The sequence below is a fragment of the Felis catus genome, chromosome A1, assembly GCF_018350175.1.
Source record: "Felis catus isolate Fca126 chromosome A1, F.catus_Fca126_mat1.0, whole genome shotgun sequence".
NCBI classification, from domain to species: domain Eukaryota; kingdom Metazoa; phylum Chordata; class Mammalia; order Carnivora; family Felidae; genus Felis; species Felis catus.
In genome coordinates, this window is record NC_058368.1 from 25,625,841 (window position 1) to 25,914,198 (window position 288,358).

Genomic DNA, 288,358 nt, shown 5'->3' on the forward strand with positions numbered 1-288,358 from the left:
GGGGAGACATATCTTGAATTGTTGGAAAAACATTTAATTTCTAATTCTTTTAAAAGCAAATAAAAGAAATAATACCCATTGGCCAGGTGTTTTTTTTTTTTTTTTTTTGCATTTTTTCATGTCACTAACACTAGGGTAAAATAAGCAAGCCAATGGTGAAAACTGCTATCTTAGGTACAAAATAAACGCTCTCTTTTTTTATTAATGGGTGTGAATATGAAACATGATCATCTGTAAAATAATAAAATAAAATAAAGACAGCTTTGGTTTTTGACAATTTCAGAAAAAGGAACTTTGGTTTTTTATTGCTTTGAAGACTTTCTGTAGTTGACTTTTTTCTTGCTTTGCCATTCACTTTGGATTTGCACTACCTCAGCTCCTCAGACATAAGACAAGGACAGAGAGTCCTTATTGAGAAATCATTTCCTAATTTTACATTTTAAAAGTCTATATTTAAAGAGAAAAACCTTATTAACCGCCCCAATCCCACACCCGCTCCTGAATAATCTAGTTTAATACAAGCCTATAAATAATTTCGTTCGTCAAAAAACACTTAAGTAACTTTACAAGAATTATTGTTTAAAAATTTTACATAGGGAAATTACAGTTCCAGTCATTTTACCCCTATAACAGATGGACCTCAAGTATTTGAGCATCAATGGTGTTTCCTTAGCACATCACCCTTTAGTTGTTCTGTTAGCATGCTGGTTGAAAGTCTTCTTAATCACTCTTTTCTTCTCCTTGATAATGTCTATACTCTGGCTTCAGCTCCCATGTGTTTTTGTGGGTTCCTTTTACGTTCTGCACACCAATTTCTTTTAAGATTTCCTTTAGGTAGCCCTAAAAACAAAAATCCCCAAGATGAGATTATGAAGGCAAGAAACAAAATTTAAAATACACATCAAACTACATTCACAACTAATAAAAATTACGATTTTGAAAGCACAACAAGATTTCTCTATAAAGAGGTTTAATAAACCGCCTTTTGGTTCTATTTATGCAATACACGATAACTGTGTTAAATGTAAGATCATTTGCATTAAGGGATTGGAAGTCCGGGATGCCAACAACCTGAGAGCTTAAAAAAAAAAAAAAAAAAAAAAAAAGAAAAGATGTCTGGATGAAGATACACTAGAATGTTACTAGTCTCGATGTTTACTAAGATGATGCAGTATACCAAATGTAATTTTCCCTCGAGTTCAGTGGCCTCACTCAGTTCACAGCTGGATAGGGTTATTCTTGGATTACAATCAGCATTTCAGAAGCAGCAGCATATATAAAAAAAAATAACAAATATTCAGGCATCCAGAATTCTCAGTTCTAAGTGACTCTTCATATGTGCTACAGGCCACTTATTTTTCCTCCTCTGTGATAAGGAAAGTTATTATTTGTGATTAGTATTGTTTGTATCTTGGCCAAGCTTGCCAAGGCAATGTAAGGCCTACGAAGCGATAATAAGACATGCTAAATGCCCGGGCCTGCAGCTCTCTTGTGCTTGGCTCCTCCAAAGGACAGAGGTAACAATGATGCAGGGCAGAACTCTGTCTTATGTTATTTTAGGTCCCTGAAAATTTAATACACGTTAACCAAATGATTACTATATTCAGGGAATTGGTGGCTGTGATAAATATAATACCAAACGCCACCTTTACGTGCCAATGCCCAAGGCCAAAAAACACTCCATTACAAAAGGACCAACCTAAGTTAGAGTACTTGTCTCTTGGAGTAAGAGAGGAAAGTTAATTATTAAAAAGTGTTTTTCTCGCCTGCAGAACCAATCCCATAATATTTTGTGTATATGCTTCAAAGAACCTGCTACAGTATTAGTAACTCACCCTGTGGATAGATGTAATTTTTTTAAAAGTGAAATGAGGCAATGATTTGAAAAATGGTTGAGAAGCTCCTACATAGATCATGTTTAAGGCCGTGCCTTTCCGGAGTATGGTCCTGGGCCACTTGCATCAGAACTTTATGGGAAACCTGTTAAAGAAGCCTCATCTTAGGCCTAGTGAATTGCAATCTTTGGGGCCAGGCCTGGGAATCTGCATTTTCACATGCCTCTAGGAGACTGGTTTAACTACACTAAAGCTCCACAATATCTGTGGGAAGGACTCTCCCAGCTCTAACACTTTAGGATCTTGAGTCCTCTAAGTGTTGCTTAGTTCTCTGAACCTCACAATTGCTGGAGATGTGTTAACCAACATAATCAAACACCACCTTACACTGACTGGTATAATGTTATACTGCTTATAAGATCCTTTCACTTAGGGGTAGCTCGTCCCCTAGAAACAGTGGCTGATTAGCACTGGAACACCATACGGCTCTTTATGTGGCCCTGGATGACGTAGCTCTACTACCAGTGTGGCCTTCCCATTCCAGCAGCCAGGCCCCAGCAGGTGGCAGCAATGAATCAAATGAGGCCTGGGTTTCCCCAGGAAGGAGCCTGCTTGCCTCCCACACTTTCTGCAGCTGCCTCCACTGAACGATCTGTGCGAATGAGTAAGCATAAAGGCTTGAGACATCCAGGTAACATGCACATCTGCTATCTGCTACTTCAAATTACATTTTTAAAAGGAGACACTGTTCATAAACTACTTTCTAATTAGACAGTATTCACAAAGGGAAACTGATGTGCTGGGCATAAATGATTTTCAGCTTAGATGCCAAGGACGACATCTTTGTAAAATTCCAAAGAATGATTTGTTGTGATACTGGCTACGAACCTGCACACAAACAATAAGACACGTGTGGACGCACTGCAATGGGTCCAAAATGAAGAGAGCAGTTGCTAGGAGCGCTACAGTTGTGAGACAGAAGCTTTCCTGATTTAGGATCACAATATCTAGCCCTGGTACAGAATTCTGTTTTGGTGCAAGGTGGGAAAGAGCCTATTTCTGGAGCTTCAGAATGTTCTAAACTACAACCTAAAGCTATTTTACTCTAACCAAATGAATTAACTTGGCCACAACCTATTAGTAAAGAAAGTAACAGTACTGTTAGGGGAACACAGTTCACAAGAGTCGCTGAAGGAAAGACACAGGTAGGGAACAGCGAGATCACGTCCTTCCTCTGCTGAAAAAGTTTCAGTGACTTCCCTTTTGGTCTACAGGTTAAATTCGAAACCCCTTCACAGGCATCCATTCAGGCCTGCCTTTTCCCTTTGGCCTCATCTTCTAAGAATTCCCTGAACACATACTTACCATTTGTGTGTCTACATGCTTCTAGTTTTCTCCATATGCTGCTTCCTTTCCCCGTCATACTTACCCCCTTCCCTCAAATCTGAACTCCTCAGCCTTGAAGACTTGGCACCTACCTCTTAGGTTTACATTTCACACTGTATGTACCTCAGTGATCGCCCTCATACCACGTTATAACCCTTTACTTCTAGGTCTCTCTCCCATCAAACCACTAGTGGTGCGAATGAATAGGCAGTGCTTAAGAGTAAACAAGGCAACTATTCGGGTGCTTGGTTAAGCGTCCTACTCTTGATTTGGGCTCGGGTCATGTTCTCATAGTTGGAGAGATCTAGGGATTCTCTCCTTCTCTCTCTGCCCCTCCCTCATGCCCCCTCTCTCTCTCAGGGAGAAAAAAAAAAGGAAATAAGGGAACAACGATTTGGGCAGGGGTGGGGTGTTTGAGGTGAGATCATTTAGAAGGTCCTATGGACTAAAACTATGCTAACTCTACTTCTTTTCATTTTTAGAACTCAGGCTCTAATTAACTTATAGGGTTATGACCACGTTTGAGAAATACAAGTTGACTGATTAAATTGTATTACCTGAATTTGAATTATATTTATTACTAACCTTTGTATTATAAGATGGGGACAAAGCCATCTGGGGGAAATTTTAAAAGTTCTAACAGGACTGAAGATCAATTGGCAATCTAACTCTCCTTTTATAAAAATTCATATATTTGCACAAATATTTATTTTAGACCTCCTATGTGACAGGACGAATGGCAACAGAGTCATTTTCATCCTCAAGAGTTCACAGTTTAAGATTAGGGTATGTGAATGGGGACACAAAGGCATAGAAGCAGACAATTGTAAGTTAAAGCATAGTAAGAAGGACATATATACAGGATATTATGGGAGCACTGAGAAGGGCACTCAGCCCAGCTTGAGTCATGATCTTAGGTTTTGAGGATGTGTATTTGATCCTTTGAATTAAACGGCAATTCTGGGCCCAGATCAAAAGATACTAATTCTTCTCCTCTTATACTAAACACTGACTTTCCAATTTAATCTTTTGCCTGATCCCCTTCATTTTAAACAAAGTATTCTAGAACTCAGTAGATCACCTTTATGTCACACAGGATTGGAGAGATTTCTCATTACTGCTATGTGCAGTGCTACAAAACAAGATTTGAAATAAACTGGCTCAGATCTAGAAACTTTTCATCAAAGGGACGTGTGGGAGACTATTTACAGGAAGTCTGAACTGCAGAGAAAAAAGGGATAGAACATTACAGCTTCCTTGGAAGGAAAAGGCAAAGCAAATACTGGACCAAAGAGGTTAGGTGATGGGGCACCTGGGTGGCTCAGTTGGTTAAGCATCGGACTTCAGCTCGGGTCATTATCTCAAGGCTCGTGAGTGCAAGCCCTGTCTGACTCTGTGCTGACAGCTTGGAGCCTTGAGCCTGCTATGGATTCTGTCTCCCTCTCTCTATGCCCTTCCCCCACTTGAGCTCTGTCTCTCAAAAATAAACACTTAAAAGTGTTTTTGTTTTTTTTTTAAAAAGGGGAGGGGGTCAAGTGATTAGGATGTGGTTTGCATATCTGTGGGTCAAGATAACACTGTGGTAGGCCAAAAGACAGAAATCCACAGACCAAATTCCTATTTTCCCCCAAATCAAGACAAACTGATGTGGAGTTGCAAGGCACAGGAGCCTACTATTGCAGTCTCTTCCTCCTTCTGTCCCTCTTCCCATCCCCCCCCCCACCTCCCCATTTCTCGTATCATCTTTTCCTCTACTGCTCTGTGAACCATTCCCAAACCAGGAATTTCAGTTAAACATTACATATATAATAATAAATTAACTATATCTAAATTTCTAGAAATTGGTCAAGAACATGTATCTTTAACAAAGAGCTGATCACCAAGAATTCATGCTTTAGGTAAGCAAATAATATGACCCTATTAGACTTTTGGTCACAAAATCTTCCCAGAAAGGTTGGAATGAATATCCAATATGCAGTCTATACCAAAGATGGTACTGGTTAATGCAGACAGCCACGGAAAATCATTATATGCTTTTTACAAAGTGATCCAAGGCAAGAGGGACATTATCAGTTCTATGATAATTTCAAAGTATCATTTCAAATGATTTGTGTGATAAATCAGAGGGCTTACTGATGAAGATGTTAGTGGCTCCAAGGCACAAAATTGTTTGATTAAAAAAACACACAACACATTAGGCATAAGCTGTGAATGAAGGCAACATATGTTTTCCCTCCTTTGCATAGAGAAAACTGTAAACAGGATTGGGAAGGTGATGCTGCAAATTCTCTGGGACATGGGCCATGTCAGTATTTTTATCCTCTTTTCCTTCTGGTTTCACCCCCACTTTCCTACTAGACACTCCCCTCCCTTGTCTTCCTCTCAGGTCACACAGGCTGCATTCCTCCCTTTGTAGATGATGCATAATAAAGTGGCCAAGGCACAAGCCCTATCCCACCTCAGCACTACCTTATGGATTAATCCAAATTCTGGAAAAGCAACTTTATTATCGCATGAATATCTGTGTGCTGGTGAACCAACTCACTTTTTTTCTTTCTTTAAATTTTATTTTTTAAAAAATTTACACCCAAATTAGTTAGCATATAGTGCAACAATGATTTCAAGAGTAGATTCCTTAGCCCCTTACCCATTTAGCCTGTCCCCCCTTCCCACAACCCCTCCAGTAACCCTCTGTTCTCCATATTTATGAATCTGTTACGTTTTGTCCCCCTCCCCTTATGTTCCTCTGTTTTGTCTCTTACAGTCCTCATATGAGTGAAGTCATACATTTGTCTTTCTCTGACTAATTTCACTTAGCATAATACCCTCCAGTTCCATCCACATAGTTGCAAATGGCAAGATTTCATTCTTTTGATTGCCGAGTAATACTCCAGTGTGTGTGTGTGTGTGTGTGTGTGTGTGTGTGTGTGTGTGTGTGTGTGTGTATATGGATAAAGAAGATGTGGTGTGTGTATACACACACACACACACACACACACACACACACACACACACACTACATCTTCTTTATCCATTCATCCATCGATGGACATTTAGGCTCTTTCATACTTGGGCTATTGTTGATAGTGCTGCTATAAACATTGGGGTGCCTGTGTCCCTTCGAAACAGCACACCTGTATCCCGTGGATAAATGCCTAGTAGTGCAATTGCTGGGTCATAGGGTAGTTCTATTTTTAGTTTTTTGAGAAACCTCCATACTGTTTTCCAGAGTGGCTGCACCAGCTTGCATTCCCATAAATCAACTTAGTAACACTTCATGTGCCAGGCACTAGCAAATGATTCACATGTTTGCATATTTCAAATAAACCAAGTTTACCTCCTTTGGGCCAAAACTTTTAAATTTAACTATGTGTTTCAAGATGTGATTTCTAAACTGTATTTGTTTATTTGTACGCTAAACATAACTTAACCTTGAATACTGACTGCAAGGTATTCCAAGGCTGAGAAATGATGGTTTCCAATTGGAAAAAAATGTATACTTATATAGTTAATGTTAGCTTATAGTTAATTAGGAAAATATAATCAGAAATATACAGATGCACTTGGCTGGCTCAGTCAGGGGTGAGTGCGACTCTAGATCTTAGGACTGTGAATCTGAGCCCCATGTTGGGTGTAGAGATTATGTAAATAAATAAAATGTGAAGAGAAGAGAAGAGAAGAGAAGAGAAGAGAAGAGAAGAGAAGAGAAGAGAAGAGAGAAAAAAATAAAAGAAAAAAATCCAAAACTTAACAAAGTAGCAAAAACTAAAATTCCTTTTGAAATTTAAATATGAATTCTTGCATTTTAGAACCTATCTATTAGTGCATTTAGTGTGAAGTGCAGTTTCAAATGTACAGAATATAAGAAGGTATCAATTGGCATAGTTATTTTTAGTCTATTTGAAAATACTGTTAGAAATTAAATGACAAGCAAAGAGACTATAGGTATATATTTTACCAATAGAGAATTTTTGGTACATTAGCTAGCACTTGCAACCATGAAGTATTATTCACCCTTAAGATACCTGGAATAGAGAGTAAAGTTGTACTTAAGGGCAATAGGAGATAGAAGTTTTTGCTGGCTACAGATTAAAAAAGGATTGATGAAAATTTGGCAGCTAGTTCCTCAGGTTATCAAAGCTATGAAGTGCCTCAACAATTCCACTCCCAAAAGAAATAAAATCATATGCTCATGCACAAACCTGTACATAAACGTTTACAGTAACTGTATTCATAATAGCCAAAAGCAGAAACAACAAAACGTTGTAGATCTACATAACGGTATACTAGTTGGCAATAAAAAGCAAGGAAATACTGATACAAGCCACAACATGGATGAAACCTGAAAATATTATGCCTAAATGAAAGAAGCCAGTGATAAGAGATCACATATTATATGATTCCAAGTGTATTAAATGTCCAGAGTAGGCAAATCTATACAGATAGATAGAAAATAGACCAGTGTTTGCCTGGGGGGTGCGGGGTGGGGGGTGAAGGTGGGGTAAAGGGGAGTGACTGCTAATAGGTATGGGATTTCCCTTTGGGATGAAGAAAATGTTCTAAAATTAATTGTAGTGATGGTCACACAAGTCTGTGAATACATTAAAATCCACTGAACTGTAATTGAAAAAAATACAAATATAATCTGTACTGAAAATAAAGGTTTTAAACTGGGGTGGGGGGCGAGTGACCTATCTAGCTCCTAACAACAAATTAAGAGAACACCATTTTTTATTACCAAATTATGATGAGTACAGTAACACTGCCAATCAACAGTAGCTAGCTCTGTGCATTAGTCTGTATGTACTGGAAAATATGATGGCATCAGAATACTGGTCTTGGGACACTGTAGAAGGAATGGCTCTACAAAGCTGCAATACAGAACTGACACTACAAGGTCTTCTGCCAACAGGCTTATCCTCTGGTATCTCAATTCTCCTGTCAGATAGAGAAACTGGGAGGCTGTGAACACTTATCTAAATCCACAGAGTCATGCTCTCTCTAATGCTAAGACCAATCTAAAGACCAGTGAAATTCCTTTCCTGAGACAATTTCCATAAGGACCATAAGCCTAAAAGCAAATCCTTCTAGCCTGTTCAGAGACTAAATAAAGAAATCAGTAGAAGGCAGTTAATAAGCTTAAAAACTTACTTTAACTTCCCTTCAAATCAAATGGTGCTGAAGGGTGGGGAAGGAGATTTTATAAGTAATGATAGTTTTCAGATTAAATATAAATTTTAAAGTCCATTGCTTAATTAAAAATTCTATGTAAATTTTGCATATAAAAAATGCCCAATTCTCTTTACTGGGTGCTTGTGTTAAATACTGCTTTTATCTACATAATATTTCACGTAAAATATGGACTCAATTGGTTATGTTAGTAAATTCACCCCGAATTTTACCTCATTCAGAAATATGGTAAAAAATGGGGGGGGGGGGGAGTGAAACAAAGCATATAAGTTAAAGGAGAAAATGCTATAGATTTAGATGCTATAGATTTAGAAAATGCTATAGATCTAGAAGTTATTAAAATCTTCTACAAATAAATATTAAAATTTCATAAATGTGTTTACATTTCATCCATTTATATTTAATACAATTCAAATAGTTGATTTATTTTAGTATGACATTTTATATTCTAAAGCTTAAAATATATTAGGTTCTACATCATTAATTAGCAAATAATTATTATTTTTGTATTTTTTAAACTTTTTTTTTCAACGTTTATTTATTTTTGGGACAGAGAGAGACAGAGCATGAATGGGGAGGGGCAGGGAGAGAGGGAGACACAGATTCGGAAACAGGCTCCAGGCTCTGAGCCATCTGCCCAGAGCCCGACGCGGGGCTCGAACTCACGGACCGCGAGATCGTGACCTGGCTGAAGTCGGACGCTTAACCGACTGCGCCACCCAGGCGCCCCAGCAAATAATTATTTTTTAAAACAGAAGTCTTGAGGGGGTGCTGTCAGCATAGAACCCAATGCGGGGCTCGAACTCACGAACCACGAGATCATGACCTGAGCCAAAGTCGGACACTTGACAGACTAGGTCACCCAGGTGCCCTAGTGGCCTTTTTTTAGTAGTATCATTCAAAAATAAACACTTCCATTTATAGGAAAAACGAACTAAAAGGGAACGTGTGAACAGAAAGGAAATGATAAAGATTTCAGAAAAAAAAAGTAAAAAAAAGGAAAGTATATTCAGAACAAAACACTGTAATAAAAACACCACTTATTAAGTAGTAAATTTGGGAATATGCTTCAGACATTAAAAATACCTATTTTTATTTTGGATTAGGAACGGAATGAGCTAAGATAAAGCTTAGATCCCATTCTCTATGTACCTGGCTTAGATCAATGATGATGATTCTTAGTAATACAGAAATGACAAAGCCTGAGAGAGACATTAGTGTTTTTCCCCCCATTAAAAAAGGGGGTTACTGTTGTGAGAAAAATATTTTCCTTGCTTATCTACATATACAAGCACATGTCTGAATACAGAAGAGGCAACATGGTAAGAGATATTCCTAGAGTGAAGTCAGGACAATTGGGTTCAAGCCAGTAGGGAACTCATTCTCTGGGTCTACAAGTAAGAGAGACTAGATAATCTCTAAGATCATTTTTACCTTTAAGATCCTGAGTCAGATACACACACACACACACACACACACACACACACACACACACACACCGACATCTGTATATGTATATATGTAGATAATTTATATGGTATATATGTATCATAATTTACAAGATTTATATGTCATGAAGAGGAGACATGAATACTGTCGTCTGGCTTGAACAATTTAGGAAATAGTGGTCCCTAAATGGGGACCTAAATGGGGAAGACAGAAGAGAAAATAAATCAAGAGCTCTGTTTTGAACATCCCAAATGTGAGATAATGAAATGATTAACATTGACTGGGTGCTAACTTCATACCAGGTGATGTGGGACAAAGGTGGGAAAGGTAGTGGGCTCTGGCTGGCAGAGTACTCATAACTCCATCCTCTTGGTTCAGGAATGGGCACACAACCCCCAAAAGATCAATTAACATCTTCCCTGGGGCTTTTATTAAAATAATTAGGGCAAATATTCCCTTTTTTCTTAGAGGCTGCTAGCTGTGAGGTGTTTGAGGAGGCCATTTTGGCTATCATATGGCAAGATCCCGCCTAAGAGTAAAGATAACACATAAGAAAGAATAATGAGGGCACAAATGTGGAAAGATGGGAAGGGACAGTTCTAAAGTTCTAACTAATATTAGTGGCTGTAGCCAGTAATGTCTAAAGCTAGATGCATTCCTGAACTTCCCAGCTACATGAGCCAATAAATTCTATTTTTGTTTAAGTTAGAGTTGAGTTTCTATTTTTTCTTTAAAGTCTATTTATTTTTGAGAGAGAGAGAGAGAGGGGGGGGGGGAGGGAGGGAGGGAGGGAGGAAGAGGAGAATCCCAAGCAGGCTCTGAGCTGTCAGCGCAGAGTCCAATGCAGGGCTTGAACTCACAAACCGTGAGATCATTACCTGAGACGAAGTCAGACCCTTAACCCACTGAGACACCCAGGCGCCCCTTGAGCTGAGTTTCTGTTCTCTGCAACTAGAAGAGTCTCAACTAATTCACGTATCTACAATAGCATATACAAACTCTTTATTTTAAGTAAGCTCTATACCCAACATGTGGCTTGAACTCAAGATCCCAAGATCAAGAGTCACATACTTCACCGAATGAGCCAGGTGGGTGCCCCTATAACAGCATATACTTATAAATAAAAAAATTTGGGGGTGCCTGGGTGGCTCAGTCGGTTAAGCGGCCGACTTCGGCTCAGGTCATGATCTCGCGGTCCATGAGTTCCAGCCCCGCGTCAGGCTCTGTGCCGACAGCTCAGAGCCTGGAGCCTGTTTCAGATTCTGTGTCTCCCTCTCTCTGACCCTCCCCCCTTCATGCTCTGTCTCTGTCTCAAAAATAAATGTTAAAAAAAAATAAAATAAAATAAAAAATAAAAAAATTTGTTTGACAGGAGAAATACTCAGGTCATACTTTCCAGACATTTTATCCTTAAAAACAAGCCTACCTTCTTGTATCCAAATTTTGCTTCAATTACTTCTGTTCACACTTTTACTTTAAGTCTGTCTAGAAACAAATTCTGAGGATTAGGTTAACATTGCCTTATTGCTGCAATGGCTTTGTTTATTGAAAGCCCACTTTGTGCAAATAAGCAACTGCCTGCTGAGCAATGTTTAGTGCTGGGACCTTGAAATATGGGCACCAAATTCCTTCAAAGCCAAAGCCACACAAATGTTTTCCTAGATTTTCCTGTGAATTTGAACTTACTTTAGTAAAAAGCATGCTAAATTGTATAATTAAACAATGGTCTGCTGGACTGACATGACTGGGGACTGCTGATTCAGAAGGAATCATCAATAATTAAAGATCAACTTCCCTAGATCATGCCTGGAAACTGGGTGGATACAGAACAAGAAAATTAAAGAGGTTTGGTTATAACCAGAGCTGATTTTCAAGGATACTTTTGGCAGAAAAGTATGATTCAAGGAACACTGGTAAATGGCTGCTATGCTAGAGAGAACACAGTGTCAAGGCTCAAAACGGTCTTGGCAGTTTGGTGTTTCAAAGGGAGCAATTAGGTACAGCTCTGAATGGTTTAAATTTTGAAGGAAATGCTGTGTATTTCTATTTTACAGATATAATAAGATATGAAGAAAGGCTAGACATAACAAATTCAAGGTGAAAGATCAAATACTGCATGGGAGAAATAATAGGCTTCCTCTGGTATTTCACATTAAAGCCCAAATTTAAATCATATAAAAACATCCCTTTAAATGGATATCATGTTTCTGACTTTACATCAATTACCAGAGCTTGGCCTTTTAAAATTGGCTTATTTACCCTTGATGAGTAACTTTAACTCCTTGATTGTTCATGCAAGTCGCATGCCAGCCAATGACAGAAAAGGTCTGGCCATGAGGACAGTTTCTCTGATCAATAATTTTGCTCATGGAAGTGAAAGTTTTTAGGAAGAAGAATACAGAGAGTAAGAACTGCAAAAACAACAACAGTATCTCGGGTCCACCCAATGTGTCAAAAATTACACTCTGAAGGTCAGAAAGCAGATGGGAACTTAAGAATATGGTAGCAGTGTTAATGAAATAGAGGATGTGTTAAAGTAATAGAGTTCATGGCTGGAAATCTGTTATCAAAGGGGGCACTGGGGGCCATCAGAAAATGAGAGAAAGTCATTAAATGCATATACTAAAGAGGTGATTAACACAAACAAGATCTCTTTTCTCCTCTTTTACACAGGGACTCAAAAATTGGTTTGTGTTAAACATCAAATGTATTTAAGTACCCTGTCCAGGCTAAATGGCAGAGCTGGGACTTGAACTGAGATGCCATTACTCCAAATCCACCACTATTTCCATCACACCAGGAAGCCCCTTTCCTGGATCACTAATCTTCATGCTATACTGGGTTCTTTCATTCTTCTGGAATTGCTCAGATTAAGATCAAATTAGTAAGGGTATACTGATGACCATGAGTACAGACTCACTTACGTCCGGTGAACCTGTTAAAGGGGATAGTTATCTATACAGAGGAAAGCTGAACTTGGGCCACTTCGCAGGTCAATGGGATTTGCTTATTCAATTCAAATACGAGAGGGAGGTGGAGAGGAGATAAAATAGGAGACAGAGAGAGAGAGAGTCACAGATATCGGGTTGGAAGGGAGCACAGTGACTATCCAGTGTTCCTCAATTTTAGGAAAGGAAGTAACTCCCCCAGATCCCAGTGGGTAGTAGGTAAATGGCAGAACCCAACCCAAGCTGACCCCTTCCTGCCCCCTCCTCTAGGCGGAGATAACTAAAACCCTGGCGTTCTACACTTAGTTGAGACTGGCTCTCTGTCTTCCTTCTCTTGCCAAAAATGACATGAGGCCTGTCGAATCCATCTGAATCCACCAATTCATCTAATATTTACTGGATTTCTACTATGTTTACATTGTAGAACATATGAATATTTAGGGATATGACTAATACACAACCCTCCTTTAAGAACCTTATGCTTGCTGAGGCAAATTGCCTCTAAACAAAAAGACAATTATAAAATAATTTAGTTTCTAGATCAGTGGTTCACAAGCTCTTTGAGGTTCCCAGACCTTCTATGAGAATCTGATATTAACTATGATCTGCTCCCCAGAAAAACCCACATATTTTTGCACATATTCAGAAGACTGCTGGATCTCCTAAAGCCCATCTACTGACCATGAGGTAAGCAGCTCATTCCTTCCTTCTCCTCTCCCTTCCCTTCCCTTTCTTTCTTCTTCTTTCTCTCTTTCTCTCACTTTCTTTTTATGTTTGTTTATTTTTGAGAGAGTGAGTGAGTGGAGGAGGGCGGAGAAAGACAGAGAATCCCAAGCAGGCTCTGCAGCTGTCAGCACAGAGCCCGACATGGGGCTGGAACTCACGAACCATGAGATCATGACCTGAGCCAAAACAAAGAGTCAGATGCTTAACCAACTGAGCCACCCAGGCACCCCTAAGTAGCTCTATTTTAAGAGATTCACTGAGCACCTCTACATAAAAATTATCTGAAACACCAAAACTGAGAGAAATACTAGTTATTCCTTTTCTCTGACACAAAATGAATTTTAAAAATAGTATATTGGGGCCCCTGGGTGGGTCAGCTGGTTAAGAGTTCCACTTTGGCTCAGATCATGCTCTCACAGTTCATGGGTTCGAGCCCTGTCGGGCTCTGTGCTGGCAGCTTGGAGCCTGGAGCCTGCTTCAGGTTCTGTGTCTCCCTCTCTCTCTCTTGCCCCTCCCCCACTCGTACCCTCTGTCTCTCTCAAAAATAAATACACGTTAAAAAAAAGTAAAAAAGATAAAAAAAAAACAGTATGTTGTTCCACGTTAAGAAATTGGGAAGCAAAGAAATTGTTTTCTCTAGTATCATCTAAATGTCCTTCTACATACAAATGCTTATTTTCCTGTATCTAATGTGTGTGTGTGTGTGTGTGTTATTCCATGAGAATATACTGTCTGCATTCAGCTTCTGGAATGGCCTTTTTGTGTGTGTATGTATGTATGTGTGTGTATATATATACACACATATATATATATACATATATATATATATATACGACATATATATATATATATATATATACGACACAAGGATAAACTTCATTAAATGTAGAAAAAACACAGCTTAGCTAATGAATTATTCTATTTCAATTTTTAAAAATCTAGTTTGAAATGCTGTGTCTAAGGCTTTGATGGTGAAGGGAGTGAAGTCGTTAAGAGGAGCTGATAATGGCAGCATGAGCACTTGCCTCCTATTAAAAAAAAAGTATTTAGATCTTTTGGAATTTAATTTCTTAATAAAAAAGTGAAAGATTGAAATGTAACAGTGAAATCTGCAGAAATGGGACAACTACCATCAATATTGATATTTCCTAAAGCTTTGAATAAGTCAGAGTGTAAAAGGACAGAAAATAAAAGAGATTCCATTTAATTTTTAAAACCCTATAAATAAATACTGTTACAATTCAATTCTCTGCTTTGCTAATGTTAGGTGTAAGAAAGTGAAACAGCAGGAAACGTGACTCAAAGACTGGAGAAAAGGGACTTGGATTCCTTATTTGTTACCAGTGTTTTAATGGATTAGAAATACAAATTGTTAGCAAACAGGCACAAAAGTCTGGAGCAGGGACGGAAAAATGATTATTTATAGTACAAACTTTCTAAAACATCAACTTAATAAATTTTTCCTTAAAAATGGAGAACGGACCAACCCAACCACAACCTCAACCAACACTGGGGTAGTACACAGCTCAAGTGTAAAAGGACCTAATGTTAGTGCTAGGTAAATTTTGATTAAAAAAAAAAAAAAAAAACCCGCAAGACAGAGATGAACACCCTCATCATGACAAATCAGTATGGCTCTTAAAGGAATGCAGTTCTTCTAGAAGGCACATTTTCAAATATATGAAAGAAGCTGAGCGCTTTTGGAGGGAGGTAGGGGAACAAATGAAAGACTAGGCTTGATGTCAAGGGCTCAGTCAAAAGAAGGGTATATCTACTTTATCTTCATATGGAACTATTAACATTAATGTATTTGAAATCTAAAATAATGAAGCTGATGTCACCAAAAAATAACCTGTATTAAGACATCTTTCCTGAGTGTTGAAATAAACCCCGACATTAGTATAGGTGCACGTGAACTTTTTCATATACGATACCCTTCTCTTCAGAAACGTCATCTAAATGAAGCAGGACATATTTAAAGGATCAATGTGAGCATATACATACCACAGGTTGTTTTGTGATGTCCACCAAGTCCTTAAGATTGTAATACTGATGTTTCTCAAATGCTGAAAATAGCATGTCTAAAACGTGTTGTTTATCAGCTCGAGCTCGTTTTCCATCTTCTTTCTTTTTCCTTTCATATTCAATCTAGGTGCAAAAAGCAAAAGTAATAAAGGCATCAATCCAACATTCTCACTCTGAAATATAAGCATTCTCTTTTTATCACCCAAAAATATGATTAATTTCAAGCTGTAAGGCTACAGTTTAAAGAGCAGTTCAGACTGCTCCTGGGGCTCCTCAGAACTTGAAGGCTCTAAGAGGTATCAACATGCTATCTGTAAACCACTTTCATTATTTCCAAAAGCTTTATATAATGCCTCCATTTGCCCCCAAATAGCCTTTCTGTGCCAAATTAGAAATCAGTGTGGCTACTGATTTGCTCATGGTGATCAGAAAGTCCAACTTGCAGTTCCTTTGTTTTTATTACCCAAAATACAGTAAAATAGTTTATCTAATAGAAACAGTTTGGTAGGTAACATCTTTCAAAATTGAGGTTTTTTGGGACAGACAGAAGATTAAAAAGCAGGCATATTATGAAGAGGTTCTCTAGGAAGTGAAAAGTTTGAAAAGCAGTGGTAAAGAGAAAAGAATGTAGGCAGACAGGAGGCCTTTTCTCTTCCCGACATTGCGTGACCTCCTTGAACACATAAAATGAAGTAAGCTTACTAACAGAAAATGGTAATAATACATACTCTGTAGTCAAAGCACAAGCAAACTATTTTCCCCAAATCCCCATTTTATCTTAATTCATGTGAACTCTAAATTCAGCTGTATAATACACCTTCATTTGTAACATAAAAATAAAATACCTCTCATTCAAATAAAAATGACACTCTAGGATCAAATGGTGTTGTTTGTCCTGTAGTTCTATGTACCTTTATTCATGCTAGATTGAAAGCAGTGGCACTAAGAGAAGGTACAAACTTTCTCCTCGTGTTATCCTCTAGAGATTTCATCAGTTGTAAAAAAAAAAAAAAAAAATTACTTAAAAATTTTTTTTAAATGTATTATTTATTTTTGAGAGAGTGCAAGTGGGGGAGGGGCAGAGAGAGAGAGGAAGACAGAGGATCCAAAGCAGGCTCTGTGCTGACAGCAGTGAGCCCGACGTGGGGCTGGAACTCACAAACCATGAGATCATGACCTGAGATGAAGTAGGAGGCTTAACTAACTGGGCCACCAAAATTACTTTTTATTAGGCAAACTACTGAATGGGAGAAGATACTTGAAACTGATATATTAGATAGGGAGTTAATATCCAAAACATATAATGAACTTTTAAAACACCAAAAAAAAAAAATTTAAATAATCCCCCAAACCCCCAATCTGATCAAAAAATGGGAAGCAGATCTGAACAGACATTTATTCCAAAGACATACACATGGCCAACAAATACATGAAAAGATGCTCAAACCACTAATCATTAGTGAAATACAAACTAAAACCACAATGAGATATCACCTTACACCTGTCAGAATGGCTAAAATCAGAAAGACAAGAAACAACAAGCGTTGGCAAGAATGCAGAGAAAAGGGAACTCTAATGCACTGCTGATGGGAATGTAAATTGGTACACCGTGAAAAACAGCATGGAGGTTCCTCAAAAAAATTAAAAATAGAAGTACTGCATGATCCAATAATTCCACTATTGTTTACCCAAAGAAAAAGAAAACACTAAATCAAAAAGATATATGCATCCCTATGTTTGCCGCAACATTATTTACAATTAGCCAAGATATGGAAGCAACCTAAGAGTCCATCAACAGACAAATGGTAAGAAGAAAAATATATACACAATGGAATATTATGCAGTCACCAAGTCACATCATTATGCATGATGAGATCGTGCCATTTGTGATAACATGGATGGATCTAGAGGGTATTATCCTAAGTGAAATAAGTCAGACTGAGAAAGACAAATACCATGTAATTTTGCTTATGTGGAATCTAAAAAAACAAATGAGTAAACAAAAAGAATCAGACCTAGAAATGCCAGAAGGAAGAGGGGAAGGAGATGTGCAAAATGAATGAAGGAGAGTGGGAGATAAGAGGCTTCCAGTTATGGAATGAGTAAGTCACGGGAATAAAAGGTATGACATGGGGGGCTGCCTGGGTGACTCAACAGGTTAAGGGTCCGACTCTTGGTTTCAGTTCAGGTCACTATCTCACAGTTTGTGGGTTTGAGCCCTGAGTTGGGCTCTGTGCTGATACTGAGGGGACTGCTTGAGATTCTGTCTCTCTCTCTGCCCCTTCCCCACCTGTTCTCTCAAAATGAGTAAGTGAACATTTATATATATATAAAAAGGTGGGACACAGGAAACACAGTCAGTGATACTGTAATAGTGCTGTATGGTGACATGGTAGCTATGCTTGTGGTGAGCACAGCACAATGTCCAGAGAAGTGGAATCACTATGAAACTATACACCTGAAACTAATCACATTGTGTGTCAGCTGTACTCAAAAGAATTTTTAAAAACGTATTCTTCATTGAAAACATGCAACTTATATTCACTCATTTCAGCTGGTTAAGCTTTTAATTTTTAATTATTTTTTATTTTTAAAATAAGCTTATTTATTTTGAGAGAGGGAGAGAGAGAGAATCTCAAGCATGCTCCATGCTGTCAGCACAGAGCCCGGCAGAGGGCTTGATCTCACAAATTGTGAGGTCAGACCTGAGCCAAAATCAAGAAAGAGTTGGACGCTTAACCCACTGAGCCACCCAGACGACCAAGCTTTTAATTTTTTAAAGAAACATTTCATTTTAATAAGGCATTGTGATAAAGCATAAAGCATATTAGAGGAAATATACATATATATATATATATATACATATATAGCAGCCCACCTAGTAAATAAAGGCAGGCTCGATGAAAGCTGGCAGAGAACATTCTCCTGTGCATCAACTGGAATTAATGTAGGAGAAAGGAAGAAAAGAAGGAAGGAAGGAAGGAAGGAAGGAAGGAAGGAAGGAAGGAAGGAAGGAAGGAAGGAAGGAAGGAAAAGAAAGAAAGAAAAGAAAGAAACGTATTTCAAAACCTACAGCTAAATTACTGCATAAATGCCACCCTCATATAGTTAGGCTTACTCTCTATATTTTACAATAGAGATTTGTTATAAGAGAGATAAAACTTAGTTTCTATTGATGTTAAATAGAGAAGAGCAGTGTGACTAGAAGAGTCAGAAGCAAGACTGGAGAAGATATAGACCAGAGCCACTAAGGAGAAGATCCAAGTCTTCCCAATATGGGGAAGATGTAAAAAACGGATGAAAACATGCATTTAAGGGCAAAGGCAGAAATACAGTGTCTGTCCCAATTCAGTGGGAGATGAACAGACAGCAAAGAAAGGGATGGACCTGAGGTCCATTTAAAAATTTTCTCTCTCTAGGATCAAAAGGAGGACAAAAGTGGGGTGCCTGGTTGGCTCAGTTGGTCGAACACGCAGCCTTTGAACTCGGGGTCATGAGTTCAAGTCCCACCTTGGGTGTAGAGCTTACTTAACAAAAGAAAAAGAAGGATAGAAGCAAGAGAATACGCACATCATGGAGAAAGTAAGCTTGACACACCAGGACAAAACACACAAATCCAAGCAGGAGTGTCTTTGGGTCAAATAGAGAAATATCATGGAATGCCTTAAGGGATTACTATTTTAAGTCCTGCTTTGTTGAGCAATGTCTAAAATATATTATGTTCCCTGTTTACAATTGTACTTAGTTTGCATCCTGAAACCCCCTTCCACTCTTGCACCTCATTTGAATGGTTTTATGTTTTGTATTAAGATGAACAATCCAGGGGCATCTGGGTGGCTCAGTCGGTTAAATGTCCGACTCTTGATTTCAGCTCAGGTCATGATCTCACAGTTTTGTGAGTTTGAGCCCCGGGTCCCGCTCTGCGTTGGCAGTGCGGAGCCTGCTTAGGATACTCTCTCTCTGTCCCTCCCCCACTTGTGCTGTCTCCGTCTCTCTCAAAATAAGCACTTAAAAAAAAAAAAGAAAGAAAAGTCTGGGCTAGGAGATGAAGTTGTTATAATCCTTTACTCTAGTCAAGCGTGGGATAAAAAAAACTTAACTTGGATCTAGAAAAATAAAGGGAGACATAATCAGATTAAGAAAGGGTGAGGAAAGCCTACTGCCTTCTCATAGGCTTGAGTGGGATGTGGGATTTCATTTAGCTGGAGGCCACAGGTCCTCAAGAAAAATACTACCAAGGAAGTGAGGACTGAGTGAAGGTCCAGTGTTGGCTTCGGTACTCTCTGCGTGCAGCCACAGTTGCATGATATTCTGTGTGCCCTCCTGTCCCAGCTTTAATTTATGCCGAGAAGGTGGAAGAGTTAAATTCAGGAGACAGTAAAAATAAGCGATGGTACATTCAGCTTCCACCCTTAGGAGACTCTTCCTTGTGTGAAATGCCTGGAGAAGCGAGGAAGATTAACAGGAAAAATGTTTTCAAATACAGACAATCCCCAACTTAACGATGGTTTGACTTATTTTTCAACTTAATGATGGTGTGAAAGCAATATGCATGCAGTAGACACTGTAAGTGGAGTTTTGAATTTGGATCCTTTCCCGGGCTAGCAACATGCTGTGCAATCCTCTCTCACGGTGCTGCGCGGCGGCAGCCAGCTGGAGCTCCAGGTCAGCCACGCCATCACCAGAGTGAAGAACCCCTACCCTCACAGCCACAGTACGGTACTCAATACATTACGCGAGATGGTCGACAGTTCATTATGATTTGGCGGTAGAGGATTCTGCCCAAATGCAGGGAGGCTAATGCGAGTGTTCTCACCACATTTAAGGTAGGCTAGCCTACACTATGGTGTTGGTAGGTTAGGCGTATTAAACGTATTTTCAGTTTGGACTGAAACCCCATCAAAAATTGAGGAAGAGCTATAAAAGAAACCTGCTGATAAAGCAAGATGGTCCACTTCAGAGAGGGCACATACTCTAATTGGTAGCAGAGAGAAAAACCTCGTACATGTTTGTCATCAAAGTTGTTCCAACCCCAGAGCCATATGACAGATCCAAGAGAGCCTGAATCAAAGGTAAGAATTTAGAGTAAGTTGGAAAAGAACTTTAAAATCAATACTAGAATCAGAGTAAGGGTCAAATTAAGTTGTGGTTCAATGTTAATGAGTAGTGAGAAAAGTACCAAATTCTACACAGATCGTTTTGAAAATCTTGATTTACATGCTTCAACCTCAAAATTACTGTATTCAGCGCTGGTGCTTTCCTACTTTAGATCGGGGGGAAAAGAGACTAGAAATGTGCTGTGTTAATGGTGTCTATTGATGGCTCAGTATCTATGGGCAGTGCAACCGAACTTTAGTGAAATAAAAACACTTAAAATTGCAATCTGAGAATCAGGCATATAAAATAATAACAGCAACAAATTGGCAATATTAATCCTTATCAGAGAAACTAAAATAATAGAAATTTAATTTATTTAAACACAAAAAGCAAAACAGAACATGCCTTTAATGTCCTCAGGGTCTGTACTGTGGGATAACTTCTAGAAAAAGACTGTTTTGAAACAAAATTTTTGTACTATAGCATTAGTTAAATCTCTGCTTGGTAATTTCCAAGACAGGCTTATAATCTAAATTTTACTCTGTGGTAGCATGTAGTTCCAGTGGATGTATGTAAAATTATAAAAAGGGACTGAAATGATTTCCATGGTCATTAAGTTATTAATGACTAACCTTATACCCAGGACAAAACTAAGGTCCTGAGGTAACTTTTCTTTTTAAAACTGAACAGCACAGAAATGGCAATCTTAATATTGTAGTACTCACAATGTTGTATGTTGTAAAGATACAATTAATTCTACAAATAAACGACAAATGATATGAACTAGTCTATTAAGGAGAAGACTATAATGTTAACATAATGTTATTTCTTCTCTTTTTAGCTCTTTTCTCTTTGGGCATTTTGTTTCATACTGGCACACCAGCACTGTAAGAAAATGGTGACACTCAAAACAGTCGCATATCTAACTTGTTAGCAGCCACCACAATATACTGGTGGGATAGTTACTGGACCAGAAATGGCTATTATGTGCATTTTAATTACCGATATTATATCTGCTCCAGTGGCCATAGATCAATGCACAACCAGCTGCATGGAAATAAATGTCAATTCATAAAGGACTTTAAACGTAGTCTCCAATTGAACATTTTATAATCCAAACAAATCTATTATACACAATTTTTCTTTCACAACAGAAAACAAATTATTCAAGACTAAAATGCAACCACGTGTAGAAAATCCATTGTGGTATGGTATAGAGATACTCAACCATCATTACTGAAACCTTAATCACTGACAACAATTATAAAAGCCACCCACTGCCAATTAAAATACTATAATACAGATGTCTGTAAATTTCTAGATTGTTGTTTGCAGAAATACTTTGATTGCTTTGTCAAGGCAGTCTTTGTGGAAGCTTTTAACTTTTGAAGTGAGCATGACAGCCTTGAATATCATGGTTTGCATTTAAATTCTTACAAAGATCCTCCTCACCCCTAATGCTTCTATTTTTGCAGAGTGTGTTTTTATCTCTTGGGAGGAAATTAATTCTTTAGAGTCCGTGAGTTCTTGGTATGCAAATTCAAATGGACAAAAGCATGTAGCATACTTATACTAATACTAGGCAAATACTGCTGATAAGCCTTTATGATACGGTCCTACAATTATCTATTATTCATTTAGCGAAATTCCAAATTTATACATAAAACTAAAAAACCAAAACCACTACAACAAAAACAAACCCAACAACCATAACATAGTTGCCACACTGAAGGAAACAGAATGTGCATAAAAATAAATTTTCTTCCTAGTTCCTGGGGATTGACCTCAAAATCTTATGTAATCATTCAACTCCCTCCAACAATGATTCTCTAGTTACGTTTTTCTAATTTTCTATCACTTTCTGACCAAGAGTTGTCGCTGAGAAAAAGAAGGGAAAGAAAAATATTTTTTGAAGCTGGGGGCCAGAGAGGATGATAAAGACAAGAAAATATTAATTCTTGGGGCGCCTGAAGTCGGTTAAGCGTCTGACTTCAGCCAGGTCAGGATCTCGCGGTCCGTGAGTTCGAGCCCCGTGTCAGGCTCTGGGCTGATGGCTCAGAGCCTGGAGCCTGTTTCTGATTCTGTGTCTCCCTCTCTCTGCCCCTCCCCCGCTCATGCTCTGTCTCTCTCTGTCCCAAAAATAAATAAACGTTGAAAAAAAATAAAAATAAAAAAATAAAAAAAAAAAAAAAGAAAATATTAATTCTTTTTAAAAACCTTAGGTTTGCTGGAAAGAGACTTCCTGGTCTCCTCTCAGGTATTATTTTTGGCCCTACCCCCAACAGGATAGATGGCAGACAAACTATGAAGTTCCTGTCTCTTTGAGTTGGTGGCTGCATGCTACAATTACCAAGGAAACCTGAAAAATTTTAAGATAGTTGGCCTCCACCACAGATCAATTAAAATCAATCTCTGGAGGTATTTTTCTTTTTAAAAACCTTCCCAGGGGATTCTAGTGTACAGCTAGCACTGAGAACTATTATCTAGACAACAGAAGACAGAATTCCTTATGAGAAAGGGCCGAAAAGTGTAGACTACATGTGAGAAGGCTGTGAAATTTACACATGCTAGATGATGTCCACAAAGCCAACGAAACCACATACAGAAGCATCCTTACTTGCAGAGATGGAGGGAGCTGGAAGGAATCTAACATATCAACTCATTCTATGTATGTCAATCTGTAAATTGTAAAATGTACTATTACATTAGTATGCATGGATATTTTAAAGCATACACAAATAAAAAAACTTAAGGACATGAAATAAAAACAAGCATTATTTTAAGAGTAAGCTTTAATTTGTCAAAATTGTAAAATACATTTTGGTTTTGTTCTGAAAATATACTATTCAGTCTTCACATTCTGGATGCTTGTTTTTAGGTGAATTCCAAATTATACTTGTTTTTTCTTTTAAATAGTAGCTTTGTACCAGCAATAGCTAATACAACTTAAGGTCCAATACACACGCAAAGGTAAGGATCACTATGTCAGCTATCTTCAACAAGCCTTGAGCCCCAGGCCTCAGGGGTGGTGGCAGCAGGGGACCTACAGGTTACACTTCCAAGAGTCCCCTGCCAGCTGGTTTCCAGCTGGGGCCCGGCCAATGAGAGAATGAAAGGAGGAGGAGGGGAGATTTTTGCTTTTTTGTGTGCGTTTTGTACACCTCCAGCAGCAGCAGCTTCCTCGTCTCTGGTAACCGACGCCCCTCCCCCTTTTCCAACTCCAGCCCTTCCACGTTGTCTTGGTAAACCATCTGTAACCAATTCCCCACGTTAAATCCCTTCCTGCTGGAATATCTGGAGTTGTTTTTGTTTCCGTGATAGACACTAACTGAATCATCACTGAAGACAGGGATGACAAGTCACATTTAAAATGATACTGCTAATTTCCTTTTTGGAATTCCAGGGCCAAGTTCTTGTCACGTCAGATTACATCATCATTGTTTCTACCTCACACAGTGACTGATAAAGAGGTCATTTTAGATAGAAGCATCAGTTTTTCCACTTTCTTGTTCGCATATATGTGCTTTATTAGTATATTATCTTTACAGGTAACTTTAAAAGCATTTGTTCATTTTTTAAGACTGAGTTTAACTAATAATAGGTACTATAATATAAACCTCTGAATTTAGCACCAACCCTAAAAGGCTGAAAGCAAATGAAAATGTGAGGTGCTTGGAAGTACCACTGTCAAACCATCAGTGTTATAAATTTTTTTTTTCAACGTTTATTTATTTTTGGGACAGAGAGAGACAGAGCATGAACGGGGGAGGGGCAGAGAGAGAGGGAGACACAGAATCGGAAACAGGCTCCAGGCTCCGAGCCATCAGCCCAGAGCCCGATGCGGGGCTCGAACTCACGGACTGCGAGATCGTGACCTGGCTGAAGTCGGACGCTTAACCGACTGCGCCACCCAGGCGCCCCAAACCATCAGTGTTATAAAATTCCTACTCTTATGCTAAAAAATGACTAGCACAGGGACTGTGTGAGGGTGCTAGGGTCAATCCACAGTATATCTTTTTTTTTTTTTTTTTTTTAAAGCATGACTCAAAGGGAAGTTTATGGCTTTTTTTTTTTTAATTTTTTTTTCAACGTTTTTATTTATTTTTGGGACAGAGAGAGACAGAGCATGAACGGGGGAGGGGCAGAGAGGGAGGGAGACACAGAATCGGAAACAGGCTCCAGGCTCCGAGCCATGAGCCCAGAGCCTGACGCGGGGCTCGAACTCACGGACCGCGAGATCGTGACGTGGCTGAAGTCGGACGCTTAACCGACTGCGCCACCCAGGCGCCCCCAATCCACAGTGTTTCTAAAGCTCAATTTCTTTCCTTTATTACATGAAAAACAAGATAAACACAAGCTCCAATATTTCTCCCCTCACTCAATGAGCCCTCCCGTAAATCCTACTTTGACAAGCCATTACTTCCCAAAGTTTGCTTTTACAAACACTTCAGAGGATGGGGGAAGATAAATTTAATGTTCAAATGCATACAAAATATAGACTTAAACCAATTCCAAGGTCCCTAATTTTAATATATTACAGTGTCCATTTTGAAGAGGATAACATAATCAGAATCTACAAGTTCTTTTAACACAGAATCATTTTACACAACTCTTTTTTTTCCCCCAGAAGACTCTCACAAAATTGGTGTTTCAAAACTTTGAAAAATGTTGACCCACATGAACTGGTTTCAAGTTTCAGAAATGTAATGAAGATGTAAGGTACAAGAAAACCACTTATAGTGAAACCTAACAAGTCATACCTTACAGGTAAGGCAAGAGTTCTCAGGGCCAAGTCTTTCAAGGAAGCAACATTCTAAATTATAATTCTAATCATATATTCTTTTTGGCTCAGTAAATGCTTCCTGAATGGCAAGTATGGTAGGTATTATATCCCAGATAGTTTGTGAACTAAAGAAATAAATTTGAATTTAATGCTTAGAATAGCCCCATGTACAAAGTGGGAGCTCAAATATTTGGAAATGATGGGAATCTACCCCCAAAACTGAGAGCACACTGTATAATACTGTATGTTAGCCAACTTGACAATAAATTATATTAAAAAAAAAATGATCACGTATGTGTTCTACATACAGTTGACCAGGTTTGGACTACATGGATGTTTTCAATAAATACAATACTATAAATGTATTTCTCTTCCTTATAAAAGAGAAACTATTTTCATAATAACATTTTCCTTTGTCTAGCTTACTTTATTGTAAGAATATAGTGTATAATACATATAACATTCAAAATATGTGTTAATTGTTTATATGATCAGGAAGGCTTCCAATAAACAGTAGGTTGAGTTTTTGGGGAGTCAAAAGTTATACATGGATTTGAGTGTGGAGAGTGAGGTGGGGGGAGAAGTCAGTGCCCCTAATCCCCACATTGTTCAAAAGTCAACTGTATTTGTAAATTTATCTATGTGCCATAGGTGGGTGGAAAAGGTTCCAGGGATAAATGCAAGGTGGGTTCTTTCTGATCAAATGCAGTAATATAGTTTTAAAAATATCTAGGTCATTTTCCAACCTCTTTTTCAGTTTTGTAGAAAATTTTTTCCTTACATTTATCTTTAAAATTTTATTCAAAGATCCTCAACTGTTACAATGAAATACCAGGCTTCATGTTTATGTAGTTCACTGTGCTTGAAATGTTTGAAAACATTTCAACATTATACTGAATTTAAAATTTTTATTGAATGTCTTGATTATATACCCTCTAAGTCATTCTTGTTGAATTATGTTAATGTTTCTCAATCTTCTAAAAAGTCAAAGTCTCCTTCTAATAAAAATAACAAAAGCTTTACACTCTTTCAAGTTTATTTATTTATTTTGAGAGACAGAGCACAAGTAGGGGAGAAGGGCAGCGAGAGAGGGACAGAGAATCCCAAGCAGCCTCTGAGCTGTTAGCACAGAGCCCCACTAGGGGCTCACTCTCACAAATGGTGAGATCATGACCTGAGCCAAAAAGCAAGAGTCAGACGCTTTACTGACTGAGCCACCCAGGTGCCCGACAAAAGCTTTATACTCCTATAGTTGATCTTATACTATAATACTGAGGATGTTTTTAAAATCTACATAGGTGCCTCCATTCAATCTGATATACTCCCATGGGGGAAAAGAATTACTAAATATTCAAATAATGCAATGTGATAGATTATAGTCAATCTTTATTTTTATATGAACAAAATCTTTCCAAAGATTACTATATGGCTCATTACTATAACTACATTAGTACAATGACTCACCAATGCTATGACAACCTTAATGAAGGTTGACACCATGAACTGCCACTTAATGTTAAAAAGTCTTAAGGTAGATGCTTTTTATCATTATGTCCCAATAAGAAGTTCAGAATACAATGTATTCATACTTGTACTAAAAAGAAAATAATATAAAAACATCCTAAAAACATGAAATTAGGAATATGTCTTCTATACCTACCAGGTGGATATAGTGCCAATGCTGCTAAGAATATGAACTTTGATACTAGCAAAGTGCCAGCTCTGATTGATTTTTCTTTTGGTAGGAGATCATCATGGCTAGGTACTAACACTCCTTCCTAGCTTTCTTACTTTCCTTTATTCCAATGAAAAGCTTTACTGCCCACTGTAACAATTCAATCAATTCACACTCATTATGATGATTCCAACAATTCAAAAAGACTTTATACAGAAGAAAATTAGAATAAAATCATTCTAGCTCCTACCGTCCAAAAATAACAACTGTTAAAGTATTTAATCTTAAGATTGGACACTGGTTTCCAACCTTTGCCTGTCTTAAACAATAGAGAGAAACACTACTGTATATCTAGCTTTGGGTTTCTATGATACATCCTTAGATACAAGACTGCTGGGTCAAAGGATATATCCTTTATACACAATATATCCTTTTACACAAATTATCAAACTTCTCTCCAGAAAGGTTAGATCTCCTTATAGCTTATGGAAAGTATGGTCTTTTGTTGTCCTTACTGTGATAAAGAAGAAGCCAGAAAAGTAGACTTTTATTTACGTGTCTCAATCAAGAGACAACATAAAATATCCCTCTTGGATTATCAGACACTGATTCAGCCTGTTCTCTTCTTTTAATTTACGTTTCCCCTAAAGCATAACCAGAGGCTGTGAAATGAAAGCCTGGCTGGATGCAAATGAACTTTGACTTGCTTTACTTAACCCACATAGTGTAGCAATTTTTAAAGTCTGAATGTCTTTAAGAAGAGGCATGTGCACTCCAGTTCATCACAGTCCCTACCATTTCACCTTCAATTTCAGCATTCTGCTCACTGAAGATGCCTAGTTGGCTCTGTAGGCATTTGCTACCTCTCATGTAAAATAACTCAAATATCATAAAGTAATGGTTTGACAGATACTGATCTGTGACACCTAAATCTGTATACTTAAGGCCAGTCTTAAAAAGGGATTCTTTCTTCCTAAATACTGTATATCTAGACAAATGTTAAGCAACAAAGTAGGACACAAGATATCAACTGTTAAGTATCACTGCCCTTAACTTAGGCTTCACTGTATTTTCAGAAAATCATTATATTTTCCCTTACATCTCCAGTATTTCAAGACCCAAAATCCTTAGCCCTTTTAGTATTGTTAATGACCTGCAACAACATTTAACAGCATGGCTCCCAAACCAGACTACCTGGGTGCAACACCTGAACTGGTTAATTAGTGACTTGTGTGACCTCAAGTAAGCTAACCTCTCAGCTTGTATTAGTTACTTCAACTAAAATGAGGACAATAGCAGTAATTACTTTCTAGGGCAGGTATGAAGACCGAATGCGTTATTACGAAGCACTCAGAACAGCGCCTGGTACACAATATGCATATTACATGTGCGTATATAGCATAGCACAGCATAGCATAGCATAACATAACATGATATATATAGTATACACAAGATACACTTCAATATAAATGGTTTAAAAACATATACAGGCAGTCCTCACTTTCCATGTAGTGTGAGACCATAAAAATGCCCATAAAAGTTGAAACTATGCAAAGCAATCTTTTTTTAAAAAAAATTTTTTAAGTTTATTTTTATTTGAGAGAGAGAGAGAGAAGAAGCAGGGGAGGGGCAGAGAGAGAGGGAGACAGAATCCCAAGCAGGCTCCGCACTGCCAGCACAGAGCCTGATGCGGGGCTTGAACCCACAAACCACAAGATTATGATCTGAGCTCAAGTTGAGAGTTGGACGCTTAACCAATTGAACCACCCAGGCTCCCAGAAACTATGCAAAGTAATCTTAATAATCATTGGGAGGAATTACCATTGTTGCAAACTTAAAATTTCTTCTCGATACATTAAAAAGTCCCATAAAGGTATAGAAAAGTGGGAAAAATCAAACTAATATTAAGTACACTGTAATTTAAAACATTGGAAACACTGAAAAATGAAGTGTTTTATTTCTTTGAAAAATTTATCAAGAGTATTTTGAACAGTGGTTGCCTTCTTCTCATTGTTTAACTTAGGATACACAGTGAACATCTTCTCCATGTTTGCCAAACTGTCATATTCTTTCCTCAGTCTAGATAACTCAAGCACCTAATAGCAGGTACATGACTGCTAATGTCCTTTTAAAACCTAAGAGTCTACAAAACTTAAGAACAAAGATATAACAGAATGAAGATAGACATGAAGACTTACATTGTATTGATGATTAGCAACAGGCTTATAATTAGTTGTCACCACTTTGTCCAGTTGCTGTGATAGCCTTACAGGTTTGGAAGATTCTTCTATTTGCAATCTGAAAAAAAGAAGGCATTGTCAACAAGCTTATTTATTAGAGGGAAACCTGAAGAGTTATTTCTACAATTCTTCTTACTCAAGAATACTTAATATATTAAAAAGTAACCTCAGAAGATGTACTAAGCCTTAATATAATACTTCAAAAACACACTGAATGTGTATGACAATAATGCAGAAACCTGAACATAGGCTAAACATATAAACCATCTCATAATCCTACAATTTGCTTCTAATTTTACACTGTATAGTCAAGTCTTAACTACTAAAACCAAAGAAACTAACCAGCTTTAAATTTCTGGGGAAAAAAATCTACCTGTAAAAACGAACTATCTTAATTATATGGCATTAAACTAATCAAGTGATTAATTCAAAATTCTATTCACTCGATAAAAGATAAAGATAAATAGAAAGATAATATGTTGACACTAAGGTCTAATGATTGCTTTATTGGACAGCAAGATATAGAACATTTCCGCCATCAAAGAAACTTCTCTTTGACAACACTGGTATAGAATGCAGACCTCCATCTAAATTAAAATATAACTCAAAATACCACTTTTGGGAAAAGCTATAAACATATGACTTTAAATACTCTTGTTTAATAGAGCAGGAACTAAAAATAATTTTCATTTAAAATATCTTTAAAAACAACTCACAGTATAAAAAGTACCTATTTTTATAAAATTCTTATTATTTTGTTTCTTGCAGTTATCTATTTGCTTCTGCCTGTTTTAGGTATGTAACACCTAATTACTCAGAGGAATTTAGATATATACCAGTTGCTTTTTTAAGTGGAAAAGTTATAAATATTACAGGTTTTGATTTTACCGTGATTCCTGAATTCAATATAGTAATTCCTGTGTTCAAACACACATATTTAAATTCTACCAGTTATTTATAAATCCCAGCATGGAGCATAGAGCCCAATGTGGAGCTTGAACTCATGACACTGGGATCAAGACCTGAGTTGAGGGGTACCTGGGTGGCTCAGTCAGTTGAGCATCTGACTCATGATTTTGGCTCAGGTCATGATTCCAGGGTCATGGGATCAAGCCCTGTGTCAGGCTCCGCACTGGGCACGGAATCTGCTTAAGATTCTTCTCCCTCTGCCCTTCTCCCCAACTTGCGTGCTCTAAAATAAAAAACAAAAAAAAACCTGAGCTGAGATCAAAAGTCAGATGCTTAACCCACTGAGCCACTCAAGCACCCCAAAATGATTATTTTATGAAGCGTAAGAAAAGTACTCTACAAATATCTTTAGAAACTTACTGTATATGTAACCATAAATCATACATACAATGTTACTTTGCTTTTCATGAGCCAAATATACTTTCTATGAACCAGGAAGAAAGTACTAGCTAGAAGTCTAGAAGGGGGGTGTCCACCCAAAGATGGACTTGGACTTCTATTCCTTCAGTAGCCTCTCAACTGCCCTTGGACAAAGCACCAGCTCCTTCATAGGAGTTCATGTCCCTCTGGGATCTAGTCCCTGCTTATCTCTCCAGCTTTATCCACATTCTCTCGCATCTGCATCCGACAGCATGCAGCTGTGCCATGACCAGATTTTAGTAGAAGCCTCTGGCTGGCAATCACTCAGCAAGTGTTTACTGGGTGCCTATCTCTGCCAGGCGCCGGGTTAGAGGTTGGGAATGCTGCAGTAAAGAACAGACTTACTACAGTGGAAGACCAGCATTAAACAAATGCTTACCTATAACTCATTAACTGCAGTACTAAAATGGAGCAGGGGACTGGTATTATGACAGCTGATTGCATGATGCTATGAAGTAAATATTAACCCCAGTGTGTACACTTGAGGGTAAACTAGAGCAGGACTGCTCATGCTTTTGAGAGGTGAGGCAAGGGGGACTTGAGTGGCTCAGTCGGTTGAGCATCCAACTTCAGCTCAGGTCATGATTTCATGGCTTTTGAGTTCAAGTCCCATGTCAGGCTCTGTGCTGACAGCTCAGAGCCTAGAGCCTGGAGCCTACTTTGGTTTCTGTGTCTTGCTCTCTCTCTCTGCCCTTCCCCTGTTCACACTCAGTCTCTCTCTCCTTCAAAAATAAACCTTAAAAAAAAAAAAAAAAAAAAAAAGAGGTGAGGCAAAAAGACTGGGTGGAAATGACTCCTCCAAGCAGAGAAGACGTCTCCAAGTGACTAAGAGAAAAAAATGATTGAAGACAGGTGTAGGGATGTTTACAAAGGGTTAGAACTAGGCATGTACTACCCCTTGCGGGGGTGGGGGGGGGGTGGGGGGAATCAAGTAGCAGCCTGTTTCTGAAAACCTTTGTGTTCTAATCCTAGCCCTATCCTTACCGGAATCAGTTCTCAGGGGTTTGGCCTCTGTTAAATGGTAATCTATCTGTTATGCTGCCACTAAATTGTCTTCCCTGTTTCAATCATTGCACTCCATAATTTGATCTTATGAGACATTCAAGGAGGGAGGCATGTACTAGCTCCTTCCTCCCACATTAAATGATTGTTCCCATTACTTCACAATTTGAAAATTCCTTGGGGTTTCAGTTTGTTTAGGTAAGTGTGTCTTTATAAGTGGTAACTTATTCCTGTCATACTCTTACACTTGAATTTATTTGCAGGCACTGCATTCTGATTCAGGTTCAGGTGGCATACTTTCCTTTCAATTCTAGTGCAACAGCTCTAAAAGCCAATGCTGTCATCCACAGAGGGTCATGCCGTTTTTATCCTCAAAGTATTTCATCTCTTAAATATAGAAAGGAAAACAGTGAATTAACTTTTTAAAAATAAAGAACTCATATAAAAACTTAACCTTCCTATTATGTATTTAAAATGTCAACTTCAAGGGTTTTAATTAAAAGGGGGTATCTTATGATTTAAGACTCAAAACGTTAATCTAGACACTGAAAATATAACATATTTTTAAAGAACTAAGTCTTAAAATACTTTAATAAACCCGAATAGTTTAAAATAGGTTGGCAGGTTCTTTACCTAACATAAATAAATTCATCTAATATTATCTCATGAAGTGTTGAAACAATTTGCAACTCCATTTCACCACTGAACAATGCACTTAATTAAACACCAGGGACCTCAACATGCCTTCAAAGTCTTGGTTTATCTGGGTTTGCACAAAACAACATAATTTGGAAATATTTGGTTTGCAAGGCTGAACAGCAAAGTACACACAGAGGTCGTGGGCTGGACTGAGAGCAAAGTAAGAGCTTCAATGTCCTAGAGACTTAAAAAAAATGGGTGTTAACTTTTTTCAGGAAAATTTTAAATATGGTGTTATTTTAAAGAAACTGTAACAGAAAAAGCATATCCTGTGATCATTTAGATGCAGGCAGGCTTGTTTTACTTTTGTTTTATAAACCATTAAAAAAATACTCATTAGTGCTAATTACTATCACCACTTCAGGACAATTTTGAATATAGTACTTCCATTCTTAGAAAGCTCAATTACTAGTCTTTCTGGAATTATTAGCTAAAGAGCCAGTTTTTTCTCTTACTTCTTCCCATCAAATTAAAAGGTCAAAGGCCACATGACCTAAGAGCTGAAATACTAACAAAACAGTAATAACTATAACAAGTAATAATAAACACCTAAAAGGCGCTTACTACGCACTGGAAACAGTGTTAAAAGCTTTATCTACATCACCTCCATCTCACTGTTTCTTCATAGAATGCAAAAATAGAACTGGAACTCAGATCCTTTTTTTTCTTTTACTCCAGGTTTCAAGCAGTTAATTTATAGTCCCTCACAGTATACAGTCCCTTCTATACAGTCTCCCAAAAGGCCAGATAGCAGAATAAAATCTCTAATTAAAATTTTGTTGAGTTTAGTTCAAAATAAGTAATTCTCCTTGATACTCATCAACCTGCCTGCAACAAGCCCAATCTCACACACACACACACACACACACACACACACACGAGCACATGCTCCTTTTCAACACTGAAAAAAAGACTCCTATTAAGTTAATGTCACAAGTCATTAGGCTACAATCATGGTCCATAATCAATCACCCTTATCAAAATCACTTAAAGATCTCCTTCATTATACTTTATATAGATTTATGTACTATGCTGGGGATCAATTTTCACATTATTTAGTGTATTTCTGAAATATAAAATCCATGTTAAAAAAATAAGAATAGTAGCATAAGCATCTCCAAAATAATTTAAAAGATGAACACTGGCAGATTGGGGAAGAGAAGTCTATAAATTTTAGTCAGCAGATCCTCTATTCACTCTCCTTGGGAAGTACAGTGCTTCCCTTATTAAAGTAACAATAAATATTTGTTAAGCAAATGAAGAAATGACACCATTATTGGACAGTTAGATCATGCAGGGCAAGAACCACATTAAGAAATCCCACATTAATGCTTGATTTGATACATGCAGACTATTTTCGTGACTAAGTGGAAAACCCTAAGTAACACCACCTTGGCTAATCTGGTTATCAACTGTAGAATTAAACAACTACAAAAAAAAAAAGGAAAAAAACCAAACACTGAACAACAAGTGTTTCCACCAGCAGCTGCCAATGTAGGAGTCATTTGTGTTACAGCTGTATTTGATTGCAACTTATGTTATTCTTAAAATGACAGGTTTCATAAAAGGAGGTGTATTTTCTAAGATTTTTATTTCATTTTTAAAAGGAGAAAGTAAGGGGTGCCGGGGTGGTTCAGTCGGTCGAGCATCCGACTTTGGCTCAGGTCATGATCTCGCAGTCTGTGAGTTCGAGCCCCACACTGGACTCTGCTGTTGGCTTAGAGCCTGGAGCCTGCTTTGGATTCTGTGTCTCCCTCTCTCTCTGTTCCTCCCTAGCTTACACTCTGTCTCTCTCTCTCAAAAATAAAGATTAAAATGTTTTTTTTTAATAAAATAAAATAAAAGGAGAAAGTAAGCAGTGAAAGAGGTAAACAGTGCCTCTAAGGGGGGAGAAGGAGGCTGACATTTGCAGGGTGAGAGAAAGAAAGATCTCAAGGCAAGGAGAAGCAGGAATAGCAGTGGAGCACCAGAAGCGTCTATGAGCGAGAGCACATACATTTGGCCCAAAGTCAGATAACCAAAGGGAAGTTTCAGAAGAAAGCCCAGCTTGGGAACAGGCAAACAGAAGGCTGGGAGAAAGGCCAGGTGAGGTAATAGCCAGGTGCACACTGAGCTGATTTACTAATATGAAAGGTTCTGGTGACATTTAACACAGTCCACTTATAGGAAGTTTTAAATATTCTGAGAATAGGAGAGGAGAGCTTCTTGGAGGACCAGAGTAATGGAGTTATATCGTTACCTGGCAGGGCTGTTCAAAGGATTAAAGAGAGTAAATATGAAATTAAATAATTTAAGTGTCCCTTACAAATATTTACTATTCGTAAGCTTTATGAAAACACAAACCTTCCTTGTGTTCCTAGGGCCTAGAATAGGCCTGCAGGATAATTGTGTTGAATAATAAGTGAGAAGATAAAAGATGAGAATAAAAGTTTTAGGCTGCATTCAATCAGGAATGGTAATCTGGTTGTCAAATCATGAGATTTGCAGGAATATATCTAACATTTAGATCTGACATTTAAGAGAATAGGCTTAATAGGTTTAATTTTCACTCTGTAGGAAACAGACACTCCATATCTACTTACACTGTCTAATATAGTAGCCACTAGCAAAATACAATTATTTAAATTAATTTAAATTAAAACTTAGCTCCCCAGGCACACCAACCACATTTTAAGCACTCAATAGGTGCATGTGGCTGTTGGCCTACATAGTGGACAACATAGAGACAGAACACTTCTATCACGGCAGAAAGTTCAACTGGAGAATCACAAAGTCAAATCTCTACAGGAGTTTGTCCAGTGGAGTAGGAAGCACCAGTGAGAGCTAGGGGCTGTGGTGAACTGGAAATAGAGCACATGCTCCATCCTCAGTGAGCAGTAAGTCCTTAGCACTTACTTGTTAGTCTGTAGGAATACAAGCAGAGTATTACCAGATCTTCCAATTACTCAAGAAAACGCAGTCAGATTTTTAAGTGAAAGCATTTATTAAACAGTGCCAACTAATTCAATTTTTATAAAGGGCAAACCCTTCCCCTCCCCAAACGAAAACAAAACTCTCAATACCAAAAAACACATATACTAGCTCTACCAGGCCACTAGTTAGCAGCCCTCAAACATCTATATCCCAGGGGTTTTGTCTGCTTTTTGGAAGCAAAGCAGCAGCAAAGAATTAAGAATTCTTTACTAGAAGCTGGAAAGTCATGACACAAGTAATAACCACTTGCATAAAGACACCAGTTTTGTTGAAGGACCAGCCATTCCCTCCACCTCCAATCCCACGCCCCTATCCTAAGGAGAATCCATGAGCTGGCTGAGATGCTCTCCTAGATTGTTGCTAAGGGAGTGCATTCCAGCCAGTAAGCAGACTAACAATTGAAAAATATCTCCTAAACAATACAGAAATTAGACAGTTTTCGGCTCTTTATAAAACTAGCAATTTCATATGATTCAACCTAACCGCTCCTGCTAAATGACAGGCTTAACACTGAGTTGAATTTTTACATGAGAAAAGAATTCAAATCGCTAATTAAGTCCCAGCATAATGGTGACTTACCCATGATCATACAGTTTGTCAGAAGCAGGGCGGGGGGTAGGGGGGAATGTATGATACCTTGTCCAGGGCTCTTCACCTGTATCACAATTACATCTTAAATATAATGAAACAACCCAGATGTCTTTTCGAGTTGATAAGCATATACTGCCCCAATTTAAAATGTTTATAGCTATTTGAGAAAATATCCTATGTCCCAAAATATGTCCATTACATTAGCTAGCAAGGTACTCAGAAGGGGCCTACACTCCTCAAGGAATGATGACTCACACTTGGACTTTGCTTTCTCCTAGATTCTGGTTAGAAACAACAGTCACTGACAAGCTTTTGGTATGTGTTGAGTAAGGTAAAATAAACGACTGTTAGTGTAATGAAGACATTTTGTAAGGGTCTTGTTCTTGTTTTCTAAATTACTGCCTAATTTCTATTTTTCACTGAAACACTCCAAGACTGTCAATCTATTATCAAATTTTCACTGCTCCAGGAAGAGTGTGTCACCAGCATTTCAGAGAGTATCTATCGCTGCTAAACAGTACAAAGTCTCCACTCGACAGTCCAAAATATAAATATCTTGCCTCCTGCCAAAACATTTCCACTATCTTACATAGTTTATCCTTCATATTCTTTCCTTATGTAATATATTTATTATCTTAAACTTGAAGGCAAGTTCATCCAGGGGATACCTTTAACTTAAGCAGTAGCATTACTTCTAAGTCACCAGAGCTCTGGTTGAATGCAAGTACAAAAGACACCCAAACTGTTGTAGGAAGGGGGCCAGGAAGACAGCGCACACAACAACAACAACAACAACAACAACAACAACAACAACTTCTTATGAGTCTAGAAAACAATAGGATGTCTAAGGTTTGCATTGCTTGAAGATTTTGTTCAAATAATTATAAATTATGGTCACTTGCAACTTATCCATTATAATTTTTTTTCCTTTAGTCTAAGTTAGGCATGCTTTTTTAATACCATCTCATGAAAGTAAATTTCTTTTCACCACGGAAAGTTTGGATTTCAATTTAAGCATGTGATGGGGAAGCAGGAAGCAGGCAGAAAGGAAAGAGGGGACAGAAGGGAGGATAGCTTTTATTGGGAGAAATCCTCTGCTACTTACACTTTTTTTTTTTTTTAATGATTATTTATTTTTGAGAGAAAGACACACACAGAGTGCGAGTGGGGGAGGGGCAGAGAGACGGAGACACAGAACCCAAAGCAGGCTCCAGGCTCCATGCTCTCAGCACAGAGCCCGATGCAGGGCCTGAACCCACGAGCCACAAGATCATGACCCGAGCCAAAGTCAGCGCTTAACTGACTGAGCCACCCAGGTGCCCCTGCTTATACTTTTCCTTTTAATCATATACTCTAGTCACTATTTTAGTACAGGCAAAAAGTAGAAATATATGAGGGGAAAAGAAAAGGTTACCTAAGCAGGGACCATTTATTACTTCTCAATACAAGATCAAAAACTAGCTACTCTTCCTATGGTAGAAGTGAAATTATCCTAAACTTCAATGGATGGTGAGTGACAAAAATAATTCTACTTTATTCTTTAAGAACTTTTCATTTTAGGGGCGCCTGGGTGGCTCAGTCGGTTGAGTGACCGACTTCAGCTCAGGTCATGATCTCACGGTTTGTGAGTTCGAGCCCCACGTTGGACTCTATGCTGCCTGCTCCGGATTCTGTGTCTCCCTCTCTCTCTGCCCCTCCCCTGCTCATGTTCTGTCTCTATCTCAGAAATAAATAAACATTAAAAAAACATTTTTTTTTTTAAAAAGAACTTTTCATTTTAGGGGCGTTTGGGTGGCTCAGTTGGTTAAGCATCCAACTCTTGATCTTGGCTCAGGTCGCATCTCATGGTTTGTGGGATGGAGCCCTACACTGGGCTCTGTGCTGATAGCACGCAGCCAGCTTGCAATTTTCTCTCTCCCCCTCTCTCTGCATCTCTCTCTTTCTCTCTCTCAAAATAAATAAACATTAAAAAAAACCCAAAACTTTTCATTGTATTTCCCTTCTTCCAACTCCAGTGAAAGTAAAAAGCCTAAATAATTTGGTACAGTTCCCAGGGGTGTGGTCAAAAGCTTATCAAAAGGTCCACTAATATTTATAACTCAATATTCAAAAGAGCAACAAAGAACTATCTTTTGTATTCAGATTCATACAAATATCCTGCATTAAAAAAAAATTTGAGAATAAAATCAAATCTTTGGCATTTGAAAGACCTTGAACAATGCTTAGCCTAAAAAGAATGTACCATACCATGCATGATATGGTAAGATCTGAAACCAGACTCCGATTTTAGGTTCTAGTCCTACCACCAGGTCTGACCTAGGACAAGTTAGTCAACCTCTTTGACACCTTTGTGACTTTGTGGGGAAAAACTGAGGATTATAACAAGAGAAATAAGGGAGATAATCTTTACAAAACACTCCGAATAGCCATTCCACAGTATACATTCAGTACATGGTAGCTATTATTGTAATTACTGTTATTACTCAAGTAACTACACTGAACAGAAATGTATGGGAGTTATTTGAAGACAACTTTTAATAATTATCTGATTTACCAATTTGAATTTAAAGCCAAGACTTAGGGAATCTGTGTTTATCCTTTATTTATTCTAATAGGAGACATTTGGCTACATCAGATTAAAAGCACTTTCTTTGATCTCCTCTGATGTTTTCAAGGATAAGAAAATTTCGGGGCGCCTGGGTGGCTCAGTCAGTTAAGCAGCCGACTTCGGCTCAGGTCATGATCTCATGGTCCGTGAGTTCGAGCCCTGCGTCGGGCTCTGTGCTGACAGCTCAGGGCCCGGAGCCTGTTTCAGATTCTGTCTCCCTCTCTCTGACCCTCCCCCGTTCATGCTCTGTCTCTCTCTGTCTCAAAAATAAATAAACGTTAAAAAAAATTAAAAAAAAAAAAAAAAAAGGATAAGAAAATTTCTTCCTAAATGCCATTCGGCTGCAGGTAACATATGTAATGCTCACAGAAGTGCTAATTAAAAAAACTAATTAGGAGTGCTTGGGTGGCTCTTGGCTTCAGCTCAGGTCATGATCTCATGCTTCCTGAGTTTGAGCCCTGCATCTGGCTCTGAGCTGATAGCACAGAGCCTGCTTGGGATTCTTTCTCTCTTTCTCTCTCTCTCAAAAGAAATAAACGTTTGAAAAATAAAAATAAAAAAATAATTATAACCTAACCACAGCATCAAAAGACATAAAAATATTGTAGCTTACAGTTTTGGGTAACTATGCATCTGTTTTTTAAAATTCACTGAATTAGGGGTGCCTGGGTGGTTCAGTTGGTTAAGTGTCCGACTTCAGCTCAGGTCATGATCTCACAGTCCGTGAGTTCAAGCCCTCAGTCGGGCTCTGTGCTGACAGCTCAGAGCCTGGAGCCTGCTTCAGATTCTGTGTCTCCCTCTCTCTCTCTGCCCCGCCCCTGCTCATGCTTTGTCTCTCTCTCAAAAATAAATAAAAACATTAAAAAAAAAAACTATTAAGATTCACTGAATTATTAGATGTAGTCAAATATTTTTGGATTTCATCTTTAGGGCACTCAAATCAATGTCTCATATATGACTTCCAACCAGTAGTGACTAGAACACGTATCTAAGTTGAACAAAAGTAGAAAACTACATTTGAGCAGAACATCGCTTTAAGTTATACAGAAAATTCATAACCATTCTTAAACTAAGTCTCAAAAATTATCTTTCCCTGTCTTCCTCATCATATTAAAATATGGTTCAAGGAGGTTTTATAATTTTCTTCCCAGAGGACAGGGCCACCTTTAGAAAAACTGCAAGGTGGGTACAAATGCATGGAGTAACTGTTTTATTCCTCACCTTCCCTTCATTGTGTCTATTTTACTTTGGCTAGTGTCCCTGTTTTTCCTCCTTGACCTTTTTAGTTGTTTTTCTATCTTCTATCTAGAGATTATTATTTCAAATACATTATTTTACCCCAATGACCAAATAGGCAAATGCTTCAGGAAATATTAAGCAATAACACTTAGGCCCCTTTCTACCCTGTAACCCCTAAGGATTCATTTAGATTTTCATATCTGAAAGAATGCTGTGCCCAACACTTACCTATAATGACCCTCATACACTTCTGTGCATGCAGTGGGTTAATTTAGCATTTAGCAATCTTCCTGACACCACCATTTTACTCATGCAACTCGGGTTTCACCATCTATTTCTTCTCCCAGATTACTTAGGAAAACAGAACATGAGTTTTGCCTAAGTACTAGTTCTAGAGAGTCCTGCTGCTTAAAGGCTCCCCCTACCAGCTAAGTAACGGACTTCAGCCTTCTGCTTCCCTGCAGATTCCCCACGTACAGAGTTGAATGACTCAGAGGAATGACTGGATGAGAGAGCTGTAGGCCAAGCAGTCACCATGGCAGTTCAGTGTGATATACTAGGGAACTGCCAAGCCCTTGAATACTCTCGAATCACATCATACACGTCTTTTTTTTTTTTTTTTAACATTTATTCATTTTTGAGAGACAGAGTCACAGCGTGAGCGGGGGAGAGGCAGAGGAAGAGAGGGAGACACAGAATCCAAGCAGGCTCCAGACTCTGAGCTGTCAGCAGAGAGCCTGATGCGGGGCTTGAACTCACAAACCGTGAGACCATGACCTGAGCTGAAGTCGGATGCTTAACTGACTGAGCCACCCAGGCGCTCCACATCACACACATCTTGATTGAAAATATTTAAAAAGAAAGTATTTAATAGGATGCAAAAGTTCTCTCTTTTCACTAAAGACTGAAATGTATTTATTAATTTAAGGCTACAGTGTGATTTTAAGAGCTTCAAGTCTCACATAGGTTTTACTTTTGTGGATAAAATTCTTTAAAAACTAAAAGAAAGGGGCACCTGGGTGGCTCAGATGGTTAAGCCTCCAACTCTTGATTTCAGCTCAGGTCATGATCTCATGGTTTAGGAGACTGAGCCCTGCGTTAGGTTCTGTGCAGACAGCATGAAGCCTGCTTCGGCTTCTCTCCCCGCCAACCTCTGCCCATACCCCCGCTCACGCACATGTGTGTGCTCTCTCTTTTAAAATGAATAAGCTTTAAAAAAAAAAAAAAGGCAGTAGTTACAGAGGGCTGTATATAAAAAAAAAAGAAGACAAAAAACTAAAAGAAAAATTGTTAGAAATTGCCATTAATATAATAAAAGCAACTCCATTTCATAACAGAAAAACTAATAACGCTTTTATGTTCACCATTTTGATAAAGTGCTGGGAATAATTATTACACTAAGATTTTCTCTTTTCACAACTTTATCTGTTCATGTTGCCAGTCCTCTCAAGTAGACATTCAACTCCATCTACTATTTTGAAAGCTCCCCAAACTGCTTATCCACTGACTGATAAATAGGATTCGGGTTTGGTATTATTTGGTGGGGAATTCTACAATAGACAGAAAGTTCCCTGTCCATAATGCAAATTTTCTTTTACATAAAACCGATGGACAGATTTACTAAGAACCAAGTCTATCATTTTATGAGTATAACACAAATTTTTTCTTGCTATTAATAGAGGGAGGAAAGCATTATAGAAATGTTTTAATCTGGTTTTTCTAAATACATAAAATACCACCCGGTTCAATTTATACCTAGGATTTTTATAACTGGTCTCAGTACAAAGACAACACACTTGCATACAGGAAAAGGGTTTCTAAACAACATGGGAGTGAAAACAGTCCTGATGCTTTATGGATTTAGACTCTGTGTGTTATTTTATTTGCACTGTTAGCTCTACTTGAAAGCAGCTTCATCTTATAGTCACCTATTTAATAGCCTATAATTCCCACGAAATATTAGGGATATCAGGATATTCTTCATGTAGCTCTGGTTAGTCACAGAACGACTGCTATTATGGGCCCAAAACAAATATATAAAAACGTTTTCTGCATCATCAACGTGCAGAGATGATACAAATTACTACACAGGCCATGATGCTTATTTGAGAGTGATGCACAAAATCCACTTCTTTTGATATGATAAGCTGGGCAATTTATTTTTGTAAATGTCACTTTGGTAGACCTCTTTGGTGAGGGGGAATATCAGTAAAAGGATGATGAGGATGAATACCAGTAAGAAATCATAAACTCCTATCTATATTATCTTTTCCTTTGTGGTAATGGTTCTATACAAGCTGTTTTCCCCAGTTCCCTCTAGTGTTGCTATCTGAAAGCCAGCTGTGTCCATGGAACAGTCCAAGGTAACACACTCAAATGGCAACCAATCCTATGACTTTGGTTTCCTAGCACTGTGTTAGGCAGGAACAAATGAAAAAATATGTAGGTATGTACATATATGTACATACATATTTGGATGAACACATTTTAAAACACACCCATGTTATATTCCTCCCAGCTCAATATTTAGAGCCAAGAAAGAAATTAATAGGATATGAGCTTGCTGTATTTTTATACAGATCAAAATGAGACTATAGATGACTAAAGGGAAGTGGGCGTCTGTGGGTTTAATTCATACACGAAGTAGGGGTTAAAGTATGGAGTATGTTTGATAAAAGCAATTTAGATGTGAAATGAACTTGGTAGTTTAAGTGAGCCTTTACATCTTTTATAACAGATGGTACAGCAACAATCTTTACATCATTTAAGATTAAATCAGATTCTTGAAACTATGAACTCTATCACCACGAACAAGCTACACTATTTTCTCCAAATAACGTATATTAGATAATGTGTATTTTCTGTAAGGTGCAAGTTAATACTACGTGATTTCTGAAGGAAACACTTTTTTTTTTAAACGTTTATTTATTTTTGTGACGGAGAGAGACAGAGCATGAATGGGGGGGGGGGGGGCAGAGAGAGAGGGAGACACAGAATCGGAAACAGGCTCCAGGCTCTGAGCCATCAGCCCAGAGCCTGACGCAGGGCTCGAACTCATGGACCGCGAGATTGTGACCTGGCTGAAGTCGGACACTTAACCGACTGAGCCACTCAGGCACCCCTGAAGGAAACACATTTTAAAAATGAAAATAAATTTATGTAACTGTTACTTTAAGTAGTGACTAAAGGAACTTAAAGTGGATGTTTAGAAGGGGAAATGAATGAAGTAATGTAGTTCAAAGAGGCTGACCTAACAAATCAGACAATAAAAGATGGGAAAAAATGACTGGGACAAGAAGTCCTTTCCAGTTTTCATATTTGTTATACTATAAATTTAAGGCTTATAACCAGAATTATTTAAAATAGTTTAAAGCTAAGCACCCAAGATTATCAAGCAGCCCCAACTGCTAACCTTCAGATCAATTCCTTTGACTCCTAAAAATATTTAGGTTAGGGATTAAATAAGCTGCTTATGGTGATAGAAGCAATGTTTCTCTAGCCAGTCACTGTGATATATACTGCAAGTATGAATCATTCTTCCAAATTAAAATTTCTATGATCCTATGACTACGTGATGAGTGCCAACAGAATACACCAGTGGGATCAAACAACTTCTATTCAGCAAATTTAAAAATTCCATTCTGCAAAATTTCAGTTGCCTCTAAGTAAAAATCAGCATTATTAGCTGCGTATCACGTCAAGCTGTAGGAAACTACCCAGGCATACACTAACCAAAACACTGTTGCTATGGTGACTAAGCAAATATAGCAAATGGCTACTTCATTAGCGACTCCATGAAACTATAAATGCTGGAATAATAGATGGGAAATGTCTGACTGTATGTGGCCACCAACGTGTGCTGAGACTCAGAATTTTTGAAAAGATAAAGTAAATTTCAATACGCTTTTCGCAACTTTCAAAAAATTAAGAAGAGAGATTCTGGTGCTAATTAAAACCAAATCAAGCTGGGGCGGGGGGGGGGGGGTGGTGCGGATTACAGAGGAGTGGTAAGGCTCAAGGGAGAGTGCTCCATTTAGGACCAGCTGCTGTGATGCGGATATTGATATTAGAGACTGCGAGTCATTTAGACTGTCCTTTAGGATAGCAAAGCGAGAAAGAAGGACTCCCTATTGATTCACTCTAGGAGACTTTCCACTGTGAATGGGGTTGCAGGCCATATGGTCTCACTTTCTCTCCATCAAGAGGATGAATAGAGGGGTTGAAAGAATTCTGCACATGCTTCAACTTGGAAGAATTCAAACTACTCTTACTCCAACCTCATGAAAACAAAGGCTATAAACTAAAAAAACCCCAAATGCTTTTTCCTCCCCTCATAAATTTACACCTCCACTAAGAACGTTTAGTTAACACTAACTATATACGGACTAACCAAATATATGCTTATATTTTAGTATCTACTGAATGTTATTAGTTATGTTGATATCATCTTGTTATAAAATGTCAGTTATGGTACATAATCACATTAGTTATATAAACGATGCTAGTTACACTGTGACCTTTTTTGAAAATTTGTATTTATTTATCTTGAGAGAGAGCATGTGTGCATGCTCCACATTATGATCTTCTGATGACACATTACCACAAAAATAAAGTCCTAGTTGGCTGAGTGTCTGACTCTTGATTTCGGCTCAGGTCATGATCTCATGAGATCAACCCTCGTGTCAGGCTCTGTGCTAATGGCACAGAGCCTGCCTGAGACTCTCTCCGTTTCTCTCTGCCCCACTCCTGTTCTCTCTCAAAACAAATAAACAAACATTAAAAAAAAAAGTCCTAGTTCAAAGTAAGGTATTACAATTGTAAGACATTTAGCTAATTATGTATAGCACATTGTTATGAACAATTATAGCAGCTTAAGACGGACAAGTACATTGGCAATACTGGCTCAAGTTAGTTTAGTTTTTTGCTTTTTTTTTTTTTTTTTTTTTAAGCAAAACTACCATTACGAGTAAAAAAGCAATATACAAAACTGTCTGACTTCTATTAAATATTAAATGCGATGCTTGTTTCTGTCTTGCTTTGATCAGTATAAACATCAGTGTGTAAAAGCCGTACTTACTAAGCACCTCAACTTGTCTTCCCAAATTTCTATTAGGATCTTCTAACCCTCGGGACTTGGGCACACTACACAGTAGACTCTTCTCTTCTATCTGAAAGGCTTTCTCATCAGCACTGCTTAAGACATACAAATGCATATTAGAATTACCTCTCCTACCATACTCAAGCACCCAACCACACACACATTGCCATTATTAAACTTTTACTACAATTTATTAATGTATCTATCTTACCTTCCTTGTCAAAATGTACAGTTCAAAACAGTACTTAATTACGTGTTCTATTCCTATTTTTTTTAAAATGTTTTCTCTATTTTTGAGAGAGTGAGTGAGCACAAGCGGGGAAAGGGCAGAGAGAGGGAGACAGAGGATCCGAAGCAGGCTCTGTGCTGACAGCAGAGAGTCTGATGTGGGGCTCAAAGTTGTGAACATGACCTGAGTCGAAGTCAAGAGCTAGATACTTAACTGACTGAGAGCTACCCAGATGCCCTGTTCTATTTCTAAAACAAAGAGATGACCAAAAAAAATTCCATACATCACTATGTTTGCTCTTCTGACCAGGTTCCTTTCTGCCAACAGCTCTCAAAACATCTCACCTTCAACATTTTGATGTTTACACATAAATCTCTTTCTCACCCCATCTTCATTCTTCCTCACACTGTATTATAAACAGTACCTCCAGCTTCTTCTAAATATGTATGTTTACACTTTCTCACCAGCCACCTTCCAACCCCAACAAAAGCCACTATTTCAAAGGGATATCACATCTCTACCATCTCTCAACAGACTGTCAGAGGCAAGTCACGCTGTATCCCACAAGTGCCTGTTCTTAATTAACAGAGAAAACAAACATACAAAGAGGTAAATAACAGTGTACAGGAAAAGCTGCAAAGGAGAGATGAGTAAAGTACATGGGGAAGATGGGGCAATTGCCTGGAGGGGTAGAGGAAGGCTTTTCTGGGGAGGTGAAGGCCTAGTTAGGAGTTTGTTGTACAAAGTGGGACAGAAAGAAGGTGGCAAATTCCAAGAATGGGGGGGGGGGGAGGGAGAAAGAGGAAATAATGGAGGGAGAAGAAGGAGGGAAGGCCCAAAGGGGAAAGAAGGGAGGGAGGGAGGGGAAAAGAGGTGAAAAATAAGTGTTTAAAGGTTGTTAGGTCAGGCTACAGAAGTTCTTCTAACCAAACTTAGCTGTTAGTCATTTGTTGAAACAGGGAACTACAGGAAAGGGCTCACTTTATTTATTTTTATTATTATTATTTTTTAACATTTACTTATTTTTGAGAGACAGAGACAAAGCATGAGCGGAGGAGGGGCAGAAAGAGAATCCAAAGGAGGTTCCAGGATCCAAGCTGTAAGCACAGAGCCTGACGTGGGGCTCGAACTTACAAACCGCGAGATCATGCCCTGAGCCGAAGTTGGACGCTTAACTGACTGAGTCACCCAGGCGCCCCAGGAAAGGGCTCACTTTAAAATGAAAATTAACTCGGGGCACCTGGGTGGCTGAGTCGGTTGAGCGTCTGACTTTAGCTCAGGTCACAATCTTGTGGTTCATGAGTTTGAGCCCCGCGTTGAGCTCTGTGCTGACAGTTCGGAGCCTGGAGCCTGGAGCCTGATTCAGATTCTGTGTCTCCCCCTCTCTTTCTGCCCCTCCCCTGCTTGTGCTCTGTGTCTCTCTGCCTCTCAAAAATAAACAAACAGTAAAAAAAAAAAAAAGAAAAGAAAGAAAAATAATTGCTTATAAAAATAAATAAACACATCTTCTTCATTAAAAAATAAAACAAAATAAAATGAAAATTAACTCTGACCACAATAAGGAGAATGAATCAGGATAAGGAGACAGAGATGTCGGGGAGAACAATAAACAAGGGATGAAGAGAAGCTACACATACGAGTGAGTGAACTGAGTGGACGGGCAGAATGGTATGTGAATTCAGTAGGTACACATTTGATGCTGAATTCCAGAGAGTTCTGGAGACCTAATACAAGCCAGGAGAAACCAACATGAAAAAGCTACAAGCTGCTGGAGTGGGCAAGACAAATACCCAAACAAAAGAGCTTCTTGAACTTCCAAGGATTCCTCACTATTCCTGGAGTTTATCACCTTCTTTTCAACCCTTCACTCCCAGTTTGCCTGGCAAACTCCTCCCTGGGCTATCCTCTCCCAAGCAGAGCAACCCCTTAGTACTGAAATGAGTGGTCGCTCCATTTCCCTCATCCTTTACTCCCCACTCTCTGGCAACTCTCACTAGGCTCCAGTACTCCCACAGCTAGCTAAAGCCAGTGCTGCAAGTGTCGTGGTGTTCAAGAAGGAAAACAACCCAATGGTACTCAATTACAGTCCATCTAATACATTCAGAGCGTCTATGTATGACCTGTCAGGGACTATGTTAACTAATGATCTAGACTACTAGCAGAAACTATTAAAGAAATCTTCAATGAAAGCAAACAAAGGCAAGACTATCACACAGGAAACCTAACTCAAGCAAAAGTTTTATGTATATGCAGAGAGAGTTTATTTTTTGAGAGAGCGAGAGAGAGCATGAGTGGGGGAAGGGCAGAGAGAGAGAGAGAAAGAGAGAGAGAGAGAGAGAGAGAGAAAGAGGGAGACAGGATCTGAAGCAGGTTCCATGTTAACCGCAGAGAGCCCAAGGTGGGGCTCGAATCCATGAACTGAGAGATCATGACCTGAGCTGAAGTCAGACACTTAAAAGACTGAGCCACTCAGGCTCCCTGATTATCTGTTTTTTAAAAACAGTTTTACCGGGGTATAACTGATATAAAAGAAGCTGATCTTTATCATGTACAGTTTGATCAGTTTTTTGTTTGTTTGAGAGAGAGAGAGAGAGAGAGAGCGAGCGAGCAGGGGGAAAGGGACAGATTGGGGGGGGGGGGGGGAAGAGAGAGAGAGAGAGAGAGAGAGAGAGAGAGAATGAATCCCAGCACAAAGCCCAACGTGGGGTTTGATCTCACAACTGTGAGATCATGTACTGAGCCGAAAAGAGTTGGTCACTTAAACAACTGAGCCCTCTAGCCACCCCTAGATGTTAAGTTTTCACAAATGCATATGCCTATGCAACTGTGTGATACTTGTTTTTAAAAACTGCTCAGCATGGTGTGCTTGAGTGGCTCAGTCGGTTAAATGTCTGATTTTGGCTCAGGTCATGATCTCATGGCTCATTGAGTTCAAGCCCTTGAGTGGGCTCTCTGCTGTCAGCACAGAGCCCATTTTGGCTCCTCTGTCACCCCCCCTTCCCCTGCCCCCTGCTTGTGCGCTCTCTTGCTCTCTCTCAAAAATAAACATTTAAAAAAGAAAGAAAGGAAAACTGCCCAACCTTACAACCTGGGTTCTTCAATGCTCAATTTTGTTTTTTCCATGAAAGAATCAACAAACTGAAACTGGATATATTTTTTTAAAAGTTATTGTCTGTCTCTGATCAATAATCTCAGGAACTTAAAGACACGTAAGTTTTATTTTACATTTTTAATAGAATAACAACTATGGATAAGTCCATTTATAGAATACACTTCTAAATTTCATATGCTAATTACTTTTTTAAATGTCAGTATACATTTGCAAACAATATAATTATACACTTTAAAAAAAAAGGAAAAACTCAACAATGACAGACTAGAAACAGTGCAAGCTACAAAAGTAGCTTTCCTATATTGTAGCTATATAACATTTTTTATAAGATTTCTATTTTAAGTAAGCCCTACTCCCAACGCAGGGCTCAAACTCACGACCCTGAGATCAAGAGTCTCATGCTCCACCAAATGAGCCAGCCAGGCGCCCCAGACACATAACATTTTTTAAAGAAGCAGCATTTACCATAGCAACAAAAATACAAATACACAGGGCAACCCTCACCAAAAATGTTCAAACTTCTATGAAGAAAACTAAAAATTATTACTGAAAGATATAAAAGAAGGTCTGAATGAATGGAGAAGATAACTGTGTTTCTGAACAGGAAGATTATGCTAAGAAGCTGATTCTTCCCAAATAATAGGTTTAAAATAAAAAACTCTTCACTGGAATTTTTTGAGCTTGGGAAAAAAGTTCTAAAATTAACAAGAAGGAACACATGAGTTAAGAATTCAGAAAAATTTCTTAAAGAACAACAATGCAGCTCGTGATATTCTAGGCATTAACTTATATTACTAAGCCACAATAATTAAAATGGCACCTTTCTGATATAAAACTAGAACAATGAAGTAGAAACAGACTCTGTGATGTGTAGAAATGAAGTTTATGATAAAGTGGTTTCACAAACTTCTGAAGAAGGGAAGAGTTACTCAAATGAAGCGCTTTAGCAGAGGAAAAGCTCCACCCTGTAGTATATAATAACCGGGAAAGCTGTCAAAAAGAGATTTCTGTAGTGAAATAGTAACCAAGAGTATACTTTTAGACCTAAGGTAACAGCATAACTTCTCAAATTTATTTTGGATTAGGTAATGCAGTCACATGGTATAAAAACTGTTAAGGTGCAAAAGCATACATGATTAAAAGTAAGTCTCCTCCAGACATCTAGATCTTTCTCTCTGGAGGCAACCTCTGACAATGATTTCGTGTGCATTCGATGACATTTCATTTTTAAAGAAGTTGTTGAGAGGAAATGTTTTGCTTTTGCTCTAGCTGTCAAATAACCGCCGTCTTAGAGACAGCTTGCCATAGGGCAATGTTATTCTTATGGAAAAGAGTAATTTGTTGGTGGGTTATTTAAGAGATAATAAATTACAATGCTTATTAATCACAGTTTCCAGTCCTTTCATCTCAACATAAAGGTAATAAGTAGAAACAGAATCCAATGATTTAAAAACTACTTTTGAGACAGTTTACAGATGAAATAGCAATCAGGTTAAATATAGCATTATACTGTTTTTATCCATGTTATTTGAAAAGGTTCTTATCTGCCAAACTAGAATTTCTCAGAATGTGTTCTGAGGACCATTACATCAGAATCATCAGGTTGCCTGTTAGTGCTTATTTCTAATCCTAACTCAAAACTTACGAAGTCAAAAACTCTGGGGCTAGGCCCAACATTTTTAATGAAGTTCTCAGGTGATCTACATACATGTTAAAATTTAAGAAAGACTAGGTACTGGGGTGCCTGGTGGCTCAGTAGGTTGAGTGAATAACTCTTGGTTTTGGCTCAGGTCATGATCCCAGGATCATGGGATCAAGCCCTGGCATCGGGCTCAGCACTGAGTGCAGAACCTGCTTGGGATTCTCTCTCTCTCCCTCTGCCCCTCTCCCCTACTCACCCTCTTGCTCGCTCTCTCTCTCTTTTAAAATAAAAATAGGGTGCCTGCATGGCTCAGTCAGTTAAGCGTCCAACTTCGGCTTGGGTCATGATCTTGTGGTTTGTGGGTTCAAGCCCTGTGTTGGGGTCTCTGCTGTTAGCACAGGGCCTGCTGTGGACCCTCTCTCCACCCCCCCACCCCTCCTTTGCTCGCATGTGCGCGTGCTCTCTCTCTCTCTCTCACAAAAATAATAAGTACACATTAAAAAATAAAATAATAACAATAATAAAAACACTGGGTACTATTTAAAGCCATAACCACAGAAACCCTGTCTTTCTTTTTTATTTTTTAATTTTTTTTTTAATCTTTATTTATTTTTGAGAGACAGAGTGTGAGCAGGGGAGAAGCAGAGAGAGAGGGAGACACAGAATGTGAAGCAGGCTCCAGGCTCCAAGCTGTCAACACAGAGCCAGACACGGGCTCGAACCCACGAACTGTGAGATCATGACCTGAGCCAAAGCTGGGACGCTCAACCGACAGAGCCACCCAGGCACCCCAAAACCCTGTCCTTCTTATTCATTGTAGGCACAGTGCCTAGCACAATGCCTGACAAAGAAAGTATCCCAGAATATATGGTGAAGATTTAATCAGTGTACGTTGGGACTGACTGCAGAATACCTCACTCTGTTATTAACACTCAACTGATTTTGAAACTGTATGCTTCACCGATGACAGAAATTTGAATAAAGAGCAGAGAAACAAGCTTTGGCAATCAACAGCTTAAATAGAGTTCATTTAGTTGCATGACTCAGTTTCATAGCAAAGCACTCGGAAAGATGTCAGGGAATTTAATTAGCAATACTTTATTATATATCTGAGTTTGAAATCGATGTTACAAGTGTATCATGTTAACAAGGACCGAGTGACCCAAAGGAAAGATTACAAAATGAGATATTCCACATATTTTCTAAGTAGTGACATCTGCCCTAAGCAGAACTAGGAAAGAAGCAAAAAAGAACATCTCAGCAACCAAAACAGATGTCACAAGGCCAAGCATGACAGCTTTGGGCACTTGACTCACAGGCAAGCCCATTAGACCTTCACTCAGAGTCTATTCAGTCTACTTTTGCACACATTATTCATTTTAATAGAATTTTAAAACCGGTTTCCTAGCTCACAGGAAATTAAAAACACTAAATCAGAATGAAGAGAGGGGCTGCAAGAGATAGTAACACCATCAACACGACAAAATGAAAGCTGTTAACAGGGGAGTGAAGAACTATATAAAATAACCAAAAGAACCCAAAAAGCCTAATACTCTGTGGCCCTCTTATGAAAGGGTAAATAACCCTACTCTCTTTCACGGGATCTGAAGGCATCTCCTATAGTATAACTCAAAAACATGTGTTCAAAAGAAAAATTAAGTTAGAGAGAAGGCTAAATTACGATCCCAATAAACTCTGTATATCAGGTATGGATGCAGGCATAATAGGTAACATTTGAGAAAGATTTTCATTCATTAAAGTTAATTAAAAATTGTTTAAAGCTACAAACTTTAAAAAAGAATTGAGTAACAGCTTTTTGGAAAACTGAACTATTAGAAAAAACTCATTCCTCTAGAGTTCCAGGAAGGAAAAAGACACTAATGTACCAAACCAATAAGAGGTAATTTTCAGAACAATATGTTCTTGAAAAAAGTAATTTCAGTTACCTTTGTTGATGTGGTTAGCAATATTCTTATTTTCTGTATTCTAATGGTGACTGAGTGACAGTGCATATATAGCACATACACTGCCACTCAGTCACCATTAGAATCCACCTGGGGATTATTTCTGGAAAAGTCATGGTGCTGTATTCTATAAATTATGTTCATTTTGAAAGATAATTTTTTATGATTTTAAAAAGGATATCTAGGGGTACCTGGGTGGCTCAGTCGGTTGAGTGACCGACTTCGGCTCAGGTCACGATCTCACGGTTTGTGAGTTCGAGCCCCGCGTTGAGCTCTGTGCTGACAGCTCAGAGCCTGGAGCCTGCTTCTGATTCTGTGTCTCCCTCTCTCTCTGCCCCTGCCCCATTCATGCTCTGTCTCTCTCTGTCTCAGAAATAAACATTAAAAAAAATAAATAAAAAGGATATCTACAGTATATATTAGAAAAAACAAAACTGAGGGCTGATGGGGGGTGGGAGGGAGGGGAGGGTGGGTGATGGGTATTGAAGAGGGCATGTTTTGGGATGAGCACTGGGTGTTGTATGGAAACCAATTTGACAATAAATTTCATATATTTAAAAATAAATAAATAAATCTGCAAAAAAAAAAAGAAAAAACAGCAGTACTGAAAGTCACTAAAGATAACGCAAATAGAAGTATAAACTCCTAGTAATTTAATGAGCTGCAATAAAACGCCATATGGCATTCAATGTAATTATATAATAAGCATTGCAAATTCTGTGAACAATAGCATTTGGCCATCACCACACCCACCCTCTCCAAAACTGGTGTGTGTACCAGACAGTACTGGTAAACAACAGATTTGTAAAGTAATTTTAAATATTTCACATTCATGTTAGCCTCATAAAGTGTATATGTGTGTGAGTGATACTCCCATAACAAGCGCATTATTTTGAGTTGTGCATTAAAGTTTTAAAAGCTAGCAGATCGCATATAGTTTATGAAGCCGACTTAGTATTTTTCAAAACTACACAGAATGCTGCATATCAAAGAACATATTATCTACAGTGAGCAACTAAAACTCAAGGGCAGGAAAAACGTCTTATTCATCCTTTGTTCCTGAGTGTGGGGTACATAACAGGTACTCCCAGTCTACTGAATGAATAGGTTTACATACATTCGTGAAGCTTGGGTTGTGAGCCTTTGGTATTATGGTGTAAAATACTGATGGGGGTGGGGGAACTCTGCTCACTCCATAGTATTAACTTCAGTTTCTTTATTTCCTTCTCTTTCTCTCTTTTTCCTTCTTTCCTTTTCTTTCTTTCTCCTTCCTTTCCTTTCTTTCTTTCTTTCTTTTTCTTTCTTTCTTTCTTTCTTTCTTTCTTTCTTTCTTTCTTTCTTTCTTTCTTTCCTATTTATTTATTTTACATCCAAGTTTGTTAGCATATAGTGCAATAATGATTTCTGGAATAGAATCCAGTGATTCATCCCCTACATATAACACCCAGTGCTCATCCCAACAAGTGTTCTCCTTAATGCTCCTTGCCCATTTAGCCATCCTCCCACCCACAACACCTCCAGCAACCCTCAGTTTGTTCTCAAAAAGAGGCTCTTATATTTTGTCCCCCTCCCTGTTTTTATATTATTTTTGCTTCCCTTCCTTATGTTCATCTGTTTTGTATCTTAAATTCCACATGAGTGGAGTCATATCATATTTGTCTCTAACTTTGCTTAGCATAATACACTCTAGATCTATCCACGTTGTTGGAAATGGCAAGATTTCATTCTTTTTGATTGTTGAGTAATACTCCACTGTGTGTGTGTGTATATACATATATATATATATATATATGTATGTATATATGTATGTATGTATATATGTATGTATGTATATACACACACACAACCCACATCTTTATCCATTCATCTGTCAACGGACATTTAGGCTCTTTCCATACTTGGGCTATTGCCAATAGTGCTGATATAAACAATGGGGTGCAAAACAGCACACCTGTAACCTTTGATTAAATACCTAGTAGTGCAATTGCTGGGTTGTAGGGTAGTTCTATTTTTATTTTTTGAGGACCCTCCATACTGTTTTCCAGAGTAGCTGCACCAATTTGCATTCCCACCAGCAATGCAAAAGGGTTCTTCTTTCTCTGCATCCTCGCCCACATCTGTTGTTGCCTGAGTTGTTAATGTTAGCCATTCTGACAGGTGTGAGGTGGTATCGCATTGTGGTTTTGATTTGTATCCCTGGTGAGGAGCGATGTTGAGCATCTTTTCATGTGTCTGTTAGCCATCTGGATGTCTTCTTTGGAAAAAAGTCTATTCGTGTCTTTTGCCCATTTCTTCACTGGATTGTTTGTTTTTTGGGTTGAGTTTGAAAGTTCCTTATAGATTTTGGATACTAACTCTTTATCTGATATATCACTTGCAAATATGTTCTCCCATTCTGTTGATTGCCTTTTAGTTTTGCTGATTGTTTCTTTCACCATGCAGAAGCTTTTTATCTTGATGAGGTCCCAAGAGTTCATTTTTGCTTTTGTTTCCCTTGCCTCTGGAGACATGTTGAATAAGAAGTTGCTGTGGCTGAGGTCAAAGAGGTTTTTGCCTGCTTTCTCCTCAAGGATTTTGATGGCTTCCTGTCTTACGTTTAGGTCTTTCATCCATTTTGAGTTTATTTTTGTATGGCATAAGAAAGTGGTCCAGGTTCAATCTTCTGTATGTCGCTCTCCAGTTTTCCCAACTGGAGAAAGTTGGGAGAAAGCTGAAGAGACTGTCCTTTATTCTCCACTAGATACTTTTCCTGCTTTGTCAAAAATTATCTGGTCATACGTTTGTGGGTCCATTTCTGGGTTCTCTATTCTGTTCCATTGATCTAAGTGTCTGTTTTTGTGCGAGTACCATATTGTCTTGCTGATTACAGCTTTGTAATACATCCTAAAAGTCTGGAATTGTGATGCCTCCAGCTTTGGCTTTCTTTTTCAGGATTGCTTTGGCTATTCAGGTCTCTTGCTGGTTCCATACAAATTTTAGGATTGTTTGTTCGAACTCTGTGAAGAATGCTGGTGTTATTTTGATAGGGATTGCACTGAATATGTAGACTGCTTGGGTAGTAACAACGTTTTAATATTTGTTCTTCCAATCCAGAAGCATGGAATATTTTTCCGTTTTTTTTGTGTCTTCTTCAATTTCTTGCATAAGCTTTCTATAGTTTTCAGTGTATAGATTTTTCACCTCTTTGGTTAGGTTTATTCCTAGGTATTTTTCTAATTTTTATTTTTTTACTGTTTATTTATTTTGAGACAGAGAGAGACAGAGTGTGAGCAGGGGAGGGGCAGAGAGAGAGAGAGATGGAGACACAGAATCCCAAGCAGGCTCCAGGCTCTGAGCTGTCAGCACAGAGCCTGACACAGGACCCGAACTCATGAACCATGAGGTCATGATCTGAGCTGAAGTCAGACGCCCAACTGACTGAGCCACCCAGGCGCCCCTATTCCCAGGTATTTTTTAACTTCAGTTTCAGTGAGCAATAGCATCTGTAAGTCTTTGTCCAAGTACAATACATGTAAGTATGTGTCACACCAAAAATGTGCCATTTTAAAGAGAAAATAACTTGATATTTTAAATTAACTTTGGAATGTTTGTAAATTAAACATAAGTAATTCAATTTTATGAGAATTCAACAAATAAAAGATTATTGAACTTTAACAAAGGAAAAATAAACCCGTTACTCTTCAGATAAATCTCCAAAATGTAAGAGGCTCACAGAATTATAAAAAAAATTAATTCATGAAACATTTATTGGATCATTATCAAATGACAGGCACCATGCTAGGTGATAAGTCAATACGAGAAAGATAGTGCCACACAGTAGTAAGTGCTAAAAATACGATAAAACTGAGTAATGGCATGACAAGCAACTAGGCCGTGGTGGTGGGGAGATGGCTACGTTATTTCATTCACGAGTGGTCAGGAGAGGCCTGTCTGAAAAGGTGGCATATGGCCTGAGGACTGCCTGATGGAAAGGAGGCTGACTAAGACCTCCTGAAAGACTCGTGCTTACACTGAAAGATTGGACTTGTTCTGAGGGACAAAGAAGGGGCCATTTTGGCTGTCGCCTAGTGCATGAGAACAGGAGTGTGGTGGGAGAGGAGGATGAGGAAGCTTCAGGGTCAGAGCACATAAAGCTCAGAAGGTAGGTCATACAGGATCTGTACATTCTAAGTACAGGAGTGGTATGACGTCATCCAGGCTAATGACCGCTATGTGAAGAATGGCCCACAGGGGTTAGCAGGCGGCCACCAGTTACTACTAGGCGGTTGTAGTAGTAGCTGCAGGGGCAGGAGCTCTCTCCAGTGCACTGGTCCTGCACTCAGAAGGGTCTTACACTTGATTTAATGCAATGCTGTCACTGTTTTGAAATTCTTCATTTATCAATAAGGGGTTGTAGAATTTTGTTTTGCAACAGGCCCTACGAATTATGTGGTTGGTCTTAAATATAGGTGACTAAATAATACAGACAGCTTAGACCTGTAGAGTGGCAGGAGTGATAAGTAGGGCAGCATCTATAGTGTTGGTACAGCTGACAGAACCTGAAGATGGTTTGGATGTATCTTGTCAAGAAAAGAGGAATCACGGAAAACTCCTAGGTTGTTTTTGTTTTGCCTGAGTGAGTGAAAATGGGGAAGACTGGAGAAAGAACTGCATTAAGGGTGGGAAGGTGGGTAACAACCAAGAATTCAATTTTAGGAATGTGAAGTTAAGAGGCCTTTCAGACATCCAAAGGGAGCTTTCAAGCGAACTGTTGTAAATATATGGGTATGAAAGCCCAAAAAGAGGTTTTGAGCTGGAGATACAAATTCCAGAGTCGTTGTGTATATATTCTTAACGTGGATGGGATCACTTTGCAACATAGAGGGATAGAGTTCAAGACATAAGCAGAAGCTACAGAGACTATGAGGGCCAGAGGAAAATTAAAGAGGGTCACAGTAACCAAGGAAAGAGAATGTGCTAAGGACAGAGCCCTGAAGGATACCTAATAACCTCCTTCAGAGTGAAATATGCTCAATCTGTGACACACTGGTTCATCTACCTGTTCAACCCAACACTGCAATACACTATAATCAGCCCTTTGTCTACTCAACCTACCAGGATGATCTACTATGTTTCCTCAAGCACTCCTATTGAGGTACCCCAGATTGTGATGTGCCCATTCCTCCTAGAATCTCTCCCTCCCACTCTTTATCTATTCAAAGCCTTTGATTCTTTTCCCTGACTTCACCAAATCAGCATCTTCAGAAACTCAGTATTTAATACCTGTGTCAACCTCCTATGTTGCATATAATAATATACTACCCTAAATTATTATTTAATACATGTCTATGATCCATTTCCCAAAACAGATAAGCTCTAGTTCACTTTTAATGTTATATTGTGTAGTATACATCAGATGCTTAATATACATCTGTTGAACAAATGAGTAATAAATAACACCTTGAAGCTATGAAATATGGGGAAGTAACAGAAGTAGATAAATCAACCTGGCATGTAACAGTTTAAAAAGAAATGACTCATTATGATCTAAGTCCTGGGCAGCCTGCGAGACAAAAGGCTAAGTCTCATACCTTTCATTCCTTCTTCATTCAACAAGTATTTATTGCGCACCTACTAGGTGCCAGGCACCGTTCCAGTTATTAGAGATACACCATCCAATAAAGTAGACAAAAGGTCCTGCCCTCATGGAGCGACATTTTAGTGGAAATACCATTCGCTGGCATGTTATGTTTTGCATAAGCTTATTAAGCCCGCACTTTCCTCTCCTGTTTTCCCTACATGCCTACTATTTTTCAGTTTGAGAAGTTTTTGCCTGAACATTAGTAGTAGTAGTAATTCCATGCTTCCAGTTTTTCTCGAATATATAACACATTATAAGAAAAGGGTTTTACACATTCGTAGGCCTTCAATGTTGTAGAAAAAAATCAGTACATGGTATGTGACAACTGTCATATTAGGATATGTTATAGAGAAGCACATCTTCAAAACAGCGTAACTACTAAGTGCATCAAAACTACCCAAAGATTAAAGATTTCACATAAACTTCACAGAAGTAAAATAATCTTCACAGACATGTAAAATTATTTAATATTCTATCTCTCCCCTGCAGATATATGGAGCTTTGAAATTCAATTAAGTTAAGCTATCAAAGTTCATTTTTAAGTCGCAGGATCTGAAATTAGATAAGCATTCTAAAATGAAACAATGAAGCAGTTACATAGCTTGTATAAATCCTATAAATGTTATCCTACTATTTATTTTATAATGTAACAGACCCACAATATTAACAGTATTAGTGTAAATCATAAGGCATTAGGGTGAAGATCATCCTATACAAGAGAGAAGAAAAAGAGAACAAACTCCCTTCCCTTTTCCTACTGATAAGCCAAGCAACCTTCTGAAAACACTACGGCCAGAAGAGGTATCCTGTCATCTAATGCACTGGAATCAACAGAATGTGGGTTCAAATTTCAGTTTTGCCATTTACAAAATTGAGCCTGGACAAATCACTTAACTACAACTCAATTTTTTCATTTGTGAAAATGGAAACAAGATTTTTTAAAAAAGTAACTAAAATGAACATTTCATATAATATGAAGCCATTTAAGAGTACATGACCTACCATGTGGGCTAAGCTAAGCTGTCTGGCCTGAAAATCAATTCTCCTAGGCAGACTTTAAATGTTTTTTTAAACATTATCTTCTCTTTCTCAATTTATCTAGGATTCTTGCTTAAAATTCAAGTTTTGTTTACAATCTATCTGATGGCAAGTTCATTAGAGTCTCAAGCAAGAGGGATAGTCTGTAAGATGTTTATGAGTAAGGTCTTCTTGTACTTAACACCTGATCATTCCAAAGTCTAAATCAGTCCCTCCTAGTAGTAAGTTAGAGACTATTGATTATCATCGTTACTGCTGATTCAACATACTAAATGGTAAATGGGACCCTTGTTCCCTAATAAAGGAACATATGATCTTCCCTTAAGTACTTCAGGAAATCACAGCCTAAGGGTCAAAAATTTCAGTGCCTACAAGGACCAGACAAGCAACTTACACTTTAAGCCAATTGGTAAGTAAACAGGACACGTGGGCCTGCAGCAAACCAGACAGAGTGCGGCACATCCCCAGGTTTGCTCAGTTCGCAGCGCACTGTAGGGTCCCACTGAAGGGGCACATTCAAAGAAACAGCAAAGATTTGTATGATTATTGTGACTTCTGGCAGATGACAATAACGTCATTTAACAAAATATGTAAACTGCCATAATTTTCTGACCGATAAAATAAAAACACTTAACGAAGGATCACCTTTTACAAATTTGTACAAAGACACTATATGGACTAGTGATGGTCCTGATCCTGCATAAGGCAACTTGGCCATTTCTGTGGCTCACATTCAGCAGTAAGTTTTAAACTCTCAGAAGATACCTCCAACAAATGCAGGCAGGCCAGATCTACCCACTCGGCCCAGGAAGCAGAGATGGTTGTCCTGGTGACAAGTCTCACCACAAACAAAAAGGACTACTCAATATTGTGTTTAGGGCCAACCTATTCAGTGTAATTTCAATGACTTTCCTTCCTCTCCCATAAAAAAAAAAAAAAAAAAAAAATCTGCCTACTCAAATACCTTGAACAGGTAATCTAATGGCTATTATTTCACATGTGGTAATAAATGGTCTAAAATCAAATACCCACTTTGACTTATACCTATTCATTCTCGGAGTGTATTCAGAATTGAGAGAACAGAAAAGATCAGAACATGATAAAAAGTAGATGCCTAAAGATAGACATTACTAAGGGGGGAAGGGGTGAAAAAAGGAGATGCCTGGATAATAAAGATAAACTTTCCATACTTCACAGTTTTACCTAAGGTTAGCCCTGTTGATTTTCAACTGTGAGTGAACAAAGAGAAATTGTATACTGAAGTATTTTTATCCTACAAAGCTGTGAGGCTTTGTAGAAACACCACCACATGCCAGTACGGCTTCTTTGGACTTCTAATTTAAATTTAGACACAGCTAAGTGCATTGTTAAAGGTGTATTAATCCTGAAGAGATTCATTAATCATACTAGAACCATAAATCCTTAACTTCAAAATGCTGGGTTTTGGTCAATTATGAGAATTTACTGAACATAAAGCTGTTAGCACAAAGATGAACTAGATCTATTCCCTGACCTCAAGAAGCTCACTATCGATCTAGTAGAGATAAACAAAAGTAATAAAAAACAAACTAAAAAGAAAAACGTGATTAGCAGTTTATTAGAAAAAGTGTAGCAGGAGCTTGGTGATGATGGTGATTATCCTGTGTGGAGAAAAATAGCTGGCGACATTTCACATTTGAAGCGAATCTTAAAGGATTAACAGGGATTCTGGCAAGCAGAAACCCAAGAACAGAGCACAGCAGGCAGAGGGCTATGACATGACACACCTGGGAAGAGTGAAAGTGACCGGTTTTGATACAGTGCACACTTGAGTCGGAATTGGCAGTATAATAAGAAGGGGCTGGAACCCCAAGGAAGACCAAGAGAAAGGGCAGAGGAGGTGTGAAACTCCAAAGACGAGAGCCGCTTAGGGTGAGACAGTTCCCAGGTACTCAAAAAGTTCCTCTCCTATTCCTATCTTACAGTAAAAATATCAGAATAACTCCAAAGAAGGAAATCATAATGAAAACTTGGTTGATAATTATGCCAGTGCTCCAGTGAGGAGCCCAACACCGGGCTTGAAGTCACGACCCTGAGATCAAGACCTGAGCTGAGATCAAGAGTCAGACACTTAACTGACGGAGCCACCCAGGCGCCCCACTTTAATTCTTTATATATATATATTCCCAATAGCTTTTTACAATCCTTTAGAAACCATTCTTTCATCAAAATACCAGATCTTCAGGTGTAGTCTATAGCTCAAGAGCTATGGAGGACAGCTTGCTATGGCTCTTCAGAGGAAATGGTGGCATCCTCACCATCAATGTCCCTAAAATTTTTTTTTTTGAAAAAAGGATTGTTGGGGTACCTGGGTGGCTCAATCAGTTAAGCATCTAACTCTGGATTTTCAGCTAAGATCATGATCTTATGGTTTGTGAATGGGAGCCCTGAGACAGGCTCTGGACTGACAGCACAGAGCCTGCTTGGGACTTGAGCTGTTCTCTCTCTCTCTCTCTCTCAAAATAGATAAATAAATCTATAAAAAAAATAATAAAAGACAATTCTTATTATGGACTAAGATGTCTTCCTTGCACCAAATAGCATTCCCTATGGGGGGCTGTTTTAGTCTTTTTAAAAATTCTAAGTAAAACACCTTGCCTAGTTTCTTATGGTAGTTTTATCCCACTGGTATTTTTGTACTTTTACTACACTACTTATAATACATTAAAAATTGTATTTTAATGATGACACCAGCTCCTTATACATCAGCTCCTTCACTTAAAGTGATAACTAAAAAGGAGCAGTACAGGAGAAAGGATGTGAGAACAACAGCATGCTTAAGGCAAAGAAGGCCAGCTGCCTTCTTGGATTAGCTCTTCAGAAGGACTTCCTGTTCCCTGGCACTTAAAAAATATCTTTGATTAAAAAAGATTTATAGTTCCACATTTTAAAAATCCTACATTTGGGTACCTTAGGAGAGTCTTTAGCCCAAGCATCACTGCAGGAGAGGAGGACAGGACTGTTTCCAAAGAAACCTTGGGAAAACGTCAGGATTATTACCCCTCACGCTGTTCACGAAGATTCTGAATATCCAGATTTATAAACTAAAAACCCATGGGTTTCTAATATACACATGTAATTTATGGTGGCCACTTTAAGGACTCCCTGAGGACAGAGAAAAAAGTAGATGAAAAGACTATGAAGAGAGAGTTAACGCAGTTCCCTGTGTCTGAATCTGGTTAATATCTAGATAGTTCTAAACTACCACTTTAGGATTATTTTGAAAAGAGATTATCATGGACTCTATAACAAAATCTTCAGATTCTTTCTCTCAGCAACAGTTCTCTTTCTGCTCTACTTCTAATTTACACTTGATTGAAGTAACTGATCTACCTCAAGGTAGGGATTCAAAAAGAATCCTTGTTGCAAGTCTCTTACCATGAGAACTAAGACAGACTGGATAGGGTTGGAAGTATCTCCAGCAGAGTTTTAGGACAAGAGTTCTTACTCAGGTAATTATTGTTAGTGTAAGAGTTAATACTTACCAAGTACCTACTCTGTGGCAGACACCTCACATACTATATAATTTTGTCTTTATCATAACAGATAAATGCCTCTATCCCATTTTACAGATGAAGAAACAAAGGCACAGAAAGGTCACATAGCCAGTAAATAGCGAAGCCAGTTTTTAAACCCAGGTTGTCTGACTCTAGAGTCCAACCTCTTACCTACCTGACCCTACTATTATCTTCATAGATACAGATTTGCTTTCTAATAAAACTCTTGATCCTCTTTAGAGGATAAAATGGTCATTCCTCAAAGGAAGCAATCAAGCATGAGAATGTCTTTGGCAAATGTTTCCGGTCCCTAAGATGCTTTCTGATAAAAATGGTTTGACTGTGGACCTCATGATTGTCTCCCTAGCATCCACTTTACCACCTCCCTACTGAGGAGCATGTTTTATTTTTTTTCCAACGTTTATTTATTTTTGGGACAGAGAGAGACAGAGCATGAACGGGGGAGGGGCAGAGAGAGAGGGAGACACAGAATCGGAAACAGGCTCCAGGCTCTGAGCCACCAGCCCAGAGCCTGACGCGGGGCTCGAACTCACGGACCGCGAGATCGTGACCTGGTTGAAGTCGGACGCTTAACCGACTGCGCCACCCAGGCGCCCCCTGAGGAGCATGTTTTAGATGGAACTGACCCCACCACCTACACATTTCCACAGGTGGTTCCCAACTGTTAATCCACATATTCCATCTTCACCGTTGCATTTATTGATTCAGGGATAGACTCAGAACCCACGCTGGCCCAAAGAAGGAAGTGAAGGGTCTATCTGTTTAACCATTGGTTAAAGACAAGGTCACTTAACTCTTGGGGCTTCATATGAATAAAGAGGCAGATAATCCTGGCAGCTGCAGGTGGCCATCTTGCTACCAGGAGAAATACCAGCCTGAAGACAGTCAAGCTGAAGAAAGACCCAAGAACATTAGAAGGACAGCTCAAGCACTGATGATGTGGAGAACTTCTAGATAAAGCATGGCTAAAGCCCACAATACCACTGTGTTTTATTTATGTGAGTCAATGAGTTTCTTTGATTTTTAAGCCAGTCTGCCCTGGGTTTTCTGATACCAGCAAATGAAAGTTATCATAACAGATATAAATATATTAATCATTAACCTCAACGTTCACCAAAAATTGTGTTTCAAATGAGGCTATCATAAAGCTAAAATCTAATACTACGTTTCCCTGGACATAAAGTTATCTTTATAGAATTCTGAGCTGCTGTTATGACTTCAAATTTTATTGAGGAGTAATAGAAAAATGATTACTGATTTTGCTGTTTTAATAAACTTCATATAAAAATTTACATGGAGACATTAACCCAGCACTACGGTATGCCCAACTTGCTGTGGCTACTGAGGAGCGCACAAGGTTTACATTCAGTCATAGCAGTTTTACCTAGTCTAGGACATGTGGTACTGTATACATTTCCTAACTGCTGGCACTTTCATTATTTGACTCTTACCTTTTAGTTCTCATTTTAAAAGGTTAGCATTTCAGTGTATCTGGGCTATTCATAATAAGGGTGACCTTATATCCCAATTTTATCTGGCAGTTTACACTCCTATGTCCCAGTGTGGCATCTTCTCTGGTTAGTGCCTGCTTTCATTCTCAAAAGTATCCTGTTTTGAATGATAAATGATGTGATAATCCTATTTATAATTCACCTTGTATTTCTTTTTTAAATATAAAGGGACACAGCTATAAGATAATCATCCTAATATGTAAGAAAAACCACTTACAAAGTAATTATTCTTTATGAAATTTATCTATGGAGAAGAGTCAAAATTACAAGTACTAAATATATCCACATACTAGTTTAAATGAAAAGAAAAGAAAATGCTTCGGTGTTATTATTGCATTGAGCAAAAATTTTATTTGCAGAAACTTCTTCAGGCATAAATCTAGTTCACCCATATGAATCACATCACCCACAAATTACATAAAGGTTTACTGAGTGAGGGGGTACTTTTCTTCCTCCCTTATAATAAGACATTCTAAGACATCTTTTATCATAATATGAGACATCAGGAATCTAGGCAGCTACAGCCTGGTAACCTCTCCCCAGGAAAGAAAGAGAATCACAACTTGCTTTCTACTATCTGGTGTCTTAGCACAGAAAATAAGACTCTGATTTTTCTCTTTTCCACCTCTCCGCAGCCAATGTTCTGTTCCCAAAGAGAAAGGCTTTTCTTAGGTTTTTGAAGAAAGCCCACAAACACTGAACGAATTAAAAATAAAAACTTTTGAGACAAGTATTTTTAGATGAATTGGTGACATAAACATGCACAAGTTAAAAAGCCACATATTTTCCTATTACTATGACTTTCCTACAAGAAAACACCCACTAGGGTGACTGCCTTATCTTTATGTCCCCATTATATTTTAAAAAGTACAACATGAATTATAAGCAGGGTGAATGTATTAATTTATCATTTGATTATTTAAAACGCCTTAAGGGGTGCCTGCCTGGCTCAGTCAGTGAAGCATGTAACTCTTGACTTTGGGGTCATGAGTTCAAGTTCCACACTGGGCACAGAGATTAGTTTTTTTAAAAAGCCTCACGATCATTAAAGTTATACTTAATAAAACACAATTTAAGTTTAAATTAGTAAACCAAATGTGAACTGATATCAAATATATTCACATTTACTAATTCAAAATAAACTTCCTCCTAATAAAATATCACTTAGATCCATCCAAATTTATGTCAGATAAACAGAAAGTAATAGAAGCAGTGGAATTCTTTTTCCCTTTTGTGTTTTCTTGGTGGCTAAATGGATGCTCGCAGAATTTTATATTATGTGATGGGACTGGACAAAAGAAAATTACAGCATAGGATGAATTTTTCTTCCTTGGCTTGAATTTTATTGACTGGAGGGGTTCCCATATTCCTTGGGTTTACTGCAATACTTATTTCCACCATGGGGTGCCTGAGTAGCTCAGTCAGTTGAGCATCTGGCTCTTGAATTTGGCTCAGGTCATAAGCTCAGTTTGTGAGATCAAGCCCCACGTCGGGCTGTGCACTGACAGTGCAGAGCTTGCTTGGGATGCTCTCTCTCTCTCACACAAAATAAATAAATAGTAAAAATATTTCTCTCCACCTTTATCTAAATGAATTGACAGCATCTTACAAACTGACAGAATCTTACTTACATGTGATAATATGGCAATTGTAATTCTCATCACATGTAGCTAATTTATCGACTAAAATTTAATTTTATTACTAAAACTAAATTCCCACTAAAGTAGCACTGATCATTCTTAAAAAGTATTATATGTAAATATAAAATATACTTTGTAATGTATCTATTTATGTTACTAAAAGTGTAGTTCAGCCACTATTTGCAAATATAATACAGTAAAAACGCATGGTTAAAGAAAAAACCTCACTGACTTAAGGAAAGGTCTTCTTCGATAAAAAGGCTTTCTCTTCCAGTCCTCTGCAAATGGAAAACTATTTAATTCTTACTTTATATTTTGAAAACCTTTTGTTGTTGATGAAATGCTTCTATATTTGCTTTATCATCACTTTCCCCTTTTGAAAGGAAGATACGTATGTATGTGTGCGGGTCCACTTACGCATGTGTAAATTAACTAAAAAATCAAGTCCAGGTTTCAAGTGCAGTTCTGAGTAAAAAAAAATTAAAGCTGGATGCTGTTGATTCCTAAGTTTCTGCACCTAATTTTGCCATTCCTTTTTATTTCAACTCAACAAATACTTCTGGGTATTTAGTATTTGTAATGCACTACGCTAAGTGCTCAGAATAAAAAAAGGAAGGGAGAGAGACTGAGAAAGAAAGAAGATAAAACCTACAACCCCTGTTCTTATGAAGTTCATAATCTTGTAGAAGATGCAACCATGCACATTTAAACAGCAGAAAACAGAGACATTTATGGGGCGCCTGGGTGGCTCAGTTGGTTAGGCGTCCGACTTCAGCTCAGGTCATGATCTCACTGTTTGTGGATTCCAGCCCCGCGTCAGGCTCTGTGCTGACAGCTCAGAGCCTGGAGTCTCTTTCAGATTCTGGGTCTCCCTCTCTCTCTCTCTCTCTCTTTGCCCCTCCCCAGCTCACACTCTCTTTCAAAAATGAATAAACATTTAAAAAAAAAGAAAGAAAGAAAAAAGAACACATAGACATTCATACACACCATTAAAAAAGAATAAGTATGTGGGAATGTGGAAAAGGGTATGGCAGATCCTAACCGGAGTGGGGAATGGAAGACATGAGAAGGCTTCACTGAGTAAGTGACACCTGGGTTGGATGTAAGAGCTCAGAGGATCTTGGCAGAAGACAGATGAGGCATTCTAGGTATAGGACACAGCATGTAACAAAGGCATAAAAACTTAAAGGTGCCCAGCACATCCAGGGTAACCATGTGTAGTGTGGCAGAACTAGCTGATGTCTGCCCAAAGGAAAACAGCTAAAAACAAAGCCAGATTATCCACAAACGTGAATGTCATTAAGGACCAAGCAGTCAGTAGGCCCTGAAAAACTTTGAGCATATGTGTGAAATATGAGGGATAGTGTATCTTAGGTACTGGACTGCCAGGTCTGCTCTCAAACAGTTCTACTTTGATGTCACCTGCATCTAGAAATCTGCCTTTCCATTTGATCTCCACCACATTTCTTTTCTTTTCTTTTTCTAAGTGTGTGTGTGTGTGTGTGTGTGTGTGTGTGTGTGTGTGTGTGTGTGACAGAGAGAGAGAGAGAGTAGTTTTGGGGGAAGTCAAAAGTTCTACATGGACAGAAAGAGACAATCACAACCAGGCTCTGGGCTGTCAGTGCATAGCATGACCCAGGGTTCGATCTCACAAACCGTGAGATCATGACTTGACCCGAAATCAAGAGTTGGACACTTAGCCAACCGAGCCCTCCAGGCGCCCCAGCACCACCACATTCTCTGCCTCCTACTATATCATCAGTAAATAGATGTTTTAGATAATTTTGTGTGTGTGTGTGTGTGTGTTCCTTCAGGTTCACAAACTATAAATTCTCTGGAGCAAGAAGAGTATCTACTGATTTTCTTTAAACTGAGCCTTACCTCAGTGATCACATTTGGCATTTGAAAATGTTAAATGGCGATAAACAAAGTACAGGTTGACCCTTGAACAGCACTAGTCTCAGGTGTACAGGTCCACTTATACATGGATACTTTACAGTACAGCACTGTAAATGTATCTTCTCTTCCTTATGATTTTCTTAACATTTTCTTTTCTATGGCTTACTTTATCATAAGAATAGAGTAATAATACACAGACCATACAAAATATGTTTAATCAACTGCTTACGTTATTGGTGAGGCTGCCAGTCAATGGTCAGCTATTGGTAGTTTGGAGAAAGTCAAAAGTTCTACACAGATTTTCAACTCTGCAAAGGGTCAGCACCCTAACCCTCTCGTTGCTCAAGTGTCGACTGTACATGAGATACAACTTATGACTCGCATTACTTTCCTATTTTGATAATCTACCCATCAGTACTCTTCTTGCAGTTTAAGTACTTTCTGCTCTTTTAAGTTTTTATGTAAACTGTCAACCAGGATTTAAAGTAAAACGGACATGGGGTCTATAAAGCCTCACCCCTCCCTCTCATCAGTGTTGCCCATCCTGTGCAACACACAGGTTGGCATGGAATCAGTCTGAGGACTCGTAGCAGAAGCGCACCCAGGCCACCATCAGTCTGGTTCTAGCGAAATCTCCTGTCCCGCAACCACTTAAGTAGGAGATGAGTTCATTAAATCCTATCGACTCTACCTCCAAATATCCTCAAAACCTAGTCTTTCATCTCCCTTCCGGCTAGAACCACTTTAACATTTAGTCATTCAGACGTTTTGTACCTGGGCTATCACATCTGCCTCTAGCTTATCTCCCTGCTTTCAGTCTTATATTGTGGACAGAAAGGCTTATCCAAAACTTTGCTTTCCACGCTGCTTAGAATTCTTTAGTGCCTCCCTAATAGCCACAGCACAAAGTCCAAATTTCTTACCACAACAGAGACTCTTTAACAAATAATTTAGCAAGAACGTAAAGGTATTTAACATTTTAAACCTTATCTTCTGCCATTTATTCACTGAACAGACATTTACTACCTACTACATGTCATGAACTGTTCTAAGCACTTGGGTATACGTGTGTATAAGTGAGCAAAATAGATGATTGTGTGCTCGTGTGTGTGCACGCCCACACACCAAAGAACCAACCAGGGAAGTTTAAATCACACAAGGGCGAAGATGGCAATAAATATAAATAAATTATACGGTATATTAGGAGGTGATATGGTCTATAAGAAAATACAAGTATAGAAAGAAGTAGGCTGGTCAGGGTAGGCACTATTGGAAAAGTAGACTCTGAGAAGAGACCTGAAAGAGGCAAGGAGTGAGCCATGCTGCTATCTGCAGAAAGGACATTCCAGGCAGGAAAGAAAATCTGGTGTAAAGGCCCTAATATGGAAGTACCTAGAGTACTCATGACTGTTAGAGGAGGTCAGGGTGGTGAAAGCAGAGTGAGGGGAGTGAGGGGGAGGATCAAAGGATAGGGAGAAGTGGGAAGGAGCAGGAGGGTGATCATGTAGATCCTTGCAGATGATTCCAAGGACTCAAATTTTATTCTGAGTAATAAAGGACACACTGCAAGTGACCCAGGAGCAAAGGAATGGCATGACTTAACAGATCTGAGAACTGGTCTGACAGCTGTGCAGATCACAGTGGGGCAAGGACAGAAGCAGGAAGTCTGCTATAGGAGGCTAGTGCAGTGATCCAGGTGAGAGATGACAACACATCATGGGGGTGGGGGGGAGATGGTCAGAATGCAGATGTGTAATATTTTGAAGGAACGGTCAATAAAATTTTTCTGACACTTTGGATCTGAGGTGTGAAAGAGGCCTCAAGTCTTTATGCATGCATATCTCTCTGCTGAGGGTGTTCTTACTCCTCTCTTCTTTTTCTACTTGGTCAAAACAATCTCAGTATTCAAGACGCGTCATGTATCGCCTATTTTATGAAACTCACATGATTATCATCTCCTGAATCACTCTGTGTCCTTAAGTCATGTAAGTAACTGAAATATGTAATGGCTGGTCTTTTAGCAAGAGTCAAAAGGCTAAACAATTTTCCTATCTTTTTTGGTCAGAAAAAAGCAGACATTTCATTAACACAACAGGTGACTTGCCTAATCGCATCATTAAAAAGGTTTAGAAACCTTTAAAGAAAATTAGAACCACAAAAAAAATCTTGTCAGGCCGCTCAATAACCAGATTTTGCATTCTTCCATTTCAGTACTTGAAGAAGAGAAGTCTACAAAAAAGACTTGCATTGTATGATCAACTTTATAGGCTACACCCAAAGAGAGAAACACCTCTCCGAAGTTACTTTGTTATGAAAGTTATTTTCTGTTATAAAAAGTCTTCATTTTGGTTGTCATCCTTTTACTTGCCCTGGGGAGGCATTTAAATGAGAAGAATTATTGGACACACAAAAAATAAGTCTTTTTGTTTCATTCCCGAGAGACACACAATAATTTAATTGAGAAGGTGGGGAAATTAAAAAGATGACATGACATTAGAGAGGATGTGGCTCAAGCAGCCACTTTAAAGCATGAGAACACTTATTTTCAGAGAGGCTGTCGCTATAGCCTGAACAGTGTGCTCCCCGTTATGAGCTCTGTACAGCTATCATTGGCTGAAATAGAAGTTCCACGAGGACAGAGAGTTTTACCTGTTTTGTTCACTACCCTTTCACACAGTAAGTGCTGAATGAATGAACAAAGTTATAATTCTAAACTACATGGAGCTGAAATATATTCAACAAAAAGTATAAACCAAGGGGCTCCTGGCTGGCTCAGTTGGTAGGGCATGCGACTCTTGGTCTCAGGGTTGTGAGTTCGAGTCTCACGGGTGGCATGGATTTACTTAAAATAAAAAATGTTTTAGAAAGTTTAAAGCAAGTATATTCCACTTCTCAGCATTTAAAAAATTGCTCTTTGAAAGTCAAAATTTGGACTATCGAGAATTTGTAGTCATCTTCCAATATTAATTATAAAATGTTAACCATATACAACAGTGGGGAAGACCTTATGAAAAATCTCTAACGAGGAGTAAGTTTACAAAAAGTTCTCTGTAATCAAGAGAAAAGGATGATATTCTAGCAGCTCTACTTGCTTTATCCTGTATAGTATTTTAGACATGTTCACTATGGGAAAATTACAGCCTTTGAAAATAAAATAGTACAAATATCTTATTACATATCTTTAGAGAATCAAAATCTATAAAGATGACTAGAAAAAAGAAGTATAAAAAGTGTGATTTCAGGTTATATTAAGAGAGTAGCTTAAAACATTCCAAATAGCCCAAGTTGTGAAAGTTCTCTTACCAAAGAAACTCTTACCTGGGTTTTTTTTTCCTTAATTGAAATATAATTGACATATAACATTATATTAGTTTCAAGTATACAACATAATGATTTAAACTTTACAGACATTACAAAATGATCACCACAATGAGCCTAGTTAACTGTTCATCATATTTACAGGTTTTCTTGTGATGGAACTTTTAAGATCTATTCTCTTAGCAATTTTCAAATATGCAAAATAGCAATACTAACTATAGTCACCATGCTGTACATTATATCCCCAAGACTTACTTTATAACTAGAAGTTTGTTCTTAGGTTTAAAACCCAACAGCCTTTGAAGAAAACACTTTTAACGTAACTGTAGTCTTCATGCAGTCAATAAGTAATCTATGTATTTCAATCCCCAAGAGGAAATATCAGGTATTATTTTAAAGTTAAAAAACACCAACCTCTTTAATCTCATGTAGTTTTCACTGGCAGCAGGTCGGCATTCAGCTCTTTGTACGACTATTCCTTCCAATGAAAGTTTATCTTGAATGGAAAGAAAAAAAATTAACAAATGTATTCAGAGATTACACGGATTATTTCTAAGATTTTACTTTGACATCCTAACCACAGTAATAATGATCAGCATCAAATATAATAATAAAAATCAATGAAACAAAAGGAATACTGGTAAGTTTATAGTACCATCATTAGAATAGAGAAAAACCTTACTCTTGGCTAGTGAAAAACTGAGCTTGTCAGGTTTACTGGGCTGCTGCAGCTGCTTGCCAATAACAACTTCTATTTATTTTTTCTAGAGAGGGTGGCTTAAATGTAAGGGCATAAAATCAAGTTTAAAAAATCTGAAGGGTGTGGAGGCTATCTCATCTTTGGCAGAGAAGTAACTTCTAAAAACCCAGCTAGTCTAAACCACTAAAATCAAAGATAATATATATTTGCATGTGTGGGTGTGCACACTCACACATACATGTAGGCAAATAAAATTCTAGAATACACTATGACTAGAAAACTGTGAAATTGAACAGATCATTGTCTAGGCTATGCTGTGTACCAGTTCTGCCTGCCAGTTGCTCTGACTTCTATTTTCAAGCACAATTATTAACTTGGGTGTGTCCAAATAAGAGCTTTAACTGCTATGGACATCTGTTCAAACAAAAGGGCAATTTTTCCTACCATTAGTAAGAATTCTTATGGTGACCCTGACACAAAATTTGAGAGAAACTGAAAAAGTAAACAAAAGTTAGCACTTCCAACATGACTACCAGGCACCAAACATTGCTGTGAAGTCACTTTACAGACGTTATTTTATTTGATAGCAAATATATGACTGTCCCATGATGGCACTAGCTTTCCTATGGTCTGAAAAGATTTATGTCTATGGTTAGGAAGTTATGGTTCAGTCTTATTTCCATGCAAATTCACCCGGGTTTTGAGAAGAAATTCAGGAAATCCTTTGGCTCATCAGCAATGTATTTATGATTCATCTCGTCAGGGTGAATGACTTCATGCATTCCACTAATATGAACTAAGTGCGTACTAGGTAAAGGGCACCATCTAGGCATTTGGAATCAAAGATGATTAAGATACAGTACTATTTTCTGGCACAAAAACAGACACTCAGATCAATGGAACAGAATAGAGAACCCAGAAATGGACCCACAAACGTATGGCCAACTAATCTTTGACAAAGCAGGAAAGACTATCCAATGGAATTAAGACAGTCTCTCTAGCAAGTGGTGCTGGGAAAACTGGACAGCGACATGCAGAAGAATGAACCTGGACCACTTTCTTATACCACACACAAAAATAAACTCAAAATGGATGAAAGACCTAAATGTAAGACAGGAAGCCATCAAAATCCTCAAGAAGAAAGCAGGCAAAAACCTCTTTGATCTTGGCTGCAGGAACTTCTTACTCAACAAGTCTCCAGAGGCAAGGGAAACAAAAGCAAAAATGAACTACTGGGACCACATCAAGATAAAAAGATTCTGCACAGTGAAGGAAACAATCAGCAAAACTAAAGGCAACCGACAGAATGGGAGAAGATATTTGCAAATGACACATCAGATAAAGGGTTAGTATCCAAAGTCTATAAAAAACTTATCAAACTCAACACCCAAAAAATAATCCAGTGAAGAAATGGGCAAAAGAAATGGGCCCATTTTTCCAAAGACATCCAGATGGCCAACCAACACATGAAAAAACGCTCACCATCACTCACTCATCACCAGGGAAATACAAATCAAAACCACAATGAGATACCACCTCACACCAGTCAGAATGGCTAATGTTAACAACTCAGGCAACAGCAGATGTTGGCAAGGATGCAGAGAAAGAGGATCTCTTTTGCACTGCTGGCGGGAATGCAAACTGGTGCAGCCACTCTGGAAAACAGTATGGAGGTTCCTCAATCAAAAACAGAACTACCCTACAACCCAGCAATTGCACTACTAGGTATTTATCCAAGGGATACAGCTATGCTGTTTCGAAGGGGCACATGTACCCCAGTGTTTATAGCAGCACTATCAACAATAGCCAAAGTATGGAAAGAGCTCAAATGTCCATCGATAGATGAATGGATAAAGAAGATGTGGTATATATATATACAATGGAGTATTACTTGGCGATCAAAAAAAGAATGAAATCTTGCCATTTGCAACTACGTGGATGGAACTAGAGGGTATTATGCTAAGCGAAATTAGTCAAGAGAGAGACAAATATCATATGACTTCACTCATATGAGGACTTTAAGACACAGAACAGATGAACACAAGGGAAGGGAAACAAAAATAATATTAAAAAAAAGGGAGGGGGACAAACATAACAGACTCATAAATATGGAGAACAAACAGAGGGTTATTAGAGGGATTGTGTGTGTGTGGGGGGGGGGGGAATGAGCTAAATGGATAAGGGGAATTAAGGAATCTATCCCTGAAATCACTGTTGCACTCTATGCTAAACTGGATATAAATTTTAAAAAATAAAATTTAATTTAAAAAATAATTTAAAATGTGAAAAAAACACAACAAAAGATATGGTATTCTTTTCAAGAGACACACAGTTCACGGGGGGGGGGGGGGGGGGGGGCAGAAAAACTGACCAAAATGTAGGGTGCAGATAGCACCACACCCACATGATTTATATTAGAAAATCTTCTTTATGGTGACTTTTCTTGATTTTGTCTCCAAACTCCAGAAGACTCCTTACCGTAGTCCCTAACCTGTGAACATATGCGTAATTCAGTAGTTGAAGAGTCCCTCAATGCGTGTGAGATACACAACAAATCTCAAGTACAGACTAACAGATGTCTGTAAAAAGCAATGATGAGAAGCATGCCTACCTTACATCAAAATATGTCAGGAAGAAAATAAAGCCACAAATATTTTATATGAAATTTAAATGTCTAGAAATAATTTCTTCTTGTTAATCAGTTTAGTAAGATTGAGATTAAAAATCTGAATTTCCCAAATCTTATGTTTGAGTTTGCCTCTCCACTGAAGATGAATAGTCTATCTAGAACAATTACTGTCATAACAAGAACAAGATTTGGGAAATTCCTATGTATAAAGTATCTTAAGTGCATGAGAAAGTCCTCTATTGAAACATAAATCAATCCTTTTTAAAAAACAAATTTAGAATACCACATGACTCCTGAAAATAATTTACTTTTATATCCATGTGTCTATTAATGTTGAATACTAAAGGAGCTACCTGTTAATACCATCTGTTAATGTTCCCCACGTGTCTAGCAGTATCTATACCACGTAGACAGGGGGAATTTAATTTTTAAAGGATTCTGCTGTCCTTGTTCCCCATATACTACTTGAAAGGGTAAGAAGCATCCAAAGCACCTGCCCATTTCACCTTGGCCACTACTCTCATCACTATTCTTCAATCAAGGTCATTCTCATAAAGCAACAAAATTCACTTCCCAAACCATAATTTCCTGTCCATCATATCCCCTTTTCAAACCTAAAATAGCTTTCCAATGATTCTCAAATGAAAGAAAAGTCTTAATCATCAGCAATGAATTTTCCCACTGATTGGCTGCTCTTAAATAACCCCACATCTCTGTTAGCTCATTCCCCTTCTCTTCTTAAATAAATTTTAAAAAGCCAATTACTTATGAGAAAGCCTCCTAAGCAGGATTTAAAGCCTTCACACACATTTTAAAGCCTCATAGGAAAATGTTTTCGTATTCTTTTCACTAACCATGCTTTAAATATTGCATTATATTTTAAAGGCATTTGAAAGCACCTACTTGCACACCACTGTTGTTTATTACAGATCATTTTCATTCATTACTTAAAACCACTTTGTTGGGGGTGAGGGGTGGCTCAGTTAGTTAAGTGACTGACTCTTGATTTTGTTTCTTCAGATCATGATCTCATGGTTTGCGAGTTTGAGAGATTGGGCAGGGAGCCTGCTTGGGATTCTCTCTCCCTCTGCCCCTCCACACAGCTCAACGCACTCTCCCTCTCCCTTTCTAAAAAAATACAAAACAAAACCAATTTAAAAGACCATAAATACTTGCAATGCATCAGGAATAACAAAAATAAATAAAACATGACTCCTGTCCTCAAGGAGTAGAGTATAGTGCAGCCATTCAAATGATTCTGTGGCATATATTTTTTTAAATGTACTGAGGACCCCCCCAAAGAGCTTTGATGTGGGTTTTATCTATTGCTATTGATATTAAAAATTAAACTAAGAAATGTTTAGAAAATCAGAATTGAAAAAGACAAAAAGCCTTGGTATTATTATGAATAATTGTTTTGATTTCACAGGCCCTTTGAAAAGGTTTCAGGAATCCCTCTACCCAAAAGTTTCCAGATCACATTTTGAGAGTTGCTGGTCTAGTGGGAATCTAAGACAGGTATATAAATCATTTTGAATACACCAGAATCACTTATCCCAAGCAGGCTCCACAAAGCCTGACACAGGGCTTGAATCCACAAACCATGAGATCATGACCTGAGCCAAAACCAAGAGTTGCACACTCAACCGAATGAGCCACTCAGGCACCCCAACACCAGAATCACTTTTAATAGACCTCCACTTAACCCACTTCTAGATTACCAAGGCTCTCAAGTCCCCTCTTTTAAATACAGTGACAGATGCCCATAGCTTGCCCATAGTGGGCAGTTAGGTTCATCTCTGGTACTCCCACACACTTCTGTTCTAACTATATTAGAAGTTGTTTATGCTAGTGTTACTGTTAGTAATTATGCAATTTGATTATATATTATATAATCCTATTAATTATGAGTATGGGGGAAGGAGATGTTTCTATGAAAACCAGGTTTAGTGCCTTGGCAAGGCATGATATAAAAGTAAGTTGCTAAAAAAACTACTGTCAAAGTAGACACTGGAGAAATTAACAGGAGACTAGAAGAGAAACATGCAAGTCTAGAAGGATTCTGCATTCCTACTGTTTCAGTGTCTAAGTTCTTGCTTTTTTCTAAGAAGCCAAAATTGTAAATCTAAACTAGATTATGAGTTGAATTTTCCCAAGAAACAGAGAGCAGATGCTCAATCAGCATACTATACTGTAATCAAAGGCCTTGTCCTACATGTACACTGGTAGCTAAATGTACATTTTAACCCTTAAGGTAAAATGTTTAAGGCACTAGGAATGCACATTATGGTTCCCTACCTTTGAATTTACCTGACAGACTACCGGTCCTTCCCTATGGGCTATGGGACTCTACTGCACAATACAGAATTTTTTTAACAGTTATAAGACAGATACACACAGAATACAGAGACTAAAACACACAAAGAGATTATGCCTAGCTGAGGTTCAAGAAAAGGTTTGATAGAGAAAACGATGTTTATGTTGGATTTTTTTTTTAATGTTTGTTTATTTTTTAGAGAGAAAGAGACAGAGCCCAAGCAGGGAAAGGGCAGAGAGAGAGAGAGAGGGAGACACAGAATCCGAATCAGACTACAGGCCTCAAGCTGTCAGCACAGAGCCCGACGTGAGGGCTTGAACTCATGAACTGTGAGATCATGACCTGAGCTCAAGTCGGACGCTTAACTGACTGAGCCACCCAGGCACCCTGTTTATGTTGGATCTTGAAAAACAGGTGGAATTTAGACAGGAGGTAAGGCAGAAAGACACTGAAGGTGGTAGGAATAGAATGAACAATGGCTTTCATCTCCTTCCTCTTTCTCTTTCTCCCTGTGTGTGTTTTTGTCTCTCTCTGAATTTCAAACCAAGGGACCCACACCAGAATTGGATACTGGGTAATATTCCAGAATCCTTCCTATATTTTCTCCTCATCACCTATCCCCCGTCTTTTTTTTGCAAGATCCATTTACTTCCTGGTTTCTGTTACTTGTGACCAAAAGAATCTTAAAGAATATGAACACACAACTTTGATAATGGTTTTATTTATCTATATCCTACCACCTAGTTTCAGAAAAAAATTGAGAAAGAGGCGCCTGGAAGGCTCAGTCGGTTAAGTGTCCGACTTCAGTTCAGGTCATGATCTTGCGGTTCACGAGTTCAAGCCCCATGTCGGGCTCTGTGCTGACAGCTCAGAACTGGAGCCTGCTTTGGATCTGTGTCTCCATCTCTCCCTGCTCCTCCCCTGCTCGCGCTCTGTCTCTCTCTCTCTCTCTCTCTCTCTCAAAAATAAGAATTAAAATAAGTGAATAAATAAATAAGAAAAAATTAAGAAAAATTTAAAGGGTAAATATATAAAACATATGCCATAAAGAAGAACTGAAGAGTTCCAGTTCTGATTCTGTCAGTAAATAGTGATGTCACTTTGGCAAGACTACTTCACATCTCTGGGCCTCAGCATGTACATAATGAAGTGACGAGGATCTCTGAGATCTAGTTCCAATTCTCTTTCACTTAATAAACAAACAAACAAAAAAAACAACAACTGGCCTTCACTTCCAACTGGGGATGTTTTATTATTCCATTAGTGTTTCTTTTGTGTGGGCTGATTCACTCCTTCCTTCCTTCCTTCCTTCCTTCCTTCCTTCCTTCCTTCCTTCCTTCCTTCCTTCCTTCTTCTTTTTAGAGAGAGAGTGAAAGAGAGCTCGATCATGGGAAGGATCAGAGAGAGAGGGAGACACAATCTGAAGCGAGCCCCAGGCTCGGAGCTGTCAGCACAGAGCCTGACACAGGGTTCAAACCCACAAAACAAATCGTGACATCATGACCTGAACCAAAGTCAGACGCATAACCGAGTGACCCACCCAGGCACCCCTGCGCTGATAACTTTCTTTTTTTTATTTTATTTTATTTATTTTATTTTTTTTCAACGTTTATTTATTTTTGGGGGGGGGGGGGATAGAGAGAGACAGAGCATGAACGGGGGAGGGGCAGAGAGAGAGGGAGACACAGAATCGAAAACAGGCTCCAGGCTCTGAGCCATCAGCCCAGAGCCCGACGCGGGGCTGGAACTCACGGACCGCGAGATCGTGACCTGGCTGAAGTCGGACGCTTAACCGACTGCGCCACCCAGGCGCCCCTGCGCTGATAACTTTCTAGTAAGACCTAGATATAATCAAATTTTCTTTGAGGAGAAATTAGAAACTGTTTCTTGAAACAACAACAAAATGTTGAGAAATTTCAGCTCTAACCAAGACCTTCCGGCTCTTTATCTCAACTGAGATAGACTCTATGTTAAAGAACTCAAGAAAACCGACAGGCACTTTTTACAAGTTAAGGGCATACCTAAACAAGTTACAGTAATAAGCAGGGAGGGTGCTTATTAGCATTGGCATGTAATTAATGATACCAGATATATTAGGAAGATGCTAGGCATCAGGAAGTTATAGGCATTCATTTCCACAAGGCCACTCCAGATCCACTTCAGTGTGGAGGCCTTTAAGAGCACTTCCAATTCCAGTTAAAACACAGGTAAGTGAGCCAGAACCAAGATTTTGGACTGTTCATATGACTTCTGAAGCTATTTTCCTGATTCTTATTTATATCACATCTGTGTCTATCATCAGAAGAGGACTGAAGAAAAAATATTTTCACAGAGCCGGTGAATTTAAAAGGTAAACTATTTTTAATATTCCTATTCCATTCTTCTCATTTAAAATCTTTTCATGGAAGTTTTTTGCCTGTGGTTCACAGGGTAAGGCAAATCAATATAAACTACTATCTTAACAAACCAGTTAGGCAAACTTGCAATCTCTATATTATTAAGAAAGTGATCCTTATTCTATTCAAATTTGGCAACGGATGTTCTGATCTCTAACCTTCAAAAATTTTAGGAATGAAAGATCATGTTCAGATTTCAGTAAATCTACAGAGTTAGCATTTGATTATTTACCTCAAAAGTAACAAAGGAGCAGTAATATAAATATTCCCCAAAGTTATCTATTTATGTAATATGTTTTCATATAATATTCAAATTACAAATACACCTAATGCACTGGAAATTCCCAATTTTAAACAAATACTGAAAGAAGATTTGAGGACTAGACCAAAGATTTAGAAAACATCTCAACCTCCTGATGCATAGCACTGCTCTTCAACTGTTCACCTATGGACTGTAAGAAAGAAGGCTGTATATACATTCCTATAAAAGGGAAATTGAGGGGCACCTGGGTGGCTCAGTTGGTTAAGCATCTGCCTCTAGATTTTGGCTCAGGTCATGATCTCACAGTTCATGAGTTTGAGCCCCACGTCAGCTTGGGATTTTCTCTCTCTCTCTCTCCCCCCGACTCTCTGCCCCTCTCCCACACTCTCTATCTCTCAAAATAAATAAACTTTAAAGAAAAAAAAAAGGACACTGTAATGATGATCAAATAGCATCTGTGAATGACAAGAATGGTTGCCCAGGAGTACAAAGAAAAGTAGCTAGCTAAAGTACAAAATCAAAGATGGAGGCCTAAAGGCACAAAGGAATCTGGATTGTTCTATCAGTCGAGAGCCATAACAGACTTTAGATCAAAGAAGTAACTTAGTGAATGAGCTTTTTAAAAACAAATGTTTGTATGTTTTAATGTTTACAAATGAAGTCCACAAGTTATTATTCCTCCTATACTTCAGACTACAGTCTCTTTTATGCTTGTTACATCATATATGTAATTAGCCAATATAAAAGTCTCTTGAATACAGATGTGGGCATGATGTTTTGACTTGTAAACAGACATAATTTCTAACCTCAAAGCTGCTTTCAAGAATAAGAGGCTGGATAAAACCCAGAAATAAAACACAGCTTTATAAAAAACATAAAGTAATGCTATGTTTAACAATAAATGATATAAGGCAGGAAAATCCTAATAATATAATCGTTTGTTTTAGTTAGACCTTCACCAAAGGGTGCAATCCAGCTTTGGCTGCTGCACTTGAAATTAGAAATGACTTAAAAACAATAGGAAAAGTGGGGCACCTGGGTCGCTCAGCTGGTTAAGCGTCCAACTTTGGCTCAGGTCATGATCTCATGGTTTCTGAGTTCAAGACCTGCATCGGGCTCCGTGCTGACAGCTTGGAGCCTGGAGCCTGCTTCAGATTCTGTGTCTCCCTCTCTCTCGGCCCCTCCCCTGCTGGCACTCTGTCTCTCTCTCTCTCTCTCAAAAATAAACACTAATAAATAAATAAATAAACATTAAAAAAAAAAAACAATAGCAAAGGTAATTAAATGAATTAAAACAAAAAACAAATCCTTCCAGGAAAGATTAAGTCTCCTAGAGAACAGACTTTCACTACAATATTATAGTATTATTAAATAGTGCCAAACACTGTGCTTGATATGATGAGTGATACCAAGGAAGAAAAATACAGACCATTGCACATAGAAAAGACTGCAACAGGGTTGAGGGATACAATATTAATGAAATACTTATAGACAATCCAACGGCACCTATTTTCAAACCAAGTCAATAGGATTCAAGTATTTCATTAACTTCAACTTCAGTACCTCCTGTTCTCTTCACCATGCTTAATTGGTAACAGCAGTGGATGTCATACACTAGTTCTTTATGATTTTCAAGATAATTTAACAAAGTTATCTCCACAACTACAGGGTAGAAGTTATGTCCGCATCATTAAGAACTCCTCTGAGAGGGGCGCCTGGGTGGCGCAGTCGGTTAAGCGTCCGACTTCAGCCAGGTCACGATCTCGCGGTCCGTGAGTTCGAGCCCCGCGTTGGGCTCTGGGCTGATAACTCAGAGCCTGGAGCCTGTTTCCGATTCTGTGTCTCCCTCTCTCTCTGCCCCTCCCCCGTTCATGCTCTGTCTCTCTCTGTCCCAAAAATAAATAAACGTTGAAAAAAAAAAATTAAAAAAAAAAAAAAAAAGAACTCCTCTGAGATAAATTCCCTTTCCTGAACTCACGAATTACCTTCATATGGTGGTTTTTCAATTCTGCTTGATCATTAGAATAATCACCTGGGGAGCTTTTTAAAAACTACTGGGCCCAGGGGCGCCCGGGTGGCTCAGTCAGTTAAACGTCCGACTTTGGCTCAGGTCATGATCTCGCAGTCTGTGAGTTCAAGCCCCGCATTGGGCTCTGTGCTGACAGCTCAGAGCCTGGAGCCTGCTTGGGTTTCTGTATCTCCCTCTCTCTCTCTGCCCCTCCCCACTCATGCTCTGTCTCTCCCTCTCTGTCAAAAATAAACAAAAAAACCTTTTTTTAAATTAAAACAACAACAAAAACTACTGGGCCCAAAGCCAGAGATTCTACTCGAAGTGGCTTATGGGGGCAAGAGATGGTGGTATCTTTATAACTTCAACAGATCATTCTAATATGCAGTAGCCAGAGCTTAAAACTGCTGCATAATATGGCTCCTCACCCCAGGCTCCCTTTCTTCCTCTCCCTGTATCTCTGTTAATTTTATTTTCTGGTGGTATGAAGGTAGCAGCTCACCGAACTGCTCAAATATTTCATCAAATCTGAGACAGCATCAACTATAACATACATCATCTTATAAGCCACGAAGACAAAACACTACCATGATTTTAAGACATACCCTGATTTCAAAACTGTTTAATGTGAAAAATGTGCAACATGAAAGAGTCCTCCGTCCCTAATTTACAATCAATATACTAAGAAACAGCACTTGCTCCTATGAACCATCATATATCCTGTCCTGCTGTTCAGGCTCCCTTCTCTTTCCTCCACACCATGTCACCACTAAGGAAGGACACAAGAGGATCTAAAGAAAAGAGGATGACAGAAGGACCAGTGGTGGGGGACAGTACTTAAGAGCAAAGATTTTTTTCATCACTGATTTCATAATAATATTACCTTTACAAGTTTTCAAAGTCATGTCCCTCATTTTGAGATTGTACATAATGGTTATTAACATTTTAAAAATATCTTCTTCCCAAAGAGAAGGCAAAATTCCATTTTGCCAAATAGCACTATAAAAATGAGTTCTATATAATAATATAATTTCAATGTTCATTTGATGGCTCATGAAAGTGCTTTGCTCATCTGGTTACAATAGAATTTTCCAGTGAATAATAATGCATAGGCTACAATTCAAAAAAGAGAAAATTCATTTTAAAAAACATAAATGACTTCTCACAGAATTATAAAACACTGCTTTCCCTGAAGCACTCATCTCCCAAAGTATATTTAAAATATGAATTAATATGATTTGTAAATTGTTTTCATAGTCAACTGTATAATTAATGAAAAGCAAAGAATGTGGAATGGAATTTTGCTTGAAGTTCTCATTTAATCTGTCATTTTTATTTGTGCTCCTTTTAATACACAGTGCTTTATTCTTTTATCTACACTCCTCAAATAAGTCTTAAGTTTGCCAATATAGCAAAGATTCCTGGGCTTCTCTGAAGACTCAGTTCAACACTGCAAAACATTCTCAAACACGTTCACCTGACTGGAAGCACCCATCCACATCACCTTCCTGCCAGAGGATATATCCAGTGAGTCCTAGGATTCAAGCATTCTACATAGTTGGTTAGATACTGTGGCCAATCAGCAGCATAAGGTAGCTGGGGCAGTATTTGTGTTAGTACAATCCCAGTACCAGACAACATTTAATGCAGATGAATTTTATACGTCAAAACTAAAGGTTTGACATTCAAACATAATTAGATTAACATGGAAAAATACTTGATTCTTATATTAATACATTACATTGTGTAATTTATTTTCTTTTTTTTTTTTGAGAGAACAAGCATACACCCAAGAGAGCTGGGGAGGGGCAGAGAAAGAGGGAAAGAATCCCAAGCAGGTTCCACGCTTAGGATGGAGCCCCATGCAGGGCTCAATATCACCACCCTGAGATCACGACCTGAGCTGAAATCAAGAGTCAGATGCTTAACTGACTGAGCCACACAGCACCCCTATTTTTATTTTTTAACACAGAGGCTAGAGTAAATTAGTCATAGCTGAATATCAAAACGAATGTTTCTCACATTAAATGCTATTAACAGGAGGCTACAAAGAAGAGATAAACCACACATTAAAAAAGAGAAACTTGGGGCACCCAGGTGGCTCAGTTAAACATCCGATTGATTTTGGCCCAGGTCATAATCTCACAGTTTGTGAATTCGAGCCCCACATTGTGCTCCATGCTGACAGTGCAGAGCCTGCTTGGGATTCTCTTACTCCCTTTCTCTCTGCCCCACCCTTGTTCACATGCATGCTCTCTCTCTCTTTCTCTCTCTCAAAAATAAATAATTAAACTTAAAAGAGAGAGAGAGAAAACTTAGCTTGCAAAAGACATGGTTCAAAGCAGAGATATCAGAGGACATAAAAGTAAGATGGCCAAGGGTTAGCCAGATTTGAGAAAATGAACAGATAAAGCTATCATTATGGAGTCAGGTAGGTGGGCATCAAATTCAAGTGAGGAAACAAATCAAGAAGCTTGAAAAAATGTGGCAAGTCCGGAGCTAAGACCGAGTGCCAGATTCAAGTAAAAATCGACAGTTGCTTTTACCTTCTTTCTAAGGTAATGGGAACCCATCTTTGTTTTATTTTGTTTTGTTTTGTTTTGTTTTTGTAAAGACAGGCAGAAAACATGGAGGTAAAAACAACCAAAAAGATCTGGTATAGGTGAAGACAGAAGCAGTGTTCTTTCTTATTTTAAAGGCAGCTCCTAAAACCAACCTTTTTCCTTGAAAAGGAGTGTTTGAATTTCACAGAGTGATATGGTCAGTTTGGGGGAATTATCAAATCTTGTATCTTCCAACCAAAAGAGATACCTTCTTGGTGAGGTTCTACTTCCTTCCATGGCACATAAATAGAGCAAGCATATATTATGATGACATCCCGTGTCAATCATGGCGACGACAATGACCTCATTTTCCCTCAGGAACTAGTAGATAAGATGGGAACTCCTCTCACTGGCTTGGAAGAAGTTCTGCCTAATGCAGATACTGGAAGATTAGCATCGTCATATTAGTGGAAGGTTTTGCTAGAATTTGATTAGGCACTGGGCCTAACTAATGGATATACCTATACCAAGAACCTAACATGGCACTGTCTAAATCCTAAAAGTTGGGGTGCCTGGGTGGCTCAGTCGGTTAAGCGGCCGACTTCGGCTCAGGTCATGATCTCGCGGTTCGTGAGTTCGAGCCCCGCGTCGGGCTCTGTGTTGACAGCTCAGAGCGTGGAGCCTGTTTCAGATTCTGTGTCTCCCTCTCTGTGACCCGCCCCCATTCGTGCTCTGTCTCTCTCTGTCTCAAAAATAAATAAACGTTAAAAAAAAAATTAAATCCTAAAAGTTGGCTAAAGGGCTCTTTTGTATGTGTGAGTACAGATGTCTAAGACAGAGGTGATCTAACTCTAATAAGGTCTAGGGTAATGAGTAGAAAACAGGGCCCCTACCTTAAAAAAATCACTCTGTCTGCAAAGGAGATGAAATCCTCAAATCTAGTGATCAAGTGGATCTAAGTAAGCTAATCTTTGACATGTGGGTTAAGCTTTTTGCTGAAACTGTTGAACTGCAGTTTATATCTGCAGTGAGGTGGAGAAACAGAATCACACCATATTTTTCTTGGCATACGAAGCACCACTTTTATAGTTTTAGGGTTGTGTGGACCTGACACTATCCAGGACAAGCTTTCCCCACCCTCCACCCACCCAAGCAGGCAAATACAAACTTAGAATAGAACAGAAAGAAGAAAACAACCTGGCTGTCTCGTAAGGGGCAGGTGTGCCACAACAGGCAGCAATGATCTACAACCCCCTGCAACATCTGTAAAACGCAATCATGTTACTTTAAAGGGGATAATGTGGTGTAATGGGGATAAAGTGAGGCCTACCGGGAGCTATTTTTCTTTTTCAAGACTGCAAGTTGGGGGCAGCAGGACACAAAAGAAAAGTGCTATGGATTCATATCAACTTCTAGTCAGGCACTAAGACAAAGCTTCCGTCACACTATTGTTGCCAGGCCACGGGTGGCAAGCAAATCATGCATGGCAGGTGTGCAGAAGCCAAGAACGCCGGTGTGAAGTCAAGAGTGAAAAAAAAAGCGACCGAGGGTCAGAGGCACATATTGGGGTGGGTTCAGAGTCTGTCAAGGCAAGCCAGCAGAAACAAAGAACACAAACAGTCTTAAAACCCAGGCAGCAGAAACAGAAGTGAGTTGGCAAGTGGAACGGGGCCCCGGTGCGCTGGCTGAAGAGGCAGCCCCGCCTCACCTTCCCATCCTGAGGAAGCCCACCTTCTAGCAGCACGAGCTTCATTTCCCCACGAAGGCATCTACAAATGGGCCAAACAGGCTGTAGGGAAGAAGGCCTAGGATGACGTGATCATCTCCTACGTCACTCCATTTAATCATACAAAACCCAGGTTCCATCACTACACTACAGTTCTGTTCTGCTGCTTCTGATGTCCCATAAAGTTCATTTAAAGAGGACCAGACCCAGCAACGAAATTATCACGTCTTTGCAGATTCTGCTTATTACATGGTGCTACTAGCATACAGTGACTACAAACATATGAATCCCATGAATACATTTCCAAAGTTGTGCTAAAAAAATCTATTAAATATATTTTTTTAATTTTTTTAATGTTTATTTGAGAGAGAGCGAGCGAGCGAGAGCCAGCGAGCAAGCACAAGTGGGGGAGGGACAGACAGAAAGGGAGACACAGAAGGTGAGGCAGGCTCTGGGTTCTAAGCTCTCAGCACAGAGCCCAATGAGGGGCTCAAGCCCATGGACCGAAAGATCATGACCAGATGCTTAACTGACTCAGCCACCCAGGCACCTCTATATTTCTTAAAAAGTCAGATCCATAGACAAGACTTGATTCTAAAACAACAAAATCAACACAGACATGAAATTGTTAGAATATAAGAGTAAACTCTTCTTAAATGATACAGGACTAAGAGGAAGCTTTAGTTCAAGTGTTGGCTTATTAACAAGCTATAAAGTTCTAGGTAAAACACTGTTAAAAGCTCCCTAGGGGCGCGTGGGTGGCTCAGTCGGTTAAGCGTCCAACTTTGGCTCAGGTCATGATCTCGTGGTTCATGGGTTCGAGCCCTGCGTCGGGCACTGTGCTGACAGCTCACAGCCTACAGCCTCTTTAAAGTGTCTCCCTCTCTATCTGCCCCTCCCTCACTCGTTCTCGCTTTCTCTCTCTCTCTCAAAAATAAACAAACATTTAAAAAAATTCCCCAGAATGTAATTTTATTTTTGGTAAAATGAGGAGGTTGAATTTTATGGTCTCTAAGCAAAAACTCAGCTCTAAAAATGTAATGCATTAGATTTCTAGTTTAATTTCAATGGACTTTTGATAATCTAAGTATTAATACATGTTATCTGCTATAATTAAAGATATAATTTTTTATATCTGAAGAAAATCTAACATTGCTTAGAGAAAATACAAGGTAAGCATTTTTAGAAGACTCTGCTCCAATGTTTCCGCCAACATACAGTTGAATAATTAAAAAATGCCTTTTATGTAATAGAAATATAAATCAATTCAATATTAAATCTAAATCTAATTTAACTCTGAGAATAATGTGCTCCTCAGAATAATTTAGCAGAACCAGTCAAGTAATAGTGTACTGAGGACAATGTTCACATTTCTTACCCCTGGGCCTTTAAACTCTAGAAATGAAAGCTCAGATCTCTAAAATGCCTTGGAAGGCAAGTTAGAGGGGAAGAAGAAAAAAGGGGCGGGGGTGGAGGGGACACCAGACTCAACACTATTCCAGTTCCCAAGTTACCAAAAAATAAAATAAAAAGTTGTGTTTGGCCCTTTTGCCTTTTGTGTACACTGGGGGGGGGGGGGGGGGGGGGAACCATAAAAAAAAAAGTGAAATTTACCATGGCACTATTTTATAGCAGGTATTCTGAATCTTTTATCTTCCGAAACACGTGCACGTGGGTATGTGAACATGCGCGCACACACACACAGTTATAGTATTTTCTACAGCAGCCCAAGTCTTTGTTCCACATGGAGCGGGTTTGGGATAGAACAAGCTTATGAATTTTTCATAGGATATCTTAACCAAAAAGACATGTAAACGACTACTGAAAGCCTGTACGTTTGACGCTTTACCTTAGGGTAAAACAAACAAATAAACCCCAATAAAATAAAATAGAACCTTTCGTTAAGCATTAAGAGCATTAAGAAAATTTCTTCTCTTGTGCTAAAGATCTCTAAATCACAATCACGTGCAAATCAAACTAAATTCAAGTGCCACATCATAAACAACAGGTTTAAATGTTCTCATTTGGGTCTTTAAAAATGACTTCACCACTGTGAAACGTGTGTTTTACAGGAGAAAAGATTCTATACACCTCCTTCCCTTCTCTTTTGGTTTCCTGTTTATGATTTGCTTTAAAATGACACAGATTCAATATGCATTATTTTTCAAAAACTAAAAATATTATTCAATATTAAGCTTGCCTGTGTGAGCAATAACTTAAAAGACATTTAGAAACGGAAACATACTCAACTTAGCTGGAGAATTAAATATTTGTAACTGCTTAACTGCTAAGAGGAAATTCAATTTACTGAGTAACTTGAGGAACTTTTATTACTTCAAAGAACACACATGAAAATCTTAAACAACAAATTCCTTCCCTGATACAGTTAAATGCAAATTATCTTTTTTTTTCCCTGTCTTCTTACTCCAGAAATCTCCCGCACGCATAGCTGATGCGCCACCTACTGCAAAACCGAGCTGACAGAGCAGGCGGCGCTGCCAGCATTTCCATTCCATCACCAGGCTGGGGCTGAATAAAGGCGTGCTTGTGTGGTAGTGTTTCTTTTTTAAAAATCTCAGAGCCAAGAAGAACAGGCTGAAATAGCATTTTCAAAAATGGAGCGTAAAATAAACAGAAGAGAAAAAGAAAAGGAGTATGAAGGGAAACACAACAGCTTGGAAGACGCTGACCAAGGAAAGAACTGCAAATCCACACTGATGACCCTCAACGTTGGTGGATATTTATACATTACTCAAAAACAAACACTGACCAAGTACCCAGACACTTTCCTTGAAGGTATAGTAAATGGAAAAATCCTCTGCCCGTTTGATGCTGATGGGCATTATTTCATAGACAGGGATGGACTCCTCTTCAGGCATGTCCTGAACTTCCTACGAAATGGAGAACTTCTACTGCCCGAAGGCTTTCGAGAAAATCAACTTCTTGCACAAGAAGCAGAATTCTTTCAGCTCAAGGGACTGGCGGAGGAAGTGAAAGCCAGGTGGGAAAAAGAACAGCTAACACCCAGAGAGACTACTTTCTTGGAAATAACAGATAACCATGATCGCTCACAAGGACTGAGAATTTTCTGTAATGCTCCTGATTTCATATCAAAAATAAAATCTCGCATTGTTCTGGTGTCCAAAAGCAGGCTGGATGGATTTCCAGAGGAGTTTTCAATATCATCAAACATCATTCAATTTAAATACTTCATAAAATCTGAAAATGGCACTCGACTTGTACTAAAGGAAGACAACACCTTTGTCTGTACCCTGGAAACTCTTAAGTTTGAAGCTATAATGATGGCTTTAAAGTGTGGCTTTAGACTGCTGACCAGCCTGGATTGTTCCAAAGGGTCAATTGTTCACAGCGATGCACTTCATTTTATCAAGTAATTACCTGTGTCACGAACAAAGGCAACAAGCATGCAGCCAGCAAGCTTCGGAAAACCACGGCATCAAAGGCATCCCAAATAACGTGTGCCCAGTCAGCTCTGTACTCAGAGCCCTGCTGCTAATCAATTACTGTGAGCTAACGGTATGTAAATTCTATCGCTAAAGATGTCCTTCTCAAGGGTGTTCCTGCTGATCAGACTCTTATACTTAAAATGAAAACAGTGATGTTCTATATATTATAAATAAAGACTGAATGCTTTTGCTATTTGTTTATTTCTCCGTAAACTGTCTTTCAATCAGAATGTCTTTGGTACTTGCACAATGAACAAGCATGTACATTATCTATCATTCATTTAAGTAAATGGTAATACAATATTTTAAGGGGCTGTAAGATTTAAAATCCTTTCTACCAATCTACAAAGAAACTGAACTGGTAAAATTAAACATTGAGAGAAAAAGAGATGTGCAGATGTACTAAAACAGAGCTACAGTGAAACCAAATGTAACTGTAAGAAGGTATTAAAGCTATTGACTTAATTTTAATGGCAGGCACTAAAAGCTTATTCATAGTTCCTGTATTTTATACTAGAATTATAGCTGAATTGACATATTGCTGAACATTCCTAGAAAACTGCTTGATGACAATAAAAAATAAATAAAAGCACTATTAGCTTCTTTGTTTGTATTAATAATTATAATAAAAAGTTATATGTGTCACTTTCAAAACAAAGTGTACCACTTGATAATTTCACACAATATTACCTATTGATGTAGTCAACTGGCAGGCTACAGTAACCCTGGCTGGTCTTCCAAGTGACAAAAATCAGCAAATTCATTTCTTTGCAGGCTGGGTTCCAACACAACCTGCATAACTTAGCCTCAACAGAATACGTGGTATCAAAATAATACAGGAGTTCATTTTCAGAACCACCCTGTCTATTCATTCTTCAAGCTCAAAAATATTAAATGAGCATCACTAGACATTATTCTTACAAAAGAACTTTATTCATTTCAATACCTATTTTGATGCTAAATCTCAGATTCACTGAATTGTGTTAATTTCTTTAACCTCATGCTGAAGTTATTTTTTTAAATTAAGTTTCATATATGGCTGTCTCAATGAGATAATGCAGAAACTTAGCTCTAAGTGCTAAGTTAGAGTGCATTTTTCCTCCCAAAGAGCAGCTAAATCATTAATACGCCTCTCATTTCCTTTGGCTTCTAAGAACAAATTAGATCTTAAATTTGCTCCTTTAAAATTTAACCATTATTAAACAAATTTAACCATTAAAACAGGTAACTAAATCTTGATTTTAATAAAATTCAACAAAAGTTTCTGAAAACCTTGACTGAGGTTACATAAATTAACATAACTGCCAAAAGTTTGCTTAAACATAAAAACTTGGAATTAGCAGCAAAGCTAATTCATTCTTAGAACTCTGATTTCCAGTTATAAAATCAAAGGTAATGCAAAAGTTGGCTGTACATACTAAGGGAAATACTTTAAAATCTATCATACAAAAAAGTCCTTTAAAAAATGGACATAAAAAAAAACACCTCAAAACTCCATATCAACCACACAATCTTCTTTTATATATAACAAGAAAAAAGATGCTTCTAATAAAACATCAAATTATCTCTTACATACTTTAACATGGCTTAATTAAGAGTTAAAGGAACTATGAAAACAGAAAAATACAGTAAAATCTATTTTAGCTGTTACTATAATTGAACTGTTTACATGCGTCTCCAGCTTATGAGTTGACTTTTCCTTGGCATTTGGACTTTGGTAATGAAAAAAATGATAGTGATTTAATGTCAAAGCAAGATTTTCTCTAACAAGATTTCATTACAGATAATAAATATAGCCTTGACATATCTTATTACAGGAGATATCACTGAACAAATCTCCTTCCTTAGAAGTATTATAAATTTTTGCATGAATTCACAAAAAGAGAATTTAACTGTTACAACAAATCATTACTGATGGAAACCAGTACTTAAAGAAATCTATTAATCATTTTGATAAATGTCTCTAAAAAAATTTTATTTGGATGCATTTAACTCATCCTCAAACTTTTGATAAACCATAATATTGTAAAACAATTTAATAATCTGGAAGGATATTTGACCAGATTGATTATTCTTGTGTAACTTTTTAGAAGTGTAGCTTTTTAAATTCAGCCAGTTGCACTTGGGTTTATACATCAAGTGCATAAATAATGTGTTGTAATATCATTTTCAATTTCACCATTTCTTAAAATATTTAGAAATGCCTCCCATTAAAAAAAACTCAAGAAATCATACAAAATGCCAATCATAAGTCAGGGTGATATCATATTTTTGTTTGCAGTCAATGAAGAATTTCTTCCTCAAATTTTTCACAAAAAAATTCTTGTTTTTCTCACTGCTCCAGAGAGTAAGTCACAAAGTGACGCTTTATCTTCTTTTTCAGAAGACAGGTAATAAAAAAAAATAGGTTACTATACTTGCCGCAAGCCAAACATAGTCCCATATTTGGAATTAACCCACACAATGCTTCCAGCACTGTCCTTAAAATATGAAAAATAAAAACACAGCTTATAGTGTACTATACTTGTAAAATGTATATGGCTGTGTGCAGAGCAAATGAAACACTTAAGGAGACTTTTCAAATGATGAAAGATGACTACCAACTCAGACTGAAGGTAATGATACTAATGAAACTTGTTATTTTTTAAAGAAAATTAATTACAGTTCAATTCTATTTTAAAGATAATAAAAGATAACCCTTACTGTTTTATTACATGCCTGATACTGCACTATGAACATGCATTATCTTAATTAATCCTCACAATGACGTTGAGGAAGGTACTATCATTCTTTCACAATCATATAGTTATTAAGAGGTAAAAGAGGATTCAAAACCTGAATCAAAGGCCGGATTCAAAACCGGCCAAGTACATTAACTTCAGAGCCCAGGAACTGTGTGTGCTTTTGCCAGCCACTTACATCTCTAACACTTAAAACCTGGCATAAAACAGGCATTCCTGAAGTATGGGCTCAACATAGAATACCAAAATACAGGTTTGCCTCACTTGATAAAAAATCTCACAATGCAGGTTCTTGTAAAATGAGTGAAAAACTGAACTAATGGGAAAGCAAATAAAATTTTTAATGTCATGTTGGGTCATTTAAAGAACTTGAGATGGGGCGCCTGGGTGGCGCAGTCGGTTAAGCGTCCAACTTCAGCCAGGTCACAATCTCACGGTCTGTGAGTTCGAGCCCCGCGTCAGGCTCTGGGCTGATGGCTCAGAGCCTGGAGTCTGTTTCCGATTCTGTGTCTCCCTCTCTCTCTGCCCCTCCCCCGTTCATGCTCTGTCTCTCTCTGTCCCAAAAAATAAATAAACGTTGAAAAAAATATATAAAGAAAGAAAGAAAGAAAGAACGAACGAACTTGAGATGAATCATCTCACAACAATAAAGGATAGCCTAAATTTGTCTATTGACAAATATGGATCTTCACATATCAGGTTTGTGGAAAAGGAGATTAACTTTTTATGACCTGTACAGTCCACAGAACTGACATATTATGAAGAAAAAATATAGCGCACATGAGCTCTGAAGTCAGACTTGGATTCAAATCCAATTAACCTCCACTAACTTGCCTACATAATGTAAGCAAGATTCTTCACTTCTTTGAACTTCAATATCCTCAGAGCAAAATGGAGATAATGATTAGCTGATAGACCCTTTATAAGGTTTAAATTAAATTACATGTAAAGGGCCTCACCCACTATAGACTTTCAATAAGCACTGGTTATTATCTTATCCAGTGTAAAGATATCTTCATGACACAACCATAAATAACATGCACAAAAATGTACGTTTACAATTATTAGGCTTTCAACTTAGACATAAACAGAATGCAGAACTTTTAACAAATGCAATGCCTAATACTTTGATGAATGCTATAAGATACAAGAATATACTTTAAATTGCTACAGGCAAACATAGTTTTCATTGGTATTAGTTTAAAAATACATAGGAGTTTCTTGGGACTTTTATATTCTACCTTCATGTACAAAATCTACAAGAACCAAATAATCATTGCAGCTGTTTCATCAGCAGTATAAAACCAGTCAGCAGTAATATATGTGATAACACAATCCCAGAGATACCCCCATCTAATAAATTCTGGTTAAATGTCTTAAACTACAATGATGTCAGTCAAGGTTAAAATCAGAGCATCTGAATCATAATTATCCTTGCTAACAAAGCAGAAGTGTAGTATGGACTATCCCAGAGAGCATGCAACTTAGAAATTATTTGTATTTAGCTTTGAAATATATATGGCTACTTCTATAGCAGACTGATCTTCCTAATCATATTTTGCTTAAGCTAGTATTAAAATTAATTTGCTTCAGTGAACAAGCACCAAGGGAGTGGTGATAAAGGGAGGTGTGCCAGGCAGAGGGAAATATCGAAGATGAAATTTTAAATTTACCTAAAATAATTTATGAAAAGGTGACTATGTTTCTATTTCTTGAACAAAATATACAATAGGGGGTGCCTGGTGGCTCAGTTAGTTTCAGCTCAGGTCATGATCTCATGGTTTGTGAGTTTGAGCCTTGCATAGGGCTCTGCACGGACAGCACAGAGCCTGCTTGGGATTCTCTCTCCCACTCTCTCTCTGCCCCTCCCCCTCTCTCTCTGCCCCTCCCCCTCTCTCTCTGCCCCTCCCCTGCACTACCGTGTGTGTGTGTGTGTGTGTGTGTGTGTGTCTCAAAATAAACATTTAAAATAATAAATACAGACAACTATATAATAAATCACTCATCCATATATATTTAAAAAATGCATGAGTAAAAGTTTCTATCAAACAAAAATCACTGATATGTACCACATAAGCTACTATAAATGACCTCCATTTAATTAAAATTTTCCAACAATGCAAAAAAAATGTGCAATGTTAAGGATTTTGTATATAAAATATGGAAACTCTAGTTTAATTTTAATCACTAATTATTTTAGAAAAAATACTGAATTGGATATGAAAGAGTGAAATAATTGTAGGTCTTTAAAAAAAACTGTTCCCTAGCATAAAATATAACAGTCAACCTAATAGCACAATGAGTTTTTCCAAACCCAAGATTCCAGAGTATTTAGGTACATTTAAAAGCAACATTTAGTAGTTTGGTTTCTTTTCTTTTCTTTTTTTTTTTTAAGATTTCATTAACTGTGGAAAATTCCATTTTGAAGACAGGCTCAACTTTTCAAAAAGTAATTCTGCTTACTATCTTCAAGGATGTTTAGACATATATTCTACATCATTAGTGTAAAATTGAACAAGTCTGATTTCTTCTTTTTTTTTTTTTTTTTTCCAACGTTTATTTATTTTTGGGACAGAGAGAGACAGAGCATGAACGGGGGAGGGGCAGAGAGAGAGGGAGACACAGAATCGGAAACAGGCTCCAGGCTCTGAGCCATCAGCCCAGAGCCTGACGCGGGGCTCGAACTCACAGACCGCGAGATCGTGACCTGGCTGAAGTCAGACGCCCAACCTGACTGCGCCACCCTGGCGCCCCTGATTTCTTCTTAATTCCACTCCACTGATTTTGTCTTGTTATAACAGATATTAACCAATTTTTAAGGTTCTTAAGAATTACTGAACGATATTAACTTTAATCTCAGTGGTTATTTAAATTTAATAGCCTTCTGTGACTTAATGAGGTTTTACCAAAAAATGAGACTATTTAGCATTTACTTTAGATCATTTGCTGAATTGTTAATTCATTTTTAAAAAACATTAAAAATAAGTATGAATGCAGATACCCATGATCTCATATATCTGTTTTGACTGTTGCGTATTTTTTCTATCCATATGTATTTTTAAAGAAACCCATGTAGAAAGAAAAAGGAAAGACTATTATATACAGCTACGTGCAGGAATAAATTATTAGTAAACGTTGGGTGATTACTGGAGAGAAACACAAAACAAAAGAATCTAAAAGTCATAGGTGATTAATCTATAAAACAACAAAATCATTTTATACAACCACAGGCACTTGCACTTATGATACATACACCTTTACTTGTTACAACGCAGCCCAAAAAGAACACATTGGGATTCAGTATGTAAATATACAGCTACCTTGAAAACTGGAAGCAGGCTTTATTAAAATGCCATTTTGATTGCCAGCTATATTTCCCTCCCCTCTTCTTTCTACCTTATCAAATTTAAATTATTTGGATATAAGGCAGATTATACTTACAAGAGGCAAGAAAATGGGGTACTGTGTCTCTTACTATTTTAGAACAAAAATTCTTTATGTTGTAAAACTCACAAGATAATGAGTTTGTAGAAAACTAACAAAGCTTGATATAAAAATTTGGCAGTTAAGGGGCACCTGGGTAGCTCAGTTGGTTAAGCGTCCGACTTCAATTCAGGTCATGATCTTGCAGTCCATGAGTTAAAGCCCCACATCAGGCTCTGTGCTGACATCTCAGAGCCTGGGGCCTGCTTTGGATTCTGTGTCTCCCTCTCTCTCTGTCCCTCACCTTCTCACGCTTTCTCTCTTTCTCTCTCACAAAAATAAACATTAAAAAAAATTTTTTTATTTTAATTTTGGCAGTTAAGGGGCGCATGGATGGCTCAGTCGGTTAAGTGTCTGACTTTGGCTCATGGTTTGTGAGTTCAAGCCCTGCGTTGGGTTCTGCGCTGACACCTCGGAGCCTGGAGCCTGCTTCAGATTCTGTGTCTCCCTCTCTCTCTCTGCCCCTCCCCTGATCACGCTGTCTCTCTCTGTCTCTCAATAATAAATAAACATTTAAAAAAATTAAAAAAAAAATAATTTTGGCAGTTAACACTGAGATATTTAGCAACACCATAGGCTATGCATTAAGTAAACTCATTCCCAATCTCACCCTGAGACTTTCCATTTAACTAAAGGATGTAATAAAGTATTTTAAAGTAGAATTACTTTTAATCCCTTTTAACTTTTAAATAATGAGCATGTATCAAACACTGGTCTTTGGGGGTTCAAGACAGTAGAAGAGCAGTTGAGGATTTAAAATTCGAAGTAAAGAATAAACACACAAATAAATAAAATTCCAAGTATAAGGTACAGTTCTAAGTACTTTATGTGCATTGTCTCCTTTAAAACATAATGCAAAGATTGCTACTTATGTCCCCAATACCCACTCTTTCTTTCTGTTAGTAATCAAGTCCTGATTCAGGATGACAACTGTACCCAGACAAAGGCTGTATTTTCCAGTGTTCTGTGGCTGCGCTGGGTGTGTACAAGCTATAAAGTTCTGACCGATGGAATGTAAGCAAAACTCGTAAGCAATGTAAGCAAAAAAAACCTTTTGGATAATGTCTTCTAAAGGGTTACAAAGTCAGGTGAACCTTTAGGCTTGCCCTATTGACCCCATTTTGCTTCCTGGGATACAGACGTGGTGGCTATAAGTGCAGAAGTCATTCTGGATCATGCTGAGGATGGAAGCCACGAACTAATGATAGCAGATGGTTGATAATGACCATGGAACCATCATACTAGACCTGGACTTCTTATCTCAGAATTCCTTTACAAAGAAGAAAAGTGTGTTTAAATCATTGATATTTTGGGATGTCTGTTAATCCTAACAGATGGATGTGGGTCCAATCCCCATTTTACAGATGAGGAAACAAGACTCAGAGTTAAGCAACTTGCTGCAGGTACACAGCTCGAAAGAAACCTCCAAGTGCCAAGCTCCTAACCACTTACACGATACCACTTTCGGACCTGACACAGAGAACTCAGTGAGAGACTTGAAAATGGGCAAGATAATGTAAGATGGTGAGTACCTCCACTCATTTGGGTAGGCTAAGACTTGGCTTCAAATACTGGAAGATGTCGAGGTTAACCAAAAGGGAATCCAGCCAGTCTGGTGAGTTTGCTGTAAGAAAAAACTAGGATAGAGAATCCATTTCTGAGACATGTTGAACCACAACCACATTAAGGAAAAGGGGTGACTGACAGGTCAGACTATGTCCAACCAGGAAAGAAACCTCTGTGAGCCAAGGAGATTTTCCTTATTCAGGTACAGAATAATTATTAAATAATCCAGAAGAATAACTAGCTCCCTGGGAATAACCATCAAACTGATTGCTAAAAATTCTTCTAAGGGAACATCTAAGAAAAAGTAGAATATCTTTACACAATGGAGAGGAGTGGGGGGGGAGACAGCATTCATATAAAGTAAACAAAGAGGGACACCTGGGTAGCTCAGTCGGTTGAGTGTCTGACTTCAGCTCAGGTCATGATCTCACCGTTTGTGGGTTTGAGCCCCGCATCGGGCTCTGTGCTGAGAGCTCAGAGCCTGGAGCCTGCTTTGGATCTGTGTCTCCCCTCTCTCTGCCCCTCCCCCACTCATGCTCTCTCTCAAAAATAAATAAATGTTAAAAAAAAGTTTTTAAGTAAACAAAGAAACAACTTTACATATTTCTGAGACACAGTCAACTTTAAAAACAAATTTTTAAAAAATATTTATTCACTTTTGAGAGACAGAGTGCGAGTGGGGGAGGGGCAGGGAGAGGGAGACACAGAATCTGAAGCAGGCTCCAGGCTCTGAGCTGTCAGCACAGAGCCCAACGCGGGGCTCAAACTCACAAACTGTGAGATCATGACCTGAGCCAAAGTCGGACACTCAACCGACTGAGCCACGCAGGCACCCGATATAGTCAACTTTTTGTACTATACCCCCCGCCCTCCACTTTGGGAGTGGAGGAGGAGTAAGAGCGTAGGCTGAAAAGAGCACAATTCTCTTCCGTTTCCCAGTAATATCAAACAATTGAAAAAAATACATAGGATCAAAAAGCATCTTCTTTGCTCCATTTTAGAGTTTTCTGAGAGGAAGAAAACTGGGAAGAAGAAATGTAGTCTGAAAAACTGAACTGGTGGAAGATGGCAGATGGACATGGCCAATTTCTTAGTAAAGCAGGACACGGATGCACAAAGAGTTCCTTACGTAAGAAGCTATCTCCAGACAGAGGGGCCTGAGGCTCTAAACCAGCAGGACAGCCAATTGTTTCCTAAGTAGCCAGTATTATTATCTTCAATTTTCCCAATTAATAAGCTTGTGGTAAACTACTCAAATAATTAGACACTTTCCCCAAGAACATGTCAACAGAAGGATCAAGAAAAACAACTGCTGGCTTCTTTTACACTTTAAGTTAAAATACTGGAGCACTGATGCTAATGCTCACATGCTTTTTTTTTTTTTTCTTAATAATAAGATAAAAAGTGACCCAAAAGACAACAGGTGAGGTTTTTTTGTTGTTGTTGTTCTGGTTATACAACTCGAAACAGATGATCTTTTAAGAACAACACTCACTCATCCACACATTAGATTCTACATTTACTTCTAAATATGTAGTGTTTTTGTATTACACAGGTTTAAAAGATAAAATATGAAGTTACTGTTGCTTAAAACCTTATTTTACACAGCTGAGAGCCAAATTACTTATAAATCCTTAGAAGACTTAAACACGAGAATACACACGGAATTGTCCATTAGAAAGGAAAAGTATTTTGAAAATTGGCAAACTGATAAGAAAAAGATGTCAAAGATGTCACCTAAGACCAATACAGTTAAACAATCCTGAACGTTGCCCTGGAACCCAGGCATCTTTTTAGCTTCTGGTCACTTATAGCTATTAAATGTAATGAAACAGGATGCAGACAGATTGAGAAATGTTCTTATTCTAAAGCACTCAAGGACGATGCCTGCTAACCTAGTTCCTACCAATCTTTCACAAAATCAAATAGAGAAGAATCGGACCAATGGCACTGCTTGGTCAATCTTTCTGAATTGAACACACACCTAACTAAAGCTGCTAATAATATCTTCTGCTTGGCTTCACATTAATGATACATTTCTTTTACATTTTAAGTTAAAATGCAATATACTTACCGAAACAATTCACTTTCTTAGATCCTTCTTTTATTTGATTTTATTATATGAAATTTATTGTCAAATCAGTTTCCATATAACACCCAGTGCTCATCCCAAAAGATGCCCTCTCCAATGCCCATCACCTACCCTCCCCTCCCTCCCACCCCCCATCAACCCTCAGTTTGTTCTGTTTGTTTGTTTTTTTTAATTTTTTTTTCAACGTTTATTTATTTTTGGGACAGAGAGAGACAGAGCATGAACGGGGGAGGGGCAGAGAGAGAGGGAGACACAGAATCGGAAACAGGCTCCAGGCTCTGAGCCATCAGCCCAGAGCCTGACGCGGGGCTCGAACTCATGGACCGCAAGATCGTGACCTGGCTGAAGTCGGACGCTTAACCGACTGCACCACCCAGGCGCCCCTGTTCTCAGTTTTTAAGAGTCTCTTATACTTTGGCTCTCTCTCCCACTCTAACCTTTTTTTTTTTTTCCTTCCCCTCCCCCATGGTTTTCTGTTAAGTTTCTCAGGATCCACATAAGAGTGAAAACATATGGTATCTGTCTTTCTCTGTATGGCTTATTTCACTTAGCATCACACTCTCCAGTTCCATCCACGTTGCTACAAAGGGCCATATTTCATTCTTTCTCATTGCCACATAGTACTCCATTGTGTACATAAACCACAATTTCTTTATCCATTCATCAGTTGATGGACATTTAGGGTCTTTCCACGATTTGGCTATTGTTGAGAGTGCTACTATAAACATTGGGGTATGAGTGCCCCTGTATCCCTTGGGTAAATTCCTAGCAGTGCTAGTGCTGGGTCATAGGGTAGGTCTATTTTTAATTTTCTGAGGAACCTCCACACTGTTTTCCAGAGTGGCTGCACCAGTTTGCATTCCCACCAACAGTGCAAGAGGGTTCCCGTTTCTCCACATCCTCTCTAGCATCTGTAGTCTCCTGATTTGTTCATTTTGGCCACTCTGACTGGCGTGAGGTGATATCTGAGTGTGGTTTTGATTTGTATTTTCCTGATGAGGAGCGATGTTAAGCATCTTTTCATGTGCCTGTTGGCCATCTTAGATCCTTCTTTTTTTTTTTTTTTTTTTTTTAAATTTTTTTTCAACTTTTTATTTATTTTTGGGACAGAGAGAGAGAGAGCATGAACGGGGGAGGGGCAGAGAGAGAGGGAGACACAGAATCGGAAACAGGCTCCAGGCTCTGAGCCATCAGCCCAGAGCCTGACGCGGGGCTCGAACTCACAGACCGCGAGATCGTGACCTGGCTGAAGTCGGACGCTTAACCGACTGCGCCACCCAGGCGCCCCAGATCCTTCTTTTAAAAACACGATTGCAACAGACATTTATTTAAAATCGTCTCTGTAGCCTAAGACCCTCACCTTTAAGTCTACTGCTCATCTCTATTCAAAATCCTAGCCCACACAATTACTGGCTCATATTACAAATAAAAAATGATAATAATGGTAAATAATAAACTTAAAAATAAAAAAATAAAATAAAGAAGAATGAAAAGTCACTAATGTTTACTAAGCATTAACTTGTGCCAGGCACTTTTCTTATTGTTGTATCTAATTTACAAATGGAGAAACTGAAGTTTGGCAAAGTATGCCTAAGGTTTCAGAGCTCCTAATAGGAGACTGAGGAGGGTTTTAACTGAACAGCCAGGTTCCAGAACCCACTCTCAACTAATACAGCCTAACATCGTCAATCTCTATTTCTCTTTTCAATCCATTTTGAAAAGTTGGAAAATTGTTTTTTCCCCTCCATCTGTGAGAAAGTGTTCATCAAACAACCTTATAATATGAATGTGATTCAGAGGTAAATTGTTTAACTTACCTGAAAATGTTTTTTTTTAAGAAACAGTAGGACAAAATGTTTATATATGTAAGTAATTGATACATCTAAAACTTCTTCAGCTATTCACTCAAAGATTCCCCAAAAACCTCCAAGTTTTTTTCCTCTGATTTCTTACTTTGAAGTAATAATAATGACTTTTCTTAAAGCCACTATGAATAAGAAAATAAATTCCAAGCTGCCTTTAGATGAAACGTGTGACCCTTTCCTTTTTGAGGCAGCCAGCAAGAAGGGAGGGAGGTACATAAAGAGAACTGACGTCGTATCATTTTAATTTTTTGATGATTATCCATGGCAAGGATCACTGAAGAGACTGACAATCCACCAATACAAAAATGTATTTCTAAAAACAAAGTCATGTTTTCTGCATGTAACTATATCCTTCTAAAGAAAATATTAAGACATGTGAAAAATAATTGAATAATTTTATTGAATAAAAATTTGTTCAAGTAGTACATTAAAAAAGTTAATAGGCCTCAATAATACACACATACAAAATAACAATTCAATCCACTTCACTACAAACACACAAAACTAAAAAACAAAAAAAAAAAACACAAAAAAAAACAACTAAAATGGCCACTTTTCACAGGAAATAAACCATACTGACTAAATTAAATCAGTGTATCATTAAGAGAAAATGTACTTATTAAAAATTAGATTTCAAAAAAATTAGATTTCAACATCAAAGGAAATAAAGCATGGAGAGAAAAGTGTGGTTCAATATGTAGATCAATTCTTCCACATAAGTATTTAGCCAGCTTAAAAATAAACATTCATCAATTCCCTAGAACTTTTTGAGGAATAAAACATATATATATTTCTACATATATAAAATTTTAGCGATACACCTAAAATAGACACATAATCTTGAGTCTAAAATAGAGACAAACATTCTACAATGAAACTGAAAAAAAAAAACAAAAACCTGTGTATTTTGTAAAAGTCACCCATGAACCAGTTTTAAAAATAAAGGGCTCTGGGGCACCTGGGTGGCTCAGGTGGTTAAGTGTCCGACTCTTAGATTTCAGCTCAGGTCATGATCCCAGAGTTGTGGGACTGAGACCCACGTTCGGGCTCCACACTGAGCGTGGAGCCTGCTTAGGATTCTGTCTCTCTCTTTTTCTCTCTCAAAATAAATAAATTAACATTAAAAAAATAAAGGGCTCTAATGTAGAAATCTAGACAATATAGAGATAACTGAAAAATAATTCAGGAATAGATGACATGATCAGAAAACTAGAAAAAAACATAATGGATTTTACAACTAATACTAAGGTTAAACAGCAGGGGAATTAGCTGTAAAACAGAATGTTAACCTTTAAAGCCTCAATAAAATGAAAATTAACCACTAAATCCTGAGAAATTGTGTTTTGAGAAAAATAACTCCTAATTTTTCATAAAAGAGAATTAACAAGTTTGTCAAAAAGTGGAACCTGGAGTTGAAACAAACAAACACAATGACTCCAATCCCCAAGGTCCTCCCTTCTCAAATCTACAGCCCCACCCTCCAACTATAGAAGCAGCTCTCGGGAACTCTGATTTTTTATGGGAAAGAAGCATTTATTTGACATTCAATAGTTCTTTCTATTCTCTTTCTTCTCTCACTTCAAGTAAGTTAACTATACTTGTTCTTACTCCCTATAATCATGGGCTAAATCAAAGCTCCCACTGAAACCACTATAAAAGCTGAATAAAATCTTAAAAATATCAAAAAGACCACAAGATAATAGGTCATCTCCAAATATAGGGAAAATCAGAATCCATGAGGTTATGGGTCAATCCAGAGAAAAAAATGAAACCTTGTGTTTAGATAATCTCCAAAAGAAAGCAGCAGGAGGAAGGAACAGAAATCAAAACCCAGAGCTGCACAAGGTGGAAAGCCTAACGGGTCTCTTACCATAAAAAAATTAAAATTCCAAAGGACCATACCCTCAAGGAGAGGGTAAACAGGATGTGGAAAAATCCATGATGAACCACAACCAGGATGACCCCCAAGTCCTAGTTTCCCAAAGACATTCTCGTTTATGACACTTGTATTTACTATCAAAAATGCTCCAGGTGGATGGTATGTTACATGGTCACCCTAACGATGCTCTAGTTTCAATCCTCTGGCTCTCCTATCAAAAAAATGTCAAGCCTTAATTAAACACGGTGTAAGTGTGGCTGTAGTGGACTGTCTCTGAAGATGACATCAAGTCCTCCATCTCTGAATAAGGAAAATTCTTATAGATTCAACAACAAGAACCAAATAGGATATCTAGAAACAAAAAATACAATAAGTAAAATTTAAACCTCACTGGATGAGTTTAAACAGCAGACTAGACACAACTGAAGAAAACTTTAGTGAGCTGAAATATAAGAAAAATAGACTTTCCACAACATAGCATGAAAAGAATACAGGTGGAAAAATCAGAAAAGGGATATAAAATGTAGAGCGAAAAGGCTGAGCATATGTTTAAAATATTAGTAGTGCAATCCGTATCTCAGAAGGAGGGGAAAAAAAGAAATGGAACAAAGGCAACATTTAAAGGGATGGTGTCTGAAATTTTTTAACAGAAGAAAACTAGCAATCAGTAGATACAAGAGTCTCAATGAATCTCAGGTACCTTATATAAAAAGAAATCGGGACTTAGATATATATTAAAACTTTAGAAATTAAATGTAAAGAAAAAAATGTTAAGTAGCCACAGAGAACAAAAAGATTACCTTCAAAGAAGCTGCAGTAAAACTAAGCAGAATTCTCCATGACAAAAACAACTCAAGGCTGTCAACTATCTTTGATGGTTGAGTGAAAGTATCTGCCAACCTATAATTCTATACTCAGCAAAAACACAAGTTACCAGTATCAGGAATGAAAATGAAGGCATTATTACAAATTTATAGACATTTTAAAAGAAAACAAGTGGAAATTTATGTAAATAAATTTGACAATTTAGATAAAATGAAGAAAGTCAAAACTGACCAAAATGACACAAGAAGATATAGGAGATCCCAAAAGTCCTACAAATAAACTGACTTCATGTCGAGAACTGAGAAGGGTTTGACATTTCACCCAAATTACTTGCAAACTAACAAGTTATCCTGCCACGGTTTCATAGATGCTAGCAGGGGGACATTCTTAGGCCAAGGGAAAAGGACTTTATTATTAACCACAAAACAGCATGGTTCTTACTTTTTATCAGTTGCTTTTATCCCTGCTATCTGCACATGGCAGCAACCTACAAGAGGCTCAGGTGGATAATATGCACACAGAGGGTCTGTGTCACCGCTGAGGAACCCCAAGCTTAGAAAATCACCGATCTCATGGAGGCTGCCAGCAAGCCTAACAAACCTTTGCCCTGTAGGGAGACCCTACTTCTGAATTTCAAGGCTTTTTGTTATACAAACATCCTTAAAAGGATAGCCTAAGACAAGAACGATCACATGATATGTAGAAATGCTATAAAGAATTGCTTTCAACTCCATAATCAAAAATTTGCCCACAGGAGCACCTGGGTGGTTCAGTCAGTTAAGCATCCAACTTTGGCTCAGGTCATGATCTCACGGCTCACGGGTCTGAGCCCCATGTCGGGCTCTGTGCTGACAGCTCAGAGCCTGGAGCCTGCTTCAGATTCTGTGTCTCCCTCTCTCTGTCCCTCCCGTGCTCATTCTCTCTCTCTCTCTCTCTCTCTCTCTCTCTCTCAAAAATAAATAAATGTTAAAAAAAGATTTTTTTTTAATTTGACCACCAAAAAAATTCCATTTCTTAGTTAGACAAATTGGCAAATTCCACTAAATATTTAAGGATAAAAAAAAAATCTTATAGTCTTACAAAAAATCTTCTTGGTTACAAGAATAAAGAAAGATCACTTTCCTGACTCATTTTATGACGACAGTGTAACCTTGATACCAAAACCTAATAAAAACATTAGGAGAAAGGAAATTTATGGGCCAATTTCATTCATGAATACAAATGTAAAAATATGGAACAAAAGATAAGCAAACTGAATCTAGCAATATTTAAAAGTATAATAAATCAAAGCCAAGTTAGAATTATTTCAGTAATGAAACAGCAATTTTAAAAATCAACACAGTTTTCCAAATAAGATAAATTTTATAATTTCATTAGCTCTCAATACAGAAAAAATATTTGATAAAATTCATCATTCATTCATTGACATGCTGAGCAAAACTAGGAAGAAACAGGAATTTCCCTTATCTGATGAAGACTACCTACCCAAAACAACAAACTATCTAGAACCTACAGCAAACATACCTAAAAATGAAATGTTAAATAGACATGACCCCATTACTACCCCCAACTAGTACAATAAGGCAAGAAAAAGAAATAAAAGGTATGATATTTGGAAGGACACAAAACCGAGGTTTTACTCACAGATTTTTATGATTATGTAGATATAAAAATTTTGTAAATCTATAGATAAGCTATTAGAATGAATAAGGCAGTTGAGCAAGGTTGATGAATATAAGGTCAACATTAAAATTCAACTGTATTTCTATATACCAGAAACAAAGTGATGACAATCTTTTTAAAGAGATACATAACACAGTAATGTCAAAAATAATCAAATATCTAGAAATAATAAAAATATATAAGATATCTATAGAGAAAACTATAAAAATTTTCAAGAAAAATTACAGGCCTCACAAATATTCATATATTGCAAGAGTCATTTTTAAGACATTAATTTTTCTTAAGTTGCTATACAGATTCAATACAATTCCAATAAAAAAATAAATCAGTCAAGTGTTTATGGAAGATTTCAAGCTGATTTTAAAATTTACATAGTAATGCAGAAGGGCCAAGAATAACTAAGATACTCCTGAAGAACAAGGGGGGAAGGGGCTGGCTCTCCTGGATATCAAGACTTACTATATGATAGGGTAAGAAAGTTGTTCAGTAAAGCACAAAGATAAATGAATCAACTAATGGAACAGATACGGAGTCTAAAAACAGACTCTGCTTCAATAAATAACTTATGGCAAAGGTGACATGGCATAACAGTTGAGAAAATGATATTCTTTTTTTTTTAAGTTTTATTTATTTATTGGGGGCGGGGGGCAGATACAAAGGGAGAGAGAGAATCTTCACCAGGCACTGTCAGCACAAAGCCCAACATAGGGCTTGAACTCACACACCGTGAATTCACGATATGAGCCGAAATCAAGAGTTGGACAGTCAACCAACTGAGCCACCCAGGTGCCCCAAAAACTCATAGTCTTTTAAAAGGTACACGATATTCCATATGGAGGAAAGATAAAATTTGACCACTATCTCACACCATAGAGAAAAAAACAATTCCAGGTAAGCTGTAGATCTAAATGTGAAAGACAAGACAGAAAAGCTTCTGGAAAGTGCTACAAAAATACCTTCATGATCTTGGATACTGCAATGGGACACAAAAAGCACAAACCATAAAAGACTAATAAAGTGGAATGTACCAAAGATAACAACTTCTGTTCATCAAAAGACACATTTAAGGGAATGAAAAGGGGAGCCACAGAATAAAAGGCACTTGTAACCCATATAACTGAGGGCATATAAAGAACTACAACTCAAAAAACAAAAAGTCAACCCAGTAAAAACTAGGTAAGCAATCTAAACAAGCATTTCATAAAACAGGAAATCCAAATGGACAACAGACACGTGAAAAGGACTCCACTAGACATCAGGGAAACGCTGGGGTCCCTGGGTGGCTCAGTCACTTAAGTGTCAGACTCTTGATTTCAGCTCATGTATCTCAGGGTTCATGAGCCCAACATACAGGTCTGTGCTAACCTTGGGATTCTCTCTCTCTCCCTCTCTTTGCCTGTCCCCTATTTGCATTCTCACAAGTGTGCATGATCTCTCAAAATAAACTTAAGAAATCAGGGAAATGTCAAATCAACCCACAATGAGAAATTACTACACATTCATTGTAACAGTTAACATTAAAAACAAAAATTAGACAATGCTATTGGAGAAGAGTTGAAACAAAAAGAACTCACGTACATTGCTGACAGGAATATAAACTGGTATGACTCCTTTGAAAAACAGTTTGGGCTTATCAACTAGAAGAAAAAATAAATATACCCTGTGACCAAACAGAGTCCACACTTACGAATATGCCTTTTAAAAATGTATGCACCAGGGCAATTATACAAATATGATAGCACTGATAATGAGCCACAAACTACAAACACGGCAAATATCCACTAATAGTAAAAATGGATAAACTGCGTTAAATATATACTTTGGAATACAGCATGCGCGCGCGCACACACACACACACACACACACTAAATATATATATATACACACACACACACACACACACACACACACACACACACACACACACACACACACACGGAGAGGGAGGGAAAGAGAGAGAGAGGGGGGCTACTGCTATATATATATATAATGTAGATCAGTCTTAGAAAACAATGTTCAGTGACAAAAGCCAAACTAAAAAAGAGTGCATATTGTAGGATTCCTTTTTAACGATCATAAACAAAGTAAAATATACAGAATAGGAATGAAGACTTAAATGCTAAAATCATGAAAGAAAATCAAACTGATTATCATAAATGTCAATGATAACGGATACCTCTGTGGAGGAAGGAGTGTACTATGATGGAGGAAGGATACCCAGCAGCTTCTGAAGAACTGGTCTTGTTCTATTCCAACTGTTTATGTTAATGTATCTTTTCTGCATGTGTTAGTGTTTGCTTTTTCTAATGTTTGTTAAATTATCTATATTCTTATTTTTAGAAATAGCCACTCAGGAAAATTTTGGCAGTTTCTTATGAAATTTAACACGTAATTACCATACGACCCAGCAAATGCACTCTTGGGCGTTTATCCCAGAGAAATGAAAACTTATGCTTACGCAAAAATCTATACACAAATGTTCATAGCAGCTTTATTTGTAGTAGCAAAAAACTGGAAACAACACAGATGTCCTTCAATGAGTGACTAAATTGCGGTGCATCCATACCATGGAACACCCAGTGAAAGAAAGAAATGAACTACTGAAGCGTGTAAAACCTTGGATGAATCTCCAGGGAATTTAAGTGGGGAAAAAAAAGTACTTACATAATTTTTTAAATGATAAAATTATAGAAATGGAATTAGCTATCAGGGAAATACAAATCAAACCCACAATGAGACTATTTCACACTCACTAGGATGGCTGTAATAAAAAGGACAGACTCTATCAAGTGTTGGTGAAGAGGTAGAGAAATCAGAACCCTCATACACTGCTAGTGGGAATGAAAAATGGCACAGTTGCCATGGAAAAGTCTGGCAGTTCTTCAAAAGGTTTAACATAATGTTACTATATGACCTAGCATTCTACTCCTAGGTATATACTCAAGAGATCCAAAAACATAAGTTCATAAAAAACCTGTACACAAACGCTCTGAAGCAGCATTATTCATAATAGCCCCAAAGTGGAAACAATCCAAATGCCCATCAACTAATGAATGGATAAATAAAATATGGCATATCCATATGATGGAATATTATTCAGCAATAAAAAACTGAAGCATTAATGGTAAATCATGGATGAAACCTGGAAATATTATGCTAAGTGAACAATGCCAGTCACAAAAGACCAAATATGTATTGTATGATTCCATTTATGTGAACTGTCCAGAACAGTTAAATATAGCAAGACAGAAAGTAGGTTAGTGTTTGCCTTGGCTTAGGGGACTGGAGTGAGAATAACAGGTGACTGCTTATATATGGGGTTTCTTTTGGGGGTGATAAAAATGTTCTTAAAAAGACTGTGGTGCTGGGTACATGTCTCTGAATATACTAAAAAACACTGACTTTAAATGGGTAAGTTGTATGGTATATGAATTATACCTCAATAAAGCTGTTATATAAAAAAAGACAATATAATGAAAATACTCCTTTTCATTTTTTTTTTTTAATTTTTTTTTCTCAACGTTTATTTATTTTTGGGACAGAGAGAGACAGAGCATGAACGGGGGAGGGGCAGAGAGAGAGGGAGACACAGAACCGGAAACAGGCTCCAGGCTCTGAGCCATCAGCCCAGAGCCCGACGCGGGGCTCGAACTCCCGGACCGCGAGATCGTGACCTGGCTGAAGTCAGACGCTTAACCGAATGCGCCACCCAGGCGCCCCACTCCTTTTCATTTTTAAGATAAATAATATTAAGTTTACTTACAGATGAAATAGGAAATTATGAAAAATTCAGAAATATTATGCTTAAGCAGAAAACAGACAGTTTTCATTTTGGAGCTTTTATTTTATATTATTATTTTTTTAATGGGAGAGAAAAGAGCAATCCATAAAGAGAGAGTAGGATCTAAGGACCATACTAAGGTATGCACAGATGAAGTAACAGACGTGGAATTTGCTTTAAAGGAATCCAGCAGTTGATAAAGAAGGTAGAAAAGGGAGTAAAAGGTATATAGAGATTCATATACTATTCTCTCTACTATGTTTGAAATTTTCCATTAAAGAAATTAAAAGTATAACCTTAAGCACCAAACTTCCAGACAAATAATTATTTAAAATATTAGAAAATCAGTTTTACAAAGATATCTATGGTTCTATAGAAATGGCATAAAAATCAATTTTCTAATAAATCTGATTTTCTGAAGGCCTTACACAGCACCAGAGTATCCCTCAAAATAAGGCAGTGCACTTTATAATGGAAATTCTTAACAATTTGTATCAAATATGCACTGTCTGATTAAATCTAAAACAGACTAAGATTTGTTTCTTACTATTTATAAAACATCACTACACTCAGGTAACAATCTGCACCGTCAGGGCACCTGGGTGGCTCAGTCAGTTAAGTCGTCCGACTCTCAGTTTCGGCTTGGGTCATGATCTCACGGTGTCATTGGTTCGAGCACCACATCAGGTTGTACTCTGATGGTGTGGAGCCCGCTTGGGATTCTCTCTCTTTCTATCCCTCCCCTAATGCTTTCTCTGTCTCTCTCAAAATAAATAAATAAATAAACTTAAAAAAAAAAATCTGCATAGTCAATCAGACAATATACCAACCAAGACAATTAAAAACTGACTCCAAGTAAGGGCTACTAATTAATACAACTGAAAGGAACTGATACAGAATTATAAACACTATTAAAGCTAATTCTTTTCACTTAAGAGTAATCGCATGGAACAATGATCTTAAAATGCAAAAAATCCTCCACAAACGTATTCAAAGCAAATTAAATTTAAATTAAATGACAAATATTTAAGTGCTAAGATACGAGAAGTACTGTGTATTGTGTGAATAAAAGTAATGGGAGAGAATATAAAACAGTCACTAGTAGCGAATGAGGTACTTGCCTGCTAGAGTGAACAAAGCTAATAGCTGTCTTTCGAAAAATACTATACCCAAAAGTGATCAAAACACTCCTCATTCTTCAGTATGAGCAATAAAAGATGAAATAAAAATGTATATAAAATATTTATAGCTGCATGACAATTAACTTCAAAATGAAACTGAGTCTCTTATGAGAACATGGTAGCCCAAAAAAGCATGAGGGCCTGGCAGATTCCAAGGGTTACTGGAAGTAACTCCAAAGGAGTACTTTTCTCTCCTTTTTTTTTCCAAACCTTCATTCTAATAGCACTGTCAGTCTTTGAGACGCCCTGTACAGCAGCCCCTACCTCCTAGACTGTGAAGACGCTGCCACCCCTCAACACTCCCAAAGCGTGTTCACCGAAACTGACACACTTTCAAGAGCTACCATTTTCCTTTATCAAAGTAGCAGAAAGCAGTCATCATCACAGCTTGATCCACTCTCCAATGCGTACCTGTATCTAGTGCCATGTCTCCTCGCTCCGTGCCTCAGCCTTTCCGCTCTGGCAGTGTTCCAGATCCATCATGCTCTCGGCCTCTGCACAGGCTGCTTCAGCACGCAACAGGCATGCTGTGCTTGCTTGTGCATACCCACACTAATACTTCAGGTGTTAACTCAGACGCTAGGTTCTCAGTGAAGCTTCCGTCTCATTCAAGATAATTTGGCTGCTTCCTCTCTTGCTCCCATGGAACCTCTTCCCCCTCCCACCCAATTTTTAGACACTAACTCTTTGAGGATGGGAACTGTATCTTTTCAAAACAGTTGGTTCTCAGGACACGGGGGTAATAGCGATCTCATAGAGGGTGGTCAAATTAAATCTGCTCACCCCACATCATGGTACCTATTTTCCCTCCCAGAATTTTTGAGGATCACGTGATAGTTTATTCAGAAAGTATTTCGTAAAGCACTGTGCAAATGATGTTTTTATAGGCTAAACTTATCTTTCAGACAGTAAACCACTGCTTTTTATCTGAAACTATAGTTGAAAAAAACCAAACAGCCCACTGGTCTCTACCGTTGAATTTTTTTTTTTAATTTTTTTAAGTTTATTTATTTATTCTGAGAGACAGAGAGAGTGCAAACGGGGGAGGGATGGAGAGAGAGGGAGAGAGAGGCAGACAGAGGGAGAGAGAGAGGCAGAGAGAGGCAGAGAGAGGGAGAGAGAGGGAGAGAGATGGAGAGACAGGGAGAGAGATGGAGAGACAGGGAGAGAGATGGAGAGACAGGGAGAGAGAGAATCCCAAGCAGGCTCTGCACTGACAGTGCATAGCCCAAAGCGGGGCTCAAACACAAAACAGAGAGATCATGACCTGAGCCGCAACCAACAGTCAGACACTTAACCGACTGAACCACCCAGGTGCCCCTCTACCACTTAATTTCTTAATTCCCTAACCAAATAAGCTATGAGATTCCATTCCTAAGATGGGTATGGTAACCTTCAGGAATATTAAGGTTCTCCATTTGGGAATTTTTTTTTTTTTAATTTCCTCTAACTTCAAATGGATAGGAAAATCTACAGTGTTCAAAAATGGTTCCTTATAATTTGCTTAAGAGGTACACAATATCAGAATGCTTTGCAACAGTCATTCAGGACCGCCAAATTACTTACAATTATTTCTTTTAGTTTTGTCTAGACTCCTAAAGCAAGAACTACAGAGCCCATTATCATTCTGTCCTGTGTCCAAAGATATATAGCTTGTCTTTTTACTCACCTCTTCACTTTTTTGCTATTCTTACCATCGCAGGAAAGACATGGGCGTGAAGTAAAGAAACTGGTCTCTGGTTCTATTTCTCAAAATCATTCAAAGTAATCTGTTACCTCAGAAAAAGGAAACTATCTCAAACCCACAAGTTGTCAGGTGTGGGGCAGGTAAGAGAAGCATGTGAAACAAGTGAGTACGAAATAAGGAATAATGGCTACCAGTCCAACCATCCTGAGAATGATTGCCCTGCTTAAAATCATCAAAGTTCATTAAAAACAAAACAGTAAGCAAGCAGATAAAAAAGGCCTACAGGTTGGATTCAGTTTCTTACCCCAGCACTATTTTAGGAGCTATAACACACATAAACTCTTGTGTTATACTGCTGAATTCACCCCTGAACTCGGTAACGCTTAAGCACTTCCTCTACCTTTAAAATTAAACTCAAAGAAAAGAACCATAAGAGCCATGTTTTCCAAATTAGAGAACACTACAACTGGGAAAGATCATTTTCAATAGAACAGAGTTTGCCAGCCCCTATTTTACTCTGAATAATGAACCAGTAACTTTGAATATTTTGTCCTAAAACATCTTTGGTCTAGTACTTAAACTCCACCAACAGTCTATGACTTTTTATTTTCCCAATATACTCTCCTTTTATCTGTGCAGCACAGTCACTATCGTTAGTGTCTGAGTTACCATTATTAATAAAATGAGTTCTCTTCCGATCAATATCCTACCACACACACACACACACACACACACACACACACACACACACACACACATATAATCCTCCTATTCGGAAATGGTCTGGGTCAAAAGGCAAGTCTCCTCCACTAATGTCAGCAAATTACTATTTAAACAGCACTCCTTCTAATTCTGTAAATTTAGCCAAGATGATTCTACTGGTTGAAGTAGCCATGGATGTACCACTCTCCAATGATATGTAAACCACAGGACAGACACATCTTGTGCTACAGAGTCAATCTCAGGTTCCCAATCAAATATCACATGGTAAGCTTCTAGGGAAATCCAAATCAAATCAGAGATAGTAAGATGTTAACTCTACAGTTTTACTGTACTCTGCAGGCAGGGTAGACCCTAATCCAAAATGACTGGTGATCTTCTAAGAAGAAACTTGGTCACAGAACCACACACCAGGGGCGTCTGTGCACAGAGGATCAACCACGTGAAGCAGCAGCAAGATGGTGGCCATCTGCAGAAACCATCATGCTGCCACTTTCATTTTACTTTTTTCAAGATTCATTCATTCATTCATTGAGAGAGAGAGACACAGAGAGAGAGAGAAAGAATGTGAGCATGAGGAGGTAATGGGCAGAGAGAGGGAGAAACAATCCCAAGCAGGCTCCATGCCCGAGGTCAATCTCACAAACCATAAGATCAAGACCTGAGCCAAAACCAAGAATTGGATGCTTAACCGACTGAGCCACTCAGGCATCTTGGCACCTTGATGTTAGACTTCTGGGCTCCAGAACGGTGAGAAAATAAATGTGTTCTTTAGGCCACTCAGTCTGTCCTTTTTGTTACGGCGCCCTAGCAAACTCATACAATGTGATTTAATACCTGTAATTTAATTTTCTGAACCAACTAGGAGATCTGGTGCACAGATTTTTACAAAAATGTGCTTTCAGGGTGCGTGGATGGCGCAGTCGGTTGAGTGTCCAACTCTTGATAAAATCAAGGTCATGATCCAAGGGTTGTGGGACAGCATGGAGCCTGCTTGGGATTCTCTCTCTCTCCCTCTGCCCCTCTCCCCTGCTCGCAAACACACTCTCTCAAAGAAAAAAGAAAAAGAAAAATGTGTGTTCTTCTTGTGCTTTGCTTTAATAAAAATTTTACTGAAATATAACCTAAATTTTAAAAAAGTACACGAGTCATAAGTTTACAGCTTTGATGAATTTTCACAAAGTGAACACATTCCTATAACCACTGCTCAGATCAAAATGTAGAACACTGAAAGCTGTGCTTTGATTCTGAATTCATACATTCATTACAGAATTTGCTATACAATCTCTTACATATCATGAGTGACACTGTTTCCTTTCTAATAGAATTGTTTAACTTTCAAGCATAAGTCTTACTGTGGACATAACCCATCTAGAAATACTGCAGTATTAGAAATACTAAACTTCATAAGGACTAATATGTTAAAAACAAGCAAACCAGAATCATGGTTCTAGCACTGAAGATTTTACTGATTTTTCTTTGACACAAAGAGACTACAGTTATCTCTGTGAGACAGTCTGGTAAACTTACCATTACACAGTTTCCAATTAGTTTTTCTTTCTCCCACTTAACATATTTTAATATTTTTCTATCTGACAAGACTTAGAAGCAAGTAAAAGCTTTGCTGGAAGGTGAATGTCAGCTGAATCGGTGATGCAGTTAATTTATGTGAATTAATTTTCATGAATTTTATAGTCTTGGAATAAGACAGTTTCTCACAAATGATAGTTTCTTCAGCTAATGAGGTACTGTGTATACATATTTTCCCCTTGCAACTGTCTTCCTGAATAAAGTATATTCCATGGGACAGTTCTATGACTTTGAAGTAGTTATTTCCAAAAGCTGGAAACAGAGAATGTGCATATCTAAAAGACTAGGGGCTGAAGTCAGAAAAGCATCCGAGGGCATCTTCTTGAGGTCGTAACAACAGTTCACGGAGGCACTGGAGACGTCCAAATGAATAGAAGGGTAGGGATGGGAAGGACGTGTTTATCACACAGCGAGATTGAGTCCCATTAGGGGAACTAATGAAAGCCTAGTGAAGCAGAGTCAGTCATACGGGGTGGGAGCAGAGGTAGGTGAGGAAGACGGTCGGTCAGAATGGGAATAGGCAGCTGACTGAGAGGGCAGCAGAAACAGGCAATGAGTAGGGGAGAGAAAATGTCTGCAAGGACACAGCATGAAAAACAACAATGTGTTCTAAAAGTACATCTCGGCTTCCTCCTTTACATCTTCCTGAACCTCAGTCTTAGGATATTTGGGTCTATTAAAGTATGCTTTATGTGCAGTATCCCTAGGAATCACAGTAGGGTTTAAAGCCATTTGGGCGCACAGACACTCAAAAAGCTGAGGGTCAAAGAACACATCAGTGCCAGTTATACTAGTGAGTTACACTTATACAGTTACAGTTATACAGCAAGTTACACTTATCAGTGTAAGTGGTAAGTTGTGAAGTATGGCACTAAGTAACTTAATAAAAATTGTAATACCACGTTTGGTCCATGATTTTTTCAAAGGTGGGGTATATGTCAAGGTCATCTCTATAAAGACACGATTTCCAATTTCTAAATAAAGGTAAAGCTACAGTTTATTCTCTGAATCCTGATTTGGATTCTTCCAGAAGCTGACTCTAAGACACGGTTTTAAAGTTCCGGTAACTTATTTGTGAGATGATCCCAAGAAACTTTGAAAGATGGCTGGGGAAAAGAGACAGGAAGAGGAAAGAAATTACTTAAGAGATGAGTCTAGAAAATTGGTACCAACTACGTATCACTGTGGAAAACTTGTTTAATCTTGCTACAGACATTGTAGGACATGTGTCCAGAGTTACCCCACTTGAGGGTTAAGGGAGTTGGGTATTTACCCACCAGTTCCTGTCAGATACTGGCTGAGAGCGGTTCTCAGAGTGAGTGTTAACACCCTAGCATTTCTGACTAGCCCTCCATGAAGGCAGAGTGGCTGGCAGTAGAGAAAACATTCAGGAAGACACACAGATGTTGAGATCTAGAAGTTGGCCAGTGTGCACAGAAATGGCAAGGGAAGAAAGACTACGGGCAAGCACTGAGCGTCATGGTATTATGCCATAATCCCCAGCCGTGGGACACTGTCCCTAATTTGGGAATGTAAGAAAAATCACCCTTCACCTAGAAGCTGCAGAAAAAGGACTGTGCACTGCTCTAAATCACCAGACATTTTCCTCTGCTAAACAGCATAGGTGTTCCTCTCAAGAAACTGTTGAGCTATGGTACATGACAAGTGACACAGTAAGGAAAAACCTGCAAGATCCTCACAGTCATTAAGGTTTGCCTCAGTTATGAAAACGAAACCGAAGCTGTAAACAATCCTGCGCAGTGTGCTGTTTTTCTGTATGAGCAGAGAAGGCTACAACTTCTAACCATAAAATATTCTCAAGAAAGACGGACTCTTTTAGAGGGGGAAGGGGGGAAAATGTGAACACTGAATGTGTCCGTAGGGTTTCCCCCACTTTTTCTTCTGGAAGAGCTAATGGTACAGTGTAAGCAGGAAATTGTGGACCAATACACATACATAGGGTTCTTAAAAAAATAATAATCACCAGCTACATGTCTTTTCAAACACAGCAGTCTTTTAGAGCATGCTGGCTCTCTATCAGTGTTTCACCTCTGGCCAGGCCACAGCTGTCGAGTTCTAACAGTTGGTAAGAACACAGAGGAAGGAGTTTCTATTTCAGAACTTAAAAACGTTTTACTGAGTTGTTTTGCATTAAAGACACATAAATTCAAGTTACTTTCAAGAGATTTTAAACTTAAATTCAACTTAAAGGAAACAGGTTTCTCTGTTCCTCATCAATCTCTTTTACATTGCAAGAAATATTCTAAATCAAGGTTTATATACAAACTGAATATAATATCCCCATTGTTTATATTGACAGATAGGGATACACTCCCTATCCATATTATATGTAGTAAATTAACGAATATTTTTTTATTCCATTCATCACATAAATTCTTATACCACCTGCTTTTATTTTGTGTGTGTGTGTGTGTGTGTGTGTGTGTGTGTGTGTGTGTTTAAGTTTATTCATTTACTTTGAGGGAGAGAGAGCATGAACAGGGGAAGGGGCAGAGAGAGAGGGAAAGAGAGAATCCCAAGCAGGCTCTGCATCATCAGCACAGAGCCTGAACTCATGAACCGTGAAATCATGACCTGAGCCGAGACCCAGAGTTGGACGCTTGACCAACTGAGCCACCCAGGCACCCCTATTTTAGTGTTAACCTTTGTTTTAAAAGCCCTCTTTCTTCAGAGTTTGGGCAGACTGAATTAAGATTTCCTTCTTCCTAAATGTATCTGGTTAACTGTATGTAACTTTAACCATATACAATCTGAAAATAACCCAAACACATTCAATAAACACTGCTTAAGTATACCCCCCAGCAACAATGTCGCAAGTTAGACATCAGCACCTCAGTACAACTTAGAATGATTTCTTTTCTGTCATTTCTTTTTATTTTAGTTGCCACACAATGTTCTGTCACTTCTTTATCAGCCAAATTCCTTAGACAGTTCTACAGAGAGTGCTTCATGCCTTCACAGTAATATAAATGACTTGATGAATTATATTTTCTCCAGTGGTACCTTTACAAGTGAACACTGTGAGCTGTGCAGATGCAAATCACTGTGCCTTCAGATAGAACTGAACCATGTATCAGAAGAGGAGAAAAATCAGGAAACATTGGAATTTGAGCATTATAGCTCCCAATGACTAGATCTATAATGATATTGGAATTACTGTTTTTTGGGGTTTTGTTGGTTTTTTTTTTTTTTTAGGTATCCTAACAATGTTGTGGTTATTTATTTACAAAAAAAGGAATCCTCACGGAGATACATACTGAAGAATTTTAGGAGAGAATAATATACTGTGTGAGATTTTCTTTAAAATACTCCTGGGGTGCTTGGGTGGCTCAGGCAGTTAAGAGTCCGACTCCAACTCAGGTCATGATCTCATGGTTTGTGGGTTTGAGCCCCACATCAGGCTCTGTGCTGACAGCCCAGAGCCTGGAGCCTGCTTCAGATTCTGTGTCTCCCTCTCTCTCTACCTCTCCCCCGCTCGTGCTCTGACTCTCTCTCTCAAAAATAAATAAACACTGGAGTGCCTGGGTGGCTCAGTTGGTTAAACATCTGACTTTGGCTCAGGTCATGATCTCACGGTTCATGGGTTCGAGCCCCACATTGGGCTCTGTGCTGTCAGCCCAGAGCCTGGAGTCTGCTTCAGATTCTGAGTCTCCCTCTCTCTCTCTGCCTCTCCCCAGCTCGTGCTCGGACTCTCTCTCTCTCTCTCTCTCTCAAAAATAAACATTAAAAAAATAAAAATAATAAATAAAATAGTCCTGTGAGGTACAAAGGGCAGTAGCTGTAGTACAGCTGAAACAAGACTGACTATACTATTTCTCTCCTTTTGTATATGCTTAAAATTTTTCCACAATGAAAAGTTAAAGAAAATATGAGGGTGGAGAAGAGAAAAACAAGTTTAGTTTTCTTTCCTGGTAAGTTTTTATCATGAAAAGCCCTATAGATAATTCTTCTCTACTAATACACTAATATATAAGTGAGAAATCTGCCACATTTCAACTTTGTACTGCTTTTTTCTCCTTCCTAAACCTAAACTTTCAAGCTTGAAATTTAAGAATTAAATCAAGCTTGAGGGGCATCTGGGTGGCTCAGTCGGTTAAGCGGCCGACTTCGGCTCAGGTCATGATCTCGCGGTCCGTGAGTTCTAGCCCCACGTCGGGCTCTGTGCTGACAGCTCAGAGCCTGAAGCCTACTTCAGATTCTGTGTCTCCCTCTCTCTGACCCTCCCCTGTTCATGCTCTGTCTATCCCTGTCTCAAAAATAAATAAACGTTAAAAAAAAATTTAGAATTAAATCAAGCTTGAATTAGAGTGGATGAGGTAGAAGGTGACAACCCTTTAAATGTAAGAATTTTTTCAGGGGCAATAAAAAGCCATGTTTAAATCACCATGTTTTTTTGCTCTACGATCCTTCATCAGTTAGAACTTACACAAAGAAAAATGTACTTTTGTGGTCATAGTAAATACCCGAAAGTGTTTTAAAGAAGTATTCTGACAAACAATGGCTAATGAAAAAAATATGGTGCTTAAGAGTAGATATTTTGGGGTTACCTGGGTAGGTCAGCAGGTTAAGCATCCAACTCAATTTTGGCTCAGGTCCTGATCTCCTGATTCCTGAAATCAAGCCCCATCTAGGGCTCTGTGCTGACTGGGTGGACCCTGCTTACAATTCTCGCTCTCCCTTTCTCTCTGCCCCTCCCCCCATCAGGCTCGGGCACTCTCCCTCTCTCAAAACAATAAACTTTAAAAAAAAAATTTAAGGACAAAATAGAAAATTCTTAAACATCCATATAAAGCTAAAACCTCAAGGGCAGTCCCCTAAAAGCACACAAATTTCTTCTGACACAACAGAAGAAAAGCAGCAGGAGGAGCAGCAGGAGGAGAAGGGAAAGCAGAGAACAAAAGCAACTACTGGGAGGTGAACAGGTTTTGGTCACTGCTGCTGGCTCCTTCAAAAAAAAAAATTATTTCATGACCTCAGTACCATCATTAGCTATATCAAATAGCTGGTCTGCTAAAAATAACAGTTTCTCTTATGAGACCATGATTTCTTGTCCTTGGCACTAACTGACATTTTGGGCTCAGTAGTTATTTGTTGCAAGGGGCTGTCCTGTGCACAGTAGGATATCTGGTGGCATTCCTGCTCATTAGATGCCAGTAACAAGTCAACTGTGACAACCAAACACATCTCTAAAAGCTGCCAAAGTTGTCCCCAGGTAGGAACCACTGCACTAGATAGTTATTAAAGATATATACCTGGAGGTGGCAGGTTAAAAATATATTCATAATCTACAGACGATGATCAGACAGGTTATTTTTGATTCTGCAAGGCAAATCCAATAGGGAATTGAAGAAGGAACTGAGGTTTACACCAGGTAAAACTATCACTGTGATAAAAAACCAAAACAAAAGCAGCGGCATATAGCCTTATAGAACTTTGGGAGGTAAAATCCAGCAGGGCAATGATGGGGCAGGAGTGCAAATGTGTATGAATAAAGTCAACTTGTACCTGTTTATAGAAGTAGCTCTTTTCACAGACAGCATGTTACAAAATGCACCATAAATCCCTAAAAGTGGGTGAAGACATACAGGATTCTTTTTATTATTCTACACCAGTGTATGTGTGAAATACAAAATAAAAAGTTAAATCTCTTCTATTCTATTTCTCCCTTTCTTTTTTTAATGTTACCTTTTAATCAGGAAACTGATCTTGCGGTCACGGTGAAAACCACTAGTATGAGGATTAAGGGCACAAGCTTATAAGCTGCATGATATTAGTCAAGCTATATCCTACGTAAAGCCCATTTCTCTCATCAATCAAATAAAATAACAATGGTACCTACCTCAGGCTTGCTGCATGAAATAAAGGAAATAATTCATGTAAAGTGCTCACCATAGTCAACAAAATACGTGCTTGGAGATTACCTATTTCTGTTACTTTTCACTGCTTAATGGTAAGAAAGATGTAAATGTTGTAAATATTTATGCCTTAATAAAAACCTCCTTCAATTCTTCCAGACCAAATAGTTACAAGAATATAAAATGACACAAGGCACTTTGCATCACAACCTGTGTAGTCAAGAATATAGTTCAGGGATGCCTGGGTGGTTCAATCGGTTAAGCGTCCAACTTCAGCTCAGGTCATGATCTCGCGGTCCGTGAGTTCGAGCCCCGCATCGGGCTCTGTGCTGACAGCTCAGAGCCTGGAGCCTGTTTCAGATTCTGTCTCCCTCTCTCTCTGACCCTCCCCTGTTCATGCTCTGTCTCTCCCTGTCTCAAAAATAAATAAACATTAAAAAAAAAAAAAAGAATATAGTTCAAATGTAGGTTTCAAATTCATTTTGGTAGCCCTTCCTATTCTGTTGTGATGTAGCTTTTTACCAGGGCTGGTATCCTATAAGTGGGACTAGTGAGGCCGTGGGAGAAGTGGCTGTTACTTTTTTACATGAAAGCCTTTGGTGTCCTATGCATCTTTAAAAATTTTTTTAAATATGTATGTGACTTACATTTTATTTCTATTGGACAGCACTTTAAAGATTCTACACCCACTGTGGAGCTCAAATTTACAAACCAAAGATCAAGAGTCCCATGCTCTACTGACTGAGCCAGACAGGTGCCCCATGCACGTTTTATAAAATAAAGAATGTGGGGGCGACTGGGTGGCTCAGTCAGTTAAGCATCTGACTTCGGCTCAGGTCACGATCTCCCAGTTCGTGGGTTTGAGCCCCATATTGGGCTCCGTGCTGACAGCTAGGAGCCTGGAGCCTGCTTCAGATTCTGTGTGTGTCTCTCTCTCTCTGCCTCTCCCCAACTCGCACTCTGTCTCTCTCTCTCAAAAAAGAAATAAACATTAATTTTTTTAATTAGAAAACAAATAAATAAAGAATGTGAGGGCCGCCTGGGTGGATTAGTTGGTTAAGCAGCCGACTTCGGCTCAGGTCATAATCTCACAGTTCATGAGCTCGAGCCCCGCGCTGGGCTCTGTGCTGACAGCTCAGAGCCTGGAGCCTGCTTCAAATTCTGTGTCCCCTCTCTCTCTCCTCCACTCACACTCTGTCTTTCTGTGTCTCTCTCAAAAATAATTAAACATAAAAAATAAATAAATAAAATTTTAAAAAAGAACGTGAAGAGTGCCTGGCTGGCTCAGTTGGGAGTACATGGGACTCTTGATCTCGGGGTCATGAGGTTGAGCCCCACACTGGATATGGAGCCTACTTAAAAAATAATTAAATTAAAATTAAAATTAAAATTAAAATTAAAATTAAAATTAAAATTAAATTAAATTAAAATAAAATAAAATAAAATAAAATAAAATAAATAAAATAAAATAAAATAAAATAAAATAAAATAAAATAAATAGAGTATGAATTGCTTTTTAAAGTAATAAACCAAATTTAAAGTCTTAGCTTCTTTTTTTCTGTAAGGAATTACTGTATTAGTACTATCTTTTAAGCACTCAAAGTATAAAGCCAACCAAGTAACGTGTCTTCTCTTTCCATAATGAAAGGCTGTGTGGCAGAAAAAGAAAAATCAGTTGTAAGGCATTTTCTCCATTTTAAATATTGATATAAGAATAATACACTTATGCTCAAAGAACCAGAGACAAAACCATGTCTGTGAGCAACAGTCTTGCATAAGGTTTAAAAAACTAATAGCAATAGAGACTCCTGGGTGGCTCAGTCGGTTGAGCATCTGACTTCTGCTCAGGTCATGATCTCACGGTCCATGAGTTCAAGCCCCATGTCGGGCTCTGTGCTGACAGCTCAGAGCCTAGAGTCTGCTTCAGATTCTGTGTCTCCCTCTCTCTCTGCACCTCCCCTGCTTGTACTAAATGGCAATAAAGTTATTTGAAACACCCAAAGAAAATGATTTTTTAAAAAATTAAGATGGTTTTACTTTTTTTGAAAAACATTGGTAGTTTTAAATTAACACTGTTTCAAGACCTAGTTTTAATACTTAAAGTAATATAATATGCACTGTAAAACTGATTTTACTATGTCTGTAAAGAAGCCAGGTTCTTCCTAAGTATACATGAATCAAAACAAAGAACCAACTTTATAACCTGGAAGCTATAGAAAATTAAAAGGAAAAAGGAGAAACATGTTTGTATAGCCTATCAGTACATCCAGGCATAATAAAAACCTTCCAAGTTCTTCTCAGCTGCTTTACCAAAAGGAAGAGAGGTTTGAGGATAAAAACTGAGCATCACAGAATTTTAGGAAGAGTAAACACAACATACAATAAAGATAAAAACTTGAAGATGCTTTCTAAAGTTAGGTTACTTTAACAAATTCATAGCAATGACTAAAACTGACAAAAAACCAACATGCCAATATTCCTAGCATAAATTATACATCAATTCTTTTGAGAAATAATACTATATTACCTAACTCATACTCAAAACACTGACAGTGTGCTTATCACAATACAGATACAGAAGACTGCATTACCAAAATAAAAAATGCATGAGTGGCAAGGCTAACACAAAATTCAAATATTTTCTTTTATCCTCATAGTTTTCACTGATCAATCAGTATTTCTCACCAGAAAACATGGGATTGAGTTTTTAAGTTTCTCATTAATAATTACTTTTGATCACATAATTTAAAAAAAAAATTTTTTTACATTTATTTATTTTTGAGAAACAGTGAGACAAAGCGTGCGGGGAAGGGCAGAGAGAGGAGACACAGAATCTGAAGCAGGCTCCAGGCTCGAGCTGTCAGCACAAAGCCCGACGTGGGGCTTGAAGCCACAAACTGTGAGACTGTGACCTCAGCCGAAGTCAGATGCTCAACCAACTGAGCCAACCAGGTGCTCCTTGATCACATAATTTATGTTAAATTCTAGGAAATTTAAAAAATTCATGCAGTAAAGAAACAAAAGAACAAAAACAAGGCTTGTCAAGAAATACTCTACACTAAAAAATCTCTATTCAATCTAAACACTGAATTTCCCTAATTGTTAGAAATTCAGGGGCGCCTGGGTGGCGCAGTCGGTTAAGCCGCCGACTTCAGCCAGGTCACGATCTCGCGGTCCGTGAGTTCGAGCCCCGCGTCGGGCTCTGGGCTGATGGCTCAGAGCCTGGAGCCTGCTTCCGATTCTGTGTTTCCCTCTCTCTGCCCCTCCCCCCATTCATGCTCTGTCTCTCTCTGTCTCAAAAATAAATAAACATTAAAAAAAAAAAAATTTAAGAAATTTAGATGACACTGCTTAAACCATCTCTAAAGAATTTTGTTTTCTTCATTAATATTGTGAAGAATTTGTCGTAAGCAATTGCAAACTCTCACAATAATATACACTAACTCCAGGACAATGGTTACTTCTGGAAAGGAAGGTAGAATGGGACCAGGAAAAAGAAAATGGAATGTCAACTGTATCTAAAATGTTTTATATCCTTAAAAAATATGGCAAATATCAAGTTATGAAATAGAGATGTTGCACACAAGTTATGCTATTCTCTACACTTTACTACAGGCTTGAAATATTTCATTAAAAAAATAAATCAGCTTTAATGGATTTAACTTGTGATTCCAAACCTTAATGTTATTCTTACAAGTTTTCCTTTTTCTCCTCCTCACCCTCATCCCCAAATTATGAAATCCACACTGTATAACAACCATGTATCTATACATGAATACCTGAACATGAAAAGAGTATAAACATGCCTTTTACTCTCTTTTCCAACCACTGAATAAAGGAACATTTTCTGCTATTAGGTTTAACTTTCCAGACAGTAGGCCTGACTCAGGCAGTTGGCAGAAATCTCAAAGCTGAACCTCTGCAGTCAGCCACAAACCTTGGTGGCAGCTCGGGAAATATACAAAACACTAAGGTCATACATTTTTGCTTCAGTATAAAGTATAAACAAGTATACTTATATACTTGTATATACTTATATAAAGTATAATATATATACATGTATAATATATATATATATATATATATATATATATACACTTATATAAAGTATAAACAAGTATATAAAAGTGCCAGAAACTGATATGATCCCAAGTGTTCAGTAGCATGGCCATTACTCAAGAGTAAGGAGAAAATAAGGCTTCCCGACTTCTGCCACTGGGGTCTTTGCACATAACTCACTGGAAGAGTGGAAAGCCCGGTGCACTTGCTAAAGCGGACGACACTTAGAGGTGGCTGCCACACAAACTCTGGTTATCAGGCTCAAGTATCTGGAAGAAATTCTCAAAAATGAATGGAATAAGCCCATCCTTTCAAAGAAACAACTGAGAGTATCTGATACCATTAATAAAATTCAGGGGCACCTGGGTAGCTCAGTCAGTTGAGCATCCAGTCTTGGCTCAGGTCATGATCTCACGGCTCGTGATCTCATGACTCATGAGTTTGAGCCCCGTGTCGGGCTCTGTGCTGACAGCTCAGAGCCTGGAGCCTGCTTCGGATTCTGTGCCTCCCTGTGTCTCTGCCCCTCCCCGCTTGTGCTCTGTCTCTCTCTCAAAAATAAATATTAAAAATTTTTAAAAATTAAAATTCAACCTTTAAAATGAAAATTAGCCCTTGTTAAAAACTTCTACCCATCACCATAAACTTGACAGCACTCTAATACCTAAAGATCTTCTGATTAACACAGTGATGTTAATGAATGCAAAATTTCAATATTGAGTAAGGAAACATGGCAACATGCGGAAGAAGTGCACAACTCAGTGAACCAACATTCTCAAAATGATGCACATGTGATGTTACAAAATCATGCATAGGTAAAAGATCCATTCAAACTACTGAATAAACCTTGTGGATTTCAATGTAACAGACTATAAAAAGTTTACTGATCCGATTTCAAATTCTATGCTGCAACAAACCTTTAAGAAACTACCACTTAGTAAAATTTTGGTGTAGTATCAAAAGAATATTCACAATTATCTGAAAATGTCATTAATTACTCCTCTGTTTTCTAACTGCATAATTTGTCAGAGGTCAGATTTTCTTGATACTTAACCAAAATCAACGTGCCGCTCTAGACTGAATGCAGAAGTGGGCAGGAGAATACAGCTAGTCTTTTAAGCCAGATATTAATGTGATTTACAAAATGCCACATTTCACCCTATTTTTTTTTCACACATATATGTGATTTATGTTAACACATAATGTATAAAGGAGCTCTAAGACCAAAAAGTTCAAGAACCACTGCACTAAAGTGATATAAAATCATTACAATTTTGACAGATAAGGCTAAAGAAAACCTCAGAGTCCCATTGCATGGCAATCAGTAATATGCATATGGTGATGATTTAGGCAACACAGTGTAAGTCATGTTTAAAAGCAGTGATGAGGAAAAAATTCAACAAAAAAGAGCTGTAGTTTGAGTGCTAACAACCACATATACACATATATAAAGCTTAATTCACACCTCTGAAAATTATACAATATCCCATCCTCAACAAATGGGGGAAATGCACCAAGTTAATGTTTCTCATTAACAGTCAAAAATTCAACTTCAAATAAAAAGATTACCTATATTTGGGCTTCACTTACCATACTTGCGGGACAGTCCATATAAGGCAGATTATAAATCCTACAATATTTCCAACATGACTAGTAATTCTCCATCTTCAAGGAGCATTCCCACAGATATACATTTTACTTCAAATTCAAATACATTCTAAGATAAATATGTGTTGGTATACGTTACCAAACTCAAGCTTAAAATAAGGCAAGCCACCACCAAGTAAATGCTCATACTTCCAATTATCTCAGCTGCTATATTATCCAGGGAATAGGTCTTATTATAAAGTGTGCAGTGGTTAACCAAGTGTTACAGCACACAGTGCTGACTACTCTGATTAGCAAAAAAAAAAAAAAAGGTAAAAGAATCAGCTGTGCCAAAATTAAAATATAACGAGCAAGAAATAAAGTGAGAAACAAAGGAATTTAATATTCAGTTTTGAACCTCAAACGTCTTAAGAAACTCTGAAGAAGAAAGCCCATCCTTTGTCACTAATAAGTCATCTCCCTTAAAAACTATTCTAAAATGTACCTTTGGAGTAGAAATTCTTAAGAGAAAATAAATGATTTTAGCACCTTTGCTCACCCACTATATTGCTCGATCCTAGCCCAGACACTATGGAGATAAGCATGAGACACAGTATCCTACCCACAAGGTTTAATTCAGGGGCAAAATGAGTAAAACAAACCTTACTACCAAGAAAGAAGAATCAAGCAAGACTAGAGCAGCGAAGGAAGGTGGCTTCAACTAAAAAAGGCAAACAAATCCTTGGTGGGGAGGGGAGGGGGGACACAAAGGGGAAAAGCAGGGGCAGGTGCCAGGAAGCTACTGTAAAAGGGATTCCAGCAGACTGAACCAGAGAGGGTAGAGAGGATGGGTGAAGCTTTCACAGGACTGCTTCAGGGGACCACACAAACATTTACACGGGATTTTTCCAACAGAAATGACGAAACGAGACACCTGACTAAATGTGTGAGTAAAAGGAGTCTAAGAATTATCATGGCCAAGAGAATAAAAGACTGATGATGTTATCACTGACAGAAATATGAATACCTGGAGAATAAACGAACGGAAAAATCAATATGACTTTTGTAACAAAAAATCCAAGTGGATTATCTGTTCAGACAACTAAAGATGGGTGGCTCAGTCGGTTAAGTGTCCGACTTCTCCTCAGGTCAGGATATCATAGTTTGTGGGTTCGAGCCCAGCACTGAGCTCTGCAATGACAGCTCAGACCCTGGAGCCTGCTTTGGATTATGTCTCCCTCTCTCTCTCTGCCTATCCCCCACTCATGCTTTGACTCTCAAAAATAAATATTAAAAAAAAAAAAAAAAACTAAAAAAAAAAAAAAGATGGGATTGGACATCAGATGAGAGCCCAGACCTTTGTCACGGCTACCACTGAGAGGTCCAAGTCCTCTGTCATTTCTCCCCTGATTACTGCAGTAGCCTCCAGCTCCCACACTTGCCCTCAGAGTCTCTTCTCTACTTGCTGGCCAGAGTCATTCTTTAAAATGTAAATCAGATCAAATCTCTATTCTGTTCAAATCCATCCAGTGGCTCCCCACTTTTCTCAGAATAAAATCCAAAACTGTTACCAGTTTACAAGTTCCTTTGTGACCGGTCACTGCCAACTCCCTTCTGCTCCAGCTTCCTACTACCACTAGCCCACTACTCTTCCCGCTGGCCCATCTATTCCACCCTACACTGACCTCCTTGCTACTCCTGGAACATGCTAGGCTTGCTCCCACCTCAGGGCAAATGTGTTGTTGCTTCTGCCTTGAGAACTCCTAGCTGGCTTACTAACACCACATGGCTAGTCTTCCGGACGGAGTTCAAGGCTGTTCAAATCCCATCTTCTCAATGGACCCACACTGACCACACTAAATTTGCAAGCCCCACCCTCAACCCAGTACTCCTGACACCACTCTGCCTTTTTCTCAGATAATTTACCACCTTCTAGACTAAGATACAATTTACTCATTATGTTTATTATTTGTTGCTATTTCCTCTTACTTAAAATGGAAGCACCATAAAGGCTGGGATTTTGCTCACTGAAGTACCCCAACTCTAAATAAAAGAGGTCCTGCAAATAACAGGTACAAACATCAGTTTGTTGAATTAATGAACTGCTGCAGAAGGGTCAAAGGTAATGAAAACTTAGAACACCAAATGCCACCGTGGTTCTATCAGCTCTAATCCTACCCGTTTCTTCCAATATTTTCTATCTCCGTAATGATCTCACCATTTATCCGGATGCTCAAGCCAAAAAAGCCTAGAAACCATTCTAGACTTCTCACTCATCCAATTGTCCGAGTCAATTCATCACCAAAAGCTGTCAAAATTACCTCTGTTATCTCTCAAAGAGGATATTCTTTTCCACTCCCACGGCACCAGTTCAAACTTTTTTGTCTGTAAACTAGACTATCAGGTCCACAACTGAGTTTTTTGCTTTGATCCAACAAGGACTATTTAATGGATTTTAGATCGATTATGACAAAGTATGACAGGTAGGAGAAAGCAAAGTGAAGAAGAATAGGGTATCTGAAGGCAAGAAAAATGCTTTTTATCTTTACTTTCCCTCCTCCTATTCAAGGCACACTTATTCATATAAGTATTCATATACTTTTAAGGTACAGCTCAAATATTATCTCCATTTTTGAAGTCTTTCCCAGTTCCTTCAATTAAAGTGCATACTCTTCTTCCTTCTTTATACATAGCTCCATGACAGTACTTTCTGTAACACTTATTTTTTCCACATACCAGTTGCCCAACTGAACAAAAGTCTAGTCTTACTCTAACAGAGCTTAGAATTAAATATCTACTGAACAGATGAATGAATAGCAACTTTTAGTCTAGGATTTGCAATTATAAAGAATAAAACCTAAGTTCGAACAAACATAAGGGCGTAAATTATAAAAGAAACATAAGTTTTTTAATTTACAACAAATAGTAGATAAAAACACTAAACCAAAGATCCAAGCAGGAAAAAGTGAAGACTGAACACAGGCATTTCTCTCTAGATACTGGTACAGAGATAAGACTAGCTAAAAATATATTTAATAGAGAAATAGATTTAGAATTTCATAGAGAAATGTGAAGGCAGAAAAAGAGTCAAACCCCAAATAGTCTTAAAAATAAAACATGCTCCCTCAGACAGGAATACTCAACTAGAAACGAATTGTGGTCACAGAACACTCAAGAAATGCAGAATGGTTTAATTAAGAAGACAATGTAAAACGTATCAGTCCCCTCTAATTCCATCCTCACAAAAAAACTCTAACATATAAAACTGAATCATTAAAAACAGTGGTTCATTAAAAAACTCTATGGAGTTGTTTTCTTTTCCCCCCCTCGGTCATTGAGGCAATCCAAAAATACTGAACGAGGGCACCTGGGTGACTCAGTAGATTAAGCGTCCGACTTCAGCTCTGGTCATGATCTCGTGGTACACGAGTTCGAGCCCCGTGTCAGGCTCTGTGCTGACAGCTCAGAGCCTGGAGCCTGCTTCAGATTCTGTGTCTCCCTCACTCTCTGCCCCTCCCTTGTTCATGCTCTTGCACACACATGTGCACTCACTCACTCTCATAAATAAATAAATAAAGCAGTAAATAAATAAATAAATAAATAAATAAATAAATAAATAAAATAAATCTCTATTGGCTGAAGTTCATCAAATGGTATACACACAGACAGCTAAACTGCAAGCACATGGCTTAAAATAAACTTGAAACCTAAAGTGTTTAAAAACAAAATCTAGGGGCGCCTGGGTGGCGCAGTCGGTTAAGCGTCCGACTTCAGCCAGGTCACGATCTCGCGGTCCGGGAGTTCGAGCCCCGCGTCGGGCTCTGGGCTGATGGCTCAGAGCCTGGAGCCTGTTTCCGATTCTGTGTCTCCCTCTATCTCTGCCCCTCCCCCGTTCATGCTCTGTCTCTCTCTGTCCCAAAAATAAATAAACGTTGAAAAAAAAAAAATTAAAAAAAAAAAAATCTAATATAGGGGCACCTGGCTGGCTCAGTCAGTAGAGTATGCAACACCTGATCTTGGGGTCATGGCTGAGTTCAAGCCACATATTGGGCCCGGAGCTTACTTAAAAAAATATATACATCTATAGATAGAGCTAAAAAAAAAAGAAAAGAAAATCTAATAATAACAGTTAATAGTCACTGACCATTTATTATGTAGAGTGTTGTTGTGTTTTAAATATATTCCTATTTATACATAAACATAAATAATTATTATCCCATTTCACAAATAAGGAAAACAAAGCCCAGAAAAGTGCAAGGAGAACCAAGGAACAATGACTTAAACCGAAATGACTGCTATTAATAAGAAAAAAGTTTCCTTATAGTGTGCAGCATCTAGCAGCAACTTAGACTTGCATTTGTATTACCACAGCTCTACAAAGCAAGAACATATTGTCCAAACTCCAGAAGAAGAATGACAATCTTGATCCACTTCCATATCCCTGCCAAGATAATCCTTATAATACCATATTCACTTTGGAGTACACTGTAACCAGAAATGTGAACACAAAATGTTCAAAAAGAGAACAATACTAACTAAAGAATTTACGAGATTAAAAATGGAAGATAAAGGGGTGCCTGGGTGGCTCAGTCGGTTAAGTGTCCAACTTCGGCTCAGGTCATGATCTCGCAGTTTGTGAGTTTGAGCCCCACATAAGGCTGTGTGCTGACAGCTCGGAGCCTGGAGCCTGCTTCGAATTCTGTGTCTCCCTCTCTCTCTGCCCCTCCCCTGCCTGCACATGCTTACTCTCTCTCTCTCTCTCAAAAATAAATAAACATTAAAAAAAATGTTTTTTAATGGAAGATAAATTTTGAGGATAACAAACCTTATCGTTCTAAATCACTGTCTTTTAAAACTTTCATTTTTTTTTAATGTTTTATTTATTTTTGAGAGAGACAGAGACAGAGCACTAGCGGGGTAGGGGGAGAGAGAGAGGGAGACACAGAATCCAAACAGGCTCTAGGCTCTAAGCTGTCAGCACAGAGCCTGCTAAATCACTGTCTTTTATATAAGTAATAAATCACATGTTGAAAAAATTAGCAATTTAGTAAAATGTAAAAAGGCTGAAATAGGATACCTTTTTCTACAAAAGTAGTTCAAAATTTTCCTACCTCAAACTTTTTCACGGTTCTGCCTCCTATTTACGATCTTGGTACTATGCCTCTTCTACTCCAGGGACAACACAAAAGTAGAAAAAACCCACAGGTTCAATAGGTATTATTAAATCCTATCAATCACAAGACAAACACCAGATTCCTTGGATGCACCTGTGCTATGCCCTGCATGGCATACAATAAATATTTGTTGAATGACTGAATCCTCTCCAAGAGAAAATGCAAGTATTTAACACTTTCTACCTCCCATAATACTACACATTATTATAGTATCAATATTATTGTAGCATCAGAATAATGCAATAAAACAAAACTTTTACCCTAAACCACAGGCAGAAAAGTTATTTTACCCCTGTGTTACATTCTACATTAAAAGTGGGGGAAAATACTAATATTTTTTAGATCAGTTTTTATAGCTACTGATATTCTAAGACATCACAAAAAATTTATCTGAACATATTCTTTTTTTATAACAATAACATCCTTAACATACTATAATTTCTTATAGCCTTCTTTGTAATGTTTAATGCAGATATGACAAAATCACAAATCATTTTCCTTACACAACAAACAAACTTTTTAAATTAGATATAGGAAATTAGCTCCATTAAAATGAGTTGCCCTGCTACATTAATAGTAATATTCTACATTCAGAGAAGGTTAAAAATCAAGAAACAATGAAAATAAACATATACATATGCTGCAAAAAATCTCCCTCTCTAATGCACAAACTGAAACACTTGCTCCTGATTTACTGAACTGGTAGAATATCAGAGCAAACACACAAAATTTACAAACTGTACTTAACACAGAGCTTCTTGAGTGTCAAAACCAAGTAAAAACAGTTCAAATCTCGGTACTAAAAAGGCTCTCTTAGAACTGAAACCCACAAAGGCAAAAATTCAGACTAAAATATTCCCTAATATTAAGCAGTATTTTTTTAAACACAACTTATAGTTGCTGAATATCAATTTACCAAAACAGGAAAGTATGACCTTATCTTGGCAAAACTCAGAATACTGTTTCTTCAACATCCTAGAAGACAGCTTGATGCACCAGACTCTTCCATCTGCTTTGTTCTATTTCTTCATGCCCCAAATGGAAATTAAACCCTTCGAGTAACAGCCAAAATTTCATTAATCACAGGAAAGTAGAGAAACAAATAGCATGAAATGAATAATAGAGGTAGACAGAACAACAGGTAAAGCAGCCTTGATAACGACCTTAAAGTGTAATTTGAGACACAGCATCTGTATAACAAGTACTGGAATCACATTAAATAATTCTATTCCCACTTACCTGATGAGCTCTCAGTAAAGACTGTTAATGTCTGTCCTCCAACACTTTGTAAGACAAATGGATGTTCTCTAGGGGTGCTGACAGAAGCTGGTTTTCCGCCAATATCGTGAATATTTGCAAGATCCTCATTCAAAGTAAATGACACCTAACAGACACATTAACAAAAGCTTATTACAACAGACTTATGTATTCAAAGTATCTTTCACAGAAATTCTGATTATAAATCAAATACCTTTTTAAAAATATGAACCTCAATTTCTAGTCATTTTATTCAACATTTTTCTTTTATTTTATTATTTTTTTAATATATGAAATTTACTGTCAAACTGGTTCCCATACAACATCCAGTGCTCATCCCAACAGGTGCCCTCCTCAATACCCATCACCCACCCTCCCCTCCCTCCCACCTCCCATCAGCCCTCAGTTTTATTCAACATTTTTCTAAAACTTTACCAAAAAATCCTTAATACTTAGTCATAAAAAGAGAATCTATTCCCATTTGTCAGAATAATGGTGCTAATCTACCATTATAAAGATGGATGACAGCTTTCAAATGTTTTTCTCTGGTTTATGGCTGAAGAAACTCTAGCTCCAAAACAGGAATAAATTTTTTCCCCTAAGGTCTCTGAAGTCAAGGGATTTTATCTTCTTACATTTATATCCTTACAAATGTATATACTTAAATATATAATATAAATAAATATATAGCAAAGGGCCTGGCACATAGAAGGAAAACAGTATTTGCTTAATGAATGAGTATTACAAGAGTATTTAAAAGGTGACTGTACTTAAAGGGGGAAAAAGTGAGCTATTACTAGAAAGCTTAAACACTCCCATAAGCAGGGGATGTATTTCTTTTTTAGGTCTTAATGACTGCTGTAGGAGTACATGGTGCTGTTTTATTTTTGAATACTTTAACAAATACAAATAAATACTTACAAAGGTAATTCAATATTGAGGTTTAGAATAAAAAAGACGTAGTAGACGTTTTTTCACAAGGATTTTTACTACATACCAGCTCTCCCCAAAGGAACCTCACATTTTATATCAAAAGGATTTATAAACATAAAATACTAATCTCCCAACCACAAAGGAAAGGCCATAAAGCATTTATTAAATACTTCTCTAGTATGTGATAGGTACCATAATTATGTCCTGGACTTAATGGGTCAAAACCTAAAGCCCTGAAAAATCCAGACCAAATGCCTTTGCCACACTGAAATAATATTTGAGTAATACTGAAGCAAGAATAAGCCTCATAGTACCCAGTGAAGGGATATTTTGGATCAAAGCAGAAAAATGCTAAGAATGAACGACTAGAAAGGAGTCCATTCATTCACACAAAAGTGACATTTATACTGTTACGTGTTCCTCACCATCAGCCAGTGTTTTGATGTAGTTTTCCAGAATGCAAACACCACGTTCTCTTTACTATTACTAATACATGGTAAAATAATCTCACGTTTTCAATAAAATATTCATAGAAATAATCTTACCTCAGTCCTTCCTTGATTCCTAAAAGAAAGGAAAGAATTTTATTTAGATTTCATGTTTTCTTCAAATGTATGTTAAGAACTAAAAGAAATAACACTATTTCATATTTACATAAAATATAGCATTTACATAGATCAACTAATATTTACCCTTGGCTCTCCTCAACTGACCTACTTGTAATCATTTGGTAAAAATAAAAACCACATTAATCCCCTGTGTACATGTTATAAGTTTATATCACTTAACACTATTGCAACCTGTCCTAATAACAGTTTATCCAAGTAATGATCTTGTTACTGTTACCTTTATTTCTGCATACTATATAATAGTCTAATTTTAAAAACCATGTATTAAATATCTACTCTAAGCAAAGTACTGGATGTAATATCTGTTCCCAGCCAGAAGATATAAAAGCTATACCCATAACTACAAGAAATAAATTTTAATTAATGTTTAAGAGAATCCCAATGTGCCAGGATCAGATAGGAGACCATTTCTTCCATTCTAGGAGTTGAGGAATGGCTTAACAAAAGAGAAAGCCTCAGCTAAGTCTTGAAGGGCACTGGGATTTCAACAGGCTGAGACAGGAAAATAGTATCAGATGTATCAGCTGAGCAAAGCCACAAAGAGTCTGATCATGAAAATGTAGTCACATTTGGCTCGGAGAGTACAAACTAAGGAATAGTGGGAGATGAACTATAAAGGAGAACTGAGGCTAGACCACAGAGTATCTTGACTATCACAGTGCAGAGCATGGACTTTATTCCTTAGGCAATGGAGAGCCACATGTATTGCATGAACAAAAGAATACAGTATAAAATATGCTCCTAGAAACTTGCACCAGAAAATATATATAAAATGGATATGACGACCAGTTAGAAAACTACTGTTTCTCCATAACACCAGACTGAGTTCCAACCTGCCTTCACTCAGAGGCTCAACCACTCATTCTGTGATGAAGTGTCTACAAACATTAGGCATTGTGCCAAGTGCATGGTATACAGTATGAACACAGGTCTTTGTCCTCAAAGGTCCTAGTTTAATGCAAAACAATTCGATCCATGAACAACATAAACAGGATAATAACTTTATGACAGGTACAACGTGCTGTCAGGAAAATGCAGATGAGAAAGCTAGCAAAAGACAAATTAAATGAGAGATGAGGTCAACAGCACGGAGGCATTCCAGGTTAAGAGAGTAATCCAATTAAACACAGAAGTGAGAAGATCTAGCACATTCTTTCTAACATCAGTGAATGGTAGGCTTGAGTCAAGTGGTAAAGAGCCTCTTGGGCCAGACTAAGGAATCCAGAATCTTAAACAGATTTGTTTACTGCAGGACTCCTCAGAGTCTTTCACGTATTAAAATGCAATGTTGATCACCCTTTTGTTGGGAAGCACCTAAAAGAGAAGTGAAAAAATTCTAAGATTTCATGTAAAAATATGCATTTGCAGCTCCTCTCAAAAGACTGGAAGATTTGGCAGCGATAGTGCCCTCACCCACCCCTCAATTCAGTATGACAATAATCCCTTTGACATGCACAGACAGGCAATGAATTCATTGCAGTCCCTTCCCTATTACTCCTGGACCTGGCTTCTAGGGACATTTAATTAAGCTAACCTTTCAGACAGAGGTGCTGCAATCAAAATAAAGGCAAAGATGCAGGGAAAGCACTTGCAGAATGTTTACTGAATTGAATTGAGGTTAATGCAAAAACTCACAAAAAAGTAATGAAGGCTTTAACCAGGCAATGGCAGAATGCAAAGAGGAGGAGTGTGTGGCAGGATATCTGACCTGTCAGAACTGACAGAAGAAGAAATGATTGGAAGTAGGCAGCAAGGGGAAAAGGACTGATTAAAGATCATGCTGACATTTCCAGTCTGGGGGATAGAAAATCACCCAGATGCAATTAGAGAACACAACAGGGGATGACAATTTTATTTTCATATATTTATTTATAACATCATCTTGGCTGGAATGATAAGAGATTGATGAACTCTGGATGAGTTAATTTTCTAGAATAAAAAAGACTTAAGACTTATTTTTAAAGGATTAGGTATTCTTTTGTCTTGGCATATAAATGTATGAAGTATACACGACCTTTTGTCATTCAATATTACCAATAAAATATATCTTTTTCATGATAACCTGTGGTTAAAATTATAAACATCAACTACTGTAAAACACGGTAATATCCTCAGAAATGAACGCAGTGAACATGTAGCCCACCCTTTCACTGAATGCCTCACAATGCTGTGCAAGTCAGTCCTTCATCACTCTGAGTCCACTTCTCAATACCCCGCCACTATTTCTTTACACTCCAATCCAGTTCCTCTGGCCTTTCTAGAAAATTGTCTTTTTCTTACACTTTTTAAATACTTCTCAGATTTGACATCAATGGGAGGAGACTTTTCACTAATTACTGACAGCCAATAAAACACCCCCTTTTTGAAGGTTAAAAAAATCAACCAAATAATACCAAGTCTTTAACTGTGCTCCAGGATTTTTTGTTGGTTTTGTTTTAATTCCTATTCATACATTCCCTTCTTGAAAAGCCAGTTCAAAAACCATTAGATGGAGCCAAGGAAGGTGGGTATCTGAAGACTGGGTTGAGAAGAGGCAGCATAACCCGAATGGGATGGAAAGCAAGTGCCTGGGGCTGAGGGGATAGCCTGGGGCGAGGTGTCAGCGCCCAGGAGGGTAAGGAAGGCATCCCTATAGAGGAATGCTTCAACAAGAAGTGTGTCAGAACCTAGCAGGGTCAGGAAATAAAGGGGTGTGGGGGGGGTGCCTGGGTGGCTCAGTGGGTTAAGCGTCTGACTCTTGATTTCCACTCAGGTCATGATCTCACAGTTCGTGAGATGGAGCCCCAAGTCAGGTTCTGTGCTGACAGCGTGGAGCCTGCTTGGGATATTCTCATTCTCCCTCTCTCCCTCTTTCCCCGCCTCCCACCCCTCAAAATAAATAAATAAACATTAAAAAAGAAGAAGAAGAACTAGGACTCCATGGAGAAATGCCTGACTCCAGGCTCTGACAGAAATACGCAAGGTGAGTCCAAAACCATTTTTCTATGACAAAAAGTAAGTGCTCAAAGAATGATGAAGACATGCCAAAAGGCCATGGGGCTGCACTACTGAACTGCACACTTTACAAAGGGGCATAGGAACCGGGCTAGGAGGAGCTTCCAGTGGCTGCATTTTGGACAATTTGAACATGAGAATAAATGATGATAGTAACAAACTGACTCACTGACTAAAACTGGAATCCATGAGTTCACACTAACATAGCTAAATTAATAAAGTGGAAAATTTGATGAGAAAGGAATACATAGGGGCGCCTGGGTGGCTCAGTTGGTTAGGTGTCCAACTTTGGCTCAGGTCATGATCTTGCAGTCCGTGAGTTCGAGCCCCACATCAGGCTCTGTGCTGACATCTTGGAGCCTGGAGCCTGCTTTGGATTCTATTCTGTCTCTCTCATTCTCTCTCTCTCTCTCTGCCCCTCCCCCACTTGCACTCTGTCTCTCTCTCTCTCAAAAATAAATAAACATTAAAAAAAAAAGACATCGAATATATACATAGTCTCCAAGTACCACCTCACAGAATATTAATTATAAAAGGGAAAAGAGTAACTTTACAGTGAAAAAGCATAGAAGACACTCCTTAATCAAGTGATCAAAGTTACCACTACCAGTAATGGGACAAAATGAAAACACATAAACCTTGCTAAAATACAGTAAGAACCCAGTTTCACCTGGTATATAACCCCAATCTAATCATGAAGAAACATCAAACTCAAATTACATAAAATAACAGCCTTGTAAACATCAAGCATGTTGACACTTATACAGCATACAAGTCAATCAAAGACTTCCAAATGTTCTAGATTTAAGGAAACTGAGAGAACGGACAACAGAATATAATTCAACGTTGTGGACTGGATCCTTTTGCTATAAAACAGTCTGGAGATAAGTAGCAAACCCTGAATAAAGTCTAAGGATTAGGCAGTACCATACGATGTTAACCTACTGATTTGGAGGGGTGTGCTGTGATTGTTGTAGGAGAATGTCCTTTTTGTAGTCACCAAAAAACCACAAAAGTTCTTTATACTGTTCTTCTGACTAACTTTTCTGTAGCTTGACATTGTTTTAAAATGAAAATACTGGGGTGTCTGGCTGGCTCAGTCGGTGGAACATACAGGACTCTTGATCTCGGGGTCATGAGACCAAGACCCACACCGGGCACAGGCCTACTTAAAAATTAAAATAAAAAATTTTTTTAATGAAAAAGTTTTTAGGGGCGGTGGCTCAGTCGGTTAAGCATCCGACTTCGGCTCAGGTCTGATCTCACCGTTTGTGAGTTCAAGCTCCGCGTTGGTGTCTGTGTGGCCGGCCCAGAGCCTGGAGCCTGCTTCAGATTCTGTCTCCCTGTCTCTCTGACCCTCCTGCACTCACACTCTGTGTCCCGCTCTCAAAAATAAATAAACATTAGGGGCGCCTGAGTGGCTCAGTCAGTTGAGCATCCGACTTCGGCTCAGGTCATGATCTCACGGTCTGTGCAAGCCCCACATCAGGCTCTGTGCTGACAGTTCAGAGCCTGGAGCCTGCTTCAGATTCTGTGTCTCCCTCTCTCTCTGCCCCTCCCCCACTTGCACTCTCTGTCTCAAAAATAAACATTAAAAAATTTTTTTAATAAAAATAAAAATAAATAAACATTAAAATTTTTTTAAATAAAAAGTTTTTAAATTATCTCTGCATCACTAACTTACTTCTTTTAGAAGCTATGTGCCATGAAAATGCTGGGTCAAGAGCATGAATATTTTATTATTAATATGTCTAGCCTTCTCATTATCCCAGTCCCACTGCTGGATGAGTTCGTCCGTGTCTTTCTATAAGGGCAGCACCAAGAACTGAACTGTTGGCACTGTAGCTAACTGGCAGAGAAAACAGCAGGATTATTATTCTACTTTGTTCTGGGCAGTAATGTGTGTGTGAATACATGTGAGTGTGTCATATATGTGTGTACACATATATATGTTGCCAGGCTGGCCTTCAGAAAGTCTGCACCTATTTAAACTCCTATCAACAGTAAGGTTTTCTAAATTTAGTCAATTTTATAACAGAAAAATTACATCTCATTGATTTTTGTCCACATATTTTTTATTAGTGGGCCCCCATATGACCCTAACTGTTAAATGTGTTTAGAAATAAAGCTAGAACTCAAGAGCCTGAAGCCTGCTTCAGATTCTGCCTCCCTCTCTCTTTGCCCCTGCACCACTCACACTCCCTCTCTCTCTCTCTCTATCAAAAATAAACATTAAAAAAAAAGTTTTTAAATTAAAAAAAAAAACAAATAAAACTTAACCTAAAGTAAAACCGTAAGCTAACTGAAACGCAGTACACATCACACATCCAAAGGTATAAAAATAATCCAAGTACAATGCTTTAGAAACATTGCATAAACTGCCTAAGAGAAATGGCCCAAATGTCACCAGCTGTTACAACAGGCTGGATTCTCCTGTTTTCAGGTATAAACGGAACCAATTTGGGGAGAGCTGCACTCCCACCTGCATGTCTTCTCCCCGTCCTCTGCCTCTCCCAATTCCTCTACTCCACAGCACTGTCTCTGCTGGAATGAACAACCGCACCACACAGACCTTCCTGGCTTCTGGCCTATCTAAGGCACTGCAAACTGCTGCTGCTTACCTTTGGGAGATGTGCCGGGGAAGGGAGGTCCATACCCACACATCATACACAACACAGAGTCTGTACTATGCAGTATGTGGCACAACAGTAGGTAAACACTACTGGCTATTTTACATGCATTGAACCCCTGAAATATTAATACCACAACCTTTTAATAGATGAGGAAACAGAGAGGGTAAGCAACTTACCGAAAGTCACACAGCTAGTAAGTTAACAAGGTCTAGATAAAGCCCAGAGCTGAATGACTCCTGAGTCCATACTCATAGCCACTATGTCACACTGGCTCTTTAAAACCTTGTTTTCATGCTTTACCCAAATATACTTTTTTTTTTTTTTTGTCACACAGATCATCCATAAACTGGTTAATCTTCCTCTAAGAATCCATACTTGACTGTGTATCTCCTAGCCTTAAAAATATTTGAAGATGGTTTCACCTGGTCTGCCTTAAATCTTCTCTCAACAGCCACAGTACCTTCAAATATTCCTCATAGGACACCGAGTTTTTTAGTTTTTTCTTTGTCCTTGTCTCACTCTACTAAAGGAACTTATCTGTCCATGTCTCTAAGTACAGCACTAGAACTGAACTTAATATTTGCACCATATGCTAAGTGGCAAAGAGAAGAGTGAGATTATCATCCCACTTCATCCTAAACAACAAACATCTACTAAGGGAGCCTTTTGTTTATAGCCACATAACCCTATGACTCATATCTACTTTAAACCAATTAAAATCCTGAGAACCTAGTCACAGGCACTGCAAAGCCATTCCTCATCACCCTACATTTAATAGTGAATTTAGTAACTCAGTATAAGGAATGAAAACTAAAAGAATTAATAGCACAAACAAGACAGACAGCCAGGAGGCCTACCATGGAACAAGCTGTTTTTAAGCATTTCTATAGCAATGTTAGTAATTACCATAAAGCTGTTCTCATCATTAAAAGGATTTAGCTCTGTAAGACAAGACTGATTATATTTCATGTTAGGTAGATGATCTGCCAGGTCCTTTAGCTAACATAAAAAAATACATGCACACCTGATAACATTAAAAGCAAAGAGTTTATTGTCAAGACCAGGACACTCAAGAGAGTGAAAGCGGGGACACTATTAATAACTGCATAGGGAAAATATGTAAACTGGGACTATTCCAGGCAAACCCAGGGGTATGGCTACCCTATACTAGATGCAACTGTGTAAACTGTCTGCTTTAAATTAAGGAATGAATGAACAACCGCACCATGCAGATCTTGAAATTTTCTCCCCAGCAAAGGTTGATACAACTGCAACATACCCACCGTTGCTGATCTAGCATGCTGCCTTTACTTCAGGGAGCAAAGAGCTCGCAGAGGTTTCCTGAACCTCAGCTTTTATCCCATTTCCCATACTAGTCCCTTCTTCCCCGCACCCCCCCCCCCAAAAAAAAATTTACATTCTTCAACCAGGTATTTTCTTCCCACAGAGGTTTTGAGGAACACAATATTCATGGCAAAAAAGGACAACATTTGAGTTTACAAAACATTTTAACAAACCCTAAGCTGTTTTTGCTCAAAAACACTCTATGGGTTGGTAAGGCATTATTATCCACATTTTACAAACAAAAAAGCTACGGTTTAGATAGCTAAGGCCAAATAATTATCAATAGCCAGTTAGGACTAGAACCCAGGTCTTGAGCTCTAGTATAGTTATTACATAAAACAACACGGTCCACCATTAAAATACATTTTTCCTGTAGTCTGCCTTTCTTCAGTGACATATTGCTGAGATTTAATCTTGATAGTGGCTCCCATTTTCAGTAAAGCCAATTATAAGAAATTCTGAAGTCCACAACTGAAATAGTAGGTAATTATCTGCGTTATAAGGGATTCCATGTTGAAAAAGAAAAAAGATCACCCCAGATTTCAATTAAAAGTATGCAAAGTCTGCATTCCCTTATACTTTCAATAAAAGTATGATAACTCACCAAAAAATGTTATTTATCTACAACCTTCCAGAAATATGTTAATTTTCCAGTTATATATGCAAATAAATGACAACTATTTCCATACTATCTCACTGGATTCATAAAAAAGGCTTGCAAAACAGGCAACTTTAGGCATAAGGAACCTAAACTCAAAAGATTAAGTGGCCTGTACAATCGCACTGATAGTCAGTGACAGAGCCACAACAGAAACCTACTGCAGTTTTCTTACAATTCAAGGGCTGAATTCAAGCCTCGTTCTGCTATTAAATGTGTAACCATCTCTTGAGAAAATAAGATATTACTTGTCCTTACCTAACTTTAGAACTTTGGATATAAAACCATGCCTGTTTCCAATCAACATCTTGTTAAAACAAAATGAAGGGTTAAAAGATCTGTCAGAACAAAGGTAAGGAAGAAAAAAAAAAACTAGAAAGAAAACCCTGGGGTCAAATAACATTTAGAGATTGAGAAGATGAAGAGAAGAAGCCAGCATTAGACTGAGAAGGAACAGTCCCCTATGGACGACAATCAGGAGTGGTGTCCCAGAAGTGAAATGAAAAAAGGGGTTCGAGGATTGGAATAATCACTATGTCAAAATTCTGTTGAAGGACAATTAAGAAGGCTGACAGGTGACTCTTAGATTTAGGAAGGTAGATGTGCCAGATTGTAAAAAAGGACTACAAATCCTTCGCAGTGACCCCCACCAGGAGGTAGACTGTATTGCTCTCCCCATGAACCTGGGCTTGGCTATGAGTTGCATCCTGAGGACTCTGGCAAACATGATGCAAACACAGGTTTGCTAAGTGCTTGTGTATTGGGACTTCTCTTTTGCTCTAGGAGTTTTCACCATCATGTGAATGAGCATGCTGCAGATAAAACACACACGGCCACTGTCCCAGCTGAGAGCAAGCCAACCACTAGACACATGAGTGAAGCCATTCTAGCCAGGAAGGCCAGGTCAGTCCCACACAGAAATGCCCCACAGAATTATAAGCAAAAAATAAGGTTTTTGTTCTAGGCCACTAAATTTGGGGGTGATTTGTAGTGAAGCAAAAACTAACTAAACTAACTAATAAAAGGAAGGCACTGGAGACCAACTAGATCTCTTCCAATGGAGTAGTAGGCAGGAAAATCTGATTAGAGTTAAGACTGAATGAACAGAGTGGAATGCAAGGCCTCTGCCTGACACCAGCTGAGCTTTGAAAGAGGCTTCCCTTTCTAACAAGGTCTTTCTTTAATCAGGAAACTAAACCTTTACATTGTTTTCCAGGTGTTGCCTACCCTCTTCCAATACCTCTATAGATAGACGTGGTGACACCATGGCAAAGTCTTTCTACTGAAGCACTTACTGGGTACATCTAGTTATGCCCAACCCAAGCATCCATCTTCACAAGATGTGGAGAAGATGGAGGGATGAGGGAACTACATACTCTGCTGCTTCACTGCCAGTAAGTTCTACCAATAAATCTGACTTTATATTTACACCTATCACTAGAGAGGGGTGTGTGTGTGTGCGTGCACGCACATCTATACACATGCACACAAATACACATGTGCACACACAACTCCTCACAGCGCACCTAACCATCTCTTGACAACCCTTGATGTGCTCATTCTCATTTTCCAGGTAAATTCCCCATCTGAAAAAGAACTGTTATGACTTGTAAAAGCATTTATAAACATTTCAAAAACCAGCGTTTTAAGATGTCAAAAATAAATGACTTACTTAGCAATCCGCAGTTTCCCAACTTCACCTCTTCCAGGGGCTTTAGCCCATTGCTGGGACAAATATTTAGGAACCTACAAAAATAAATAAAACACTAATAAGACCATGTTTTAGATGCTAACAAACTTCTTAAACATAAAATGATATAATGTTTCTATGTTACTTTCTGCCTGTAATAACTGATCATTAAGTATCACACTCTCATACATTTTGCACTATAAGGGATACTAAGAAATCATCTTAATTCTCAAAGAGCTTGAAGTCAGTCAAGCTGGTGACACAAAACTAAAGCTAGTCAAAAAACTTAACAAAACAAAGTGCTAACTTATGTTCCCAAGTAAGTCCTAAAGTTCAGACATGAGAAAGGCTACCAGAAAATGTTTCTCAGAGGGGCATAACACTCTAACATGATATTATTCAGAGATACCACCAAGTTCAAGATGAGTTCAAAAATCAAATTTTATTGTGCTTAAGACTGTAACTCTGACCAAAGATAAAGGATCTGCTGAAATAAATGATTAAATATCACGACTAACATTTATATAATACTTACTACTTTCCTGACACTGTTATAAGCATTTTCCATACCTTTACACATTTAATCCTCACATCTCTATAAGGTAGGTAACTGTTAATTACCCTCATTTCACAGAGTATGAATCTGGGACACCCAGGGATTATACAAATTAGCCAAGGTTATATAATTAGTAAATGATGGAGTCAGGATTCAAACCCAGGCAGTCTGGATCCAGCATCTATTTGTAACTAGATATATATTTAACTCCCAGGGACCTGGGTGGCTCAGTTGGTTAAGTGTCTGACTCTTGGTTTCAGCTCAGGTCATGATCTCGAGGTTTGTGAGTTCAAGCCCTGAATCAGGCTTTGCACTCACTGACAGCACAGAACCTGCTTGGGATTCTGTCCCTCCTTCTCTCTGCCCTTCCCCTGCTTGTGCTCACATGCATGCGTCCGCTCTTGCCCTCTCAAAATAAATAAATAAACATAATTTTAAAAAAAGGGGGGGGGGGGTTAATTCCCAAAAATGTTAAGAGAATACATGCTGAATCACTACTATTTCTAAAAAAAAAATGTTTTTTAACATTTATTCATTTTTGAGAGAGGAGTGGGGGAGGGGCGGGGGGTGGGGAGACAGAATCTGAAGCAGGCTCCAGGTTCTGAGCTGTCAGAACAGAGCCCGATGTGGGGCTGGAAGTCACAGACTGCAACATCCTGACCTGAGCCAAAGTTGGACACCTAACCAACTGAGCCACCCAGGCGTGCCCTTTTTTTTTTTTTTTTTTTTTTTAGAATCATTACTATTTCTTCTAAGAGGTAATTTAAACTCTGGAATCAGTACACACCTTCAACGTTAGCCTGCTGTGAGGAATGAGATACCACATGAAGCATAATACCTCACACAAAGCAAGTACTCAATGAGTGTCAGGTGTCACTGTTATTTCCCCCAGTAGTCTTGGAATGATAACACGAACGTCAATGCATAACTGAGTCAGAGCTTCCAAACAAGAAAGGAAAAAAAATTCTATTTACCAAGATTTCATTTGCAACAAGAACCACTTAACTATCAAACAAATTATAGTGCTTTGTTTGGATATACAGTAGAAAAAAATCAGAAACAAGAGGGTCAAAAGAAGATCCTAATGGTATTTCTTCATTTATGAATGCATTCTTTACACCAAAATTTATCAAAGACTAGCCACATTCTTTAATAAAGTCCATAGGAGAAAGTTAGTGTCTTTTCTCCATCATATTCCAAGTTCCTGGTTCAAATGAGCCCTCTACATATGTAGATGCCATAAGACCTCCTCCCTGACAGTAATAGTGTCCCTTCCACAATCTGTATTTCAAGCAATCACTATCTCCTATCTTCCTGGCTCTCTCCTCAGTACTTCAACAGTTCTTTCATCCCTTCAAATCACTGACTCTAACATCTAAACACTGTTCCTCAGCTGCCTATGTCCCGTCTTCGCTCCTTAAAGGACTTACAGCCCATCATTACAATCATTTCCTTGCCCCTATCTCCTCCATCATACTGGCCTGGCAGAAACTTAATCCTCATTAAAGCCAATCTATCTGCTACTTATTTAATTAATTAATTTATTGATTTGATTTGTGTTACTTCTCCACACTGCACCTGAGCAACTGGAAAAAAACACAGTGATGCCCAATAGTCTCACTTGAAATATATGGCCACTAACATCAAGTTAGCCCTTCAAGATGCTTGGCAATTTAACTCCATCTGCCTAGTCAGTTCACTCTCCCACCGCAGATGAGTCACAGGTTCTCTACACTCTTAAACCCACAACACCTCTCCCTTCCTTCTCCCTCTGTGCTGATAACCTGACTTCCTCTACCAACTGGGAAAGAGGATCCAGAGCACCTCTAAATCTACCAGGTAGCCAAAGCAGGAGCCGTTTATCCTGACTTCCCCTCTAAAAACAATACATGAGAAATGGCCAATCCCTCCACTTGTGCCCTGAATTTCTTCCCCTGTAGTCTGATCAAGGACATCTTTCCTTCAATTCTACCCTCTCTTTCCTCTCTCCTCTAATCATCCCCCCATCAGAATGATGACGACAATGATGACCGTTGACACTAGAGTGCTTACCACATGTGGCAGGAACACTCTTAAGATGTCCCCCAATGATACTCACTTCCTGACCTTCACACCGTTGTGTAATCACCTCTTGTTGAGTGATAAGGGGTCCTGTGACTTGTTTCTAATCAATACAATATAGCAAAGGTGAAGGGGATGTTACTCCCCTTCCCTTTGGTTAGGATACCTTTATTCTTTTATTTAATTAATTGTTTCCAATCATTTTTATTTTTTTGGCCACAAAATTTGTTGTCTATTTTTTTTTTTTTTTAAGTAGGCTCCACACCCGGTATGGGACCTGAACTCACAACCCTGAGATCAAGAGTCACCCAGTGACTCATCACAACAAGTGCACTTCTTAATCCCCATCACCTCTATCTCCAACTCACCTCCCCTCTGGGTAACCATCAGTTTATTCTCTATAGTTAAGAGTCTGTTTCTTGGTTTATCTCTCCACACCCCCCCCCCAACCATTTGCTCATTTGTTTTGTTTCTTAATTCCACATAGACTGAAATCATAGGGTATTTGTCTTTCTCTGACTGATTTGTTTCATTTAGTATTATACTCTCCAGCTCCATCCATGTCACTCATTGCATATGGCAAAATTTCATTCTTTTTTTATAGCTGAATAATATGGAATTGTGTATATAAATACTACATCTTTACCCATTCATCAATCAATAGACACTTGGGTTGCTTCCATATCTTGGCTATTATAAATAATGCTGCCGTAACCAAAGGGGTGCATGTATCCCTCTGAATAAGTGTTTTTGTATTGTTTGGGTAAATACCCAGTAGCATGACTACTGGGTCACAGGGTAGTTCTTTTAACTTCTTGAGAAACCTCCATACTGTTTTGCAAAGTGGCCACTCCCACCAACAGTGCAAGAGGATTCATTTTTCTCTACATGGGATATTACTTCTGTGATTAGGTTACATAAGATGGTGACTTCTGTGTTGCTTCTCTCCTTGTTTTTTTAGTCTGCACACTTTGATGAAGGAAGTTGCCAAGCTGGAGAGGCCCAGGTGGCAAAAAACTAAGGAGAGGCTCCAGCCAACAGGCAGGCAGGAAACATAAATGCTCGGACCAATAACCTTGGAGGATCTGAATTCTGCCAACCAGAGAAAAACTCGGAAACAATCTCTCCAGTTACTACTTCAGATGAGACTCCAGCCCTGGCTGACACCTTGCCTGTAACCTGGGAGAGACTCTGAAGCAGGAGACCCAATTAAGCCCTGCCAAGACTCCTGACCCACAGAGTCATTTTGCAAATGAGGTAACTGAGGCACAGGAAGATGAGCAAATTTGCTAATTTCAAGATCACACATCTATTAAGAGCAGAATCTATAATTCTTTCTATACACTGTCCCATTTTTCTGCCTCTCTTCTCAGCAAAGCGCTTTGAAAGCATTGTCTCTGCTGGCTGACTACAGTTCCCCCCTTGCCATTTTGTTTTACTATAGACAGGCTCTACTCTCTACCACTCCACTGAAACTGATGACCCTACTGACCAAGTATCTCCTCACTGCCAAGTCAATGTTTAATCCTCATCTTTAACGCCACTCAACAATATTTGAGAACTGTTTCCTCCTCCTTCAAACACTTTCTTCACTTGGCTTCAAGTCACCACAATCTCTCTTGATTTTCCTCATACTTCTCTGGCCTCTCCTTTTAGGTCCCGACACATCTAGATTCTCATCTCCCTGACCTCTCACCTTTAAAAGGCTCTGGTTTCAGTCCTCAGACCACTCCTCTTCTCTACCCACACTCAACTTTATGTAATCTTATCCAGTCTCGTGACTTTAAATACCATCTGTATGACAACTCCCAAATTTAGAGCAAATCCAGGCTCTCCCCCCAAATCCCAACTTATATATCTAACTGCCTACTCAAACTCTCCATCTGAATATTCACTAGACATTTCAAACTTAAAATATCCATACCAGAACTCTAATTTCTCCATCATAAACGTGTTCCTCATGCAGTTTTCCATGTCTCAGCAAAAGCTCCATTCTTCCAGGTACTCAGGCTGAAACTCCGTGGAGTTACTCTGAATAGCTCCTTTTATCTCACATTCCACATCCAACTGAATGACACATCCAGTCAGCAATACCTTCAAATTGTATTAGGACTCCAGCCCCTTCTCACCAATTCCAGGCTTACCATCCTAATGCAAGCCACCATCACTTTTTTTTATAATCACATTGGCCTCCTATCCGATTTCCTACCTTCCACTCTTGTCCACACCTAGCTTATTCTCGATACAGCAGCCAGAGTCATCATCTTAAAACATTAAGTAAAATGATACTGTTCTGCTCAAAGCCTTTCAATTATTTAATAGACATGTACATAGTGCCTACTACAAGCCAGGTACTTTTCTAATCACTTTACAAATGTTACTTCACTTAATCCTCAGAACAACTCTATTATTATCCCATCTTTGCAGATAAAGAAAATGAGACCAGAGAGTTATTATTTGCCAAGGTTCTCACAATTACTAGTGAAGCCAGGATTCTAACCTAGGCAGTCTAGTTCCATAATCACCGTGCCACGTTGCCAGCTCTACGGCTACTGGCTCCCCATGTCACTCAGAGTAAAAATCCTATAACGTCTTGCATGTTTCAGGCCCCTGCTAGCCCATGGCCTCATCTCCTTCTACTTTCTCTCACTCGCTTGACTCTAACCACACGGACCAGCACCTCGTGTCTGCAGGCCACTGAATTGCTGTTATCTCTGGAAAACTCTTCCCCCAGATATCTGGAGGGCATGCCCCCATAATATCCTTTAGGTCTCTGATCACAGACCACCTTATCAGTGAGGCCCTTTCCCCACCCTATTTAAAACAGCATCCCCAGCTACTTTCTATACATTTTACCTTATTTATTTTTCTTCAGAGCACTTATCACCTGCTATATATGTATTTGTTTACCATCTCTTCTCCCTCCCCATTAGAATGTAATCTACAGAAGGCAGATATTTTGTCTGTTTGTTTACTGCTATATCCCTAGCAGCTAGAATAGCCTGGCATTTTGCAGAAGGAGTTATTTTAACAACTGAATATTGAAGAAACATGAGCTAATGTTAATGTAATAAAAATGACAGCAGTTAACAATGGTGGCATTACTGGGATACATCTACGATACAGAATTTAATTTTAATATACCTCACTGCATTCTCAGAGAGAAATCTATTTCAGAGATCTACCTTAGAATAAGGGGAAGGAAGAAAGACACCAATAGTGAAGTACATCATTTTCCAGTTTGCCTCTGTCCCTTATTGCTGGTTCTCTGAAATGCTATTAAGATAAAGAAAAGACAAAAATATTTTAGAGCACAGGAACACCTGAGGGGACCACACTTCTTTACTACACTAACCAGGTCAGAAGAGTCTCTGATCAAACTGCTAAAGATGACAATTTAGGCCACCAAACAACCAGAAGTTCTAAGTACAATATATATCATACACTAAAACAAATTAAGAATCAAATTCAGGGGTGACTGGGTGGCTCAGTCAGTTGACCATCCGACTCTTGATTTTTGCCCAGGTCATGATCCCAGGGTTACGCTGAGCATGGTGGAACCTGCTAGAGATATGCTCTTTCTCTCTCCCTCTCTCTTTCTCTCTCTCCCCTTTTGCCTCTACCCCATTTGCATCACTCTCTCTCTTAAAGAAATCAAATTCACTACAATACATTGCATCTAATACGAAGCAACTGACAACTTAAAAAAAGAATATGCTTCAGAAGTTAATTGATAAAAATAAGTTTGGAACTCATACTGCATTGTCATCATTATAATAAAATTGTAAATTCCCAGGGAACCCCACCAGCTTATTTAATTCAAAAGGTTGCCAAAATTCTATACCCTTTTGATGAAAAACAGAACACAATGAGGATAGTATGTCAATCATATACACATAACTCAAAAGCAAGAACTTATGGAAATGAGCTTCCCAGAAGTTCCAGCCCATCAGCATTAAGTCTGGAAAAAAGGGAGGGAGACGGGGAAGGAAAACTGATATGGTCCCAAGCCTCTAAAAAAACTTTTTTTTTTTGAAGGGTTGAAGTTTTAAAACATTTTCTTTTCTTTTATGTTTTAACAAAATTGTATATATTTAAGGTATACAACATGATTATTTGATATACATAGTAAACTGGTTACTAGAGTCAAGCTAATTAACATATCATGTCCTCACATAATTCTTTTATAAGAACACCCGAATTCTACTCTCTTGTACATTTTCCCAAAACACTCTTGTCAACATGTCACGTATGAGATATGTGTTGTTTCCACCGTCTCCACATTCATTAAAGAAAATTAGATGCAGACAAGATAATAGGCACAAAAGGAAATGTTTTCTCAGATTTCCAAAAACAACGACAGAAAATGGCTCACTTAAGCAATACTTCCTCGGGGAAATTTCCCTTGACCCTTTAAACTAAGTCAAACTCCTTTATTATCCACACCCACAGAACAGTATTCGGGGCTTCGGTGTCCTTATCTGTCTGTAACTGTTTTCATTAGGACTAATATTTGATTGATGTCTGTCTCCTGCGGTAGACTGTAAATCCTAGTTCACAGAGCACGGGCCATGTCTGTTTCTGCTCACCATGAAAGACTCGGAGCCCGGCACAATGGCCAGCAATCAAAGCTTGTGGGATGAACATACTCGCCCACCGGTTCAGTCCTGGCAGGCAGAGTACTAAGGTCAACCATGACTTTGGGGCCAAGGTGCTAAGGTGACATGTATAGACATTACTCCCCTAAGCTTCTCTGCCAACTTTGCTTCAGCAAATGTCCAGTTCCCCAACTACTAGTCTCCAAACCCTGTTTCTCCCAGAATACAAGCAAATTAAGGGCATTGCAATGGACACTGTAAGTACAACCATTTCCCCATTTAGGACCAAAGGCCTTATCCTCCTAGCTACTGGGAGTGTGGCCACAAGTTAGCCCTTAGCTGTTAGCCCTCTTTCACATTGTCTTCACTGAAGAGAGGCCCTTTTGCCAAATTCATGCACTCTTCCTGGGACAAACCACATGCAATGATTGGTCAATACAGGGTATACCTCACCCCAACTCATGACACCTGGAGGGCTCCCTATGGAATCCTCCTCAGCTCTCCTACAGACTGCATTATACCCTGTGCCCAATTCTGTTTAAGTCTTTTTCCTTCCACAGGTGATGATCCCAAGAGTACTCCCTATTAAACCTAATCATTTTGGAATCAGCTTCCCAGGAAATCCAATCTATGACAGGCAGCTTTTACTCCCATGTTTTTTGAAGATCACCATAAGGAGCTGACAAGACCCAAGGTCACAGATATGAAATCCCCACATCACCTCTATTCCCTAGGGAGATAACTCATAAAAGAGCCCTAAGATGGGGCGCCTGGGTGGCGCAGTCGGTTAAGCATCCGACTTCAGCCAGGTCACGACCTCGCGGTCCGTGAGTTCGAGCCCCGCGTCAGGCTCTGGGCTGATGGCTCAGAGCCTGGAGCCTGTTTCAGATTCTGTGTCTCCCTCTCTCTCTGGCCCTCCCCTGTTCATGCTCTGTCTCTCTCTGTCCCAAAAATAAATAAACGTTGAAAAAAAAAAAAAAAAAAGAGCCCTAAGCTGTAAAAAGGACATTTCCCATCTTAGCATATAAACAGACCTAAATTTGTTTGTGGTTTTAGGTTGATTTATTTGAGACGGAGAGTGCACACGCACACGAGAGTGCGTGGGGGAGGGGCAGGGAGGAAGGGAGAGAGAGCATCTCAAACTGGCTCCACACACAATCTCACAAACCGCATCATCACCTGAACCGAAATCAAAAGCCAGCTGCTTAACCAACTGAGCCACCCAGGCACCCCAACAGATCTCTAAATTTAAATCACTATACCATGGTTGAGTAAAATAACCTCCCGAAGCTTCAATTTCATTGTCTGAAAAACACACAGTAACTATCTACTTCCCAGGTTTGCTTTGTATAAAATATTAGGCATATATGAAAGGTAAGTTCCTTTTTCTCCTGCAAGGGTTAGGGGTATCACCCATTCCAGTAGCATCTCTCTCTGGTATACAGCTTTCTCTCTGGCCACTAATGTCCAATGGTTTACCTATCTATGAAAAAAATAGAAGCTGTACTTGCTGGCATTTCAGTTGTTGAATGAAGGACATAATATTCACTGGGGATGATGTCCATCCCTTCTGTCCTGATCCTCTTCTCCAACAAACATGAGTCAAAATGCCTAAAAGAGGAAGACTGTGCTAGAAACACATCTTTTTCCTGGCTAGAAAGCTGTTGCTTAGACCTACTGCAAACTTTCTAAATACCTCCACTTGTTCTTCCCCCAAAAAGAGGTAGCATTTGTTATAACTCAGGTCTCGGTATGATATTCACTACTTATGAAAATCCCGCCACTCCTAATAACCTTGCTAGCTTTATCTCCTTTTTTCCCATCATGTACCTTACCCTCCAGCCAACCATAACTAGAGATGATTTTTCCAGAAGTCTAAATATGGAAGCCAAACAACTAGGCTAAAATACTTTTAAACATCCTATAATTTTTACATCATGATTTAAGGTAAATCATGATGTAAGGTGTGTAACAGTGTTGTGACCAGTTGCCAACCTAACAGTAGCACAGACTGGGCAACAGGAACAGGGTAATGCAAACTACAAAGGACTAGCTTCCTGACAAGGAAGGTAAAAACTGTGACTTTATGTTTTAGCAGATGACATCTATCATAAAGTTAAATTCAATCGTGTCTATTACCTATCAAAACTTGTTTGGATCATCAGTCTTTGAAGATTTTCAAAGCTCCCAGAAATGGCATTTCATGAAGCCAGAACAGTACAGGTACTGGATACTCTGGGACACATTCTACTACATTTGCTGTTTCTGGAACACACTCTAGTTCTCCCCAGCAGTGTTGGGAAGTTTTTCCTAACTGATCAATTTCATAAGCTCTTCTTAAATGTAAACTTCCCCATGAAGCCTCCCCTGTTCCAGCCAGAAAAACAACTATTTTCCTGCTCAAAACTGTCAGAGATCTTAGGTGTATATACCTTACTGTATTTATCCTGTTTTATGCCTTTCTAGTGATGGAATTAATAGGTACAAGATGGCCCATAAACTTTGAGATCCTCTAGAAAGAAATTTACATATCTTGCAACAAATGATCCTCAAAGAACAGAACTCAAAGTATTATAGTGAAAATATTAACATAAAAAGACCTGAAATCTTTTATTTATTTTTAGTGAGAGAGTGAGAGAGTGAGAGAGTGAGAGAGAGAGAGAGAGAGAGAGAGACAGAGAATGAGTGGGGAAAGGTCATGGGGGAGAATCCCAAGTAGGCTTTGCCTTGTCAGTGCAGAGCCTGAAGACACAGGGCTCAATCCCATGACCGTGAGATCATGACCTAAGCCACAATCAAGAGTTGGACGCTTGGGGGACCTGGGTGGCTCAATCGTTAAGCAGTTGACTTCAGCTCAGGTCATGATCTCACGGTTCGTGGGTTCGAGCCCTGCAATGGGCTCTATGCTGACAGTCCAGAGCCTGGAGCCCATTTTGGATTCTGTGTGTGTCTCTCTCTCTCTCTCTCTCTCTCTCTCTCTCTCTCTCTGCCCCTCCCCCACTCGCACTCTGTCTCTCAAAAATAAACGTTAAAAAAAAAAAAACAGTAAAAAAATAAAAAGAGTCAGACACGTAACCAACTGATCCACCCAGGCACCTCAGACCTGAAATTGGTGTGTAATTCTATTCACAAATTCTGACTGGATAAAAACAAAGACACACTTTCTAATCAATACGTTATATTTTAATATCACACAAGGAAAGCTGAAAATGAAACTGACCATTACAATTTGATGTAGTCATGTAATTTATTCCTATAATTCAGAGATGAAAATCCAAGTATGCTCAAGTATGGGCATGAAAATCACACTGGATACTAAGGCCGGGGCAAATGAAACAAATTCAAAATACCTGAGAGCTGTTCAAATCAAACCCCACTGTCTACTGGGTCTCCTTTAATGGAGCAGAAACAAAAGCTGTCAAAGGGGGTGTCTGAGTGGCTCAGTCAGTTAAGCGTGTGACTCCTGATTTCGGCTCAGGTCATGATCTCATGGTTCGTGAGCTCGAGCCCCATTTCAGGCTCCGCACTGGCAGTGTAGAGCCTGGTCAAGATTCTCTGTCTCCCTCTCTCTCTGTCTCTCCCCTGCTTGCTTTCTCTCTCCTCAAAATAAAAAAATATTTTTTTTTTAAAAAGTTGTCAAAGAAAGAACATGAGTAGACTGTAGAGCAGAAAGCATTTGCTACCAATTCTCATCATCTTTCGGAGATACATTTGTAAAGGACAAGAACTGGCAAGAAAGTCCTTTCACACCCTGGAAAGACCTATGTGCAAGCCTGTTATTTTCTTTAATATATAAGATTAGAAAAAGAAGATATACTGTATGCCAAGTTGACAGGAAGAAATTGTGATACTGCAAACAATAAGTAATGTAACAACTAACTTTACAAAACAAGAACAGGGATGGCTGGATGGCTTAGTCGGTTGAGCATCCAACTTCAGCTCAGATCATGACTCTGCAGTCTGTGAGTTCGAGCCCAATGTCAGGCTCTGTGCTGACAGCTCAGAGCCTGGAGCCTGCTTCAGATTCTGTCTCCCTCTCTGTCTCTGCTCCTCCCCAGCTTGTGCTCTTTCTGTCTCTCAAAAATAAATAAACATTAAAAAAAAAGAAGTACAAATTGTTGAGTTCTTTTTAAACAGATAAAAGGTATTCAAATACCCATACGTGAGAGAATACTAATGTTTTTTTAAATTTCATTTTAGATTGTATTCTTTCACATCTTCATTTAGTCAGTCACCATATCCCGACAATTTTTACTGAAAAAGTTTCCCTAACTCCTCAGAGTTATCACATACCTATGATGCCGTGATAATTTTTGATTTTTTAATTTTATTTTGAAAGTTTATTCATTCTTGAGAGACAGAGACAGAGCATGAGTGGGGGAGGGGCAGAGAGAGAGGAGAGAGAGAGAGAGAGAGAGAGAGAGAGAGAGAGAGAGAGAGACAGAGACAGAATCTGAAGCAGGTTCCAGGCTCTGAGCTGTCAGTACAGAGCCCAACGTGGGGCTCAAACTCACAAACCATGAGATCATGACCTGAGCCGAAGTTGGACACCTAACCAACCGGGCCACCCAGGCGCCCCATGTGATTTTTTAAAATTTTGACTCTGCTAATCTTCCTCTCAAGCTTCCCCTGCCCCCCTGAATTATCTGCATCTTTGCCTTACTCAAAACCCTCCAAAAGGTTCCTCACTTCCTGTAGACTAAAGTTAAGACATCCCCATTTCACAATAGGATAAGTATATGGTCCCAACTTTCTTTACACAAACCCTCTTGTCTAGGCATAATAATCTCCTTTGTTTTACAGGACACACCATGTTAACATGCATTTTCAGTCTTGCATTTCTGTTCCACTCTCCGTAATATACTATGTTAATGCCTCAGTCCACCCATCCAAATCGTGTAAGGCGAACAATATTCACTGAGCATTTACTGTGCTCCAAGAACTAATGCATCATCTCAAGTTCCACTATTTTTTCAAGCTCTTTCAGTCTGCAAGGGAGATCTCCTCCTTCATGATTCTCCTCCATTGGGCATGCAGTAGGAGAAATACAATAGGAGAAATTTACCCCGGCCTTTTAGGTCATACTGATATAGCTGTGAGATCAAATGAGCACCAGAGAGTAAAGCTGGAGTTGAGGAATAAAAACTAAGAGACTGTTCATTCATTCATTACGTATATGTTGAGCAATTCCATGTGCGAAACACAATTCCGGTTGAGACAAGAAAAGAGTCCGTTTTCATGGAATGTGACTGTGTGAGTGCACCCTGCACCGGCACTAGAGAGAAGGAGGTAACCAACACCGAACACATGAGTACACAATCACTTTAGAATGTGATAAGTGCTTTGAAAAATATAGTACAGGTCTGACATGCTACCAACTGATCATAAGGGAGCTATTTTCGAGAGGTGGACAGGAAGCGCCTGATTTAACTGATGGAATACCCAGCCATGTGACAAAAGTTAAGAAAAATTAAACCAAAGGTCCTACACTTCAAAGACCATCATTATCACATTTTGAACATACATGTGTCTAAAGCTCCCCTAAGAGGCAACACTCTTCAATACGTAAAAGTAAAGCAAAGAAATAAACTTTGGGAGGCGCCTAGGTGACTCAGTCGGTTCAGCGCCGGACTCTGGATTTCAGATCAGGTCCTGATCTCACGGTTCCCGAGTTCCAGCCCTGCCACCGGCTCTGCGCTTGACAGCCCCGAGCCTGCTTGGGATTCTTTCTCTCCCACTCTCTCTGCCCCTCCCCTGCTTGCACGCGCGCTCTCGCTCTCTCAAAATAAATAATCTTAAAAAAAAAAAAAAAGGAAAAGGAAAGCACAAATACTGTGCTCACTCGGGGCTAATCAAGACTGCTGTTAAAAAAAAAACAAAACACTTATTGACGGCGGTGCTCTAGAAGAACACTCCAATTCAATGGCCTCTGCTTCCGTGAGTTCAGAGATCTCTCAGCTCTCCTGGGAACTCCAATAAGGGCCATCAACCTAAAAGAACACGTTAAGGGCCAACAGGGACCCGTTCTACTTTCTGGACGAGAAAACTGTCCAGAAGCTTTCACTCAACCTCTCTATGCAGACTCGTGACTAAAATCACTTTCACCCAAAGAAGATACAGAAATTCTTCAGTCTGGGGTACAATACACCACTCAAGTCGGAGAACACCAGGACAGGACCCCATAAAAACGACATGGTGGGAAAAGGAATCCGTACCAGGCAGGTTCGGACTCCAAAGTCGCAAAGACACTGAAAAAGTCCCTCAATTAACTTCCTCGTCTGCAAACTAGCACAACGACTCCTGCCTCCGAAGATGTGTGTGGCTCTAACGAGACGGCTGCAGAGAACTTTAAAAGACGCACGGAGTGGGACAGTCTCAAGTCATTTAAACTACTTAAACTAGCAGGAGCGCAAGCCGGAGCCGCGCGCACACACCTTGACGAGCCACACTCCGGTGTTCTGTTTGGCGCCGGTCAAATCGAGTTCCCCACGTTCGGCCATGGGTCTGTTGACGGCAGAGGCGAACCGGCCAGAGCAGCGGCCCGGGAAGCTGGGGTCCTGCGGCACGAAGGACTGGAGAACCCGGTACGCCGCGGCCAGGCGCTGACTGAAGAAGCCGAGTCCACCCGCCAGGATATTGGGAATCCCCGGAAAGAGAAACACGCCGCTGGGAGGCGGGAACTGCGCCTGCGCACTGCCACCGCCAATACGGCGCGCCGGTGTGGACAAACTTCCTGGTTAGGCACCTTCTTGAGTGGGCGTGGTTACGGTAGCTGGTTGTGTCTGAGTGATGAAGACACAGGGTGGGAGGAGACAAAATGTCCACAATACATTTAAAGACCAGGTCAGCATAAGTGAAGAAAGACAGCATCAAAACAGAAAAATGGGGTTCAAAGAGACAAAGGCTGTAAATTTATGTCCAACCCTGGTCAAGGAAAAAGAAACATTTTTGGAGGCCAGGGTCGGAGTAATAAAAAGAATAAGTTAATTAGCACACGTGGGCACTGTGATCGGACTGTGTAGCCTTGGGTATACTGAAAACATTGTTTGTAGACCCGCAAAAAATAAAATAAAGTAAGAGTGTCTCAAGTGAGAGGCTACCCTGAGCACTTCCAATTAAACAAGCAGAGAGCGGCTCTTTCAGATTTCAAAACCCCGAGTCTATATAATTAGGTCAATTACAGTAGACATGTAAGATAAACCTGATTGTTAAATACCCGGCTTAAAGAGTTTCCTCTCTGTCTTCTCGCCTCTAGCATAAAATTCAATCCTCTTTACAAAGACCCTCCTTATTTGATCTCTGCCACTCGATCTATCACACATCCAACCACATGCAATCATCAGACCTCCCAAACAGGTCAGGATCTTCTTCCTCAACTATTTCATAGCCTCTGCACACGGAATGCCCTTTACTCATAAATAGATGCCCTATTCTTCCCTTACCCTCATTCTCACCAGTGTCCTCTGATTGGCAAACTCCTACTTGGGTTTCAAGACTTATGGAAATGTCACTTCCTATGAAACCTTTTATTAACTTCCCCAGAGGAAGTTGGTTTTTCTTCACATCACAGTGTGATACTTATCACCCTGCACTATGTATACATGTTTACATGCTGCCTTTGCTTTCTAGACTATGAACTCCTCCTAGGTGGAAATAATGTTTTATTCATTTTATATCCACAACAGCTAACACAGTGCCTGACACATTGTCAGATTTCAATAGGCTTTAGCCGAATGAACATTTGCTGAAAGAGAAACAAACAGTAAAACACTGTAAGAATGGCAAGTAATGTATTGAATCATGCATCAGAGCCATGTGCACAATTGAGGAAATTCTGTGTCTGTGCAGCACAGAGCCAGGAAAAGTTATCAGGTTTCTGTAATCAGCTGGGAAAACTAATAGGAAAGATGGGAGACCAGGCATGGGTTGAAAAGGAAGGTTACATTCTTGTGTCACAGCTTACAAAAGGGTCTTAAAACATATAAAGGGTCAAGAGACCTGCTTTGAGCTTTGATCTTGATCAAATAGAAGGAATAGATTGAGATATGAGACCATGAGAAAATGGAGCCTGGAGCACCCCAGTAATGGACTTAAAAGGATTAAGACCTTGATCTATGGATCACAGGAAGACTTAATATGAGTGTGTGTGTGTGGATGGGTGCATGTACAGGGAATGAGGGAGAACAAATGGGAAAAGAAGAAATGGTGAGAGAAGAAAAAAGTGCAAGAATTTGAAATGATTACATAGGGCGGGGCACCTGCCTGGCTCAATCAGTAGGGCATGCAACTCTTGATCTCTGGGTTGTGAGCTCAAGCCCCAGGTTGAGCAAACAAACAAACAAACACGTGATTACATAGGGAAGGGTAAAAAAAACTATTTAGCACCCCATCCCCATACAGTGTTGAACAAGAAATAAACTTTTTTTTCTTTAAGTTTATTTATTTTGAGAGAAAGAAGAAGGGGCAGAGAGAGAGAGAGGAAGGGGCAGAGAGAGAGGGAGGAGCAGAGAGAGAGAGAATCCCAAATAGGCTCCGCACTGTCAGTGCCGAGCCCTATGGGGGGCTCAATCCTACCATGTGTGAGATCACAACCTGGCCAAAGTCAAGAATTGGACACTTAACTGACTGAGCCACTCAGGCATCCCCAAGGATTAAAGTTTCATCTCTCCTTTTCAAACTCCCAGCTTGAAAAGGGATGCTGATGAGCTGTGAGAGAAAAGGAGGACATGGGCTCTGTCATTGCCAGGTGGACTGGGGAGATCACCAGGCACTGAAGCCTCCCCTCCAGCCTGTCCCTGGGATGTTGTTGGAGGCTCTTAGTCTCTTTGCAAGAAAGAAATCAGGACCAGACCAGAAACAGTAGTTGAATTGTGCAAATGAAGAGTTGATTAGAGAGTCCAGGAGCACCTGCTGGGGTTCAGTTGGCTAAGCATCCGACTCTTGATTTGAGTTCATGGTTCATGAGATCCAGCCCCAAGTCAAGCTCTTTGCTGACGAGGAGCCTGCTTGGCATTCTCTCTCTCTCTCTCTCTCTCTCTCTCTCTCTCTCTCTCTCTCTCTCTCTCTGACTACCTCTCCCCCTCTCATGATCTCACTCTGTCTCTCTCTCAAAATAAATAAATAAACTTTAAAATAAAATGAGAGTCCACTCTCGAGATGTGAGAGCAGGGGAGTTCAAGGGAGAGCTGTGTGCCCTGGGATTTGGGTCCCTATCTTTCATTGACAGTTGTTACCAAGGGGATGGAATATTACCAAGGGGATGGACTTCTTTGGGAGCAAGGTTTTGCACCTTTTCTCCCTTACTTGATTAGGGTCTCTGGTCTTCCTCCTCTCAGGCCTGTCTGGTTTGATTCGGCTTCGTGTGGCTCTGTTTTTTTTTTTATTTTAATGTTTATTTATTTTAGGAAAAGAGAAAGAGAGAGAGCACACGCGCACAAGAGCGTGCACCAGTGTGGGGAGGGGCAGAGAGAGAGGGAGAGAGAGAGAATCCCAAGCAAGCTCTGTGCTGTCAGCACAGAACTGCAAATTCACAAACCCGTGAGATTGTGACCTGAGCTGAAATCAAGAGTCAGATGCTTAACCAACTCAAGACACCCAGGTGCCCCTGTGGTTTTGTTTTAGAGAGTGCAGTCAGGAAAGGTATCTGATTTTCATGATAACGACCCTGACTCCCCCTTTGCTGGCCTCCAGCCATCCTGTTAGAACCTAACTAACTGCCTCTAACACTGCGAACCAGATTCACAGATTCACTGTGGTGACCAGCAGGGTATTAGGTATCACAGTGAGATTTTTCTCCCTCCTGAGGGCCCATTATATGCCAGACAGCAATGATTTGGGCCTGATCTAACTTTGTGCTCCTTCCATCATGATCCCACATCCTTAATATCCACTCTCAAACACACATGTGCCCTGGATTTCTACTTGTATAAAACGTAAGTAGCTTGCGGTGTCTGTAAGACGTAAGTAGTTTGTGGTGTCTGTGCGGCTTAGTCAATTAAGCGGCCAGCTTCGGCTCAGATCTTGCAGTCTGTGAGTTCAAGCCCCACGTCGGGCTCTGTGCTGACAGCTCAGAACCTGGAGCCTGCTTCAAATTCTGTGTCTCCCTCTCTCTCTCTGCCCCTCCCCTGCTCATGCTTTGTCTCTCTCTCTCTCTCTCTCTCAAAAATAAAATAAACATTAAAAAAAAAAAACTTAAGTAGTTCTTTTGAAGTATAGTGCACTTCCTCCTCAGTCACATTTTGTTCCTCACCCTTGGGGTCTTTTGAAACTTGTGTCTAGTTACAGGTCTGGGAGCAAAGAGAGGTGGTGAGTGGAGGAGAATTAGGACTGTGGAGCAAGACAACTGCCTTACACAAAGCTATTAGAATTTCTTCCTTAGTTTTCTCAGAGGAGGTTAGGGAATTTAGGGCATTCTACCACTTGAGGTTGGGGGGTTGCTTCTACGGGCAGTGGGGGGGAAGGCCACTTCTACTGACAACGAAGATTCAGCAGAATTTAGGACTTCAACGTTCCCAGCTTCATCAGGGTTTTCCCACACATCCCCATTCCAACACACAGGATTTCATTTTTTCCCAACCAATGCCCTTACTTTAACAGTAGACACCCTTTGAGGCTGGGAGTTCAACCTGTGCTGTACCTGAGTCCCAGAAGGAGCATCTGTGTTTGATTTCTAGCCATCTTAGCCCAGCAGCTACAGGAGATAAAGGTCTTTAACTTTTTAGCTTTCGGGTTATGTATGCAGTGCTTGAGCTGAGAGAGTTCAAATCCCTGAGCTTGCTTGCCCTTTTCTATCACCACTTTGTCCAGCAACATTAGGAGCAACCAGCCAATCTCTTTATGTTTGCGACTTTTCCAAAAGTCACAGTCACCCAGATCCTTGCTTCTTATAAGTGGTCAGTTAGGCATAGCACAGGCAGTTATTTTATGTATCAACATAGCCCAGTGACACAATGGACTATCAGTGCTCTCTTTACTACTGTGAATAGAGTCATTAGCATCTTTAAATCTAATCAGATTAGAGACCCAATTCCGGAAACCCAGAACCAATTCAGAAAATTCATCCCTTACAGGAGTGCTGATTCGAAGGGGCACGTGGACCACAACGTTTAGAGCAGCACTATCAACAATAGCCAAATTATGGAAAGAGCCCAAAAGTCCATTCACCGATGAATGGATAAAGAAGATTGTGGTATATATACATATGTATATTACTCGGCAATCAAAAAGAATGAAATCTTGCCATTTGCAATAACGTGGATGGAACTAGAGTGAATAATGCTAAGCAAAATAAATCCATCAGAGAAAGATAAATATCATGATATCACTCATATGTGGAATTCAAGGTACAAAACAGATGAACATAAAGGAAGGGAAGCAAAACTAATATAAGAACAGAGAGGGAGACAAACCATAAGAGACTCTTAAATACAGAGAACAAACTGAGGGTTTCTGGCGGGGTTTGGGGTGGGGGAGGGGCTAAATGGGTGATGGGCATTAAGGAGGGCACTTGTTGGGATGAGCACTGGGTGTTATATGTAAGTGATGAATCCCTAAATTCTATTCCTGAAATCATTATTACACTATATGTTAACTAACTTGGATTTGAATTAAAAAAAAAAGAAAGAAAGAAAGAAAGAAAATTCATCCTTAACATACAGTTCCTCTTGAACCACTCTCAATACCAAAATCTGTATTAGTCGAGGTTTTCCAGAGAAACACACAAGCGTGCACACACACATGGTTAAAAAAAAAAAAAAAATCAGCTGAGAAAAGTCAGTTGGCTTTACTAAGCAATTCATGAATTCAGCATGAGCAGCATCACATCTAGCAAGTAGAGAAGAGCTCTCATGAGTTGCACAAAATGGAAGGTTTTTATAGGAAGGAGGGTAGAACAAGGACATTTTTGGCAAAAGGAAAAAAGAATTGTTCCAGGCAAGTTCACTTCTCCTTAGAGGGAAGCGCAGGAGGTCTTATTAGGTGAAGACCTGATCCTCCTTTGGGGGACAGAAAGATTGCTGTGGAGGCCACTTTTAGGCAAACAGGCTTGAGCAATGGAATGCGGAAGGAGCCAGACAGGAGGACTGATGGTGTAAGTACCAGTCTGCGTCTAATGTCCCAGCTTGAAGACAGGCAGAGAAAGAGAATTCTCCCCTCCTGATCTTTTTTTTTTTTTAATTTAGGCCATCAGTGGATTGGATCAGGCCCACTCACAGGGGAAGGACAATGTATTTTACGTGGTCTACTGTTTCAAATGTGAATCCATTCAATAACATCCTGACAGACACCCCCAGAATAACGTTCGACCAAACATCTGGGCAACGCGAGGCCCAGTCAAGTTGACACATAAAACTGACCCATCACAGGGGCGCCTGGTTGTCTCAGTCAGTGGAGTGTGTGACTTTGTTTTTTTAGGTGGGCTTCACGCCCAACGCAGAGCCCAAGGAAGGGCTCAAACTCACAACACCGAGACCAAGACCTGAGCTGAGTGAAATCAAGAGTCGACGCCTGACCAACTGAGCCACCCAGGCGCCCGAGCTTGTGACTCTTGATCTTGGGGTTGTGAGCTTGAACCCCACCTTGGGCGTAGAGATTACTTAAAAATAAAATCCTAAGGGGCGCCTGGGTGGCTCAGCTGGTTGAGCATCTGACTCAACCTCGGTTCAGGTCATGATTTTGCGTTTGGTGAGATCCAGCCCCTGGGTCCGGCTCTGCACTGACAGCACAGAGCCTGCTTGAGATTCTCTCTCCTTCTCTCTGTGCCCCTCCCCAACTCACAGGCACACACTCTCCCTCAAGATAAATAAAATAAACTTTAAAAATAAATAAATAAAATAAATCTTAAAAAAAAAAAAAACCTGACCATCATAGATACAGGGTTCTGTATACAGTGCCCCAAAAGATAACTTTTTTTTTTAAGTTTATTTATTTGTTTGCGAGAGAGAGAGAAAGAGCATACTCTTGAGCAGGGTAGGAGCAAAGAGAAAGGAGAGAGAGAATCCCAAGCAGGCTGTACACTAACAGCTCGTTCTCACAAACTATGAGATTATAACCTGAACCCAAACCAAGAGTCGGACCCTTAACCGATTAAGCCACCCAGGTACCCTTAACTCCAAAATTCGCTGCTCTCCCAGATGATTGACTCGTCAAGTTCTCATTAAATCTTTTAAGGCACAGATGCAAGCCAAGGAGAGAGGACTCAACTCACTGCTGCCTGAAATTTTTCCAAGAAGTCAGCAGGGAACTCCCCCAGGGCTTGTAATTCAGAACACCACAATTCTATCTTGTAGCCGCTGGAGTAGAAGCAGCATAGTCATTAGAGGAGATGCAACGAGTGGGTTGAGGGAATGGGAATATTAACTGTAGCTGAGTTTTGTAACCAAACTATCCTGAGCGCCTTGATGAGTTAGAGGTAGACACCGTAGCAGGTGGAGTTTTCACACAAAGTGCTCTATTTGCAACAAATATGGAGATCAAGGAGAGTAACTTTCAAAGCCGTGACTCCCCAAGTGGGGGCGGGGAGGGGTGAGCAGCTTCTTTTTATTTAGGTTCGAGATGAATATTCATTCAGAAAGGGGAGATTTGTAAAGGCAGGCATTAGCTTGTGCAGGCGTACTTGAGCATCCTGTGTTAATGACAATAGAGCTTGTGTTCCCCCTTGGGCGGAGACTTTAACATTTTAATGAAGCAGAGGAAACCCTGGGGCTATGGACACGCTCTGAGAGCAGTATAAACTGGATGGGGTTCTTGGATTCGTTTTCTCAGACAAGGAATGCAGGGCCTTACTTATTTTTGAAACAGCACTGGGAGTTTTACCATCGATTAGTTGTTATTCGTGTGGTTAGGCTATTTCCTGGCTCTGTAGAGACTGTTCATTTTTTACATTTGTTTTGTTACATTAAAATTCTTAACTACTGAGGTTTTAGCATTTCTTTTTTTTTAATATAATTTAACTTTATTTTTTTTATTTTTTAAGATTTACATCCAAATTAGTTAGTATATAGTGAAGCAATGATTTCAGGAGTAAATTCCTTAATGCCCCTTAGCTGTTTAGCCCATCTCCCCTCCCACAACCCCTCCAGCAACCCTCAGTTTGTTCTTCATATTTATGAGTCTCTTTTGTTTTGTCCCCCTCCCTGTTTTTATATTATTTTTGTTTCCCTTCCCTTATGTTCATCTGTTTTGTCTCTTAAAGTCCTCATATGAGTGAAGTCATGATTTTTGTCTTTCTCTGACTAATTTCACCTAGCATAATACCCTCCAGTTCCATCCACGTAGTTGCAAATGGCAAGATTTCATTCTTTTTGATTGCCGAGTAATACTCCATTGTATATATACACCACATCTTCTTTATCCATTCATCCATCGATGGACATTGGGGCTGTTTCCATAGTTTGGCTACTGTCGATAGTGCTGCTACAAACATGGGGGTGCATGTGTCCCTTCGAAACAGCATACCTGTATCCCTTGGGTAAATGCCTAGTAGTGCAATTGCTGGGTCGTAGGGTAGCTCTATTTTTAGTTTTTTGAGAAACCTCCATACTGGCTGCACCAGCTTGCATTCCCACCAACAATGAAAAAGAGATCCTCTTTCTCTGCATCCTCGCCAACATCTGTTGTTGCCTGAGTTGTTAATGTTAGCCATTCTGACAGGTGTAAGGTGGTATCTTATTGTGGTTTTGATTTGTATTCCCTGATGATGAGTGGTGTTGATAATTTTTTCATGTATCGGTTGGCCATCTGGATGTCTTCTTTGGAGAAATGTCTATTCATGTCTTTTGCCCATTTCTTCACTAGATTATTTGTTTTTTGGGTGTTGAGTTTGAGAAGTTCTTTGTACATTTTGGGTACTAATCCTTTATCTGCTATGTCATTTGCAAATATCTTCTCCCATTCTGTCGGTTGCCTTTTAGTTTTGCTGATTGTTTCCTTAGCTGTGTAGAAGCTTTTTGTTTTGATGAGGTCCCAGTAGTTCATTTTTGCTTTTGTTTCCCTTGCCTCCAGAGACATGTTGAGCAAGAAATTGCTGCGGGCAAGATCAAAGAGGTTTTTGCCTGCTTTCTCCTTGAGGATTTTGATGGCTTCCTATCTTACGTTGAGGTCTTTCACCCACTTTGAGTTTATTTTTGCGTATGGTGTAAGAAAGTGGTCCAGGGTCATTTTTCTGCATGTCGCTATCTAGTTTTCCCAGCACCACTTGCTGAAGAGACTGTCTTTATTCCATTGGATATTCTTTCCTGCTTTGTCAAAGATTAGTTGCCCATACGTTGGTGCCCATACCATACTGTCTTGATGATTACAGCTTTGTAGTATAGCTTGAAGTCTGGGATTGTGATGCCTCCTGCTTTGGTTTTCTTTTTCAAGATTGCTTTGGCTATTCGGGTCTTTTCTGGTTCCATACAAATTTTAGTATTATTTGTTATAGCTCTGTGAAGAATGCTGGTGTTACTTTGATAGGGATTGCGTTGAATATGTAGATTGCTTTGGGTGAGGTTTTTGCATTTCTTTGTAATTTTGACATCTACTAGAATGTTCTGCAAGAAGTGTGCCAGGGCAAGTAGAGACGGCAGGGCATAGATAACAGAAACAGTTGGGGACCTAAAATGACTTGTGTCACAAAAGTGATGTCTCCACTTCCTTTTTCTGCAGACCCTAACTCTTTCTGCTTGTAAGTCCACTCTCAGATTTTGTCCTTGGCCATCCCACATGGGCCCAGTATCTTTCTAGGCCAGAGAGTCTATTTGTTCATATTCAGAAACATTCTAGCATGGCAAGAACACCACCATAGAATTCTTCTCAGAAAGCTAGACTTACTATATATCAGTTATTAATATAAAGATTTCAGGGGCGCCTGGGTGGCGCAGTCGGTTGAGCGTCCGACTTCAGCCAGGTCACGATCTCACGGTCCGTGAGTTCGAGCCCCACGTCAGGCTCTGGGCTGATGGCTCGGACCCTGGAGCCTGTTTCCGATTCTGTGTCTCCCTCTCTCTCTGCCCCTCCCCCGTTCATGCTCTGTCTCTCTCTGTCCCAAAAATAAATAAACGTTGAAAAAAAAATTAAAAAAAAATATATATATATAAAGATTTCATTCAGGGGCACCTAGGTGGCGCAGTCGGTTGAACATCCAACTTTGGCTCAGGTCATGATCTCATGATTTGTGAGTTTGAGCCCTGCATTAGGGTCACTGCTGATGGTGTGGAGCCTGCTTGGGATCCTCTCCTTCTCTCTCTCTCCGCCCCTCCCTCTCGAGTGTGTGCGTGCGTGCTCTCTCACTTTCAAAAATAAACATTAAAAACCGAGAAAACATTATTTTAAAAAGCTTTTCATTCAAAATTTACAAATGAATTTTGAAATGTGGCAATTAATTAGATTTCCCGTATGTTAGTGATGTCATAGGTAGATCATTTTGCTTTGGTTTCACACCAAGGCTATAAAACCCCATCTCAAAATTCCCCTGGTGCTTCCCTCTGCCTCATCCGTTTTCTTGCCCACATCAGTTCACCCCTCCTCCCTGGGAGATTCCTTCCTTCTTTTTTCCGTCATGCACGATCAAAAAGAAACACTCCCTAAAATAGCTTCCATATTGTTAAGCACGGCTTTGGAGTCAAACATATTTTCAAGTCATAGCCCTGCTGCATGGTAGCCTACTTCTTTTATCATCTCTACACCTATTTCCTAGCTTATAAAATGGGGTGACTATACCTGCCTCGTAAGGTTCTTACTTGACTAAATGAGAAAACAAATCAAAAGGATTTAACCCTATGATGTGAAAACTATTTGGTAACTGCATTAATTATACTGGGTCAAATCATGGGAAGGAAACACAAAAGATTTATTACAGGCAGTGGTGTGCGGATGGATGTTTCACAGGTGGCTTCTCCTAACCCCCAGGAAAAGCCCCGGTTGGTTGTGTTTGCCTGATTTGTAGTGTAGAGTCGGATGAGATGCATTGAAGCATGCCATCGTACAGAATTTCACCATATGGATTCATTAGACGTAAATAACTTCAAGAGCATACATGATAGTAAAATAGGAAGTGATGAGTTTGGGGTTTTTATTAGGTTGGTGTGTAACACATTTAATTGTTTAGTGCTCTGGAAAAAGGGGGTAGCTCTGTAAACCCTCAAGGGAGAAGGACCTGTTTGTGTCTGTGGAACAGAGAGGATGCCCATGGGCAGGGTTCAATGACTCAATGGGGAGGCAGTGCCAGTGCCATCAGTTGAAGAGGCAATTGGGGGGGGGGGCGGTAAACAGATGATGCAAGGCCCCGGAGGCCTTTTTCCGATCAAATATAAACTGGCAGAAGAGGGACACCTGGGGGGCTCAGTCGGTTAAGCGGCTGACTTCGGCCCAGGTCATGATCTCACGGTTTGGGAGTTTGAGCTCCATATCAGGCTCTCTGCTGTCAGTGCAGAGCCTGCTTCAGATCCTCTGCCCCTCCCCTGCTCGCTCGCTCTCTCTCTCTCTCTCTCTCTCTCTCTCTCAAAAATAAATAAAAACATTTAAAAATATTTAAAAAAAATGAAAAAATAAACTGGCAAGAGATTTTAAAACTTGAGTACAAAATAATCAGATTTACATATTTTTTTAAGTTTTTTTTTTTTAAAGTTTATTTATTTATTTTGATGGCTCAGTCGGTTGCGCTTCCGACTTCGGCTCAGATCATGATCTCACAGTTCATGGGTTCAAGCCCCAGGTAGGTCTTTACACAGACAGCCTGGAGCCTGCTTCCGATTCTCTGTCTCCCTCTCTCTGTCCCTCCTCCACTCATTCTCTCTCTCCCTCTCAAAAATAAACATTAAAAAAAATTTTTTTTAATAAATAAAGTTTATTTATTTGAGAGAGTGATAACAGGGCAGAAGCAGACAGAGGGAGAGACAAAGAATCCCAAGCAGGCTCCACATGAGTACAGAGCCTGATCTGGGTTCAAACTCATGCAGAACTCAAGAATTAGGAGATCATGACCTGAGCCAACATCAAGAGTCAGACACTTAACCAACTGAGCCACCCAGGCACCCCAAGTTTATTTTTAAAAATAATCTCTATATTCAACATGGGGCTCCAACTCACAACCCTGAGATTAACAGTTGCATACTCTTCCAACTGAACCCGCCAGAGGCTCCTCAGTTTACGTGTTTAAAAACATTCCTCCAGGGGCGCCTGGGGGCTCAGTAGGCTGGGTGTCCGACTTTGGCTCAGGTCATGATCTCACCGTTCTTGGGTTCCAGCCCCGCGGTGGGCTCTGTGCTGACAGCTCAGTGTCTGGAGCCTGCTTTGGATTCTGTGTCTCCCTCTCTCTCTGCCCCTCCCCCGCTCACACTCTGTCTCTGTCTCTCTCAAAAATAAACAAACATTTAAAAAAAAAAGATTCCTCTAGTAGATGTGCAAAAAAAAAAGGGGGGGGGGCAGAAAGGAAATTAAGATATCAGTTCAGACATTATTGCACTGATGCAAGTGGAAGAGGACAGTGGTTTGGATTAGGAAGGTGGCAGTGGAGACGAGAGGTAAATGAATTGGACACATATAGATAGATTCAAGAGGTAGAGTTGACAGGGCTTTGTGATTCCTCACTGCATAGCAGAATAGGACCATCTGACAAGTGATAAGTCAGTACAAGGAAACAAAACACACCTGTCAGCACGCACACAGTATCGTTCCTTCTAGGAGATCAGACAAGGCTCTGGATGTATTTTGCCCGACCAGATGACACAAAGCAGTTGAATTGCTTCTGTTAAGTGTTATGTATGATGTAACATATGGCTGCTGTGGCCTACAAGAAGCCCTCATTGTCAGTAAGTCAATTGAATTGTCCATTAGGGATTACTCTGGAAATAAAGTGTTAAATAAAGCATTGGAAAATTTAATTTGTGGTCACTGTCATGAAATCCAATTTGTTTTCATATAGAATTTACCAAAACTTTTATATCACATTTTATATATTAAATAAAATTGTAGCTAAGAAACAGCATGGAAATACTTGGTCAAAGGACCCAGGTAAAAATCACAAATAACAGTAAGTCCTAAAATACCATATTAAACAGATGGATCCTCACTAATGCCCAGATTTCAAAGCCAGAGAAGCCACACGTGCTGAATATCGATGAGGGATCATGTCCACACTTCTGCCGAGAGCAAAATCTAGGGGTTTCCCTATTAATGCATCAGACTTTTACTCCCAGTACACAAACATCATGGGCAGGCCAATTTTCACAGGCAGGGTTAGGTGAAAATGTTAGCTAAACCAAGCACAGTCCCCACACCCACCCATCAGTGGGTAGAGTTGAGAAAAGTTCAGTTTAAGGCTGCTTTCTGTAAGGAGAGCTCTTGCCACAGCTTTGTCAATGGAACCTTCACTTCTGTCTCATATAAACAGCTGAGTTGATAATGGCTCTGTTCCATGGAGGGGCTGGGGGCCAAGGGTGCTTCCATTTTACTATTTCACCATCACTGAAGTGCTCCCCTTTTCTACATGGTGGACCACGATGTCTGCATGTTCCAACCAGCAGGAAAAGGGAAAGGGGAAGAAGGTTTATACCTCCTTTTGTCTAGAGCTTAAAAATATTTTTTTTTTCCGGAGCAACATTATTCACAATAGCCAAAAGGTGGAAGCCACACACACAAGTGTCCATGGGAGGAAGAAAGGATAAACAAAATGTGGTATACACACACACACACACACACACACACAGACACACACACACACACATAGTGGAATATTATTCAGCTTTAAAAAAAAGGAAGGAAATTCAGACACGTGCTACAACATGGATGAACCTTGCGGACATTACGTTAAGTGAAATAAGCAAGTCACAAAAGGACAAGTATGTGTGATTCCACTTATATGAGGTACCTAGAGTAGTCAACTTCATAAAAACATGGTAGAAAAAAAGGTAAAATGGTGGTTGCCAGCGGTTAAAGGAGGAGGGAATGAGGAACTACTGTTTAATGAGCAAAGAATATCTGATTTGCAAGATGAAAGATTCCTGGAGATGGATGGTGGTGATGGTTGCACAACAATATGCATGTACTTAATGTCACTGAAATATACACTTGAAAATGGTTAAGAGGGTAAATTTTATGTTATATGTATTTTACCACAAGTTTTAAAAACACCTAAAATATTTAAAAAAATAAAAAAAATTTTATAGTTCCGATTGGGATCCAAGGGTCACACGCATTGTGATTGGCTGAGATATCTTCTAGTTTCCACTTTGTCTCTTTCTCTCTCATTGCTATTAAAAAAAAAAGGGTGGGGGAGGGCACCTGGCTGTCTCAGGAAGAGCATGCGGATCTTGATCTCAGGGTCGTGAGTTCAAGCCCCATGTTGGTGTACAGACTACTAAAAAATAAATAGACTTTAAACAAATTTTTAAAACTAGATTCGTTTTCCTGTATACTTTTCTGCATTCTGTATTTTGCTGATTGTATCCTCAGGGTGTCATTTCTGATGTGCCTCCTTCCCTTTGATTTCCTACAAATTGGTACTTAGATTTTGAAGTATAATCAGACCTAGGTTCTATGTTGGTGGAGGTGAAGACTATTTCCTTCATATGCACTCTTGTGCACTGTCAGCATGAGATGCATCAAGTCTAGGTTTCTTTCTTTTTGTGATGTTGGCAGCCATTGATGATTGATTATTCGTAGACCCAGCATTTCATTAGGATTACAAAACTGTTATATTCAAATCTTGCCATTTATTCTTTGGAAAAAAATTCCAGCATCATTCCCATGAGATGAAAGATCAAAACTTGATTCTGGCACAGATCTGAGTGAAGGCCAGTGAGTGAGGTTTTCATCATGTGAAGGCTGTGTAAAAGGCCAATGGGTATTTGGATTAAAAGAATAGATCCTGAGCACTGGAAGAGGGCCTCAGGGAGAGCGGCCTGCACTCCATCTGCAATACTCTGATTCCCCGGCTCACATCCTCTTTGTCTCTCATTCCCAAAGCCATAGTTTTTTGTTGCTGTTGTTTAATTTTTCCCACAACATCCTTTGATCACTTGTCAAGAAGAGCTACATGGCCCGTGAAAATTGGAAACCCCAAATTTGCAACCGGCTGATTGCCTCATTGTTTTTATTCCTAGATATAACGGATTTCTACAGAACTTGTCTGTCCAGCATCCAGAAAGAAAGGCACCACCTTTCTTCTGTGATTGCTAAACTAAGAGAATTAAGTGCCCATTTGGGGTGCACACAAGTTCAGCTCTGTGTGGGGATACAGGAGGCTGGGTCGCAAGTCTTTGTTCTGTAACTAGCTGGCCCATGTGGACACATTTCCGTAATTCCTCAGGACTGGTAAACAAACTATACTTGGGAGGACAGAACTGATCAATATGGAATGACTTCTGAGAGGAGACTGTAGGTAGTGATATTTCTGTTCCATTGCTATCTATTTTTCTGGCTTCAATGCTTAGATTTAACTACAGGGGAAAAAGCCCTTAGCAGTTACTTATCATTGTCTATTCTTTTGTTTCTATGTACCTCTCATTAATGAGATAATCAGAATTTGCCTACTGCCTGAATCCAAAGGGTATTATGTAAATCACATTTTAAAATTGATTTTATTATAGTGATCCATTTACAATTCCATTCAGTTTTCAGAAACCTTAAGCAATGAATACTTTGTGGTGAAAGGGATGTTAACTGCTTTCCCTGGGGTCAGACATTCTCTTTGTAAATCGCAAATCCAATAGCCATTAAGAACCCAGAAGAAGAATTGACCATTAGTATTACAAGAGTTATAATTGAGCATTTATTTAACTCTAAAGCAAATTTGTTTTCAGTAGATTTTTTCTCTTCTTCTGACATCTTCTAAATGAAATAATTACTGCAAATCTTTTGATTCAGCTTATTCATTATGTTGGTTAACTATGTGAGTCTTCAATTCCAACAAATGTTTCTTCAATGACTAAAACCCTTCTCTCTCTTGTCAGTATAAAGTGTGGGTCACTGATGATTTACAAAATGCACTTAACAGTCCTGACTTTCTGTATTGGTTGTGGTGGTGGGGTTGGCAGGTGGTGGAGAGACAAATGCTAGGATAAAAATTCCTTTCCATATCCAGACAGATGTAACCAATATCTTCTTGTGTGAAGCGGCAGACTAGAACAAATGTGTTGCACCTGCTATAGAACTATTTGAATTTAGATGAACTTTCTATGTGTTATTTAAGTTCCACCAGGCAAGAAAAATTAAAACTGTAACTTACACTGAGAGAATCCCTGACTAATCTACTATTCGGTGTGAGTTACTACCTACCTTCTTGGACAACTCCCACTGCTGCCATTGGCTACAACTCTGGGGTGGTTTTAAAATACATCTTCCTTCCTTCCTTCCTTCCTTCCTTCCTTCCTTCCTTCCTCCCTCCCTCCCTCCCTCCCTCCCTTCCTTCCTTCCTTCCTTCCCTTTTTCTTTCTTATATTCCAATTCTTTGATACTCCTTCCTACAAAATGTGAAGCCTAGTAGGCTCCTCCTCCATATAGCATATAGGCCACACCCATCGACTCACTTCAAACAAATAGAATGTGGTGGAAGTGAAGTAGTTCTATGATTTCCATGACTAGGTCATAACAAGAATAGCCTTCCACCTGCTCCTCCCTCTCCCTCTCTCTTTCCCAATTATTTTATTCAGGCTATTGCAATAGTGGAAACTAAAGCTGAAGATCGGGAGTGTCTCAGAAGGATGGTTTTATCTTAGACTTTTATACGGAGGGGTAATAAGTTACAGATTTACAGTCTGGGTGTGGTTTATTTGCCAGCACAAGCCTCAGTTAGTTATCCAAAGAGGAAAAGTTTTTTTCTGGTGAGCTGCCTACAAAGGAACAAAGCAGTTCTAATTTTACCTAATCAAATATGAGGCAAAGAATAGGAAGTCGAAGGATCATGTTGGAGGGCCTGCCTTGTCGGCAGGTTCAGGAAAAAGGGGAGAGGTCTGCGTTTGTCTCGGTCGGCAACCTCATTCCGGGGGACGCTAAGCGCCGTGTTGACGCTCCAGCAGCCTGGTGAACGTGTCCCGGGTCGACATGCTCCTGTATAAAGAGGCTCAGGTGCAGCGACACCAAGTAGCCAGCAGCCCGAGTGAGCCTCCCTGAGACGGCTCCTCCCACTTCAATCAGGCCTGTAGATGGTTTCAGCCTCCTGGTCTTTGCATCCTCCAGCTGCGGCCCCAGATACCATAAAGCAGAGGCAAACAGCAATAGATAACTAATACAGGCTCTCCCTCTCAACGTGCAGATGCATCAGTGTTGGTAAAAACGCCCACAGCCCCGTGCTCCCTTCCGGATCCCTTCTTAACACCCAAAATGCGAATGAGGTCATAGCTGGGAAAATAGGTGTGCCTCTAGCAGTAGGCGCCTAGGGAAACCTAAATCAGCCATGATTTTGTTGAGTATGAAAGAAATGACAACTTCATGAATGGAAGCGATGAAAAACTCTTCACCGTGCTTCTTAGCAACTAGAGAAGTCTGTTTATTTCGTTTACAGTCCCCAAAATGCTCATGTGTAGTGCAACCAGGCCAATTATAGCACAATCCAAAGTTTACATTGCCAGTCTAAAAAACAAAATAGCTGCTACTGAAGGAAAATTCAGTTGTCTATGTTTTAAGATGGAAAAACCAAGGGGAAGTTTGAAATCTAGGGTTTAGAACCTGGCTAATCAAAGTGGCCCTCCAAAGAACAAGGTCACATCACTTAAGAGCTTTGTTAGAAATGCAGAATTTAGGGGCACCTGGCCGGCTCAGTTCGTAGAGCAAGTTTGAGCTCCACGCTAGGTGTAGAGATGACTCAGAAATAAAATCTTAAATAAAAAAAAAGAACACAAAAACGCAGAATTTAGAGCCCCACCCCAGGCCTACTGAATCAGAATCTGCACTTTCACATCTCCAGGTGATTCATATGCACATGAAACTCTGAGGATGGGGGTGGGAGTGGGGATGGTTAATTCATACATTCAGTTCTTCAATAAATATTCTTTGAATATGCATTGCACTGGGAATACAACAGTGAATAACTTGCAATTCCCTTCCAGCTATGGAGCTTTATATTTTTAAAATCTAATTCCTTGACAGGTAGAATTATTTTTCTCTGGCTTCTCTGCTATCATTATGCGATAGTAATTACAGAATCATTCAAACAGGAAGACAGGTGCCAGAGAGAATGGGGGGGAATATTCCTTTAAGATCAGAACTTTACTTACCTAAAATGGGAGAATTATGTGCACATACATTAAAACATCCACTGCTGGTGCTGACAACTTGGTACAAATTGCCTGCATACGAATTCCAAGGTTCTCTGACTTGACTTTCAAAATTGCTCCACAAATCCCTGGGAAATTTCACAGTGTTTTGGAAACAGTGAGATTCTGACAGCATGTCAAGCACCCACTATTGTGTCTTCCCACGTTGCATCTGTAACAATAACCCATAGGGCATGCTAGAAAAGGTGACAGAGGTTGTCTAAAATGATATTTGCCACTGGCCATGGAGCTAGAAGGATTTTTATCTTTTAAATTCCATTAATAGGAACTTGGGCAGGAGAAAAGAAAATGGGGGAAGCAAATAAAAGAATATATAAAAGGAAAAGAAAATAAGAGGAAAGAGAGAAGTATAGTACCATTAGGACTAACCTCCTATTCCTGTTCAGTGGTCCTTGGTGCCTTAGGCTGCCTGCCTTTGGTCTGGCTCCTTCATTTAGCAGCCAGTAAAGAAAAAGCTACAGCTATTATTTTTAAATGTCATTTCCTTTCCCTCAGAGGTCAGATTTCAAAAGCGGCTCCTTTCAAAGGTTGAAGGGAAAAATTGATTTGTAAGACAAGATACTTTGTCAACTTTATAAAATCGCTCTCTCTGGGACTCTTGAAAATACTATTACTCCTTTTATGCATATGAGAAACAGGGTGCTATTCTGCTGTAACCTCTCTAGTCCTGTAAATTTACATAAACGTGATTAATCAATAGGGCTCGTTTATTTGTTGGTGGAGAAATTTTGGTAAGCTAATTATGCCGTTGTGTATAGTACTTTTACGTCTTAATGAGTGCCTGATACATATTAATATCAAGAACACAGCGATAAATATTTGTTAAATAAATACATGGAATTGAACTCAGAAAGACAACGAAAAATGTAATTTAGACCCCATCTGTCAAGGACTCAGCAGTTGGTTTTATGACCAGTCACCACCTGCTACCTCAACAAGGCTATTTTAATGAAAAGGGATAACATTGATTTGTATCCTTTAGCTGCAGTTCGGCTCCAGGATTGCTCAATATTATGGTCTTTTGGGAGGCAAGTTTGTTAAAAGCAATGCTAGATGAGGCAAACATATAATGGTCAAGTGGTATGTAGCTGCAAAATCCTCCCAAACCAAACATTCACATAATGAGCTCGGTTTGTGAGTTTAGAATTTTAATGAACAGAAGGCAGTGTTTGAAGCCCTAAAGCCTGTGTGTGTGTGTGTGTGTGTGTGTGTGTGTGTGTGTGTGTAAGCAATGGCTTCTGAAGCACACTTAACAAAAGCACATGCTTCAAAGAAGCTAACTGAATGTTTTACGTTCACTACATGCTCATTAGTAACTCTTCTCATTTCTCCCATTTACTTCTTTTCTTACTGATCTTAAGGATGCAATTAAAATCCCAGTGACTTGTGGTTTCTGCTGGAGCGATAAATAGTACCTGACCCCATGTGATCTGCTGCATGAATAAAGATCAGGATTTCATCTTCTAGCAACTCCTGGTTGCTAAGGAGACTACTGGCATCTCTATGTCCTAGGTACCATATTGCTTGGAAAGAATTACAGCAGTTTTGCCTGTTACTTTCCCAGAGAGAAAACCTGAAAACTCATTAAGGCAGCCAACATTTTAAGATTCTACTGGTCTCTTTAATGTTTGGAGTGCCTTTGGCCCTGGAGCGTAACTTGTGAACATGTTGGCATCTAAATGAGTACAGCCTCAGAAATGACAGTGCAGCTTTGTTACAGAAAATACCATGAATAGTTAGGCTGTGGGTACCAAAGTCTCTGACCTGGCCTGTGACAAAGGCCTGTTTTGTTGTTTATTCCTTCTTTTTCCTTGCTTCCTTCCTCCCTCTTTTTCTTCCTTCCTTCCTTCCTTCCTTCCTTCCTTCCTTCTTCCTTCCTTCCTTCTTCCTTCCTTCCTCCTTTCCCTTCCCTTCCCTTCCCTTCCCTTCCCTTCCCTTCCCTTCCCTTCCTTTCCTTTCCTTTCCTTTCCTTTCCTTTCCTTTCCTTTCCTTTCCTTTCCTTTCTGCAGAGCAACTCACCCTGTTAAACGTCAGAGTCAGTAGACGACGCTTATTTTCCAGCCCTGTTTCTAACATCTGACCCTGGGCAAGTCCGCTCTCTGACCCTCAGTTTCCTTATCCTTAAAGCAGAAAAATAGTGATACCTCATAATGTTGTTCATGAGGATTAGAGGAGATCATGAAAACATGTAAATTGCAAAGCAGGGCTAAGTTCATGACCCAGGGGAGGTTCCCCCAGGCCAACTTTAGGAGTTTCACTGCCAGCTTGTCTATTAAGGAGCCCTTAGGATCAGCACCTGCAGAAGAAAGCAGGCTGAGTACAGGGAGAAATCTAGTTGTGAATAGATGCGCTCCAACAACGACTGCAGCCAGCCCTCAGATGAATTCCCAGGCTAGCGTGGCGCTCCAGGATCGTCCCAAACGGGGCTGGCATGGCCAGGCCTTCCCCCCAACCCCTTACGGATTGAGTGTTGGTGTCCTCCCCAAATTCCTATGTTGAAGCCTAGATCGCCAGCATTGGATGGTATTTGGAGCTGAGGCTTTGGGAGGCAATTAGGTTTAGATGTGGTCACAAGGGTGAGGCCCCATGATGGGATTAGTGTGTCCTTATAAAAAGAAGAAAAGACCACAGCTCTTTCCTTCCCCACTGACACACGAGAAGGCAGTCAGGTACAAGTGAGGATGAGAGCTCTCACCAAGCACCTGTGGTGGCACACTGACCTTGGACTTCGACTTCCAGAACTATGAGAAGATAATCGTCTGTTGTTCAAGCCCCCACAGTCTACGGCATTTGTTATAACAGTCCAGGCTAAGACACCCTTCGTCAGTTACTGGATCTGGGCTGCCCCAAGAAGGCGCATGACCATTTTCCTACGCAGCTCAGGTAATTCTTGAAGGAACTAATCAGCTTGAGGCTGTCTCTGGTACACATCACAGTGAACAGTACAATCACTATTATTACCTTTCACTCTTCGCCACTGAAAAACCTCACTCTGTCCAGCCGTTTTCTGTCATGTGAAAAAACAAGCTCGTTACTGACCTCACATGTCACTTGTTCACCTCTTCTTGGTTCCACTCCTCTCCCCTTTTGCACAAATCGCTTTAAACAGTGATTGCTGCCCACCTTTTCATCTGCAATATATCCAGGGTTGCAAAACACATCTATTAGCCAAGGTGGCTTTCTGCACCTGTGATTTTCCAAAGGTGGGCACTCAGGGATGATGGGCTGGATCTTCCTCTCTGGGCAATATATGAGGATCCTAGAACAAATTGCTAATCACATCCATTCCATGTGGAGGTAAGCTCTTATTTTCAAGTCTTAGGGCAACTCACAATTACTCTTTTGTGTTGTAACAAAAACAAATGGATTTAAGTGAAAGGGCGGGCCTACGCGGGTCGACTCCATCTTGTTCTGTGTCCTTCACCTTAACCACACCTCCTCCCCTTGAGTAACCCCCCCCCCCCCACCTGCCTAACAGGACTCGGACCCTTCCCCAGCCAATCGGCTGAGGCCATAGCCATTACCTCACCAATTGCCCCTAGGCCCCAATAAAACCTTTGTCCTTTTGAAACTCGCTCTCTCTCCCTGGTATCTCACCGCTGCTTTGGTGCAGGTAGGGGATTGAGCTCGAGCTAGCTCGAATAAAGGCTCTTTTGCTTTTGCATCGGACTCGGCTCCCTAGTGGTCTTTGAGGATCACGAATTCGGGGCATAACATAAGTACGTGAGAACCATGGTAAAATTTGTAATTTAGAAAGATTAAAAAAATTTTTTTTTAATGTTTATTTTTGAGAGAGAGACAGAGAGAGAGACAGAGCATGAGTGGAGGAGGGGCAGAGAGAGGCGACACAGAATCTGAAGCAGGCTCCAGGCTTTGAGCTGTCAGCACAGAGCCCGACATGGGGCTCGAACTCAGGAACCCTGAGATCATGACCCGAGATAAAGTTGGACGCCCAACCAACTGAGCCCCCCCCCAGGCGCCCCAAGATTTTTTTTTAGAAAGGTTTCTAAAACTAGAATATAGACCAGGTGGGGAACACTAGGAGCAGGGAGCTTTACTGAAGGACTAATCATATACTAATCAAACTACAGGTTTCCTATTTCTTCTCCCAAATTCCCACTCCATTAATTTGTACTTTGTAGAATTTTATATACTTGGAATTACATAATATGTACTTTTTCCAGTCTCACTTCTTTCTTTCTTTTTCTTTTTTTGATTTATTTAATTATATATATATACCTTCAGGAATAGAATTTAGTGATTCATCCCCTACATATAACACCCAGTGCTCATCCCAACAAGTGCCCTCCTTAATGTCCATCACCCCGTTAGCCCATCCCCCCACCCAACATCCCTCCAGCAATCCTCAGCTTGTTCTCTGTATTTAAGAGTCTCTTATGATTTATCTCTCTGTTTTTATACTATTTTTGCTCCCTTTCCCTTATGTTCATCTGTTTTGTATCTTAAATTCCACATGAGTGAAATCATATGATACTTATCTTTCATTTATTTAGCTTAGCATAATACACTCTGGTTCCAACCACCTTGTTGGAAATGGCAAGATTTCATTCTTTTTGATTGCTGAGTAATATTCCATTATATATATAATATATTATATATATAATATATTATATGTATATATAATATATAATATATATAATATATATACACCACATCTTCTTTATCCACTCATCAGTCCATGGACAGGCTCTTTCCATACTTTGGCTATTACCAATAGCACTGCTATAAACATTGGAGTGCAAATGTTTGGAGTGCAATCAACATTTTTGTATCCTTTGGATAAATCCCTAGTAGTGCACTTGCTGGGTGGTAGGATAGTTCTATTTTTAACTTTTTGAGGAACCTCCACACTGGTTTCCAGAGTGACTGCACCAGTTTGCATTCCTACCAGCGGTGCAAGAGGGTTCCCCTTTCTCCACATCCTCGCCAACATCTGTTGTTGCCTGAGTTGTTAATTTTCGCCATTCTGACAGGTTTCATCTCACTTCTTTCATTCATGATAATAATTTTGAGATTCATCAAAATTGTTGCATTTATTACTAATTTGCCCTGTTATATCTCCAAGTAGGATCCCATTATAATATATGGATATACCACAATTTGTTTATCCATGTACTGACTGATGGACATTTGGGATATTAAAAATAAAGTGCTAGGGGCACCTGGGTGGCTCAGTCAGTTGAGCATCACACTTTGGCTCAGGTCATGATCTCGCAGTTCACGAGTTCTGCCCCCCACCCCCCGTCAGGCTCTGCGCTGACAGCTCAGCCTGGAGCCTGCTTCAGATTCTGCGTCTCCCTCTCCCTCTGCCCCTCCCCCGCTTGTGCTCTGTCTCTCCCTCAAAAATAATAATAATAAAAAACATCTAAAAAATAAAGTGGTATGAACATTTGTATGCGAGTCTTTGTTTCAAGTAAAAGAGTAACCCTGGTCACTGTCACCGCATTGTGGCCAGAATGAAGGCAGTCAGATTTTTAGTGCTCCACTCTTTATCACGAATGGATACCTTGGGATTACCAAGTATTTGATTAAAGTCTCCAACATGAAAAACAGACTTAAACAAGTAGCTTTTTTTTTAAAGAGGACAGCAAAGTAAATATGAAATGGTACACATCAAGAGTAAATTCTAACAAAAAATAATAATAGATTCTGGAGAATAGCTGGGATGGAGAATAGGCCAGAAATAAAACATAAGACACAAAAATGCTTTCTGGGTTTTCAACAACCACATTGGAAACAGAAGAGCATTGCTTTCAACATACCGTAAGGACATTCTTTTCTTTTCTTTTTGGGGGGACATAATTTGTATTTTATTTTATTTGTTAAAGTTTATTTGTTATTTATTTTGTGAGAGAGGGAACCAGTGGGGGAGGGGCAGAAAGAGAGGGTGGACAGAGGATCTGCTGTGCTGACAGCAGAGAGCCCAATGTGGGGCTTGAACCCACGAACTGGGAGATCATGACGTGCGCTGAAGTCAGATGCTTAACTGACTGAGCCACCCAGGTGCCCCTAGGACATGATTTTTAATACAGAGTTCTATTCCCAGCCAAATGATTAATACGACTTCATGATGAAATAAAACACATTTCAGCTGTATAAAGTCTCAGAAAGGAACCTGCCATGCACCTTTTCTCAGAAAGCTATTAGAGGATATTCTCTAAAATTCTCTAGTAGTACACCAATAAGAAGAAACCCATGAGATAGAAGGGGCCCAACACAGGAGAGAGGGTGTTGAAAATCACACAGTGACAACTCTACGTGTGGCTTCAGACTAGTCCGTACGGGAGCAGAAGGTGCAGAGCTGCTAGAAGGAATCATAAGAGAAATACCTGCTCTTGGGGAGCCTTGGCTCACTCCACCTTCTCAGTCCCTGAATTTCTGCAAAGTCCTTTGTTCTACACACTTTCCCGGTAGTGCATCCCGAGCCTCGGCTGTAGGGTCACCGCGGCCCACAACAACTCCACGGAGGACCACCGTCTCACAACTTATGTCCTTGCTGCCTGCATACTAATGGACACTCGAGAGTGCTAACCTAGGGTGAGGCAAGCAAGGGGCTCAGGGCTCAAAACTGAAGGAGGCCCTCTCAAGTGCAAGCTCAGCACCTCACTGCTCCCCAGCATCTAGTTCCCCATGGATAGACGTCTGGCCGTCTGCCACTCCCACACCTGTCTCACTGTCTTCTGTCTTTACTGCCACTTTCTCACGTTCCCCTTATAATGGGCTGATGCATAATGGCAGGCAATAGGATGTGTTTCCTTTAAGAATGTATATAATTTTTTTGTATTTAAGTTTAGGCCATGGTTCTTGTTTGTTTGCTTTAAGTTCTACTAGAGATTTCTTCACATTTTGTGAGGCTGCATTTTAATTTTATTTTTCAATATTTATTTACTTATTGTGAAAGACAGAGAAAAAGAGAGAGAATGGGGGAGTGGAAGAGAGACACACACACAGAGAGAGAGAGAGAGAGAGAGAGAGAGAGAGAGAAAATCGCAAGCAGATTCCACACTCAGTGCAGAGCCCAACTCGGGCCCAATCTCATGACCACGAGATCATGACTTGAGCTGATGTCAAGAGTAGGATGCTTAACCGACTGAACCATCCAGGCACCCTTTGTATTTTAATTTTAAAATAGAATATCAACTTTGCCACCTCAAAATTTCACAAGCAAAAAGCCTCCAAAATCACATGGAGCATGACAATCATTTGTGATCCATGAATAATAAAGAACAGAAAAAGTATGAGGAAGAGAAGAAAGTGGGTGGAGAAAACACATTTTGTTCTCACTACTCAAATGAACTATACTTTCCACTAAAAAATTTCTACTTCCAATATTTAAGGACAGAATTTTCTCAAGGGACTGTTTGAAGCTGAAAGTGCGTACTGAAATATTAGAAACAGAAGGGCATAAATCACTACTACAATCTTAAATTCTACTTCTAAAAATATGCAGAAAGCATATCCAAACAGTACACAGGACTTCAGTTTGTGAGGCTGCTTTAGGCAAAGTGCATTGTCATGATCTACTGTGCTTCAAGACCAGGAGTTGCAAAGAAGTCTTTACTTGAGTCAATTGTGATTAGAGAAGGACAGCTTCCACTTCAGTGGTAATATCCCATCAGGCAAAGATTACTGGTAAAGCTAGAAAAGATTCTTGCTGCTCTTCCGACTACAGTTGAAAGCAAGTGACAATTTATTTTTTCCCTTCCAAATTTTTATTCAAATTCTAGTTAATTAACATGTAGTGTAACATTGGTTTCAGGAGTAGAATTCAGTGATTCATCACTTCCATACAACACCCAGTGCTCATCCCAACAAGTGCCCTCTTTAGTGCCCATCACCCATTTAGTCCTCCCCCACCCCACCCACCTCCCTCCATCAACCCAGTTTGTTCCCTCTGGTTTGCTTCTCTCTCTCTCTTTTCTCTTCCCATATGCTCATCTGTTTTGTTTCCTAAATTCCACATGTGAGTGAAATCATATGGTATTTGTCTTTCTCTGACTATTTCACTTGGCCTAATACACCCTAGCTCCATCCACATCATTGTAAATGGCAAGATTTCGTTTTTTTTAATGTTTATTTTTGAGGGAGAGAGAGGGATTGCGAGTAGGGGAGGGGCAGAGAGAGAGGGAGATAGAGGATCCAAAGCGCTGCAGGCTCTGTGCTGACAGCAAACAGCCAGATATGGGGCTCGAACTCATGAACCACAATATTGTGATCTGAGCAGAAGTCAGAGGCTTAACTGACTGAGTCACCCAGATGCCCCAAGATTTCATTCTTTTTGATGGTTAGTAATATCCAATCGTGTATATATATATATATACTACATCTTTATCCGTTCATCAGTGAATGGACACTTGGGCTCTTTCCGTAGTTTGGCTATTGTTGAGAAAGCAAGTGATGAGTTACTATTCCTAATGTGCGTATGGTGACCATGAGAGGTACCCAGGACCTGAGAATGTTGTTCTGCCCTGTGATAACTCTCAAGAGGGCCACCAAAGTTTATAAAAATAAACATGTTGATAATATTTCAGATTGATTCTTGCGTCCAAGAAGTCCATCCTATGCTGGTAATATTTAGCTTTGGTCTTGCCTTTGTCAAAGTATTTATTTTAACATTTGGCCACTAAGCATTCAGCCAGTTTATCTGTTAACTCTATCTGTTAGGTATATATTTTCATACATGTTAACATGGTTTTCCCTCCACTGTCCTGTCCCACTTCCTCTCCTGCCACCAATTTCCCTTTTTGCTTTATAAATGTTTTGGTTTGGGTTAAATTTTTATTTATTTTATTTTATTTTGTTTTATTTTATTTTATTTTTGAGAGAGAGAGAGGGTGCAAGTGAGCAAGGAGCAGAGAGAATGAGAGAGAATGAGAGAGAATGAGAGAGAGAGAGAGAGAGAGAGAGAGAGAGAGAGAGAGAGCATGGCTCACCTGAAGTGGGGCATGAGCTCAGCCAACATGGGGCTTGAACTCATGAACTGTGAGATCATGACCTGAGATGAAGTCAGATGCTCAACGACTGAGCCACCCAGCTGCCCTGATTGAATTTTAATTTAGTTCCCGGGTTACAGGATATCAAGACAGTATGTGATTAAACTAGAAGAGGAATAAAAATCCTCTAGAGATAGATGCAGGGACTCATGTGGCTTTGGGCTTCTAACTGTAGGGAGAAGGAGACACAGTTAGGTTATGCAGGTATTTTGTGGTGTGGAAATTCAAGAATGTACTTTCCACACCCATTCCAACCAACTGCTGGTATGGCTGTCTATACCACAAGCCTGGGAAACAAAGAACCATATTCCCAGAATCCTTTGCAGTTAGGATCTAGATACATTTTAGGCTTCCCTAATCAGATGAACACAAATAAAATGTTCACTTGGAATGAAGACCATGGAGAAATAGGCAGGCTATGAATCATCTCTTGGCTGGTTTGAATGATAGTGGAGGCAGTATAGTCAGATAGCAGCTGTGCTTGTAGCTTCACGAGTTTGCAGCTTTTATGTATGTATGTATGTATGTATGTATGTATGTATGTATGTATGTATTTAGAGAGGGAGTGAGAGCAGGGGAGGGGCAGAGAGAGAGGGAGAGAAAGAGTCTCAAGCAGGCTCCGTGCTGTCAGCCTGGACCCAACTCAGGGCTCAAACTCACGAAACCATGAGATCATGACCTGAGCTGAAACCAAGAGTTGGACACTTAACCGACTGAGCCACCAGGCGCCCCTAAGTTGCAGCTTCCTAATGGCCGCAGGAGCAGCAGCCATCTTGGCAGACCAGTTCTTTGGTTAGTGTGGTTTGGTTTGGGGGTCTAGGTTTTTGGTTTTTTGGGTTTGGTTTTGTATTTTCCCTCTCAACAGTTCTGGGAGCTCTTTCTACTCCTCAATAAATCTGTTTGTACTTAAACTAGTTAGAGAGGATTCTATTCTTAACTACTTCAGAAGTTCAATTTTTGTCTTGTAACATCCTAGGCCCTTTATGTACATTACCTAATTTAATTATCACATGGCCAAGAAATAATTACTATTATTTATATCTATTACCAGATGAGGAAGCGACTTTCCAATCTTTTCTGAAGGTAGAGAAGGAAAATTGGGGGTAACGTTTTTAATCACAGAAAGTCACAGTAATGGAACAAAGAATTCTGGTGTATTCTTTACCCAGACCCCCCAGTTGTTAACATTTTACCACATTTGCTTTATCTTTTATCCCTTCCTGTGTCTCTTTCTCTCTCTCTAACTCCTCTCTCCACACAATTTTTTTTCTCTGATCCATTAAAGAGTAAGTTGCCGACATGATGCCCCTTTGATGTGTATTTTCGGAGAACAAGGACATTATTTACACAATTACAGTACAATGATCAGAGTTGGAAATTTGAAACTGATACCACACTATCCTCTAATCTGCAGACTTTGTCTTTTTCCTATTGTTCCAATAATGTTTTGTTTTTTTTTTAAGTTTAACTTATTTTGAGAGAGAAAGAGAGAGAGGAAGGAACAAGTGGAGCCAGGGCAGAGAGAGAAGAGGACAGGATCTGAAGCAGGCTCCATGTCGACTGCAGACAGCCCAATGTGGGGCTCGAACTCACGAACCATGAAACCATGACCTGAGCTGAAGCCAGATGCTTAACCAACTGAGCCACCCAGGCGCCCCCCCAATAACGTTTTTTCAATAGTACACTAAAAATATATTTTTTTCTGGTCTGGATGTAATTCAGACTCACAAGTTGCATTTAGTTGTCAAACCAATTTAGTCTCCCTTAACTGGAATAGCTCCTCAGTCTGTCTTTTATCTTCCATAACCTCAACATTTTCGAAGGATACAAGCCAGTTGTTTTTAAAATGTCAATCTAGGGGTGCCTGGGTGGCTCAGTCGGTTAAGCGTCTGACTTCAGCTCAGCTCATGATCTCACGGTCTGTGAGTTGGAGCCCCGCGTTGGGCTCTGGGCTGACAGCTCAGAGCCTGGAGCCTGCTTCAGATTCTGTGTCTCCCTCTCTCTCTGCCCCTCCCCTGCTCACGCTCTGTCTCTCTCTGTCTCAAAAATAAATTTAAAAAAAGCATCAAAATAAAATAAAATAAAATGTCAATCTAGATTTATTTGGATGTTTCTTGAGGGAATAGTTTTACATATGTATCACATATGTTGCAAAGAATTCAAACTGAGAAGTACATAAAAGTATAAGTAAAATTTGCCTCTTCTCCAACTCCTTAAGCGTAGCAATTGTTAACATTTAAGTTTTAACTTCAAAATGTTGCTTAAAAATAATTTCTTTGTGGGGTGCCTAGCTGGCTCAGTCAATAGAGCATGTGACTCTTGATCTTGAGGTTGTGAGATCAAACCCCAGATTGGGCCTACAGTTTACTTTAAAAAAAAAAAAAGGAGGAAATAATTATTTCTGGGGCACCTGGCTGGCTCAGTTGCTAGAGCTCATGACTCTTGATCTGAGGGTCATGAGTTCAAGCCCCACTTTGGGTATGGAGCCTTAAAATAAAAAATAAATGAATAAAAATAATTTCTTAATTTCAGTATACATTGCTAAAAGTTTAAGAACATTTCCTATGTGGCTGAAATAACATCAGCACCTTAAAAATAATAATTCCTTAACATTATCTAACACCCAGTCCACATTCAGATTCCCCTAATTATTCCAGATATGCCCTTTACAGTTAATTTCTCCATACCAAGATTCAATCTAGAATCAGACCTTTGTTACTGCTTGGTATGTCCCATAACTCTCCTTTTATCTTGAGCAGTTGCATAATAAGAATGATAAGAAACAGTGTGATAAGAAAACACCAGGCTTTAAAATTGTCTGTTAAGAAGAAATATTGGGGCGCCTGGGTGGCTCAGTCGGTTAACCGTCTGACTTCGGCTCAGGTCATGATCTCACAGTTTGTGAGTTCAAACCCCGTGTTGGGCTCTGTGCAGACAGCCTGGAGCCTGCTTCGGATTCTGTGCCTCCCTCTCTCTGTGCCCCTCCCCCGCTCACACTGTCTTTCTCTCTCTAAAAAATAAACATTAAAAAAAAAAAATAAAAAAAAAAAGAAGAATAAATATTTGGTTGAAGTTTCAAGGGTCCAGAAGTCATTCTTATGTCAGCAGTAAGAGCCCTCACGTCTGTAGAGCAGGACAAGTGACTCAGAACCTGGCTGTTCAGGTAGATCACTCTAGCCAAGCTCTACCCAAGCTACACCACTTCTCTGTGCTTTGATTTTCTCTTTAGCAATGCAAGTAAGAAAATACTAGTCTCAGGGGTTTGTAAGAAAAAGCTTATCATTGATCAAATATAAAATATTAAATACACATATGCTTGTCGTAAAAAGTTGTATCTAAAGCGAACAGGAAAACTCAAGTCATAGGAATTAGACAATGAACATTCAACTCACACAAAGGAAGAAAAGTCTGCTGTTGGAAGATGTTTTCTCTTTTGATTTATTTTTCAATGTTTTTCTTTCAGTGCTTTCTTTTTTTATATATCGCAGTGGCAGCAGGTGAGAGTTCATTAGACCAGATACATTAATAGGACATAATAAAATAACATTATATTTATAGATCTGAGTGTAGTGGGAGTGGATGTACAGCCTTGACACAGGAGAACAAACACTGAGCAATGTTTCATAAACATTCTTCCATGTCAACAAAATGCTATGGCCATTACTTCTAAAGGAGAGTGCAGGGGCACCTGGGTGGCTCAGTAGGTTGAGAATCCGACTCTTGATTTTGGCTCAGATCATGATCCCATGGTTCATGACATCAAGCCCTGCATTGGGCTCTGCTCTGAGCATGGAGCCTGCTTGGGATTCTCTCTCTCCCTCCCTCTGCCCCTTTCCTGCTCTCTCTCTCAAATAAAAAAAAAAATTTTTTTTAATTATTAAAGAAGAGTTAAGTTTGTTTGGGGGTTTATTATATGACTTTATTATTTCCTATTATCTCACATGTGCTGGGCCTAGGGAAAGGAATCTTTACTCCTTTGGTTTTAAGCATGTTAAAAAGCCTAAAAATGAGACATATGGATGTGTGTACTGGGTTGAATAGTGTCTTCTAAATCAGATTCACACAGAACCTCAGAATGTGACCTTATTTGGAAATAAGGTCTTTGCAGACATAATTAGTTAAATCAAAGTGAAGTCATCTGGATTATGGTGATTATGGATTGTGGTAATCTAATGACTGATGTCCTTATAAGAAAATGGAAGTTTGGACACAGACCCACCAGGAGAACACCACGTGATGAAGGGGGTAGAGATTGTAGTGATGTGTCTTCAAGCCAAGGACTACAAGAAGCTGGGAGGGGGCAAGGAAGAATCCTCCCTTAAAGCCTCCAGGGAAAGCATGCCCTGCTGATACACTGATGTTGGTCTTCTGGCCTCCAGAACTGTGAGAGAATAAATTTCTGTTGTTTTAAGCATCCAAGTGTGTGGTAATTTGCTACACGGCCCCAGGATACCACCACGACATTGCAGTCTCATGTGCAACTGAGCTCTGGGAAGCTGATTCATTCTAACCAAAATTCACAAACTGTTTTATAAACTCAGATTTCAATTTATTCATCTACAATAAGAAATGTCTGGCAGGATAACAGGTCTTCCCTCAGGGAGCACCAACCTGGTGTGTAGGCCTAAATTATAAACCAGGAAGGAGGAGAAACCAATATTGATAGAGCGTCTGATGTGTTTTAGGCACCATACGTGTCACAAATATAAAATCACAATTGTGATCAGGGCTTTGCAGAAAGAGGTACTGTGGCACATAAGCCAGAGAACTGAGGACATCAAGGAGTTCAAGGAAGATGAATCTCAGGAAAGGATCTGAAGGAATGACAGGAATTAACAAAGAGAAGGGAAGATGGCAGGTACAAAGGCCTTACATATTCAAGGAACTGAAAGAAGGCTCACGCGCACTGGGGTGCGGGTGAGGGGTTGTAACGGTTGAGGCAGGAGAGTGAGAGGTGACACATGCAAGGGCTCTTAGATGGTGTTCAGGTTTGTTTCTTTCTCCTAAGGCAACAGGGGAGGGCGGTGGTTAAGTTTTCCTATACAAAGAGATGGCAAAATTAGACTTGTAGTTGTGGAAAGATCACTGTGGCTGCAATGAAGGTACAAATTGGAAGGAAGGGGTTTGATGCCCGAAGAGGGTCCAGGAATTAGGAATGAACACACCACACCTCTGCAAACACTCTATGAGACCCCACGAGAGCCACCAAGAAGCCAGGCCCCTTGACCCTCATGCCAGGACCCTCATCCCTCCCCATAGACCCAGACTCCCCTTGGAGAGAAGTAGGTCTGAGCATTTGCCTGAGTTACCCAAGCAGAGAAAGAGTAACTAAAGAGTAAAGGTATCACTGGATTGGGTTACAATTGGGTTTTGGACTAAATTTTTACCCTTGCTACCCCAAATGATGAGAGCTCATCAGATCAGATCTATAGTGGGATATAATAATATAACACTCTATTTATACACCTGAGTGTAGTGTAGGTGAATTCACAAGCCTGATGAATGAAGAAAAACCAAATGCTCCACAATGTACCTTGAACATCCTTTCGGGTCAGAATATACCCACCTAAGGCGTTCTTTGTAACAGCTGCTGCCCTCTTTGTATGTGTACTGTCATTCATCCCTTCTTTCTTTCCTTTCTTTCTTTCTTTCTTTCTTTTTTATTGAAGTATGGCTGACACAAAATGTTGCATTCATTTCAGGTGTACGACATGATGATGTGACAACTTTGTACATTACGTGATAGCTACCATCCGTCACCGTACAATGCTATCACAATACCACTGACTATCTTCCCTGTGCTGTATATTTAACTATTTCCTTATTTAATATTTGGTAAACAATCTCTCCCAGGTATTTTGCTATTACACCAGCATCTTGAACATGTGCCCAAGTACACTTCGGAGAGATTTTTCTGTGGCAGTCTTAGGAGGAGGATTTCTAGGTCTAAGAGAAAGCATATTCAAACACTGATAGATCGTGGCAAACTCCCTAAAAGAGAGACAGTCAGCCCGTCTCTTAAGCACACTGATTTCTGAGTAGGATATTCACGCTTTGACACATGCTATCTAGTTTTTGTTGGTTATTTTTCTGATTATGAAATTGACATGTTTTGGGAGATGGAGAAAATGCCTTTCACTTGACCTATTAAGGAAGGCACTGTGGGTGTTTGATTCATGTACATGGATGGCTGCTTCTGGTGAGGGGCGATTATCGTCTGACATGATGTTCAGGTGAGTAACTCCCCAGAGAGGATGGGCTTCTGGCTTCGCTGAGCCCATGTTTCAGAATAACCCCTGACATGGACCGGAACCTTCTGCACTACAGAGGGGAGAGCTACAAGTTGGTGGGTGGGATGGGGAGCCCAACAGGAAGACCCAGAAGCCAGTGACGACAAGCCTGGGATGGGGAAGGACAGGGAGCTAAATGCCAGACGCAGTGCAAGTAGAAAGGGATTTTGGTACCATTTCCTAGAGTTCACAAAATTCCCCTTTGTTTTAATTGTGCCTCAGAATATGTGTTTAACCTCTTATTAGAGATGTTGTGAGTCAATTAGTTCTGGCCTTTCTCCCAGGAAGGCAGCTGCACAGCTCCCGTGAGTTGTTCCAACACAGTGAAGAGCAACCAGGGAAGCCCGTTTCTGACGGCCAGAGGGGGAGAAGGTGAGGGGAGGCTGCCGCGGACGGATGACGAAGCACAGCCGAGGGCTTGCTCTAGGTGCTGTTTTAGGTAACAGATCTAAATCCGTTTTACTCTCACTTCAAGACCCATGTGAGCAAGTGAAAGGGGTGAGGGGTGACTTGTCCCTGAAGGGTTTCGGTGTCGTGCTGAAGAGCAGGCCAAGGACGGCTGGGTGTCACCAGGCAGTGAAACAAAAGCAACAGGAGAAACACCAGGCAGAGGGTGACAGCCGCGAGCTGAGGGCAGGGAGGGCCGGACTCTACCACGGGCCGCCCAGGGGAGCCTCCACAGACAGCACAGCACCTGGACTAAGTCTGAAGGGCGAAGAGTAGATCTCCACGCAGCCCAGGGTGTGGACAGGTGTATCTGTCCTAGGCTGAAGTAACAAGGGACCTGAAGCCGGGTGGCTTACAACGACAGATATGTATTCTCTCACAGTTCTGGAGGCCGGAAGACCTCAAGGTGTTGGCACACCACCCGGAGGTTCTGGGGAGACTCCATTCCTTGCTTCTTCCTCCTTCCGATGACTGCCGGGTCCCTTGGCCTGTGCCACACCACCCCAACCTCTGCTTTCACTTTCACGCGGCCCTCTCCTCTTTTGTGGCTTTTAAGGACACAAGTCTTCGGATTTAGGCCCCACCTGGATGACACAGCATGATCTCACCTCAAGATACTTATATCAATTATAGTGGCAAAGACTTTTTTTTTTAAGTTTATCTTGTGAGAGACAGTGCAGGTGGGGGAGGGGCAGACAGCGAAGGAGAATCCCCAAGCAGTCTCCGCAAGGTCAGCACAGAGCCCCGTGTGGGGCTCGAACTCAGGAAACTGTGAGATCGTGACCTGCCAAAATCAAGACTTTGATGCTTAACCCACTGAGCCACCTAGGTGCCCCTTATCTTTCTTTTTTTCATGTTTATTTACTTTGGAGAGAGTGAGAGAGAGAGACAGAGCATGAGCATGAGCATGAGCAGGGGAGGGGCAGAGAGAGAGGAAGACAGAATCCTAAGCAGGCTTCAGGCTCTGAGCTCCGAGCTGTCAGCACAGAGCCTAATGAAGGAATCGAAATCACGAGCAGTGAGATCATGACCTGAGTCAAAATTGGACGCTTAACCAACTAAGCCACCCAGGCGCCCCTGAACTTCCTAGCATGCAAAAACGGGGGAGGGGCAGAAAGAAGGAGACAGAGATTCCAAAGCTGGCTCCTTGCTGACAGCAAAGAGAGACCTGATGCAGGGCTCGAACTCACAAACTGTGAGATCATGACCTAAGCCGAAGTCAGAGGCTTAACTGACTGAACAACCGAGGCACCCGAGTCCCTTGTCTTTTTAAATAGGATAGCATTCATAGATTCTAGGGGTTAGGGTGGGAGCATATCTTTTTGGAAATCTACCATTTAACCCATTCAGAGGGTCTCTGGGAGAAAGCAAACTTCTTCTTTCTTCTTTTTAATGTTTTTATTTATTTTTGACAGAGAAAGAGAGAGAGAGAGAGAGAGACAGATAGACAGAGACAGAGAGACAGAGAGAATGAGCAGGGGAGGGGCAGAGAGAGGGAGACACAGAATCTGAAGCAGGCTCCAGGCTCTGAGTGGTCAGCACAGAGCCCGATGTGGGGCTCGAACTCACGAATCGTGAGACCATGACCTGAGCCAAAGTCACATTCAACCGACTGAGCCACCCACATGCCCCTGGGAGAGAGCAAACTTCTTAACGGAAGGCCTTTGATAATGGTGTCCCCACCATCTTTCAAAGGTGGAATTAATTGCTTTCATTTCCACAAATGAAAGGTTTTCCAGGCCTCCATGCTTTTGTATATGCAGCTCCCCCTTTCAGTTTTTTTTTTTTAATTTTTTTTTCAACGTTTATTTATTTTTGGGACAGAGAGAGACAGAGCATGAACGGGGGAGGGGCAGAGAGAGAGGGAGACACAGAATCGGACACAGGCTCCAGGCTCTGAGCCATCAGCCCAGAGCCTGACGCGGGGCTCGAACTCACGGACCGCGAGATCGTGACCTGGCTGAAGTCGGACGCTTAACCGACTGCTCCACCCAGGCGCCCCATCCCCCTTTCAGTTTTAATCAAGTTGGATGGTGGAAGGAAATCAGTAGGATGGAGCGGTGGTTGGAAATAGGTTTAGTGGATAGGACAAACAGGCTCTCTGGCTCCAAATGTTTGTATTTCATCAATAAAAGCTTCTTTTGGACTATCCAGCCCTGTTCGGGAAGCCCCTTTACCATTCTGTCTGGCTTCATGTAAGTAGCAGTTAGGAGGTTTATTTGTGTGGAATGTAAAAATTTCCTCTCTGAAATTTGATTTCATGTTTACTCATGAGTAGCAGCTGCTTGCAAAAGTTGTTCACCTTTGAGTAAATTATAAATTTGCCTCTGAGCACATAAATATCCTAAAGGTTTATTTTGTTTTGTGTCTCAGGAGAAGGAAGTGGGACAGAATGAGCTGGATATTCATAAGGTTGCAGATAATTTGTTTTGAATGCTCTCCGTAGACTGAGGCACAGTGGCTAAGGAGGAGGAATGCTTGAATTTCAATGGGAATTGTCAACATGAAGTGAATAACAAAGGTGCCAGCCACAAGGTCAATGCCTTCTTATCTTTCTTTTATTGTCTCATTGTAATTAAAGCCTAAAGTGGATTATGAAAATATACAAACAAACATCTTCCACCTTGGATTTATGCCTGGCGTGCTGTGAGGTTCCACAAGGCGGGATATGATTGCCTATGCATTATGAAGATTTTACTATAGTGGAGAGACTTTATAATACGGTGTTTCCATGTGGTAAAAATGTGAAGTCTGGCGACACAAAGACAGATGAAAGGGTACTGCTTATTAAAGATCACAAGTAGACTAGGAAAAATTAAGAGGCAGGGAAGAAAATAAGCCACGGTGGCCCTGACACAGAGAAGGTATTGAATATCTGGTGCACAGTCAGAGGGAAAGGGCAAAGGAGTGAATGGGAAGCAGATGAAAAGAGAAACCTAGTATGTTGCTGTTTTCTAACAAGTTTTACGTTTGTTTAATCTCTACACCCAACAGGGGGCTCAAGTTCACAACCCCAAGGTCAAGGGTCGCATGTTCTTTTAACTGAGCCAGCCACGCACTGCACAAATTCTTCACTTGTATATCATTGCTGTCTGAACTAACCCCATAGCTTCTCCCAGGGATTCCCCGGATTCTTGTCCTCTGTGGTCTGGACATCACTGTTCACACTCCTTTCCCACTAGAGCAAGGGGAACAGTTTACTAGGCCTCTGAGAGGGAGGAGGCAGTGCAGAAAACATCCCTCACCAGCTTCCCATTCTCCACCCCTGGAGAATGCTGGAACAAAAAGAACCTACACGTGCCAAGGTCTTGGGCATGGACTGGGGCCAAAACCTCTGGGTAGGAGCAAACTGATCTTTGCTCTCCCTCAGTGCACAGAACCCCTGGCGTGGCCCACACTGGCCTCTGGAGTCTGTTGGGCTGACGGATGCCCAGGGAATCCTTCTATGGCAAGGACGGGAAGTGTCCTGGCCCCGTGGGCCTCTGTCTCCACCTCATGGCCTGCTCTTGCCAGGTGAATAGAAGCAGAGAGGTTGGCCCTGCTGGTGTCAGGGCTCTGGCCAGAGACAGGGTGGCAGGACTGAGGTTTCAGAGAGTGTTTTGCTGCATAAAGGGTAAGGACTCAGGCTTCAGTCTGGAGCCTCATCCTGCAATTTCACGTCTTTGAACGAAGGCAAATCATTTGCTGCCTCTGAATTGAATGTCTTTCTCCATAAGGTAAAGGTGATACTACCTACACCCAGAGTTATTGTGAAGACAAACAGGATGCCTGCCTGCCTTCCTTCTTTCACACACTCACTCGACCAATATTTTGGAGTGCAAGATTTGGGCAAAATTCTAAGATAACCTCCAATGACCCATACCCTTGTGTAATCCTTCCCTTTGAAGGTGGGCAGGATCTGTGACTATGATGAATGTTACTCCTGTGCTGAAGTTGTGTATTGTGGCAAAGTTGAAAGGATTTTGCAAATCCGTTGATTTTGAGTTAAGCAAAAAGGAAATTATCCTGGGTGGATCTGAATCAGATGAAAGCCCTGAAAGTGTCAGCAACAGTCTCTTGCTGGCTTGGAAGCAGGTCATTAGGAGTTCTAGAACTGCAAGGAAATGAATTCTGCCAGCAACCATAGAAGGTCCGAAGAGAACCCGGAGCCTCAAATGAGACCCCATCTCATGGCGGTGCCACTGTGGTTGCAGCTTTGTGAAACCCTCGGCAGAGGAGCCAGCTATGCCACGCCAAGAGTCCTGATCCGTGGAAACTGTGAGATAATAAATGCGCATTATTTTAAGCTATTATATTCCAGGTAATATGTTATGCAGCATCATGCTGAGTGCTGGGGATGCAATGGTTCACAAGGCAAGCATAACCCTGCCCTCTAGGAACACAAACAAGGAAATAGACGACTAACTATTATCTGACGAACGAATAAAGGAGTAGTACGTTTGAGTTAAGTACTTTGAATTAAGTGCTTGACTTAAGTGCTTCTGCCACTCCATCACGAGCAGGATTCTTCAACTGCAGGTCTGCTGCCACGATGCCTGCTGGGAAGGGGAAACAGAGAATGTGGGAAGGAGGAGGACATGAGTGGGGGAGGGGAAGGGGGAATCCCTTCCAGGTAGGGAGGGAAGGGAAAACAAAAGTCCATATGCTTCTAAGAGGAAAGGCAGAGGAAGAAGAAAGAGGGGATGATGTACCATGGGTTTGTCTTCCCTCACCTTCCTCCCCCAAGTTGGGAGAGGAGGGAGGTTTTAAATAACCAGAAAGTTTGGGGGGTGGGGCACCTGGGTGGCTCAGTTGGTTAGGCAACTGACTTCGGCTCAGGTCATGATTTCACAGTTTGTGGGTTCGAGCCCCGCGTCGGGCTCTGTAGTGACAGTTCGGAGCCTGGGACCTGCTTCGGATTCTGTGTCTCCCCCTCTCTGTGCCCCTCCCCTGCTCACGCTCTGTGTCTCTCTGTCTCTCAATAATAAATAAACATGAAAAAAAAAGAAATTTGGGGGAGATTTTAGAGTAAGGGGACATTGCTCCTTTTTTCTATGGGTAAATACTGGGAAATTTTCAAGTGTCCTTAAAAGAATGCGAAATCCAGCCCCTACCCAGCTGAGGCCGGAAACTGTGGATCTAGGCAGAGGGAGGATCAGAGACAGCATCCCCGTCCCTCCTCCCCCACTCCTGCTCAGCTCTGCCGTCTGCAATCTTATCCACAGCCAGCTCATTTGGTCCCACTTTCTTCTTCTGAGGCACAAGACAAAAGAAACCTTCAGGATATTTATTTGTTCAGAAGCGAACTTATGATTTACTCAGTAAGTGAAGAACTTGTGAGCCGCTGCTAGTCATGAGTAAGCATGGAATCAGATTTCCGAGAATGTTTCACCCTTCACGCAGTGGGAGGACAATGAAAGAGATGGTTTTAAGCCAGAAGAGACTAGGGTACTTTTAATTAGCAAGATCAAGTGTTATCCCTCAGGAGGGTGATGGTGGCTTGAGCCCAAGATGAGACCACCATTAGCAAATAAAGAAAGCTTTCTTCTTGTTGTTGTTCTTGTGATTCTTGTAGCATCTGGATGTATCTAGAGTATAATTGGCCCCATTAAAAGCAACACCTTGGAGTGGAGATTTTTCGGGTTCAGTTTTGTTTCCCAGGGAGACATGTGGCAGTGTCTAGAGACATTTTTGGTTGTCATAACTTGAGGGGGGGTGCTACTGGCATCTAGCGGATAGAGGCCATCCCTGCAGCCAACCACCCTATGATGTTTAAAGACAGCCCCCCACGATAAAAACTATTCGGCCCAATTGTCAATTGTGCTGCTGTTGAGAAATGTTTCCTTGAGGAAGCCAATGTTGCTAAAGGGAGGTGCACCAGCCCACATGAGGGTGAAAGGGAGGAGCAGAGAAGAAAGAGTGTGGCCTGAGTGAAGGCCTGTGGGGCACAGCCAGTGGGGATCTGAACAGGGTGAAGCCTAGAGCAGGAGGTGGCTCAGAGACAGGGGGCAGCTGCAGAGGTGAGCCCGCTCACGAAGAATCTTTAAGCCATGTACATACAGACTCTGGACTTCATTTCAAGGTCCTGAGGGGGAGAGATTGGAGGGTTTTAGGCAAGGCTGCGGCAGCAGAGTTTTGCCCCTTACAGCTTACAAAGGAATTGCAACGACTTCTCAGTGGATCTTCACAATAACTCAGTGAGGAGGGAAGGAGGGCTGTTATTATTTCTATTTGTAAAATACATCTGCATGTCTTGACTGTCTTCACTACGCAGGGGCCATAAGCTGCCCTCCTGCCTACGACGGGAGGAAATATGGGAACCAGGAAAGAGAAATAAGAGGTGCATTCCCGGCTTCACACGCAGAAGTGGCAAAACGGCATAGAGGGGTCTTAATTGCCCTATTTGTCCGCCAACCACCAATGTGTTGGCTTTGCTCTGGTTATTTTCCCTTTGATGAACCTTGGCTACGCATCAGCTACTTAGAATCACACAATTAAATCAAGTTCTGCTTCGGCAACCGGCTGCACATAAATTGTGATATTAGTTGAAATAAGAATAAACTATAAGAAGAGTTCATACCTACAATGGGCAGTATTATCCCTATGGGAGCGTGATCAACCAGTCAAAAGTCAATGGGTTGTGAAACCTTACTGAAACCAGATGTTAGTTAAATACGGAAGTGTGGGAAGATGAGCAGCAGAGAGAGAACAGCTTGCCTTCATAAATGGATTAGGATGAAATACTGGCATTCAGAGAGAAGTACAGCACAGTTAGAAAGAACATCTCATTTGCGGTATGGCTCGTTCATATTGATGGGGAGAACAAAGATAAAAAGAATTAAACGTCCTTACAACTTACAGCCCTTTGACAAGTTCTGAGACAGGCAGAGTGATCTTCTGGGAACTCAACTGTCTTCATGTTAAGACTTTGCTAAAGCCAAAAGGCAAACTTAGCTTAAGATTAGCCCAACCTCCAGGATCCTGTAAATCTCCCTTAACATATAAAAATTCCTTTGGAAACTTCCTTTATCTCTACTCCCCGAGATACAGGTGAGCAATCATCCCCCAAGTATATGGCTCCCTGATATACATCTGAAGGGTCTCTTGACTCAGGTTATTTATTTATTTATTTATTTATTTATTTATTTATTTATTTATTTATTTATTTTTTTATTTAAAAAAAAAATTTTTTTTTCAACGTTTATTTACTTTTTTGGGGACAGAGAGAGACAGAGCATGAACGGGGGAGGGGCAGAGAGAGAGGGAGACACAGAATCAGAAACAGGCTCCAGGCTCTGAGCCATCAGCCCAGAGCCTGACGCGGGGCTCGAACTCACGGACCGCGAGATCATGACCTGGCTGAAGTCGGACGCTTAACCGACTGCGCCACCCAGGCGCCCCTTGACTCAGGTTTTACTGGACAGTAGTAAGTGACCTTTTCCTAACAATAATAGCTAACCCCCTCAAGGTCCTGGAAACCTTACTTTCAAATTCTTCAGAGACTTACGCTATCCCTAACTCCCTCCCAACTTGGAAGTACATAACCAGCCACTCCTCACAACCCCAGTGCAGCTCTTTCTGTCCAAGGGTCGTGTCCCCGTCTTTAATAAAACCACCCTTTTGCACCAAAGATGCCTCAAGAATTCTTTCTTTACTGTTCACACCAAACCCCGACATTTTCACATTAATATCACTTACTTTCAGAGCATCTCCTACTCATAGTCCATAAATTGGCTGCCTGGAATTCACAATACGCTGACTTCCTGGGGGATACGATGAACCTTCTCCATGGGATCTTTATTTATAATGTCCTCCAACCACGCTGAGGGTGAAGGTGCAGTGTTGTGCCTTCTGTTCTGCAGGTGGTGAGGAGGAGGATTCTGTGAATAAACTGCGTATTTACTGGCCAAGGTCAGCGATTGCTTAACAAATTCTCTGGTTTATCCTGGAGATACTTGCAGATACATATACATTAAATTGAAAACCAGAATAAATTCAAGAAATAATTTCCATCAGCAACCATGATTGTTTTCAGTAGTTTAGCATTAGTAACAACACTAAGGCTTCACCCTCTGCATTTATTTTTCTAAGCTGTAGATGACACATGACATCATGTGTTCTAGAACCTTCAGTGGCTCCCTCTGTTTTCAAGATAAAATTCAAAGGTCTGGCATACAAAGCTTTTCACAATCTAATACCACCTACTCTGCCTGCTTTTCTTCCCCCATTTGGGATCTTGATATGGAAGCCATGTAACAGCCACAACAGGGGCCTGCCAGTCCATATAACTTATGCCCATGTTAATGCCTCCTTCTTTCTTTCTTTTTTTTTTTTTTAACGTTGATTTATTTTTGAGACAGAGAGAGACAGAGCATGAACGGGGGAGGGTCAGAGAGAGGGAGACACAGAATCTGAAACAGGCTCCAGGCTCTGAGCTATCAGCACAGAGCCCAACGCGGGGCTCGAACCCACGGACCGCGAGATCATGACCTGAGCCGAAGTCAGCCGCTCAACCGACTGAGCCACCCAGGCGCCCCAATGCCTCCTTATTTCTAACAATGTGGTTTCTTCCATTGAGACTGCTCTCCCTACACTCTACCTGGCAAATTTTTCTGGATCACTTTAAATAACAAATTGGATGGGGCTGTAGAAAAAAATGACTCTGCTTGGAAACCCAGGTTTTGGGAGTCAGAGTGTCCTTGTCCTTTGACCTGTACGTGAATGTTAGTTTGATTCTAACATCGGTCTTTTGCAAGTAGATACCTGCCCAGCTCACAAGGATTCCCCTCTTTTGGGAACTGCCACCTTGATCCACCTGTCTCGGGCGTGAAAGGAGGAAGCAAGCCTACATAAGAGAGTTTCTTTACAAATACGGTCGGGAGGCCATAAACCAAGAAGAATTTATGCCCACCCTCATCGGAGGAACCATAAATGTTGTGCCAGCTGCAAGCCCTCGGCCTGGACTTAACTCCTCCTCACCAGGACACCTGAATTGTTAGCATTCTTCACTCCAAAAGGAGCCAAGAGGATTCGACAAATTTCAATCCCTCGTTTGAATGTTAACTCAGTCAATCCCAGGTCACATATTTTCCGTCTGTGTTCTGCATAGAGGGCCTAAATGAGAACTGCACTTGTGAACTTTTGCCTTTATAACCCTGCCCCTCTCTGTCCTCCTCAGAAAAAGAGTCAGGTTCCTACCTATATCTTTGTCTCCAGAGTTGCAATCCTAACCGCCTAACCAAAAGGCTATCTGATTCAGGGTGCCTGGGTGGCTCAGCTGGTTGAGCATTTGACCTTGGCTCAAGCCATGATCTCACGGCTCAGTTCGTGAGTTTGAGCTCACTGCTGTCAGCACAGAACCTGCTTCTTATCCTCTGGCCCTTCTCTCTCTGTGCCCCCTCCACTCAAGCTCTCTCTCTCTCTCTCTCTCTCTCTCAAAAACAAAATTTTTTTAAATGCCCGTTTGATTAAATTTTCAGTGAATTTTTTTCTTGGTGGACACAAAAATGGACCTCTGGCAGCTGTATTTGTATCACAGGATCCACAGATTTTAGAGCTAGTGTTTGACACCCTGTAAAATTCTCTTTTCTGGAAATTTTTAATTGGGACCCAGGAAGAATGAGGTCATGCTCATTATGTGTCTGGAACTGCAACTTGTAAGTTTAACAGCTGTGAGGCAGCCATTTTCACTGTGAACCTGCAGAGGATGCAGAGGAATGAAGTCCACGGAGAGAGAAGCGTATAACAAATCTACATGGAGAAGCAGAGGTGACAGATGGAGAAAGACACCTGGAGGCTTGGCTGACCTTAATTTCAGTTCCTTTCTTTTATTTTTTTTAAAGTTTATTTACTTACTTTGAGCGGGGGGAGAGGGGCAGAGAAAGAGGGAGAGAGAGAATCCCAAGCAGACTCTGCACTGTCAGCACAGAGCCTGATGAGAGGCTCGAACTCACAAACCGTAAGATCACGGCCTGAGCCAAAGTCAAGAGTCAGACACTCAACCAACTGAGCCACTCAGGCGCCCCTGTTTCACTCAATTCTAATGCTCTGGTTGGTGCAATTATTTCTACCTTTTGGGTTGAGGTGCGTGGGGATGGTCTTTTGGCCTCCATGAGAGCCTTTAGGAATATGACAGCATATCTTGCCTTTCCTAGTCCATTATCCACAACACCGCTGCTGTCTAGAAGTCAGCGGACAGGGGTTCTGCAGCGGACAGGGGTTCACTCTGGAGATCTTTGTAGCCAGAGTGAATCTGATCAAGTACTTCCTGATTGGGGGGTAGGGTGGCAGCTGTATCTGGGAGTATCTATCTGTCAGCACGGCCTCAGATTGTAACATTTTGTTTTGGGATAGTTCCTAGGTTAAAAACAAAACAAAACAAAACAAAACCCTGGAAACATGGTCCAAACAGGCATAGGCTGACTTCTAGGGGAGTTTTTGTTTGTTTGTTTCGCTTCTTTTATCAAGAGGCACTGGCTGCCACAGCTCCTCTTGGCCACCATGTCCAAGTGTTCAGAAAAAGAAGTTACCATTCTCTTTAAGGGCCCCAGCATTTGGGATAAAACCCCTACAGCTATTCCTTGCCTTTCATGTACAGACAAATCAAACAGCTTGTCAAAATCAGGAAATGCTAAGGCTGGAGCTTCATAAATAGGGCTTTACTTGCCTACCTTCAGTTTGCAGGGCTTCAGGAAAAAAAAAAAAGGGGGAGGGACAGTTTTAGTTCAAGTCTTGACTTGATTCCAAGTCAAGAGAATGAAAGAAAACTGGAAACCTTAGTTTGGAGAGCCATAGTCAGATATTCAAGGAAACCGGAATTCAGGATCCAGGTTTATAGGCAAACAACAAACGCTAAGACAATCAGAATTAAATCTAACATCCACAAAGATATATTATTGGAACATAATTTTTCTCTAAAATCACCCTCATTTCCATCAAAGATAGCCAAAACGAGTATTAATGTGTTTGGAAAACAAGTCCAGTTTTAACAAACTTGGCCCAATAATTTTTTAAATTTTATTTATTCATTTTGAGAGAGAGCGTGCATGCACATGAGTGGGGAAGGGGCAGATAGAGGGAATGAGAGAGAATCCCAAGCAGCCTCTGCACTGCCAGCACAGAGCCAGATGAGGAACTTGAACTCACGAACTGTGAGATCATGACCGGAGCCAAAATCAAGAGTCTGCCGCTTAACCACTTAAATGCTTAACGGATTAAGCCACCCAGGCGCCCCCAGGGTGGATTTAAACAGGGAACAACAACGAACAGAACAACAACAAACAAACCAAACAACCAAGTGGGAGAGTGGTTTCTTCAATCTCCCAGATCCTAGATCAGTCTGTCAGATCACTCCCATTTCGCCAGGCTGGAGCATCCAACCCTCCGAATGGCTGGGTCGTGTGATCCTTTGTCACTTGGGGATGTCTAGACTCAACACTGGACCCTAATAATCAGTGTTCAATCTCCCAGAGTGTTTACCAGAAAGGCCCTGTTTACCCAGTGTATTCTGACTGTTAGGCTGTCTTGCCCAGACTTTGTGAGAGAACTTTAGTTTTACTTCTAAGATCTCTGCCCCAGACCTGGCATAATTTATCCCAACAGAAATCCTTCGGGTAAATATAATCAGAGTTTCAAATGAGATCTGGATTTCAAATGAGGACAGAATGGCACGCCAGTGGTCACAAGCACCAAGAAAGGGTGAATCTCCTCCACGGAATCTGCCCCTGGTCCTGATAGCTTGAACCGTCTAGCCCAAGCAAGCTTCCACTGCCTGCTGCTCCGTCTGTCGGAACCCAGGGAACTGGAGGGCAGAACCTCAGGACAGCTGTCCCATCTGGGTCACCAAATTTGTAACCGAACCAACAGGCGTTTACGCCTTGGTGAGTCACAGAAACTGCACCAAGTGAGTTGTCGCACAAGGAAAACCTTATGTGGAAGCTTGGACTCCTTATTTGCTGCAAATAAAGTTTCCTTTAAGGGACGACTGACCTGGTGCAGTTTCTATGACTCACCAAGGAGCCAACACGCGTTGGTTTGGTTACAGTTGTGACTACTTTTCTCTTTCATCTTCAACCCTTCCACCTCCGTTTGTTTATCTCCAAGCCACAGCTGAATAGCAGGCCATTGTGTGATTACTGCACAAGTGATTTATCTCTTTTCCTATGGATAGAGTCGTAAGTTGCTTCCTTTTTTTTTCTTTCTTGTTTCAATATTTCACCAAAAACCCCACAAAGAATATTATATATATATATCTACAACTGCATATAAGTAACGATCCTTAGCGTGTATTTCTTGGGAGTGGAATTGCGGAGCTGGAAGTTACCCACTTCACATGTTCAACTTTACAAGACAATACCAAATCGTTTTCTAAAGTCGTTGTGTTAGAGTAGGCAGTTAGTCAGGTTCTAACAGGATACCTGGAGGCCAGCACGAGGAAGTCATGGCCAGCTATCGGGAAGGTCAGAGGCGGGTCCTGACAGCTCTCCCCAAGAAGCCGGATCTACCCAGGCAGAACTAAGATAACAGGTGCCACGACAAGCAACCTTGACCAAATTAGGAGGAAAAAGCTTGAAACACTGCTTGCCGCCCAAGTAATACGTATTCCGCCCGCTAGTTAACAACTGTCAATTAAAGACAGAAACATCCCCACCTTGCGTGCAGCTCGCCCTTGCTCTTCCGCCCGCTTGCGCGCCTGCGCACCTGCGCATGCTCGCTAGGTCTTCCTCGGTCCTTCCCGCTCCCCGCCTCCCTCTCTAGTTCGCCGGCTCAAGAGTGTGCTTTTTTGCTTTAATGAACTTGCCTGCTTGTGTCACTCATGCGCTGTGCTGTGTGTTTGTCCTTGAATCGGTTCCCTTGACCAAAAACCGTCCGCGAGTCCTTTGGCTCTGTCTGGCTAGAGGCCCCAGGGCCCAGGATCTCCCCAGTTCACCTGACAACAATTGTACAAGTTTATATGCGCACCGTCATTAATAGCCAAAAAATAACTAATATTTACAACGCATTATGATATGCCAGGTCGTCACTCACTGATAGTTTAATGTTGCCCTGTTTTTGCCTTCTTAGGATAAATACTTGGTCATGATGATTCTTATTTGTAATATACTGGTGGGTTCAGATAGTTAATAGTCTCTTTAGATTTTTGCATTCATACTCAGAAGTGAAAAGGCTCATAATTTCTTTTTCTTGTCCTGACGCTGTTTGGGTTTGAAGTCAAAGAAACACCAGCTTCAAGAAATGAGGTTATCCCTCTAATTCTGTTTTCTGGCATGATTTGTATAGTTGTTTTCTGTTCCTTGAGAATTGTCAAAACTCAATAGTAAAATCATTAGGAGCGGGGCCTTTTTGTCGGGGGCAACGTTGAGGATGTCCTTAATAATCATGTCATTTTCTTTATTAGTAGTCTCTGTGTTTCTTTTCCTTCTTGTATCCATTTTGGCATTTTATGTTTTGTTGTTGTTGTTTTTTTTTTTTTCCAGAATGTATCTCTTTTATCCAGGTTGCCAATACTCATTTTATTTTTTTATTACTTTAAACTCTATTATTGTTTTCTAGTCCGTAATTGTTTCTTGTCTGATGTTTTCTTCATCAGTTTTTCCAGTTATTTATTTATTTTTTTAAACGTTTATTTATTTTTGAGACAGAAAGAGACAGAGCATGAATGGGGGAGGGTCAGAGAGAGAGGGAGACACAGAATCTGAAACAGGCTCCAGGCTCTGAGCTGTCAGCACAGAGCCTGACGCGGGGCTCGAACTCACCAACTGCGAGTTCATGACCTGAGCCGAAGTTGGACGCCCAACCGACTGAGCCACCCAGGCACCCCTCCAGTTATTTTTTAAAAAACAGCTTTTAGCTTCATTGATATTCTCTACTGTGTGATTCGTTGATCTTCTCTGCTTAATTTCTGCTTTTATTTTTATTGCTTTCTTCAGGTTTCCTTGGGTATGACCTGTTGCTTGTTTTCTGATTTCTTCAGCTAATTTGTTTATAGTATTTTGGTTTTTGCTTGTTGGGTTGTTTTCTTATTTTTTGCTTGGAATAATCTTCCCTCAGTTCCACAAAGCCAGTCCTCCTCTTCCAACGGCTCCTGCCCACACCCTCGAAACTTGTAGCTTCTCCAAACCCTCTCCATTCCTCTCCCTGCTTTATTTTTATTTTCCTCTATAGCATTAATAATAGCTATAGCTATAATAAATATAGCATATTTATTACCATCAAACATATTCTTTATTTTTTATTGCCTATTTCCCTGCATTATCATGTGAGTTCTTTTAGTTTTAGTTAATTTATAGAATTGTTCAATCATCATCATATCTAGAACATGTTATTCTTTATTATTTGTTATTTTTCTGCCCATTTTTTAAATTGGATTGTTTTTTTTTTTTTTTTTTGTTACTGTTGAGTTGTATCACTTTCTTACATGAATTAGATCTTTATCTTTCCCCACATAAGACAAGTATAAGTATATCCTCATTGACCTCTGGTTGGTTTCTGGCCAACCCTGCTTCCCTTTCTCAACATGCTAGGAATCATCTTGGCTTAGCTCTAGATTTTAATCACAGGAAGAAAGAAAAGAGCCCCCCTGCAGTCTGCCCCCAGCACCAGATCACAATCCCTTTCTCTCTCTCTGAAAGAGATGAGGAAAAGAGCTCTCTTCCATAGCCTTTGTAATATCCAGATTCATACACTTTTTTTGTAGCATTTTTACCATCAAACATTCTATATATTTTACTTATTATTTCTCCTTCCCTGTTAGAATGTAAGCCTTTGATTTATTTTTTATTTTTTTAAAGTTTATTTATTTATTTTGAGAAAGAGGGGTCGGGGAAGGGCAGAGAGAAAGGGAGAGGGAATCCCAAGCAGGCTCCTCCGTTGTCAGTGCAGAGCCCCACGTGGGACTTGATCCCTCAAACTATGAGATCATTACCTGAGCTGAAATCAAGAGTTGGACTCTTAATCGACTGAACCACCCAGGCACTCCTAGAACATAAGCCTTTTAAATTTTAGCAAATATATGAAATTGTTCAGTCATTGTCATAACCCAGTTGTATTAGGGCAGGGCCAGAGGAGGAGAGGGAGCCAGCAGCCTTTGCTAGTTTGCTACTTTCAAAGTTCCATCTTTTTGCTTAGGACAGCTTGGGTTGGTTCTCATTATTTGTAGACACAGAGTTCTAAAATAACATGTTTGCAACTGAATATGAGGATTAAGCTGTGTATTTTAACAGGGTAAACTATGTTTTAAAAAAATCCTCTTTAGGAATATGTAAAACACCATGGGAATGCAATAAGCAAAATCCGTAATGTGGGAAACACTTTAGGATAAATTGTCCAATATTTTCAAAAGATAAATTGCATGGAGAAGTAAGCAGAGGGAGAGGGAATTTCTATATTAAAAAGATGCTTAAAGGGTGCCTGGATGGCTCAGTCGGTGGAGCATGCGAGTTTTGGTCTCAGGGTAGTGGGTTTGAGCCTCACACTGGGTGTAGAGGTTACTTAAAAATAAAATCTTAAAAAATAATAATAATAAACAAAAATACAGGTATTTTTTATACCATAAAATGGTGGCTCAGTCGGCTAAGCACCCGACTTCAGCTCGAGTCATGATCTAGTGTTCATGAGTTCAAGCCCTGCATCAGGCTCTCTGCTGCCTGCTTTGGAGCCTCTGTTTCCCTCTCTCTGCCCCTCCCCCACTCGTGAGTGTGTGCTCTCTCTCACTCTTTCTCTCTCAAAAATGCATAAGCATTTATAGAATGTTTTTAAAATCTTTATTCACTTTTGAGACCGAGAGAGAGAGAGAGAGAGAGAGAGAGAGAGAGAGCAAGCGTGAAGAGGGAGGGGCAGAGAGAGAGGGAGACACAGAATCAGAAGCAGGCTCCAGGCTCTGAGCTGTCAGCACAGAGCCCGACTCGGGGCTCGAACCCACAGACCGTGAGATCATGACCTGAGCCGAAGTCGGTCGCTCAACCAACTGAGCCACCCAACTGAGCCACCCAGGCACCCCACAAATAAACATTAAAAAAAATGAGGTAGTCATATTTTAAAACAAATAAATACAGATTTTTTTAAAGTTTACAATTTTTTATGAATCAAATGAGGAAATTCAAACATTCATCTGATATTTGGTGAAGTTAAGAACTTACTAATTTTAAAATATAGTAATAACATTTGGTTATGTTTATTTTATTATTTTATTTTATTTTATTTTATTTTAGAGAGAGATAGAGCATGAGCAGGGTAGAGGGTCAGAGGGAGAGAGAGAGAGAAAGAATATTAAGCAGACTCCATGCTCAGTGAGGAGCTCCACGCGAGGCTCAATCCCACAACCCTGGGATCATGACCTGAGCGGAAATCCAGGGTCAACGCTCAACAGACTGAGCCACCCAGGCGCCCCCATGTGGTTATGCTTTTAAAAAGAGAATTCTCTTTTAGAAACAGACACCAAAACATTTCAGAAGAAATACGATGTCCCTGATATGCTTCAAATAATCAGGGTAGGGGAGTGGATGAGACCATAAATGAAGGAAGAATGGTCATGAATTGATCATTGTTGCATCGGGGTGATGAGAAGGGTCATTATACTATTCCCTATACTTTTGTATATATTTAAAATTTTCTACAGTAAGAGCTTTTTAAAAGTTCTTCTTTATAATTACTGACCTGGAGATCTAAAAAAATAAGCGAGAAAAGAAAACTACAAAAGCCGTTATGTAAAGATTATACTAATTACTGTCACGGTCTAGTAGGGGAGATAAGAAAGTAAAGATGCAATTATGATACAATGCAATTAAGCTCTATCACAGAAGTATCGCAGGGTAGTATATGTGTAGGCCAGGGTCACTCAACCTAGTCTGGAGTATCGGGGAAAGAGAAAGATGTGGAGAATAGCACTCTGCCCAGAGTGGACATGAATTATAGCTCTGCTTGGCTTTGATGATGACCGAGACCCAAGTGTACGTCCACCTGCTGCTATTCCTGGCCTCTGTTCTAATCATTCCCTCTATGTCCTCTGAAGCATCTATTTATCTGAAAACACAGTCTCAGTCTGTACGCCCGGCACCTTCTTGCCTTACCAGAAACCTGACTCTTCCTGGAGACGTGGCCTCCCTGTGGACCTTCCAGGTAGAGGCCATTTGTCTTCTCGCAGCTGGTCCTTGTGGCTGAGGGCAGGCAGGGCATTGACTTTTCCTTCTGGATACCATCCCACCCCATGCCACCTCCTGTTCCTCTTTCTCCTCTTATGTCCTCAACCTCTCCTCTCCATTGGTCTTTTATTATCCAACTATGTTCAAGTTTCTGCATCCTAGGGGCGCCTGGCTGGCTCAGTTGGCAGAGCATGTAACTCTTGATCTCTGCGTTGTGTGTTCAAGCCCCACGTTGGGTGTGGAGCCCACTTAAAATGAAAAGAAAGGAAGAAAGAAAAAAGAAAGGAAGAAAGGAAGGAAGGAAGGAAGGAAGGAAGGAAGGAAGGAAGAAAAAAAGGAAGAAAGAAAGGAAGAAAGAAAGAATGTTAGTTTCTGCAACCTGGTCATAGAACCAAAAAAAAAGAAAGAACTATGCCCAACGTGAAGCTTGAACTCACAACCCTGAGATCAAGGGTTGCATGGTCTTCCAACAAAGGTAGCCAAGTGCCCCATAATGCCTTTCTTTCTTTCTTTTCTTTCTTTCTTTTCTTTCTTTCTTTCTTTCTTTCTTTCTTTCTTTCTTTCTTTCTTTCTCCTCTTTCTTTCTCCTCTTTCTCTCTCTCTTTCTTGAGTGCAAGCTGGGGAGTGGCAGAGGAACAGGGAGAGAGAGAATCTCAAGCACCAACATGGGGCTCTATCTCACAACCAGGAGATAATGACCTGAGCTGAAATCAAGAGCTGGAAGCTTAACTGATCGAACCACCCAAGCGCTCTCATTTCTGATTCGGGTAATTTGAATCTCCATTCTTTTCCCTTGGCCACTCTAGCTAAAGATTTGTCAATTATGTTGATGTTTTCAAAGAACCAATTTTTGAGTTCATTGCTTTTCTCTATTGTTTTTCTATTGTCTACTTAATTAGTTTCTGTTCTAATTCTGATCATTTCCTTTCTCTGCTTGTTTTGGGTTTAATTTGCCCTTCTTTTCCCAATGTCATGAGGTGAAAGCCTAGCTTATTAGGTTTCTTCTTTCCAAAAGGTGTTTAAAGCTATTAATTCCCCTTGCAACAAATATGCAAGCTCAAATTTGTTTTCATTTTCATTTATCTCTAAGTATTTTCTAACCTCTTTGTGATTTCCTCTTACTGAAAGTAATGCTGCAATTTCCAAATGCAAAGGACACATTAGGTGCACTCAGTGTAGCACTAGACATAGTAATTACTCCCTCTTTAAAATTCTCTCTTCCAAAGTTAAGAAAACAATTTTAACTGCTTTTCCTCTGTTTATTCTTATTCAGATACTTTCACGGACTCCTCTTCTTCCACTAACCCACTAAACGTTAATGTTCTTTGTTATTCCTCAGCAGGACAAAAATAGACCCAAGAATCAGAATGGTACTGAAGATGTCCACCTTGCTCCAGTCTATTGTACTTTCTATGGGTTTAGGCAAATGTATAATGACATATATCTATTGTTATAGTATCATATAGTGCAGAGTATTTATTTGCTTTTTTTTATTTTGAGAGAGAGAGAGAGAGAGAGCACAAGTGGGGCAGAGAGGCAGAGGAGAGCGAGAATCTTAAGAAGGTTCTATGCTCAGCAAGGAGCCCAACACGGGGCTTGATTTCATGACCCTGGGATCATGACCTGAGCCGAAACCAAGAGTCACATGCTCAACTGACTGAGCACCTGGGTGTCCCAGAGAGCAGAGTATTTTTATTGCTCTAAACATCCTCTGTGCTCTGTATATTCATCACTTCCCACACTCTCAACTCTGGCAGCCGCTGATCTTTTTATTGTCTCCACAATATTGCCTTTTCCAGGGGCGCCTGGGTGGCTCAGTCGGTTGGGCGGCCGACTTCGGCTCAGGTCATGATCTCGCGGTCCATGAGTTTGAGCCCCGTGTCGGGCTCTGTGCTGACAGCTTGGAGCCTGGAGCCTGTTTCAGATTCTGTGTCTCCCTCTCTCTGACCCTCCCCCATTCATGCTCTGTCTCTGTCTCAAAAATAAATAAACGTTAAAAAAAAAAATTTAACAAAAATATTGCCTTTTCCAGAATATCATATAGTTGGAATCATACAGTATGTAGCCTCTTCGGATCGGCTTCGTCCACCCAGTAATATATATTTAAGGTTCCTCCATGTCTTTTCATGGCTTGATAGCTCATTTATTTTTAGCGCTGGCCAGTATTCCAGTATCTGGATGGACCCCAGTTTATTTGCCCAGTCACCTTACTGAAGGACACCTTGCTTCTCAGTTTCAGCAATACAAATAGAGCTGCTAAAAACATCCATGTACAGGTTTTTGTGTAGACATTTTCGATTCTTTTGTGTAGATACGAAGAGGTGCAATCACTGGATTGCATGGTAAAAATGTTTCGTTTTGTAAGAAACAATCAAACTGTCTTCCAAAGTGGCTGTACCATTTTGCATTTCCGCTAGCAATGAAGGAGAGCTCTTGTTGCTCCAAATCCTTGCCAATGTTCGGTTTTATCCGTGTTCCGGATTTTGGCCATTCTAATAGGTATGTATATTCCATTTACTTTTCACAATATCCCTAGATGTTACGTAATTTATGGAATATCAAACAACTTGTAAGAAGTGGAGTCATGATTTAAATCTGGTCACTTAAATTTCCAAACTGAGCTCTTTACTATGCAATATTACAGACTCTTCCAGAATCTTCCACATTATCTGCACATATAAAAATACCTTGTAACGTGGAGACAGATGTAGCTCCACATGCAATCCGGCAGCATGTCTGACATGAAAGCTCTCTGGTATTATTATTATTCCCTTTTCATGCATGTAATAGTTTTCTATTGCTATGTAACAAATTACCACAAACCTAGCAACTTAAAACAACCTTCATTTATGAGCTCACAGTTCTATACTTTTTAAAGAAAATATTTATTTTATTTATTTTTATTACTAAAAATTTTTTTAATATTTACTTTTTGAGAGAGAGAGAGAGAGCAAGCTGGGGAGGGGCAGAGAGAGAGGGAGGGAGAGAGAAATCACAAGCACACTCCATGCTTTCAGTGTAGAGCCCAACGTGGGCTCAAACTCACGAACAGTGAGATCATGACTTGAGCTGAAGTTGGACGCTTAACTGACTGAGCCACCCAGGTGCCCCTAAAAAGAATATTTATTAAGGTAAATTACTGTTTGCTAGAACTTCCCCTGATATGGTCCACAGAACACTCATCTTGAAAGACAGTCTGTGAAATAAGGGTTCTACAATTCGACTTGTTGGAGAAACCTCATATTCATTTCCCCTCTGAAGTACTATATTCATAATGTTGTGTAAAAGTTATAGACTCTGTGAAATCCTGCAATATAGAAACCTGCTTAACGTTAACTTGTTATTTATCAAATTTATTTGACCACACAACCATTCTGGGAGGAAACATATCTTATCATCTAGGAGAACAATTTCTGGGGAGTTTACTTTAAAAAACACAGATATGGGGCACGTGGGTGGCTCAGTTGGTTAAGCATCTGGCTTTGGCTCAGGTCATGATCTCACAGTTTGTGGGTTCGAGCCCCGTGTTGGGCTCTGTGCTGATAGCTCAGATCCTGGAGACTGCTTCGGATTCTGTGTCTCCCTCTCTCTCTGCCTCTTCCCCGCTCATGCTCTGTGTCTCCCTCTCAAAAATAAATAAACATTAAAAAAAATTTTTTTTTAATGCAGATATATATATAGACAACTTACTCATTTTTCCAGCAAACACAGGGTGGCCACTTAGCAGCAGGTGCTGTGCTGGGGCACTCATAGGAAGAGTCAGAACCACGGTATCTTCACAACTTCATACTAGCTGTGGAGCCAGAGAATAAACAAATCGTCATCAAACATTATTAAAAACTGAGATAAGTACTATCAAGAAGTGTAGGGAACATGTGAGAATATCATTTAGACTGGGAAAGGGTCTTTAGATCGGGAAAGGGCAGGCTTCTTTGACAAAGTGACATTTCAGCTGAAGTCTGAAAGATGAGGGGAAGCCAATCAGGTATTGAGTAGGGAGAAGCATTCTAGACCAGGAGGATGGCGTGTGTAAATGCCTCCCAGGGTCCAGATAATACTGGGTGGGTGGATATTGACAATATTGAGTAATTTGGGGAGAAGGAGGGGTGCTTGGGTGGCTCAGTGGGTTAAGCATCTGACTTTGGCTCAGGTCATGATCTCACGGTTCATGAGTTCAGGCTCCGCATTGGGCTCTCTGCTGTCAGCACAGAGCCCACTTCAATTTTTTTTAAATTTTTTTTTTTTAACATTTATTTATTTTTGAGACAGAGAGAGACAGAGCATGAATGGGGGAGGGTCAGAGAGAGGGAGACACAGAATCTGAAACAGGCTCCAGGCTCTGAGCTGTTGGCACAGATCCCGACGCGGGGCTCGAACTCACGGACCGCGAGATCATGACCTGAGCCGCTTAACCGGCTGAGCCACCCAGGCACCCCATCACAGAGCCCACTTCAGATCCTCCTTCCCCCTCTCTCTGACCTGCTGGTGAGCGTGCGCTCCCTCTCTCTCTCAAAAGAAATAAACATTTAAAAACAATTTTGGGAGAAAGATCACGAATCTTCCGTTTGGGACATGATTACCTTGAGATGTTGTGACATAAAAAGAAATACACATTTGGTCTCTCCTCCCAGTTCCTGGCACAGAGCTTCTAAAACTCTTGTAGCTTCCTGAGTCATATAGGGTGAGAGGAGGTTATTCACAATAACACGTAGAGGACGGGGGCTGATTGCCAGAGGGTTGGAACTTTCAAAGCTCCCCGTACACCCCCGAAAAAAAAAATGAACTAATCAATCACGCCAATGCAATGAGGCCTCCACAAAAAACCCTGAACAACAGGATTCGGAGAGCTTCTGGGCTGGTGAGTAAGTACATGGAGATACTGAGAGGCTGGCACGCCCAGAGAGGGCCCCGAACCTCTGCCCCCATACATTCCTCCCCCACACCATGTCCTATGCATCTTGTCCCTTTGGCTGCTCCTGGGTTGTATCCCTCCATACCAAGCCAGTAACAGCGAACAGTGAAATGTCTCTCTGAGTTCCGCAAAACATTCTGGCCGGTCATCAAACCTGAGAAGAGGGTCAGGAGAATCCCTCAGTCAGAAGTACAGGTAGCAGCCTAGAACTTTTGTTTGGTGTCTGAGGAGGGAGAGTCTTGTGGGGCAGCCCTTAACCTGTGGCATCGGAGGCTCACTCTGGATAGAGAGTGTCAGATCTGAATTGAGTTGTAGGACACTTAGCTGGTGTCCATAGAGAATTAGGAAAGTTCTGGGTGTGGAGAAAACCCCACGCATTTGGTGTCAGAGTCCTGAGTGTAGAAATGTTGTTTCCTTTTAATTAAAAAAAAAATTTTTTTTTTAACATTTATTTCTTTTTGAAAGAGAGAGAGAGACCGAGGGCGAGCAGGGAAGGGGCAGAGAAAGACAGTGATGCAGAATCCAAAGTGGGCTCCAGGCTCTGAGCTGTCAGCACAGAGCCTGACACGGGGTTGGAACTCACCGACCACGAGATAATGACCTGAGCCGAAGTTGGACGCTCAACTGACTGAGCCCCCCACGTGCCCCCTTTTTTCCTCTTTAGATGCCCGTGAGATATTTAAGGGAGATGTAATAGATAATTGGTTATGAGTTTGGAGCTGGAAAATAGATTTAGACTAAATAAATTATAATTTGCTTATATTTCAGTAGAAATTGACTAAAATTAAAGTAACTGGAAAAAAGAATCATTGGTGGGTATATGAGAAATTCGTCACCAAATTTTGTGCCTATTCTAACTAGGGGAAAGATATCTGAGTGGGCCTTTAATTTAGTCTTATGAAAAGTCTAAAAAAGAACAAAGTTTAGTCTGGCAATGATCAACGCTCTTAAAGCCCCCAGGAGTCCCAGCTGGCCACCATAGTAGCTGTTCCCAAATCCAAAGAGGAAAAGTGTTTGTGTCTGCTTAAAAATGGAGTAATTAAGGGGCGCCTGGGTGGCGCAGTCGGTTAAGCGTCCGACTTCAGCCAGGTCACGATCTCGCGGTCCGTGAGTTCGAGCCCCGCGTCGGGCTCTGGGCTGATGGCTTGGAGCCTGGAGCCTGCTTCCGATTCTGTGTCTCCCTCTCTCTCTGCCCCTCCCCTGCTCATGCTCTGTCTCTCTCTGTCTCAAAAACAAATAAAAATATTAAAAAAAAATTTAAAGCTCCTAGAAAATGGCTACGTCCACATGGAGTTTCAGATGCCTCAGCAATACTAATAAGAATTAGGGGGCGCTTTGGTGGCTCCGATGGTTAAGTGTACGACTTCAGTTCAGGTCATGATCTTGCAGTTCGTGGGTTCGAGCCCTGCATCAGGCTCTGTGCTGCCAGCTCAGAGCCTGGAGCCTGCTTTGGATTCTGTGTCTCCCTCTCTCTCTCTCTGCCCCTCCCCTGCACATTCTCTCTCACTCTCTCTCTCTCTCTCTCTCTCAAAAATAAACATTAAAAATAAAAAAGAATGGGGAAAATAGGGTTATGGCAAGGGGGAGTGCTGGACAAGTTTCCCTGGTAACAAAGCAAAGGTGGGGCCTGCTTTTTGAGGAAGAGGACACGGGAATGTTGTGGGCCAGCAGCACTGAAGGTAAGACGCCACTTCCTGGCCCATAGCCTTGGTCAAGTTGCTTCATGTTCATGCTTGAGATCTTAGCTCAAATTTAAGGGAGCCCACCCTGCTCATCTGCTGCCCCCCCCCCCGCCCCCATATGAGGTCCCTGTCCTAGAATCTCATTGGATATGAGTTTGGAGAGCTAGAAAATAGCCCTTCTCTGACAGCATGTAACAGCACCGTAATCACACCATTCACTGTGCAGAGATCCTAGTCCACAGCTTAGGTGAGCAAGAAATGTAACGTAATTTATACATTCAACCATGGTGGTAGAAATATAATTTCAGTCAATTTGGGGTCCCAAAGGGTTCTATAGAGATGTAGGATTAAGTTTGTCTTTAAAAAAATTTTTTTTAAACATTTATGTATTTTTGAGAGACAGAGCATGAGTGGGGGAGGAACAGAATCTGAAGAGAGAGACCGAATCCGAAGCAGGCTCCAGGCTCTGAGCTGTCAGCACAGAGCCCGACATGAGGCTCAAACCCACAAACCGTGAGATCATGACCTGAGCCGAAGTCGGACGCCTAACCGGCTGAGCCCCCCAGGCCCCCCAGGCGTAAGTTTCTGTAGTTGAAGGGAGAAGAGGAGGAAAAGAAGTTATTAGAGGGTGACCATTTTGTCTTACTGTTATCTGTCCATGAAGCTGACTGTTAAGACACCTAGAGTCCTATCTGGTTCTATTTCCTTAAGCACCTAGGTTCTTGGGCAACAGCAGCCAGAGAAACCCTTGGAAAAACTTTTTGCCCTGCCACACCTCCTCTGGGACAATGAACACAGTTTCACTATTTTATTTCTTTTATTATTATTTCTTTTAATGTTTATGCATTTTTGAGAGATGGAGAGAGACAGAGTGACAGCAGGGGAGGGGCAGAGAGAGAGGGAGACACAGAATCCTTAGCAGGCTCCAGGCTCTGAGCCGTCAGCACAGAGCTGACGTGGGGCTCAAACTCATGAACTGTGAGATCATGACCTGAGCCAAAACGAAGAGGTGGACACTTAACTGACTGAGCCACCCAGGTGCCCCCTGGTTAATATTTTTAAAATAGTATTCACACACACACACACACACACACACACACACACACACACATATTTACTCCGTCTGGGAATGAGTAGTGAAAGTTATGTGGGAGAAATAATTTGCCAATCTTTACCAGTCTAGTGAGAAGCTTAAGGTTCTTAGAAAGGAAAGGAAAGGAAAGGAAAGGAAAGGAAAGGGGAAAGGAAAGTTTAAAAAGAGAAGACAAGAAAAGTAAGTTTAAAAGCATCCAAAGGTGGAAGCAACACAGGTGTCCACTACTGAACAGATAAACACAATATGATCTGTACAGAGAATAAGATTTGTTTAGCCTTAAAAAAAAAACGGCAATTCTGTCACATGCTACAACCTAGATGAACCTTGACAGGATTATAATAAGTGAAGTAAGCCACTCACAAAAAGACACACTGTATGATGCACTTACACGAGTGCGCTCAAATTCATAGAGACAAAAAGCAGGATGGTGGTTGCCAAGGGCTGGGGAGGAGGGGATGGGGTTAGTAGTTAATGGGTACAGAGTTACAGTTTTGCAAGATGAAAAGAGTTACTTGGAGCTGGAAGTTGCTGACGGTTGCACAGCCATGTGAATGTACCTAATGCCACTGAACTGTATACTTAAAAATGTTTAAATCTGTATTCATTGGATACAGGCAACTTTAATACGAGACACAATAGAGTGGCTTAAATAATTTTTATGTTATGCATATTTTATCAGAATAAAAATATTATTCAGGGGCCCCTGGCTGGCTCAATGGGAAGAGCATGTGACCCTTGATCTTGGGGTTGTGAGTTCGAGCCCCACATTGGGTGTAGAGATTACTTAAATGAATAAATAAAAACTTAAAAAAATATTATCCAAACACATGTGTAATTAGTTGTTTAAAATCTTTCTCTTCAGCTAGAAGATAAGCTCTGTAAGAGTGGGATCTTGTCCCAGTAGGATCTTATTCACTGCTATGTGCCCATGATTTAGCACAGTGCCTAGCATGTAGCAGTAACTTCACAAATACTTGTCAAAGGCATTAATAGTCCTGGGAGTGGGATTTGGGGGGCAGGTTATGCCTTAGGAAAGCAATACCCCATATAACGAATTACCTAAGAAACATTGGCAGATTACTGCTTAGTTTGCTACTTACTGATAATATTTAGTTGTCATAGTAATTGGGCATTTGTGAACACGTATCTTGATTAAATATAGAAAGAGAGGAAAAATGAGTATCACGTTACATACCTAGAGCCACATTCTTTTTTTTAATGCTTATTTATTTATTTTGAGAGAGAGAGAGAAGGGGGGGTGGGGGGCAGAGAGAGAGGGAGAGAGGGAATCCCAAGCAGGCTTCACATTCAGGGTGGAGTCTGATTCAAGCCTCTATCTCATGACCTGAGCCAAAATCAAGAGTCAGATGCTCAACCAACCAACTGAGCCAAAATCAAGAGTCAGATGCTCAGCCAACCAACTGAGCCACCCAGGCGGCCCATACCTATAGCTACATTCTTAATCACTCCGTCCCTTGCAGAGGAGGGATTCTCCCTTTTGAGCCTTTTAATATGCTGATGAATTTTAGAAATAATACTTATTGTATTTTCGTAGTTTAGCACAAGTAGTTTACATTTTAGCCTATTAGATTTGACCTAAAATAAACACGTCAGCCTTTTAGTTACAGAAAATAAAAGAAAGGAAGGATATAACAGGCAAGTGGGGAAAGACACCTGTAGGGAGGGGAGGGGAAAAAAAGATGGCTCTAGGGAAGCGAGCAATTGCAACTGAAAACAATGCTCATTAAAATTAAAAATTCATATATCTTTTGAAAGCCTATACCTGGGAATATCCCACAGAGGCAAAACCACGAGTTCATGGAGACACATGTACATGGATGCTATTGCAGCATTCCTTGCTGTGACAAAAAGCTGGAAACAAAGCCCGTGACTGAATAATTTATAGTATACAACACCATCGGTTATTATCCAGGCATTAACAAGGCTGAATTAAATCTAAATCAACGGACTTGGAGAGATTTCCATGAAGTGTTGTTGAGTGAGAAGAGAACGGTGCAGAAAAGTGTCTATAATGTACACACATATATTCCACTTTTGCAAGGAAAAAAAAAGTTAAAAAGCCCTTCAAATCTCTATTTCCAATTTTGTGAGCATGGAGGAAAATATGAGAGCACGCGTAGTTGTCGGGTGAGTTGTTGTGGGACTGTCTGGTGTCGGAGGGGAGGAAGAAGAAGACAGGAAGGAGGAAACAGAGATGATAAAAGCACATACGATTTGCATTTATTTATTTTTTTTAATAATTAAAAAAATTTTTTTTCCAACGTTTATTTATTTTTTGAGACAGAGAGAGACAGAGCATGAACGGGGGAGGGGCAGAGAGAGAGGGAGACACAGAATCGGAAACAGGCTCCAGGCTCCGAGCCATCAGCCCAGAGCCTGACGCGGGGCTCGAACTCACGGACCGCGAGATCGTGACCTGGCTGAAGTTGGACGCTTAACCGACTGCGCCACCCAGGCGCCCCACGATTTGCATTTACATAAAGTTATGTGTGGCGTAGAAAAAAATTAAGTTCAAAATTATGCAAAGCTAACTAGTCTCCTCCCTGGGTAAGGGTTCTTCACCTCTGAGGCCATCAACTCATGTTAATGGCAGAGGGACAAGACAGCCTTAGGCAATATTGACCCGTAAGAGACGTGAAGACTCTTGGTCGTGGCTGGCTTTCCTGTCTCTCCTAACTGGAGGAATGGCCTGCTGCCTGGCATGTGGGGAGCCAAATTGCTTATCTACAGTCTTTTAAAGTACCATCTTTTGGGGCGCCTGGGTGGCTCAGTCGGTTAAGCGTCTGACTTCGGCTCAGGTCATGATCTCGCGGTCCGTGAGTTCAAGCCCCACGTCGGGCTCTGTGCTGACAGCTCAGAGCCCGGAGCCTGCTTCGGATTCTGTGTCTCCCTCTCTCTCTGCCCCTCCCCTGCTCATGCCCTGTCTGTCTCTGTCTCAAAAATAAATAAAAACATTAAAAAAATATATAAAGTACCATCTTTTATTCACTTTGGGATCTAATATAAATTCAGGAAGTGAGAACCACCTCTGTCAAAGTGTTCCACTATATGATCTGTGGTATATAACATAAGGTGTATGATAGATGATTATAAGGTATATGGGTGGTGTGGAAAAACACCATGTTGTTGTGGTGCCTGGGTGGCTCAGTCCGTTGAGCAGACTTTGGCTCGGGTCACGATCTCACAGTTTGTGAGTTTGAGCCCCGCATTGGGCTCACTGCTGTCAGCGGGGGGCCTGCTTTGGATCCTCTGTCCCCCTTTCTCTCTGCCCCTCCCTGCTCATGCGTGTGTGCTCTCTCTCTTTCAAAACTAAATAAACATTTAAAGAAAAAAAACAAAAAACATCATATTGTGGTGGTTCAGGTTTTGGTCTCTGGGGTCAAGTGGCCCTGGGTTCAACTCTGCATTTGCTGGTTATAGCTAGCTGCTTTAATAAGAGACACAAAACAGTGACTTAAATAAGAAAATAGTTTAACTTCTCAAGTAATAATCCTGACCGTCAGTCGAGGGCTGGTCTGATGGCTCTTGGTGATGGAGACTCAGGTTCTTTTCATCCCTTTATCCCTGCAAAGGTGAAGACCATTCACCTACTTGCCTTCCAGCCTGTGAGAGAGAGAAAAAGGAAAGAGGAGACTTCACTCGAAGGTGAACTTTTCCTATTAGCTTAGACGCTAGTCACATGGCCACACCTAGCTGCAAGGGAGGCTGGGAAAAATGGTCTGGGGCTGGTATATGAGCAGCTCAAACTGTCATTGCTGAGGAAGACAAGGAGATAAGACACTACCCCCCAACTCTCAGAACTATATCCTAATAAACTGTGATACAATGGTAGAGCAAACTGGGAAACTATAAAGAGGAGTCCTGATCCCGTCTGAGGGGTCAGAAGATTGACTTTTTCCCGAGGCAGAGGTCTAAGGGATTCACTAGAAGAAGCAAGGAAGAGGGTTCTAGGAGGAGGGAACAACGCGCAAAAAACTCCGAAATAGAGGAATCGCAAAAAAGGTTTAATTTAAGCAAATACGTAAATCAGTTCTCTTCCCAAGGACCCAGGCTGGCTAGTAAAATATATTGTAACATGTGCATCAGCCCTCAGACACACCATTTATTTTTGGGGGGCTTGGAACTGTCCCACTGTGGTTCAGCTGGCAGCCCAGAGAAAGCTGACACCGGTTTGGGAAGGTCTAATTTTTTCTTTCAGGGAGACCCAAGTGAAGGAGCTTTGTGTGTGTTGCTTTAGAAGAATTTGACAAAGTTGTGCTCCTTATTTGCGTTATCTATGATTTTAGGTAACGTTACAAAATCGTCCCGTAATTTTCTGTAATATATGGAAATGGAAATGCGGTGGCTTTGAAAATCATTTGCCTTTGCACATCAAAGGAACAAATTGACAGTTGGGTAACGGATCCACCTTGCCACGTGGGAGGTGAGAGCTGCAGTAATCATTGAATCACAAGACGCATTTCCATACACAGCACATGAAGACCAGTTTCATTGCTTTATAGTTTCACCTCCTATTAAAGCCCTGTCAAATGTGAGTCAGAGCCACCTTAGGTCCTAGAATTTGAGAGAGCCCATCTTTCTGCACTGCTTACTCCACCTTTTCTTACTGCAACAGGGTGATTGTTTTTAGAATATTAATGTGCTTCTCTCCTTTGCTTTCCCAAGGACATAATTTTCCCCTTAGTTGGTTCTAGGCACGTATCTGATTTGAAGGAGATGAAAATCTGTTATGGGTGCAAAGGGAAAGGCTGGGTGATTTCCATTTTTTGGCATTTAAAACCAGGATTAGGCAGTCGGGCCTGTCTTGAATATGGATTTTGCACGTTAACATCTTTAGCGTACCTAGGAACCAGGCCCTGGTATAGTGTAGAAAAGTGTAGCGTCATGTAGAAGAGAACCCCAAGGAGGGTTGCTAGATAAAATGCAGGTTGCCCTGTTAAATTTCAGGCAAACGATGAAAAGTTTTTAAACATAAGTGTGTTCCAAATACTGTACGGGACATACTGACACTAAAAAATTACTTGTTTGTCTGAAATTCAAATTTAACTGGGCATCTTGTATTTTTTTTTATTTATTTTTAAAAATTTTCTGTTTTTGAACGTTTATTTATTTTTGGGACAGAGAGAGACAGAGCATGAACGGGGGAGGGTCAGAGAGAGAGAGAGACACAGAATCAGAGACAGGCTCCAGGCTCTGAGCCATCAGCCCAGAGCCTGACGCGGGGCTCGAACTCACGGACCGCGAGATCATGACCTGGCTGAAGTCGGACGCTTAACCGACTGCGCCACCCAGGCGCCCCGCATCTTGTATTTTTATTTGCTAAGCCTGGCAAGCCTAATTTCCAGGACAGAGAGGCAAATAATACCATAAAGTAGGAAAATAAGATGTGAGGGGAGTCTATAGCGTGATAGTCATACTGACTGTACAAACTTTGAAGCCCTTTTCTCTATTTGACCAGAGACCACACCCGCTATGGAATCAGAAAATATCAGACCCAGGGCGCCTGGGTGACTCAGTTGGTTAAGCCTCTGACTTCAGCTCAGGTCATAATCTCACGGTTTGTGGGTTCAAGTGCTGCACTGGGCTCTCTGCTGTCAGAGAGCAGAGGCCCGCTTCGGATCCTCTGTCCCCCTCTGTCTCTGCCCCTCCCCTGCTGTGCTCTCTCTGTGTCTCTCCAAAATAAATAAATAAACTTTAAAAAAAGAAACGAGACTATCACAGATACTTGCTTTCCTAGCTTCCCTTGAATATAAGTGAGGCATGTGCCAGTCAGATATATACATGTACCTTGACATTGATTAGGAAGCTGGGACTTGGAAGAAGCAGGTGTTCTGGTGTTGGGTGATGACAGGGACCTTGGCTGCATACGGTGCCCAGTGTTGTCAGTGGAGGAACCTGCGGGGTCCAGTGTCCATAGCAACAGCAGTGTTTCTAAAGCCTTGTTGTGAGCGTTGTTCCCCACTGCAGAGCCTCGGCGCCTGGTTCTGGCTCTCCCAGGGATCCTGCCGGCTCTCCAGTGCCTTCTGATGAGTCCCTTTGCCCCTTCACTCTGCCAGAGTTGGTTCTGTGCCTTGCACCTAAAAACTATGAGCGATAAATGAAAGAAAAGTCTTCCCAGGCATGAGAAATTATGGAGAGGAGAACAAGAGGAGCAGGAGATAGGAGAGGAGGGTGGGCGGGAATGGGTTTGGACAGGAGATGGAATGTAGGAAAGCTGCGGGGGCCGGAGGCCTTCGAGGGTGCTCCTGTGCCACTCTGCGCGGGTGGAGCTGTCCTGGTGGTTCACAGCCCATTCTGATTGCCTGATCCGGTTAGTAAACACCAGTGTCCATTTGGATTGTGTGGTGCTTATGCTTTACTGGTTTTTAAAATGTTTTGGTTTGGGGGCACCTGCATGGCTCAGTCGGTTAAGCATCCGACTTTGACTCAGGTCATATCTCACCGTTCCTGGTAAAGCCTGCTTGGGGATTCTGTCTCTCTCTCTCTCTCTCTCTCTCTCTCTCTCTCTCTCTCTCCCCCTCCCCCATTTGTGCTTTGTGTGTGTGTCTCTCTCAAAAATAAATAAACATTAAATTTTTAAAAAATATTTTGGGGGGCGCCTGGGTGGCACAGTCGGTTAAGCGTCCGACTTCAGCCAGGTCACGATCTCGCGGTCCGTGAGTTCGAGCCCCACGTCAGGCTCTGGACTGATGGCTCGGACCCTGGAGCCTGTTTCCGATTCTGTGTCTCCCTCTCTCTCTGCCCCTCCCCCGTTCATGCTCTGCCTCTCTCTGTCCCAAAAATAAATAAACGTTGAAAAAAAAAATTAAAAAAAAATATTTTGGGTTTTTTTTTATTGTGGTAAAAAAAACCCCACATAACATAAAATTTAGCATCTTAGCCTTTTAAAAAAATTTTTTTTTAACGTTTATTTATTATTGAGAGACAGAGGGCAAACAGGGGAGGAGCAGAGAGAGAGGGAGACACAGAATCAGAAGCAGGCTCCAGGCTCTGAGGTGTCAGCACAGAGCCCGACGTGGGGCTCGAGCTCACAAACCGCGAGATCATGACCTGAGCCGAAGTCGGACACTTAACCGACTGAGCCACCCAGGTGCCCCTAGCATCTTAACCTTTTTAAGTGTAGTTCTGTAGTATTAAGTACTCACATCGTTGTACAGCAGATCTCCAGAATTTACTAGTCTTGCAAATCTGAAACTCTGTATCTATTAAAGAAAACTCCCCTTTTCCTTCTTCCTCCAGCCCCTTTCTCTTTCTGTGAATCTGACTGCTCTAGAGAGCTCGTGTAAGTAGAAACCTAGAGTATTTGTCCTTTTGCATTTTACTTAGCACGATACCCTAAATGTTTATTCATTTTGCAGCACCTGACAGGATCTTCTTCCTTTTAAAGGCTGAATTACATGCCATTGTATGTACATACCACATTTTCCTTATTCATTCATCCATCCATGGACACTTGGGTCCCTTCCACATCTTGGCTGTAGTGAAAAACGCTATGAACATGAGGGTGCAGATATCTCTTCAAGGGCTTTGAAATATTTTGAGTTGCGGGGCGCCTGTGTGGCTCAGTCAGTTGAGCGTCTGACTCTTGGTTTTGGCTCAGGTCGTGATCTCGTGGTTCGTGGGATTGAGCCCCGCATCCGGCTCTGTGTTGACATCTCTCCCTGGGATTCTCTTTCTTCCTCTCTCTCTGCCCCTCCCCTGCTCATGCTCTCTCTCTCTCTCTCTCTCTCAAAATAAGTAAATAAACATTTAAGAAATGTAAATATTTTGAATTGCTCCTGGGTGCAACTATTCATCTTGCTTAAGGAGAGGGGATCTCTGAGGGTTAATGGCCAGAGATGTCCTTGATTCCAGTGTGGCACAGGTGAAATGTAGAGTCCAGCTGAGGAGCTCAAGATGTGGTGAGGAGGTTGTTCTACAGCAAAGACCTGTGTAGGGAAGAGCACCCAAGCCAGACTTGATTGGAAATCCCAGACCTCTGAGTGTGGGGGGCCCAGAGTCGAGAGTGCTGCTGGCTGGCTGGCTCCGGCTAAGTTAGACCAGAGTAACCATGGACTTTCAGCCTCAAATGCCAGCATGGCAGGCAGCACCCAAGGGGAAAGAGGTGCTATCATAGCTTCTTAAGACTCCAACTCTTGGGGCGCCTGGGTGGCTCAGTCAGTTGAGTGTCCGACTTCGGCTCAGGTCATGATCTTGCAGTTTGTGGGCTCGAGCCCCGCGTCGGGCTCTGTGCTGACAGCTCAGAGCCTGGAGCCTGCTTCGGATTCTGTGTCTCCTTCTCTCTCTGCCCCTCCCTCACTTGTGTTCTATCTCTCTCTGTCTCTCAAAAATAAATCAATGTATCAAAAAATTAAAAAAAAAAAAAAGACCCCAACTCTTTTTGGACATCATGGGGTTGTAAAAACCATAGCCCTCAGCGCTCTGTTGGATAGAGAAGCAGAGGGCAAGGTGAGTTACTGAGAGACACATGTTATCTACATGGATGGTGAAATTATTGTATTAGCTACTTAGTTACTTCTGTTCTTGGCAAAGGTGTGGGTAGGGCAGAGAAGGAAGGCTAGATCAGTGAGAGATTAAACTCAAAATTGCTTTTCCTTCTGCATACCCGAGAAATTTGTGTTGGCTTTTTTGTGACCCTGCTGTATTTCCCTGCTTTGCAACCAATGTTGTGTTCTCCAGCCACACAGGACTACACGCTACCCCTCCACTCGGGCCCCGGAGGAGGAGCCCCTGGAGTTCGGAGCAAGTTGCTCAGCTGTTGCTGTGCGCGTCCTGGAGAAAATCAATGGTTTCCAAGGCGCCACAGCTGCGAACTCTATGTGCTTCTCCTGTTCATTCTGTTCTCTCGCTGTGGAACTCTCCCTTCCCCACTTGAAAAAACTCATTAGCCCCTTAAGAGCCATACCAAATACCAAGCCTGGGAAATTTATTTCCGGTCTATGCCCCATCCTGTGTTCTCTCTCTCTCTCTCTAGGAAGAAGCAATCACACCATTTCCCCCCTGCCTTTTGCGTTTGATGGCTGGATGTCTGTCTGCCTCACCAGGCCAGGCACTGAGGGCAGCAAGCACATGGTTTTGTTGTTATGCCCCAGCTCCTGACATGGAACCTGGCGGAGCTGGGCCCTAACAAGTGTTAGCCGAACACTGGAATGAGCTCCCTCCTTTGTCTTTCCCTGTTTGACCACCCTGATCTCACATGTAAATGGCCTTTAATTAGATTTATCTTTGATCTAAATACTGGGGTTTATTCTTACCCACTTATGATAGCATTTAGTGAAACAACTTGCACATAATAGGCGCTCGTGTGGTGGTTGATTTGACTGGATGTCTTGGTTTCATGCCTTTGTTCACAGAATGTCAGAATTTGAAGAGACCCTAGAAATCACCGAGTACAACCCGTCACCTGGTGTGTGAATTGGGGATGTCTCTGTGCCACTGGGTTAGGTCATACACATGGGTATCTGTACTAATGCATCCCTGTGGCGCTAGTCTGCTGCATGGTCAACTCTTTTTGTTCAGTTATTGACAGCATTTGGCAGGTGCTTTCTCATGTTGATGGTGGTGATAAACAAACTGAGAAAGCAGTTCTAGAAAGAAGGGGTGGAATGCGCCAAGCAAGGAAGTGTGCGTGAAATGCCTGGGGCCATTACTACATTTGGAGTTCAGCATTGTAGCCCCAGAGCTAGAAAGGCAGAGGTTAGGGGCGCAGAGAGACAACCGATGAGATTGGAGAGAGGAAGGGTCATGAAGGGCCTCCCTTGTTAGGCATAAGGAATTCGTTTTCATTATATTGTCATTGAGGATCCTTGAGGAACTTTGAGCAATGGATTGATATTAGAAAGACCTTGCTGATATCATTATACTTGAGGCATAAGGTAGGGAGGTGACTTTAATATGGCGGCGAAGGATGAGGACCCAGCCCAAGGCAATGGTGGAGGGGATGAGACGAGGAACAGAAAGAAGAGCTATTTAAGATATACATGTAAGAGGTCCTGGTGAGATGGGTGAGAGGCGAGGACTGGAGGACGACTTCTGGTTTGGGGATGGCCTCCTGGGTGGATGGCAGTGGGCCGTCGACCATGAGGAGCCTGAGGATCCTCTAGGTCCCAATGATCCATCTTCATTTTCATTAACTGCTCGGAGACTCAGAAAAAGTTATGGCTAAATATACAGACATGACATGGACAGTCCCCAGAGAGAGGTGACAGAGGTTAAAGACCTCCAGATGTAAGGAATATAACAAGGGATGAACAGGATCAGCACCTTAACAAGGTGCTTTATTCTAGAAGTTTGAGGGGCCACTGGGAGAGCAGTTTCAGTAGAGCGTTGAGTCAGGAAGCCTAGACGAGGTAGAAACTTTCCAGGAGCTTGGCTGTATAAGGAGAGGATGACAAGCAGAGAGAGACACATTTTCTTTTTTTGTTAATAAGATAAGAGAGCCTTGGACTGACCCACCCACTGAGAGGCAAGCGCCAGATGAGAGGAAGGATTGGGGGTCAGGAAAAGGGGAATAATCAGGGGAGCAAGGAACTTGAGGCGGGGCGGGTGGACGATTAGAGGAAGGCTGATCCTTTCCTCAGAAACATTGAGGAAGGCTGTCGGGACAGGTGCTGAGGAAGATGTGGGTAGTGTGGCGAGTGCAGGGGTTGAACAGGAGACATCTGAGCTCTGTGCCCATGGACTCTATTCCCAGTGAGCCAGGGCTTGGCACAGTCACTGGAGAGAGGGCAGCTACCACGTAATGGTGGAGAGGGCGGACTCCGGAGGCACGGCTGGAGTTCACGTTCTCTTCCTGCCGTTCACTAGCTTATGACCCTGAGAAACAAACGCCCAAACACCATGTGCCTCAGTTTCCTCATCTGCCTAACGGATAGGATAAGAATCCGCAATGGATTGCTGTGAGAATCAAGTGAGTTACAATATGCGAAGGGCTTAGAACAGGTGTACAACAGGCGGCGTGTAACAGCTGTTGTTACTGCTGTCATTGTCACCATCGCTATCTGCTGAGCCAAAAGGTCTCTGGTGCACGGTTGGAGGTTGTAAAGATGTGGACCGGCTGTTGAGTAAAATAGGGACCGAAGAACGTGAAAGTGTAAAAGTTTGCTGAGTGACCCTGGGGGATGCAGCTAAGACCAGGAGATAAAACTGTTAGCCTGTGTGACCTTGTCCCCAAACAACCTAAAGGGACAGGCTTTGTTTTCTCTTCCTAGAGAGGACACTTGAGGTTCAGAGAATTCCAGTGACTTGCCTAGGGTCACACACCGGTAAGCTGGCAGGAACAAGTGATTTGACTCCAGCTCTGTCTTTTAACCACAATGGGGTACAAAACACACCACAAAGCAGCTCACAAACCAAACTGTCACCAGGCTCTAGAAGCTGTGGTTGCCAGGCAGCGATGGGGTTATCCGTGGTGCAGGGCAAGAACAAAAGACATAGGACAGACAGAAGGATCTGGCTTTGTGAAGCACTTCTGTGACAATGGCTGGTGGAAGTTTCCTCCAAGTGACAAAAGGCTAGTTCACATCTCACTGGAAACACAGTGCTTGTTTGTTTGTTTGTTTATTTATTTATTTATGGGGGAGGGCAAGTGGGGAAGGGGCAGAGAGAGGGGGGGACAGAGGATCGGTCAGAAGGGGGGTCCGTGCTGACAGCAGACAGCCCAACGCAGGGCTCAAACTCACGAACTGTGAGGTCATGACCTGAGCCGAGGTCAGACACTTAACCGACTGGGCCACCCAGGCGCCCAATGTTCATTTATTTTTGAGAGAGAGAAAGCGAGCAAGGGACAGAGAGGATAGGAAGTGCGCTCAGCGCTGAAAGCAGAGAGCCTGATGCGGGGCTCAAACCCACGAACCTTGAGATCACGACCTGAGCTGAACTCTGGTGCTTAACTGACTGAGCCACCCAGCCTTCCCACAAAGCCAAATTCCGATGCATTCTGGTAAAGAAGGCTTTTGATAAATAGACCCTTTATTCAAGGACTTGGCTCAGCATTAAAGCTGATGGAACAGACAGAGTATATTATCTGGGATACATATATGGTGGGATCCAGCAGAGTGCCCAGCACACCGTGGTGATTAGCATGTGTTTGCTGAATGAATGTCTGATTAAGTGATGGCTCTGGAGGTGCGGTAAGAGGGCGGAGAAGACATTTGGAGGATCCTTTAGAAATTAGTCTAACAGAGGCTTTTTCTCGAACATTTTAAAGTATTGGCACTACCTAGAAATTGCTTAAAATATCTGTAAAATTCTCACCTAAACAATTGAAATCACTCGACCATATTAACTATCCTTCTAACAGCCAAGCCCCACCAGCTTCTAGACGGTAATGGCCCAGCTGGTTTAAATGGGTCTCCATGGTTACAGGCATGCTCTGGTTTCCATGGTTACATTTCCCAGTCCCTTGCAGGAGTTAGATATATGTGAAATTTCAAAGGATTTTTTTTTTTTTTTCCCTCTCTCGCCAGCCTGCACAGAAATCTAGGGTCCGAAGGTCTGAGATGAAAGTTTCAGTGACCTCTTGGGAAGGAAAGGGGGAAATGGTAATAATATTTGCGACAGTTGCAATCTATCATTGAATGAGGAAGAAAGGATTCAATGGGGACCTATTGTGGCGGTAGAAAGATATCCCTATATCATGAGCCTGAGCATTTTGCTTAATTAGTGGAGGAGGAAAACCGGGGTAAGGGAACAATACGCTCTTGTCTGGATCTGGCTCCCTGGGGGGAAGAGGGGACGTTGGCCAGAGGTGGAGGGGGAATTCTGCCACATTAGAGTCCCTTTAGAGTGACCAATTCATCTCTCTGCCATGACAGCGCTGTAGCCTTCTTGTGTTGATTTCCCCCATGCTCCTCATTTCGAATCATCTCTCTTGGACCATTTTGGCTCAACCAGGCAGGCATCTGTTACAAGGCACCAGTCCAGGTCAAGACACTGTCATTGGAGCTGGCTTTTCTTGACAGAGGGAGCCCAGGTGGAATTCTAGTGCCTCCTTGTGGCATCTCTAACATTTCTAGCTCTACCTTATCCTGTAGGAACCGCTCCCCCCGCCACCCCCCAATGTTTTCCTGTTAGTATCTGGGAAGGAAAAATTGTCTTCCTCCATGGATTCACGTATCTCCATCCTTCTCTCCTTCCTTCTCACAAAGTTACAGGGTATCCATTACGTTTTGGCTAGGCCCTAGAAATAGTACTAAGAAAGAAGAGGATATTGCCTTCACAGAGTTCACCATGCGGTGTGGGGAAGGGGCAAAACAGGTGAATAGCTCCCGGTAATAAAAAAGCAAATGGGACCATGACAGAGGGAGGGACCCACCAGCTGGGGAAGCCGGGGAAGCTGTGAAACTGGAGTGCCTTTCTGAGCTGGATGTTCAAAGAACCAGTCCCTCAAAGATGAAGGATGAAGTAAAGACAATATTCCATTAAGCAGGGGATTCTGTCTTCAAAATAAACTGGAGTACAAAATGTAGTAACACCCACCTTTATCTGGGCTCATATGCTCGCTACTCTGTGGTCAGAAGCAGGTACAAAGACAGTGCTGGTGGGAAAACCTGAGAAGGTGTCAGTAGTAGAGTCAATCCAGCACAGCACCATTGGCTGAGTTGGGTAGGCACCTCTTGGAAGGACCAGGTTGTTCCCTGGGCAGAAGGTGGGGTGTGTGAGTGAGCAGAGATGCACAAAAAGAGGCTGGGAGGGAGGCACAGACATACCCCCACCTGCAGCAGAGGCTTCGTGAGCTAGTCCGAAGACAGGGCACTTGAGTCTGAAGGCTAGGGAGTCATTGAAAGACTTTAAGTAGGGGAGAAACATAATCCAATTTATGAATTACAAAGGTTGTTCTAATGGTGTTGTGTTCATAACTAAGTTCAAGAATGACTCCTGGGGTCTGGATCGGGAGACTTCATTGATGGTGGTGCCTGTTCACAGAAAGAGGGAATCTAGGGGTCCCTGGGTGGCTCAGTCAGTTAAGTGTTCAACTTTTCATTTCCACTCAGGTCATGATCTCACAGTTTGTGAATTCGAGCCCCGCATCAGACTCTATGCTGACAGTGAGGAGCCTGCTTGGGGTTCTCTCTCTCCCTTTCTTCTGCTCTCTCTCTCTCTTTCAAAAAAAAAAAAAAAAAAAAAAAAGAGGGAATCTAGGAGAGGTCGGAGCATGGAAGCTACACCTACTGGTCTCTTGTGTATTCTCCCAGAGATATTCTTTGCTTCTACAAGCATATTTCAATTTAAAGCCAATAATGAATTCTATTTGGTCATGTAGGGCCTAGGAGCATCACATGGATATGTCCAGCAAGCAGGGCATTTTGAATTAAAGAAAGCAGTCTGCCTGGAGATTTAGCTTTGAGGGTCATGGGTATCTAGACAAAAAGCAAAATCATAGGAGAATAAGCAGAATGGGAAGAGAGGACAACTATGAGGAACAACTGTATTTAAGGGGGAAGTAGACAAAAAGACACCTGTGAAGGCCTGTAGTGGACATATGGGGCTGACTGTTCAACACTGGCCCTTCTTCTACAACTGCCCTCCCCCCCGCCATGTTTATTGAAGAAGCTGCCATGTTATTTTGAATTGACATCCCCAAACCAATCCAGCCTAGTGAGCACCTAACACAGATTAGAACAGAAGTGTCTCTTCCATTCCAGCTACAGCTCACTGATCCAGGGGTGGGCTGCTGACCCAAGCCACGCCTGAGTCCTCCCTAGAAATTATTATTTTTTAGGAGATAAAACATTTTTAAATTTCAGGGGCTCCTGGGCGGCTCAGTCCGTTGAGCAACCGACTTCCGCTCAGGTCATAATCTCGCGGTTCGTGAGTTCGAGACTCGCGTCCGGCTCGCTGCTGTCAGTGCAGAGCTCACTTGGGATCCCCGTCCCCCTCTCTCTCTGCCCCTCCCCTGCTCATGCTCTCTTTGTGTCAAAAATAAGTAAACATTAAAAAAATTTTTTCTTTTAATTTCAATACCCAGCTCTAGCATTCATATACCCTGGCCTGGGGACAGGGTGGGGAGTACTCAGTTTTCCCTGTCCCCAAGGAGAGGGTAGATAGCTGAGTCACCCTTCACCCCCCCCCAAGTAAAGACCATCAGAAGGCCCAGATCCTGAGCTTTCAATATCAGGATCCAAATATGAGGGCTCACTCTCCCTCGAAGCTCAAACAACCTTCAACCAGGAAGGCAAGTCTTCCGCTCCTTTGTCTCCTGTCCACCCTTAAGACACAAAGACCTTCTGTCTGGCTAAGCAGGCAGGTCTGCTGGTGAACCCCAGGAGAATACAATCATCTTTCCGAATGTAGCAAGCGTACTAGGTCTCCGACGCCCCATCTTGGAGCACACTTGGGGTCAGTTTCTGGAGGTGTTGATGCACGGGGGGCACTGAGGTTTTGCACAGCTCAAAGCCTTTCAAGAGGTGGACCTGGGAAGCTTCTATGGAGATGCTACCTGAGATGCTCACCTGCCAGCAGGCAATTTCTGCAGCACGGTCCCGCAGGCCATCTCCCTTCGTGTGACATCTGTGGGTCACGGGAGAGGAGGCGGTTGATGTGACTCACAGCCAAGGCCTAGAGCATGGCACCAGCCGTGATGAACTGCTCCAGTAGCCAGGGCCTGGAGTGGAGATGCGGGAGAGTCAGTTTGTCCTCCCTGGCAATTTGCGTGCTGAAACGAAAGAAGGAGGCAGTGTTCTTGGTGTGGCTAAAGCTGTGAGATGTCCAATTCAACACTGTTAATGGCCACGCTCTTTTCCACATGGAGAAGATCAGCCTGTGGGGCCTGAGGTTGATGACACAGAAACTCATAGGGGAGCAGACTCAGAAAAGAAAGAGTCCGCAGGGCTGGAGACGCTGATTGCAGGCACCCTCACCCTTCCTGAGCTCTGTGTTTACTTCTGAATGATGGGGAGTTTCTCCCACAAACGCCTCTTAATTTGAATTGGGCTTCTGACCTTTGCTGCATCCTAATACTATAGAGTGACTTAGATGAAGCATAACAAAGGACAAAGGAGACAAAGCTAGGGAATAGGGTCACAGAAGTAAAAGGATATGGGTTTCTGGGGCACCTGGGTGGTTCAGTCGGTTAAGCGTCTATGGCTCAGGTCATGATCTCGCAGTTCGTGGGTTCGAGCCCCGCATCTGGCTCTGTGCTGACAGCTCAGAGCCTGGAGCCTGCTTCGGGTTCTGTGTCTCCCTCTCTCTCTGCTCCTTCCCTGCTCATGCTCTGTCATGCTCTCAAAAATAAATAAACATTAAAAAAAAATTAAAAAAAAATTTTTAATGTTCATTTATTTATTTAATGTTCATTTATTTATTTATTTATTTTCATGCTCTGTCATGCTCTCAAAAATAAATAAACATTAAAAAAAATTAAAAAAAAATTTTTAATGTTCATTTATTTATTTAGAGAGCAAGCAGAGGAGGGGCAGAGAGTGAGGGAGAGAGAGAATCTCAAGCACTGACGGTGCAGAGCCCTATTTGGGGATCAGTCTCAGGAACCATGAGATCATGACCTGAGCGGAAATCAAGAGTCAGACGCTTAACCGACGGTGTCCCTCTGCTGTATGTAATTTTTATGAATATTCACAAGTTGTCAAAAAGGCCACACCACTTTACATCCTTCTAGCAATGTGGAGAACACATTTCCTACCACTCTTGCCAACAGGGTATTTTAATATTTTTTACTTTTGTGAATCTATTAACTGGAAAGCGACTTCTTACCGTAGTTTTAATTTGCATTTCTTTTTTATGAGCAAGGTTGAGTTTCTCTTCATATATTTAAGCTTAAACTATTTTATTTCTATGAATTGTGTTCATATTTGTTGCCCATTTATCTGTTGGCTTGTTGATTTTTTGTGGTTGTTGAATTACTTTTTTTTGAGAGAGAGGGTGCAGGTGAGCAAGGGGCAGAGAGAGAGATGGGAGAGAGAGAGAATCCCATGAGGGGCAGAGAGGGAGAGAGAGAAGTGGGGCTCGAACTCACGAACCATGAGATCATGACCGAGCTGAAGTCCAATGTTTAACTGACTGAGCCACCCAGGTGCCCCATTGTTGAGTTTCTTATCGACTTCTGTCCGTTATTCAAATGCTAAGGAAATTATGCTTTTGTCTATGATGTGAGTTGCAAAATATTCATATGTCTTTTGACTGCTTTCTATACAGAATTTTTTTTTAATATTGTTCAATTTATCAACGCTTTATTTTAAGGCTTCTGGGTGTTAACTTATTTTTTGGCAATCCAATTCTGAGATTATAAAAGTAAATTCTCTCACATTTTCTTCCAGTACTTTCATGGTTTCATTTTTTTGACATTATAAAATATGTGATCTGTCTGGAATTTGTTTTGGTCTACAGTGAGAGACAGAGATCTAACCCAATTCTCCCCCTACATGTCTACCCAGGAGTCTCAACATCACTTACTGAGTAATCTATTTTCCTTCTCACTGACTTGAAATGCCTTCTTTGTATTTGTGTCTGTTTCAGAACTTTCTATGACAGATGAGCTTTAACCCCATTCCCAGCCCATTGTCCAACCAAGAAAGCTTCATTGTTGCCGTTTTATTTTTAAAAATGGGAGAGCCGGGGCGCCTGGGTGGCGCAGTCGGTTAAGCGTCCGACTTCAGCCAGGTCACGATCTCGCGGTCCGTGAGTTCGAGCCCCGCGTCAGGCTCTGGGCTGATGGCTCAGTTCCGATTCTGTGTCTCCCTCTCTCTCTGCCCTTCCCCCATTCATGCTCTGTCTCTCTCTGTCCCCAAAATAAAAAATAAACGTTGAAAAAAAATTTAAAAAAAATGGGAGAGACTTGAGAATGTTTGTGGAGGGGAAGAGCAGGTGGCAAAGGAAAGTACAGAGGAGGCACCAACAGGGCCATGAAGGGCAAAGAGGTTAGGACCATTATGACAGATCCAAACAGCTCATTGGTATGCCCACCTCCGACAGGGGAGTGTGTGCTCTGGATTCTCAAAGGGTTTTTGCATACTGTGAGGTCTCCTCCCTTTTAGCTTCACGTAGCCCTCCCTCCCAGTTTGTCAGCCTCTTCTTGGCCACCCCGTCGGGACTCTGTGTCTGTTGACCAAGTGTTCTCTCATGGACCTTCCTTGCACTTCTCGGAGGCTCAGAGCGCAGCCTGGACCAATGTTACTGCCCATCTCGCTTTCTGCTCCTCTCTGTTTAGGTACCTCTCACTTGCCCCTCGGTGTTCGTTCCAAACCTCCCAGGCTCTGGCCCCTTCCTCCCAGCCAACGGCCTGTCTCATCTGGGTAGACGGCAGGTGCTCACCCGGAGTCCACGGTAGGGATTCAAGAGGCTGGTTCACAGAAGTTCTGTGTCAAAATCTGTGAGAAGTGAAATACCCACAGTGTTCATCAGATTCCCAACACCCCAAAAGGTCAGAAAACTTCTCCCTCAGCAAATCGAGTATGCTAGGTATAATCTCCTTGAGCTTTTTAACTTTTACCTAAAAACTTATATATATATATATATATATATATATATATATATATATATATATATCTCCATAACCCCTTCCTGTTTCTTCAAAGCCAGTCCCATACATCACCCTTTCACTCCAGCCTTTCTGCCGGATTATTTTCTCTGAGTTACTTACTCTTCCTTCCCCTCCCCTCCACGCCTCCTGCCTTTCACACTGGCCTCTCTCGCTCTTAGGCCCACACAGGGCAGCAGCAACACCACACTCCAGCACCCTGGTGCCCCCTCCCTTGCTCTCAGCAGGTCGGGGGCCTCTCCTCTGTGGTCTCGCAGTTTCCCGTGCATTTCTGTCCTGTGCCCCCCGCCCTGCATTATTACAGCTGTGCTGTCTCTCCTGTGAGACTGTGACATTGAGGACCACATCTTACTTTATATCTCTAGACCAGTGTCTCACACACCATGGGAAGCTCGATCAATATTTGTAGTCAGGAGTTCATCGATTCAGTTCTTCTCTAGACCCTCTTCTCTCCTGTCTTTTCTTGAGGCCTAGAAATTAGAACAAGAAACCGTTTTCTGGGCAGGCACACGGCGGGTTTGTCCAAATGTAGCACCTCTTGGGCGCCTGGGGGGCGCAGTCGGTTAAGCGTCCGACTTCAGCCAGGTCACGATCTCGCGGTCCGTGAGTTCGAGCCCCGCGTTGGGCTCTGGGCTGATGGCTCAGAGCCTGGAGCCTGTTTCCGGTTCTGTGTCTCCCTCTCTCTCTCTGCCCCTCCCCCGTTCATGCTCTGTCTCTCTCTGTCCCAAAAATAAATAAACGTTAAAAAAAGATATAAAATACAAATGTAGCACCTCTTTTTTTTTTCTTTCCTTGTATCTCTTTTCTCTCTTACGTCATGCAGTACTCCACGAGCTTTAAAAAAAAAAAAAATGTGTCCTTTTGGCTACAGCTACACGGTGCGTCGGTCTAAACGACTCCTGAACCCTCTTCTGCTTTATAACGGGGAATTCAAAGCTCATACTCTAATAAAGTATAATTTGTATTATTAACACCCAAATTGATGTGATTGCTGCCCCCATCGAAGTGCAACTGCTCGGGAGGCAGTACAAATACAGCTCATTGAGAAATCGTTACCTACGTAAGAAAAAGAAAACCCAGGCCAGAAGTCCGAACTCAAGGTGTCAGCAGGGCCACGCTTCCTCTGAAGTCTCCAGGGGAGAATTGTTCCTCGCCTCTTACAACTTCTGGTGGCTTGTAAAGTTCCTTTGGCTTGTGGAGAGTATCACTTCCGCTAAGAAGGGTACCTGTCGTTGGATGGAACCCACCCTAAATCCAGGATGATCTCATCTTGAGATCCCGAGTCTAATTACATCTGCAAAGACCCTTATTCCAAACCAGTCACATTCTGATGCTCCGGGTAGATGTGACTTTTGGGGGCCGCTATGCAGCCACTACCCCTGGCACTTCTCCAGACCCAGACCTCCAGTGCTCAGGAGAGGAATGTGAGACTCTCCCATCTCCCTTCTTGACTCCACCTCGTTTTATGACTTGGGGGTTTGTGGCCCCAACTTTGGTTAACCCCTCTCACAAGCTGCCCCAGACACTGAACACCTTCTATCCAAGATACATGATTAATTAGCAATGTCAGGCAAGCTTCCTTGTTATTGATTGGGTTGAAGCTGGCAATTCCTCACATTTTTTCATTTCTTTTTTCTCGTCTTGTTTGTAAATAGAAAAGGCTAAATGAATCATTTTGAATTGTATTGTGTATTGAATTGTATTATCCAGAGGATGCGATGGAAGCCAGTAAGTAGGAGACACACAGAGCTGTCTAACTGGGCGGAACCTTACCTGTCTCCGGCATCTCTAAAGCACTTCAGTGCATGGATGCGCCCTCCCCCCGCTTCCCCCAACACAGACTCATAACCCTGAGACCTGGACTAGACGATAACTGATGAAAAGGAGGTTCACAATGGCCAGGCACTAATACTGATAACCTGGGGAGAACTGACAGGTAGGTGGTGATATCCCATTTTGGCAGACCACTGGTTTTCTCATTAGAAAATTGGTGGGGATGAAAACAGATGAGGGCTAAAGCAAGCATCAGATGTTTCTGCCTTTGTAGCGTGTGCCACCTTGTTTCCAGCTACAGCACCTTCATTCTCTTTTAGGGAACTGCCCTCCCAACTTTGAAGTCTGTGTGGTTGGGGAGGGTTTAGCTCCACAAGAGGGGGTGCGAACCAGCCTGGGTCATCGGGTATTGTGTCTCCTGACCATATGATCGATGAACAAATGACCATAGCATGTCCTTACAGCCAGTTGGCATCAGTCCTTGGGCTTTGGCTGGATTTAATAAGTTTTCTTCTCATTGGGTTGCTAAGATGGTAGGATGTCATGTTAGAGGTGCCGCTATCCACATCTGTCATCGACTAGGAAGCCCACCTAATGATGAAGTCCACACAAAGGAAAGCTGGCTGAGGGACAGGGACAGAATCCTGATGGCATAGTTTAGGCATTCAGATCCAGTTGTCTCTAAAGCCAGGGCTACCCTCTGGACTTTGTATTAAACGAAGGGATAAATTATCCTTTTTTGCTTAAGCCAGTTTGAATTAGTCTTCTCTCACTTGTTGCCAAGAGTCCTGGTAAATATAGGACTATTCTGAGATCGTAAGAAGTAAGCAGATCTGTCTCCAAAAGTTGTCTGAGTGGGCTTATTATCCAGGGGTCTACAGTCATAACCATCATTTATTGCTGGATTTCGTGCTGTTTCTATGTATCATCTTCTGTAATCCTCGTAACACCCTGTGAGGTATTATTGGTTTCATCTTAAGACCAATTACTGCTGAGACAGCTTAAGGAACTTTCTCGAGTCTATACAGCCAGTGGCAGGGCCAGGATTGGATTCCAGGCTGCTGTTTCCAATGTTTATGCTCTTAATTAGCATAACTTGTTAGTGAGGGCATTTGTGCCCAGTGATAAAAGGAGCACATTTGTTTTTGTCTCAGCACATGGACGGTATGAAGAGAAAACTTTACAACTAAATACCTTATCTTATGGCCTGTTTGTCCAACCTGACCTCATCCTAAAGAAACCAAATGGAAGGGCTGGACAGGAAAAAAGGTGCTTATCAGAGAGACTTGGAAATGAATTTTGAAGTTCTTTTTAGTATTTTAGCATAAGTTCTTGAAAATTTTGTCTTAAAAAAATTTTTTTTAATGTTTATTTACTTTTGAGAGGAAGACATAGAATGCGAAAAGAGGGGCAGAGAGAGAGAGAGAGGGAGACACAGAATCTGAAGCAGGCTCCAGACTCTGAACTGTCAGCACAGAGCCTCAAACTCATGAGCGGTGAGATCATGACCTGGGCTGAAGTTGGATGCCCAACCAAACTGAGCTACCCAGGCTCCCCACCATGCCTTTTAAGTTTATTTATTCATCTTTTGAGAGAGAGAAGGAAAGAGAGAGAGCCAGGGCGAGCATGAGCAGGGGAGGGGTCGAGAGGGAGGGAGAGAAATCCCAAGCAGGCTCCTCGCTGTCAGCGCAGAGCCCAACGTGGGGCTTGAACTTGAACTCTCCAATGACCGTGAGATCATGCCCTGAGCCAAAACCAAGAGTCTGAGGCTTAACCGACTAAGCCACCCAAGCGGCCCCCCGACCTCAGGTGATTTTGATGGTGGCTCAAGGATTACAAATTAAGAAATAGATGGATTTACTGTATTCTTGTCCCTAAATGAAAATGTTCTTCCATGTCCTGGAACTCTAAAGATTAATTACTCAATTGGTATCTGTTGCATTCCTCTGGTGCTATTGAGCTCTTTAAAAGAATGTACATAATCCTTAATAATTAGGCCTAGGAGAAGGAAATGCATAATAATTTATAACACATTTTGACAAAAGAGAAAAACCCAGATCTGCTTAAAATAATTACAGTTTCGGTGACAGGTGTGGGCACAAGTTCAATGCACTGATTTTCTGCTGATGACCATTATTAATGGAGTACATACAGTCTTCAGAACAAGGGCCTAAAGGGTGAACTCAGGCATGTTTGGGAAATTCTAGAAGGCCAGGTGGGCAGATTTTTGGTATTAGAATCCATCTAGGTAACTCCTCTCTGGTGTTTATGACTTGGCTAAAGTATATTCTCCTCTGGGAGGCTTCCTTCGATCTACTAAAACTGGGTTAGATGCCCTTATGTGGGATTCCTAGCACCGGTAGCAAGGACCAACCCTAAGCCCCCATAGTTCTTTTTTTTTTTTTTTTAATTTTTTTTTTTTAACGTTTATTTATTTTTGAGACAGAGAGAGACAGAGCATGAACGGGGGAGGGGCAGAGAGGGAGACACAGAACTGGAAGCAGGCTCCAGGCTCTGAGCCATCAGCCCAGAGCCTGACGCGGGGCTCGAACTCACGGACTGTGAGATCGTGACCTGAGCTGAAGTCGGACGCCCAACCGACTGAGCCACCCAGGCGCCCCTGGCCCCCATAGTTCTTACATACCACCCACACTGGTGCAGTTCTTCAAACACCTCAGAATTAACACTTCAAGGCCTTTGCCTGTGCGGTCAGTCACTTTTCACACTGTTAGCACCTTTTCCTTTCTTTCTTTTTTTTAAAGTTTACTTATCTTGAGAGAGTGTGAGTGGGGGAGGGGCAGAGAGAGAGGAGAAGAGAGAGAATCCTAAGCAGGTGCCATGCTCTCAGTGCGGAGCCTGACTCGGGGCTCGATCTCATGAACTGTGAGATCAGGACTTGAGTCGGTCACTGAACCAACTGAGCCACCCGGGTGCCCCAAACCTTTTTCATTTTTTAGGTTTCAGCTTAAATGATATCTCAGAGAGACTTTCCTTATTGCTTTCCCTAAAGAAGCATATGTAATACAAAATTAGGACTTGAAAAAAGGGGGGATAATGCCCCACTCCAAATTATAAAAGAATACATGCTTTTGCAAAACATTTGGAAAGGAGAGAAAGAAAAAACAATCTGCTAATAAAACACTCCTGAAAACACCACCAACTGTTATAGAACCTTACAACATGCAGAACAATGGAATCTTAGTTATAACCCAGGATGACCCCTCTTGTGCCACGGTGCTCTTAAAAGCATTTCCAATTTGTCTTAAATTTCTAAGGAATATTACTATTTGTAGTTATGTTGGGATAAGGAAAACCTGGTAAGTGAGCCATCTTCCTAAAATGTTCTGGTTGGCCAGAGTAGATTTTTGTGAAATAGTCTCTTTACTAATATTGCCTGCTCCAGATGAATTAATAATATTTAAGCAAAACAAAAATTGGGGCACCTGGGTGGCTCCGTCAGTTGAGCAACCAACTTCAACTCAGGTCATGATCTTGTGTTCGTGAGTTCGAGCCCCACATCGGGGCTCCCTGCTGTCAGTGTGGAGCCTGCTTCGGATCCTTTGTCTTCCTCTCTCTGCCTTCCCCTGCGCGTGCTCTCTCTCAAAAATAAAAGAAACATTAAAACAAAACAAAACAAAAATAGAAGACCACAACTCCTGAGATATAGATGAAACTTTATTTGTACATAAAAAATTATACATCAGGAATTCTTTTCTAAAAAGTCTTTTATTGTAAAGCTCAAAATGAAAAGATTCAAAGAGGCAGTGGATAGCTCTTTGATTTTGTACATAATACAGTCACAGTTAAACAATTTTTTAAGCCACAAAAACATACACCTGTCCTATAATAGGAAATACATGACCTCTAACTGCATACTTAAATCTCATGATGCCATTCAAGGCCAAAGTAAAATTACTATCATGATAGAGGAGATTTGGCATTGACGTTAGCACAGGCACTATCTCTGACCACTTCTCTCTATGTTAATTCTTCTTCTCAGATACATTAACAGTGAATTGTTTTCTAACAATACTTAGTACCATGGAAGAAGTGAAAGAGACATGACAAGGACTCTTGTAAATAGTTAGAAAACTATCTCCCAAGATCACACATTTCTGAGTAATAATATTAACATTATCCACCCTATGTAAGAAATATAAAGCGTCATAATGTTTGGGGACCAAATAATTTATAGAATAAGTATTAATCTATTCTGGAGCATGTAAGCCTCAGTACCAGGTAAATCTCAATCTCACTTCTAAAACAAGTCGTTAATTCATAGAACCATTAAAATTTCAAGAGATAAATTAAATGTCAAATGGTTGCTACACCCAAACACGATTAAAAACTCTTAATAAGACCATGGCTTTTTTTTTTTTTTTTTTTTTTTGTGGTTACTAGTGGAAGCAACTAAATCTATCTCAGATGACAATTTATACAGGCAGACAAAAATCATATAATTTCAGATACACTGAACTTAGATATCACCTTCAACAATAAAGAAAGTTGGAGTATCTGCTTCACCTTTTGAACTTAGTATTGCTTTTTTCTTCTTCATCTTTTTTAGTTTATTTATTTATTTTCAGAGAGCTTGTGAGAGAAGAGAGAGGAGAGAGCGAGAGAGAGCGAGTGTGTGTACATGTGCATGAAAGCAGGGGAGAGGCAGAGAGAGGATCCCAAACAGGCTCTGTGCTGTCAGCGCAGAGCCCAACTCAGGGCTCAATCTCATGAACCCGTGAGATCATGACCTGAGCCAAAGTCAAGAGTCAGACGTTTAACCAACTGAGCCACCCAAGCGCCCCTCTTCATTTTTAAGTTTCAAAAGACGTCATGGTTCTATAAAACTTGACCAAGAAATGTAGGTAATTAAAAAGTTCTTACTAGAAGATGTCAACAATGCCAATTTCCCTCCAGATGGATGGAGACTTGATTTAATTAGGCTTTTTACCATTTTGGAAGGGGGAGGGGCTGACATGAGCACCTTTGTATCCTGTGTAAATAGCAACTCTGTTCTTTTATTATCAGTGTTGTTATATTGGGCTTAATCTCTCAGAGGGACAAAAAAGCCTCTGGTCTGGCCTTATATTTTATTAAAATTGTCCTCAGGTGGCATGAAAGAGCATTACATCTAAAGTGGCAGTAAGCTGGCAACTTATGGAAGGCATTATGCAGAAAGAAAAGGTTTTTCTTCCTTTTGTTAAGGACAAAGACACTTCAAGGGTGAGAGAAAAAAATAGTAAATATGCGATACAGAAACATCCTATCTCTTTAAAAAGATGAATAAAGCAAGGAAAAATAAGTAACCAATGATGACATTTTTACTTTAAAAAATACCAAGTTTCCCTAAGACATAATGTTAGAAATTTATTTAAGGAGGAGGAACTGGAAAACATTTCTTCATTTCACCAAGGAAAGAAATATAACCAAATTAAATGAGAGCAATGGATGCTTTTACACAAAGTTTTGTGTCCAGAAGGCATTACCCACTAAAAATGACATCTTTAGTTCAATGTTGCTTAGACAAGAAGCTTTTACAATTTCCTTAGGAGAATAATTCATCTTTTTTTTTTTTTTTTGAAGTTTATTTATCTTTGAGAGCGAGAGCACGTGTGTGCGACCAGGGAAGGAGCAGAGAGAGAGGGAGAGAGAGAATCCCAAGCAGGCTTTGCACCGTCAGCACAGAGCCCAAACGTGGGGCTCAATCTCATGAACTGCGAGATCATGACCTGAGCCAAAGCCCAACGCTTAACTGATTGAGCCACGCAGGCACCCTTAATTCATCTATTTAATAGCAACACTCCTCGAGTAGGCTATAATATCTTACACTGGTATTATAAGAGAGTAAAGAAGACTGATTTGTGCCATAATCTGAACAGTTCACTCAATTTTCATGACGCCTAAAAAAAACCCTAGGAATCAGAATTTTTTCCATTAAAACCCCACACTTCCCACCTAGTCTCTGGTTTGTGTTCTTTTTCCCCACAGAAAACAAAACTCCTCATACTTCATCAAAACTAGGACACAGAACTAGTGAACAATCAGAATTACTCTGTAAGAAAACATAATTTAGAGGACTTGGATTTAGGCTTTAACTATTTAGAATGCTCTATTTGACATTTTAAGAAACAGTACCTAAAGCATTACAAACTAATATACTTTCATTAGAGTGGTTATGATTAGAGTTTCCATTTATATTTTTGTATTCTGGGCTAATTTTGATTTTTTAAAAAAAATATTCATGATTGATATAAAAGATCAGTCCCCAATAAATTAGCTAAAATCTGTTAAATACAAATGGGTTAAGTTAGATCATCTCAAAGCAAAGTTCAAAGACTTAGAAAGCTTTGATTGAGACCATAGAGACCAAGTCCTAGGCTTCACACTGTTAATGGTTAATGGCATATTTTGTCCCTCAGATTGCCTCCCCTAGAAATACTTATTAAAATTGGAAAAATCGAAATAGTTTTTCCTTAGCACATGAGCCAATGCAGAGGTCCCTCTTTCTGACTTAAAAACCAACCAACCAACCAACCAACCAACCAACCAACCAACCAACGAAAAAACAAAAACCCAAACAACAGACAAAAAGCCCCATTTGCCCAAACAAGCAAAATGTTAACAGGACAAAACCTCCAAACCCTCTATTTGTAAATGTGCATTCACTGGCTGAAGTTTAGAGGGAAAACCCAAACAACTTCCAATTTATGGATTTACTGCAAGGACCTGACACACTTACTCCAGGGCAGGTTAATAGTATCTCACGAGGAAGTCTAAGCTCTTGTGGAGACTTAGCGGATAGTCCTGACCAGACCTTAGAGGGTACTTAAGAGACGTCACACAAATTAGGAGATGGGGGGAAATCCTCAAAATAATTACTTGAAGAAAAGCCCACACTTCATCAGAAGCCAAAAGCACATGAAATTCTATTCCACGTAAGAAATACTGACTTTAGGTTTCCACGTGACTTTAAAGGACAAGGTAAAGGACAGCACAAGGTAAGTTTGTATGGTTTTTAAGACTAAAATAATCTCCAATCTTAAACTCAAAACAAAGGAATGAAGGTGGACAGACAGATAATAGAGTATTCTTCAACTTTTCTTCATTGCACAGGGAAATCCCCCTGCAGTAAGAATAAGAAAGTTCAGTAAGTTGGAAAATATTTCTAACTTTAACTATATTTTCCTTTATTATTTTTAAGATTTTATTATTATTTTTTAAAGTTTATTTATTTTGAGAGAGAGAGAGAGAGAGAGAGAGAGAGCAGGGGAGGGGCAGACAGAGGGAAAGAGAGAACCTCAAGCAGGCTCTGCGTGACCAGTGCAGAGCCCAACACAGGGCTTAAACCCACAAACTTTGAGATCATGACCTGAGCCCAAATCAAGAGTAAGAGGCTTAACTGCCTGAGCCCCCCAGGCACACCAAGATTTTATTTTTAGGTAACCTCTACACCCAGTGTAGAGCTCAAACTCACAACCCTGAGATCAAGAGTCGCATACTCCACTGACTGAGCCAGCGGGCACTCCTGTATTTTCCTTTAAAGCCACAATTCAATATGGATGTCGGTTTCATACAATTAAAAATGATAAAGGTTTTAAGAAGCAACCTCAGCTTTTACATAATTCCTTAATCACCATTATGAGCCCTTGTCAGATTGGGCTATGGATGAAGGATGTAATCATTTTGAACCTTAACTCACAGAGAAGCTTTCAAAGCACTAAACACGTCCTATGATCGTATTTAACACAGAGACTGCAAACACATTTCCTTTGTCCATTCTTTAAAAAAGCATGCATATTCGGGTGCCTGGGTGGCTAAGCAGGTTAAGCATCTGACTCTTGATTTTGGCTCAGGTAGTGATCTCGTGGTTTATGGGTTCGAGCCCTGTGTCACCGCAGAGCCTGCTTGGGATCCTCTCTCTGTCTCTCAAAATAAATAAACTTAAAAAAAAACAAAAAAAGCATGCACATTTACCCCAGCCTCAAACCACTCTTTCCTTTGCCATTTCTTCTAAACTAAACTTAAATTTTAGTGTCTTTAATGGCAATGCCTGGTTAGGTTATTATGAGGACAAGGCTACTTTTCCAGTAAACTACATTTTTTATCACACAAGGCTGAATATTAAAAAAAAAAAAAAATCACCGTTTACTTATAGAAAAAGATTTTAAGGTTTATAATCTACTTTATTATAAAAGGGAATAGATTTTTACATGCAATCATTCGCAGATAACAGATTATATAGAAAAGTTCAAGTTCATCAGTTTGAAACTATACCTCACTGAAGTATACTTACTTATAAAAACATACTGCCTTTGCCGTGTGAAAATCTGGTGTTTAGTTCTCTAGATTTCTTTATCAGGGCTTTTTTCTGAGCTTCATCAAACTGATTAACTTTGAGATCCTTATCACGATCAAATGGTATTCGTTCTTGGGGCTTATTTTTCTCTTCAGCAGCCTTAGTCTTTAATTTCTTATGATGAATGTCCATAAGAGATTCTGATCTTTTTGATTCCTGGGGAGAGCAAGAGAGTAGAAGTGAAAATCTTTGTTGGTATAGACTACGGACAGAATACGATCATGAACAGAATGATTATGACGAACACTAGAGAGGGCTTTTTACAAACCCTAACAATTTTTGCCAAAACCAAGACAGCATCTATGAAGCACATACGTAGCAGGGGCAAATTCAATCAGCCAAAATGAAGGTATCTACTAACTACCGCCACACACACTCACAAGCAAGACAGAGGGGGAACACATGCTTAAATAACCATAATGAGAAGCATCCTGCGATGTGCCACAAAGTCCAAACCAAGAACACGGCTGAGAGAGGAAGAGCAAGTCCATCGCTGCCTAGGAGCCTGGTTAGAGTTTCACGGATGCGTGGGTCTGTGAAACCCGAACGAGCGGACGGGAATAGGAAGGGCCCTGCCAGGCTGAAGCGAGAACAAGGGCAAACCGGAAAAGTAATGGCACGGAAGCGATCAAATTCAAGGCCTGTTCAGGTTATACAGTGGCATATTCCATACACTAAGAGAGTTCTGTTCCTTTCAGTTTTGTTCTTTCTCCGACATCCCTTATTTTCTTTCTTCTTAGCTGGGACAGGTGCTCACATTTTCAAATATATCTAGTAGGATGAGGTCTGGGCAAAGGCAACTGGCTTCATCAGTTAGAGATTCATTGTAGACTTCTCAGTATTGACTGGAGTACAAGACAGAAGGGCCCTAGACTGAAGAAGCAGGGAGTGGAAAGCAGCAGCAGAGGTAGGCAGTGTAGACCGGCAGCTTGCAAAGTGGGGCACGGGGCATATGCGGGCCCGGGGACTACAGAGAGTGGATTACACATGGTGGGAAGGTATGGCTAATTTTAAGATTATCCACCCACAACTCTCAACTTCTTCATGTAACCTCACTTCAAATTGATTTGGTTGATGATGCATCTTTTTCTCTCTCTAAAAAAATTTTTTTTTAACGTTTATTCATTTTTGAGAGAGAGAGACAGAGCACAAGTGGGGGAGCAGCAGAGAGAGAGTGGGAGACACAGAATCCGAAGCAGGCTCCTGGTTCTGAGCTGTCAGCACAGAGCCTAATGCAGGGCTCGAACTCACTGATTGAGTGGTCGTGACCTGAGCTGAAGTCAGATGCCCAACGGACCGAGCCCCCCAGGCACCCCTCTTTTTATCTTGATCTCTCCCCTTTTATTATAGCCCTCTGCCATTTAACAAGGGAGAGGCCTCTCAGAATCTCCCTGTAAGAATACTGCCTAGGAGAGCAAGTCTCCATGGTTTCAAACAAAAAATGTGAAATACGAGGGAACTTCCTCTGACTGAGGAACTGTAAGCCCAGGAGGGCTCTGTGTTCTGTGTCTGAAACAAATTTCTCTTAAGTGTGTGGTGTCCCTCGGAAATTGATGTTTTGCTTTTTGTTGGAATGATCTGTGTGCAGACACTGAATAGACGGGCAATGGAAGAAAGGGCAAGTTTCGCTTAGCAACCACATCTCTTCCAGGCCCTACCTTGTTAAAAAATGTGAGAGCAAAGAAGTAAAAAGAGCTCTGTGAAAGCAACAGAAAAAGGTGTTGGTAAGAAACGTTAAAAATGGTAGCATCTTATTTCATCCAGGAGACAAACTCATGATATCTATCTACTTTAGAACTCAGAAGTGCCACTGGAATTATCAGGGACACATCTATTTGAATGGAAAAATGAAGTGAGAGTTTCTGATAGAAAGTAAGTCTTACTTGGCTGATTTGACAAACCAGAACTGAGTTTGTCAATTAGGTTATATGGTAGTTACTCCCTATCAATTGAATAAGCTCAATCTGGAGCTGCAGGTTTTACCAGAATGTACAAAAGATGTTATGTTAGTTGAGTATTTATTTGAATTACCACTATTTCCATCTTCTCAATCCCTCTCACTCATTTCATAAATCTTGGTCAAATCTTTTAGAAAAAAATAGATATGCAAGTCAAATGCTTTCTAATTCTTTATTTTCAGGAAAATTGAAGGAAATTTAAAACATTCATTAGTTATTGCTAAGAAAAAATAAGCTCTCAATACATATTGTGTGGAGAAATAGGAACTTAAGTTCTGGATTCAGAAAAATCTGGGTTGCAATGGTGGTCCTGCTAGTTTCAACACTGGTAACCTTGGTGAAACAATTTGAACTTCATTTTATCAGCTGTAAAATGGTAGTAATTATTTTCAAATATTTGGGTGGGGAGGAGTTAAATGACGTAATTAAAAAGGATTTAGTAGTGTCAGGTATATAAGAATCACTCATAAATGCCATGTGTCAGATTTACTGATCATTTACTATAATGTAATCTTCACATTACCTCCGCAAACTAAAAGTTATTCTCATTATATAGATCCAGAAAGAAAAATTAAGAAAATAAAGTAACTGGACCAGTGTGAAAAATACTGAAGGAGGTCCTAATGAGTTGACAGTTGAGAGATCATTAATAATTTCTGTTAACAGATCTCTATGAGGTTTAAGTAAATAACTCAGAAATTGTTTAAAGAATTGAATGGAGGGGCACCTGAGTGGCTCAGTCAGTTAAGCGTCTGACTTCAGCTCAGGTCATGATCTCACAGTTTGTGAGTTCGAGCCCCACGTCAGGCTCTGTGCTGACAGCTTGGAGCCTGGAGCCTGCTTCAGATTCTAGGTCTCCTCCTCTCTCTGCCCCTCCCCTGCTCATGCTCTGTGTCTCTCTGTCTCTCAACAATAAATAAATGTTAAAAATTAAAAAAAAAAAAAAAAGAATTGAATGGATCGCTATAATGAACTGCATTGCATTCTCATCCACTTCTTTATGTAAACATGATTCCTTCCTTCCTTCCTTCCTTCCTTCCTTCCTTCCTTCCTTCCTTCCTTCCTTCCTTCCTTCATTAAACTACAAACTGAAAACATTACATGAATACATGAAAAAATCCTACAAAAAGCCTATAAAAAGGATTTTATATAACTATACATTATACAACAGAATGGAATATTTCTAAGGGCAGATGTACAGAAAAACACTGAGGTAAAAAGGAAGACATATAAAAGAATGAGAAACAAGAAAGAAAATATAAGAAGAGCATTGAAGGATACAAAAAAAGAAAAGCTTATATATTTTATTCTTACTCACATTGTATGAGGACACCTGCTCAGCCAATCTCTTTTCCCTTCCTGACAATATATGTTCTTCATCCTTCTTATTGAATGACTTCCTTGCTTCTTGTGTTTCCTGACGAATGAACACAGGTTAACACATTACTGAACCATATAGTTAAGTAAAAAAAAAACAAAACAAAACAAAACAGAAATACTATTATTTTTACTCAGATTGACTAAATAAGAGACTAGAGTAAGTTTGTTGAATCTTTTCCACGAGGAATATGAATAGAGTTGGTAAGGGATCAGTTCATGTTCTACTCAGTGATTTTCTTGAAAACAAGAAGAAAACCTATTCAGATCAATAGAAAAACCTATTTACTTAGTTGTGTGTGTCAAATTCACAAAGGAGTTTGACAAATAATGATGAATTGTAGGAGAGGAAATTAGGCTTTAAAAGAAATCTGAGAGGGGCACCTGGCTGGCTCAGTGGGTAGAGCATGTGACTTTTTGAGCTCAGGGTTGTAAGTCTGAGCCCCACCTTGGATATACAGATTACTTAAAAATAAAGCCTTAAAAAAATAGAAAAGAAATCTTACATTATCTGTTTTTAAAAGTAGTAATATCATGCTTGAGGGAAAAAAATAAATAAAAAGAAAAGGTTTACAGTTTGGAAAAGAAATAATAAAAGTATCTTTATTCACAGATGACATGACTATTTATGTAGAAAACTCCAAAGCATCCATGAAAATACTCCTGGAACTAATAAGAAAGTACACTAGATCAAAGCTGCAGGATACAAGGTCAATATACAAAATATACCAACAACGAACAACTGGAATTCGAACTTAAAAAAAAAATTAACAATAGTGTATACACAAGATGAAGTACTTAGATAGATTTCCAACAAATTTTAATTAGAAAAAAAAATTCTAGAGAATACAGTCCAAACCAGGGATGAGAAAAGCCCACATAAAAACAACTTAAAAGCACTGTTCTCAAAGCATATTTTAATATTGTTATCTGCTTAAAAAAAACAAAAAGGTCATCTATAATGTTTATCTTAATAATATACAAAACAGGGGCTCCTAGCGGGCTCAGTTGGTAGAACACATGACTCTTGATCTTAGGGTTTGAGTTCAAGCCCCACATTGGGTGTGGAGCCTACTTAAAACACATGTACAAAACAACACTGCATTTGCTAAAGTATGTTAAAAACATAGGCATAGCTCAGTTCTTATTTTCTCATAAAAATTTTCCTAGAAAACATGCTTTCGTTTATTAATATTAAGGGGAAAATGATATTATGGTAAAATGGTGATAAAAACCTGACCATTTAATATTTAAGAGTTAACAGATCTAATTAAGACTGGGAGGTAAGGTAATAATAGATGTCAGCGAATTTTATTTATTTATTTATTTTAAAACAATGTTTATTTACTTTGAGAGAAAAAGTGTCCGAGCGGGGAAGGGACAGTGAGAGAGGGAGAGAGAGAATTCCAAATGGATTGTGCTGTCAGGAAGGAGCCCAACATGGGGCTTAATCTCACAAACCATGAGATCATGACCTGAACTGAAATCAAGAGGCAGAGGCTTAACTGAGCCACCCAGGTTAGCCACCCTCTACCTAACATTTAAAGAAGAATTAATACCTATTCTCAAACTATTCCAAAAAACAGAAAAGAAAACTTCCAAATTCATTCCATGAAGCCAACATTACCCTGATACCAAAACCAAATAAAGACACCACTAAAAAAGAGAACTATAAGCCAATATCCCTGATGAACATAGATGTAAAGATTCTCAATAAAATACTAGCAAACTGAATCCAACAATACATGAGAAAAATCATTCACTATGATCAAGTGAGATTTATTCCTGGGTTGCAAAGGTGGCTCAGTATTTGCAAATCAATCAGGGTGAGACATCACATTAATAAAAGAAAGGGTAAGAACCATACGATCATTTCAATAGATGCAGAAAAAGCATCTGAGAAAGTACAACATCCGTTCGTGATAAAAATCCTCAAGAAAGTAGGTTTAGAGGGAACATAACCTCAACATAATAAAGGCCATCTATGAAAAACCCACAGCTAAGATCACCCTAAATGGGGAAAACAGAGATTTTCCTCTACCGTCAGGAGTAAGACAGGGTTGTCCACTCTCACCACTGTTGTTCAACAACACAGTACTGGAAGTCCTAGCCACAGTAATCAGACAGCAAAAAGAAGTAAAAGGTATCCAAATCGGCAAGGAAGAAGTGAAATTTTCACTCTTTGCAGATGACATGATATTCTACATAGAAAACCCAAAAGACTCCACCAAAAAACTGAACTGATAAATGAATTTAGTAAAGTCGCATAGTATAAGATCAATGTGTAGAAATCTGTTGCATTTGTATACACCAATAATGAAGCAAGAAAAAGAGGAATTAAGGAATTAATCCCATGTACAACTGCAGCCAAAAAAGTAAGATACCTAGGAATAAACCTAACCAAAGAGGTGAAAAACTTGTGCTCTGAAAACTATAGAACACTGATGAAAAAAATTCAAGATGACACAAAGAAATGGAAAGACATTCCAGGCTCCTAGATTGGAAGAACAAATATTACTACTCAAAGTAATCTACACATTTAATGCAATCCCTATCACAATACCAACAGCATTTTTCATGGAGCTCGAACAAACATTCCTAAAATTTGTACGGAACCACAGAAGACTCCGAAGAGCCAGAGCAACCTTGAAACAAAAACAAAAACAAAAACAAAAACAAAAACAAAGTTGGAGGCATCACAACTCCAGACTTCAAGTTATACTACAAAGCTGTAGTAATCAAAACAGTATGGTACTGGCACAAACATAGACACCTCGATCAATGGAACAGAACAGAAATCACAGAAATGAACCCACAAATATATGGTCAATTAATCTTCGACAAAGCAGGAAAGAATATCCAAAGGGAAAAGGAATGTCTCTTTAACAAATGGTGCTGAGAAAACTGGATAGCCACATGAAATAGAATTAGCCTGAACCACTGTCTTACGCCAAACACAAACATAAATCCAAAATGGATTAAAGACCTAAATGGGAGACCTGAAGCCATAAAAATCCTAGAAGAGGGGTGCCTGGGTGGCTCAGCCGGTTCAGCGTCCAATTCTTGATTTTGTCTCAGGTCAAGATCCTAAGGGTCATGGGATTGAGCCTCACGTCAGGCTCTATGCTGAGCATGGAGCCTACTTAAGATTCTCTCTCTTTCTTTGCCCCATTTCCTTGCTCTCATGCTCTCTCTAAAAATAAATAAATGAAATGAAATGAAATGAAAATAAAATAAAATAAAATAAAATAAAATAAAATAAAATAAAATAAAATACTCTAGAAGAGAACACAAGCAGTAACTTCTTAGACACTGGCCTTAGCAACTTCTTCTAGATATGTTGCAAGGGAAACAAAATAAAAAATAAACTACCGGAACAACATCAAAATAAAAAGCTTCTGCACAGCGAAGGAAACAATCAACAAAACTAAAAGGCAACCTATGGAATGGGAGAAGATATTTGAAAATGGCATATTGGATAAAGAGTTAGTATCCAAAACCTATAAAGAAATTATCAAACGCAACCCCCCAAAACTAAATAATCCAATTAAAAAATGGGCAGAAGACATACAGATGGCTGGCCAACAGATACATGAAAACATGCTCACCATCACTTATCATCAGGGAAATACAAATCAAATCCACGTGATATTCCACACCTATCAGAATGGCTAAAATCAACAACACACGAGACAACAAATGTTGGTGAGGATGTGGAGAAAGGGGAACTTTCTTACACCATTGGTGGCCCATTGGTGGGAATGCAAACTGGTGCAGCCACTGTGGAAAACAGTATGAAGGTTCCCCAGAAAGGTAAAAATAGAACTACCCTATAATCTGGCAATCGCACTAGGTATTTATCCAAAGAATACAAAAATAATAATTTGAAGGGATACATGCACCCTGATGTTTATAGGAGCCAAACTATGGAAACAGTCCAAGTGTCCATCAATTGATGAATGGATAAAGAAGATGTGGTATATATATAAATGGAATATTGCCCAGCCATAAAAAAAGAATGAAATCTTACCATTTGCAACAACATGGATGGAGCTAGAGAGTATTATGCTGAGCGAAATAGGTCTGTGAAAGACAAACACCATTATGATTTCACTCATAATGCAATTTTTTTTTAATGTTTATTCATTTTTGAGACAGAGAGAGACAGAGCATGAACAGGGGAGGGGCAGAGAGAGAGGGAGACACAGAATCAGAAGCAGGCTCCAGGCTCCGAGCCATCAGCCCAGAGCCTGACACGGGGCTTGAACTCACGGACCACGAGATCGTGACCTGAGCTGAAGTCGGATGCCTAACCGACTGAGCCACCCAGGCGCCCCACTCATAATGTAAGAAATAAATGAGCAAATGAAGAAAAAAAAAAAAAAAAAAGAGAGGCAAACCAAGAAACAGACTTTTAGAGAACTGATGTTACCAGAAGGGAAGTGGGTGTTGGGATGGGTTAAATAGGTGATGGGGATTAAGGAGGGCACTTGTGAGCACCAGGCATTGTATGGAAGTGTTGAATCACTATATTGTATACACTGTATGGTTAACTAACTAGAATTTAAATAAAAGCTTAAAAAAAAGATGGCATCATAAGAAACAAAAATGGAAAGATGGAGAAAGTCTGTCAAAAAGGAAATTTAGCTAAGATCTGTGACAAAAATTAGTCACAAACTTTACACAGAATGAAATACACAAGAAAATGAATGGCTCTCCGATACTGTATAGTTTATACCATAAATATGAGTCTGTGGTACTATACGCTACTTTTTAAAGTTTTTATTTATTTATTTTGAGAGAGAGAGAGAGAGAGAGAGAGAGAGGAAGAACAAGCCTTCGACAGAGAAGGAAAGAAACAATCCCAAGCAGGCTCCGCACTGTCAGTGCAGAGCCCGATGTGGGGCCTGAACTCACAAACCATGAGATCATGACCTGAGCCAAAATTAAGAGTCGGATTCTTAACCAACTGAGCCACCCAGGCGCCTCTGTGGTACTATATGCTAAATATAGTATCCCATAAAATTTAAGGAGTATTAATAATCCCTTTATGAATTTGCTGTAGAACTGAACAAAACACTTTCAAGTACTGAAAAGAAAAAGATCTGAAGAACTTAATCACAGGTCCTAAAATCACTGGGTTGTCTAATTTCCATTTGCTCCATTTTTCTCATATTTTCCGCGGAAGAAGAGTCCCTCCATATCTGGCTGTAGGCTAGACATCTATTTACCTATAGTGAGGAACAGAAGGAGAGAGAAAAGCACAACTAACATAGACACGAATAAATTCACGCAAACAAGGGAATGTCTTTTCTGGAGACAATCTTAAAGGCTAAATTACAAAAATGCCAATATATTATTTTTATAAAACACCAGTTAAGAAAGAGTAGACAGGCACCGCAACACTAGTCATTCAAAGCATGCGGCTTACTTCCACACCACCTCTTTTTAAAAAAAAAAAATTTAAAAAAAAAAAAATTTTTTTTTTTTACGTTTTATTTATTTTTGAGACAGAGAGAGACAGAACATGAACGAGGGAGGGGCAGAGAGAGAGGGAGACACAGAATCGGAAGCAGGCTCCAGGTTCTGAGACATCATCCCAGAGCCCGACGCGGGGCTCGAACTCACGGACCGCGAGATCGTGACCTGAGCCGAAGTCGGCTGCCCAACTGACTGAGCCACCCAGGCGCCCCATAAAAAAAAAAAAAATTTTTTTTAAGGTTGATTCATTTTTTAGAGGCAGAGACGAGCACAAGTGGGGGAGGGGCAAAGATAGGGAGAGACAGAATCCGAAGCATGCTCCAGGCTCTGAGCTGTCAGCACAGAGCCCAATGCGGGGCTCGAACCCACGAACTGTGAGATCACGACCTGAGCTGAAGTCGGATGCTCAACCAGCTGAGCCACCCAGGTGCCCCCACACCACCTTTTCTGTTGCTTCTTCTGCCTCAGGTGTGTTGGTTCACCTCAACTTTCTATTACAACTCTTAGATGTCCCTTAATCTTCTGGACCAAAGAGAATTTACAATTTTGCCACATGTGCAAGGTAGGGTGCTAAAATCTGGAGACATTACATCCACATTTTAAGAATAACACGGGGGGCGCCTGGGTGGCTCAGTCGGTTAGGCATTCGACTTCAGCTCAGGTCATGATCTCACAGTTTGTAGGTCTGAACCCTACATCGGGCTCTGTGCTGACAGCTCAGAGCCTGGAGCCTGCTTCGAATTCTGTGTCTCTCTCTCTGGGCCTTCCCTGCACATGCTCTGTCCCTCTCTCTCTCTCAAAAATAAATAAACATTAAAAAAAAAAAAAAGGGTAACATGGGGTATTTTATAACCAATTCTCCACTAAAATGAAAACTCCATAAGAAGCTTTTCCAGGGCACCAGGGTGGTTCAGTTAGTTAGGTGTCTGACTCTTGATTTCGGCTCAGGTCATGATCTCATGGTTTTTAAGATCGAGCCTGCATAGGGCTCTGGGTGCCAGCCTGGATCCTATTTGGGATTCTCTCTCTCTCTCTCTCTCTCTCTCTCTCTCTCTCTTTCTCTTTCTGCTCCTTCCCTACTTGTGTGCACATGTGTTCTCTCATTCTCTCTCTCTCTCAAAATAAATAAGCTTGAGAAAAAAAACAAAGCTTTTCCATTTTGCTATTACCTACAACCAAACTGAATGCCTGGCAGAGAAGGTATTCAATTTATAGTTACAGAATGAAAAGAGAAGGTCTCATAATTCTTGGTACTGATGGAGAAGATAAACAGAGTAGAGGAATGAATGAAGTGTGGAACTATGGAAGTCAAAACTGGAAAGCTGTAGCCTTCGGGTGCCAATTACTCAAGCATTCAAATTTGAATTAAAGGGAGTAAAAACCTTCGGATGGGGTAAATTTAAGAAGTAGTGCTGGGGGTATTTCTAATTTACAATGGTTCAATTCCTTTTTTTAATTTTTTTTTTTTAACGTTTATTTATTTTTGAGACAGAGAGAGACAGAGCATGAACAGGGGAGGGTCAGAGAGAGAGGAAGACACAGAATCTGAAACAGGCTCCAGGCTCTGAGCTGTCAGCACAGAGCTTGACGCGGGGCTCGAACTCACGAACCACGAGATCATGACCTGAGCCGAAGTTGGACGCTTAACCGACTGAGCCACCCAGGTGCCCCACAGCGGTTCAATTCCTAATTTATAATGGAAGATTTTGTAAAAAGCAGAGTCAATAATGCATTCTATCCAAACTTCTTTTCTTTTTTAGCAAATTATTTAACGCACTAATGAAAGCGTTTCTTTTTTTAAAAACTGAGGTATAACTGATGAAACATTTTATTAGTTTCAGGTGTACAACATGATTCAGTATTTGTTATATATTGTAAAATAATCAAAATAAGTCAACATCCATCACCATATACAGCTACCAACATTTATTCCATTTGTGATGAGGACTTTCAAGATCCACTCTCCTAGCTAATTTCAAATACGCGATACAGTATTACTAAGTATAGTTACCATGCTGTACATATGTCCCCATGAGTTTTATTTACTTCCTCCATTTTGCCTCCCCCTACCTCCAGGCAACCACCAGTCTATTCTCTATATCCATGACTTTTTTTTTTTTTTCTGGTTTGTTTTTTTAGATTCTGCACAGAAGGGAGATCATATAGTATTCAGCACTATCGATGAAAGCATTTCTTGCCTATTTTGACAGTAACACAAAACATAGTGCACCTGAAGTAAGGCCATTTTGTGGGAGAATCTCTATGTATCATTTAACCTAGGGGAACCCGTGGCTTTAGTTTCATGGAGACAGTATGATGGTGTATAAGAACTAGAGAATTTAGAATTATAGAAAGGTCTAGAATAGAATTATTATTCATTACTAATCAGCCCTCTAATTCCAGAAAAGTGGACCTCATAAAAGTTAGTTTTTCCCTCTATAAAATGAAGTCAGTAAGTCCAGATCTCTGGGTTTTCTTGAGATTTAAATGAGATAATTCATTGGGAAATCGCAAGCAATTGGTGTCACTGTCCTTATTTTCTTTCAGGGAGAAATCTGTATTTTCCCTTTGGAATCATAATTTAAAAATAGTACCTTTAAATCATCATGCCTTCTATGTTTTCAAAATACAGCCAACATGGGCAGAAATACAAGCACAAACAAGCTCTCTCACCTTAGCTCTCCTCTCCCTGTCAGCTGGGGTGTCTGTCCAGACCGATCGATCCCCAGATTTCTCATCGGCTCGTCTCTTAAAAGTTCTGGGCCCGAGACCAAAGTCTTTCATTTCTGGAGGAAGCTCAGTCATCCATGACTCTCTTGTAATTGGTTTGGATGAATTCTTTAAGAGAAGTAAAAAATCAAACAGTCAAAAAAAAAAAAAGTAGCCCAGAAAGTGTTTGTAAGATACTGTATAAGTGGTCATGTTTCTCAATTGAGGCTTTAAGAGAAAGAATTTAATATAAAGGATTATATTTTGTCATATATGTTACAATTACCTCATCCAATTTATTGTTCTTTTGACTTTGTTATCTTTTGCCACACAGAAATTTTTAAATAGGCAAATTTGCCAGTCTTTTCCTTTTACAGCTTCTAGATTACCTTGCTCCTAAGTTTTCTTTATATACATATTGCATATATTTTATTTATATTATTAATTATATCATATTATTATTTGTTTATATTACTTATATACATAATGCATATTTTCTTTCATCTCGATTTTAAAATTTAGATTTTTAATCCATTTAGCCAATTTCTCAGAGTATAGTATATTTAAAACTTACATCATCTCCTCTGGTCAGTTTTTCTTTCATTCTCTGGGCCCTTTTTTCAAACTCTGTCGTGACGCTGTAGTTAACTGGTCCTTTTGCAGGCATGGGTCCAACAATGTCCTCATCTTCACTGCTATCCGTTTCCTTTTGAAATAAGACATTGCCTTTAAACCAGGAGCAGAGCCATAGGTTATAGAAAATGATCCTAAAATACTTAAAATTTCACTGCAACGGATTACTTAGAGACAATAAGACAAAAACGCAAACAATGTATTGCTGGCTGATCACTGAGCAATGAGGACCTTTTCCTCGCCTAAAATCATTGTTGCACCATGTGCTAACTAACTTGGATGTAAATTATAAAAAAATAAATGAATTATAGAAAAAAATACTCTGATGGTATCAGTAGTGAAGGTGTTAAGAGTAACAACAATGACGAGAGCTATTATAAGTTGAAAATGTTCTGACTTAATCCTCACCAACAACCCTCTAAGACAAGGATAACAACCTGCATGATACTGACATGAAACTAAGCTCACCCAGGCGCCAATGGCTCTTGCCTTCTCTCTCCTGTTCTCTTCCCTCCAACCACACTGGACTTTTGAAAAAAAAAATTTTTTTTTAATGTTTATATTTTTGGAGAGTGAGTCGGGGGGGGGGGCAGAGAGAGAGAGACAGACACAGGATCTGAAGCAGGCTCCAGGCTCTGAGCTTTTAGTACAGAGCCCAACACGAGGCTCAAACCCACAAACTGCGAGATCATGACCTGAGCCGAAGTCGGGTGCTTAACTGACTGAGCCACCCGGGTACCCTCACACTGAACTTCTAAAGCCCTAACTTTCCTCCTCTCTACATTGCTTTCTCTTCAAATAAGCTATCTATGCTTTCTGGAACAATTTCTCCTGCCCTCTTTGCTGAGACATCTCCAACTCATCAGTCTTCAGTTTAGACATTTTCTCAGAGACAAAGACTTTTTCTCATTTCTTTAGGTTAGTTGAGATTCCCCTGTCATGGTTCCATAGTATTTTGTCTCATCCTTTTTTTTTTTTTTTAAATTTTGTTAACGTTTATTTATTTTTGAGACAGAGAGAGCATGAATGGGGGAGGGTCAGAGAGAGGGAGACACAGAATCTGAAACAGGCTCCAGACTCTGAGCTATCAGCACAGAGCCCGATGCGGGGCTCAAACTCATGGATGGTGAGATCATGACCTGAGCCGAAGTCGGATGATCAACCAACTGAGCCACCCAGGCGCCCCTTGTCTCACCTTTTGAATCACTCATAATGTTAGATGTTTGTGTAATGTCCATATTCCCCACTACCCTGCAGGTTGATTAGTGTGATTATCTGGGACTATGTCTAACGTACTCATTCATTCAACAAATACTTCCGAATGCCCCTAGGGAGAAGACAAAATCTCCGTCCTCAACATTCCAGTGGGGAGAGGTCAACAATAAACAGAAAGAAGCAGTAACAGATGGTATCTGAGGTGCTGACAGATGCTATGGAGAGAATTAAAGGCCGGAAGGAGAGACGAGTAAAGGGAAGAGGAGATAGTAATTTTGAGCTAGGAGGTCAGAAACGACCTCACTAAGGTGACATTCCAGCCCAACACGGAAGCTCTGAGAGGCAAGTCACATAGATATCTAGGGGAAGACCACTCTGGGGAGACTTTGCAGGAAAGAACAGTCAGGGGCAGGAGCCTGCTGGGCGTAAGTGAGGAGGTACAGCAAGGAGCACAGTGTGGTCAGATTGACGTTAAGAGAGAAAATCACGGAGCTCAAGGAGACATTACAATGTGTAGGGCTCTAGTTTCAATTTTATTAAAAAAATTTTTTTTAATGTTTATTTAATTAAAAAAATATTTATTTACTTTTGAAGGAGAGAGAGACAGAGCATGAGTGGGGGAAGAGCAGAGAGAGAGGGAGACAGAATCCGAAGCAGGCTCCAGGCTCTGAGCTGTCAGCACAGTGTAATGGCTCTGTTTTTTTATTGTTTTTATTTTTCATTTTTCTTAAGTAATCTCTACGTTTCACATGGGGCTCAAGCTCACGACACCACAATCAAGAGTCGCACGCTCTATGGAGCCAGCCAGGTGCCCCAGGGTTTGGCTTTATGTAGAGAGAGGAGGAGCAGTGTGATAGTTCTGAGTGTGAGTGACACAATCTGACTTCATTTTACCCAGGCTCTAGCTGCCGTGTTGAGAGGAGGTAACAGAAAAACAAGGTTTAAAATATCAAGACCGATAAACAGATGAACTATGATTTGACTTAGACTAGGGGAGGAGCAGAAATGGTTGGACTGTGGATGTCTTTTGAAGGTGGGAGGAACTAGACTTGTTGACAGACTCATTCCTATGACCATGTGCTTCATACACTGTAGCAGGTACTCTCTAAGTAGCTGTTGAAGGAAGGAGTAAATCACTCTGAAGTTCATGGTCTTAACCACTGCATTATATTTTCCTTGGTAACAGCCACAGTGTAACTGCTCAGTTCTCAACAGAGATGAACATCCAGGAAGTTACTACAGAATAACAGACTGAACAGGTGATCTAAAGCATTAAGAACTGGGCATAAGGGGCACCTGGCTGGCTCGGTCAGGAGAGCAAACAACTCTTTTTTTTTTATTAAAAAAAAACACCACTTTTTAAATTTTTTTTTTTTAATTTATTTTTGAGACAGAGCATGAGCAGGGGAGGGGCAGAGAGACAGGGAGACACAGAATCCGAAGCAGGCTCCAGGCTCTGAGCTGTCAGCACAGAGCCTGATGCGGGGCTCGAACTCACGGACTGTGAGATCATGACCTGAGCTGAAGTCGGTGCTTAACTGACTGAGACACCCAGGCGCCCCGAGAGCAAGCAACTTTTGATCTTGGGGTTGTGAGTTTGAGTCCCTTGTAGAGTGTAGAGATTACTTAAAAGTAAATCTTTAAAAATAAAAAACTTAAAAAGAAACAAAAAAGAACTGGGTTTAAGCTTTGGCTTTCATTAGTGCAAAGTGTGCAATCTTGGGTAAGTTACCAAATTTCTCTGGTTTTTAGTATCTGTCAGATGGCGGATAATATCTATTTCATAAGGTTGCAGAGAAAATAATATCCATATATGGGGAAAAAGCATTACAAATTACAAAGTACTCTACAAATCTCAGCTATTGGTAAGGACCAGGCCTCTAACAAGAAAACAGCTTTCATACTTGACTCTAAAATCATTGACCTATCTTTTCATAAAATCATTTAACCACCAGCTTTGTTAAATACAGGCACCAGAGATGGATGGATAAGAACTAATTTCAAGGTAGACCATTATCAAAAAATTCCTCAGCTGTCTTTTTTTCAGGTCAAATCACCATGGTTCCTTAAACTTTTCATCATGTTGTATTTTCTGGCACTGTAAACATTGCCTTCAAGGATGAGAAGCATGAATAGATCACATTCTGTCAACATGTAACTGCCTTGTTATTTTTTTATAACATCTCAGTTCTGTGACAAGCTTCTGATTTAGTATACCTTACAATCCTAGATTAATGTGGATGCAACTGTGTGACTGTGTTATTAGTTACATTTGAGCCAAATGATTACATAGTTATTACTCTGCAAAGTCTTGAGTTTGTTACATCTTATGCTTTAATCAAAAAATTTCCAAACCTCATAGTTGAAATATGATGACACTTGTTGTCCTGGATCATCTCGGCCTTTGTCACTTTTCTGAGTAGATTTAATAAAACCAGGTGGTAATGCAGGACCTATTATAGGCCTGAAAAATAAAATGTACCTTTAACATTCTCCCTGATTTTCAAAAGCAGTTTTTAGAATAAGCGTTCACAAAAAAGAAAAAAAAAAAACCAAATACTAACAAATGTTGAAGATGAGAATTTCATGTAACATATTTTTTGTATTTTATAACCTAGTATTTTTCTATAGTATCTTAAAAAAATACAATTTTCTCATTTTTATTTTCTATTTGTTAGTCAATGCTAAGATACTGAACCAGTAATTCTCAATGGCAGTGATGTATTTCTGTTTCCTTCAAACAACCCCTAAGTCGTTCCATTTTCTGGGTGAGCAAAATAAGGCCCAAGGACACCACAAACTAGCAAGTGTCAGTGCTGGCGTTTGAACCCTGGTCTCCTCGATGCCAAAGTTCATTTTCTTTCAAGGTGACCTATTGCTACATTTCTGAGGGGACTGACATCAGTCCAAATGGGAGAAGTGCCTAAAATCTGGGGCTTACAAAGAGAAAGCCTTACTTCAGGGAAAAAATAACAGAGACAAGATATTTTCTACTCTCTTTCATACTTTACGTTTCTTAATTCTTTCTTTCATACCAGTGTTTTCCCCAGAGATGTCGCTGTACCAGTATTAACAAGCAAGATGGCAATGAAGTCCTAAGCTGACTTTTCCAGGTTGCACTGTGTGCAATCAGAGCCTCACAGACAGGCTTCCTAGCAGAGGAAAATTGGTACTGACTCAGAAGGTCTGGGTTCTGATCCTGGCCATTGAACAGCCAAATACAACTCTCAAGAAAGACGTTGCTGTACTTCTAATAATGTGCTTTCTTGAAAGGAATGTTATGACCCAGTGGTTAGCAAATTTTCTGTAAAAGGCCAGAGAGGACATTTTAGGCTTTGAGGGCCATATATATATGGGTCTCTTAGGCATGCCGGTCTTTGTTTTTTAGATGACCCTTTAAAGATTATTCTCGGCTTGGTGGCATACAAAGTCAGGCAGCAGAGAGTCTAGCCTTATTTCCAAAAGGTCCAAAGTTAACATGAAAATTGGAGCTGATAGATAGGATTGTAAAGTTTGAATATAAAATATACGATAGTTGGGGCGCCTGGGTGGCTCAGTCTGTTAAGCATCCGACGTCGGCTCGGTCACGATCACGCAGTTTGTGAGTTCGAGCCCTGCGTTGGGCTCTGTGCTGTCAGTTAGGAGCCTGGAGCCTGCTTCGGATTCTGTGTCTCCCTCTCTCTCTGCCCCTCCCCCACTCACGCTCTTTGTCTCAAAAATAAATAAAAAAACCACATTAAAATATACAAGTCTTTTTGACTTGTTCTTGCATACTGGTAACAGTGCTCTGAATTATAAACAAGGTGGTGTGCAATTATGTATTCAGCATTAAAAACTTTAATTCTGAGAAGATAGCAATCAAAACTTACTATATGCTTACCTGGGGCCAGGCATCATGTAAGAGGCACACACACACACACACACACACACACACACGCACATACACGTATGTGCATGTATGTAAATATGAAATCTCAATCATCACAATTTTGAAAGGTACGTGTTGTTATCTTATTTTTCAGATGGCAATTCTGAGGTACAGAGAAGTTAGTCAAATTGTTTAACGTGGCACACAGGAATTGTTCTTTCTGTCACCAAATAACTAAGAAAGCATCTAATTTTAAAGGTAAATACCAGGATTCCAGTCCCAGGCCTACTGCTTACTATATGTGCAACCTTATCTATTTAAGAAAAGGGCGAAGAGGGATAATGCTGCACTCAGTCTATCACAGAGCACTCTTGTGAACATCAACTAAGGGATGTGGAGGTTTTTTATAAACTACAGAAGTGTTTATAGGCATGTAAATAATCATTTTTGTTAGAGGAAACAGTTACTTTCCCCTATGCGTTTCAAATGTTCTATAAATCTGTAAGTTAAAAAACAACTTTGGACAGTGCTTTATTGAATCAACAAACACCTACTGAAATAGTTGGAAAAGACTGGCCTGAAACACTACACATTGTCACCTTGGAGGAGAATCATCCTGCTTTTTAAATCCGGGAGGAAGAGCTGGTCCAAAAAACCCTTCATCATCATCGTCATCATCCTGAGTTCTCCTCTGTTTTCTAAAAACACAGTAGCACAACGTTACGCAAATTTTTTTCACAGAGAATTTTAAGTTTTAAAGGAAGCATTAACTCCAACTAGTTGTATGAACACTGAAACAATAAATTCATCTTGCCCAATGAGAACAAATGGACACCACAGTTGATCTTATATCAACATTTTCCTGGAATTTATTTTTGGCCTAAAACAGCGCCATATTTTCTATGGCAGTAGTTTTCTATATTTTCTATAGCGTTAAAGATTCCACTTTACTGAGGTTTCAAAGAGTCTACTTGCTGAATGTTTTTGAGCAAAAAGTTTGACGCTAGCTTTTTATCTCATGCAGGAAGGTTTTAAGTTGCTAGTTCTGTCTTATCTTTAAAACACATCAAAAAACCCTTGCTACCCAATACTAAACAAAAATTCCACTTTTCTTTACATGGACCCATGGCAAGGAAGGGTAGTTAGAAGGAAATCATTCATTTACTTAAGCAAAAACCGTACACTGCATAAATAATTTCTAAAAGAAATCCTATGGCTCATCTAGAATATGTATTTAGACACTTCAGTAATACCTTAAGAAAAAATCTTTTAGATAAGAATTTAATTGAAATCCTAGATGTCTCCACAACTATCTACTACAATAAATTTCCTTCTAGAAGGTGTAGTTCCTGACGAAATGCCATATGAAACGATTTCTTCCTGTGCTATAAAAATACAGATATGGCATTCCTGACTATCTGTTCCAGTCAAAGTATACTAGGTTTGAAGCTTGGTTTATTTAAGTGACTGACCTTGCACTTGGACCAGAGTCATCTTCTTCAGATTCTTGATTTCCTTCTTCGTACAATGAACTACTGTCCTCATCACTGTCTGATGACTCTGAGCTACTGCTTTTATAATTAGGGGGTAAAGCTGGTCCTGCAACTATAGGAAATTTCTTGTTTAAGTCACAATTGGTCATAATTGTTGCAATTATGCATAACTGTGCAATTATGCATAAAATGTTTCAATGAACCCCTTAGCCAACACTTTATACTTTATTTTCTATTTTTATAAAAGTATACATTTTATATTTTCTTACATGATACATCTTCCCAGCACTCGCTGGCTATTACTTATTATGAACTTTTATCTCATTTGTTCCTGTTTTGTGCACAAAACAAATAGGGGAAGGGACTCAGATTAAAAATGGAAGGACTAGCCTTAGAAGAAGGTAGTGCACCTTTTCTATTGTAATCACAGGGAAGACAAAAAAGCTGAGCAAAGATTCAGTGAAGTTTTCAGGCATAGTGCAGAAAATAGTTAGTTTTTTTAAGATGGCATTTACTTTTCCAGTGAAGTAGAGGGAAAGACAGTCTGAGGAAGAAAAAGAGGCTTTTAAAAAACCATGGTTGAGATTAGGGAGAGAACTGCATGGGGAAACTGTCCGAGGACTGCTGGGCACAGCTGAGAACCCAATTAGGGAGGAGACTAATTTTTCGTAACATTAGCCTGTGGAGCTGTGAAGTTTTTTCTAGCAGCATTTGGAAGGCTGGATGTAGGCTCATGAGAAGGTAAACATTTGGAATGATCTAGAGCTGGGTTTTTGCCAGATGAGTTTAACAGAATACTGAATGGGTAAGGCAGCTGAAAACATTGCAAGAGAATGGATGAATTGATGGACTGTGAGGTCTAAGTCAAATAGGGGCAGAAGCAATTAAAAGGAGGAGGCCAAAAAGGATAGAAGGCAGGGTCTGCAGAGCTCAATGAGGTTAAACAACAACAACAACAACAACAACAACAACAACAACAACAAAGTCTAACAAGAATAACTGAATGAGAATGATAAGGGGTTCTTGCTGAGAAAGAAACTTGAATTTAAGTTTTCAGAGATAGAACAGAGTCCAGTGTGTGATTAGAAATGCAGCTGAGGGGCGCCTGGGTGGCGCAGTCGGTTAAGCATCCGACTTCAGCCAGGTCACGATCTCGTGGTCCGTGAGTTCGAGCCCCGCATCGGGCTCTGGGCTGATGGCTCAGAGCCTGGAGCCTGTTTCCGATTCTGTGTCTCCCTCTCTCTCTCTGCCCCTCCCCCGTTCATGCTCTGTCTCTCTCTGTCCCAAAAATAAATAAACGTTGAAAAAAAAAATTAAAAACAAAAAAGAAATGCAGCTGAAATTCGTGGAGGTCATGGTCATTGCAGAGTCTGAAGTTGGAGTCAAAATAGCGAAGGCTCCACCTATTTTCCATAAGGCAGCATCTGGAGTACGTGGACTGGTCCTGAGAAAACATCTCCACACCCCTCTCCCCGAGTTTTCTAATGACATGATCTCAGGGAACATTTCCCAGCATTCAATATTCCAAGGTATTTGAGTAAAGTTAATTTGTTCCGTCTCAGACCTGTGTGCTCACTCCCTCTTCCAAACTCAATGATCTCTTTCAGGAGGGTAGCTGAGTATGAGGAACACAGGACAGATATCAGACTGGGTTCAAGAATCCCCCACCTGAGAGAAATTCTGGTGCATGCTACAACATGGATGAACTCCAAAGACGTTACGTTAAGTGAAAATGCCAGTCACAAGAAGATAGATACTGTATGATTCCACTTATCTGAGAGACCTAGAGTAGTTAAATTTACAGAGACAGAAAGTAGAATGGTGGCTTCCAGGAACTGGGGGAAATGGGAACAGGAACAGGGACTTACTGTTTAATGAGTACAGAATTTCAATTTTGCAAGAAGAAAAGCATTCTGGAAATGGATAGTGGTGATGGTTGCACAATGTCAATGTACTTAGTGATGAACTGTACGCTTAAAGGTGGTTAAGATGGTAAATGTTATGTGTATTCTACCAGAATGAAAAAGAAAAAAACTAGATGCACATTTGTGGTCACATGATTTACAAAGAAAGTGACATTACAGTGCAGTATGGAAGGGAGGGTGATGGATCAATTAGAAACCTATGAGGAAAAAAATAAATCTTCACCCCTACCTCACACCATATACAAGTATCAACTCCAGATGGACTGCAAATATAAACGTGAAAGATAAAACAGTAATGCTTGCAGGATAAAACAAAGGAGAATAACTCTGTAACCTCAGAAGAGGCAAAGACTACTTAAATAGGGTACAAAAAGCTCTAACCATAAAAGAAGAAAAACTAAAAATCAGAATGTACTGAAATTAAAAACTTCTGTTCATCAACACATACAAATGAGAGGGAAAAGGCAAGCCACAGAATCAGAGGAGATATTTGCAACATGCATAACTGAAAAAATGACTTGTCCAGACTACATAAAGAACTCAACAACAACAAAAACAACAAAGAACTCAACAGGCCAGTAAGGAAAGACAGATCAGTGGAAAAATGAACAGAAGACTGATTTTAGCAGTATGTACTAAAGCTGAATGTAGACATATCCAGTGATCCAAAAATTTCAAAAGGAATGCAACATGTATTCACTAAAAGGTAGAGCAAACATTAAAGGAGATAGAAATGCATGAAGAGTCTATAAAGCATTTATTTGGCAAATACCATATTAAGGCTAGAAGACCATACCATAATGGTGCAAGCAGATATGCTGACAAGTTATTCAAAAAAGTGTATTAAATATATGATGTAACTAAGTGGAAGAAAACCCTGTGGGGGAAAAAGAGGGCATGACAATGCTTGGGAGAGTTTGGAAATGCTTCACTGAAGCCTTCGCTGACACTGAAGTTGGGCCTCGGAGGATGGGGTAGGAGTTCGTCAGGTATGTCAAAAAATGCAGAGTGGGGCCAGAAAGCTCCTAGAGAATTTAGAAACTGCGCAGTACTGAACTAGTTCAATACTGGGCTGTGTGTGTCAGGTACAATGTCAGGAGGAGAGGCTAGGAAGGCAGGTCGGGGGTTAAGGAGCAAAGCATCCCCTGCAAGAGCCATGAACACTGCTCGTCAGAAGGCAATATGGCACAGAGGTTAGGAGCACTGGCTGTGTTCTAAATTGGGCTCCACCATTTACCAGCCGTGTGATACGGGCAACAGCCTGGGCTTCAGTGTTCCCGTTTATAACATGGAAATGATCATCTTTACTTCATACGGTTTCTAGGAGGATTAAATGACAATGTGTATCGATCGTTTGGCACAGGGTCCGGCCCGTTAACCGTTACATGGGAATACATCTTTATTACAATGATTACCATCCCCCCCCGCCTCGCCCCGTTCCAGCGCCACCTCCCCGCTACCGCTACCGCTAGAGAAGCAAAGTTAGCTCCGGTCCTCCTCGCCCACTTGCCACTGCTCCACCGTTTCAGGCCTTAGATCTCAATTCCGAGAGTGGGACCGGGCCAGAAAAGGGGCGGACAGGCCTGGCGGGCAGCGTACACGCCGGCCGCTTACCAGGGCTGGGGTCTCGCTCCTCGTCCTCTGCTGTCCCGCGAGCCTTGAAGCCGGGCGGCAGCGCCGGCCCGATCAGATCCCTCGCCATCCGCGGTGGCGGACACCGGTCTAGCCTACAACCCTATCCACGCAGCGTCAAACCTACCCAAAAGGCAGCCCGGGATCCGCCGCAAACGGCAGGAAGTTTTTCCGGCGCCGACCAATGACGTAGCGGCCCGTGGTTGGCAGAGTCCTGTAATTCACGAGACCGGAAGTGACGCATAAAGCTTGCTCCATATTCGCATGCTAGGTTCTCTACCTGGCTGGAGGCATGGCTGAGCCTGCTGGTGGTTTCGTGACTTCTAACGGGTGGCTTCCAGCATCCGAGCTGACCCCCACGTTGGGGCCTCTGAGAGACACTGCTTCACTGTCCGACAACTGGATGTTCTGGGCAATGCTGCCGCCGCCACCACCGCCTTCGTCGTCGCCTCCCGTACGAGGATCAGAGCCTTCCTCAGGGGAGCAGCACCCCCAGGAAGCCCAGGCTCTCCCCGAGGCGCCTCCTCCCTTCGACGCCCAGATTCTTCCCGGGGCGCAGCCTCCCTTCGACGCCCAGTCCCCCCTTGATTCTCAGCCTCAACTCAACGGCCAGCCTTCCTGGAATTTCCAGGCTTCTACATCGTGGTACTGGAGACAGTCTCCTGGTGTTTTTCCTGGATATCAGAACACTCCGGGTAGGCTATTACTCTTTTCCTTACCGCCCCTTTACTTTTCTTCTTCCCTTCTTCCCTTTCCCACTTTTCCCTTTCTCTACTTTTGATTCTGCCCTGCACTCTTGGGGGTCTCGTCAGTTAAGGTCTCACAATTTGACCGGAATGTTTGCTCTGATTGTTCAGTCTGTTTAGCCGCTGAGGAACTGGGAATATAGCAGTGAACGAAACATAGAAAAATCCCTATTTTTATGTAGCTTAACATTTCCTGGTGGAGACAGAATTAAAAAAAAAAAAAGCAGTGTGTATTAGAAGACAGTGAGTGCTACCTAGAGAGAGAAAGCAAAGAAGGCGATAGGTAGTTCTGGTGTAATTGTCAGTGTCAGTCATAATGAAGGTGACATTTGAGCAGAGCCTTCAAGGAGGTGAGTGATCAGAGCTATGGGGACCGCTGGGGGAATAGGATGCAGGCAGAATGAACATCAAGTGCAAAGAGCTTGAGGCAGGTGCTATAGATCAGAATGGAAGCCACTGTGGCTAGAGGGGAGCAATCCTGGGGTCGAATTGTAGAAGACTGGGGAAGAGGACAGACCTGCTAGGGCCTTGTAGACGATGGGATTTTGACTATTTACTCTTGTGATAAGGATAGTGCGGGGGAGTGGCATAATTTATGTTTTAGAAGGATTAATGTGGCTACTCATGGGAATTGACTTAAAAGGAGATGAGTTAGGAAGCTATTGCAGTTATTCAAGTGAGAGATACTGGGGACTTGGACCAGGGCGGAGCTCTGGAGGTGATGAGAAGTGTTGGATTCTGGATCTGTTTTGAAGGTAGGTTTGGGCCAACACGATTTGCAGGCTGTGAGGTAAACTCAAGACAAGAATAACTTAGTTTTTTGCCAGTCAAGCAGAAAGATGTGGATTGAACAGATTTGGAAGAAAGACCAGGAGTTCAGTTTGGAATACATGTCAAGAAGATATATCAAATAAGCTGTTAGTTTGTGCTTTCAGGGGAGATTTGTGGCTAGAGCTGTGAATTTGGGTGTCATCTGCATACAGATCGTATTTAAAGCCATGAGATTGTTTACTTAAAACCTTCTCCAACTCTGCCTGAGATTATTTTACATTAACTCGATGCCAAATCAGCCTTTACTGTGTGCCAAATGCTGGGAATATGAATGCGCCTGAGACGGTCCTGAGACAGGTGAGATGGGTTCATAAATAATAACCACAACACAGCATGACTGGTGTTGGAGGCGTATGAAAGGTGATTTCAGAGTGTGGAGGAAGTTGGGGAAGGTTTTTGGAAGAAGTGTCTTGGGAGATGTTTAGGATTTTGGAAGAGATACTTTTGTAAGTCGGGGCGAAGAGGTGTGAGTACAAGGTGAGTTCTAAAGATTGCACTTTCTGTTGCGACTGAAGCCGAGTAAGTGGAGGGTATGGGGGAAGAGTAGCATGAGAAAAGATACCGGCGTCTCATTGAAGGATTCTGGGAAGTCATTCGTAGATTTTCCAGCAAGCTTGTGACCATTGGAGGATTATTTTTCGGTGGTGTCAGTGCACAGTGCCTATTGGAAGAGAGGGCTTAGGAACTGGAAGACAGTCTGGGAGGCTGTCAAAGTAATCTAGGTGAAGGATCAGGGTTTCAGAGCTGGATCACAGCCATAAGAAGATCACAGCCATAAGAAAGAAGAATTTGAGAGAAAATGTATTTCACAAGGTTGTTTTCCTGGTATAAAATTGATGGTGAAAAGCTGTATTGGGATAGTATTGTTTACATTTCTAATGTTTGAAATAACAAGAAATGTCATCAAGGTTAGAGTAGCCATTCCTTTCTTTGATGCCTTTGAAGCATTGTATGGACATCTAATCTTACCAATTATGTGTTCATTTGAAAAATATTTATTTGGTAGACTAGTCTTAATCTTTGTTAGTTTGCTTGAACTACTTTTCTTCCTAGAAGAGGTAGTTTCTACCCAAGTATTTGTGACATCATAGAGCAAATAAAAATTTAAAAAATTGTATAGTCGCAAATATTTATGGATTTCTTTTTGTTTCTTAGTTAAGCGTTCTTATTTTCCACGAAAATATGATGCAAAGTTCACTGACGTCAACTTCCCTCCCAGTAGAAAACAGAAGAAAAAGGTATTTTTAAAGATATTCTTGAATGGGACACTTCGGTCCCTATGTCACTGTTTCATGCCTTGCGTTTCTAATGTAACTGTTTCACTGTTTTGCATCCATTATTGACACAGTGGGGCCTTGCTATAATAGGATCTTTAAAGATCTTAGCCTTAAGTAAAAACTTTAAGCAAAATCTTTTTGAGAAGTAAATGGAGAAATTGTAGAAAGAGAAAACGTTGAATTCATTTCAATATATTTTCAAAAATAAATATAACAGAATTGTGATTATGAGTAAATATAAATGTAATTAAACCTTGGTGAACTAAATATTTATATATTAGCAAATTGGAAGGGGAAGGATGGAATTTAGGGAGAAGAACAGAAGTCCAAACTTTCTCTTATAAAATTGAAAGTATGGAGCTAAGAACAAATTATAATGACATAAACTCTTTATTTTTCATTATCTTTTTCTTTTTGACACAGGGATCTTTTAGAAAAAAATACTTCTGTGATTGAAAAAAGAGCAGTTTCTTCTTCTTGTGTCAAAATGAATTAAATTTAATGTTAATTTAAAATAGTTTATATTTAGTTTATCCTCTGTGCCTGAAGTTATGTCTGAAATTGTTCAGGCAAGATTTTTTTGTGTTATTATTGTTACCTTATTTATGTATTTATCTTAATTCATTGTACTGCTTCAGTTCTTTTCAGTAGTAGATATTTATCATTTTTAGGAACAAAGTTATTGTTTTTTAAAAATCAAGATCAACTCTTTGTTGTGCTTCAGGGACCAAATCTTAAAATAGGCTGCTTTCTGAGGAAATTTATAAATCTGGTCTGTTTTAAAGATGTGCATTAATTAGTGTCAGGGCATCTGACTGGCTCAGTTGGTAGAGCATGTGACTCTTGATCTTGGGGTTGTAAATTTGAACCCCGTGTTGGGTGTGGTGATTACTTAAAAATAAAATCTGGAAAACAAATAATGTCATTAGTTTAGAATGAGTTGAATAAAGTCTACAGCATGAAATTAGTATTCCTCATTTTGACATGAAAACTGTATAGCTAATACTAACAAAATATTGTACAAGTATATTAACATAATCCCAATGTTAAACAATAGAAGGCCATTTCCTAGTCTCATTGTAAATAATTTTTTTGTTTTAAATTTAAGAATAAAAATAGCAAATTGGGAATAAGTAACTGACCTTTACTAAGTGATTCTTTTTTGGGGTTAAAAAAATCTGATATAGTTGTTTTTCCTAAAAGTTGAAATGCTGTTTTGTTTTTAATTTTTTTATTTTTAACATTTATTCATCTTTGAGAGACAGAGAGCTAGAGTGTGAGTGGGGGAGGGGCAGAGAGGGAGGGAGACAAAGAATCTGAAGCAGGCTCTAGGGTCTGAGTTGTCAGCACAGAATCCGATGCAGGGCTCGAACCCATGAACCTCAAAATTGTGACCTGAGCTGAAGTCAGACGTTTAACTAACTGAGCCACCCAGGTGCCCCAAAATGCTGTTTTACCATGAGTATTGATTAGACCATTTTGACATATGCTGTGCCCTTAATTAGATTACCAATTTGATCTACTCACAGTTTATATTCTACTCAGATTTAACAATTTTTTTGTAATGCTTGTTTTTCCTAATATATTTCCTATAGAAAACAAAACAGAATTATCCTTTCATTAGAAACGTATTCAGAAGTTTTCCCCACATACAGGGATTATGTGAGAAAGTACATACTACTGAGAGGATAGTTATATTTTCATCATTGAGTAAACATTTTTTATCAAAAATCTAATGCTTGTTTTTGTTTGCAGAAAAGAAAGGAACCAGTTTTTCACTGTTTTTGTGATACCTGTGATCGTGGTTTTAAAAATCAAGAGAAGTATGATAAACACATGTCTGAACATACAAAAGTAGGTTTTTCTTGGTTGCCCTGAAGTGTCTTTAACACAATGAGTCTATTTGGTAGAAATTCTGAGCTTTTTTTCCTTAAAAGTTTGCAGTTTTCATAGAAATGTCATTTGATGTCTTGACACATTGAGATAGGGACCCTGGGATTTGCAGTTGGAGGGTGGGGAGCCTACCGCTTCAGGAAGAGGCAAGATGGCAGTAAAGAAAGGAGGTCTGACAACTGTGAGTGCTACCTCCTCTGCTTGGTAAGAGTGCTGGGCCTCACCCCAGTTGCTCTTTGTACCTTTGTGTGTTTTTTCCCCTTTAAGGCTGCCCTTGACCATTTAATCACACTGTGTAATTTGCCATGGCCCATCACTCTCTAAGGTTGGTCTGGACCTTATTAAGTACTTTAAAAAAAATGCTCTTAATTTGGAAAGGTTCCTTTTCAGTTTATAGGAATGCCTCTTCAACTTTAGGAGTTAAGAAAATTTTATAACATTGCCGATGTCACGTATATACTAAGTAGAGAAGTAAATGATATGTGTTACTGTACTATATGCTTTGAGAATGTCATTCCTTTTTAAATACAACCTGGTTTGGAGTGCTCTTTATTTTGCTATTGACATAGTTTGGGATGCTGTCTATCCCACATAGATGGGATAACTATGTAGTTCAGTGAGATTATGTTTGAATATGCAGTAGTAGGGTAAAATTAACATAGAAAACATTGAATAGTCTTTTTCTTTAAACTCTTGCAGTGTCCTGAGGTAGATTGTTCTTTCAGTGCACATGAGAAGATTGTCCAGTTCCATTGGAGAAATGTAAGTTCTTGTGTGAATGTTTGTTTTGTTTTTTTAATTCACGTTCTTTTTAATTCATTGATTTGTTATCTTCAGAGCTCTTCATTTACATAGCCTAGTAATAAGTAACATGGAGTACTTTGTATTATTCAGTTTTATCTTCACAGACCACTATGTGAAATAGATAAATATTGGCCAGAATTAACGTTTAAAAAAAAAAAAAAAAAGATTTACCGAGCGCTTTAGAACTGATTCCTGCACTTGAGTTTCTTGACCACAAATTCTTTGCTTGCTTTATTACGCCATGCTGCTTCAAATCGTTCTGTGTATTCATTATTTCTTTAGCTACCTCAATTTTGGGTGAGGGTCATTCATTTGGGTACATGACATTAGTTATGGGTGATATACCTACTTTGTAACCAAAATTGCATTACTCCTTTTTTCCTTATCAATTGCACTAATCTGAACACATGAGAAATTATCCCTTTTTCTTTAAAGGGAAAGTCATAATATGGGTGGATAAAACCTGCTTACTTAGTTTTAAATTTGTCTCTGCTAGTAAATTTAATGTTGAATACAGAGTCTCCATTATCCCCCATAATTGAAATTTAGTCAGAAACATACGATGTGAGGAGGCCTGGCTGGCTCAGTCAGTAGAGTGTGCGACTCTTGATCTCAGAGTTGTGAGTTCAAGCCCCACGTGGGCGTGGAGCCTGCTTAAAAATAAAAAAAGATTAAAAAAAACCCAAAACCCAAACATGTACAATATGCTTCCTGATGTTCATCAGGCTTTTTCTCCCTAGATGCATGCTCCTGGTATGAAGAAGATCAAGTTAGACACTCCAGAGGAGATTGCAAGATGGAGGGAAGAAAGAAGGAAGTGAGTCAAGAGTTCAGAACTAGTGATGTAATTTTTTCTTCTGTGTCAAGGCTGAGTACTTCCAAATAATGGCCATTCTGGCTCTAATGAGTAATTTGAAAAAGGAAATTTGGTGTTTTTTAACATTGCAAATATTCATCTGAAAATGACTAGTACTGACTAATTTTGCTGTTCTTCCGAGTTGGTATACAGTGACTTTGAGATTGTTACTTGATGTTTCAAATATAAGCATTACAGTTTTATTAGGGTAGTTTTGATTCATTGAATTCCCTTATGATGTTGGTGCTAGGGGATAGGACAGTAAGCTATATTATATGAGGCTATTATTGAATAAGTTTTTAGAAAACCTAATAGGAGTTCTTTGTAAATGACTGGTTACATGATGGGACTGTAGTCTACTCTTTGAGGGGAGCTACTACATGCCCCCTGTGTCAGAAGTGCAATGTCGAGGCAGTAATGAGTGGGTACTCTTACTAAAAAAATATATAATGCTTTGCTGTGTTTTTCCTTTGATTTTTTTTTTCCCCAGCAAAAATTTGTTGACTGACTGCAGCATGCTAGGTAGAGGGAGTACAACAATGATACACGGGTTTATCCTTAATTATAAAAGGCCAGGAATTCTTTCCTTTAAGTAATGTCTAAGAAATTTGGCCATGTGGGGGCGCCTGGGTGGCGCAGTCGGTTAAGCGTCCGACTTCAGCCAGGTCACGATCTCGCGGTCCGTGAGTTCGAGCCCCGCGTCGGGCTCTGGGCTGATGGCTCGGAGCCTGGAGCCTGTTTCCGATTCTGTGTCTCCCTCTCTCTCTGCCCCTCCCCCGTTCATGCTCTGTCTCTCTCTGTCCCCAAAATAAATAAAAAACGTTGAAAAAAAAAATTAAAAAAAGAAATTTGGCCATGTGACTTAGGGCTTTATGCTTATTAAGGAAGAACATTTACTAGATGTCTAGCTAGGATATTCTATGAAAAACCCCAGTGGGACACTGTTTTATTGTCTTCTCAGAAAGGACTATAATATCATCCTGAAGCTGAAGCTAAGGCAGAACTCTTAGAATGGTCAGACGCATTTTGAAGTCAAACAGTGTTTTTCTGGCATTAAAAAATGAAGAGAGCCTGAGATGAAAAAGGGGATAGTTCTCTTCTAAGGTCAAGAAAGATACTTGAAACTTTTGACTGGCGGGTCAAATTTTTACTTTGTTCAGCTTAATTTAAGATTTTAGTTTATTTTTAAATTCAACATTTTTATGTGTAATGAATTATTTGAGACGGTGTACTTTATGAAAAAAAGAATGTTAGTCAAATTATAGGTATTTGTTATCTTCACTACCATCATCCTTAAAGCTGCCTTGAGTACGGTGTGAGGTTGAGTAAATGTCCCAGTGAAACACACCCTAGAGTTACCTTACACTTTATATAGCACTCACTGTCGCGCTTTTAAACTTCTTAAAATACATGTTTTTGTTTTTTTTTTTAATTATTTGAGCATAGTTAACATACAATGCTATATTAGTTTCAGGTGTACAGCGTAGTGATTAAACAGGTTTATATGTTTTGCTCACCAGAGTGTAGCTGTCACCTGTCGCCATGCAATGCCGTTACAGTGCCATTGGCTGTATTCCTGTGCTGTACCTTTTAGCCCTGTGACTTAGTCATTGCATACTTGGAAGCCTGCATCTCCCACTCCCCTTCACTCATTTTACCCATCCCTCCACCCACCTCCCCCCTGGCAACCATCAGTTTGTTATCTGTATGTGTATAGGGAACTTTTTGTTTATTATTTAATTTGCTTAATTTTTCAGATTCCACATATAAGTGAGATCATATGGTATTTGTCTTTTTCTGACTTACTTCACTTACCATAATCCCCTTCAGGTCTTAAGTTTTTAGTTTAAATCCACTTACCTGTAGTATTGTGCCAGACGTTATACTATTAGGTGAAAAAGTTAGTTACTGCCCGTTAAAGCTTCGGAGGTAATTCTGAGGGAAGCCCGCTAAACATAAAGATTTGGAGCCAACTGAGAGCAAATAGAATTTAGTAGATGTGTGTAGTTGTGTCGGTTATTAATACAGTGTGCAGAGATGGAGAGGGTGAAGGGATAATCAGAAGAATTGAATCTTTAAGCAAGTAGAGTGTAGCCATGGGTTGATACATACCTTGGGTACGGTGTGAGGTTGTGACTGAATGTTCCAATGAAATACACCCCAGAGTTATCTTATGCTCTCTACAGCACTCACTGTCTCACTTTTAAACTTCAGCATGGACTTGGATTTAATAGAATTTCAGTCTCATCTTTGGCTCACAAACGAAGGAGTTTAGGCCTCTCGGAGAGAGTATACTAGAATGCCTTTTTCTCTTTATCTCCTTAGCAGAATCTTACTATCTTGAAAGACTGTCTTAAATGTCACTTGGTTTGTCACTCTTTCTCAGTCTTCATTTCCTTTATCTCGGTGGTGCCAGAGTGCTAGTCTGTAACAAGTTAAGGAACTTGTACCAGAATGTGAATTTATTCATTACTTTTATTATTCAGAAAATCTTGCTAGGGAAAAGATGGCAGCTGATCTAAACATTTTGCTGAGCGACAGAGTTGACGTATACTCTGGCATCAGCGTGTGGACTGGCTGCCAGTCCATGGCCTGCCCTAACGTAAAGCACTATTTGCTACCTCGTTTGTGAAGACGTAGCTTATTAATACGACCACAGTAGCGCGTGTTGCCTTCTATTATAGTTGGCCCTAGTCTTGGACATCTTTGATTCTGCTGCACTTCGCACTGTGCCTGGAGCTTAGTATGTGGAGGATAAATGCTTGTTGATCGAATTTCTTTTTGTTGTTGTTGTTGATTGAATTCCTGTTAAGTGGTGCAGAGTAGGAAGACCCAGTCTTGGCATGAGGGAGCCAGTTGCATTATCAAAGTAGGACCATGATGTAGTTTGACTTGGTGAAGAATTTTGAAGCATTTTATCAAGTATATGGTTTTTTTGTTGTTTTGTTTTGTTTTGTTTTGCTTCTTCGTTTTAGTCACCTGGTTTAATGTTTTTCTGATTATTTTACACAGAGGAATAGTAAAACAAGAGGAGTTAACTCTGCTTTCTGTCTGATATTTAGTTTTTCAGGAGCTGATGCTACCAGTGTTGAAGATTGTATCCTGCTAGTTGGGGTGGAAATGGCCTGACTGCTAAAACACTAACATAGTCCCCTTACTACTTAGCCCTGACTTTGATCATTTGCAAGTTAGTGTAGCTCAGTGGTGCCAGCCCCTTTCATAAATGTTTAATTCTTTTGAGGAGAGTAGCAATGGCTGCTAGTCAGAAAAGATTATAAAGCAACTAAGAAGTTAACTAAGTAAACTTAGTTGTTGAATCTCTCAAGTTTTGAGTTCACTTAAGTCAGTAGGAAAAGTCTGATGAGTTTCTGATTTGTCAGCTTTGGTTCTCTTATCTGTAGTCAGTGTATAAACGGAGTCATTATATGAACTTTGGGAATATTAGACCACTATTATATTAATGGCCACCACCTTCGTTGACTCTCTGCTACAAGTCTAGCTATTTTACTGTCTCACAATCCTTCCTTCCTTCTCAGCCTGTAAGAGAAGGACCTCAATCTGGTCTGGAGGAGTGCAGTGTTCCTTGACAAAGGGGAAGTTGAGCTAAACTCAGATCTAACTAGGAAAAGATGAGGGGAGGCAGAGAGTAGTGTCCAGATGGACTGGCATGTTCAAGGGACTTGAGTATAGGTAAGAGATGATAGAAGCTCTTGAAAGATGGCAGTGTTACAGACAGAGAGAACTAGGTGGGTACAGAACATTTGGGAGATAAATGGGCACTATTTGGTGATAGAATGTGAGGTAGAGGAGGAAACAGGTTTTGAGGAGACTTCCAAGTTCCTGAGAGGAACTTGGCGAATCTGAGAGGCGAATCCTGGAAGAGGGTGTGGAGATACTGATTTTGGACATTGTTCAGTATGAGGAGATTCTGAGATACTTGAAGATGTTGCGTAGATATTGGGACTTGGACTGGACTGGGCTGGAGATAGATATTTTTAAATCATGAAATTACAAGTGTAAAGACATTCTCCCCAGAGAGGACAGAGAGTACAGAGTGAAAGGAGAAGGCAGCCTAACAGGATAAAAACCAACAAGACTGCTGAGTTGAGAGCCAGAGAGGTAGAAGAGAGCTAAGAACATGACATGTCACAGAAGCCAGTGGACAGGAGAATTTTAAGAAGGAAGATGTGGTTAGTAGTAGCAGTGTAGTTTGCTGTGGAAAGGTCAGATAAAGCAAGAACAAAAAGTGATTTTTTGATTTTGTGACATGTAGGGCCTCCTTGATGTGGACACAGGTGATTGATTGCTCCTTGGCTCTCCTTTTGAGTTTCCTGCCATCTGTCTACACAGATATCTGCAGTTCTGACACCCTCCCCAGTGATTCCTAACAAGATGGTTGCAGCTGCCTTTGCCACCTGCCCTTGACATATTTGATGCTCCAACAGAAGTGTGTATACTTTGAATTCCCCTGACTTTTTGAGACTCAGATTGTAATAGTTCATTCAGTACCTTTTCATATTCAGATTTCCAGTGTCCTTCACCTCTGTGCATGCAATTTTAGCCTCTTTTGTGGTCATTCTCTGGACTTTTTGTCCTGAAAATCTTAAAGTTGGGCATACTCCTCTTTTCTAATTTTTTTAAAGTGTTTTTTTTTTGTTTTTTTTTTTTTTAAGTAATCTCTACACCCAATGTAGGGCTTGAACTCACAACCCCCAAATCAGGAGTCACATGCTCTACTGACTGAGCCAGCCAGGCTCCCCTGGGCATACTCCTCTTTGATCATAACCTCCATTCTGTTCAGCTCTGTTACCTCTGCCTGGTCTGGGACTAGTTGAGACCTCCCATCCCTTACCCCTTTTACTTTCTTCTTCCATCATCCTCTCTGTCTTCCCTTCGCTTCAGCTCCTCTGGTTAATATCTCAGCTCCTTATTCCTTCATCCTTCGTTGTAGCCACCTGGCAAAAATGTCGGCTCTGGCTCAGGTGCTGAGCGCCGCTCAAGAAAATCACACCGTCGAAGTGTTCTCTGCAAGGAACTGACTTAACTGATGAGAAGGCTGGGTCATTTTCTTAGTACTTGTTCCTTGTTGTGCAAAATTAGATGTTCAATAGGCATACATTTCTTGGTTATATAGGTGACTATGTAGAATAAAATTTCAATAAATTTGTTAAACTGATTTTATTTAGTTTAGCCAACAAAGATGCCAGTAAAAACAGCTCCTTAAAAGTGGCAGTTAGGATTCTGTAATGTGGGCTTAACATGCATTTTCTGATTATTTCCACATTTCTTGCTCCTAGGAGCTCTTTGTCCCGGCAAGACCTGTTACTAAGCGTCTCCCAAACAGGTTTTCTGGCCTTTCAGCTTCAGTTTTGCTCATGTGGTTACTTCTAGAAAAATCTTACCTACTCTATCTTTGAGTTTTGCCCTTAGATCAGCTAAATCCTGCCTCTTGAGGGCTTTTTTCCCCTCCATCTGGCTAGAGGACTATCTTGTCCTTCTTTTCTGTCTGCCACTTTAATACAGATGTCCCTTATGATCCTATTAATGAACTTCTTTGCATATGTGTCTTTTAAAAAAAAAAAAAAACTAAATTATAGTCTTTAGAAATATAAATATGTGGCTGTTTTACCTCCTGGTGCCATAGATCTAAGGGATGTTTGTAAATGTTGGTATATGTTTATGGGACTGGAAAATGTTTTTATTATGGGTGTAATTCTCTTATGGTATATCCAAGTAAGTGTTTGTAGAAATTTTGCTGAGATTCATATTTTTAATTCCTGTTTTAAACCATACCTTTGTTGTTTTTATTTATTTATTTTTTTACTTTTGTCGTTTTTAAAGAAATTGGGCAGAAATGTGTTGATCTGATTAATAATTGTGGTTGGAAGCCAGTAATAATAGCTAATAGTACTTAAACTTCTGTGGTTTTGAACATTAAATTCTCACCACATAGGACAGACCATCACTAGACCAGCCAAATTGATGTGTGTCTGAATGCATTTCTTTTCTAAAGTAGCTTTCCCCACGTGCATATGAACTATGCCCCCTTGTGGTTTTGTGTAAAAAATGCTTTAGCCTTTGAAGATGAAAACCAGCTTAGGTAGCATGTGTAGAATCCCTAGTAGAAGGCTAGTTTGACTTTCTAATGGTAGCAAGAAATCCTAGTACCCTTTGAATTTATGTTAACGTGTGTTTGACTAACTTCTTGACAATCGGTTAGCTTAAAAACTAGAAACATTCAGTATTTCAAAAGGCAAACATTGTATGTGGCTGAGGTCACCAAAAACTTAAAGCAGTAGACACTTGCCTTTCAGACTCTTAACCTAATATGAGCTCTAAGATAAATATATGTGAGGTGGCCATGAGACCACAGGCAACTAAAGGCTGAATTTTAGCCATGTAGGGATAATAATGACTGGTTAAGGTGTACTTGGAATCTTTGGAAGGCAGGCAGGGTTACTAATTTGTTTTACAAATTAGTTTTTACTCGTCCCCATTGATTTTAAGGTATGTTGTCTACACAGTGAAATTCATCCTTTTTAATGCATAGTTCTGACAGATGTGTATAGTCGTGTGATCACCACCACAGTCAAGGTATAGCACTATTCCATTATCCCCCCACATCCCCTCATGCCCGATGTGGTCAACTTCTAGCCCAGCTCTAGCCCCTGACAACCGCTGATACATTTCTCGTTGATGTGTTTGTGCCTTTGCAGAATATCGTGTCGATGGAATCATACGGTGTGTGACTTTTTGAGTCTGACTCTTGCTTATTAGCACAGTGCCTTTGAGATTCATTTATATTGTTGTATGTGGTAGTGGTTCGTCCCTTTCTGTTGCTGTGCTGTTCCACTGTATGGATGTACCACAATTTGTTCATTTACTTCTCAGCTGAGGGACATTGGGATGTTACCAGTATTTGGCAATTATGAGTAAAGCTTTTGTAAACATTGATGTACAGGTCTTTGTTTTGTTTAGACTTTTTTTTTTTTTTTTTGACTCGGGTAAATACCTGAGAGTGGGATTGATTTGTCATAGGATGAGCATATGTATAACTTTATAAGAAGCGTATGTTTAACTTTATAAGGAACTGCTTTTAGGAGGCAAGTTTTTAAATCCAGATATGCCTAGTTGGGCATGGACAGCATTCGGATCAAAGAGGATGGCTCGGATGCACTGGTGATTACATCAGTTAGGATCCTGTTTCAGTAAATGGATCAGCAACCTTACTATCTTAGCTTAGCACAAAGAGGTCTATTTTTCCCAAGTGGAAAAAAAAGTCTGGGGCTACTGCTGCTTAGCAGCACCATCAGGCACATTTTCTTCCTTGTTGCCCCTTAGTAGGTGGCTTTCTTCATGTCCACTAGAAGGTTCCTGCATATCCAAATATTAAGCCCTCATTCTAGGCAAGACGACAAGAAAAAGGCAAAAGACACACAAAGCTGAGTTTGCCTCTTTTCGTTGGCAGAACAGTAGCTCTGTTTTTAGACCCGACCAAGAGACTCCCACGTAGCGCTCATTGGCTATAAGTGGGTTGCTTGACCACTTTTAGTGACGACAGAGTTGGTGGAGCATCCCCAAATGAAATTGTTAAGGAAGAGGGGAGAACAGGCAGTTCGTAGTGTTTGCCTCGGTGCTTGGTGGCCAAGTTTAAAGCTCCTTGAATTTCAAAACTCTTTTTTTTTTTTTTTTTTTTAAATTTCAAACCTCTTAAGTGGTATTTGGAAGCAGCTCTGTCCTGAATAAAGGATGGACTTGAACAAGTGTTTAATATGCTTATTGGTGATGATTTTTATGTAAGATAGGTGGGGGCAGAGGGGATAGAGTATAGTTCTAGTTTTTAGAATGTAGGCTGAAAGTATCCCATGACAGTGGACAGAAATGCCTTGGGAAAGGAATGAGTCAACCTGTGGAGTGAATAAATGAAGTTACGGATTTGTGAAATTTAGAGATGTTGAAAGAGAATGAGGATATTGGGTGAGGATGACAACTTGGGATGAAGTTTATACCTGTGATGTTGCCTTATTAATAAAGTGCTCTGTGGGGCACCTGGGTGTCTCAGTCGGTTAAGCGTCCAACTTCAGCTCAGGTCATGATCTCATAGTCTGTGGGTTCGAGCCCCGCATCGGGCTCTGTGCTGACAGCTCAGAGCCGGGAGCCTGCTTCGGATTCTGTGTCTCCCTCTCTCTCTGCCCCTCCCCTGCTCATGCTCTGTCTCTCTCTGTCGCAAAAATAAATAAAAACATTAAAAAAAAAAATAAAGTGCTCTGAGATGATCCCTTCGCACTTGCTGATTCATCTGAGGTTATTCCATATCTTGTTCCTCAAGTTCTTTCTCTGAAAATATTCATACATTGTTTCTCTAAGTGTACTTTATTAATAAAAAGCATGGGAAACATTTCTTTTTCGGTACATTTGATAGATCTCTTAAGAGTATGTGAATATTCTTTCCACTAGCAGTTTTTAAAAAACCAATTATAAAAATATATTTACGTTTTAAAATTCTATCATTCTCTATTAAAAAATGTTATTTGAAGGCCTAAAAAGAATAAATTTCACATCAATGTGGCAGAATAATCCTTATGTCTTGAATTTTATCTTTTGAGTGTTACCTTCTTTCTGAGGAAGGCATTGTATTCTTTGACATACAGGGAAGGTAAAGCCTTTATGTAATTGCTATGTTAAAAAACGTTGTAAAAGATTTTCGTACAGTAAGAATTTTGGAGTTGGAAGAAAATGCTGAAGATTTGGTTTATCTTTAAAGGAAGTACATCTTTACGTTTATTCCTTTATCCAGCCAAACTTGGAGATGCCTACTGTGTTTAAAAACTTTAGGGGTTGGGGCGCCTGGGTGGCGCAGTCGGTTAAGCGTCCGACTTCAGCCAGGTCACGATCTCGCGGTCCGTGGGTTCGAGCCCCGCGTCGGGCTCTGGGCTGATGGCTCGGAGCCTGGAGCCTGTTTCCGATTCTGTGTCTCCCTCTCTCTCTGCCCCTCCCCCGTTCATGCTCTGCCTCTCTCTGTCCCAAAAATAAATAAACATTGAAAAAAAAATTAAAAAAAAACAAAAACAAAAAAAACTTTAGGGGCACCTGGGTGGCGCAGTCGGTTAAGCGTCCGACTTCAGCCAGGTCACGATATCGCGGTCCGTGAGTTCGAGCCCCGCGTCGGGCTCTGGGCTGATGGCTCAGAGCCTGGAGCCTGTTTCCGATTCTGTGTCTCCCTCTCTCTCTGCCCCTCCCCCGTTCATGCTCTGTCTCTCTCTGTCCCAAAAATAAATCAACGTTGAAAAAAAAATTTAATAAAAACTTTAAGGCTTTCTGGGGTGCGTGGGTGGCTCAGTCAGTGGAGTGTCCAATTCTTGATTTCAGCTCAGGTCACGATCTCCCGGTTCATGGGATCGAGTCCCACGTTAGGCTCTGTGCTGACAGCGTGGAGCCTGCCTGGGATGCTCTCTTTCCTTCTCTCTCTGCCCCTCCCCTGCTTGCACATGCATGCTGCACACTCTCTCTCTCAAAATAAAAAACCAAAAAACAACTTTAAGGCTTTCTGCTAATAGTCTGCAACCCCCCCTGCCAGAAGCAATTCTTTCTTAATTCCTGACCTTTGAGGTATAAATGCTGTGATTTGGCATTCTAGAACACAGACTCTATCTGGAAACAGCGGTGGAAGTTTGCTAGAAACGTTGAAACATATTTCACAGTAGACAGGGAGTCCACTAGGTGGAGTAGTTATGTGATATATGTTTCACTAGTTACTGTGGTGCTGAGGAAATTCTTTTAAATTGTAACCCCAGTTCTTTCAGAATTCCAACAGAGGGGGTCTGCTTCTAAAACATGCTACGTCTTTTTGAAGTCCAGAAAGACTTTGAAATAAAAATACGGTAGTATGGCTTGTGTGGAAGCAGTTGTGGGTCAGTGCCAGTAAAGAAGGGTTGTGTTTATATAGAGAATAAGCTTAGGGGAAAAGTCAACAAATGGGTGGTGATTTGAGAAGGAAAGAGTCAGAGTATGACCAGAATGATGTGTGCCGAGATCACGGTTGGCATAGTTTTGACCATTTATCGACCTCAGTGCTTAAGGATCATCACTGCAGGCTAAAGGCTGAGGCAAGGGGAAGACAGAGTAGGGAAGACAGGAAAGAAGGAGGAGAAGGAAAAAGGGCATATGGCTTTTTTAATCAAAGCTGCAAACTCTTCCTTATTCTTGTGTTTCAGTATTAATGTTGCTCTATATGTAACAAGGTCTTGTGTTTCTGGTTTTCCTTTTTTTTGGATAATTTGCTTTCTAGTGCCCTTGCTTTTCCTAGTTTTTAGTCTTCGGGAATGTGTAAATAGGAATAGCATAAATTTGGAAGAGGGTTTTATTAATTCAAGCACTGAAAAATGGAATCTTACAGCTTTTCAAGGGATATTAAAAGAGCCGTTACCTTTAGGAAAGTGTTACTTTAGTATCGGCTAGAAGCAAAGTGAGCTGTTTTAAAAGACTTCCACCATCGGAGTTTGCGCAACCTCCTTGATGTCTTAAGGAATTCTTTCTTATCTCACCTAAAATCCCCTTGCTATCACATTTACATTCTTTACCTTTGGGAAGCACGTAGGTAGCCTCTGTTTGCTTGTTCGTGGCCCACTGTAGCACCAAGTCTTTAGTGCTTGGCGTGTGGCTCAACATGGTCAGGGGCTGCAGTACTCAGAAGAAAAGTGTTGAAGAGACATTCATAGTAAGAAGAAGTGAATTTCGGAGATGTGAAGGGTGTTGAGTGGCTGTGAGTCACTTGCCTAGACACTGTGGGGCCTGTGAACGTCATCACCGTTTTCCTCACCATTTCTGCGTCTGCGTATTTCTGTCTTCAGATTGGGACCAGCTGGCTGCCATCCTTTCCGTAAGAGCGTTTATTGTCATTTCTCTTCCTCTTTTAAAGGCTGCAAATAGTTCCAGTTCCTTTCATCTTTCTTCAGAGGTTTTCTTTTTCATCTTGTTAATCATCTTTGAATCTCTTCTGAATCCCTTCCAAGTTTTATTTTTCCTCAACATTCCTTTTCAGTGTAGGGGCACAAAACTGAACACAGTGCCCTGAGAGTTTCTGACGACTTTTGAATATCATGAGAGGAAGATTTCACACTTGTACATATGCCAGACTCCATTTCACATAACCTTAGATTATGTTTGCTTTCCAAAAGTCCAGTCATATGGTGCTGACTGGCTGTCAGATTTTTGTCTCCTATGACCTTGATCTTCTCCTCTTATGTTTATTTATAGCTTGTACATTCATCATCTTTTATTTATGGAGTTTACTTTCCTTGGCTGAATAGATTGCTTTGCACGGTCCTCATTGAAATTCATTGCCTTTTTTCTGATTATTTCACCACTTACTCAATGTCATTTCCATTCTTATCTTCCAATGTGGCCAACCCAAAGGCTTCATATTGTCTGTGCCATTCAAATCAGTGATGCAGGTGTTAAAAAACAAAAAAAAAAAACAAAAACAAAAAAAAAAGGGAAGTTGGGGGTGGAAACAATGTCCCAGAAACAATGGCAGAACACAATTTGTTGATATTTCTTAAAATATTTACTCTGATGACCAGCCAAGCTGAGTGGTAGAGAGCTGTGTTCCCCCTCTGTCTGTGCTTTTTTTATACTCCTAAGATCTGTTCCCCTCACCACCAGAGTTTGCATCTCCACACGACTGTGCCAAGGAACAAAGAAAGCTTTGTCAGAGCAATTCATCTTGCACATTGCTGTCAGATTTAATCTTAATCACTGCCTTACACATAGCTCTCCCTGTTCATAACTTTCCGTGGCTCCCTACTGTCACTGAAATAACTATAAACTTTCTAGTCTGGTTTCAAGGCACATTTAATGGCCTCAGCCTCCCTTTCTGTCTGATTGCTTGTAACTGTTTCGTACAAAATGAACCACTTGCCATTCCCTGGATATCTTGCACACCTTCTGAGGCTTTGGTTTGTTTGTATTGTTTATTCTGCTTAGAACACTGAAGCTTTTCCATCTGATTTCTGTTTATTAACACCATGTAAGACTAATTTCTTTCATCTTTCTTCCGGATTTCTCCTGCTGGATATGATCATTTCCTCCCACCCAGTCTTTGTACCTCTTTGGGGTACTTTTATTATATTTTGCCCTTTGTAATAGCTATTTGTGTGCTTTTCTTATCTTTTTTTGAGAACTGTTTCTTCCTCATTTTGGTAACTTTGGGTGTACCTCGTATGTATTTGCATAAGTAATTGCATAGACTTACATTTTTTAAATAGTATTTATGGATAAATGACAAATAAATGAACTATATCAGTTTGAGCACATTTTATGATATATTTAATTCAAATTCTCGTATAAGCTCCTTATCTACTCATTGATTGGTGACAGTTTGTGGACTGACAGCTGGTCTACTTGAGTAGCATTGTCACAGTCTACTTTTTTTCTCTTAAAAAATTCTAGAAAGAATTAAAGGTTTAAAATGATTTATTGTATTAGTTATTAAATAAACAGAAATTGCTAAATGCAGTAATTGCTTGATTAGATAATTAAATTTGTACTCTAAAAGCCCTTTTATAATTGGTTTTTATTGTTTTCTAGAAACTACCCGACTCTGGCCAATATTGAAAGAAAGAAAAAATTAAAACTTGAAAAGGAAAAGAGAGGAGCAGTTTTGACAACAACACAGTATGGGTAAGTTCCTTAAAATCGCTTGCATTCTCAATGCTTATTTTATTTTATTTTTTTAAATGTTTATTTCTTTATTTTGAGAGAGAGAGCGTGCCCCCATGTGCACAAGCCAGGGAGGGGCAGGGGGAGGAGAGAATCCCAAGCAGACTCCATGCTCTCAGTACAGAGCCAGACATGGGGCTTGAACTCACAAACCATGACGTCCTAACCTGTGCCAAAATCAAGAGTCGGGGGCTCAACAGACTGAGCCACCCAGCACCCCAACTCAATGCTTATTTTATTTTATTTTATTTTATTTTATTTTATTTTATTTTATTTATTTATTTTTTTAATTTTTTTTTTTAATGTTTATTTTTGAGACAGAGCGAGACAGAGCATGAATGGGGGAGGGGCAGAGAGAGAGAGGGAGACACAGAATCGGAAGCAGGCTCCAGGCTCTGAGCCATCAGCCCAGAGCCCGATGCGGGGCTCGAACTCACGGACCGCGAGATTGTGACCTGAGCTGAAGTTGGACGCTTAACTGACTGAGCCACCCAGGCGCCCCTCAATGCTTATTTTAAATGAGTATGCTTAAAATTAATAAACGAGCATACACCAAAATCTTAAAATTTCTACATTTCTGATTCTGAAATCTTTGCTTTTATAAATTTTTAACTTCAGGATTTCTTTATGTTTTTAAACAGATAATACCCCATATTCACGTGGTTTTCACAAAGACTTGTTAATAAGTATTTTCTGTCTTTGTCTCCTAGCTAAACAGTTGTCCTTCTCAGAGACAACCCATTTTTCCTTCCAGAGATACTTCATGTAGCACATAAGATAGTAGTCTTTTGTTCTCTTTCTCCTTTTTTGACACTATTTCTATATCTTGCTTTTTTAGCCAAATGATATATTGGGAGATTGTCCCATATTAATAAATAACAAGCCTCCTCATTCTTCAAGGATGTATAGAATCCTAAGGGTAACCCACAGGGTTTTTATTGTTTTTGTTTTTTTCTTTTCTAAAACTAATTTCCCGTTGACAGGTACTTAAGTTTTTACCAATCTTTTACGAATAAAAATATGCCATGCTTGGCCTGCACATACATTTTACACATGTACAAATACTTCTAAGGATGGATTCCTAGAAGTGGATTTGCTGAGTCAAAAGATAAAATGTATATTTGCGGTATTAATGGTTAACTGCCAAATAACTGTCATAGCTTGCTCTCCCACCAGCGGTCTATGAGATGCCCTGTTTTCCCTAGTCCCTCACCTTCATAGAAGTTTGTTCAAAATTGTTTCCATTTTGGGGCCCCTGGGTGGCTCGGTCGGTTGGACGGCTGACTACAGCTCAGGTCATGATCTCACGGTCCGTGAGTTTGAGCCCCGCGTCGGGCTGTGTGCTAACAGTTTGGAGCCCGGAGCCTGCTTCCGATTCTGTGTCTCCCCCTCTCTCTACCCCTTCCCTGCTGCTCTCTGTCTCTCTCTCAAAAATAATAAGCATTAAAAAAAAAAATTAAAAAAAATTGTTTCCATTTTATTTTTTTGCTAAAGTTTATTTTTAATATAAATAAAATCTGTAAATCTCAGGTGTACAACTCGGATTTATACACATACCCACATACACCTATACATCCATGCAACCTCCACACAGATTAATATACAAAATGTCTTCGTCTCATAAATCTCTCTTAAGCTCTCCCTAGTTCGATGCCTCTCTGCAAAGATGACCTCTCTTCTGATTTCTGTCATCACAGATTTATTTTGCCTGCTCTTGGAACCTCATATAAAAATCATATAATATATGTTCTTTGGTGTAAGATTTCTATGGTTCAGAATTATTTTGTTGTATTCATTCATTTTATGTATAGCTATAAACTGTTCATTCTTGTGTAGAACTCATTTGTAAGAATATCCATTCTACTGTTGGACATTAGGGTTGTTTCCAGTGTGGATTATTATGAATAAGCTGTTACCAATGAACATCCTTTTTTTTTTTTTTTTTTTTTTAAGTTTATTTATTTTGAGAGAGAGAAAATCCCAAGCATGCTTTGCACTGTCAGTGCAGAGCCCAACGCAGGGCTCAAACTCACGAACTGTGAGATTATGACCTGAGTGGAAGTCAGACTTAACCAACTGAGCCACCCAGGCACCCCGAACATTCCTTTACATGTCTTTTGGGAACATAAGTACTCATTTTCACTGGTCATATATATGCTGGATCATTGGGCATCTGTATGTTTAGCTTTGATAGGTAAAGCCGAACAGTTTTCCATAATGGTTTTACCAATTTACACTCGTACTGATTGTGTATCTAATTGCCCTTGTTTCTTGACTAATGCTTAGTTATGCCTTTTCCTCATGTCATGCCATTTCTCTCTTGACTAATGATGTTGGACACCTTTTTTAAAAGTTAAGAAAAAATTTTTTTAAGTTTATTTATTTTGAGAGGGACAGAGCAAGAGAGAGTGTGTGTGAGTGGGGGAGGGGCAGAGAGAGAGAGAGAGAGAGAGAGAGAGAGAGAGAGAGAGACAGAGAGAATCCCAAGCAGGCTTTCATGCTGTTAGCATGGAGCCTGACGTGGGCTTAATCCAGTGAACTATGAGATCATGACCTGAGTCGAAATCAGGTCAGATGCCCAACCAACTGAGCCACCCATGTTGCCCCTATTTTTATTTTTATTTTATTTTAATTTTTATTTTTAAAAAAAGTTGATTTATTTTGAGAGAGTGTGAGTAGGGGAGGGGCGGAGAGGGGTTGGAGAGAGAATCCCAAGCAGACTCCATGCTGGGTGTGCAGAGACCGACACGGGGCTTGAACTCACAAACCGTGAGTGAGCCAGAATCAAGAGTCTGGACGCTTAACTGACTGAGCCACTCAGGCACCACCCCCCCCCCATTTTTATTTTAGGTAGAGAGAGTGAGAGCAAGAGTGTGTGAGCAGGGAAGAGGGGTGGGGCAGGGAGAGAGAATCTCAAGCAGGCTCCATGCTCAGTGCAGAGCCTGACGCAGGGCTCAGTTCCACAACCCTAGGATCATGACCTGAGCCCAGATCAAAAGTTGGACGTTCAACTGACCAAACCACCCAGGTGCCGCTGATGTTGGACACCTTTTTATTTGCTTATCAGCATTTTGCTATTTTCTTGTGAAGTGCCAGTTCAAGTTTTCGACCAGTTTTTAATTGGGTTGCTTTTCTTGATTTGTAGGAGTTATTTACTTAGATACAAATCCTATTTTGAGTAGAGTGTATATATGCAAATATATCCTCACAACTTGTGACTTGCCTTTTTACTCTCTTAATGAGTGTCCTTTTTTCCCCCCAATAAAATAGCAAGTATTAATTGCTCAGACATCTGGAGTCAGTTGGGGTTCAGTTAGATCTTGACAAAGTTCAGTCACAGCTGGGGTTTGGTAGGCTGATGGCTGATCTAGCCTGGCTGATGGCTGGGGTACCTACATATTTACCATTTCTGGTACTCTTCATTCTTTAATGGTGATCCATCTTTTTGTCTAATAGCATTTTCCTTTTGCTAAAACACTTTCTTTGACATTTCTTGTAGTAAAGAACCGCTCGAGGTGACTTCTTTCAGCTTCTGTGTGTCTGAAAAGGTTTTTCTTTGCGTTTCTTTTTGTATCTTTTTTTTTTTTTTTTTTTTGAGAGAGAGAGAGAGAGAGAGTATGCAAGTGGGAGAGAGGGGCAGAGGGAGAGAGAGAGAGAATCATAAGTGGAGGCTCCATCCTCAGCGCAGAGCCTGATGAGGGGCTCGATCCCACAACCTTGGCTGGGATCGTGACCTGAGCTGAAATCAAGAGTTGGACACTTAACCGACTGAGCCACCCAGGTGCCCTAATTTTTTTTGTTACATGTCCTGTTTTTTTGTT

At 40.2% G+C, this 288,358-nt stretch overlaps 4 protein-coding genes across 17 annotated transcripts in view; 2 read left to right on the forward strand and 2 right to left on the reverse strand.

Annotated features, from left to right (window-relative positions):
• Window positions 1–277: 277 nt before the first annotated feature.
• On the reverse strand, window positions 278–156,350 carry GTF2F2 (general transcription factor IIF subunit 2). The gene is made up of 8 exons (XM_003980404.6): window positions 156,105–156,350; window positions 142,438–142,511; window positions 133,053–133,071; window positions 131,557–131,701; window positions 70,898–70,979; window positions 29,313–29,412; window positions 15,539–15,682; window positions 278–840 (listed from the first exon to the last, which is right to left on the reverse strand). The coding sequence occupies exons 1-8, from the start codon at window positions 156,168–156,170 to the stop codon at window positions 721–723; spliced, it is 750 nt and encodes a 249-aa protein (XP_003980453.1). The 5' UTR covers window positions 156,171–156,350; the 3' UTR covers window positions 278–720.
• KCTD4 (potassium channel tetramerization domain containing 4) lies at window positions 78,261–89,134 on the forward strand. 2 transcript variants are annotated; one of them, XM_019826857.3, is made up of 3 exons: window positions 78,262–78,336; window positions 78,432–78,479; window positions 87,495–89,134. In XM_019826857.3, the coding sequence occupies exon 3, from the start codon at window positions 87,680–87,682 to the stop codon at window positions 88,457–88,459; it is 780 nt and encodes a 259-aa protein (XP_019682416.1). In that variant the 5' UTR covers window positions 78,262–78,336; window positions 78,432–78,479; window positions 87,495–87,679; the 3' UTR covers window positions 88,460–89,134. The 2 variants fall into 2 exon arrangements, with proteins under 2 accessions (XP_019682420.1, XP_019682416.1); XM_019826861.3 differs by lacking the exon at window positions 78,432–78,479 and having other exon boundaries at window positions 78,261–78,336.
• Window positions 156,351–192,210: 35,860 nt separating the features above from the next.
• On the reverse strand, window positions 192,211–265,588 carry GPALPP1 (GPALPP motifs containing 1). 13 transcript variants are annotated; one of them, XR_006594900.1, is made up of 17 exons: window positions 265,393–265,588; window positions 261,833–261,965; window positions 260,960–261,058; window positions 258,848–258,956; window positions 255,219–255,350; window positions 254,609–254,773; window positions 246,396–246,494; window positions 243,057–243,275; window positions 233,346–233,463; window positions 232,768–232,823; window positions 229,953–230,155; window positions 220,288–220,584; window positions 217,998–218,103; window positions 210,480–210,582; window positions 197,350–197,507; window positions 194,125–194,207; window positions 192,211–193,927 (listed from the first exon to the last, which is right to left on the reverse strand). XR_006594900.1 is itself a non-coding variant. In XM_045053306.1 (9 exons), the coding sequence occupies exons 1-8, from the start codon at window positions 265,478–265,480 to the stop codon at window positions 243,057–243,059; spliced, it is 1,044 nt and encodes a 347-aa protein (XP_044909241.1). In that variant the 5' UTR covers window positions 265,481–265,588; the 3' UTR covers window positions 238,350–238,365. The 13 variants fall into 13 exon arrangements, 2 of the variants coding, with proteins under 2 accessions (XP_044909241.1, XP_006927365.1); XR_006594884.1 differs by having other exon boundaries at window positions 194,125–194,210; XR_006594888.1 differs by having other exon boundaries at window positions 192,211–194,210; window positions 233,376–233,463.
• Window positions 265,589–265,649: 61 nt separating this feature from the next.
• Window positions 265,650–288,358, forward strand: part of NUFIP1 (nuclear FMR1 interacting protein 1) — a 39,942-nt gene continuing 17,233 nt past the window's right edge. The window contains exons 1-6 of the mRNA XM_023251699.2: window positions 265,650–266,105; window positions 268,143–268,225; window positions 270,020–270,118; window positions 270,857–270,919; window positions 271,702–271,778; window positions 284,406–284,498. Coding sequence (XP_023107467.2) covers window positions 265,703–266,105; window positions 268,143–268,225; window positions 270,020–270,118; window positions 270,857–270,919; window positions 271,702–271,778; window positions 284,406–284,498 — 818 coding nt within the window. The 5' untranslated portion in view covers window positions 265,650–265,702. The remainder of the gene's footprint in view (window positions 266,106–268,142; window positions 268,226–270,019; window positions 270,119–270,856; window positions 270,920–271,701; window positions 271,779–284,405; window positions 284,499–288,358) is intronic.

Bases quoted from the DNA above. Each gene is read 5' to 3' on its own strand.
- KCTD4 (XM_019826861.3), top strand. From the start codon at position 87,680: ATGGAGCGTAAAATAAACAGAAGAGAAAAAGAAAAGGAGTATGAAGGG.
- GTF2F2 (XM_003980404.6), bottom strand. From the start codon at position 156,170: ATGGCCGAACGTGGGGAACTCGATTTGACCGGCGCCAAACAGAACACC. The intron at 70,980-131,556 runs GTAAGTGGGAAT...TTTCCATTCAAG, and splicing joins CTTTACTGAGAGCTCATCAG to ATAAACTTTCATTGGAAGGA. The intron at 29,413-70,897 runs GTTGGTGTTTTT...TCTTTTTTTCAG, and splicing joins AACTACATGAGATTAAAGAG to ATTGCAAATAGAAGAATCTT.
- GPALPP1 (XM_045053306.1), bottom strand. From the start codon at position 265,480: ATGGCGAGGGATCTGATCGGGCCGGCGCTGCCGCCCGGCTTCAAGGCT. The intron at 261,059-261,832 runs GTCAGTCACTTA...CTGTGTTTTTAG, and splicing joins GACTCTGGTCCAAGTGCAAG to AAAACAGAGGAGAACTCAGG. The intron at 254,774-255,218 runs GTAAGTTTTAAA...CTTCTCTTAAAG, and splicing joins AACTGACCAGAGGAGATGAT to AATTCATCCAAACCAATTAC.